This window comes from Tiliqua scincoides, chromosome 2 (assembly GCF_035046505.1).
Source record: "Tiliqua scincoides isolate rTilSci1 chromosome 2, rTilSci1.hap2, whole genome shotgun sequence".
In the NCBI taxonomy this organism is placed as follows: domain Eukaryota; kingdom Metazoa; phylum Chordata; class Lepidosauria; order Squamata; family Scincidae; genus Tiliqua; species Tiliqua scincoides.
Genome location: NC_089822.1, coordinates 180,738,594 through 181,026,951, shown reverse-complemented (window position 1 = coordinate 181,026,951; position 288,358 = coordinate 180,738,594). Strand labels below are relative to the sequence as shown.

At 42.8% G+C, this 288,358-nt stretch overlaps 2 protein-coding genes and 2 pseudogenes across 3 annotated transcripts; 1 reads left to right on the top strand and 3 right to left on the bottom strand.

The window, feature by feature from the left end:
- The first annotated feature begins 78,090 nt into the window (after positions 1-78,090).
- Positions 78,091-176,919, top strand: STK32A (serine/threonine kinase 32A). The gene is made up of 13 exons (XM_066617345.1): positions 78,091-78,181; positions 87,576-87,749; positions 105,456-105,511; positions 106,788-106,939; positions 115,938-116,111; positions 135,716-135,753; positions 149,017-149,106; positions 156,125-156,222; positions 158,618-158,734; positions 165,605-165,730; positions 167,105-167,233; positions 169,820-169,884; positions 172,331-176,919. Exons 2-13 carry the CDS (start codon positions 87,698-87,700, stop codon positions 172,431-172,433), a joined length of 1,200 nt encoding a protein of 399 aa, XP_066473442.1. The 5' UTR covers positions 78,091-78,181; positions 87,576-87,697; the 3' UTR covers positions 172,434-176,919.
- On the bottom strand, positions 145,136-145,255 carry LOC136642631 (5S ribosomal RNA; annotated as a pseudogene).
- A 7,096-nt stretch (positions 176,920-184,015) lies between the features above and the next one.
- Positions 184,016-255,170, bottom strand: DPYSL3 (dihydropyrimidinase like 3). Of its 2 annotated transcripts, none has more exons than XM_066618360.1 (14): positions 254,593-255,170; positions 209,337-209,425; positions 205,996-206,180; positions 202,585-202,749; positions 200,651-200,712; positions 198,643-198,723; positions 198,046-198,114; positions 194,394-194,514; positions 193,100-193,256; positions 190,817-190,958; positions 187,211-187,381; positions 186,286-186,465; positions 185,193-185,355; positions 184,016-184,750 (listed from the first exon to the last, which is right to left on the bottom strand). In XM_066618360.1, the coding sequence occupies exons 1-14, from the start codon at positions 255,145-255,147 to the stop codon at positions 184,662-184,664; spliced, it is 2,229 nt and encodes a 742-aa protein (XP_066474457.1). In that variant the 5' UTR covers positions 255,148-255,170; the 3' UTR covers positions 184,016-184,661. The 2 variants fall into 2 exon arrangements, with proteins under 2 accessions (XP_066474457.1, XP_066474458.1); XM_066618361.1 differs by lacking the exon at positions 254,593-255,170 and adding an exon at positions 223,694-223,873.
- Positions 255,171-279,902: 24,732 nt separating this feature from the next.
- Positions 279,903-280,022, bottom strand: LOC136643229 (5S ribosomal RNA; annotated as a pseudogene).
- Between the last annotated feature and the right edge of the window lie 8,336 nt (positions 280,023-288,358).

Genomic DNA, 288,358 nt, shown 5'->3' with positions numbered 1-288,358 from the left:
TAGGCTGCAATCCTACCCACACTTACCTAGGACTAAGTCCCATTTACGATCATTGTTAAAAGAATATACATAGTAGCTTGTTAAAAGTACAGGTCTGTAACATTTCCCCAAATGCAGTCACATACCATGATAGCATCAAGTCTAATATATTAAAAATAAAATCTTGAAATGAATGGGGACCCACCTGAAATTGGCTCACAACCCACCTAGTGGGTCCTGACCCACAATTTGAGAAACACTGTCTAACATCATTAGTAAGGCCCAGGAGCAAAGCAGTGGCTGAACACAGGGGTTTATATAGACTTTACTGCTAAAGTGGCACAACACTGAATGTTCCCAACACTTGGGAGAGGTGAGACCTTGAGCTAAACTCCAAAGGAAGGAAAAGTCACTGTTGTTTCCTTGACTTCTAGTGCCTTTCATTCTGGGACATACATAGAACCACCAACTGCCCTGTGTGGAGGAAGAGATGAAAAATATGCCAGAGGCATAAACCCCAATCTTACTTTCTGTTTTAATAGTTTTCCAGTGATTGATTTCATGTTAGCTGCTGTGAAAGTTTTGTTGGCTGAAGAGTGGGGTACAAAATGAGCAAATTCCTCCTTAGCCGTAGGTGTTTGTGTTTTGTATTGTCTGTTTACATTTTCTGCAATTGTTTTTTTCCTTAAAGTTATCTGAATTGTTTCTAATTATGCATTATGTGTATGTTGTATTTTCCTAAATTCTTACAGTTTCAATGATAACAGAATTAACAGCTGAATGCTGTAAAATTTTTCTATTAAAAATATCAAACTGACTTCAAAAATAAACACAACTAAAATGTCAACCTTGGGTTTTCAACACTGATCAATTAACAACATTGGTTTTTTTTTAAATTCATTACCAATAAGCTTAAAAATCCAAAAACTAGGGAAGATCTTTTGAAAACTGCAGCCAGAACAAAGTCAGGGAACATGCTTGATGTCTCTAGTCTCTAACATGCTTGAATCTCTAGGTAGATTTTATGTAGTGTAGGTGCCACAAGTGAGAAGCCGTTCCTTATGCTTATTAATTTTATTTTCTGAGACAGTGTAGAGGAGGATCAGAGCTGAGAATCTTGCAGCCCTCTGAGAGAGCTGCATGTATGTGAAATATATAGGAGGAGGTGCTCCTGTAATTATGCAGGAGTCAGGACCCAGGCCATACAGTGCTACTACAGGTAATGATCAGCATTTTGAATTGAGTCTGCAAGTGAATAGGAAACCAGTTCTAGTTAGCCAAAATCAGAGTAAAATGTTTCCTATGTTTGCTTTAATCAGCATGCTGCTGAATTCTGCAGCACCTGTAACCTCTAATTGACTTCAAGGACAATATATGTACTGTATACCACATTGCAATAATCCCAAAATGAGTGGTTACCAATGCACAGAAGATAGTGATAAATTCTTTGTAGGATATATTTGACATTTTAGGGAAATGATCAAACGTCTTGAGTGTGTGTCATCTTAATAATGCTGTACTCTGACTGATGGTAAAAATTACAGGCTATGATTATTTTCTGGGTACAGATATGAACATATTCCAGGATTTCAAGGGCTACATAATACCACAAAGACAGAAGGTGTTACCAAAAATATTCTATACTCTTGAATCTGCTCAGGAGGATTGTGTGTTTGAGAAAACTACTTGTACTGGTGTAGTCTCATCACAGGGCCAGTACTATATGGTTAGTGGAAGGACAGTGTTCCAAAGCACCAATGCAGGTGACACACTGTATTTGAAAACAGGTAAGTTACTTAATAAACGGATCTGAACACATTGTTATACCCATTGCTAGCCCATTACTGAGCTTGTGAAATGTCTTACAAACAGATAACCAGCAAAAGCTTATAGTGTTGATTATTCTGCACATTATATAATGCCACTTTTTATGAAATGAATTTAATTGTATCAAAAATACACAGATTCTAAAAAGGGAGAGTTAAACATTTCAGTTTCTTAAATTCTGGGACTAGATTTGGTTCCAAAAATAAATATGGCCATTTGGTACATGAAGTGCATTCACTCTGTAGTAAGTAAAGTGTTACTTATTCTGAACAAATTACTGGCTTTTGTTTTTTGTTTCCTTTTTAAGTTTAGCTTGCATTCACCACATCCTCTGCTGAAGGTAGAACAGTTTCTGATAACTAAGAAGATAACTCATCTAGGTGCCTTGATTTGCACAGGGCAGTCACACCAATGTCTGCTTGTATAAAATCCTCTACCACAAATTTGTCTTGAGGTGCCTCCCATCAAAGGGCCCGATCCTATCCTGTTTTCTAGTGCTGGTGCAGCTGTGCCAGTGGGATGTGCAGTGCATCCTTTGGTGGGGAGGCAGTCACAGAGGCCTTCTCAAGATAAGGGAACATTTGTTTCCTTACCTTGGGGCTGCATTGCAGCTGCAGGATTGGGCCCTGAACTGGGTACACCAGAGCTACATTTGGGTTACTATGTAGTAAAGCTGAATAGGAATTTTTAACAATTGCATGGCAGCAAGCTGTTCAGTAAGTGTGCTTCTCATTCATAGTGTTTCTGTGGAAAAGAACATTTAGCCAGGTGTCTGGAGTTCTTCAACAAAAACCTGATGAGTAACTTTTCCTGCTATGTATCACTTAGTGGTATATGAGCCTTCTTTTGAATCAGGTATTGGCAGCTCTGAACAAGTTCAGACTGCCTGTGGATCTGAGGAAATGGTAGTATCAACATCAAAACATGCAGTTAGCTATTATACTCTTGTGGCCCTTGTATCTGAAAGGGTGTTATCATATAAGCCAGTGGCTCTCAAACTTTTTAGCATTGCGATCCACTTTTTAGAATGACAATCTGTTGGGACCCACCATAAGCAGTGTCATCAACCTGGAAGCGATGTCATGCCTGGAAAGGACATCATCAAGCAGGAAAAATTTTAACATCCCCCATATGACCAGATCAAATCAATTAATTAAGAAAGTAAATTAAAAATTTACAATATGTGTAGGTTTAAAAAATTATTTAAAATAAAAAAGAACCCCTTTAACCCTTCCAAGCAATAGTGAATGTGTTTAAAAAAAATTCACCAAACATCCCAAAGGCTACAATCCTATCCACATTTACCTGGGAGTAAGTCCCATGGACTCTCATTGTTAGAAGCATAGACAAAGTAGCCTGTTAAAAGTGCAGATTTTCTCTATTTATCTATACTGGATTCCAACCCTTGTTCCCAGGGAGTTTGGAGTAGCTTCAAGCTGCTCCGCTCTCCTTGGACTTGTGCCACCTCAAGAGGTGGTGCAAGTCCAAGGAGACCCATAGGGGCAAGGGCGCCTTACCTGGAGATAAGGGGAAATGTTTCCCCTTGCCTCTGGGGGAAGTTTGTGTCTCCTGAGCCGCTTTGGACCCCTATCCTGCGCTGGATACAGCACAAGCCTCTTGGCTTGTCTGTTTCACAAGGTAGCACAAGGTAGGATTGCGCTCTGTATAATATTATTGATCTACTATTGGTATTTTTGTAAGGGTTACTCCAAGCCCTTTGAGCCTTAAGGGAAGCAGTATATAATTACAATATAAAACTGCAAATATTATGCATGCTTACCAGGGAGTGAATCCCACTGAATGTACTGAGATTGACTTTGGTGTCAACATGAACATGATTGAACTAATACTGTCCAATCATATAAGCAAGAAGCCAACTAGTCATGGTAGCATGCTTTCAAAGTGTTGAGCAAGTTGAATTCTATTTACAAATACAAAACAGATCACAGTAGAAAGAAAACACTGAAAATTCTCATTGAATATTAGGTTTTTACTTATTCCACTGCTTCTTTTAATTCTGAAATCTTCTTCTAGTCTGTAATCCTGGATTCTATGGCACAAACTGTCAGTTTCAATGCAAGGGGTGTGAGAATGGTCTTCCTTGTCATGGTGTCACTGGAGAATGTGTGGGTAGTGACTCCACCAAGTGTGACTTAGACTCTCAAGATCCAAAGTGTAATGCTGAAGGTACAAAATAGTTTTTAGACAAACTCTTTCCTTTATAGTTTTCCAATATTTTTTTCTCAGCTTTTCTTTTCATACAATAATTTCTTCTGAAATCACCATTACTACCCTACTGACCCTTGATCATTTACTACCCCTCTCCCAATATTTTCATCTCTTTTGGAGTATATTTTTTATCTTAGCATGAGATGCCTATGTAAATAAATAACATGAGAAACTGCTGAATATTAGCAATTAACTATAGACTCAGAAGTCCTAAACTTATTCTTTAGCTTGTTCCAGCCTATTTCTAATATGCAGGTTATAATACTAATTTATTTGCAGAGTGGTTGTAAGGATTATTGAAAATAAAATACATGGCTGCTTTGAATTACCGCTGATACTCATCTATAAGTCAATCTCACAGATAAGTTGAGGGCAGTTTTGAGTCAAAAATCATGGAATGTTCTGTGACCTTTTGATAAGTCAGGGGTTAAACTTAGGAGGGTGTCTGACTATAGTCTTGTCTTATTTTACCTGAGGCCATATCCTGAAAAATAATCTACCAGTAACTGTTACCTAAGAACTGTAAAGTCTCTAACTTATTAAAAATATAATAAAAGATCATAAGATCCATTTTTATTTTTTAACTTTTTAAATTCTGGTCTTCACAACCTTTTTGTAAACATTATCAGAGAAAGTGCACTGTAAACAACATACCAGTAGAACAGTGGTTTCCAACCTAGGTACATGTGCCCCCAGGGGCACTCCACAGGACCTTCAGGGGTACTTGAAAAAGAATAGAATAATGGCAGACAAAAAGCAGGTACTGCTCCAGAATGCCTTTGCAGGGCCAGCAAGACAGGAAGGAAGGGCTGTGAAAGCCTCACCAATAGCTAATTTTTGGTGATTAATTCATGAATGAATCAGTGATTGAAAACCAGCACAGTAAAAAAGCTGAAACATAATATGGAAAGTGATCAGTCACCAAGAATTTCTCAGGACACTTCTGGTGCAAAACAGTGAAAAGGCAAAGTCTTCAGTTCTTCAAACAGATAAAAAGAGAAAAGACTGTGATGAATACATGAAGTATGGGTTTTCATATAGAGGAGATGAGGGCTTTTATTCATATTAATTACAAACATTTAGCTAATATGAGGGGTACAATTTATGGAAATGGGCTGCCAAGAGGTATGCAAATAAAGAAGGGTTGGGAACCACTGCAGGAAACCATTAATCAAATCCTTCGTTAAGGTGCCTGGTGTGTTAAGCCAGAGGCTCAACATATAACATCCAACTTATAACACATAACTGGGAGTGTGGAATTCAGTTTACAGCAGAGAGACCAGTAACAAGGAATGACTGTGAGCAAGTGTGGCTACACATAGATGCAACCCTATTTACTGAGATTGCTTTCCATGGATGTTCTTAAATAATGGTGCACTGAATTGTAACTTGGGACTTTGTTTCAAATGGAAATGAGGATGACATCCTGGTGTTTTAAAAAACAGACCTCTGCAAAATGCAAGCATTTGCAAAATGGAATGAGGCTTTAATGGAAGCCTTTAGCCCTTTTCTTAGGAGGAGAATAAAAGGTTAACTTTTACTGGAGTTTTCCCAGGGAGGTTACCATGGAGATTAACAACCCTGTAATTATCTCTCCTTCCCTGGTGCAACTTACTTGAAAAGCCCTGAAATAAGGTGAGGTGATCTGAACTTGATTTATTGGCAGAAATTTCTCAACCTATAGGCAAGTATCTGAAACGTAGTATAAATGGTATCTTTATGTTCTTTGGGATGATGTGTTCACAGCCAGGCAAGATTATGTGTCATGTATTCTGGTGGGTTTTTTTTGAGCTATATTACAACTTATTATTTTGGTTTTTAAGTTGTCGTAAACCCATGCCCAAATAAGCCCAACTGGTACTATTATTTAAAATCATGTTACTATTTGGAAGAGACAAAAAGAGATACATGGGCCAACGCCAGGAGTTTCTGCCAAGGATATAAGGGAACAGACCTAGTTAAGATTACAAGCAGTCTTGAAAAGGTACTGTGTGTGTAAGGGTTTAATTTTATTTTACTGGTTTTGTATGGGGTAGGGGTAGGTTTTTGAGTCAGTTTTATTATATTGGTTCTATGACTGTTCTTTGTAGAAGATATAAAAAATGCTGCTGTTTGCATCTGTGTCACTTTTCTCCATTCAAATTTGAGCAATGCTAGATATTCCAAACAGTGTTTACCTTTCTAACAGCATAATTCTATCCCTGTCTACTCAGAAGTAAGTCTCATTGAGTTTAATGCAACCTTGGGATGCAATCCTATATGCCAGCAGTTCCCAAACTCAGGGAACCTGTAAGTGTTTGCAGGGGAAGGGTGGTGAGGGGGCAGCAATGCAATCGCCACAATAGCACTGCTGCTGGGGGAAAGGGTTTTCTTAAAATTTATCTGGGAGTCTCTATGGTCTCTGGAAGGTCTGTGGAGCCTGCGACCCCAACTGCAGTCCTCCCTGTACTTCTAAACTGTTGTAAAATGCAATACAAAACAAAACAAAAAATACCACTTACTGTTGCACGATGAAAACCAGAAACGGGTTTTTTTGTTTTTTGCATTTTACTGCAGTTTAGAGGTGTAGGTTTTTGGGGTTTTTAAAAAAAAATAAATCCCCCCCCCACAGCAGCAGCTCAAACATGGCAATTGCATTGCCGCTGTCACTGTTGCCCTGCTCCTTAAGGGGGCAGTGACAGAATTTCCTTGGCTGGAGCATCACAATGCCCCGATTTGGGAACCTCTGCTATACACAGTTATCTAGAAGTAATTTCCACTGAACACAGATGGGCTTACTGCTGTGTAAACATGCAATCCAAAGAGTAGGCTCCTTATATTACTTTCCTGTTTCTAGATCTGATATATTCTGTCTTTGAATGTGAATGTAAGGTTGGGCTCTAGTACAACTAGAGAAGGGCTATTCTATAAGCCATTCTTGTATGGTCAAAGGCAAGGACGGGGGAGGCAAAAGGTTCTCCCTATATTTCTAGAGCAATGGTTCTCACACAACTAGCACCGGGACCCACTTTTTAGAATGAGAATCTGTCAAGATCCACTGGAAGTGATGTCATGACTGGAAGTGACATCATCAACCCGGAAAATTTTTAACAATCCTAGGCTCCAATCCTACCCACACTTATCCAGGAGTAAGTTCCATTTACTATCATTGGTAATATACATAGCAACCTGATCAAAGTACACATCTGTAACATTTCCCCAAATGCAGTCACATACCATGATAGCATCAAGTCTAATATATTAAAAATAAAATATTGACATGAATGGGGACCCATCTGAAATTTTGCTCATGACCCACCTACTGGGTCCCAACCCACAATTTGAGAAACACTGTTCTAGAGGTATAGATTTCAATGGAAAATATCAATGGATATTTTTTCCTGTTCTAAAGGTCATGGTTTCAGTTGATATTCCACAGGGAGGAGAGTTCTATCTCATTCCTAGTTTGTAAACATCTGTTTTAACATAACTGTTTACTTGCAAATCACTTGTTAAGAACAATTTCTCTTGTGGGTCAAGCCAAAGTTCTTTCCAGTTCAGCAGCCTGCTTCTGACCTTGGCTTGCCAGATGTCTCTGGGATCCTCCCAAACAGGACATGAAGGCAGAATTTTTCCTCTTGTTTGTAATCAACAACTTATACCCAGAGAAACAGTGATTCTAAACATGGTAGTTCTACTTAGCTACCAGGGCTAGTCACTGATATTCTATGGACCTGACAACCTGAAGCAGTATAATCTGTATAAAGCAGATATTCAATCAAAATAACTGGCTTGTTGAACTAGTGGTGTCACTCATGTAGTCTTATTCCAGGAAATCCTTCCATATGCTCATAGTAGCCTCCCTCATTACTTTAAGGCAGTGGTTCTCAAATTTTTTCAACTGACTGCTCTTTTGACCTTCTGGGCCATTGTCTGCTGTTCCCCACATGCCACTTCACATGCCACTTCAGTTGGCCTGAAGAGAACTGGGGTTTTTCCTTCCTCACAGTGACTGATTTTATTAGCTATGATACAATACATTGTATAGGGTATGGGCTTTTCATGAGGATTCTGTGGCTCCCCTGGCTATTTACAGCGGCTCCCTGGGGAGCCATGGCTCTCAGTTTGGGAACCACTGCTTTAAGGGGAAAAAGACTAAACATACTGGGCCATGTTAGGCATTTAGGGTTACTTGTGCCTTGGCCCTTAATATCACATGTTGTTTGCAGCCATCAAGATACTTGAATCTTATGTTTGTACATTGGCTATTTAGCATTCTTGCTATCAAATAGGTCTTATGACTATTTGGATATAGGACTTCCTCTGTGGTGTTTGGTGGAGTAATTATACGATGAACTTCTTTAGGCTGTCTTTCATTTTTATCTCAACATCCTATTCTTGCACTATGCTAAAGAATGGTTCAAATTATATTTTTATTTTTCCAGATGTGGGTACAATATAGTGGATATGATTGCTGGATTGGTTTGACTTTCCAGAAGCTGTTGAACCAATATCTTTGGGTTGATTATTCATCTTCAGTTTTTCAGAATGCATGGTGAGATTGTTTTGTTTCTACAGTAGCTCAGCATTAGCAGAAAATACTACCTACTCATTTTCAGAACATAAGCAAAGTGTGTACCATAAGTAGAAAGCTCTTCTAGGCTAATCTAATCATAATCGCTAATCTGAGCCCCTCTGGACTTGCTTGGAGGGATTCCTTTGTGCCATGTTAGATGAGCAACAGAGGGGACTGTTTTTGTCCATTTCAGGCCTAGCTGCCTACATGTGGCCCACCTGGTCACATAATTGCAACATTTCCAGCCCAGGAACAAGACTGGTGGCTGGGAACTAGGAAGAGTAAACTAGAGAGTATACCCATTCTCTAGTCTGACAGTCTCCAGTTGAAGGGCTTGGGAAGGAATTTTACCCATGCCGATTCAGTTGGCCTGAAGAGAAACTGGGGTTTTTCCTTCCTCACATCAACTGATTTTATTAGCTATGATTGTTGATATACTGATGTACTACAACTTGTTTTTCTGCCATTTTCTACTTGCTGTGCTTCATAACTCACCTCGGAAATGGAAATCACTGTGAAGACTGAAGTGTTGGGCAGGAACCAGAGTAAAAGGGAGGGAATAGGGGTTGCTTGCTGACTCCCCGATCTGTTAATCAGGATGGCCCCTACAAGGGACCTCAGGTGTCTGGGGTAGGGTCCAGCTTACCACTGACCGAGCTTCTGCCTGGGGGGTGGGGGAATGACAGATCTGTCATCTTTCTCTATTGTTGGCAACTCTGAGAGATACTGTCAACAGATAGGTTAGGGGATTAGCACTGCCAATAGTCAAGGTTGTAGGTTGGTGGGATCCCCACTCTCAGTATGGCTTATGCAAAATTCTCCCTTAAGCTGTTACAAGTGATAAAGTTGTGACCTGGTTTTGCCCATACCCACACTGTCACTTATGCTGTTTTGCTTGCTGCGCCATGGCTGTCACTGCAAGCACAATTATTATAGTATTCAAAGCACATGAGCTTTATTTTCAGAATCAGTTTAGTTCTCTAAACACATGTGTCAGGGGTCGAGCCCTTTTCCGACCCGTGCCTAACCTGGCTGCAGGCCAGGGGCAGAACTGCCTGGCCATAGAGCCACCACCTCTCCAGCTGACCAGGTAAGACATAGGGCAGCTGGGTGGGAGAGACGGTCCTGCCAGGACTCACCTGACCTGAGCAGTGAGCAGGGCCGGGTCACCATTAACCACCAAAGAGGAGGGAAGCAGGCTAGGGTCAGGGCCCCTTTAAGCCCAGAGAGGGAGGAAGGGGAGGAGCCGAGGGTGTGGCTGGGGAGGATAAAAGCAGGGAGGCCTGTGATGACAGGCAGTTCTGGAGAGGGAAGGCAGGAGGCTGGAGCCTTGCCTGAAGACCAAGAGTCTCAGGTCCTGCCTCCAGGGAGGAGGATAAGGGTGTCATAAACCCCTCCCCCTGGCTTGGTCTGAGGTTTCCCCTGCAAGGAACCCCAGGGAGGTAGACACCCCACCCAGGGGTCCCATGAGACCATCCAGCCGACCCTCGGCACCCAGCCATATGACGCCCTGAGAACCCCCCTTTTCGGGGCGCCCCTCACACATGTATACTAAGAATATACTAAGAATCTGTAACACCTCTAAGTACTTATTATTGTGTTATTGATTTATTAATGACAAAACTGCAGTGATTTTCAAAAGTTGAACTGGGAATCTCAAGGTAGCTTGGTTAAGTTTCTGCTAAACACTAGATTCTTTGAGTTGTGCATGAAATTTTGTAATAGATTATGTCCTAAATGCAGAGAGATGTCACTTCTAATCAAACTAAGGGCCCAATCTTAACTGGCACATTGCTGGCTCTCCAGCTCCACTGCCAGCAGTTGGCATCTTAAAAGTGCCATAAGGCACTTTCCTGTGGGTGGGAGACACCCAGAGCTGGTGGAGAGGCTAGCACCAGTCAGTGCTGGGCCTTGGGGCTGGAAGGATGCACCACAGGAGCACCAGTAGTGAGTATCCTTGCTAGGTGGTGGAAAGGTTTTCAGGGCAGGGAGAAGGCAAGGAAGAGGTAGAACTGGGCAGAGGGAGGGACGGCCAGAGGGCAGATCAAGCCCAGGAGGGGGTGGGGTGGCAGCAGAGGCTGCTGCCAAATCCTGTGCCCCCTCCCAAGCTGCCTGACATGGGCCTTCTCAGTTCTTCATCCGCAAATAGCGGGCACTGATCCAAGGAGACCCATTGGCACCAATGGAACTCAACAAATATTTCCTTATCCCAAGGGGACTCCAGAAGCTGGCCCTGTGGGATACAGCAGCAGCCATTTCAGCACCTCTGTAACTCATGGTGCTACCAGAACATAGGATTGGGCTGTATGTCAGACTTCAATTTTTAAATGCATTTTTAGATTAATGTTCTTATATTGTAGTTTGAGCAACATTAACCAAAATTGTAGTTTAATGGTTTTGAAAAATTCATGTAGTATTTTTGTAATATAGCAAGTCTTCAAAATTTTGTTAGGTTTTTCAAATCTTGTACATTTTTCTTCCTCTTGACTGTTGTCAGGGTGATTAGGCGAAACAGAAGACACACAAAATCTGCTTTTGACTGTGGAGTGGCTTTCAAGAACTATCTATCTGTAACAGATTGTTCCCACAAAAGAAAGTGGATTTGCAAGAGAAAAGAAGGTAAATTAAGTACATTAAACACAACTTGTCTCTCAGAAGCTAATTGATAGCTTTGTTCTATTTGAGCGTTAATATCTATATATTTACTGCAGATGCTCGCCTGCAAGTCGAGCTCACAGATAAGACGAGGGCAGGCTTTGAGCCCAAAACCATGGAATTTGCTATGACCCTCAGATAAGTCGGGGGTTTAACTTAGGGAGGTATCTGACTATACTTTTGTCTGATTTTACCAGAGGCCAGATCCTGAAAAATAACCTCCCAGTAATTGTTACCTAAGAACTGTACAGTCACTAATTTATTAAAAACACAGTATATTTACATAGTATGTATACATCTATACATAGATGTATACATGCATAGTATGTATACACACACACATTATTTTTAATACTATGTGTACATAGTATAGCAAAAACAGTATTAAAAATAGTCTCTAATTTATTAAAAACTATGATCTCATATATCATAAGATACATTTTTATTCACTAATTCTTTAAATTGTTCTCTCAACAACCATTTGTAAACACTATCAGGGTAAGGCCACAATCCCATCCACACTTTCCTGGGAGTAAGCCTCGTTGACTTTAATGGGACTTACTTCTGAGCAGACAAGCCTAGGATTGGGCTCTAAGTACACTGGAAACAGCATACCAGTAGAACCATTAATGAAATTCTCCTTTAAAGTGCCTGGTGCCTTAAGCCAAAGGCTCTAGTAGAACACACAACTGGGAGTGTGCAATTCAGTTCACAGTAGAGAGACAAGCAACAAGGAGTGACTGAGCAAGTGCAGCTGCACATAGTTGCACCTGATTTACTTGGAAGTAGACCCTCTGTGGAGGAAGGGCAGCGGCGCTCGTGTGGCTGTCCTGGCAGGGGGATACTGCAGAAGCAAGCATGCTCTCCTAAAAGCTTACTACATAAGCAGCTGTTGCAAGTGCTTCCTAGCTCCTGCCAGCATGCAGCTAAGATCTCTGGCTAAAATACCTGTTGCTGCAGAATTATTCTACTTTAAATTCTACTCTCTGCTTTTCCTGTGTTTTGCATCTTTGCAAGGTCTCCAAGACACTTCCAGAGAAAAGGACACACACACAGGGAGATTGCTTCTCTCTCTCTCTCTCTCTGATGCTGTCCCCCACATACACAAATGCAGGGACTTTTCCCTTCCAGTCCAACTTCATTGGTGAGGATAGGCAGAAATGAGGTTAGCAAGGATGTTTGCAAAAAGTTTTCCAAAGGTGAGACTGAAGTGTGACTGTAAACAGTAAGGGGAGAGGTGGAGAGGAAAGCAAGAGGAGGGAATAGACTGGGAGCCAAATCCTAGGCATGCCTACTCAGAAGCAAGTCCCTTAATAGTCAGTGGGGCTTACTCCCAGGAAAGTGAGGCTAGGATTGTAGCCTTAACTGTTTTAAGTGCTCTCTCTCTCACACACACTCTCACACACAAATGTTTCCTTTTATAAAAGTTAACTCTTCCTCTCCCCCCCCAGTACAACTTCATCAGTGATGAATGATTATGGGGAGAGGGGCTAGCAAGCCGAAGCTTTGCAACAGAGAGTTTAAAGTTTAAGGGGGAGGGGGCAAAAACAAGAAGGAAAGATGAGATGGACTTAACCCTTTCAGTGGCTTGAGAAACAAAGGTACAGCCTTCTGCAGGCTGCCTCTCTCTCTCTCTCTCTTTAAAAAGATCACTCTCCCCCTTCCCTACCCTGTCCAACTTCATCTGTGGGGAGATGGGAAGGGGGTTAGCAAGTTGGGCTTTCCAATGGAGTGCTTGAAGTTTAAATACAGTAGGAAGGGGGAACAAGAAGGAAAGAGGAGATGGACTCAGCTGTTTCAAATGACTACTTCTCCCTCCCTCAGATGCCCCCTTCCACACACATCTCATTGTCTCCTGCTCTGTCTTGGGTACCGCTCCAGAGATGCCTCCGTGGGCGCTAGTGCTGAGCAAGGGGGGCTACTGATGGCTTCAGTGGCAATTGCCCTGCCCTCCCCTGCCCTTGAAGCTTCTGCAGCTGGGCAACAGCCTGAAGGAGCACACCCGCACCACACCCAAAGGCAGCTGAGAACGCTCAACAGCAGCCCCAGCCTGCACAGCCTCCTCTCAGCAGATGATCAGTTGCTCCCTCCCCCCCTCCCACAATAGTGATTGGCTGGCTCACTCGCCCCCCCCCTCGCTGCTTGCCTGCCCCCAGAGATAAGGCAGGGCAATGATTCAGGCTGCTTTTCTGGGAAGAAATTTTTCGCCTTATAGGCGAGTATCTATGGTATATATTTTTGCGAAGAGTTGAAAGTAATATATAGAATTCCTGCCTTTCAGCATTGAATATCTGTGTGTGGACACTGAAGCTTGCAAATTTTACTTAAAGGGGGAAATAGGGTTTTGGGAGGAATGAGATTCAAGTTGCACAAATGTAACCCACTTGTAACTGGCCCACCTCACCCCAGCAGTGTCTGTTCTAGTGGCTGTCTGCTGGTATTCATTTGCATCTTTTTAGATTGTGAGCCCTTTTGGAACAGGGAGCCATTAGATATTTGATTTTTCTCTGTAAACCGCTTTGTGAACTTTTAGTTGAAAAGCGGTATATAAATACTGTTAATAATAATAATAATAATAACAGCAATAACAACAACAACAACCCCCTATGTGCCTATCACTGTGACCCCAATTTAGATCCCTCCTTACTGGTTCAAAATTTGCAGTGATTTGAAGCACATCAGAACCTCAATTATGTATTAAATGCTATATCACCTCTAGAAAAGAGGGGGAGTACAGTACAGGGGACTGAGCCTTGTTGCAAGGTGTTTTCAATCTAGCCGGACACAAGGAAATAACAAAGGAAGGAGAGACAGATGGTGGCAAGGATAAGGAGGGAAATATGTGATTTGCCATACAGCCCCATCCTATCCTCCCACACCCAGTGCTGCTTCCTCTGTAGGGGGGCAGTCCCAGAGGTTTGGGTAATTTCTTCCCTTACTCACATGTATGTCTCCATGGCATGGAGCCATGCTAGTGAAATTGCTAGTGTGTATTCTCATGGACCTGGGTCATGGATTGGATCTGGGAAGGGTGTTTGGATTTGATAGCCACCGCTACCACTGAAACCCCCCCAGGCCCATTCCACTCTCTCCTGTCTCCATTGCCCCTCCATTCCACTCTCCTCTGCCCCATTCTGTCCTTGTCCACCCTCCCCATCCAATCTCCCCTGCCGACTTATCTTTGTTGGCAGCCCATTGCTGTGTGTGGGGCTGCTCTAGCCTCACCTCTGGTGGGCTGGCAGTGTGCAGTTCTGCTTGCTACCAGGAGCTATAAAGTGATGCTATACCAGATGGCTATAAAGTACTCCCTGCCATCGGAATGCTAGTTGCAGTGGCAGGGCAGGGGGATAGGATTAGTTGCATGTGCATAAGTTAAAATTCAGTAGGGAGGAAGGATTAATGTATTGTGCCAGTCATCATGGAAAAAATGAAGGAAATCAGAGAGGAAATCAGACCCAGATATTCAGCAGGTAATATAAGAGGCAGCAAGGGAGAAAGGATGTAGTCATTTCTAGATTATTTTTTACATGCTTTGTTACAAATTATGTGTTGTAATTTTTTTCTGTCCAGGGTCTTTATTTGGGAAGATGTGCAGTTCCTACTAATGATGTAAAAATGTACTACTTCTGAAAGTTCTGATCCTAAAAGACTTGCTTGACAAAAAGAAAGATCTCAGGAGGGATATAAATTGGGGTCATAGTGATGGGAACATAAGGGGTTACGCTTGTGCAATTTGAATCTCTTCCCTCTCAAACCTGATATATTCAAGTGATGGGTGAAATATTTTAAAAGCAAGTTTTAGCTTACTAAAAGCCCAATCCTAAACAGTGCCGCACTGTTGCAAATGTGTTGTAAAGCATGTTTGCAAGCCCTCAGCACTGGCCCAGCACCAGAGCTAGCCCAGCGCCGGTTGGTAAAAAGCTGGTACTCTGCCACTCAACGCTTGCCCGAACTGCTGGGCAGCAGTCAGTAGGTAGACGAATGTCCCCTTCTCCCAAAGAGGCAGAGGCGGTGGCTGCCTGGGATGCACTGGATGCTGTGGCAGCAGTTTTCACTGCCACAGCAGCCCCATGCTCTGGACAGCTCAGGATTGGGCTGCCCATTTGCTCACTACAGAAGTGCGAAAAATAAGTTGCTGAAAAAATGTAACAAGGCAATAAAAATTGTATTTCATATTATGTACTTTTTCTATATTCCTTTTAAAAAAATCAAAAGGCTTGTCCATCTTGTTCTGGGCTCTCAACTCAGATAGCAACCTTCCGCAAGCTAGATCTGCCTTCCCTTGGATTTGCATATGATGCATTAGTTGTCTCTACAATAATTAGATTCATTCATTTTGTAAATGTAAACTTTATTGACTTACTTTTAAATTTTATTTTCAAAAGCTGTTGACCTCTTTACTGAGCACACTGGAAGAGCCATTTACTTGCCTGGTGGAAATGCTCCTAGGTACTCTTCCTTAGAAGGTGCTAAAAAAGCTTGTTTAGTCTCACAGACGTGTACTGGAGTGGTCGAAGCAGGGAGAGATATTATGCTACATAATGGTATGGACTTGTATAACACTAGGAACAAGACAGTGAAAACCTGGATCAAATCAGGTATGTGTATAGAGTTCATTACGTGTTCCCATTGAGTCTTCTTTGGAAAATAAATTTCATATGTTCAGTGAATGCCCACTAATGGGCAACCCTGCTCACTGGATAAGAGGCACTTTTTCAAATGGGTGCTCCTCTTTTATTTCGCAGAGGAAGAGTAACTGGCCCTCCTCACCCCAGCAGTGTCTTTTCTAGTGGCTGCCTGCTGGTGTTCTTTTGCATCTTTTTAGATTGTGAGCCCTTTGGGGACAGGGAGCCATTAGTTATTTGATTTTTCTCTGTAAACCGCTTTGTGAACTTTTCATTGAAAAGCGGTGTATAAGTATTATTATTATTATTATTTATTATTTATTATTTATTAGTAAATCCAATGCATCCAATGGCTATGTCTTCCTTCTTTCCCCTCCCCTCCCCAACAATGCATTTATCTATTAAAGACAATACTGAACATGATGAAGTTTCCTGTTTCCTCCACCTAGTCAGCACTGCTCTTTTTCAGATAATGTCAGATGCACTTTGACAGAGGGCACGGTCAGCAAGGATATCATATTTGGGTCATGGCTAGCCAACATTTAGTATTAAACAACATGTAATTTGTCTTTTGCACCAAAGACGCAAGGTGGCCTACAAAATTTACAACCCAATAACAAGGGAGGCAAAAACAGATTTGTTCAATTGTGTCACATTAGGTGAATCGTGTAGCAAATCTGCCAAAGTTCTAGCTAAACAGACAAATCAACTAACATTAAAATGCTGATAAAGACACCAGACAGACTACAGGGGGCAAAACACTCCACTAGGTTGGGTTACCACTGAGATGGCTGTCTTATGAGTTCCCACCAACTGCAGAAGGTAGTGAGTGAGACCCACAAGAGGGTGGCCCTAAAATACATTTTGGACAGGTAGATTCGTGTTGAGCGACGGGTTCCCAAACTCTCCAGGCGTTTGGGAACCAGGGTAAGTGCTGGCAGAGGAGGGGCAAAGATAGCAATATGATTGTGTCACTGCCAGAATAAAGGTGTTAATCCCACTTTATCTCCTCTTGTGTGTGTGGCGAGCATGTGGAGTTTGTTTTCTGAACAAAGATATTGTGTTCTGAGATTTATGTCATTTAACCCAAATAAGTATTTTCTGTTTTTTTTTAATTGCATATTGTACATGAGGACAGGAGATGAAATATGGTCTTATTCAGTAATTTACACAAGTATTCCAAATACATGTCTCTGTTTTTAGTGATGTCATATTTCTGGACAAGCTGGTATCCCAACTTCTTTTAAAGACACTGGATCAAATAGGCTTAAGCTGGAAAAAAAACTATTTCCATGAGGAAATTTGTTCCGTCGCATAAGGGTTGTATCAGCCTAACTTTAAAACTCCAAAGCTGAAAGTGAAAATGAAAGGTAGAGCTCAATGTCATCTGCATATATTGCTGACACACAACCCCACACTTCCAGATGACCTTTCCCTGTGGCTTTATGTAGCTGTTAAAAAATGAAGGGACTGAATGCAACCCTGAGGAACAATGTAGGCCAGTGGCTAAGGAATTTAGCAGGAATCCTCCATAACCATCTTCATGAATATATCCTTCAAAAAGACTGGTGCAACCACAAGGGAGTGGACCCCCAGTCCTGTTACAGCAAGGTTATCCAGAAGGAGAGTGGTAATCAGTGGTATTGAAGACTGCTGATAGTCCAGCAGTATCAACAGGAATGCATTTCCCTGTCCAGCTCCCAGTGTTAATGCCAGTGGATTGCCATTCACCAAGGCAATCAAGGCCATTTTAAATAAGATATTGAGAAGCATCAGAGTTCTTCTTTCCCTTTATTCTGGGATACTTTCGTATCATAAGAACATAAGAACAGCCCCACTGGATCAGGCCATAGGCCCATCTAGTCCAGCTTCCTGTATCTCACAGCGGCCCACCAAATGCCCCAGGGAGCACACCAAATAACAAGAGACCTCATCCTGGTGCCCTCCTTTGCATCTGGCATTCTGACATAACCCATTTCTAAAATCAGGAGGTTGCGCATACACATCATGGCTTGTACCCCATAATGGATTTTTCCTCCAGAAACTTGTCCAATCCCCTTTTAAAGGTGTCTAGGCTAGACGCCAGCGCCACATCCTGTGGCAAGGAGTTCCACAGACCGACCACACGCTGAGTAAAGAAATATTTTCTTTTGTCTGTCCTAACCCGCCCAATACTCAATTTTAGTGGATGTCCCCTGGTTCTGGTATTATGTGAGAGTGTAGAGAGCATCTCCCTATCCACTCTGTCCATCCCCTGCATAATTTTGTATGTCTCAATTATGTCCCCCCTCAGGCGTCTCTTTTCTAGGCTGAAGAGGCCCAAATGCCATAGCCTTTCCTCATAAGGAAGGTGCCCCAGCCCCGTAATCATCTTAGTTGCTCTCTTTTGCACCTTTTCCATTTCCACTATGTCTTTTTTGAGATGCGGCGACCAGAACTGGACACAATACTCCAGGTGTGGCCTTACCATCGATTTGTACAACGGCATTATAATACTAGCCGTTTTGTTCTCAATACCCTTCCTAATGATCCCAAGCATAGAATTGGCCTTCTTCACATTGGGTCAACACTTTCATCGACCTGTCCACCACCACCCCAAGATCTCTCTCCTGATCTGTCACAGACAGCTCAGAACCCATCAGCCTATATCTAAAGTTTTGATTTTTTGCCCCAATGTGCATGACTTTACACTTACTGACATTGAAGCGCATCTGCCATTTTGCTGCCCATTCTGCCAGTCTGGAAAGATCCTTCTGGAGCTCCTCACAATCACTTCTGGTCTTCACCACTCAGAAAAGTTTGGTGTCATCCGCAAACTTTGCAACCTCACTGCTCAACCCTGTCTCCAGGTCATTTATGAAGAGGTTGAAAAGCACCGGTCCCAGGACAGATCCTTGGGGCACACCGCTTTTCACCTCTCTCCATTGTGAAAATTGCCCATTGACACCCACTCTGTTTCCTGCTCTTCAACCAGTTCTCAATCCATAAGAGGACCTGTCCTCTAATTCCCTGACTATGAGTTTTTTTCAGTAGCCTTTGGTGAGGGACCGTGTTGAACGCCTTCTGAAAGTTCAGATATATAATGTCCACGGGTTCTCCCGCATCCACATGCCTGTTGACCTTTTCAAAGAATTCTATAAGGTTCGTGAGGCAAGACTTACCCTTACCCTTATCATGTGTAACAGCACTTTCAAAATAAATTATTTAAAGGTGACCCTAATTAACCTGTGGAATAGCTATCTTTCCAGTGACATGATTCTCTACTGTCTAAATCTTATTAATTTAGTTTTTTTTTAATGATGTAACTTGTCTGGACAGACTGCATACATAATGGTACACTTCTAATGCAGTATATGCGTAATCCCGTATCTGCAAGGGATTTATTTCAGGGATGAACCGCAGATACAGGGAGCCCTGTCTCTGTGCTCTTGCCCCCTTGCATGTCCATTAACATTATTTAAATGCTTACCGGACTGAAAGTGTTCTGGCTTTACCGATCGCTATAAGCACACAAGCTTATAGCAAAGCACAGGCTGTCTCCCTTAGATTGTGCCACTCCCCCTCCCAGTGGCGATGGTAACACCAACTGCCTGTGAAGAGGGGAAAGACAAAAAGATGAAAGATCTTTTGAAAATGTTGTAAACATTTTCCATTGTTGTTTGATTTTATGTAAGCCGCTGGGAGCTTTGTCAGCTGAAGAGTGGGCTTCAAATTCTTTGAATAAAAAAAATAACCTTCCCATATATCACAGCCAACTGTTTGTTTGTTTGTGTAACCATTCTTCTTGGAAACTGCCTAAGGTCCAAATCCTAACCAACTTTCCAGCACTGGCATAGCAGTGCCAATGGGACATGTGATGCATCCTGCAGTTGGGTGGGAATCATGGAGACCTCCTCAAAGTAAGGGAATGTTTGTTCCCTTACCTTGGAGCTGCATTGCCCTTATGTCGGTGCTGGAAATTGGGTTAGGATTGCACCCTAAGGTGATGAAATACCGAATTCTATGCCAGGTTCATGAAGATTAAAGGCAACTTTGCAAGTCTCTTGTATTGAGCATTTTAATACAATTATGTTTTAGGATTTATTTACTTCAAGATTTATTCACTGTAGATAGATTTCCCTACAATTGTGGTTTATTGCTAGCATTCTAAATAGTTGTAAGTTTATGAAACTACAGAAACTATGCATGTATTTTATTCAAATGTCATAGATTTTTAATATTTGTTATAGATTGTGCTGCTGGAAGATTTGGTGAGATGTGTGAGCAGATATGTCACAAGTGCGATGATGGTGCACCATGCAACCCACATACAGGATTGTGTGGAGACAGTGTGTTCTGCAGCAATGATGATCCCACTTTCACTTGTGAAAAAGGTGATCTGGAGGCCTACCTGCATTTCTACTTGTCTCATGGTTTCCTGTTCCTGTGAACACAAGAGTCCTGTTTATGGCAAAACCTGAAGTTATAGCATATGGATTTCCTAAATAATAGCCACAATGTTTTCCTGTTTCAGCTGGGCAGTAATAAAGCATGTAGAACCACATCATCCAAAGGCATGAGTGTGAAATCAAAGCATAGATCAAAATGCAAGTAGAATATAGATGATGGCCAATCCTGATTAAATGGTGTGCTGGTTGAATACATGTTCCACCAGCACACCAGGGTTTTGCACGGTCCCAAAAGTGCCATAAAATGCTTTGTGACAACACCTACCCCAGAAGCATCAGCAGAATACCAGAGCCTTCTGCAGCATCGGCAGAAAACCAGGGCCACCCTTTAAGTGGTGGCTGTCATATATTTAGCAGGGGGAGAGCAACCATCCCTCTTCACCCCAGCACAGCATCTTTTCCAGTGGCTGTTGCTGGTGCCTTTGCAAAATGCAAGTGCCCAAACAAGAAAGGAACAACCACGTGCAATCCCCCCACTTACCTCTTGAGGCTGCTCTGCCTCTTTTCTTGCCTTGAGAAGGCATGCTCATAGTCTAGCTGCCTGGGTGTCTGTGGAAGGAAAAAAAATGAGTGCCAGCTTACACAAGAGAGATATATTTCTGAGCCTAACACAAAGCGCAACAGGAAAGGGTAACACAAGACTGCAGGCCTACTGTAGCTCTGCAGAAAAAGAAAAAAGCACAAAACTCAGCTTCCTGAATTTTTAAGTTCCATTTTAAAAGATAATCACATTTCTAGTTGTGGCTGAAAAAGTGTGCTTGAATGTGCAATGCTTGTACATTCACTCACCCCCCAGAGGGTGGCTGAATAAGATTTATTAGTGGGGGGCACTAAACTAAATGATGAATGAGGCAGAATATTAAAACAAAAACTTTGTTTTTGTTTCTGGCTGGTGCCAGCGGCCTTCTGGGTGCCTGCTGAAGCAGGTGAGTCTGACATAGGGGTGGGGGAGAGGGCAGGGAAGGGGTGGAACAGGGCAGAGTGACAATGGGGTGGGGTGGGTTGATCAGGCCTGGGAAGGGGGTAGGGTTCGTAGCACTGATGTATGCTGTATCCTATCCCCCTTCCTGGGCCTGATCCACCTACAGGTCCAGCCTTGTTATACATGGATTTTTTATGCACGGATTTGACTCAACATGAATGGCCACTGCAAATGAGAAGGAATGTGCTGATCCCTGGAGAAGGGGAAAAATGCACCCCTTTAAAATCACAGTTGGAAAAACTGCTTTTTACTATTGCAGAGAGACAGTCATGCAAGTTATTACAGGTATAACCTAATTATCCACAGATTTTTTATATCTCAAAGCTGATGAGAAGGGCCATTTAAATTAAAGGAAAATAGTCTTTTAATAATGCCAGAGAGGGCAGGCGGCTGACAATCCATCAATCATTCTCTCTGCAGGCTTAACTCCTCCCTTCCTCCTGAGCACCTGAAAGAAGGCTAAATGGCTTCAATTTTCATCTTCTCCATTCTTTCCCCCTTGCTTGGGCTCCTGGTGAAGTGAGGGATTGCTGCTTTGTAGTGAAGCCTAAGCTCCTGTAGTGAAGCCTAAGCTCTGTGTGAGCTTAATGCACACAGAGGCTGATTATCTCTGTGTGCATTACAAAGGTCAACAAGGCTGTTATTAAACCACCAGAGCAGAGACTTTGTTTTTTAAATTGATTTGCTGTGGTGCATGAAACCACATGAACCCTCCCGAATAATGAGTCTCAACCTGTATATGTATCAACACGGACTTGCACGAGTTATGGAGCTGGCACAGTTTCGAGTTACCTGTTGCAGCTGCTGGAGCTCTCTCCAGGGCAAGGGGACAAATGTTCCCTCACCCTGAGGTAATCCCAGCAACTGAAATTTCCCTACTGGATGCAGCAGAGTCCACACCTATGATTCTCCATTGTTCCATGGGAGTTTAGTTAGGATTGGACTGTAAGGATATGATTATTGTTACTGCCATAGGCACGGCATCCAAACAGGATTGTGACCTTAGATCGCTGAGTGTTAGTTGTCTCTCCATGACTCCCTATATATAATTCTCATCACAGCACTGGTCATACTATCTATATATAGAACACTACTGATTTTATTAATATATTATGCTAATTGTCTTTATAAAAGTTTCTGAATCAGTTCATTTGTACTTAGAAGGAAAAATTAGGGCTGTCTTTAAGGGTGTTTTTTGTAATTCCTCACAAAGATAGAGAACAACATGTTTGGCTGCCTTAAAAATATTTTCTAAAGTGGTGTTCCCATTGAAAACCACCAAGATAACAACTTTCCATGTCAGCCATGCAGTATTTCTTAGTGCCACTAATGCAATAAGAAGGAAGAAACATTTTGACTTGGTATTGTTACAACAGGAATTACCAACATCTGAATACATGAATCAAGCCCACCATCCAATAGAAGGCAAGAGCTTAACTGATTGAGAGCATCTCTTCCTGGAAGGGGCATTATGAGGATACTGCAGAGACCTTTGGGAAGGCTCTGGCCAGCCTTCTGAAGCATGGGGAGATTGCTTGTGCCCTTCCTGCACTTCAGAAGGCCAGCCGAAGCCTCCTGAAGTGAACTTCTGGTTTCTCGCTAAACCAGAAGTGCCTTTTAGAAGGCTCCAACTGGCCTTCTGAGGTGTGGTAAGGCTGTGCATGGCCTCCCCATGCTTCAGAAGACTGTCCGGAGCCTTCTCAAAGGCCTTTACAGTATCCTGCCAGTCTATGAACCCAGAAGTGACTGGTGAGGATGTAATCGCCAATGACTTCTGGGACCTACATGCTGCGTTTGCAGTGCATAGATGCATTGCAGGAAGCCAAAGTTTTGGAACTGCTGCCTTTTAACCATGGTTCCCAAACTGTGCATCACGACACCCTGGGGTGACATGAGGCACCCCCCAGGGGACTGGCTGGCAGTGAGGATGCTGCAAAGGTCTTTGAGAAGGCTCCACCTAGTGATCTCCTTGCACCTAGAAGGCCTTCGCAAATTTTTTGCAGCATCCCACCGGTCTCCGAACTCAGAAGTAACTGGTGAAAACGTAATTACCAGACACTTCTAGGAGCTGAGTGCTGCGTTTGCAGCATGTAGAGGCATCCTGGGATGCCATAGTTTGGGAACCGCTGATCTATAGTCTACTGTCCTTTGCCACTACCAAGGAAGATTCCACTTTAGCACAATGATGGTAGAGAAAGAAAGGATCCAGCTCCATGAAAAGAGCAGTGCATTCATTTGTACATAATTGTCAGCTTCTGGTAGGGAGGGAAGCTGGGTTGACCTTGTTGGGTGGATGACTGAGCGAAGCTTAGGCAGGCTGCTAATACAGTTTGGTTCATAGAGCTGTTTTATTCTGTCTGTGGACTTTGATAATAAGTTTATTATGTACTTGACATATGTAGCAAAACATATATGGTAATAATTAAGTTTAAAATTCTCAGTCTTTTGGTCTGATTGGCCTGTGTCTGTTTCAGCATACATGTATATTTATGTTTTAGGGATCTTGGTTGGTGGGAGATGTTCTGCTGAAGATGGTTGGGTGTATTGGCATGGCAGCTGTTATTATGTCTACAAAATAGAGAGAAATTGGCTATACGCAAGAGACGTGTGCAGACAGTTTAGTGACACAGATCTTTTATGGATAACTAGTACAGATGAGAAGGTATAATACTGTGTTTTTGTGTGGTTTACATTTTCATATTCACCTTTGAATAATGTAACACTGTAGATGTGAAGTGCCCATCTTTAGTATGTTGTTTTCGTAGGTTTTTTTTTAAGCTGTTGTAGTTGGTTTACTAAAAGAAACATTACCCATTTCTACCTTTCCCTGTCATATATTTTATTTCTTCTTTAATTTTTAAGGACTGGCTTCTTTCTGAATTACCCAAGGGATCATTCTGGATTGGTCTTCTTGGGGATAGATTTTGTACCCGTTTGCAATGGGCGTACACTAAAGTCTTTTATTCTGTCCCAGAATGGTAAGTTGAATGATTAAGTTTAAAAGAATGGCAGGAAGAGTGATTTTATTAGTTAGTTATTAGTTATTATTAGTTTTTGGATTAGTTATTTGATTATTTGATTAGTTATTTGATTTTTTTCTGTAAACTGCTTTGATAACTTTTTGTTGAAAAGCGATATATAAATACTATTATTATTATTATTATTATTATTATTATTATTTTCAGTAAGATTTGTTTGAATCTTTTTTTTAAATTTTATGTTGCTCTGTTCCCTTGAGAGAGACTGACTTTGAAACACAGTGGGAATAAAGCACTTCCTGTTCAAGTATGTTAGCTGGATTTTCTAGCTGCTTGGTTAAGTTCAGGCCCATAGCCAGGATTCTAGAGGTGGGGGGGGGGCGACTGTTTTTTCAAGGGGGGCAATGATGTCAGGTATCTATACTGGTGGGCAAAATGGGAAGGGAGAGCAGTGAGCAACTGGTGGGAAGCAGTGAGGATCTGGATGGGGACTAATAAACTGAAATTAAATCTGGATAAGACAGAGGCTCTCCTGGTTCAGAAATCCTCGATGCAGGTACTGGACTATCGGCTTGCTCTGAATGGGGTTGCACTCCCTCTGAAGGAGCAGGTCCGCAGCTTGGGGGTCCACCTGGATTCGCAGCTGCTCCTGGATTCCCAGGTGGCGGCTGTGTTACCAAAAAAGGCTACTTTGTTTAGGGGAATTAGTATATTAGCCTTTTGGAAACTTTTGGGACCATAGGCTGGATACCAAGATAGTGTAGAGCAAAGAAATCCCTTGTTTAGCTTAAGGAGAGACTGGGAGGAAGGTAACTTTCAATCAAAGGTTTATATTTTTATTGGAAAAACACACAAAGGTAAAATAATACACATGGATAATTGATAAGTATAGATTTCTAGTACTTGGGTATAGTGTACCTAGCTAGTGGTGGCTGCATGTGCTATGTATTTGGGTGCATCTGAAAAGGAATCAGAAACGGATAGGGTGTAGGAAAATATTTAGGGGTTCCTTAATCTGCTAAACCCAGTTGCTGACTAAAGATGGGGAGAAGGGAGGAATAGATAGGGAAGAAGGGAGGGAGTGTAGACGCCAGATATATTTACCTGTCCGTGGGGGGCAGTTGGAGGAAGAGTCCCGCAGGACCACTCTCGCAGGGGAGCAATCAGAGAAAGAGAGCATGTGCTCTGAGTTCTCTCTTATAAGAGTTGTCTTTGACCTGGAAGTTGACCTAAACTGACCGGAAGTATCCCAGAGCGGTGCACATGCTCAGTAACTTGGAGTATGTAAAGAAAAGGTGGAAGGGTCCAGAACTCAGCTATAAGCAAAGCCTGACTCTGGGGGAGGGGGAGTAGCTTACTTCCTGTTGCTACTGGATTTTGGAGTCTAGAGGTGGTTTAATGGCTGTGATTTAATTAACAATAGGTTAATTGCTGCCAGGTTAATTGCTGCTAATTGCAATAGGTTGCTGCCAAAGTCCTCCTCCTTTAAGGTGTTTGCATATTCAGTGATTGATTTAAACAATAAAGACATTTCCAGTGTCTCTAGAGAAAATGAGTCTTCCCAGACTGACAACCAACATGAGAAATGAGTGAGCTTAAGATTTGACTCCTTTTGTGGCCTGAAAGAGAAGTTTTAGGCCTGCATTTTAGTCCAAAATACATAACTAGATATAAAAACACAACTTGGAAGGGAAAAGGGGATTTTCACGTAACAGGATTCCCTGCCTTGGGGCCGAGATCACGTGAGTGGTCTCATGGCCCCACACCAAATCAAACTAATTAAAACACATTGAGACAAAATTATAGCAAAAAAACAAAACAAAAACAACAACATCAATAATAAAAATATCTTGTGAACATCAATAATAAAATCTCTTGTACTGAGAAATCATGTATGCTGACAACACAGCTCATTAGTATGGTGTCTTGTGTCTGGGGCGGTGCAGAGCTGCTTGTTACCAGCATCGGGTGGCGAAGTTGTGGTCTTCCTCGAAGGGGTGTCGTCTGGCACAGTTGGAACTCAAGAAGGTTGTGGATCCCGTTGCATACCTTGGACCTATTGATCTGGAGCGATCGCCATGGCCTGCTGTCACCTTGTGGCCTTGTTGCTTGCTGAGAGAGAGTCCACAGGCCAAGTGAAAAGTCAGATTGTTCTGACAGCCATGCTGCTTCCAAGAGAGGTACAGTCCAACAGAAAACGGGTCCTGCTTGTCTTGCTGTCCACGCCAGAGTTTCCAGGGATGCGAGGTTGCTCAACTTGTGTTCACAGATGGATGCTTGAGGTGTCTTTTTCACTGGCATTCCTTTCCCCGCCTAGCTACTAAGACATCAAGCACACCAGATAATGCTGAGCATTCATGATTTCTGAGGGTACCAAGAGCTAAACACATTAAAAAAAACCTTTAAGAAAAACCATAACTCTGTCTTGCTTGGAGGTCTGTTGGTTTTAGCTATAGAGTTCATAGAGAAATGTTTCTTGATGCAAAAACTTCTTCTGCTCACTGCATCTCAGATTGCCTTCCTTGAAACAGAATACATGAGGTAGACTTGTTGGGATTACATTTACATGAATACAGGTTACATGCATAAGGTGTATAGAGATTGTGAAGAGAGAGAGAGAGAAGAGAAAAAAAAACTGATTGTGAAATTTATTATCACCCAATTTGTGCTTCGTACCAGATTAGCATTGGATAGCCAATTTCTCTATAAACTGGACTGAGAATCAGAAGGGCTGATAAACATTCTGAGTCTTGCACTGTCCATCAGGTAAAGTTTCTGTTGTGGGTGACATACAACAGGCAAAGTGAGGTGTTATTTGTAAATAAACGAAATAAATTGTCATGAAAAGCCTTCTACTATAGAAGGAAATACTTCATTAGTATTAAAAAAAAAAAAGATATAGGCTCATTGCTCAGCTCCTGTAAAGGAATTTGAGATTTTAAGTAAATTTTGTCCTTTGGAGGACATTCGTCCTTTGGAGGACATGTCCTCGTTCCTTTTCTTTGTTCTTACTTGCTGTTGAAACAAAAAGGGTTAAAACAAAAGATAGCCTTTGCTAAGGTAGGCATTAGAGGTTTTGCTTTGTTTGCTTCTTGCGTTAAGTTGCTGGAACAACAAAAAAAATTAAAACAAAATATTGCTACTAGTTTGCACTCTGTGCATGCTCTGAGGCACCACAATTAGGAGGGTTTCTCCTGCTTTTCTTTTTCTTAGGAACAATGCATTGGCTTCTTGCATTGCTTACATAAGACCTAGAAAGTTTCAAGGAAACAAAGTAATTTGTCAGACTTTTGTTGCTGGCACAGTGGCAGGGAGTTCCAACGGCCACTATAATCTAAACCTTTAGCATCAAAGAAGAAAAAAAAATGTTAATAGGTTTTTAAATGCATTTTACACACACATGGTTCAGTCCTTTCTCCAACGATAATGTCTTCTTTGGGGTGGAAATCTTCCACTCCCTACTGTTCCTTTTCCCCTAATTCTAGGCTTGAAAGTCATTTCTGCTTTAGCTTCTTGGCTGATGGAAGAGATGACTGAAGACTGTTCTCTTCCTGCTTTAGCAGCCATGTGTCCATATGGATTTCTGCCTACTGGAGCTTTCCTATTATATTTCCGCCTGTTCAAAACATCAGAAAAATCCTGTCCTAAAAGAAATGATGTAGGCGTGTCTGAATGTACAGCCACAACACGTGTACCTTTCCAACCTTTAAATTCTAAATGCACCTTTGCTTTAGGTACAGAAATCTCTGGACTTTCATAAGGTTTTACCCTAAATGTTTCTCCAGGTAAAATCTGACATTCTTTCATTAAATTTCTATGAATTGAGGTCAGTCTGGCTCCAGAATCTATGTGTCCACGTATCTTTTTTCCATTAATAGTCAAAAAAACTTGATTTTTGCTAGGAGGGGGCTTGGAAGTGCAAGCACTGAAGAACATCATGGGGAAAACTGGTTCTGAGGCAGATGGCTCTACCTGTTGAACTGCTGCTACAGGCTCATTGCTATAGCTCATTGCTACAGACTCAGGAGTTTTGGGCCTGTATTCTGTTGCTAATTCCATTAACTCTTGCAGGGTAGCTCTGACCCAAAGCTCTGTAGGGACTCTTCTCTCTGCTAGGTCTTTCCTGAGGTAAGCTTTATATTCCTCTATTTCCTTTTCTTCAGGGGAGTTGTCTATTTCTATGCCCTGATTCTGACTGTAAAATGGATTGAAATCCTGGTTCCCATTTCTCTCCCAATTTTGACTATCTTTTTCATATAGGGAGTGAGGGTCATAATTAGAGAAGGTTACTGCCTGGATTGGTTCTGGATTGAAATCCTGGTTCCCATTTCTCTCCCAATTTTGACTATCGTTTTCATATAGGGAGTGAGGGCTATAATTAGAGATTGCCTGGATTGCCTGCCTGGATTGGTTCTGCCTGGATTGGTTCCTCTTGGATCTCCTCTTGTTCATGTGTTGCAAACCCCGTTCCAGTAACTCTCATCAATTCAGATACTTGAGCAAGCTTACGCTGCAGATGAGCATAGGTCAGATGGGCAGTGTTGATCAGGCCCAGATGAATTTTAGTTTGCTTATTTAAAGCATCATAAACTCCAGATATGAAATCTGGTCTATCAAAATCATGCTGCCCATTTACCCGAGGAATTGCACCAGCTAACAGGGCCATTAATTTCCTTCTTTCCAAGAAAGCAGCTGGGCTCTCATTTTCATATTGTTCAGTGTTATGGTACATTTTTGGCATTGGAGTGCCTGGTTTCAAGGTGTGTAAAACCGCCCTCATTCAAGGAAAGGTTTCTAAACTACCCAGATCCTGAGCAGCCACAAGACTATCCAAAGCTGCACTGTCTTGACCCTTTGCACATTTTTGTGCTAGGGGAGTGAGGTCTACACCTGTTAACTGGGGATAGCACCTGTGAACTTTGAACATCCAATCAAGGCAGCTGACTCTTGATAGAGTACCCAGTTCTCTGGCAACCGCCTCTAGTTCTGAAGGTTTCCATGGAGCATATACTAGTTCTGTGGTAACGTTGTTATTAGCCACTATCTCCTTTGTGGTAACGGGATCAACTGGGCACTGTGTCTCTCCTTCCTATTGAGGGTTAAATGGAGACGCAGGCACTGCATCAGAGGGCAAAGTTTGCTCTGATTCAAATATTTCTTCGGCTCCATTCCCGTATACTGCTGCTATTGCAGCTTTGTGTGAGTTTAGAGCCTCTTTTAATTACTGTATTTCCTTCTGGCAACTCACGTGGCTTACAGACTGTTTGTTTTGTTGGGCCTGGGTCATGAGTTTTAACACTAAGTTTCTGGTTTGTTCAAGATCCTCCTCTAGCTTTCTATTGTCTCGTTCATATTTAAGAACCTGATCATACTCTTCTATTGACTTTTTCCTTTCTAGGGTGTAAATGGCAAGTTCATTTGTGTAATGTTGTAACTGCCTGTTCAGATCAGTTATCCTAGCCTCTTTGTCTGCTTCCTGCCTGGCTTTATCCCGTGCAAGCTCAGTAAGCTGTAAATGTAAACTCTCCTCTTTCAGCTTCTGATCTCTTCTGAATTCTGCCAATTGAATCTCCTGATCTCTTTTAATTTCTGCTAATTCTGCTAACCGTGTTTCTAGCTCTCTTTTAAGATCCTCTGTCCTACATCTATCTTTCTATTTTATCCTCTTTCTTCTCCTTTTCTTTATTCCACTGATCCTGTTTTTCATCAAACTCCTTCTTCAATATTTGTATGCTTTTCTGGAAGGTCAAAATACCATTCCATAAAGCATGAGCAAAAACTGCATCTTTAGTAGCTCCTCTTGGTCTGTATTTCTTTTTATATTCTTCACAAAGATCAACCATTTTTCCACAAATATCATCGCTTTCAAAGCAGCCAAATTTCCATGGACTCTGTCCTTTTTTTCCTAACCATTTCTCCAGACAATTAACTCCTGAACTTGTGTACAAGTTCTGGGTTTCTTTAGCTTCTGCTTCATTCATTTTCATTGTTTTGTTTTTCCCTCTCATATATTGTGCTTGCTAATTGCTTCAGTTAAAAGCACACTGGGAAGGAATTTTTATTGAGGCTTGCTGACTCATAAGGGGCAAAAAGCTGACTCCTTTTAGCAGGATCAAGAGCAAAAAGATGAATAAGAACATAAGAACATAAGAACAGCTCCACTGGATCAGGCCATAGGCCCATCTAGTCCAGCTTCCTGTATCTCACAGCGGCCCACCAAATGCCCCAGGGAGCACACCAGATAACAAGAGACCTCATCCTGGTGCTCTCCCCTACATCTGGCATTCTGACTTAACCCATTCCTAAAATCAGGAGGTTGCGCATACACATCATGGCTTGTACCCCATAATGGATTTTTCCTCCAGAAACTCATCCAATCCCCTTTTAAAGGCGTCTAGGCTAGACGCCAGCACCACATCCTGTGGCAAGGAGTTCCACAGACCGACCACGCGCTGAGTAAATAAATATTTTCTTTTGTCGGTCCTAACCCGCCCAACACTCAATTTTAGTGGATGTCCCCTGGTTCTGGTATTATGTGAGAGTGTAAAGAGCATCTCCCTATCCACTCTGTCCATCCCCTGCATAATTTTGTATGTCTCAATCATGTCCCCCCTCAGGCGTCTCTTTTCTCGGCTGAAGAGGCCCAAACGCCGTAGCCTTTCCTCATAAGGAAGGTGCCCCAGCCCCATAATCATCTTAGTTGCTCTCTTTTGCACCTTTTCCATTTCCACTATGTCTTTTTTTGAGATGCGGCGACCAGAACTGGACACAATACTCCAGGTGTGGCCTTACCATCGATTTGTACAACGGCATTATAATAGTAACCGTTTTGTCCTCAATACCCTTCCTAATGATCACAAGCATAGAATTGGCCTTCTTCACTGCCACCGCACATTGGGTCGACACTTTCATCGACCTGTTCACCACCACCCCAAGATCTCTCTCCTGATCTGTCACAGACAGCTCAGAACCCATCAGCCTATATCTAAAGTTTTGATTTTTTGCCCCAATGTGCATGACTTTACACTTACTGACATTGAAGCGCATCTGCCATTTTGTTGCCCATTCTGCCAGTCTGGAGAGATCCTTCTGGAGCTCCTCACAATCACTTCTGGTCTTTACCACTCGGAAAAGTTTGGTGTCGTCTGCAAACTTAGCCACTTCACTGCTCAACCCTGTCTCCAGGTCATTTATGAAGAGGTTGAAAAGCACCGGTCCCAGGACAGATCCTTGGGGCACACCGCTTTTCACCTCTCTCCATTGTGAAAATTGCCCATTGACACCCACTCTCTGCTTCCTGGCCTCCAACCAGTTCTCAATCCACGAGAGGACCTGTCCTCTAATTCCCTGACTGTGGAGTTTTTTCAGTAGCCTTTGGTGAGGGACCGTGTCAAATGCCTTCTGAAAGTCCAGATATATAATGTCTACGGGTTCTCCCGCATCCACATGCCTGTTGACCTTTTCAAAGAATTCTATAAGGTTCGTGAGGCAAGACTTACCCTTACAGAAGCCATGCTGACTCTCCCTCAGCAAGGCCTGTTCGTCTATGTGTTTTGTGATCCTATCTTTGATGAGGCATTCCACCATCTTACCCGGTATGGATGTTAGGCTGACCGGCCTATAGTTTCCCGGGTCCCCCCTCTTTCCCTTTTTAAAAATAGGCATGACATTTGCTATCCTCCAATCTTCTGGCACTGTGGCCGTTTTGAGGGACAAGTTGCATACCTTAGTCAAGAGATCTGCAACTTCATTCTTCAATTCCTTAATAACCCTTGGGTGTATGCCATCAGGGCCCGGTGACTTATTGATCTTTAATTTATCAATGAGGTCTGAAACATCTTCTCTTTTAACCTCTATCTGACTTAACTCCTCGGTTAGGAGGGGCCATTCGGGTAGCGGTATCTGCCCGAGGTCTTCTGCCGTGAAGACAGATGCAAAGAACTCATTTAATTTCTCTGCCATCTCTAAGTCTCCTTTTATCTCCCCTTTCCCTCCCTCACCATCCAGAGGGCCAACCGCTTCTCTGGCGGGTTTCCTGCTTCTAACATATTTGAAGAAGCTTTTATTATTCCCCTTAATGTTGCTGGCCATGCGTTCCTCATAGTCTCGCTTGGCCTCCCCTATCACCTTCTTACATTTCTTTTGCCACAGTTTATGTTCCTTTTTATTCTCTTCATTAGGGCAAGACTTCCATTTACGGAAGGAAGCTTCCTTGCCCTTCACAGCCTCTCTAACTTGGCTGGTTAGCCATGCGGGCACTCTCCTGGATTTAGTGGAACCCTTCTTTCTTTGTGGTATACACCTCTGCTGGGCCTCTATTACTGTTGTTTTAAGCAGCCTCCATGCACTCTGGAGAGACTGGACTCTTTTTACCCTCCCTTTCAACCTCCTTCTAACCAGCCTCCTCATTTGAGGGAAGTCTGCCCGTCGGAAGTCAAGGGTTTTTGTTAGAGATTTGCCTGGTATTCTTCCCCCAACATGCACGTCAAAACGGATCGCAGCATGATCACTGTTCCCCAATGGCTCAGTAACGTTTACATCTCTAACCAGGTCCTGCGTACCGCACAAAATTAAATCCAGAGTCACCTGTCCTCTGGTGGGCTCCGTGACTAGCTGATCTAAGCCACAGTCATTTAGCACGTCAAGAAATCCGGTTTCCTTATCGTGACCAGAACACAAATTGACCCAGTCAATATGAGGATAATTGAAGTCCCCCATGATTACAACCCTGTCCCTCCTTGTCACCTCCCTGATCTGTTTCCTCATTTCAAGGTCCCCATCAGATTTCTGGTCTGGAGGACGATAGCACGCCCCCAGTATTACATCGCTGCACAAGCCTGGTAATTTAACCCACAGAGATTCTACGGTGGAGTCGGACCCACCTTCAATCTCTACTTTGCTGGATTCTATCCCTTCCTTAACATAAAGGGCCACCTCCAACACGCCCCTGCCTGTCCCTCCTGTAGAGTTTATAGCCCGGGATTGCGGTATCCCACTGATTCTCCGCATTCCACCAGGTTTCCGTTATGCCCACTATGTCAATATTTTCCCTTGTCACCAGACATTCCAGTTCTCCCACCTTTGCTCGTAGACTTCGGGCATTCGCATAAAAGCATTTATACACGGAATGTTCCAGGATGGGCTGCTTATTCGCTCCTTTGTCCCCGCATCCTCTCATTGTGCCAAACCGTCTATCACATCCCATCACCCTACCTTTCCCAATTTCTTCTCCTACCCTGCCTTTGTCTTGTTGTTCTCTAACCTCCCCATCCTCATCCCATAGGGATGAGGAGTCCCGAACCGAATGCCCCTCGGCTCCTGTCGGCCTTCCCCCAGGGATCAGTTTAAAAGCTGCTCTGCCACCTTTTTAATGTTATGCGCCAGCAGTCTGGTTTCATTCTAGTTCAAATGGAGCCCGTCCCTCTTGTACAGGCCCCGCTTGTCCCAAAACGTTCCCCAGTGCCTAACGAATCTAAACCCCTCCTCCCTACACCACCGTCTCATCCACGCATTGAGACCCCTGATCTCCGTCTGCCTAGCTGGCCCTGCGCGTGGAACAGGTAGCACTTCAGAGAACGCTACCTTTGAGGTCCTGGCTTTCAGCTTCCTGCCTAAAAGCCTAAATTTGGCCTCCAGGACCTCCCAGCTACACTTGCCCACGTCGTTGGTGCCCACATGCACCACAGCTGCTACCTCTCCCCCAGCACTGTCTACTAGCCTGTCTAGACGAGAAGTGATGTCCGCAACCTTCGCACCAGGCAGGCAAGTCACCATGCGGTCCTCACATCCGTCGCAAACCCCCCTCTCTATGTTTCTAATAATCGAATCCCCCACTATAAGAAGCCCCCGACCCCCCTCCCGCCGAGGAGTATCCCGAGTGCCCTCGGATACGGGCCCATCCCCTGGAGAAGGGGTCCCCACTAGGGGATTGGAGGGTCCCTCCAATACTGGAGGGTCTGTTTCTTGCAGACTGTTAACCAGAGCCACGGGTGTAAAATTTTTCCTGGTCTGCATGCAGGTATTCCACCCAACTCCAAAAATCACAAATCTGTGAGTCTAGCGTTTCTCAAGTCTATGTTCCTACTCCCTATGCTTTTCCTTCCTTTAACATTCAGCAAGGTTTTTCCTAGCATCTCCAAGAGGATCTTTGCAGAACTACTGTCTGATCCTGTGTTAGCTCTGCCACCAACACATGCCTGCCCGCATTCTCCACCAATAATAATGTTACCAAAAAGGCTGCTTTGTTTAGGGGAATTAGTATATTAGCCTTTTGGAAACTTTTGGGACCATAGGCTGGATACCAAGACAGCGTAGAGCAAAGAAATCCCTTGTTTAGCTTAAGGAGGAGACTGGGAGGAAGGTAACTTTCAATCCTTATATTTTTATTGCAAAAACACACAAAGGTAAAATAATACACATGGATAATTGATAAGTATAGATTTCTAGTACTTGGGTATAGTGTACCTAGCTAGTGGTGGCTGCATGTGCTATGTATTTGGGTGCATCTGAAAAGGAATCAGAAACGGTTAGGGTGTAGGGAAATATTTAGGGGTTCCTTAATCTGCTAAACCCAGTTGCTGACTAAAGATGGGGGAGAAGGGAGGAATAGATAGGGAAGAAGGGAGGGAGTGTAGACGCCAGATATATTTACCTGTCCGTGGGGGGCAGTTGGAGGAAGAGTCCCGCAGGATCACTCTCGCAGGGGAGCAATCAGAGAAAATGTGCTCTGAGTTCTCTCTTATAAGAGTTGTCTTTGACCTGGAAGTTGACCTAAACTGACCGGAAGTATCCCAGAGCGGTGCACATGCTCAGTAACTTGGAGTATGTAAAGAAAAGGTGGAAGGGTCCAGAACTCAGCTATCAGCAAAGCCTGACTCTGGGGGAGGGGGAGTAGCTTACTTCCTGTTGCTACTGGATTTTGGAGTCTAGAGGTGGTTTAATGGCTGTGATTTAATTAACAATAGGTTAATTGCTGCCAGGTTAATTGCTGCTAATTGCAATAGGTTGCTGCCAAAGTCCTCCTCCTTTAAGGTGTTTGCATATTCAGTGATTGACTTAAACAATAAAGACATTTCCAGTGTCTCTAGAGAAAATGAGTCTTCCCAGACTGACAACCAACATGAGAAATGAGTGAGCTTAAGATTTGACTCCTTTTGTGGCCTGAAAGAGAAGTTTTAGGCCTGCATTTTAGTCCAAAATACATAACTAGATATAAAAACACAACTTGGAAGGGAAAAGGGGATTTTCACGTAACAGCTGTGGCTAGGGGGGCCTTCGCTCAGTTTCAACTGGTGCGCCAGCTGCGGCCATACTTGGATCGGGCAGACCTGGCCACGGTGATCCATGCCACAGTGACAGCGAGGTTAGATTATTGTAACCCGCTTTATGTGGGGCTGCCCCTGAAGACGGTTCGGAAACTGCAATTAGTGCAGAATGCGGCGGCCCGTGTGGTCACTGGAGCTAGGCGGTTTGACTCTGTCAGCCCGCTTCTCCGGGGGCTGCATTGGCTGCCTATTCGTTTCCGGGCCCAATTCAAGGTGCTGGTTTTGACCTTTAAAGCCCTATACTGCTCTGGGCCAGGGTATCTCAGAGATCGCCTACTTCCATACAATCTGGCTCGTCCTCTTAGGTCATCAGAGAAGGCCTTTTTACAAGTGCCGCCGCCTAAGGAGGTACGTGGGGCGGCAGCAAGAAATAGGGCCTTCTCAGTAGTGGCACCAACATTATGGAATTCCCTTCACCTTGACTTGAGAATGGCTCCCTCTCTTGAGACTTTTCAGCGAGGCCTGAAGACATTTTTGTTTAAAGAAGCCTTCTGAGTGCATGGCCTTTTTAAACATCTTTTCTGTATCTTTTTAGTATTTTTACAGGCCTGATTCCTCTGATTTGCTACGTTTTGCTCTTTTTATCTGACTTTTTATCTGACTATGGTTTTTATGGGTATATGTTAATGTGTTTTTAATATGTTTTTATTTGTGGTTAAATTATGTTTTTAATCTGTTTTTAATGTGAGCCGCCCTGGGTCCCTTTGGGGAGAAGGGCGGCATATAAATAAAGTTTAATAATAATAATAAGTATGGAGAAGCATCAAATACCCGTAACTCCCCAAATTTCATGAAGAGAAAAAAATGTGGTTTTTTTTTTTGAAAGATGCATTCATTAGCTGTAAAGCAATGTAACAATAATTTGCATAGAATAAATACATCTCTGCATGCAATGTAAAATGTATTGCCTACATGGAAATAACATGCAACATAGCCTTTCATTTATACACCAGTGCAATACACAGGCCTGCAACCCTGCAAACGTAAAACGTATCACTGTGATGCAGGTAGTATTTACTTGTATTGAAAGTGCCTATTTAACACCTATCTAGTGCCTATCTAGCGCCTATATAGCACCTATCTACCACCTATATAATGCCTATCTAGTGCCTATGCAACACCTATCTAGCACCTATATAGTGCCTACCTAGCACCTATATAGCGCCTACCTACATAACACCTATTTAATGTCTATATAGCATCTATTTAACACCTATTTAGCGCCTATCTGACACCTATACAGCACCTATATAGTGCCTATCTAGCACCTATCTATTGCCTATCTAGCACCTATCTAACAGCTAACGCCTATATAATGCCTATCTAGCGCCTATATAATGCCTAACTATATTTTTTACAATATAAAAAGCAGGGTACAGAAGATTTGAATTTACTGAATCTACCTAGTTGAGCTGAATCCTCCCAGCTTTCTGAGTTGAATCTCCTTAGAACGAGGGGTGGATCCAGTGTCTGTATTTGGGAAGGGGCTATGAGCACTACCTTCAGAGCCCAGGTCAACCAGGCAGGTAGTTGGTAACCAACCTGGGCTTATCGCTTCTGTGGACATTTGCTGGGCAGGCAGACCTAGGTCTGGGCTCCCACCTGGACTTGGAGCCCAGGTCTACCTGTTTGGGTAAACCTAGGCTCCTACTTGAGCATATAGCCTACATAAGAACATAAGAAGAGCCCTGCTGAATCAGGCGAAAGACCCATCTAGTTCAGCTTCCTGTATATCATAGTGGCCAAACAAATGTTTCAGGGAGCACAAAAGACAGCAAGACAACCTGCATCCTGGTGTCCTCTCCTGCATCTGGCACTGAGGTAGCCTACTTCTGAAATCAGGAGCTTGCACATACCTATCATGACTTGTAACCTGTGATGGACTTTCCTCCAAAAATTTGTCCAATCCCCAGTTAAAGGCATCTAAGCAAGTTGCCATCACCACTTCTTGTGGCAAGGAGTTCCACAGACTAATTACATGCTGGGTAAAGAAATATTTTCTTTTATCCCAACACTTTCTATCCCAACAATATTTTCTAACTCTCCCAACACTTAATTTTAATGGATGTCCCCTGGTTCTGGTGTTATTTTAGAGAGAAAAGAACATCTCTCCAGCCATCTCTTGCATAATTTTATATGTCTCAATCATGTCCCCCTCAAGCCTCTGTGGCTATTTGCTGAGTGGGTAGACCTGGGGTCCTTGCCTGGGCTTGGAGCCCAGGTCTGCCCAAGGTAGACCTGGGCTCCTGATTGAGCTGAAAGCCTCTGTGGCTGTTTGCTGTGTGGGTAGACCTGGGCTCCCAGTCCAGCCATTCTCCTTGACACCCGCCCAGTGGGTGTTCCCCTGACACCTGATTTTGCTCTCCATCCTGGCGGGCAACCTTCCCTGCTGGCATGACAGTTGGGGGGTTATGCAGCCATGGTCTCCCCCGGATCCGCCACTGCTTAGAACCTTTCCCACACTCAAGTTCTTGGTTCTCTTTAGCTCAAATGCTTTCCATGTTTCTCCCACCAGAAAAAGGGTCTCCCCAGCCCCCAAGCAGCAGCCATTAATTTGAAAGGCAAGAACCTGCCCCCATGATTTCTCCAAACAGAAACATTTCTCCCTGCCCCCTCCACAGCAGTACCATTATAGTAATTAGCATGTTCCACAGTAGAAGAAATAGCACCCTCCCTTCCCGCAGCCAGTACAAGTCAAAATCTCTCCCAACCTTCTTGTAGCTGCTCTTGACCAGCTCCACTCTCCATGTACTCTGGATGGGGGCAGGGTGACCAGAGGTCATAACTTCCAAGGAGTCCCCCCAGGACCCTGTTCTACTCACTCCACACACATGCACTCTTTCTCTCCTCCCCAATCCCTGCCAGAAGCACCTTCCTGTGCACAAAAAATGTGACAAAAAGGGCTTCAAATCACCCCCAACCGACGCCAGATTAGATAGAGGACAGGTTTGGAAAAAATGCTAGGGGGCGGCGAGCTGCTGGCTCAGGGGGGCAAAGCCCCCCTGGCCCCCCCAGCTGCAGCCCTGGTTAAGTTATATAGCTGTTGACATTCTGTTTTTTTCTTTTTTCTCTCTCTCTCTCTCTCCATGTGAGGGAGTTCACTTAACAATATTTTGATAGTCTGTATAGGCTCAGTGTTATATTGGAAGGAAGAATCCATGTGGAAAAGTGTGTGAATTCATGTTTGTATCTATGTGTAGCTGTACTAGATTATTGTCTGGTAGACAATCCTTGCAGATAATTTTAATTTTCCTTCCCTGTAAAAATTCACATGGATTTTTCATGGCATTCCATTCTTTTCCATCTGCAATCAATCTGCAGAGCTTAATTTCTTACCATTTGCCCTTGCACTAGTATCTGCCTTCAGTCACCTTATGAGTGGCGTCACTAGGGTTCGCGTCACCTGGTGCGGGATGCCATCGTGTCACCCCCCCCATGCAGTGTGCGGGACAACACCCCAGGTGGTAGGCATGGTGATGTACTATCACTCCACCCCCTCTGGTTTTTTGGCTGTACCTTTTGATAGCACAAAGAGAGAACACGTTCTGCATGAAATTATGCATTGATTGATATATAACATTATGGTATTATTCCTCCAAACTGTGATTTTAGTGATTTTGGTCACTAGTAGTGTCACCCCCCCCCCCCAGGGTGTCAATTTTCTAACACCTTATTGCAGAAGTTCTCAAACATTTAGCACTGGGACCCACGTTTTAGAATGACAATCTGTCTAAGACCCATCAGAAATGGTCCTGGTGGAAGTGACATCATCAGACAAATTAAAATAAATAAGTATAAATAATTAAAGTAAAACAAATAATCAAATAAGCAAAAGCCAGCCCTGGTCCGCCACATGAATTTCCTCTGTAGCTTGCCTGCAATAACATCCCCCTCCAAAATCAGTAAGGTTTTCAGCCCTACCCAGTGCCCAGTTCAATTTAAGAACATAAATTTTAGAACTGTTTAAACCAGATCAGTCAGGTTCCACCTGGTTTTGCAAGTCTCAAAAAAGTTCACCTTATCAGCTGAAGCCTCTGTTTTGATCCTTTTTAGAGGGGGGGAAGCCTGCCTTCTGGAGCATTTGTTGAGCTCCAGTTCCATCAGATCAGGACCATTCTGGTGGCTTCACATTCCCCTTTGCCTGGCCTGACCACCACCAAGGTACATTTGCTTACTCGTGAGTAAATGTGACCATGAGGCTTAGATTTGCTTTCCATAGGGCCCAATACATTTGTCTGCTTGGAGGGAGGGACTTCCTTCTCAGTTGTTTTTGGGGGCTGCATTCATTGGATCAGGACCCTTCTGGTGTCATTGGATTCCTCTCAGCCTGCCCTTTCCACAGACTAATGCAAGTTTGCCTACTCGCGAGTAAACACGTGATACGGCTCACTTTCACTTTCCATAGGGCTCCATGCATTTTTGTTCTCCAGGTTTTTTGCCATAACTTTTGAGAGAAAGGAGATATTTCACTCTGGTTTTTTGCATTGCATTCTGCTGGAAATTCCGCATCCAACAGTATATAACATGATGGTATTACTCCTAACTACCACAATTTTAGCATGTCACCCCGCAGTGCGTGTTACCCGGTGCGGCCTGCACCATCCACACCCCTCTAGCGACGCCACTGCTCCTTATGTTTCTAATACAGGTTGAGACTAATTATTCCTGTGGGTTCCGTTCTGAGCACTCACGTGGATCGCAAAAAACACTATAGCAAATCAATTTAAAAAACAAAGTTTCTTTGCTCCCATGATTTTAAAACAGCCTTGCTGACCTTTGTGATGTAAGATGAAGAAGACATGAAGATGAAGAGTCATGAAAAAGACAATCCATCAATCAGTCGTCCTCCAAGCTCTTACAAAGGTGCTTCACTCAGCCACTCCCTTCACCAATGCAAAATGATCACCTTTCTTTTGCATGCTCAGGGGGAAGGGAGGGGTCGCCTGGAGAGAGAGAAGAATTGATGGATTGTCAGCCAGCTGCCCCTCCCCTCTCTTTAAGGAGGGAGGCCAGGAAGCAGAGAGTGGGTGTCAATGGGCAATTTTCACACTGGAGAGAGGTGAAAAGCGGTGTGCCCCAAGGATCTGTCCTGGGACTGGTGCTTTTCAACCTCTTCATAAATGACCTGGAGACAGGGGTGAGCAGTGAGGTTGCAAAGTTTGCGGATGACACCAAACTTTTCCGAGTGGTGAAGACCAGAAGTGATTGTGAGGAGCTCCAGAAGGATCTCTCCAGACTGGCAGAATGGGCAACAAAATGGCAGATGCGCTTCAGTGTCAGTAAGTGTAAAGTCATGCACATTGGGGCAAAAAATCAAAACTTTAGATATAGGCTGATGGGTTCTGAGCTGTCTGGGACAGATCAGGAGAGAGATCTTGGGTTGGTGGTGGACAGGTCGATGAAAGTGTCGACCCAATGTGCGGCAGCAGTGAAGAAGGCCAATTCTATGCTTGGAATCATTAGGAAAGGTATTGAGAACAAAACGGCTAATATTATAATGCTGTTGTACAAATCTATGGTAAGGCCACACCTGGAGTATTGTGTCCAGTTCTGGTCACCGCATCTCAAAAAAGACATAGTGGAAATGGAAAAGGTGCAAAAGAGAGCAACTAAGATGATTACGGGGCTGGGGCACCTTCCTTATGAGGAAGGGCTACGGCGTTTGGGCCTCTTCAGCCTAGAAAAGAGACGCCTGAGGGGGGACATGATTGAGACATACAAAATTATGCAGGGGATGGACAGAGTGGATAGGGAGATGCTCTCTACACTCTCACATAACACCAGAACCAGGGGACATCCACTAAAATTGAGTGTTGGGAGAGTTAGAACAGACAAGAGAAAATATTTATTTACTCAGCGTGTGGTTGGTCTGTGGAACTCCTTGCCACAGGATGTGGTGACGGCATCTGGCCTGGACGCCTTTAAAAGGGGATTGGACAAGTTTCTGGAGGAAAAATCCATTACGGGGTACAAACCATGATGTGTATGCGCAACCTCCTGATTTTAGAAATGGGTTATGTCAGAATGCCAGATGCAAGGGAGGGCACCAGGATGAGGTCTCTTGTTATCTGGTGTGCTCCCTGGGGCATTTGGTGGGCCGCTGTGAGATACAGGAAGCTGGACTAGATGGGCCTATGGCCTGATCCAGTGGGGCTGTTCTTATGTTCTTATGACTGTTCAGTTTTTCAAACTGATTTTGAAGGGATGCATTTTCCCCTTCTCCAGGGATCAGCACATTCCTTCTCATTTGCAGGGGCCATTCATGTTGAGTCATATCTATGTATAAAGAATCCGTGTATAAATAGGCTGAACCTGTATACAAATGGAAACCACTGTACCATATCCTATAGTGGTTCTCAAACGTTAGCACCCGGACCCACTTTTTAGAATGAGAATCTATCAGGACCCACCAGAAGTGATGTCATGACCAGAAGTGACATCTTCAAGCAGGAAAATGTTTAACAATCCTGGGCTGCAATCCTACCCACACTTACCCAGGAGTAAGTCCCATTTACTATCATTGGTAAAAGCATATACATAGTAGGCTGTGCAAAGTAGAGATTTTTAACATTTCCCCAAATGCAGTCACATATCATGATAGCATCAAGTCTAATAGATTAAAAATAAAATATTGAAATGAATGGGGAGCTAACTGAAATTGGCTTGTGACCCACCTAGTGGGTCTCGACCCACAGTTTGAGAAACACTGCTATAGGAAAATATATGTTTTGCAGATTACATTGTGGATGGTATGGTTAGACCCAGCTCCTTAGCATCTCACTTTGTGTAGTACATGGGATTCCAATTTTGCGTGTGTGTGTGTGTGTGTGTGTGTGTGTGTGTGAGAAAGAGATACTTTGTAATACAAATATAAAACAGTTTTTGTATAATCTTAAAATGTTACTTGTAAAGTGGTCTTTAATAGAATGGGATTTGGTCAATACTCTTAAAGAATAGATCTTTGCTACAAAAGCCTTTTCTTTTTGGAGTGACAAACCTTTTTTTTTTAATTAAAAAAAATTGAGGTTACATAAGAGATGGTGGCAATCATGGACATTTACCTGGAGGTGCTGTGTGCAGTTGAGTGTTTCCAGCGGTGACGTACAAAGGACTCGCTGCTCTCAGAATAAACCATGGATTTGCAAGAAAAGAGAAGAAGGTACTGTGAATGAATTGTTGACTTATACTACACAGTATAAGTAATAACATTTTCATTGAATTTAAACTGAATTGAATTCGAATTTCATTGAGTTAGATATTATGACTGTTCCGGTCTGGCCACTCTGGTATGTATGTACGTAAGCTGTACGTAAATACATTCTTGCATCAAATTTGTAACTTTTCCCACATACCCATTTTCCTTGATCCACAAATTGAGAACAGACTTTTGAGGAGCTGGAGTCTAACAAAAATGCTGTGAGTTATGGGACCCAAGCGGCTCACTTGTTCAACATGCAAGATCAGAAACAGTTGGAAAAAAAATTTAAATGGAATCGTTTTCAATTCTCAGATTTACCTTACTCATGTTTTAGGATGCCAATAATAATGTGAGAATTCTGATCAAATTGTAAGAGAGCCGATCATGGTAGCAGTCTTTACATTGAAGGCAAAACCAGTGGACTCTGAGTTTTGCAACTTTGCAGAAGTGATTGCTCTTTCACTACTCACCTGTTAAAAATGTTATAGATTATTCTTAAAACAATGTAATTAATGCTTTATAATGAATGTTATTTAGTGACTCAAAAGTGACTGCATGTTACCAAGATCACCTGGGGTCTCCTGTGTTTGATCTCTATCACTGTATTGTTCACACATAATGCCAAACTATTGTTTGAGGCTATTGGGGCTAACAAAGTACCCTGTGTTTGCATACTCCCTTCTCCCTTCCTTGTCATATGTGCAGCCCAATCCTAACTTGCACTGGAACAGGCAGGCTGAGTGGCCCACGCTGTATCGGTAGGTGCCAACTGGAAGGCAACTCGGGGTAAGGGAATTTTCCTCCCTTATCCTATGTCATGCCTGGCACCTCTATGGGGCTACTCATATATGTGCCAGTGAAATGTAGGCCATGTAACGCTGAAGGGCCCATGAATGGGGGTTAGGATTTGGCCTGCGATCCCACTTCTTCCTTGGCCTGATTCACCTCCCGGATCTCCCTTCCCCCTCAAAATACCCCCTCGCTGCTTCCATTCCACCTTCCTGCTACTCTCTGTAACCCCCCCCCCCCCCGCTAGCTCTCCTCAGCCATTGCAAACTCACCATGTCCAGGGCTGGATCCGGCATGGGGAGGGGGCTTATACTGGCCTAGTTCCAGTTCTAGATTGTGCTCTAAATTCATTATTTCCCAGTTTACTATGACATCTGAATTGGCTAAATGGTTTGCATTAGCTCTGCGAACCAGGGCACAATAATAGTTTGCAGATTTAGATGTAATAGAAAGATGTGATTTGCTATACACATATGTATAGGAAGTAAGTGAAGTGTGCAGGGGAAGAAGGGAGCATGTGAGCACAGGGTTCATTCCTGTAGCACCAAACCATGGTTTGGCATTGCAGGTGGATGGTACCTGCAGCCCTGGGTATTCCACTCTTTTAAGCAGATTTTTGATTATGTAGATGGCCCAAACTCACTCACAGTCATTTATTAGGCAAATGGTTATTGCTGCAAAGAAACATAGAAACATCTTCTCACCTAGGATGAATAGTGAGATTGTATTTTCAATCAAATTCAAGACCATTCTTAGAGTTATTTCAGCGAAAGCTTGCAGAATGAGTCAGGAGAAGGACAGTATCATAAGGAGGTTAGATCCTCTTCTGAATATTTTATGGTGATTGTTTGGGTCAGCCCTACTGATGAGTCATCTGATGTCTGATGTCCCTAAAGATGAATGTGCATTGCCAAAAGACCTGAAGATAGGCTGACATCTCACAGCACATAGCACACTAATCTTTTAACCTTAAGCATTAGAACAGTGGGGCCACTACCTCATTGTTTGCCATTAATTAGTGCTCTGGGCAGAAGGGTTACTCATTGAAATGTCCCCAGGATGAGGTAAAGGCAGTTCACATAGTGGGCATGTCTTCCATATTTCATCAGCTTCAAGGAAGCATACCTGCAAGCCTTTGTAGAGCATAGCAATACCCCTGCCAGAACATACAGTTTTTGTAAAGTTACAACTGGCAGCAGTGTAGGAGTTAGCTATGCTAACAACAAAATCCAGCCCACAGATCACCAACTGGCTTAAGAGGGTGCTGGAGTTGCTAGTTGTGCTGCTGGTCATATTTACACCACTACAAGCAAATATAAATGCCAGTTAGGACTATAGTGACTTGACTGTGACAAAAAGGAGTACAGGTCTAGTCTTGAAATTTCATCTATAACTTTCAGTCATAGAATTAGCGTGGATTCTGGAATTCCCTCTGGAAGACATAGGTGAATGTGCTTTCTTGTAATTTTATAGGTAACTGTTCCTATCAAAAGATGAATTTCTTGCAGTCAGCAGATATATACCAACCCTCCCTTCCCAGACAATCTTTCATCTTGCCTAAATTGCAGGATTTTCTGGAGCTCCTAGAATTCTAAGTCCTTATTGGGGAGCATCTCACTCTAGGGTTTTGATGCCTGAGGTACACTCAGACAGGGAGGCAGGAGAGCTCTAGGAGGAAGATATGGAGCACTCTCACAAGATCATGAATGGCTCTTCCTGGCAGAGATGTTTCTCATTCTCCTGGCCAAGGTGATACAAACACTTCTGCTCACATAATGCAGTAAAATTAGTGCTGGATATATGGACTCTAACTGCCAGGGGGCAAAGTTGGTGTTCCCTCAGGATTACCCTTTATGGTGTCTTTTCTCCTGTCGAAGATGGACAAGGTTACCATCCAGCTCATAAGTTCTTTGAACTGTTGCCTTCGGGTAGACAATACAGAACTATTAGAGCACGCACCACACGATTCCTGAACAGTTTTTATCCCACAGCCATAATTACGTTGAATAAGGTGATATAGTTGTTACCATGCTCCTGGGCATTATGGTCTGTTATACTGTTTTTATATTATGATGCATGTTGTATAGAATGTGTGGGTGAGTGTGTAGAGTGTGATTGTTGGAATTGTAGTATATATTTATGCTTGTATCTCTAAGGTGCGTAAATTTCATTAAAGTTGCAATAAAGTTGTTACTACTACTACTACTACTACTTCTTTTGACAAGGTTGCCAGGGCAAATGGACAAGCCAGCAAAGGAAAAAACATCTTGTGTATATCTAATGAACTGTAATCTATCCACACAGTGTCAGGTAACTCCTGAAGATACCATTGGTTGATGTTCCCCTTGCAGCCCTTTCATCCACAGCAGTCACTCCCTCCAAAGGAGAAGACAGGCCCAAGAGACTGTGTAACAAATGAATGGAAGTGGCTTTGCACAGAGGTTGCGAAGTGTCCGCTACAACCTTTAGGGCCTTAGGCTGCAATCCTGTTCACACATACGTGGGAGTAAGCCCCATTGAACTTAATGGGATTTACTTCTTAGTAGACATGCATAGGATTGGGCTCTCAGTCATCAGTGGTACTTTCACCAGGTGGGCAAAGGAATTGTGATTCCTTGATTCCATGACTAAGGTGGTAAAAAGATGGTCTGAAGAAGATAACCCTTTCAGTTGCCTTCATGGGAGACACTTCTTTTGATGCAATCCACTTGGCTGTGGGCATGAGTGATTAGGAGAAATGCTTGGCTATGGGAAGGGAACCCAGAATTCCAGGCCAGGCTGGTTAGTTCTCAGTTGTCTGGAATCAAGCTGACTTAGGAGCCACTGAACATATTCTCAGGACAAAAACAGACAAAAAGAAAGCATTGCCCATTGTCTGTAAAGAAGAGAAGAAGCAACAGGAGGCCTTTCATCCCCTCACAACCTGTCACAAACAGGTTTTACCTTGAAACCAAAGAACAAACCAAAGAACATGGTTGAAGACAGACTGAGGGATTCTGATGTGACAGAAAGGAATTTGAGGAATTCCTACTGGAATCAAAAGTAAGATCCTGATAATTTTAATTGGCCAGTGGCTCAAGAAGAGGGAGATTTTCAAGTATCCTGGAACCATCAGTTGTACCAATTTTTAGGCAAGAAACAACCAAAGACTTGAGAGGGTGAAGGCAGTAAGAGATGACAGGTCATGTTGAAGGTCATTGAGGTGTGCCAGGGAAGGAGAGAATAACACTGCACTGGCAGATTGACAATATCCAGGTGAAGCGAGTAATGCAAGTGGCAGAAAGACAACAGAGCTGGGAAAAAGTTTTTAAAATTAGCCCAATTTCAGTTCTTTGAAGTCTGCTGACTACAATGAGGTTATGTGTGCATGCCAAGAATTCTAACCTTGAAAGACTGAACTATCTTAGAGCTGGCCCTTCTAGGTATAAACTTGTGTGACTATGATTGGATTTTGATGAAATAAACAGATAACAAGGATTAACTGACAGACTAAATATATCCTGTAATCAAGTAAAACTTTTATGTGATCAATATGGTTGTCTGCAGGCTGTCATTGTTAAGCAGTGGCTCTGACTCTCTTAATCGGATCCCAGGACTGGGCTGGACTAGAGTCCAATCACCTCTCAACCAGCAAGGCCAACTTTGCATTACAAATTTGGACCCAGGGTCATTACATGTTCCATTTTTAGGTACCAGTGTACCAAGGCAATACGTTGAGAGCAGCATTTCAGACGTTATGGAGCACTATGATAATCATCCTTCTCCAAATTTCACAATGCAGTGTTGGATCTCAAATAGCTGAATAGATTCCTAGAAAACAAAAAGATCCAGATGGAAACACTCATGTGGAGAAGAATTTCTTGACAACCGCTTTGTCCCTGGAATGCCTAGGAGTGGTCTTGGGCACACTTTAATTCTGCACATATCTTTTGGAAGAAAGACAGCAGAAACTTGTGTAGATGCTTATTAGAAACTGGGCAAGGCCTTGAAGATACATGTTACATAGCAATGCATATGGCTTTTGGAATCCCCATTAAGACTTTCCTCCCCCTCTACTAAATTAGAAAGGAAAATTTGACTCATGAATTTTCATCCTGTTAGTGAGAGGAGGGCAGTCTAATTCACATTAGGTTGTGGGCATGTGATGACTATAATGGGTTCCTGCCCCTCTTCCCTGGGGGTGGAACTTCCACCGAGCTGACGAGGGCACCCACTGACATACCCTGATGAAGAAGGAGATGTAGAGGCCTTGAAAGGAGGTCTGCACAGTTGGTTTAATCTTTTTAAGGCTTTTACATGAGTGGTGTGGTCGGCCATTGTTGATCCCACTGGAGGCTGGGTGGCCTTCCTTCTGGTGGATCTGACTAGCAGGCTTGTTGGTCTCATGAGATCTCTGGCCATTCTGTGGCCCCACCAAGTACTGCAGCGGCCAGGTGTTCCAGTGGCTCAGCTGAGCAGCTACTTCTTCTGTCAGTGCCCCACCCCATGAACCTACGCTTGGTACTGAATCCCAGTGATGAGGCCCCAGGGCTACAGGAGCTGTCCATCTGCTGGCCCTGCAGCCAGCCCAGGGTCCACCCAGCTGGTGTGCTCCCACCCCAAGGCTTGCTGGACTCCCCAGTACCCTGGGGAGAATCCCGTGGTAGGACCGGGGCATGGGTTGTCAGGGGGACTTGCTATCGTGGCAGGGATTGTGTGTGTAGTTATTAAGAGCCTTTTGAAATTTTCCTATCAATACTAGTGTTCCACTATTGCAGTAGAGCAGGACTTCTGCTTCACCTACTGAAGGGCAAAATTATCTGATTCCCATCACTGCAGAATATAATGGAAATTTCTGGTAAGTCTAATTTCCTTTTTGCCTCATTTTGGTCATTTGTCTTGGTTTATAATTTGATTTTCTTAAAAGAAATCTTTGCCATAAATCCAAAGAGAGAGATGTAATCCACACGGCTGACTCTCTGAACCAATTATGTTCATATTTTAGAAAGTCTGGATTTCCGTAAGTTTGATGGCTATTACCTAGTTGGTGCTAATGAAGATCCTAAGAGACTTGTCCACAGCTCATTTCATGAAGCATTTCAGCATTGTAGAGTTCAAAGAAATCTTTGCAGTGGCATTCAAAGGGTAAAAGCCAATTTTGTAACATTTCTTGCGGAGCGACTGGTGCGTATCAATGGATCATCTTCACATCTATATACAGCATATTTGAAAACTGGTATGTATGCCCTGCAGCCCACACACCTGGGAACACGTAACATTGATTATTGGGTCGTAAACTTTGAAGCACACTTTTTTGTATTCATACATTGTATGCCCTACATGCACTCTTGTTCGGGCCAGCCATGGTTATAGATGTTAAAAAGAACCCTGCTGAATCAGATCAAGAATCCTTCTAGTCCAGAATCTTATTTCCAGCAGCAGCTAGCCAGGTGCTTGTGGAAACATTACAAAGTGGACATGGAAGCAACAACTTTTCTGTGGTGTTTGTCCTCCACCAATTGGTTTTCAAAGACATACATCTTTTGAATTTGGAAGTACTATTTAGCTGCCACGATTAATAGTGATAAACCTATTCTGTCAAAAGCATTACTGAATCTGAGAGTGTCTTAATGCTTCAAAAGATGCTTCTGTTTTCACTACAGTTAGGCTATAATCATAAATTGTTTTATGCATAGTTACAGGTATAACCTTATTATCTGTGGATTTTTCACCTGCTGTTTTATCTCAATGTGATGTGAAAGGCCCTTTAAATTAAAGGGAAAAAGTCCCTTTTTAAAAAAAGTCTTGCTTAGCATTGTAAAGGGGAAGAGCAGCAGCAGGCAGATAATTTATCTCCAGGGGCTTAGAACAGCTTAGTTTCAGTTCACTTCGAGGCAAGCGCCCCCTCCCTTCTCCCTGGAGCATGGGGAAGAATGCAAAGAGAAAGTTATAATCACTTCCTCTTTACATTCTCTCATGCATGGAGTGGTCACTTGCCTCAGAGTGAACTGAAACTAAGCTGTTCTAGCCGTTGGAGAGAAATTGATTGATTGCCTGCTCACACTCTCCTGCATTACAGTGGTAAGCGAGGCTATTTTTAAACCGCTGAGTAAAGGGATTTTTTTTTTTTTAAATGGACTTCATTTAACGCAATTTTGGCATCTGTGGGGGTTCTGGGAATGAAATCTGCGAGGATGCTGTGACACAACCTATGTTTAGATGTATGTGATTGATAAACAGCCACCAAGCTGCTTTGTTTATACATTGCTCAAGAAATTGCTTAAGTAATAAATAGCATGATAGTGTCTTTTCTGTAGTTGGACAGCAAAACTGCTGGACCCTCACAAAGGTCATTTACATGTTGCTGTGAGAGACGAGGAGTTGGTTTTTCCTACCGGACTATGAAAAAAGGGATAATCTTATTCTGCTGTAGTGGAAATTAAACACTTAAAATGATGGTGTATGCAGAAATTAGAGCCTAATGCAGTGGTTCCTAAATGGTGAGCCATGGCTTTCCTGACAGCTGCGGAAACCAGCCAGGGGAACCACGGAATCCTTGTGAAAAACCCACCACTCTATACTGCAGGATTTATAGGACTGCAGCTCTAGCGGGGAGCCATGACCAGTGGCCTAGTAGGTCAAGCCAGTCAAAAAGCTTGGGAACCCCTGTCCTAAGATAATAGTTTTAAGAAAAGCCAAAACAACTTAGTTTCAGTTTGTTTCTGAAAAATGTTCCAGTTTTTTAATGTGCTTTCAACATTTCCCTTGTCATAATGAAAATTGAAAGCTATAATGAGTCATCTCAGTCCTAGAAGCTGTGAGCTGGTTGAAGTCTTGCAGTGTCCTTTTTGGGGTTTGCCCTTTTGTCACCTGGAAGACCTTTCCGGTATTTTGTGTGTGATGCTATTACAATTTTTGTTTTTATGCACACTATTGTATACCATTGTTACATCATGCAGCATTTTAATTAGCTGTCTCAAATGATCTTTGATATCTCTCTGGGCAGCATGTTCACCAGGGTATTATGGTCCTTTGTGTGACCATTCGTGTACCTGCAATGGAACTGAAAATTGCAACCCATTAAATGGAGAGTGTGCAGAAAATGAACAGTGTAATGAAGAATACATAGCAAGTGACTGCCAACAAGGTATGTTTGCAGTTCTTTTGATCAGTGGTCTCTCCTCAGAGCCGAGGCTTGAGCAACTATCTTGCTGACAGAGCTTCAGAGCCTGAATACCAGTGGGGGAGATTTCTCTAACATTCCTCTTGACTCTGGAGGAGAGTGAAGGAGTGTTTTCATCACGGAAGTGGAATGGATAGTATTTTATCACTAGTTAGTGGTGCCTGGTTAAGAGGCACTTTTTCAAGTGGGTGCTTCTCTTTTATTTAGCAGGAGGAGAGTAACTGGACCTCCTCACCCCAGCGCTGTCTTTTCTAGTGGCTGTCTACTGGTGTTCTTTTGCATCTTTTAAGATTGTGAGCCCTTTTGGGACAGGGAGCCATTAGTTGTTTGATTTTTCTCTGTAAACCGCTTTGTGAACTTTTTGTTGAAAAGCGGTATATAAATACTGTTTTAAAAAAAGTGTCAGTCATGACATCACTTCAGCAGATATTGTTTGCTGCTTTTGTTTTGTTGTCTGTTTTTAAATACCACTGTTTGTTTCTCAGGTGTGATTAATCTAAAGTGTCCATCAGATCCTGGATGGTGGTATTGGAAAGGCAACTGTTACTACATAGAGACAGTGATGCTGTTGACTTGGGATAAAGCAAAAGATTTCTGCTTAGCTTACCATGGTGCAAAACTGTTGCCACCACCAAGTTCTTTGGAGGAACAGGTAGCATGCATCAGTATTGGAAAGGTGTTTTTTTGAACTGGGTGAAAGGTGTTATTTTAACAGAGAAGATAAGCTTTATCTAGATATAAAATTAGTCATACTTCTTAGGAGCAAGTAGTCTCTGCAGGATTCTCTTCTACCATTTGAGCCTCACTTAAGAATCTTAGGATGATGCTGTGGGTCTAGACCTTCCAATCAAATGTTGCAGTTAATTCCCGTGCATCAAACCTATGATTAGGTTAAAATGTGCAGATAAGAAAATGCAACAGGTGAATGTATTCCTGTGGCAGAGCTAGAGATGTTTTCTTTTAGAGAAAATAGTCTATGAAGTGGACTTCTCTTTGAATGTCAAGGAGGAACAACCTGGTTCAAAAGATGGGGAATATGTACATAGGCAAACCTTTCACAGATGTTCCAGAGTAGGATAGATTACCCCGCATCTGCCTCCACCTTTAGTTCTAGCCAGCCAATGGGGCACCAAATAAGATCAAGAGGAGACAGATTTGAGAAAAGTTTGAAAAAACAGTTTGTGATATGGAATGAGGATTTGCAACTCAAAAAGGACAAAATCAAATATACACGCTAAGCCTACTTATCCACAGATTTTTGATCTGCAGATTTGGCTCAATGCGGATCCTCTGGACCCTTGTTGAGCCACATTTAGCCCAACCTGAAGCCCTGGAGGCTCTTCTGAGGCCCATGGAGGCTGCACACAGACTCCTCAGGTCTCGGAATGGTCTCTGGAGGTCCTAAAAGGGCACTTCTGGTTTTTGACCAAAACCAGAAGTGCCCTTCCAAGACCTCTGGAGGACTTTTTGAGGCCTGTGGAGGCACACAGCCTCCAATGGCCTCAGAAAGGCCTACAGAAAGCATCGGAAGGTGAAACTGGAAGTCATTTTCCAACGCTTTTAGGGGCCTTTCTGAGGCCCTAGGAGGCTGTGCACAGCCTCCATGGGCCTCAGAAATGCCTCTGGAGGTCCTAGAAGGGCACTTCTGGTTTTTGGCAGTGCACAGCCTCCATGGATCTCAGAACAGCAAGGCTCCAGTTGCGTTCGGAGCTCAGTGGACCCTGAAATCTGCGTGATTTGATGTCACATGGAATTTGTTATCCACAAAGGGTCCAGGAACAAAACCCTTGCTGATAACTAGGGTCCACCTGTACTGAGCATTCTGAAGCACTCTTTAGGTCCAAACCATTATTGCCACAAAGAGGTCCTTCATGTGAAGAGTGATCTATGGATATGTGCTGACCAAGTATAATGGTAGCAAATATGGCTGTGTGAAATGCCTCTTCAGAGACTAATGTCCCTTTTTGAAGACTGTTCTGTATCTGGCTTTTAATTCTGAGTTGCCCTCAGAAGGCGTAGATCAGCAGTTTTCAGCCACTGTGCTGTGGCACACTGGTGTGCCACAAGGCTGCCTCAGGTGTGCCACGGGGCTAGAGGAGACAGGTAGCAGGCAGCAGCTGCGTGCCTTTGACCCTCATGTGGCAGCCATCAAAAAAGGAGCAGCCACAGCTGCTTTGCATCTCCTGCTGGTGAGCCAGAGGAAGGCTGCAACCTGATCCTCGTTTACCTGGGAGAAAGCCCTGTAGACTATTATGGGGCTTACTTCTGAGTAGACACGCTGCTACTACTTCTGAGTAGTCTGGGTATCAAGACCCTTGTTGTCTGCCCTGCATGCTGATTGGGCAGCCAGAGGAGCCTGGAGGAGGTCCAGGAGGAGTAAGTGAGAACGAAGGAGGCAGGAGCAGGCAAGGAGGTAGGAAACGAGCGAGTCTGCTGAGGCCACCAGCCTAAGAATGGGCTGGCTAAGGGTCCATGAAAGTCCCTTTTCCTTGCCACAGTTGCTTGCAACTCCCCAAAGTGACCCTCCCTGCATTGCCTTTGCCTTTCAGAGGAAGGGCGTTGGGCCACAATCCTATCCACACTTACCTGGGAGTAAGCCCCATTGACTATAAAGGGGCTTACTTCTGAGTAGACACACCTGGGATTGGGCTTTTGGTTGCACACTTTTTCTTAAATACAGGAGCAGGCAATTGGCAGTGGTGGGGAGAGAATGTGAGGCAAGTGATTCTGGACCTTGGGAAGGTGGGGATGAGTGAGGGGAAGGACAGTAATAGAGGTGCTAATTGCAATTATGAGATGGGGGAAATGTGCCTGTGGGAGGGGGTGGGCTGAGGAGAAGAGAAGTGCCAATTGCCTGCTCCTGTATTTAAAAAAAAAGAGTGCAACCAAAAATCCAATCCTAGACATGTCTACTCAGAAGTAAGTTCCACAGGCACATTCCCCCCCTAAAAATCTCACAATTGCAGTTAGCACCTCTCTTACTGTCCCTCTCCTCATCCCCACCTTCCCAAGGTCCAGAATTACTTGCCTCACATTCTCCCCCCCCACTCCAGCTGAATCCTGCAGTTGTTTCACGCATGTCTCTTCATTGCCCCTCACCCCACATCTCTCCACTATGTGCTCAGTCTGTCCTCTCTTTGCCAGCACTTTCTGGCATAACACTTCAATAGCATCTGATCACCCTACTCCAGTGATTGTCAACCTCTTCCATCTCACGGCACACTGAGAAGGCACTAAAATGGTCAAGGCACACCACCAGGTTTTTGACAATTGACAAGGCACACCATGCTGCCAGTGGGGGCTCACATCTCCAATTGGCCCTATTAATAAATGACTTTTCCACAAATTCCTGTGGCACACATGTGGATCACTCACGGCACACGAGCTGAAAATGGCTGCCCTACTCAAAACATTTTCCTCCTTTCCAGAATCACATATACTTCTTGTGAGTCTTTGGCTGCAATCCTAACCACACTTTGCTGAGAGTAAGCCCCATTGAACAAAATAGGACTTACTTCTGAGTAGACCTGGTTAGATTGTGCCCTTTGTCATGTAATGTTTAAATTGTATTAATTATATTAATTAAACATTAATTGTAATGTAGTAATTTAATGTAAGTTAAAAAGCTGGTATTGTGCCTTGACAATTTTAGTGCCTTGTCAGTGAGCTAAAAAAGGTTGAAAATGGCTGGCGTAGATATTCAGATTCAGTATGTGGAAAAAAGCTTCCGTAAGGTGTTTTGATGCCAAGCATGATACACACAGGCAGTGTGTATCTGAATAGGAGTTCACATTATTGACAATTATATGATATATGTCATCCTTCAAGCAGCATAGAAAATATTCTCTAAAATAAATATCTTCTTAATCCACAGATCTGGCTGACTTCTATTCTAAAGGATTTTGTATGGATTGGCACAGGAAAGGCACAAACTAAGAGTGTGCATGACTTGTAAGAGAAACTGTACTGCTTGCTTTCATTTAAGGAATGTTAGGCTGGTCTAAATGTATAATGGAGCTAAGGCAGGAATTATCAAACTTTATGTTATTGAGACATCTGAAAAATAATATATACATTTATGCAATTCTAATCACAAGCCACACTTTGAAAACTGCTGGAGTAAAACCCCTGTTCCACCTAGCTCAGTATTACCTACAGGCCCTACATTTTACTGGCATTGTGTTTCTGGATATTTCATTAGTATTCCCCAGCATTAGGTGGAGATTCAGGGGTTTAGCCTGGTTCTTGAGAGCTTGCCAACCCCCATTCAAGCCTGGAGGCTTCCTGGAGGTCACCACCCACACTTTGAGAACCCCTGGGTAAAGGCTGGCCAAAATGGAACTTGAGGGTGTGGCTCTGCAATAGTTCTTGTTGTCTGACAGGTTCCAGATGGTAATACTGGGAAACACCTGTTTGATGCCCTGGCCCTTGCAGTATGGGCTGCCACAGGGCTCTATCCTATCTCCCATGCTTTTTAACATTTATGTGAAACTGCTGGGGGAGATCATCAAGGAGTTTCATCAAGGGATCATCACCAAAATGCTGATGACACTCAACTCTATGTCTCCTTGCCTTCCCCCTCCGAGGAAGCTATGGAAGTCTGGGATGCTGTCTTAATGTATTTGGGTACTGGATGAAAGCCAATAAATTGAAATTGAATTCTGAAAAGACAGAGGTCCTCCTGATTAGGAATTCCTCAATGCAAGTACTGAATCATCTACCAGATTTGAATAGGGCTGCACTCCCCCTGCAATAACAGCTGTGCAGCTTGGGAGTTCTGAACTCTCAGCTCTCTATGGAGAATCAGGTGGCAGCAGTAACTAGAAATGCATTCACCCAGCTTAGGCTGATGCACCAACTGAGACCATACTTGAGCCTTTTGGACCTAGCTACAGTGATCAGGCTTTAGTAACTTCAAGACTGGACTACTGTAACATGCTCTCCATAGGGCTACCCTCTAAAATGGTTTGGAAACTGTAATTAGTGCAGAATATGGTGGCTCAAGTGGTTATGGGGCTAGAGAATATGATACTGCAGGACCACTGTTTCAGCAGCTTCACTGGCTGCCCATTCATTTACAGTCCCAGTGCAAGGCACTAGTTCTAACCTTTAAGGCCCTCCATGATTTGGGTCCAGGCTATCTGAAAGACCACCTCCTTCCATACATTCCAGTCATTTGAGGGGACTGTTCTACAAGTTCCCCTCTGTCCCAAGTGAGAGGGGTCCCAAGGGCAAGCCTTCTTTGTAGTGGTGCCACAACTATGGAATATCCTTCTAGGGGAATTGAGAACTACTCCCTCATGACTTTTCAGTGAGGGCTCAAAACATACTTGTTTCACCTGGCATTTGGCTGTCAAGTGATTATTTGCCCTCTGTGCCTCTGAAACAGTGCTGTGGCTTGATTGACTGCATAGACTAATTTGCTCCCCCAGTGGCTCAATAATATGTATTACGGTAGGTTTCCTAATAGTCTTTCCCAAAGACTTTTTTGTTTTTATATTTCACTTGTTTTTTATATTTTACTGTTTAATTGTTAAAAGTAAAGTCTTTATGCCATTTCTGCCCAATGTTGCATATACACAACAGAGACCAAATGTGTACATCTGTGGGCTGGACAAAAATGGTTAAGGCTTTATAATTTTTCTTTTTACCTGCTGTGTTACTTGTACTTTTGTAATGGAGCTTTGTAAGCCACTTTGGCATTTGCTTTGGCATGGGAAAGACGGGTAAGTAAGTCAGGCAGGCAGGCAGGCAGGCAGGAAAATGTTATACTTGTATTGACTTCAGTATTCCATCATTTATGTAGACCAAATTAAGTGGAACAGATGCAGAACATTTCTAAGTCAAGTCTCAATTCACTGACAAAATGGCCAGCATCATCAACTGATTTATGGAGAGGTCCACATATTGCTGTTTTTTTAATTTTTGAATGCATATTCTGTTTAACAAGCTCTGTTAAGTTTGCAAAGAAGCTATAATTCTCTTTTTCAACCCTTTGCCACAAAAGCAGATCCATGCATTCAAATCAGCCTCCACAGAGCCCCCAGCATAATAAAGTGTAGAGCACCACAGAAGTCTGCTTTTGGCACAAAGTGTTCTGAATTACTCATGCAAGTGAAGTGGTCCAGAAGATGTAGAATTCTGCTGTCTACTTCTTAATGGGGACTGGAGATAGGGAGCATGTGAATCTGAGTCTTGCTTCTCTGCACTCACTTCCTGTTCATTTGCAAGCTTAAGACGTTGGCAGATAACTTTCAGAAATGTCAGGTTTTTGATCCTGTCCTACATCCACTTGCAAATAGCATTGTGTTAATGTTCTATTAATCATTCACACAGTCAAGAGACATCCCAACAGTGACAAAATGGTTGGATTTCATTTTTGTGTCAAATTTCTACTCCTAAACTTTGAATTCAACATTTAGATTCCAATTTTGGTATTAAAAATTGAGCTAGCAATGTTTCAAATTTCCAAAACTTTGCCTCAGTCCTGTTCTGAATGATTTGTTTAATAATTCCTTCTATATTTTGGTTTAATTATACTCCAACTATCATTTGGAAGCTTGGTTATTACTTTCTGTGACTTTCCAGCTTGCTTACTTTGCACTTTTGAACTTTAGGCAACACACATGTGGAAAATCTGCTGCTGCCTGCACACAGATGGACGAGAATGGAACATTTAGCCAAGCAACTTGTTCCTCCTTGGCTGCCTGGGGTTGTAAAAGGAATGCAGGTAAGAGAAAATTCATTGGAATCCTTGACTTAAAGGCACTGACTGCTATTCTGAATGTATGCAGAGGGTTGTTTCCGTTACTACTTCCGTTTATTTGACTACCCCTTACCAAGTATACCCCCCATAAAAACCTTATACATAAAAGGAAGTAAACTGTAAACCTCATTCTGGTGCAAAAGCCTCATTGCTGTCATTCGCTTCAGACTGCTGACACAAACATCTGGTGGTTCTGTGTGCCAGTGGGGTCCTAGACAGCCCACCAGAACAGGTAAGGTGGCAAGGAGCAACTTGGGAGGATTGGAGCAGGGACCAAGCTGAATAAGGGGTGGGAGAGAAAAGATCTTGGCTGTGGCAGTGCACACCAAGATCCCCATTTCCCAGCCTGAACACGATCTTTGGATTCTTAACAGCTAAATAGCTGGTGTTGGTCTGAGGATGTCTATTGCTGACCAGGTAGCTTACAGGAAAGTAAGTAAAAATGATTTTTACTTGCCTTTCCTGGGCTGTGTGGTTGCCTCCCCCTACCATTGCGTATAGCATTTATGCAACGTGCAGGATGGTAGAGGTCAGGATTCGGCTGTGAGTCATACATCAGTGCAAGCAGCATATTGTATAACTTTGAGACTACCTCTTTAAGTATGGAAGTGCAACTATTAAGCATTCAAAGGGAGGAAGTGGATGCTGTGCTCACTCTCTGACAGCTGATAAAGATGTAAAATAGGAATTTGTGTTAACTGAAACCAGTGTACATTTAATAGACCAAATTTAGCCTTCATTTGAAGCCTTGTTAGCAAGCAGGTCAGTTAACCTAAGCAAACTGTACTTAACTCAGTCTTTAAAATGTATTATTTTTGTCAATATGAAAAATAATGAATTGTCAAGAAATTGAACAAGTGGCCATGTGAGAGGGAGTAAGTTATAGCGCCATTCCTTCAAAGTAGCTAGAAGCTAAAATGCAGGGATTTTTAGAATGGATTGTCATGAGCACCGAGACAGATGTCTTCTGATGTAAAAGACAGCCTGGTAGTCCTTTAGTGCTGATCAAACGTTTACCTGGGACATGAAAGGCTTTGGATTGGGTCTTGCTTAACAAAGTCAAATCAACAGAAGAGCTTTGGACTTTTGCAGCCAAGAATGGATAACGCAAGCACTCTGTTCCTCCACTTTGATAGGGGATTTACCAATTCAGAGCTTCTTGTCTGGATAAATTTTGACTTGTTTGCCCTAATCTAACAAAGAACAACCTCCAGTGTCCATCTTAGGGATTTCACTGTCTCCCTGAGATCACGCAGTGGAAGTGAGATGTAGATATGGGTTTCAACAGAAAACCAATGACATCTCAGTCTGAACCTCTGAATTACCTTCGCCAGCAGTTTCATGTAGATGTTCAATAAGAATACAATTTAATTATTCAGTATTGCAGAATTGTTGGATTGGGTAATCCAGACAACAACTTGTCTAGCTTTGTAATACTGTCTTAATTGCTGGCTTACATTTGGAAGCACCAGTACTACTGGTTCATGCTGCCAAGGGGTAGTATCAAATCTAAATGTTAGCAAGAGCAAGTACAGTATGTCCAAGATCAAGAGGAAAGTATGAATGTTTCCAGAATTCTAAGTTAATGCATCCTCTTGAACAGCAATAAGTAGCTGAGAGTATCCTATAAAGATACAGCATTCATACTTCTTTTTTTTTTTTCAATGATCAGAAGGTCACAACCTTCTGCTAATAAAGAAGAAAAACAGAGGGTTATGTGTGCTTAATATTGGATTTATAATGGAAATATGATCAAGGTTAGATTGTTCTTAGATAGTACAAGGTAAACGTTGAAGTGCTTTTAAAATATTTTCCAGATGCCAATATGTTTTGGGAACACCCTCAAAAGATGCTCATCCTTCCTCTGGGGAATACAGCATATGCAGATAAGGAACATGCAAAGTCAGCCTGTCTTTTAGAAGAAAAATGCACAGGAATCAGCTACTGGAAGAATGAATACGTACCAGTCAGAGGAAAAGAACTTATCTTAGCTGGGTCGAAGTATGATACTACATACATGAAAACTGGTAAATGACCACTCATTAGTATTACACTTTGGGGAATGGTTATATCAAAGGATAGCAAATGTACATGCATAAGAACAGCTCTGCTGGATCAGGCCAAGGGACCATCTAGTCCAGCTTCCTGTATCTCACAGTGGCCCACCAAATGCCCCAGGGAGCACACCAGATAATAAGAGACCTGCATCCTGGTGCCCTCCCTTGTATCTGACATATCCATTACCGGTTACAAGACATGATATGTATGTGCAACCTCCTGATTTTAGAAATGGGCTTTTTCCTCCAGAAATTTGTCCAATCCTTTTAAAGGCATCTAGGCCAGATGCCATCACCACATCTTGTGGCAAGGAGTTCCACAGACCAATCTCACGCTGAGTAAAGAAATATTTTCTTTTGACTGTCCTAACTCTCCCAACACTCAATTTTAGTGGATGTCCCCTGGTTCTGGTGTTATGTGAGATTGTAAAGAGCATCTCTCTATCCACTCTATCCTTCCCATGCATAATTTTGTAAGTCTCAATCATGTCTCCCCTCAGGCACCTCTTTTCTAGGCTGAAGAGGCCCAAATGCCGTAGCCTTTTCTCATAAGGAAAGTGCCCCAGCCCAGTAATCATCTTAGTCATTCTCTTTTTGCACCTTTTCCATTTCCACAATGTCCTTTTTGAGATGTGGCGACCAGAACTAGACACAATACTCCAGGTGTGACCTTACCATAGATTTGTACAACAGCATTATAATATTAGCTGTTTTGTTCTCAATACCTTTTCTAATGATCCCAAGCATAGAATTGGCCTTCTTCACTGCCACCGCACATTGGGTTGACACTTTCATCGAGCTGTCCACCACCACCCCAGCTCGATGAAAGTGTCGACCCAATATGCGGGAAAATAAAACTAAAAGGATGTAAATCACTCTTTCTGATAAATTCTAATTACTAATTCAGTCTTCTTTAAGCTTCACAAGTATAGCATACAAATCAGCTCTCTGCTGCCTGCCTATGTAGAAATTTTTTGTTCTGTAGCTTATAGGGTAGCAAATTCTATACAGGCGTGCCCCTTGATCTGTTCTGGAAACTCCCATGGATAGCCAACATCATGGATACAGGCAAATGCCCATACCCATGACCTGAACCTTCTGGAGGGGAGCCTGGATCCCCTTACCTCTGGAATGGTTTCTGAGCTCAGCAGAGGCCGTGGACATCTGTCCACGGCCTCTGCTGGGCTCAGACTGAGCTATAGAGCTCAAAACATGTGACTTCTGGTTTCACAGAGAAACTGGGAAGGGTTTTTTTAATGTGTTATAAGGCATTGGGAGACCTGGAGGAGCCCTGGAGAGCTTCCCTGGACCTTTCAATGCCTTATAAGGCATTAAAATAATCACTTCTGGGTTCTCATTGAAACCGGAAGTCATGTGTTTTGAGCTCTGTAGCTCAGTCTACAAATGTCCACAGCCTCTGTTGAGCTCAGAAACCCCTCCGGAGGGGGCGTGCGAGGGGGCCCTGTGGACCCGATCCGAAGATAACCGAATCCACGGATACGGGATCTGCAGATATGGGGATCTCCTGCCTGTATTTTAAAAATTCAGTTTTCAACATTCCATCACATTCAAGTGTGATCAAGAAAGGAAATACAGGGCAAGGCTGTACAGATAGGGGCTGGGTTGGTTTTTAATGGCCTTTATGGAATTAAGGACGCAATCCTAACTTTGTGCTGAAGCAGGTTGGCCGGAGGATCCAGCACAAGTTTGGGAGCACAAGTGGCACAACCTGAGGCAAGGGGGAAAGTCTTTCCTTACCCCGTGTCATGCAGTACTGGCCCCTATGGGTATACTTGGATCCGAGCCACCTTAGGAAATGATGCAAATTCAAGTAGACCAGAGCAGTTAGAGGTGCCACTTGGGAATGGGATCAGGATCTAACATAACCACTGGATCCTGGCCCCACCTCCTGCTCCCTACCCGCTCGCTCTGGGACCATTGTGACTTCTTTCCATGCATCACCTTCCCATGTGATCTATTGATGCTATCACTACTCTATTTGACTTTAAGAAGTCAAATGTATGTGTGCTTTGGGACTGTATGGCACGTTATATGCAGAATGCAATAGGGCTGCTATTTTTTTGTTGTGGGGGAGGAGAAAAAAGTCCTTTGTCGTCGTAATGTGAGTCTGTACTGAAATTTGTTTTCAGCATGCAGAGAAGGATATTTTGGAATCTACTGCCAGGAATGCCAGGAGTGTCCTAAAGATCATCCTTGTAATAGATTAACAGGAAAATGTGCTGGTGAGGTGACTTGTCAAGAAAAATTTTCATTGAGCGACTGTGAAACTAGTGAGTACTGCTATAGTAAGACAGAGGGGTCAATGTCTGCTTGAAGCCATTTTTGTATTGCAATATGCATAATGTTGATGTTCCTATTCAAGCGGAAAAGATGATTTGCTGGAATTTATTCTGTAACATTTCATAATCCCTTAGTATCAGCACCCTGGCCATTCTGCCTCTTTGACCCAAAAAGAGAAAGGGCTAACATAGCCCAGTAACCTTCCGTGCTCTTCACCCTGATATAAAACCCTGGTGTGTGTTTAACATGATGCTGGCTGGAATGAGTTCGCTTGGGTAGCATCTTTATTTTAATCTCAGTAACCTGCATGTCCACCAGAAAGACTTTAAGGCAGATAAAGATTGAGCATGCTAGATTGTCTGGTCCCAACCTAGGTGAAACAATGGCCATGCAAGTCTAGGAGAGATTCAAGGGTGTGACCTCAGGGACTCACTTTCTCCTTTTGATTAGCCAATAAGAGAGGCTAAAAACTCAATCCACCAAATCCCATATAAGGAGCTGGCTAGTTTGAAGCACCATGCATTCTATTCCAGCACTGAAAATGGTTACTCATACATTGCTGATCACCCTTTGATCCCTTGGAGGTGAATTGAAAGTAAGTAATTAGTTGTGTTTAGACTTTTATTGTTTTCTGGCTGTCTCTAAGTTCAAGTGCCTGTTTTGTTCATTGGTCCATTCCCCTTTTTAAACAAATGGTATTTTTATATTTTGTCTGTTTCTTTCTTTATAAGCTTATCCTATACATTTTTTTACATGAAAACATAAGAAGAGCCCTGCTAGATCACACTAAGGATCTGTCTAGTCCAGCTTCCTGCATCTCATAGTGGCTCACCAGATACCTCTTGGAGCACACAAGACAAAATGTCTGTATCCTGTTGCCACTCTCTTGCATCTGGCATTCAGAGATAGGGTACTTCTAAAACCCAGCAGGCTTAGCATCTAAGAGGCTTAGTCAAGCATCTTGACTTATAACCTGTGATAGACCTTTCCTCCATAAAATTGTCCAGTCCCCTTTCAAAAGCAACTAGGCCAGGTGACATCCCAACACCACGTGGTAAGGATTATTGCTGGGTAAAGACAGATTGTTGCTGGGTAAAGAAATATTTCCTTTTGTCTGTTCGGATTCCCCTGCCAGTCAATTTTAGTGGATATCCCCTGGTTTTGGTGTTGTGTGAGAGGGAAAAGAACTTCACTCTATCCACTCTATTCATCCAATGCATACTTTTATATGTCTCAATCATGTCACCCTCAGGTACTGTCTTTCTATCTGAAGAGCCTCAAATATTTGTAGCCTTCCCTTGGCCATGTTATTCTCCATTTCTGTTTTAATAATCTCAAGCATGGAATTGATAACTTCAGTTCTTCATAACTTTTCATAACTGCTGCATGCTGGATTGACTTCATCAAGCTGTCCACCCCCACCCCAAGGTCTCTCCCCTGATCCATCACAGATAGCTCAGAACCATTAGTGCAGCAGTTTTCAAACTCTCAGTGAGTTTGAAAACCACTGTTAGTCCTTGTGGGGGTGGGGGAGAGGCGGCGGGGGAAGGCAGCAGCGTGATCCCCAGGATCACGCTGCTCAGGGGGCTGCAGGGGTTTGGCTACACTTACCAGAGCCTTCTGCAGCCTCCCGGGGGTGCGGGGAGCCCTGCACGACTGTCTGCACAGCTTCCGAAGCTGCAAAAGTGAAAGTGGAGCGATCATGCTCCACTTCCAGTTCAGTGGAAGTGGAGTGCGATCACTCCACTTTCACTTCTAAAGTATCAGGGAGCTCTGCAGATGGTCACACAGGGCTCCCTGCACCCCCGTGAGGCTGCAGGGGGCTCTATTTGTGTATTTTCTCTTCTGTCGTTTGCAGCTAATGAGTTCCTACTGGAGAACAGAGTGCTTCTTTCTGGTTTTCACCTGTTTAATGACATCACTTCCTGTGTAATTACATCACCTCTGGCCCTCAGCAGGCTCCATGAATGCTATTTGGCCCTCTGTATGAAATGAGTTTGACATCCCTGTTCTAATCCATAATAGGATTATGCACTCTTATTCTCTGACTGTTGAGTTTTCTCAGGAGCTTTTGGTGAGGAACCATGTCAAATGCTTTCTGAAAGTCCAGATTTATAATATCAACGGGTTCACCCTCATCCACATGCCTGTTGTTTTTTCAAAGAACTCAAAAGATTCTAAAGGAGGCAAGACTTATCCTTACAGATTATCCCTTAGCAAAGCTTGTTCTTCTATATGCTCCAAGATTTTATCCTTCAGCAAAATCTTGTATATTTTGAAATAATTCATAAAATTCTTTCTGATGAAGAGTCTAAGCATAAAAGAATAATTCATAAAATTCTTTCTGATGAAGAGTAAGCATAAAGCTAAAGGGGAAATAGGCAATCCCACCCCACATGCACATAAAGCATTGCCGTTGTCCTGATTGCTGGGGTGACAGAGATGCTACAGCTGGGCACCACAGGAGAGGAGTGGAATGGTAGGGAAAGCTGTGCATGCCAAGTGGCAAGGTATAACAGTCTTAGCGCCAGCTAACAGGAAGAGGCCGGAGAGCAGATAGTGAGCATCTATTTTGTATCTAGGGTCTGGACCATGAGCTCAGAGATGCCCATCATCATAGCGGAGGTGATAATATAACATTTTCTCCATGCTCCCTCTGAAGTCCACATGACGGAGTGGGATGCGCTGACCTACAGCCTGGTATGGCTGCGATAGCAAGGGAGCCACAGGAGGAAGATCAGGGGAGTGCAGTGCTTGTCTCTCCCTTTTTTCCCCTTCTCACCACCCAGGGGCTCACAATACTAAAAGTGGTATATACATTCTTTCGCTCGTTGTTGGATGCATAGTGGTGATTATGTAAGCACATTATGTTTTATTTGTATCCTTGTTTTTTCAAAAGAACTGAAAAGCAAATACTGCTACCACTCTTGGACATACCACAAGGAACATTGTTATTATATTCCTCAATTTGGACTGATTAATAAAAGTGATGCAGAATACATGTGCAGTCATTTTGAAAATGCCAAACTCCTGCATTTATCTACCATCAAGGAAAAGGTTAGTGACTTGGGCAAAAGCCATGTCAATAGAAAAAGTGGCACTGCCGTTCTATCTTTTCTTCAATTTGGGGGAGTATGCAAAGTTTTTTTTAAATTAATGGTTCAACAATTGTTTTAAACAATGAATGGAATAGAAAAGAAGGAAAAAATAGCTTGTTTCGCTCCCTTCTGGACTCTTCTTTGTTATCAGCAAGAGGAAGTTCTTTTTTAGGCTACTTTCACCAAAGCAGCTATCTGCCTTAGGGAATCCTTGCCTTAAGATCCAGCCACTTTACCTGTACTGGATAGAGTAGGATTGGTATCAGATATGCAGCGAGAAAACAAAGAACACTAAGAAACCGAGGTAGTTAAACAAAAACCATAAAAGCATATGGGGACAGAAAATAAACAGATTAATGTGTCTACGTAAGCCTGTCTAGACATGTTCCCAATTGTAGCCAGGTTTAAATTCAACCAACATCAATATGCAATTCAGCTTTTCAGTTCAGTTTCTTGTCCAGTACTCATTCAAAGAAGCCCTCAGGCTCTGAGTCACTTGCACTGATTTATAAAACAGCATAGATTTTCATTCAAAGTGGATGAACTCTCCCAAATTCTTTCTGGTTTATCTCAGAATTGATCCATGCTCTTTTGAAAAAAATCTGAAGAATAGGGATTATTTTTCTAAGTCCAAACTGGAAGTATGCCTGCCATTTTAATTTTTCATCAGTTGTACTGATTAAAAGATGTTTACCCTGCCTGTCCAAAAACAGCTCAAGGCTGTGAACAAATTTGAATACATACTACAAATATTTCCCCCTACCTGTTCCCTCCCATTTCATCACTTCCAGTTTTGGGGTATGGTGAGGACTAGTGAGGTTGGAGAAAGCCAGGAATTCTCCATCTCTGATTTGGGAGTATGATGTGCACCTGGTTTGCTGAAAAAACTGTGTCATTCAGGAGGAACTTTCTGAGGGAATTCTATCCACAATGGCTTTTACACTGCCTCTGTTAATCCTTTGCAGGACTGGTTAGGTAAAGCAACCCAAAAGAGAATCTGGCTTCGTGGGGTGGGTTCTGTTTTCCAGCCAAAAGTGTGGCTTCAATCACTGAAAGATCTGGAAGAGAGGTAAATTCAAGTGGCTTTCTTTTCATGACTTTTTACATTTCCTTTCTATAAGTGATGTCATAAGAAACTTTAACATAAGGCATATATAAAATACTTATTGGGAACCATGGTGTCCCATTATTAACCTCCCCCACCACCTTATTTTAGTTCTGATGTCACTTGGTCACTTAGAATGATCCAATACCTGGAACCAAGTATTCAGTTCCAATTGCCAGCATTCAGTCACAAGACAGTTTGAAATATCTATACTTGGATAAGAAATATTTATCAGCATGCTGTGTTTTCCTTTCTTATCCCGCCACCCCCTGCAATGGCACCACATTGCTATGATGCTGGTATAAGTAGCAAGTGTCATCTATCCCATTCCATAGAAGATTCAAAAACTGCTCAAGCAATTCTGCACCTGTAAAATGTAATTTGAAAGCTCATACCTCAAATGACCTCAACTTCACACACCAAGGCAGGCAAACTCCTCTCTGACACCAGAGCAACTAATCGAATGGCAGATACAAAGATCATGAGTACTGCTGGGCTTGACTTAATTCAGACTTGGTTTAAATAAAATGAACTTCCCATTCTTAAACAAAAGAGATTTTTTAAAATCCTAGTTACAAAATTCAGAACCCAACAGCATCCATCATTTACATTATTATCAATTGCATTATTGGGAATAATCTGAGGCATGAAAGGGCACCCCAAATGGCAGCCCTGGAGTCCTGTCCTGCTCTGCCCTGCCTCTACCTTCCTTTCACTCCATATTTACTTGGCAGAAGCAGCACTTGAGAAGTGTTTCTTCAAAGGCCTCCATGGCTCCTTGGTGCCTGCAGTATTCAAATGGCAGTATCCCAGAGGCTGGGAATCCTGGACCACTTTTCAGGGAACCCAAGTACTCCATAAAGACGTTGGATACCCTGGAAATTAAGTGTCCCAGGATTCCCTGTTCTGCATGCTCTTCATGACAGTGCTCCAGCCTAGAAGCCATATGGACTAGAGCAGCGTTTCTCAATGCTCTTCCTTTGATGTACCACTTTGCATGGTCCATCTGTTGGATGTACCACCAGAAGTAACTGGTAATGAGAAAGGTAGTTTAGAAATACTGTTTAATAATGATGTCATCACCTGTAACTTCCAGATTGGGAGGCCAGATGCAATGCAACAAACACCAGTAAGTAGCTCAGGGTGGATGGGAGGGCTTTTTCAAGTGCAAGAAAAGCACACACTGGAGCTCTTCCCTCTTAGTCGAGTCTCCTATCACTGCTAATCATGTTGTGTTGCTGGTCTCGCTGCCAGGTGATGGGGTCTGGGATACCTCCAGGGTACCACCTGTGGTACAAGTACCACTGGTTGCGAAACGCTGGGCTAGAGAAAATTTATACATTCTACACATAACCACATAAACATGACCTCCTGATCTTGAATCTTCTGTCGACTATGAGATCAAAACAGATTAGCCTATGAGTTCCAGAGAGCTAAGGCAAAGAAGGAGAAAGCAGAAGAGGAAGAAAGGGAATGGTCTGTAGTGTCAGAACTTTAGAAACCATTCTACAAATCCCATGTGGGTTGAAAATCATGTATGTACTTTCAGATGAAATTTTCCAGAGAATAACTGCATGTCTGGTGTGGGCCTTAGTCTGCCAGGTGCTAAATACATAGATCAATGTTTCTCTAACTTTTTAGCACCAGGATCCACTTCTAAAAATAACCATCTATTGCAACTCACTATACAAAAAAAAAAAGGGAAAAAAAAGATCTAGGTTCCAAATGCTGCCTGCAGGTCAGATCTATTGCCAGTTACCATTTTGTCACAAAGTTATGCCAGTTACCCATTTTGTTTAACAAAGTGGGTGTTCAGGTTTGTGTAAATTCAACTTTCCATTTTGTGTTTCAGAACTATCAAAAAGGATGATGAATTATGTCTTCAGTTGGACCCTGTGATTGGATTGTTGATGTCAGCTCCCTGTTCAAATAATGCTTCATGGGTCTGTAAAGCCCCATTAGGTGAATTAATTCTTTGTATACAGTTACACGTTTTTATGTTTAGCAACATTCTAGAGTTTAGAAAAAGGATTCTGAGGTTCTCTGCAGTGATTCTTTTTTTCACATCTGACACTACCTGCACTAGGCCTACTTCTTGGGCTAATAGGAGTGTAAGGCCTACAAATTGTGAATAATGTATATAGTGAATAATTTTCATTAATGAAACTAGCACTGTTTTTATTAAATTTAAGATTTTTCTTGCAGTGTTGTTATTATTAGAGCAGTTCTGCTGGTTTTACAAACCATTGGCAATTCAGTATGAAGCACAATTTAGTATGAAACCTTATAATATAGATTAGGGGCCCAATCATATCCCACTTTCCAGCACTGGTGCAGCAGCAATGCAGTCCCAAGGTAAGAGAACAAACGTACCCTTACCTTGAGGAGGTTTCTGTGACTGCCCCCCCACAGGCTGCAATGTACGCCCCATTGGCATGGCTGCACTAATACTGGAAAATTGGATAGCACTGGGCCCTAGGTCTCAAAGTGCTGAGCTTCCTGTGCAAGTACTAGTGACATAGTCACTCAGTTCATTTTACAAGCCATTAAGAATTCAAAGTATGTCCAGTTTCATTAAAAATTAAGTTTCTTTTATGGTTGTGGAATTAGGTTTGATGGAACTGTGGGGAAAAGAGAGGCTCAAACTCCAGTTTCAAATTTAGTATACAAATATTCATGTGGTTTTGACAAGCTGTTCTATAGACTTGTAGCCTTACTCTAACATGAGCTACATGCTGACTCTGAGGTGAAAGATGATGCTCTACACCAGTGTTTCTCAAACTGTGGTTTGGGACCCACTAGGTGGGTTGTGAGCCAATTTCAGATGGGTTCCTGTTCATTTAAACATTTTATTTTTAATAGACTTGATGCTCCCATGGTATGTGATTGTAGTTGGCAAAATGTTACAGATCTGTCCTTTTAACAGGCTGCTATGAATATGCTTTGAACAATGATAGTAAATGGGACTTACTCCTGGGTAAGTGTGGGTAGGATTGCAGCCTAGAATGGCAAAAAAAAAAATTCCTGCTTGATGATGTCACTTCCGGTCATGACATCACTTCTGATGGGCATGACAGATTTCTCATTCTAAAAAGTGGGTCCTGGTGCTAAATGTTTGAGAACCACTGCTCTAGACCGCTGTGGTCCAACATGTGGCCCATGAGGCCAGTTTTGGTGGCCCTTGGGTAGCATGCAGCCCCCATTCCCCCCCCTCCCAGTTTGTGCTGCAGACAAGTGAAGGCACTTCACGGTGTCTTTGCACTTATCAGCTAGAGTGGCCAGCCGGCCTTGCAAGAGCTCTGCCAGCATTCCCCATTCAGCTCTAGCTGATGAGCGTGAAGGCACTTCACTGTGCCTTCACTCATCTGCAGCACCAGAATGGCAGGGGCTGCATGCCACCCAAGGGCTGCCAGAACTGGCCTCATAGGCTGTGTGTTGGACCACAGATGTCTAGAGCAGGGGTGTCAAATGCAAGGCCCGTGGGCCAAACGCCGCCCACAGAAGCAATTTATCCAGCCCCTGTTATAATTGGCCTCTCACAGTGTGATAATTAGGCTCTCTCATATCTTGAAAATATGAAGATTTGCACTTTTTTGTCATTTGCAGCTAATGAGTTTCTACATGAGAACAAAGTGCTTATTTCTAGCCATCATTTGATTAATTATGTCACTTCTGGCCCTCAGCAGGCACCCTGAATGCTAGCTTTGGCCCTCTGTATGAAACGATTTTGACAGCCCTGGTCTAGAGTATCACCTTTCACATCTTTCACCTTGCAAGTGCTCCCTCAGCATGCTTCACTCCACTCTAGCTGACGAGTGCGAAGGCACGCCACAATGCCTTCACCCATATGCAGTACCAGAATGAGGGGCTGCATACCACCTGAGGGCCACCAGAAGTGCCCTCACAGGCTGCGTGTTGGATCACCAACACTGTGGACCCACTGAGCAGTGGGTCTAGAGTAGTGATCTCCAAAGTGATCTGCTGTGCACCACTGTGCACACTGCAGCTCTCATTGTCCCTCGATCTGGACATGATGCTCTGGGCAGTCACATCTATGGTGCCCCAGCATGCATTGTGCCTGGATTTCAAGGCAGATGCAACTGCCCAGAGTATCGCATTGTCCCAGTCAGAGACATGGAGAGCTGTGGTGTGCGGGAATGGTAAGCTGCACTTACAGAGCAGATGGCTTCTCCCGAACCCTGGATCTGGCCTGTGAGCTGGGGTTTAGAGAGAGCTGATAGAGAGTATCATTTTTTGCATCTTTCAACTTGCAAGTACTCCCCCAACATGATCACTCTAGCTGACGAGTGTGAAGGCAGTGGCGTAGCTAAGGGGGTGCAGGGGGTAGCAGTTGCACCGGGCATCATGTTTTAGGGGGGCAACAAGCTGAGCTTGACACTAGTGACCAAAATTGTGAAAATCTGAGTATGTATGAATAATACCATCATGTTATATATCATTGGAAAGGTAATTTTATGCTGAATGCAATGGAAGAAACAGCATTGGAATATCTGTATTCTACAAAACGTTACAACCAATTAAGCATAAAATGAAAACACAACTGTCTTATAGAACAAAAAGTGGATTTCTTTTACTCAGAACTGCCCTATGAAACTGATTGCTCTGAGAGGCAATGATATGTTATTATGTTATTGACATGTTGCAAGGACATGTTATCATGATACAGCATGAAACCAATACCGTGTTAACATGAGTCAGCTCTCATTTCCATGTATCATAATACAGTTACCCCTGCTAACTGGGTAAAAAGGCACTTTTTCAAGTGGTGCCCTTCTTATATTTAGCAAGGGGAGAATAACCATCCCTCTTCACCCTAGCACAGTGTCTTTGTCCAATAAGGGGCATACTTTTTATTTACTTAATTAAACTTGATTTTGTCGGGGGGGGCTACAAATCTTCTTTGACCCCAGGTAGCTATGCCACTGACTGAGGGGAGGCAGCAGAGCAAGTGGGTGGCAAGATTCTGGGGGAAGGAGGTGGGTTCCTCCCAATTTTCACTTTTTTAAAAGCACAGGTGTGATGTCACTTCCTATTGTTGCATCATTTCTGGGACAACATTTTGAGCTTGGCACCTGGCTACACGATCATTAGCTATGCCTCTGTGTGAAGGTACTCCACAGTGTCTTCACAATCATCAGCTGGAGTGGGTTCCTCATTTACTGTGTTGCAGATCAGTGAGGGCGTCCCACCTTTGTTCTGAGACTATATTCTGCAAAGTGTTGCAAGCTTAGCCCCTTTTCTTCTGGTTTGTTTTAACAGCTTCCAAGCAAGTGGATGCTCCAGATAAGTGGTGGGTGAGCATGCTCGCATCCCTCATTGTATCCAGTGTTGTTACGATAGCTACTGTGCTTGTTACATTTAAACTTGGATTCTGGGTTCCAGAAAAAGCAAACGAAGTGAAACCGCAGCCACTTTAATCCCATGCCAACAATATGGGATCTAGGGACACAAAATTCTGCAAATGAAGAAAAAGCTGGTGTTTATTGACAACTGATGTATATTGATGATGGCTCAGAGGCAAACTTCTGAGCTCTTACTACTTTATTCTTAGAGAGTTATGAGGTGGAGTGGTGGGTGATGGGCATGTAGGTGGCTGAGTAGGTTCAAAACAGAAGGAAGTATATGTGTTAGTAGAGATGGGCAAAAAAAGAAAACTGAAAATCCGTGTAGTGTCTTCAACGGATACAGGAAGCAGGTAGTTACATGAAGAAAGTGCCATAGGTACGGCTGCAGCAGCTCAGAACAATGGCTGCTTCTGTAGCACTGAGATTTGCAAACCAGAAGCACAAAGACATAGACCCTTAAATTGTTTTGGCAGTTATCAAGAAATCTCCCTGTAGTTTGTTTTTTTCCTGTTTGTTAAATGATTAAATAAACTTGAAAAGTAAATATGCTTGCATTCTGTGATACACCATTTAGGGAAGGTGAAAGCTAACCAAGGTAGTACCTAATGGACAGTGGTACTGTCCATAAGGTAGTACCTAATGGACAGTGGTACTGTCCAAATAACCAAAACCAAAAGAAACCAATAACCAATAACCAAAGAAAAAGGAATTAACTAAAATGAGAAAGAAGGAGAGAAGTACTACAAGCAGGCTGGCAAGAAATGCCTGGGCTGGATGCCATAAAGAGAGAGCTGGACAAAACTGAAGCCAGTGATTAGTAACATCCAACAGGAAAGCCAGTGAATAGTTAAGAAAAACAAAAGACCCCAATCTGTCCTACAGGAGTTCGCAGACTGGCTTGGAGAAGAAAGAGAAAACAGAATTCCTGAACACATCTAGCTAGAAATGTAGTCCCTATTGTTAGTTGCTTACATTGTTCCACAAATATTTGCCTTCACACTTACAGGGGAGTAAAGACCTAATCCTGTCCAATTTTCCAGTACCAATGCAGCTGCAATGCACCCCATTAACTTTCCCTTACCCCCACTGCAGGAGGCAGTGAACACCCCGTTGACATACCTGCATTGGTGCTGGAAAGTGGGTAGGACTGGGCTCCAAGTAAGTGTGTTCTCTGCAGACCAGCAGTTGGTCCAACAGCAGACCTGGCAAAAACACCGAAGTATCATTGTGCTTGATCAAGAACATACGTTTCTTGATGATGTCATGAGATTACCTGATTGGATGTGGAAAAACTATATGGCCATTCAGTCCACCCGTTTATCTCGACAGATGGCCTTGGTTTCCCAATTGGCAGACTCAGGATAATTTCAGTATGAGGGCTGACTAGATGCCTTTTGGAATGGGGTTTCAAATGGAAACTGAGAAGCATTCTGAGGCAATGCCTGCCGCATCTAGGATGCCAGACTATTTTCTGTCTGGTGGCTAGAAGTATCTAAATGTAAGGAAAAAATACCCTCCCCCCCCCCCCAAAAAAAAAAAAACCCAAAGAGGAAAAACAGATTCACAAACATACTAAGGCTTTCATGGCCGGATGAGTTAAACATAATTTAACATGTTGCTTGAGTTTGTAGGCCACACAGACAAAGTTCTTATTATAGCGAGATCATGTCTAATGTCTCCTTTTGGGAGTTTCTTGGGTGGAGTCATTTTTGGTAAAATGTTATACTGTACAGACAGTATATGAAAAAGCACACCTGCAGTTCCAAAAATTGCTCAAACAGAAGCATAAGAATTTCATAATAGCCGATGCTCCTCTGGTGTGCCATATTGTTTTATGTCCATTAGAGGGCACCAAAGATTTCTAGAAAAGTTTTCCAAATTACTAGCTTTAAAACTGAGACAGAGATTCTTAAACTTTGTTCTGTATTACTGTATTTTTAATGTGCAAAATAATATATCGGGTTTACTTTCCTCACAACAATGTGTAAGACAAATTATGATTATTCTCATTTTATGTATGGCATAGGAACTTTGATTTCTACTCAGACAGAAGTCCATGCTAATCAGTAGATAATGCAGACTCTCACTGAAGTATGCTTTTGTCCTGCAATTGTATATGCACTTACCTGGAAACAAGACCCACTGAAAACAGGCAAACATACATAAGATTGAGCTGCAAGGCCAACAGTCTGTCACCTATGTACCGTAGCTCTGATCCAGGCAAGTCCTTCATCAAGTCTGTGTCATACTTTACCTTGTCCATCTTCTTCATCTGTGGTAACAGCTGGGTATTTGCAAAACTGCCACTTTCATGGTGAGAGAAAGGAGCAACACTTTTCCATTGCATTTCTTTTCCTTAGAAGACCTCTCTACCTCCAACAGAAGGGGGAGAATTTTACCAAGTGTGGCTTTTCCTAAAATAAATGCAGCAACAATGGAAAAGGCTGCACATAAAGAATGTTTCCCTCTATGCAAGTCCCAATAGAAGAGCACCATCTCACACTGTGCAACTGATCAAACTACAACCCTTCGACTTTCTGATCCACAGAATATCAGCTTGCCTTGCCTGTCAACTTCCTACTGGAGATCTTTCTCCAAGTCTGATTCAGATCTGTCCCATGGGTACTTTTGCTTGTTCTGGGCTAGAGTGCTGTCCTCTTCTAAGAGGCAAATTAGATACCCACAACCACCCAAGGTTACTACTAGATGTGACGCTTTCCTCCCTGCTGCCAACCAAATAAAACCTGAGCATATGAAGAGCAACCTCCCCCCTTGCAGCTGTCCCTTTTCATACCAGCATAGTGACTTTTCTAGCAACTGTTTCCTGGTGTTTCTTTTGCACCTATTTTTTTTTGGGGGGGGGGGGGGATGACCCTTATGGGTCAGAGAACTATTTATTCATGCTATGTCAACTGCTTTGTGCACTTTTTTGATGAAAAGTACAAATATCTGGAATAACAATAACCCACTTCATGTGAAGTTTTGACTCTATGTTAGAATACTGGCCCTTGTTGTCTGATAAATTTTTCAACTTTGGGCTGCTAGATGCAAGAACACCCCATTTTCAGACTTTTCTAGTGTGTCAGGCTACATGTGTATGACATTTCATCTTTTAAGTGGCTTGGAAGTGCCTTAAACATATTATGTGACATTCCTTGGTGCCCCGTTTCTTAGCCCTTGCAGATTTCCCAGATACAGAATTTCTTGGATTCTATATGTGCCAAGAGATATAAATGCCCAATTTTTAGATTTTTCTATTAATTAGAAATCTGTAAGTTGGGGTCTCCTAGATTACATTTAGACCAAATTTCAGGGCTCACATGTCTAACTATCTGTCTATCTCTATCATAATAACTTGTCCTAAGGTGGGTTAGAGAAATGCAAAATACTGTATATACAAATAAATAGAACTGCATACCAGTAGTTCTCACATAGTTAGCAGCAGGACCCATTTTTTAGAATGAGAATCTGTCAGGACCCACTGGAAGTGATGTCATGACCAGTAGTGTCATCAAGCAGCAAAATTTTTAACAATTCTAGGCTGCAATCCTATCCACACTTACCTAGGAGTAAGTCCCATTGACTATCATTGCTAAAAGCATATACATAGTACCCCTGCTAACTGGGTAAGACACACTTTTTCAAGTGGGTGCTCTTCTTTTTAGCAGGGGGAGGGGGAGTAACTGGCCCACCTCACCCCAGCAGTGTCTTTTCTAGTGGCTATCTGTTGGTGTTCTTTTGCATCTCTTTGTGAGCCCTTTTGGGACAGGGAGTCATTAGTTATTTGATTTTTCTCGGTAAACCGCTTTGTGAACCTTTTTGTTGAAAAGCAGGATATAAATACTGTTAATAATAATACTAAAATTGTTGAAAGAATATCCATAGTAGCTTGTTAAAAGTACAGGTCTGTAACATTTCCCCAAATGCAGTCACATACTGTGGGAACATCAAGTCTAATATATTAAAAATAAAATATTGAAATGAATGGGGACCCACCTGAAGTTAGCTCGCGACCCACATAGTGAGACCCCACACACAGTTTGAGAAACTGCTCCATACCAAAATAAGCCTTCTGATATGCCTTATTTTGACTCTAAACACCTTGGGGGGGGGGAACACGACTGTTTTGTGCTAGCTAAAATCCCTCTGCTGCTTCTGGTCCACTTTTTGGGATACAAATTAGCTCAAGGAAAGGTACAGGATTCTATGAAATCAATGTGATGACTGAAATTTTGACTCAAAAGGTGGCCTGCTGCATCTGTGAGAAGTTGCTTTCTGACTTTTTCATCATCATATTTCACAAGGAAAAGGGGGCTGGGAGCCCTTCTGGTGAGGTTCAAGGCCAGAGAAAGCAAGCTGATCTTTCCATCCAATTTTCCTTTTATTTAAATAAGCCCTTCCACATTCAGCTTAGGTTTATCCCAGGTCATATTTGAGCCTTCTCTACCTTAATCCAAGTACATAACATAGCTTCACTCTCTGGTTGGCCACTGTTCCTCTTAATCCCAGAGCGCTTCCTGCCATTTTGTCTACCTGGGTGGCTAGAGCGACTGAGTCTTAAGAAGATGGCAAAGGAAGATCAAGGTGCTCTTTTGTCTTCTGCCAGTCTTTAACACTGTCAAATGAAAATATTGGTTTTCTTATCCTTTTTTTCCACTTTAAGGACAGCTACAAATATTAAGGTAAGAAAAGAATTATTTCTTTCCCTGTTCTATTTTTCCTTCCCCTCCAACTTTGGGGGGGAGAGGTTCAACATTTTGGGGGGCATATCTATAAGGTAACTATTGAAATGTAAAACCTGCATGGTCAGATTATTTTATAAAAGAGCTAATTTCACACACCGCAATTTTGTGGCTTAGCGGGATGCCATCAATTTGCATGATTTACAAAATGTAAATCTTAATACCTGTAGGGAGATAATGCCAGCTGAACTATGCCAGTCAAGCTTTCGAAGTCTTTATCACCCCTCTAAATCCAAAGATTGACTGGCTTTGATGATGACTTTATAAGTCAATTAACTGGATGAATGTAAATAAATTTAGGTTTAGCAAAACCTCAGTAAAAGTGCCTTTGAGGATCAAGAAGGAAACAACAGATTTTCTTAAGTGTTGGATAATTTTCAGTTCAATAAACATATGTACTCAGGCGTAAGTTCCATTGCAATTACTTCCAAAGAAATGTGCAACCCAAAGCCGATGATATGGAGTACTCATGAATTCATTTACAAGCAGTTCTTAAACCATGACCTTCTTCCTATGTTGTTTTTCCAAGAGAAACTATCTGCTAGTTATGGATAAAACCTGGAAGAAAATGTCCTTTTATAGATTGTTTTTCTTTCAGATTTGGTCTAATGGAGAGAACTTTAGGGCCCAATCCTATCCAATTTTCCAGTGTCAGTTCAGCCATGTCAATGGGGTGTGCGCTGCATCCTTTGGTGGTGGGGCAGTCACAGAGACCTCTGTGAGGTATGGAAACATTTGTTCCCTTACCTCAAGGTTGCATTTCAGCTGCACTGGTGCCGAAAAGTTGGATAGGATTGGGCCCTAAAGCTTTGTTTGATTGATTGCCTCTGCAAACTTTTTTTTGGGAGGGGGGGCAAAGGCTCCAATTCATCCCACTACAGCATCCCTTCTAGTTGTGGGTCTTCCTTGTGCATCAGGGACTGGTTTTCTTTGGACACATAAACTTCTTCTGTTGAAAAGTGGGCTATGAATATGCTTAATGATGATCATTGCTGAAAGTCAACAGAAACTTCGCAGCCTCCGGAGGCATAAAAGAAAACAGGTAAATCGGAGGGGAAAAGACAAGCTCAACTTTTGCAGACAGAGCAGCCCATGACAAGGGCCCCCCAAAGGGCATCTCTGCCCTTCACCCAGGACGCATCGACCCCCAACTCTCCTCAGCTTCGTCAGTGCAGGAGCGGGTGCCATCCCAGTGGCATTTCGGCAAGGAAGCTGCAGGTCTACTTTTCTGCCCGCCTAGTGGCACCGACTGCGGGCAGCGCTCCCTGGACGCCGGTTGGTCCCTTCTGCTGCTTTCGGGGGTGGGAGCCGCAATCTCCCTCTGCCACGGCCCTCCGAGAGAGTGCTGCTCCTTGGCGAGCCCCCTACCTGTGGGCTGGAAGGGCACTGCTGGCCGCAGGCCAAAGAGCCCTGCAGGAGAGAGGAGCCACCGTGCACGGGACACCGGCGCTGCTGCTGCTGCATGCGATGCATGGGCTTAATGCAGATACTTGGGGGCGGGGACTCCCTGAAATGCAGCCCCGTCTTGCAGCGTTCCTCCCGGGGGTGTCCGTCCAGGGTCGAGCAGCACCGGCCTGGGCCGGGCCCCATGAGCCACTCGCAAGGGCAAAGCGCCGGTCTGCCCCGGCACGGGGCGGGCGGGCGTGCCTCGCTTTCGTCTGCAGTTGGAGAACCGCTGCCAAGTCCAGCAGCAGTCACAGCCGCCGCCACGCTTGCGATCGCGCCCACCGCGGGACTCTTCTCGCCGCTCCTGTGCGCCTTTGCGATCGCCGCTGCTGGGTGGCGCCCCCCTCGGCCTCTGCTGCGCTGCAGGCTCCTCCCGCAGTCTGCCGGAGGGAAACTTCCCCGCAATCGAGGCTCGCTGCGAGCTGGGGCTCTTCTCCCAGGTGCCCTTGCCGTGCAACGCCAAGTGGGGATGCTCCATCGACGCAGCTTCAGGTTGTTGCTGCTGCTGGAGCCCGGCTGCTGCCTTCACTGCTCGCTCCCAAGGAGAAGGTAAGAAACTCCCAGCCACACTTTCCTGGGAGTAAGCCCATTGAACACAGTGGCACTTACTTCTGGGTAGGCATGCAGAGGATTGTGCCCTTAGGCGGCAATCCTAGCCACACTTACCTAGGAGTAAGCCCCATTGCCTACAACGGGACTTAGTTCAGAGTAGACACGCCCAGGCTCTTGGGCTGTTTCCACCCAGGAAGTGCGGCTGGCCCAGTCGGTGGATCTGCTCCTTGGCGAGGCTTTGGGAGGCGCCTGACTCGGGGAGAAGTTAACTTTCATTCAGAACTAGCGGCTCGGAGTGGGGACGTGTCGCAGGCGAGGACTGGTCCCGTTACAGGCTTGCAGAGTGAAAAGTACCAGTGTGGACGTGCGAGGGATGATGATGATGATGATGCTTATAAAAAGCCTTGATGACTGTATTTGCAGCTTTATTAGGAAAACCACTTGGGGGGGGGAGCTCAGGCTGCAGTGAAACAACCAGGGCTGGGGGCATCGAAGGGGTTCTGGAGAGGATCAGGGAACCCCCAATTCTGTGGGATGGGCAGCCTTAGATAGAAGACATCGTAATCAGTGGCAAAGTTTCACCCCCAACCTCAGTATTCAGCAGTTCTAGATGCATCACCCTTGGAAAAAAAGAGGTTTTTTCCCCTTTCCTCCAGGATAGCTGCAGTTCTTGCATAGTCAGCTAAAGCCGAGATCCTGAACCCACTTGCTGAAGAAGTGACTTCCGGTAAACATAGTGGATATTGTCAGGGTTACACAGGAATGTAAATAGGGTGACCCGATCCAAAGGGGGGGGAGGCTGCCTATACCTTTAACCACTGTGTAGCAGCAGGAATGTTGGCAGGTGCACCTTCCATGTTGAGCTGCACCTGCTTGCATTCTCTCTTCTATACAGTGGTTTAAAGGTATAGGTGCCCTTTCCCCCTTTGGATCTGGTCACCCTTCTGTAAAGGTCTTCAAAATAACCCTTCTGTTCTCATGCAGCATGTTTAGCATGACTTCTGAGCCTACTATTTAGTAATCCATTTTTGTGTCTGGGTTTTTCTCTGTAAACTCTTGAATGATGCCTGTGATTTATTTGTTTAAGGAAATAGGAGGCTTCTTTTCACTTCCTGCCATGCATGGGGTCTCAGCAAGGGCACCATTTCTAAAAGATTTGTTGCCTAGAATCAATAATTTTGATTGACCCTGGCGCTAAGGCCCCCTCTTGCTCCCCTCTGGTTATTAGTCTGTTTACAGTTCTGTTAATGGAGCCATGAACGCAGTGATCAATAAAGGGATAGCGTGACAGCATTAAAAAGATGGAACCCTGGGGAGAGATGTACAGTGACCGATTCATAAAGTTCAGCAATGTTTTGCAATCTCATCAAGCGCCTTTGCAAAGAATGCAAGGAAATGCACAGTGTCCTAAACTATGAAAATGCATGTTTACGTGGGAGAAAATGTAGGGTCAGATTTAGTAGAAGGTTTGCAACATGCTGCTGCTTTGCTCATGTAATCCTGAAATGTCCACCCATAAGAATGTGCTCATATGAATGGATAAGGAAATATCTTTCAGCACTATTTGCCCTTATCTAAGCCCCTCTGACTGTTATAGAGTGTTATTTAATTTGTAGCGTTTTGCACAAAAGAACAAACTAGTGGACATCAGTAACTTTACAGGCTTAAGCAGCATGAGTAGGAACATAGTTCTTTATGCATTCTTACTGGGGTGAAAAACCCCTCCATTTCAATAGTTGCATCTACATCAGAGTCACATGGTGTTCACAGAGTGGCCAATTCACTACACTTGAAACAATTCAATTTTTGAAAAAGCCAAGACCTGCATTTCTTCAGAGACTTGTTTGCCAGTGCTCTGCCTGCAGGAACATCAGTTAGAACATGTCTACGTTCATGTGTAAAGAATGCACATAAATGATGTGGCACCTGACTTTTATGTCAGCTTACAATAAGGCATAATTTTGGCATCCTGGTCTATGTGTGTTGTTGCCATGTAACGTCACGCAAGTGTGTTTTATTCTCAGTTCTCTGGACAGGAGAAGTACTGATCTTCCCGCTAGTCGTTCTTTGCAGGAAGAGGGCATTGTGCTTTCAGTTCTTCCATCACAATGAGAAAGATTTTGAACATGCCCATGTGGCTTGGTTCAAGGCGTTTGCCTCATTCTCCAGCTCAATGTAGTTTTTTGGTTGTTTAAGGGGGGAAAAGCTGACATAAAAGCACAACCAGAAAAGTGCAAGCTGCTCCCTCTCAGCCTCAGCTTCCCAGTTGCAAAATGGGAAGAATAATCCTTGGAGATTTTGAAAGGACAACCTCAAGATATGACACCTGAAGCACTTGGCGCAACCAAAATGCTTAAATGTTTATTAGTAGTGGTATTGTGCTGTGAGGTGTACTCAGAAGTAAACCCCACTGAGTTTGGTGCTGCTTGAATAAGTGTGCATGGGCTGCGGCCTCAGCTGGATGAATGGATTAGATTTTTTTAGCCACTTTACAGCAGATTCTTGTCCTTTTCTACTTGCAAAGGCAGGCAGATTTCTAACACAGAGCTCTGTGGCTCTCTGAACTTAATAAATACAGTACTTGTCTGGTGTTTGTAATGTGCTGGACTGTAAGAGTGAGGGATGATTCTTTGTTCTCCTGAGCACCTTTAGTTGAAACTCAGCTCTGCATTTTGCAGGTTCAGACCCAGTGGAAGTGTTATGATGGTGGCAGCAGTTTTGTTTTATTATCCGATCAATAGTGAGTGCATGTTTTACGCTGCAATAATCTTTACTCCAGCAAAATGATGTTTAAAAGGACGCCTTAGGAAATTACTTTTGCAGCCTGGTTTTCATTCGTTCACACAATATGCTTCTTCTGCCCCAAGCTCTCTTGACTGTTGCATTTGTATGAAAAAACACAAAATAATGTGTGAATCGAGAGATTGGATTATAGCTATGACTGGGAACAAGAAAAAAACGAGAAAGTGTTACTGCAGTCATGACAGTTGTTGTGGGTACTGATGATTGAGTTCATGTGTCTCAGAGAATGGTCAAACAGAGAATCCTTTTGTACAGATGACCCAGTGATTTGCCTGGGAACACCAAAGGTCTAGGAGCCTGACATCTCTGTGGCTTTGTAGGAGTGATGTGGGTGTGTGGGATCAGGTCTTGGGTTGAAGACTATGGTATAGTAGCCCCATAGAAGCCTTCTGAAGGAAGAATGGGATATAGAAGTAATAAATGGCATCATGTGGGGGGGGGGGAAATGAGGGGGAAATGGCCTCATTGTGAAATGAATCCTAGTTCAGAGTGAGCACTGTTCGTGCAAAATGCATCAAAACTCATGTTATTGTTGAACTTCAAGGCAAATTCTGGACATAATCAGGAGAAACTTCCTGATTACAAATATTTAATAAACAAATAACTCTGTCCCTTGGAAAGTTTTACCTTCAGCCCTTCTTCATGGTCTTAGTCTTTCCCATCTCCTCGCTCTACCCAGAATCTTCCTCATGCCCAGTGACATTCTATAATGTGAGCATTCCTTAGCATTTGCCCTGTCTGCTAGTTTCCTAGAAAGAACCCTTAGAAAGAGGGTTTCCTAGTACCCTTAGAAAGAGTCAAAAACCAGATGGAGGGTATCTCCCCAAAGTTTCATTCTCTAGGAAAGAGCAACAACTTCTTATTGAATGGAAATGTGTTTAACTGATATCTTTTTTCCTAAGATTGTAAAAACTTGATGTTATAATTTGGTGCACGCACTTGAGCGTGTACACGAAATCCTAGTTAAATCAATGGGGTTAGGAGCACATAAGTCTCTGCTGGATTAAGTAGACTGTATGTTATAAATTTAGGTATACCTTATGCGCAAGGACTTGTCTCCACTGGACTTTAAGGATACTCAGTTGTCATTGGACTTTAAGGAAACAGGAATTTTTTTTTAACTAACATGCAATCCTATGCCTGTCTAATCAGAAGTAAGTTCCACTGTATTCAATGGGGCTTACTCCCAGGAAAGTGTGTTTAGGATTTCAGAGTAAAACTGGAACACTTTGATGGTGGAAAAGAAACAGAAATTTATGTGTGAGAGAGTGACGAGACCATGCCTTGACTAAAAGGGGGAGGGGAGATGACTGAAGTTGTACTGGAATGGATTATTTATTTTATATATGTATCATTATATAAAACTTCAAGTGCTATTAATCTGAAAAGGTGATAGAAGGATTAAAAGAACATTGTAAAATAAAAACAGTGTTTAAGAACAAATCAGCAGCTAAAACCCAAACATGAACATCAGCCAATGCAAAACATCTCAGAATCAGTCTATCCAAGGGTGCAGCCAGCAGCAATAAAACAATGTCTGTCCGTCTGCTTTTATCACATTAATACATAGCACACAGGAGCTTAGGGATATAAAGTTAAAAGACTGATGGCTTTCTGAGCGGGGGCTGCTTTGGCAAAAAAGCATATGCAAGCTTTTTACACCTAAGTGTTTCTCAGAAAAATTAATCAGTGACACAGAGACAGCGCACAATACTTTAAAACAATCAAACATGGAAATTATTGCCTTCTTAAAGTCAGTGTGTACCAAATAGGATTGAAATAGAAGTTTGAGCCTGTGTGGCTTTGAATATTCCATGCTGGTTTTTAAACCTCAGTCCTCCAGGGGACAGAACTCTGGGGAAGCTCCTCAGACATTCTCTGAATAGGAGAATATTCATGTTACATTTGGCCTTTATATTTTTTTTTAACACAATAGACTAATAAGTCTTTAGCAGTGTTTGCAGCCAACTTGGTTGATGACTCTATCTCCCCATCCTCCTGCACTTAGAACTCAGTTCATTACCCCTCTCTAACTCAGCAATGATTTTCAGCCAGCCAAAAGAGAACATTATCTGCAAAGCCTTAACCACCTCAGGGAGTGATTTTCCTTTTTCATCTTATAAGTATTTTGATTATATTCCTATTTGTTTTGTTTCAAAAAAAAAATTAATTAAACGTTCTGATTTTTTTTTAATGTTGAAACCTTTACCACTCAATTATAACAGCAGCATTGTGCCATGATTATTTTCTGAATCAACCCCGCATGACCGCTGTTACAACACTTCTTCACTCAGCAGCCTTACATGGTTTAAAAAGTATAGCTGTAGTTTTAAAAAAATCACACCCCTTCCCTAAAACCTCTGTGGTACAACGACAACAACTTGGATTGCTTCTTTAAATAGAAGTTAAAGCAGTATCATTGTATGTGATTACACTCAAATGTATACACAAATGTTCTTATATACAGCTAGAAATGTCAGATTTTTTAAAGGTGTGTCTGTGTAGGTACATGGAATCATGCAGTTGAATGAATGGTGTTCATTCAAAAGCCATTCAATGAATTCATTCTAACCAGTGCTAGAGGCAGGAAATTCTACATTTGTACAATCCCTGGCAATCCCTGGCCTATGTGACTTCTTAACACCTTTTGCAATGGAGAACCTCTGCTTTCTCAAAGCAAATTACAGTACCTTCTTATTATTTTTCTTGTTAGGGAAGTTCCCTTAATATTCATTCACAAATGAATATTCATTTGTGAGTCTTCAGTTTGTTTGTGTTATAAGAGGATTTACCCCATAATGCAGTGATGAACAGGACCTCATCACCCAATAGGAAGCCCCTGTTTGTATGTATCATGGAATCGGTTTTCGCTAGTCAGCTTTGGACAGCTCCAGAACTCTTACTAGAAAGACTTAACCTGTGGTGTGTATGGACAGCACTATTATGTCTGACATCTGCCTCTATTTAAACAATAGACCCAGCAGGAGCCCACAATACCCTGCCGCTGGGTCTTGCTGTCACCTGGCCAATAGTCAGGTCCATCCATCTGACTGTGACTGAGGGGAGGTACTGGGGCTGAGCTAGGATTTCCCACCATTAGAGTAGCCAATGGGAAAGGATCTTGATCCTGCCAAATGCCTATGAAAGAGGGAGGCTGGCTTGCGATGGCAAGTGTTTTCTTGTAGGACTTGCCGAGTTACCTGCAAATTGTTGTCCTTCCCCTCAGGATCCTGGAGATGCATAAGGGAACTGCAACTGAGTAAGTGCATTCTAGTCAGAGAAAAGTCTAGATAGCTTACATTAGGATGTTATTTCATTTGGCCTCTAGTTTCAGGTGCCTGCTTTGCATGTTCAAACTTTGCCCAGTTCCTCTCCTTTAAAAAAAAAAAATTTTTTTAAACTTCACTGACTTGTTTCATTCAGAGCAGAGAGCCAGTGCCCTTCACTCTCTTCCAAATCACTTGTAGCTTATGCTACAAGACTTTTCACATATTGGTGCAATGAAGTTCTGGTTGGCTAGGTCAGTTGGCTCTTCAGATGCTTCTTTAGCAACCAGTTTTCATGCAGAGAGAATCCTGGTAATACCCACCCTGATAAGAGAAAGTGTGTGGGAGGGTGCTCATCTCTGGGGGCTTTTCAGTTCCTGGTATCAACAACATACTTCTTTCAGGACGGTCTATGTCAGGTAGCAGTGTGTATTGTCTGTCAGTCACCCCATGAAGTACCAGAGGGTACATGGGAAGGTCAGGTGAGTGGACAGTGTGCCCTTGCTTCTCCTCAGCCATGGTGATCTCACCAGATCACCACAGTACCTCACGCAAACACAATACTGTTAATTTCATAACCACAGTTAAGAGAGTGAAACTGGGTTCATGTGTGCTACACTTGCTATGGCACTATTTGTAATTATCATGAACTAGACTTGCTCTTAAATAGGGTTGCCAGTCCATTTCAAACCAGTGTTAATGGGAACCCTGAATAGGGTGTGCCATCTTTAGCATTGGTGCTTGTGTAACATCAGACAATGGTGAAATTCGACAAGTGAAATGGGGAAGGGAGTGCTTTTAGCCAGCTCCAGTTCTCTCAAGCCCAGTTAAGAGATCTGTAGTGTTCCATTTGCATCTTGTTCTTGTGGGTGTTAGGGTCCCTTTAGAATTCAAAGCTAAGATTAAAAGAGTATTTTAAGGGTGTGGAGATACCCCTTATCTTGTGCATTATGTGATTAATTACACGCTTAGGACCAGCATATCTCGGGGTTTCCCCAAGTGTGAGTCTGCTTATCCTGTAAACTCAGTATCTACTCAGGCAGTGGTTCCCAACCTAGGGTGCATGTACCTCCAAGGTACTTGCCTGGACCTTTGGAGGGACTCAAAAAGGATTGAATAATGGTGGGAAAAGGCAGGTGTGTATTAGAATTACTGGAGGGGCTGGCAAGGCAGGGAGGAAGACAGCTAGCTGGCTGCAAAAGCCACACCAACTGCTAGTTTTTGGTCATCAATTCATGTATGGATCAGTAGTTGAAAAGCATATACATTTGAAATAGCAGCAATGGTTTTAATTACTAACATTTTGCTAAAATGAGGGGTACAATTTATGGAAATGGGCTGCCAAGGGCTACCGGAGTGAAAAAACATTGGGAACCACTGCACTAAGGCATTGGGGGTGGTATCCTGAGAGAGGGCTTTCTTTGTAGTGGCCCCTACCCTGTGGAAGTCCCTGTCCCAGAAGTTAATTGTTAGTTATTCAGAGGTGGGTGAAGACCCAACTTTTTCAGCAGAGTTTTGGTGATCAGCTTGCTGTCTTCATGCTATTATTTTTTGATTTTGGTTTAGTTTTTGCATTTTAACGATTTTTTTGTTGGAATGGTATGAGTATTTTTAAAAATAAGATACTGCACACTGCTGTTTTAAATCAGATTGCTAAAACAAGGGGCTGTGAATGAAGCAGCTTTGTTAAGAGCTTTCCAGCATGGTGTCCTCCCCATGAATTTAGAGTGAAATATGAATTGCATGTTCATTGTTGGTTTACAAATCTCATCCAAACATCGCAGAGCCATTGCCTTTCAAGATGCCTGTATGTGCAAATGTTAATTCGAGATTACTGCTAGGGATTATTACAATGAGACCTTCTCTGTTCCACGCATCCCTCCTGGTCACTGTGACTTTTCTCAAGTTCTAACTGAGGAGGTCTTGCCTGTGAGAAAAAGATCCAAGCTGAACAGTGGGATTCTCTAACTGGAAGAGTCTTGAAGATAATTGAATCTAAATTCCTTCCATGCTTCAGTACCTTTCACATATAAACATAAGCACCGCTCAAAGTATAGCATTCCAGAAGCCAAGGGCAGAAACAGGTGGAGGACACAGTACATGGCTTCTTAAGCTTCACTGCTTCAGGTCCTCATTGGGGAAAAATGAAATAGTTCTTGGCATGTGCCACTGGGTGACTATTTGGGGGGGGGGCTCAGATGTGCATCCAACACCGGCTGCCTGCAGTGTGTCTCATTTTAGTGCTTATGTGCATTGCAGGTGTTACCAAGCCAAAATATTTTCTTCCCATTCTGATTAGTACAATATAGGAGGCACCAGGAATCGTATGAAGTGTCCCCCTCCCTTAATAGTAATGTCAACAAGATAGGCATGAGTACATAAAGATTTCCTTTTATCCTGCCAAGACATATACTGCCTGAAGGATCCTCTTATGCCCCTCTTGCATGAGCACATGATCACTTGTGCTCATGTTTTCACATTTGAGACAGTATTAATTACATTTACATATAAGTGCATAAAGTTTCCATTAGAGCTTCCAAGTGCAGTCATCAAACTTCAGAAAAGATAATGAATCAAATCGTCATAGTGAGGATATTTAGCCTGATCATGTATTCGTAGCCATCTCTTTATGAAGTTACTGGATATTTGGGTGGTAAGAAAGTGGAAAGAAGGAGGCAAATACCGTATGTTTGTATGAATTATGGATTGACATGTGCCGTCTCTGTGCCCTTCTTGTGGTGTTTTTGGGGAGAGGTTATTATCACTGGGAAGGTTTAATAGACTCAGGGTGCAATCCCAGGCATGTCTACTTAGAAATAAGCCTCATTGAGTTCAATGGGTTTTACTCCCAGGTAAGTGTAGGATTGCAGCCTCATTTTCACATGGAATGTTTGTCTTCCTGCTTGCTCCATTTTAGTTGCAAACAGTAGAGCTAAGTTTTTTTGTTTTTTTTAAGTGGCACAGCCATGATCCAGTATGTTTGGTATTGAAAGAATTTTTGTTTTTATAAAGAGGTGAGAGTTGTGCCTGCTGGAATTCACCAGCTGAGTTGCTCTGAAATAATAGCAAACAGATCCGCTGTCTGCTGGAAGCCTATGGAGAGGTGGGGCAGTTATTGAGGTAGCCCAATGGAAGTTGGTTGGTCTACTCATAAAAGTAATCGTTGCCAATCATGCCCTTGTGAGTCCTTTAAGGGCCTCTCATTCTTCCATTTATATAATATTAATACTGCTGTTAAAGCGTGACAGATTTGACATCATCTAATTTCTCAGTTCTGACGATAGCCACGGTGTCTCTTTCTTTTTCTTTTTTTTCCCCTTCAGAGTATACAGGCGGGAAGGTCTACAGATCTGCCAAGATTAAGTCAGACAATAACTCTCTCTGCAGTACTTTGTACTACAAGATGATGTAAGTGGTAGAAGAAAAGCTTCCAGCCGACTCCAACATGGGAGCCAACACCTCTAGCAAGTCGCCGGCCTTTGATGAGAATGAGGATGGTAAGAACACCTTGAATGCTGTTTGGTTTGAAATTGTGCTTTTACACACTAACACACACACACACCAGTATTCCAGAACAGTGATGTGCCACTTTTCGTGCCATTTCGCCCCACAGTTTCTACTGAAGGGCTGTCACTCAGTCATGCTAGTTTCACAGGCCAAAGAAGGAGCCTGGCTCCTTGTTATTTGCTCACAATATTTCTTTGATTTATATCTTTGTTCTTAATTCTTCATGTGAGAGCTGGACCTACTTCCTTTCAGTTTAGCTCATTCATTCATTCATTCATTCATTCATTCATTCATTCATTCATTTGAACCATTTCCCCCTGCCTTTCCGCATTAATGGGAGCTCAGAATAGCTCCCTTCACTTTATTATTATTATTATTATTATTATTATTATTATTATTATTATTATTATTATTATAAACAAATCAATAAACCACTGCAACGAATCAAAAGAAAATACATTAGTTGAAAGAAAGATGAATTAGAAATGTCTGAAAAGTTCTTTTGAAAGGCCAGCAAGAAGGGGACAGCTCTAAGCATCCAGGGCAGTGGGTTCCAAAGGCCAGGCAGCATGACAGAGTGCCGAAGTTAGCATTCAGGGTGCCTGCTGAGGGCCGGAATGACATCACTAAGCAGATGATGGCCAGAAATAAGCACTTTGTTCTCACCTAGAAAGTCATTAGCAGCAACTGACAAAAGAGAAAATACGCAAATCCTGATCATATTTCAAGATATGGGAGAGCCCAATTTTGATGTGGGCAGCTGTTTCAGCAGTAACACCTCAGCAGTGCTCAGCAGCTGAGAGCCTGAGGGCCAGATAAAAAGCTTCCGGTGCTGCATCCGGCCCCCGGGCCTTATGTTTGACACCCCTGTCCTAGAGCATTTAGGGCTTTGTAGCTCATCACCAACCGTTTCAGTTGTGCTCAGAAATGCACAGGGAACCAATTTACCATTTGTTTACTATTTATTTAGTCACATTTCTGTAGCACTCATAATGTCTTTAACTATTACGTATGCATTACGAAAAGCCATCCAAAAATGATGGCGGGCAGTGCAACACTGAAGCTGGATTTTTGCATCAGTCGGGTGCATGTTAAAGGCAATTATTGCTGTGCTGGTTCCACATCAATGAAGTGATCTCTTTTAAAACCAACTTCTTTTGATGTACAAGCTTTTGAGATACACAGAATTCTTTAGTAAACTGTTTCTCAGCCTGTGGGTCATGACCCACTAGGTGGGTTGTGATCCAATTTCAGATGGGTTCCCATTCATTTCAGTATTTTATATTTAGCATATTAGACTTGGTGCCAACGTGGTATGTATGTGACTGCATTTGGGGAGATCTGTACTTTTAATAGGCTATAATGTATATACTTTTAACAGTGATGGTCAATGAGACATACTCCTGGGTGTGGATAGGATTACAGCCTAGGACTGTTAATTTTTTTCCCTGCTTGAGGATGTCACTTCCAGGTTAATGGCATCACTTCCAGTGAGTCCTGGGCTAAAAAGTTTGAGAACCACTGCTTAGTACTCAGTGAAGGTTGGATACTTCTGCCAAATTTTTTTTAGTAACTTCACAAGACTTTGAAAGCTTTTGGCCCTTCCTGAGAAAACCTGATCTTGCTGCAGTTATCCATGTTTTGACAACACACAGACTAGATTACTGTGAAGCATTCTGTGTGGGGCTGCCTTTAAAGAGATTTTGAAAATTTCAGCTGTTTCAGGATATAGAACTCAGATTGCAATCCTATACACACTTACCTGGGAGTAAGTACCACTGAATCAATGTTCCAGATCAATGTTAAGAGAGACCCTCAGATCTTATCATGCAGAATTGTAGCATTGCCTAACTATCAACTGTGTATACCTATCCGTTACTGGGTATAATTTTAAATGTAATCGGTGAAGGGGCCTTTTCTGTGATGGCACCAACATTTTGGAATACCTTCCCATTCATATTTATCATTTAGGCTCGAGGTTCTCAGACTGGTTGGTCATGACCCACCAGCTTGGGAAGTACCATCCCTGGCTCTTTACAATAAAAACAATAAAAAAATACTCAAAACAACCAAAAAATGAGATCGCGACCCATTTCCAGGTTGCGATTGTGAAACGGGAAGTGGGTTGTGATCTCGTATTTTGTTTTGAGGCACAGGGAGCCCTGTAGAGGGCTCTGTGGGGCTCCCCACACCCCCCAGAAGCTCACACAGGAAGGGATAAGTTTAAAAAAAGTCCCTTGGTCCCCAGCAGCAGTCCAATCCTTCTCCCTAACCCCACAAAGATTTATCAGGGTTCTCAAACTCCCTGCTGCTCCCTGGGAATTTGAGAACCACTGATTTAGACACTGATTTAAAACTCTTTTGTTTGCCCAGACTTGGGGTTCCATTTGATATTGTTATTTCTGTGTTTCATTGTTGGCTGTTTATCAGTCGCTAGATCTGTTTCTGATTGTTTTTGATTCTTTTTTTTTTTTTGCCTGATAGTTAGTGGATTTTTAAAAACTGTGTTGTGAGACACCTTGGAAGTTTGTATTTGATTGAAAGACACAATATAAGAAATATCAATCAATAGCCATGTATACATTTACCAGGATTTGAATCTATCTTGGTAGCATTATAGACCAACTTGTTGACCATATTAATATATAAGAAATATGTCTGCTGTTGTGTTCCAAGAACAGGAGGTCCTTCTGCAGCCCACTGCCTTGTTTCAGTTCCTCCTTGTCTTCTAGAAAACGTCTTCAGGTTTTTCCTTTTAGGGCTGAGTCAAGAAAATATGGAGGTTATATATTTGCTACTGCCACAGGTAGATTAACTATGGACTAACATAACTAATAGAGTAGCATTTCTCAACTAGTTGTACCACCAGTGGTACTTGAGATGATGTCCTGTGGTACTTGCAGGACACCTGGGCTCCTGCCGCAACAGGCAGCAGGAGGAGGCTCTGCTTAGTGGGCAGAGCTCCAGTGTGCACTTTTCTCACTCTCAAAAAAGCCCTCTTGTCCACCCTGAGCCTCTTACCGTGTTTGTTGCATTGCATCTGGCCTCCCTATCTGGAAGTAACTGGTGATGACATCATCACCAGTTACGTCCTGTGGTACTTCCAGTAGATGGACCATGTAAATTGGTACAGTGGAGACAAACATTGAGAAACGCTGTAATAGAGCCTCATACTGAGCTACAGTTTCTGAATATGTGCCAGATGTATCCATGGGCCAACTTTTTATATGGCTCTCCCTCTCCAGTACTGCCCTGCTGTGGGGCTTCCATGGCTATTCTCCACTCTCCTGCAGCTCACAACAATTTCCTACATTATCGCCTGCCAACGTTTTCACATTGGAACGACACTTCTGCAGAACTTCAGTTATTACCTAGCTCTGCGTTTAGATGGCATGTCATCAGCTACCTGCTTGTGGGACCTCATTTTTCTCATTCCAGATGTAGGGGACCCAAGCAGTTCCTGCACCTTTGAAAAAGAGACTTTTAAAATCTCTCCATTGAGTGATGCTGTTTTTCTTTTCTTTTTTCAGCATTGGTTCTGGCTCTGTAGGACCTCTCCTTCTGCCAAGAGTGAGGCAGATTTGGAGCTCACCACTCTTCTGAACAAAGTCACAGCTGATGCTGCTGTTTTTTGTTCTCAGTCTAAATTAAAGGGAGTAAAGACTGCTTTGGGGAGAGCCGGCGTGTCACGGGCTAGCTGTGCTTACTTAGAGGTCTGAGCACCACTTCCTTAGCAGCTCACACAGTGAAGGGAGACCAAAATGTCAGAGAAATGATCTGGATCCAGTTTGGGCCCCACATTCTGTGAAGCTGTGAACATGTCATGTGGCCATATGCTTTAGTGGCTTCATTTTGCAGCAGGGTATCCACAGGGAGGTTTCCTATTCCATTTTAGACTCCCTGTTCTGTCTGTAAAACTTGCTCTTTCACTGGATTAGATAATTGGGCTGTGCTTAGACAAAAAGATTCCTTCTGTCTTTATGGCTGCCCATGAAGATACGTTCTCATGGAATACAAGGCTTAATTGGTGCTCGGCCATGGTTTAGTCTGATAAATAATTTTTACTTGAGGAGTTGGCCCTGGAACAAAGCAAGTCATAATTTTGTATCTTTGATTATGTTCAGAATGTTTTTTCTTTTGCACTTCCTGCAGCCAACACACATCTACCTGCGATTAAAGGGAAGGCAGGCTTGAGGCTGTTGTCTTTTTAGCTGTTGTCTTTTTAGCTGGCTAGAGGCTGTTGTCTTTTACCCACTGATAAGTTGTTTTCTAAAATCATTTTGTGCTCTGGGTCAGAGTGCTGGTTGGAATTGCCTTGTTGTCTTCAAGGCATTTGTCCTCACAAGCCATTTTTCCAGCAAAGAATGGAGGGTTTCTTTATTTGCGACCGGTTTTTGACTTTGAGATCATTTCAGTGCAGGAAATTGCATTTACCTTCTTGTAAGTGCAGCGTCACATGTGATGAATGCCACATGTGTATCTTGTTACTCACATTCATGGCAAAAAGCCCTGATGGAAGGTCACCTCTGTGTGTATACAAGGCAAAACATACACATGGGCGTTTGTGGAGTACACACAAGTTTGGAAGTTTAGTCAATCAGTATATGACATTTGTTATAGGTCAAGTAACATTAGTTTCCAAAGGGATCACTGTCTCAGTTGGTTGCAGTGAAAACAACAGAGTTTTGTGGCACCATAAAGATTAAACAGATGTATTGTAGCAGATGTTCCAATGGACTAGATTAGAACTTCCTTAGAGATGAAGTGTTATTCTTAGCCCACAGGTGTGCATGCATACGTATGTACATGTGTATGTGCATGTTTGTGTATATACATGGGACGGACTATAAGCAGTGGGGCCAAATGGCCATGAACTACAAGAGGTGCAGCCTGTGAGAATTCTGTGTCAAATTTAAAAGTACTGTATAATCATTGGTGATAATGCAATCATCCTAGGTAATTATGCTTACCTGCAGTGGGACAGAAAGCCAGTCTGATTAGACAGAATTAAACTTCCTGATTAGTTGTAATTCAGTGGTTTTACACTGGAGTCTCCCTTTGAGGCTCCTTTGTTGAAGAATGGTGTCTTTCATCAGAGTGTCTTGAAAAACTATAAGATTCCCCCCACCCCTGGTTTCTGAACGCTGCAGTTTTATAAGTGAGATTAGTATCAGTATTTGTATGGAGACAGATTTGTTTAACCTATGTACAGATGAGAATGGCATTGTTGGGAAGTGAGATGGCCTGTATCCCATTGGGGGATGAGCAGCTGAATGACCCCCCTGATGGTACGGCTGACCTTATTAAAACCTGTAATGATGCACGAGTGGCTGTTGAGACAGTGCTGGCATTTTGGTTTGTTGCAGGATATCTGTCTCTGGGTTATAGGGCTTGTTTGGTGCAGGAACTGCTAGGTCAGATCAAGAGACTTTGTAACTAAGTAGAGCCTGCCACCTGTGAGGGGGAACTGTCTATCAATGAAGGGCTGTAAATTATGTGATATGTTGAAGTGGTTTAGTGGGAAGTCATTGGTGGCAAGTAATGTTTTGTCATGTTCTCTTTTGGGTCTGTCTTGTGGTAGGATGCTAGTCCTGGGTACTAGTCTGGCCTTGTCAATCTATTTTTTACTTCGTTGGGTAAATATCTTGTAGAGGTTTCATGAACAAGCTGGACTTCATGCTGGAGGCTGAGAGACAGCTCTCCATCATCACTAGAGGTGTTTCAAAAAGGTGCCATTTAGGCCCACTGAGTTCAGTAAAACTTAGCATGTAATCCTGTTTTACTCGCCGGAAACAAGCTAACTATCACATTCTACAGGCCACTATCCCTCTGAGGAATACAGGAAACAAAAAAAAAGGTATAGCCTTATGAAATATTTTACCTTAGATGTGCATGAGCCAGGCTGCACTGACATACCTAGGAGCCTTGGGTAGGAGATTCCTACCCACTACCCCAAACACCCAACCCTGGGGTGCGCCATTGTTTCAGGCACAGGTGCTGTTACATAGCAGTTTCTGATTTGGCTATGCATTCTCTGTCCTCAGTCCCTGAACCACCATTACCTATTGCTGTTGGTGGGATACCGCTGACTTCCTGAGGAAACTACAGGCTAGGGCCTGCTGTGTGTTAATGCTTTTCCTTCTGAAAGCCTAGCAATTTGTCCCAGTAGTGCATTCTTTTCTATTCTCCCAAATCATTCCGTTTCGATTCTATAATAACAATTGCTTTCAATTGCCACTCCATTTTCCGTGTGCCCTAAACTGAATTTCATTCTGAAATGCTCAGATCTTCAGTGCAGGCTACAAACATGGACCCTTTTCTTTACAGGAAAACAGCTATTGAATTCCTTGATGATTAGGGTGATGCTGTCGTTAGAAAATTTATGGCAATGTCCTCTGAATGGCATAATTTTCATTATCGAATGCCATGCTGCTGGTCCCTGTACTAAATGCTGAGTAAGTGCACAGACAGGAACTGCCTCCACATTTGACTAGAGTAATGGTTGGCTTCATTCCAAAATTAATAGTGCTATTGTTTGGACTTTTTTATGGTGTGTGTATGCATTAAAGTAATTGGAAAATATGATGAGGAAATGCTACCCTGAAACTTTCCTGGGGTCTACAAAAAATTGAGTGCAAGCATTTTGTATTGGCATCTGTCATAAATAATCCCTGGTGCTGTCTCAGCCATATCAGTGGCTCTTTTGTAATGTTTATTGTTCTCAGAGTAGGAAATGTGAGGTGGGAGAGAAATTCCCTAGTCTTTTGTGACAGTGTTTTTGTCTCGTATATGTTACCATGGACTTTGATAAGCTTTTATGTTCATAAATGGAGACCAGTGATTTTGAGGAGCACAATCATGTTCAAATAAGTATAGACTGTGAACAAGCGTTCTTTGAAAAAGTAGCCTCACTTTTATGTTGTCTTTTGTCATATTTTCTGTCTCTTTTGCTTTTAGTTGGGTTTGGCAGGTTTTTTTTTTTTTTGCAGGTTTTTGGGACAGTACAAAAGTCAGAGGCAAAAATAGGATAAACGTTTATACCATAAGCGCATAAGAAAAGCCCTGCTAGATCAGACCAGAGACCCTTCTAGTCCAGTGTTCTGTTTCCCACAGGGACTCACCAGAACAGCATATCCTTCTTTTAAACTGTCTTTGAATCCCTGGAAAGGAAAACTCAGCTGTCTACTTCCAGAGTGTTTGGGGTTCAGCAGGCAGCCTGGGGGCTAGGCGGTCTATATGAAAAGAACAGGTCAGAGACAGTAACAGCACAATAGAGCCAAAAGGGATTTCCATGTAACCTGTTGGAGAAAAGATTGGTAAATGAGCATTCTAGCTGCAAGACTTCTGGGAGCTCTCTTCCTCAGGTGTGTGGTTTGGACGTGGCCTCTTTTTCCGGAGTCAGAGTTTTTTGGAAGCCTGAAAAGCTCTCAATATTTCTAAGATGGAAATATTAAAAATTGAGACTAGTATTTTAAGAAGAATCCATTATGTGGTATGGAAGTGAAGGGAATCCATAATATGTGTTGAAGTCATGAATTTTTGGAAGAGCATTTTTTTCATTCATATATCAGTAACTAGTTTGTGGTTCTCACAATCTGTGTCCTCTTCCGCAATAACACTCAAGATTAATCTCCTACCTCAGTGTAATTAATCTTACTGGGCAGGACATTTGGCTGGCTTTAGTGTACTTCAAGAAATTATAAAATAGACCCCAGTTAGCAGCCCTCCTTATGAGCGGGGTTTTTGTGATGCCTGCAGTTAGTTGCTTCTTGATCATAGAGGAGGTTGCTTGATCTTGAATATTTAAATGTGTGTGTAGAACAACTGTGCATTCATTCTGTGGGTTTCAGAACTGTTACTGTGGGTTTCCTTTCCAGAATGTTGGATCTGGGGATTGCTCAGGAGCAAATGGAGCTCTCGCTGCACTTTGCCTCTGCACATCCTTACGCATCTTTGTATCCTGTCTGTCCTTCCCGATTCTGCTGTTTTTTTCATTTACTGTTCACTAGTGTAGTTAAGGACAGGCCTCCATGCCACATGGGGGGATACCACTTCCCTGGCAGTTCTTGGTGCTCCAGGAGGCCTTTTGAGACCCAGGGAGCCCCAGAAGGCCTGGAGGTCTTAGAAAGTTGTTTTTGGCTCACACTTTCAAATTATCCCACATCCTTCCATTCTGTTTAAGGGACTATCAGGGCTTTTTGTCGTATGTTAAAACTTTTTGTGCCCCTGGATGCCAGATGCCTTAGGTACGCCTCTGTTCCTTCCAGCCTTTCTGCTCTTTTTCCTGCATTTGGCTCCAGTTTCAGTTTGTTAAGGTTTTCTTGTACTGTATATTCTCACTACTCATTTGAATGCTGGCCTGGACATTGGATTATGAGTGATGTCTCTTCCCTTTGCTATTTTTTGTAACTTTAAAAAATGCTGGCTCCTAACACGTAGTTCCTGTGCTTCCTCATACGATGAGCAGGCAACTAAGGCAGACTTTAATGTGTGAAGATGGTCCCTAATGAATGAGACCTAGTTATACCTTGGCTCTGTGTCCCTTTCTCTCACATGAAATGTTTGGTGTGATTCTGTACATGTACTTGAATATTCTAGGTCCTATTCTAGGTTCTAGATTCCAGTATAAGTTGAAGGTTTCCAAAGAAGCCCACTGTCATCTTCATCCTTCCAGAGAACTCTTCCTATGTAGCTGTCTTCTGACTAATGTGCAACTGTGGCTTCAGGATTCCATTGTGCCTGTCAAATTTCTGGATGATACTAGAATGCAATAGTAATAATAATAATAATAAACTTTATTTTTATCCCGCCCTTCTCCCCAAAGGGACCCAGGGCGACTTACAACACATAAAAAAAATAGTATGGACTGGTGCACCCTAGCTTGGGTATGTAGCCCTCGTATCTTGGGATGGTTTCTCTTCAGCCTAAAGAAGGCAGAATCAAAGCATTGCAGAAATAGGCCTCACTCTATACCAGGGGTGTCCAAAGTTTTTGGCAGGAGGGCCACATCATCTCTCTGACACTGTATCAGGGGCCAGGGAAAAAAAGAATTAATTTACATTTCAAATTTGAATAAATTTACATAAATGAATATATTAAAGATGAACTTATATGAATTAATGAAGGTCGTGAAATAGCTCAAGGCCTATAAAAGGCCTTGCACAAAGCAAGGTTGGCCTTTCCTTTGCTGCCACTGCCGCATCACAGACGTGAAACAGCAAGCAGTGGAGGAAGCCCTCATCCCACAGCTCACATGAGAGGTCAAACAGTCGCCCTCATGCTGAGAGCAGTTGCGTCAGGCCAGTGTGGGCTCCAACAAATCTCTGGAGGGCCATTGGAGGGCCATCTCAGAGGGCCATCTCATTGGAGACTGGGGGCTCCCTGAGGGCCACATTGAGAGGCCTCGAGGGCCGCAAGTGGCCCCAGGGCCGGGGTTTGGGCACCCCTGCTCTATACAGTGGTCAGGGCCACCAGCCCTCTACTTTCTGTCCCAAAGTGCCACAAACTCCACCTGTCTACTTTATGGCATGTATGCTATATGTTGGCCATCATACCTTAGAGCAGTGATTTTCAACCTTTTTCATCTCATGGCACTGACAAGGCACTAAAATTGTCAAGGCACACCTTCAGGTTTTTGATAATTGCCAAGGCACACCATGCTGCCAGTAGTGGCCTCACATCCCTATTGGTCCTACTAATAAATGACCTTCCCCCCAAATTCCTGTGGCGCAATGTGCCACGGTGCAGTGGTTGAAAGTGGCTGCCTCAGAGAATATATAGTATGAATATAGTTAGTTCAAGTAATAATGACAGTGCTCTGTGATTCTGTTATGCTTTTCACACAGAGGCCACAAGGTCTTTTCCACACATAATTTGATTTCGTGTAAATACTTTATACCTAGTAGGAAAACAGGATGACAGTGGGGGGGGGGCGTAGATTGGCATATTCTTGATCTGTATTTTTTGATGCAACGCTGATTTTCAAACTCTTGTTTCTTCTTTCACTCTTAGCATAATTTACGCAGAACATGTCCGACTCCAGTAGCCAAAAAATTAATGTTCTGCTAAAAGATGCTCTCACTCACATTTTACTATTGGATTCACCAGCACCCCTTCTTTCAAGTCATTCTCAGTTAGCATTTATCACTTCTGTCAGTGCTGTTGATGTTCAAGCTACAGTATCAAGGGATTCATTATTCATGTTGTCTAGACCAGTGCATTGAAGGTACACCGCTTCAGGAGACAGAAACTAACAAAGGAACACATTTCTGAAGGAGTTTAGAATGAAATGAACTGTTTCTGCTTTCTGAACCTGACCATTTTAAGAAAAACGTGACTTTTAAAAACAAAAGCTTAAAAAAGCAGGTTTTCAGGAAGGCTCCCTGTGCGAGGTGCTGATTAACCCTTAGATGTGGGGAAACTTGCAGTGTGGGGTAAAGGAGAAAACACTGAGCTTGTACTGTGGAGGCCTGGGTGCAAATCCTGGCTCCACAATGGCAGTCACTAGGCACCCATGTCTCACCCATGTCTTTTGTAGTGTTGTTGAATAGGTGAAAAGAGAAACTGCCCGTGGTCATAGTTCTAAATGACTTGGATGGATGGTTCCACATTGAATAAAGCCATATGTTGATCTCACCCCTCCTCCGCAGGCTACACAGGATTGCTCTACTTTATCCTCATAACAACAGAGAGCAAGTGACTGGCAGTGGGTGAACCAAAGAGTTTCATGGCGAAGTGGGGGTTTGAATTCAGATTTTTAGTGGGGAGATATGATTTCAAATCTGCACTGGACAGCCTTGGGCAAGTTGCTTTAGGTTGTGTTGAGGGTAAAATGAGATGGCCATGAGAGAGAAAGTTAAAAACTTTTCTCAGGGTTTTTATTTTTCAGCTGAGTGAATACTCATCAGGCTAGGCTGCATTTGTTTCAGGAACTTCTTATTTTATTAAAACAGCTGTTTTGTTGCCAGTTACTCAGCATCTCTGACCCACCTACACAGGAGCAAGCTCTATTGACCATGTTAGAACTTACCTCTGAGTAGACGTGGACAGAACTGTGCTTTGAGCCAGGGATGGAGAGAACAGGAGCCCAGACCGAATTGAATTCAAACTTTTTATACTTCATTCACATCCTATTTTTTATGTATGCATTACTACAGAGAAATCTGGCTTCATGCCAGATAAAGGTAAGGTTTTACATTTGGACCAATCAGATCCTAAAATAAGACACTGCTTCTCTGAATATATATATTCAACCAATAATCCATGCATATTCAAGAAAATTGCATCCTCTTACAGATCATAGCATCCCCCTTCTTTCCCGAGAATTCACTGCTGCATTCCTGAGGAAGGGGCCTCTATTCTTGAGCCTACACAGATTTCTTATCTCTCTTGCTCAGCATTTCCTTTGGAATGTAGGAAGACAAGGTTTTCTAGTTTTTCAAGGGCATGTTTTTCAGTTCCACCAATTTAAACTAATAGTCCATGAAAGTACAATTTATAACACAATACAACTCAATAACTAACTAAATAAAATAATTAAAAATGAGTTATGACAGGTTCACATCAGAAATGGACTCTGAATTTCTTCAACAGCCACATGTATCCTACCTTGAGGTTCTTGGGGGAATTAAAAGTGCAATATTGCATATTACATTTACAGCCAACCTTTCCTTGAAGGGGCAGCACTGACAATGTTGATCCCATTTTATTGTCACAACAACCCTATGAGGTAAGTTAGTTTGAAAGATTTTCTAGGGAGCATCTCAAATGTTCTCAAATGTTCAAAATGTGACTGAGGTGTTTAAAAGGAGTGGTAGAAAGGGCAAGCATTTTTTTTTCCCCCCTTATGAAATGATTTTTTTTTTTTTAAAGGAACCATTTCAGTTCATCATTAAAAACTGTTGAAATACTTACAGAAAGACAATTTGTATGTCCAAATGCTTATCTCTGGAAATTTCTGTATGATAATCCAGCAGATCTCCTGGATGAATTTGCCAGAACATCTGTACAATCTTATACGATTGTCCCTGTGTTAAAATTGTTCTTTCTGGTTGCAGTCCTGCAGATGTCATCTTAGTTATCAGAAGGGTAAACATGTCCACTTAATCAAGAACCATCACGAAATACATCAGATGTTTCCGCCCCAGAAAATATTGATGCTACACTCCACACACGCTACTATTTCCCCAGGGCTGAAAATGGCAAAGGGTTAGTGTGGAACTGGCCCTCATTGTGAATACTACCATGACACACAGCCTCTCTGTTTCTGACTTACATAATTAAGGAAAGGCAATTTATAGGGAAATCTCTGATTCTAATTACTTGCCAAGAGTAATTTATCACACTATTGAGAAGTTGACCTCTTTTTCCTGGTTTTAATATTTTGTTTTCCTGTCCAGTAATTAGTGTGCAAATATATTTGAAGAGGCAATTACTTGATTCCCAAAGGCAATTAAAGTCCAGTCGTGTAAAATATTGAACACCTCCAGGAAGTTGGCGAGTTCCCTACCTTTTAGATGCCTGATGGGCTTTTGGAATCATGCAGGTGTGAACAGGTCTGAGGCTGGACTTAGGTGAGTCTCTAGAAGGTTTTTTTCTGTGGTGTTCAGCTTGGTGAGTAAGCAAGTACAGGTGGTAAGGAAGCTGGAAGAGCTCTGTGTGTAGGAAGCAGCCCATAGAAGAGGGAGTGAGGCCAGGCAGGCATTGGCAGATCAGGGCAGGAATTGGCAATGGAAGTAAAGCAATTTGTGGAGGGGAGGGGAGGGGGTAACTCAGTTGTAGAGTACCTGCTTTGTATGCAGAAGGTTCTGGCTTCAATTCTTGACACCTCCAGGTAGGGCTGGAAAAACCTGCCTGAAGCCTTTGGAGAGTTGCAGCCCATCATCAGTATAGACAATACTGAGCTGGATGGATCAGTGGTAAAAATCAGCTTTATCTACTTGAATCTTGATTTGAACCATACAGAATGGAGCGAGATACAGCAAAATCTTAAGACTGTATAGAATTTGTGTCTTGATCCAACCAGCTCTTACAGGATGGAGGATGAACACTAGGATGTTAAAAGAAAAAATCTTGAATCCAGGTTCGTCACTCTCTGTGCCCCCACAGAAGCATACCAGAGGAGTGGTATGCTTATTTTGGCTTATGTTTTGCTTTTGTACCATCATTGTGAGGATGGATTGAGGTGATATTGTGACTGTTAGCTCAGCATGGGATCAAGCATCGCAAGGGACCGTGGTGTGCCCAGCACCCTGTGTCTGCCTGCCATCCATTAATTTGCTTCAGTCGGCACTCTGATTGTTTTGTCACTTGCTGAGAGCAAGCAGGAATAGGATCAGGGCAGCAGCAGTCCATTTCTTCCACAGTTAGCGCTAGAATTGTAAGAAATAGCTCCACCTTTGTGTCTTCCTTGCCCCCCCTTTTCTTCATTCTGTTTCCACTGCCTTCCTCTTGTTCCATCTTGTCTTGGGAACACTTCCAGCATGCTTTCCTTTTCCTGTTTGTTTCAAACAAGGGCAGCAGCATGATAGAGGCTGTGATGGTGGCAATTATGACAAAAAAGGAGGATGTGAATGACTGAAGGTAAGGGGAGCTTGGATGGTCACACTTCACCTCCCTTTAGCCCATGCTCCTTGCTCATCCAGCTGCTGTACTTAACAAGTGGACAGGAGACACTGTACTGCAGAGGTCAGGAAGAGACTGCCTCTGCTTCCTTACATCATGTGTTACCTCCCGGAAGTGGTGAATCTTTGAGATGCTTCTGGAGCAATATATCGTTTATTTGAAAGACCAATCCTACCCTCATCATAACTAACTTGGTATACCAAGAGGTTACCATGAAAAGTCAAAATCTCAAAAAACCAAATCCTATTACTTCACCTTATTACACGATCTATTACTAGAAGCCCCCTTGGCTTCCAACTCTTTATGAGTGATGACATTTATGTAGTAGTAACATTGGAGAATTCACTGTTTTGCAAAGAGAATTGTATAAATTTAAGACAGTTAAATAACTAGACTTCTAGTTCAAGAACAATCAAATCTCTGTTGCAATTAAACACATTTTAAAATTTGAAGTGTAGCTTAGGTCACAAACAGGCATCTAGAACACCTTCCAGAATTGTGCAATGCTGTTGAAAAGGTTAATTGCTTTCTTTTAAACAGACATCTCAAGAGGCTCCACTTATCTACAAGTGGAAAAACAATGATGCCATTATATTTTTTTCATAGTATTTACTCAACGAAGGCACAGCTGTTGATTACAGAAAGGTTAAAAAATAAGCCCATTCGGTCCCCTGTCATCAGAGAACTGTTGGCCCCTTGGTTGTTGGGATCAGGCATTGAACATATGAAGCTTCCTTATACTGAGTCAGTTCCTTGATTCACCTAGCTTAGAACTGCCTGGCTGTGCTGACGGGCAACTGTTCTCTAGGCTTTCAGGTACTGTCCCAACTTTACCTGGAGATGCCAGGGATTGACCTATTCAGTCAGGCATTAAACTGTAGTCCATGGTCTGAATTCACAGTATGTGTTCCGTTGCTTTCCTTCAGCTACAGAAGGCTAAAAAGACTCATCTTGATTTAGGAGGCCAGAACTAATGGGTCAAAAGTAGATAAGATGTTCTCATTACTGATTTCAGCTGGTGCAAATGGCCTGCAGGTGTTCATTCTGCTCAAATACCAGCAACTGCTCAAAGTGCCACCAACTCCTACTGCCAAATGCCATTGGGACAGAGGTCTCATTCTCAGTGAAATGGTAACGCTGTGTATGGACTGTACCACCTCAGATTGCAGGTGGCAACTGTTGTGATGGAATGCCCCACCATGAGAGCAGGATTCTTACATAGGAAACTAGTATGTTGGGAAGTAGCCTTGACTAGAACAAGGGTTTGGCTAATGGGGAGGAGACTTGAGAGAACTGTGGCTCAGCTTGTCTGGTCATAAGAACATCTAGTTTCTTACAAACTCAGGGCCAAGTCCTATCCAACTTTCCAGCCCTGGTTTAGCCATACAAATGGGGTGTATGCTGTATCCTGTGGTGAGAGGGTAGTTATGGAGGCCTCCTTAATGTAAGGGAATGTTTGTTCGCTTGCCTTGGGGCTGCATTGCAGCTGCACCGGTGCTGGAAATTTGGATAGGACTGGGCCCTCAGTCTTCTTACCAGGTCTGGCAAAACTCATCCCAATTGTATCTTCTTGCCTGTTTGTGGAATTTTGGGGTGGCATTTGTTGTTTGACTCACTATAATGTTCTCACACTGCAATTTATATGGATGTTGAATGTGTGGATTGCCAGCGAGTTTAAACAGATGTAAGGAGTTTTTGATGGTGGATGTTAGTCTAGTGGGGACTATTTTGATGGTGGTTATGGGAAGAGAGTTTGTTAGTAAGCAGGGAGGCCTAGCTGTGGTGTTCTGCAAGTAAAATGTTTTGTTGCTTGTTCCAGCATCAGATGAAAGTATTGCACATCAATGCCACGTCCTATAACCTCTCTACTGAAGTGCCACTTCAGTTGTCTTTCTGGATAATTGACAAATCGTCTACTACAGGGGTGTCCAAAGTTTCTGGCAGGAGGGACACATCTTCTCTCTGACACTGTGTCAGGGGCCGGGGAAAAAAAGATTGAATTAACATTTAAAATTTGAATAAATTTACATAAGTTTACATAAATGAATATATTAAAGATGAACTTATATGAATTAATGAAGGTCGTGAAATAGCTCAAGGCCTATAAAAGGCCTTGCACAAAGCAAGGTTGGCCTTTCCTTTGCTGCCACTGCCGCATCACAGACGTGAAACAGCAAGCAGTGGAGGAAGCCCTCATCCTACAGCTCACATGAGAGGTCAAACAGTCACCCTCACGCTGAGAGCAGTTGCATTGGGCCAGTGCGGGCTCCAACAAGTCTCCGGAGGGCCAGAGGCTCATTGGAGACTGGGGGCTCCCTGAGGGCCGCATTGAGAAGCCTCGAGGGCCGCAAGTGGCCCCAGGGCCGGGGTTTGGGCACCCTTGGTCTACTACAATGATTATATTGATAGTGAGGTGAATGAAGCATACGAAGATAATTTAAATGAGTTTATTTCCACAGTCCACTAGATAACTGAAGTGATCTCATGATGAAATACATGTGTTCAGTAGGCAGTGGCTGACCTTATGGACGATCATTAAAGAAAGTATTCACGTGGTGGCACTTGGAAGCTGCATTCTCTCTTTAGTCCCTAGATCTACTCTACAATTCGCAGAAAATCATATTGGAGGACATGGATTGGCATTTCAGTCCTGTTGACTTTAGGATGAAAAGTGGTCATAAACCTCCAGGGACATCTTCAGCCCAACCTTCTTACTAATGTGATTCAGAGATCTCACACGATTCAGAGTTTGCTCATCAAAGGTTATGGGAAAGTAAGATTTTACACTGTGATTTCAACACAGAAATTATCTGTTTGCCAATCTTAAGTGGTTTAGAATCTGTGATATTATCTGGCTAGAAGTGCCACAGCTCAGGACTCCTTAGAACATGTAGTAAGTTGTCTTGCTCACTGGCACTTTGAGTTCATCACAGACATCTTCACTGGGCTGTGTTGTTCCTTGCAGTATAGGTTGTTGTTCTTTGGAAAATAGGTCAAACCCATGGTCCATTCTCCTCTGCTTCTTAATTAGCTGGAAATGAACGGGTGGACAAGGCAAATTAACTGTGATTTCAGGCCCTGTCACTTTGGGAGTACCTGAAAGTTCTGAGGTCACAGTAATTATGGCTGATGTGGTGTTAGTAATCTGCCACCTTGATTTGGTGCCTCCAATCAGCCCCCTAATGAGGTTTAAGTGCCATTAAAATTGTGACTGGTATGAAGACTGGACTCATTATGATATTTCCTTAACTAATGGCCCTGTGACTCCAGTGCTGCCTGATCTCTGACATTCAGAGATCTCAAGCTAGTATGAGCAGAATTCAGGAAGGGAGATTTAGGAACTGGGGCTGTACTGCCTGGCTTCTAGGCAGTACATTTCTAGGATTTTGGAAGTTTTGCGTTATCCGTTGGTATCTGATGTCCCAATCCTAAATCTTCCTGTGTTTTGGAAATGTGGGGAAAGATATGGAAGCAGGACAGTCTGATGGTGGTATAAGTAGGCTACCTCAGGATGCCAGATGCAGGGGAGGGCACCAGGACAGGTTGTGTCTTGTTGTCTTATGTGCTCCCTGAAGCATTTGGTGGGCTACTGTGAGATGGAGGAAGCTGGACTAGATGGGCCTTTAGCCTGATCCAGCAGGGCTCTTATAATTTTTACTGGCATTGTGGGAACATGAAACAGTATTGCACACGAACCTATTATGTTGCAGGTTTCAAAATTATTGCCTTACTCTTATGTTACTTGTGTGTGATTTTCTGTGCCTACATTTGAAGGCATGGAGTGGGGAAGACAAGAACAAAGTTTACAAAAAGGTAGTTGCTTATATTCACTATAACCTTCCTGTACATTAAATACAAGTAAAACTAGACTCGATTAAAAAAAAAGTTAATGTTTATAACACAGTGGGGAATCTGTATCTGTGAAAAAATATGGTAAAACATTATTAATTAAACTAATACATATTAAGCACATTTTAGTTATACCGACTAGGGAAGAGGTGATCCTTCCTAAAATGTAACCATTCCAGAAGAGTTGTGGTTTTTATTTTTAAAACCTTTGTTCTTTCTTACAGTTACCTTTGACCATTTTGAAATTTTGAGAGCCATTGGAAAAGGCAGCTTTGGAAAGGTAGGTTTTCCAGACTGCATTAATTATCTATATCCTGAGGATCATACTCATCCAGAAAAAAATTGTTTCTTAAAATTAAGAAAGTGAACATTATACAAGCTGGTTTCAGACAATATTTCATTGTCATGGAACACAAGCTGAGCCTTCTCTCCTGTAGAGCTGGGAGTAATTTGAGCCTTGTTCCTTGTACGTTCAGAATCTTCAAATTATATTACAGGATATTAACTGTTTTTATTGATAAGCCAGAGCTGCTAACTTTATATGTAAACATCCGGTAAAGGGAGACTTTCCACTGGAGCAAATCAGGATATGCTGGCTTTCTGCCTTATTTCTCCCTTCTCCTTCGCTCTTTAACTCCTTTGCAGGGGAAGTATGCTTAGTTTTTAGCAATAGAGCCGAACAGTCTCTAAATTTTAACCATTGCAGAACAGTACCTGTGTGTAAGCTGCCATATTTTGTTATTATTTTAACGCCACCGTAGCCTCTTAACATTCTCATTTTTATATCATTTATAATCTGGAAATTGTCAGTGCAACTTTGACCAAAATATCAAGGAAGTGCTACCTCCTGCTTTAGGAACAGGTCAAGGCTAAGAAAGAGGGAATGTTGGGTAAGATGTACATATGAGGTTAAATCATTTTGGGATCATTAATGGGGTCATTATTCAGACAGACCAAACAACATCTTCTCAACAATGGGCATAAGTTCACCTTATTCCCACTAATATACACTGACAAAGCATCAGATTAGTTCATGACTTTTCCAAGTAGGGCATTTGATCTTTACGAACAAATTTGGCAATGATTTCGTTGGGTTCTCTACTATAAACAACACATCATCTGCAAAGGCTCTATATTTATATGAAAAGCCTCTGCACTTTAAACCTAATATTTCAGAGTCCTCTTTGACCTGTGCAAATAAAATTTCTAGAACCATTATAAAAAGCAGTGGAGATAAAGGGCACCCTTGTCTCGTACCTTTTTCAACTTTAAATTCCTCTGTGTTGTCAAAGTTTACAGTAAAAGAGGCTCTCTGGTCACTATATATTGCCTTAATTGCTTTTGCAAAGTTCTCACCCAGACCCATCTTATTTATTAATTTCAATAGAAAGTCCCAAACCAAGTAGGGCATTTGATTATTGCATTAGTGTTAGAGAAGAACAGAGTTAGTGCAATGAGGATAATTTTGCAGCACAGCAATGCAAAATGTTTACTGAAGGTCGGATATGCAGGGACCCCGTTTCTTTAGTCTAAATTCATTTGGTTTGTTCCTGCAGGTGTGCATTGTCCAGAAGAATGACACCAAGAAAATGTATGCAATGAAGTACATGAACAAGCAGAAATGTGTGGAACGGAATGAAGTAAGAAATGTCTTCAAAGAGCTTCAGATCATGCAGGGTTTGGAACATCCGTTTCTTGTTAATTTGTGGTAAGTTGTACATGTTCCTTGTAAGCATTCTTGCCAGAGTCCCATATTTCCCGTTACCTTCCCAAGATGATGTGGCCTTGGCTTTGATCTGGTTAATTGTAACCTTGCTTCCCATTATTGGTTTCCGTAACGCTTGTTGGCTTATACTTTTTCTGAGAACCTCTTCTCACTGCATATGTGTTTTCTTTGAGCTGCTTTTCAGAGAAACCACAGATTTGTAGGGCTACCTGTGTTTTCATCTGGTGTTGGAAGCAGGATTTTTTAAATAATGGAACCCTTTTATAGCTGGCTGGGTTCTTGCTAGCTTTAGGCAGTGAATGCCTTGCTGCTTTACTGAATTTCTTTCACAGCAGAGATTGTAATGTTGTGGTCAGATGACTGATGTGCTATATCTAGTATGGGACTGTTGTGGCTGAGAAATAAACTTTAATAGCAAAACAGACAAGATTACAAGAAAAATAGTTCCCTATATGTAGAAAATTAGCAGTTTGGAGAGAGAGCTCAGATACAACTTTCTCCCTGGCACTCATTTTCTAGGAGGATGTGCCTAACATTCAAACATGTAGTCTCACCACCCTCCTCTGGCTGTCTGAAATGGTACAGTCCAGGAGATCCATGAGATTTAGGTGGTTTCTTGAACAGGATTGTCTCTTTGACTCTGCTCTTCTGAACCTCCCTACTTATTTTGTCTTGTGACATCATCTTCATAATTTCTGTATGACTTGCTAACTTTGAAGGACCTAATTCACTATTATTCAGCAGCAGATTCCTAAAACAGCAATTTTTTGAGAGCTGATTCTTAAAAATGTAGTATTAAAGAGAGGAACAAATATATATTACTATACCAAATACCTCAAGAAATCAGTCATAATTTTAATCCTTATTTCTCTCCGCCATTCCCCATAAACAAGGTTCCCCATAAACCTTGTTTTGCCTCCTGCTATATATTGTTCCTATTGTACTGTCTAGGATGTGTCAACCTTATTGGTATTGCTTTAGGAAAATTAAAGTGATTGATTTGTGGCCCATTCTGGTCATCACTGCACTACAAGTTGGACAACAGCCAGTTCCACTTTTATTGCTGAAAACCAGAGAAGTTTCAAAGCTTGTGTGTCTCACATAGTCTCTTTTCTTTGAGCATATGTGATGAGTATAGACTTGCATGCTGTTCATTTTCAGTAGCTTGCTAGCCATCAACACTGGCATTGATCAGCACGCTGATAAAATATGTGAATCCCTCCATCTTTTAGTGTGTTTGCTCTCCAGAGACCTTGAAACAGGAAGGATGAAATAAGGTTCTGTTACCAATAAAGGCAAGGCATAATTCTATTAGACCCACAGTAATGTTTCAAGTAACGGGGGCTCGTTTATTATAAGATATATCTTCTGTCCACAGCTGGTTTTAGTGACAGGACATTGGTGAATAATCTGTAGGAAAAATCTCTCTGTTAAGGGGTAATGATAATGATACCGATCGCAATGTCTTTCACTAGAGGCACCAAAGTCAAGACAAAAGCCAGAAGACAAGTATCTGTGTGTGTGTGTGTGTGTGTGTGTGTGTGTGTGTGTGTGTGTGTGTGTGTATTTATTTATTTATTTATTTATTTATTTATTTATTTATTTAGAACAGTCTAAATATTTAGGGGAGAGGGAGAGAGAGAAAGAGAGCACGCACTGTGTATTATCCAGTGATGTCACTAGGGTTTGTGTCACCCTGTATAGGAGACCAGCATGTCACCCCTATGATGCACCTCTTCCCATGCAGTGGCAATGCCCCAGGTGGTGGGTGTCGTTACGTACCATTGCCCTGCCGGTTTTTTGGCTGTAACATTTGAGAGAATAGAAATATTTTAACACATATTCATTACATTCTATATGAAATCATGCATCGATTGATGTATAACATGATGGGATTATTCAAAAATACAAAGATTTAAAAATTTTTGACCAGTAGTGGTAGTCACACCCCCCCTGTGCTTCATGTGGTTTGACCCCCCCCCCCCCAGTGTCACCACTGGCATTATCAGCATATTGATGGCACTGAATTTTAATAGTCAGTTGTGCTGGAGGGTGCGGGAAAGCAGGGGAAAATGTACACACCCTGCATACCACTGATGGATTTGTAAGGTTTGCAAGCCATCTTGGGGTGACATAAGTCAAGAAAAACTGGCTATAAAACAATTAAACAAATAAATCTCCCTTATCCCCCACTTTATAGGAATTATAGTGGTGCCCTCTAATGCATATATTCCTAAATTGTCTTCTTTATAAGCAGAAGGTTTTAACTGAATTTTGCTGGGGTAACTGTGTGCTTTGGGTTGTGTTCATTTCCTTGGCTGTTTTTCACTGACTCGCTCATCAAGACAAGGAGTCACAGCAAGAATGGCCTTTCGCAGGAGGGATGCTGCTTACAAGTATTCACTGAGTGTTGATGAAGGATGCTTGGAAACAGACTGCATGATAAATGAAGGCAGCTGATGATGCTTCTTAGGCTGGAGAAATTTTTTAAAAAACACATCTGCAGCCTCTGCCTCTCTGAGCTGTTGGGTCTGAACTATTAATAATATGCTTTTGGCAGTCATACCAAGGTGAATTAATTTTCCCTGAGCAAATGGCCTCAAATACAAGGAGGTTAATGGTGATTTTGAGTGCAGCTGCACGTATCACTGTGGCAAAAGAAATGTAAGAAGGTGATAGGGGAGGCCAAGCGAGACTATGAGGAACGCATGGCCAGCAACATTAAGGGGAATAATAAAAGCTTCTTCAAATATGTTAGAAGCAGGAAACCCGCCAGAGAAGCAGTTGGCCCTCTGGATGGTGAGGGAGGGAAAGGGGAGATAAAAGGAGACTTAGAGATGGCAGAGAAATTAAATGAGTTCTTTGCATCTGTCTTCACGGCAGAAGACCTCGGGCAGATACCGCTGCCCGAACGGCCCCTCCTGACCGAGGAGTTAAGTCAGATAGAGGTTAAAAGAGAAGATGTTTCAGACCTCATTGATAAATTAAAGATCAATAAGTCACCGGGCCCTGATGGCATACACCCAAGGGTTATTAAGGAATTGAAGAATGAAGTTGCAGATCTCTTGACTAAGGTATGCAACTTGTCCCTCAAAACGGCCACAGTGCCAGAAGATTGGAGGATAGCAAATGTCACGCCTATTTTTAAAAAGGGAAAGAGGGGGGACCCGGGAAACTATAGGCCGGTCAGCCTAACATCCATACCGGGTAAGATGGTGGAATGCCTCATCAAAGATAGGATCTCAAAACACATAGACAAACAGGCCTTGCTGAGGGAGAGTCAGCATGGCTTCTGTAAGGGTAAGTCTTGCCTCACGAACCTTATAGAATTCTTTGAAAAGGTCAACAGGCATGTGGATGCGGGAGAACCCGTGGACATTATATATCTGGACTTTCAGAAGGCGTTTGACACGGTCCCTCACCAAAGGCTACTGAAAAAACTCCACAGTCAGGGAATTAGAGGACAGGTCCTCTCGTGGATTGAGAACTGGTTGGAGGCCAGGAAGCAGAGAGTGGGTGTCAATGGGCAATTTTCACAATGGAGAGAGGTGAAAAGCGGTGTGCCCCAAGGATCTGTCCTGGGACCGGTGCTTTTCAACCTCTTCATAAATGACCTGGAGACAGGGTTGAGCAGTGAAGTGGCTAAGTTTGCAGACGACACCAAACTTTTCCGAGTGGTAAAGACCAGAAGTGATTGTGAGGAGCTCCAGAAGGATCTCTCCAGACTGGCAGAATGGGCAGCAAAATGGCAGATGCGCTTCAATGTCAGTAAGTGTAAAGTCATGCACATTGGGGCAAAAAATCAAAACTTTAGATATAGGCTGATGGGTTCTGAGCTGTCTGTGACAGATCAGGAGAGAGATCTTGGGGTGGTGGTGGACAGGTCGATGAAAGTGTCGACACAATGTGCGGCGGCAGTGAAGAAGGCCAATTCTATGCTTGGGATCATTAGGAAGGGTATTGAGAACAAAACGGTTAGTATTATAATGCCGTTGTACAAATCGATGGTAAGGCCACACCTGGAGTATTGTGTCCAGTTCTGGTCGCCGCATCTCAAAAAAGACATAGTGGAAATGGAAAAGGTGCAAAAGAGAGCGACTAAGATGATTACGGGGCTGGGGCACCTTCCTTATGAGGAAAGGCTACAGCGTTTGGGCCTCTTCAGCCTAGAAAAGAGACGCTTGAGGGGGGACATGATTGAGACATACAAAATTATGCAGGGGATGGACAGAGTGGATAGGGAGATGCTCTTTACACTCTCACATAATACCAGAACCAGGGGACATCCACTAAAATTGAGTGTTGGGCGGGTTAGGACAGACAAAAGAAAATATTTCTTTACTCAGCGTGTGGTCGGTCTGTGGAACTCCTTGCCACAGGATGTGGTGCTGGCGTCTAGCCTAGACGGCTTTAAAAGGGGATTGGACGAGTTTCTGGAGGAAAAATCCATTATGGGGTACAAGCCATGATGTGTATGCGCAACCTCCTGATTTTAGGAATGGGTTAAGTCAGAATGCCAGATGTAGGGGAGAGCACCAGGATGAGGTCTCTTGTTATCTGGTGTGCTCCCTGGGGCATTTGGTGGGCCGCTGTGAGATACAGGAAGCTGGACTAGATGGGCCTATGGCCTGATCCAGTGGGGCTGTTCTTATGTTCTTATGTTCTTATGTTCTTACCTTAAATTTTAATTCCTTCTCAAAGATAAGTCTTGGAGGAAAGCCCAGCTTGCGGTCTTTTCAAACTTGCTGCTGTTGTAGACCAAGTGCTTTAGATTTATGTAGGTAAGACAGTTCCAATAGTGCAGGGCCAGAATACTAAGCCTTTCCTCAAACTGGTCCTTCTGTTACAGCTGTGAATGTGATCATCCGACAGTAGGTCCTCCGACTGGATCTATGTTATGCTCCCCTGAGTGAGAATCAATTTGTGTGAGGACCAGTTTGTAGCAGATATGTGGGAAGATGTTGGGAGAAGATTGGGAGATGGGTTGTCTTTGCAGGAAACATGGACGCAAATGAGCAACATTCCATTTTGTCTCTTCAGGAAATGGGGCCTGGTTCTGCCCAAGGTTCTAAGATGGACAGCCCAATCTTAACCTGTGCTGGCACAACCACGCCACATGGCCTGTATCCAGCGCAGGTTGGGAGGTGGCTGGAGGTCTCCTCGAGGTAAGGGATATTTTTCCTCTTTCCCTGAGTAACACCTCAGCCTGCTCTATGGGGCTACTTGAACCTAGCTGTACAGCTGTCAGAATTCTGAGCATCCCGGTGTAATGTCAGCTTGGCTGGAAGGGAGGTTAGGATATGGTGGCAGAGAAGAAGCTCCTGCTTTCTGTTAATGTTCTGACAGTGCCCCTCTAGCATGCAGGCTTCCTGCCTGCTTGTCATGTACTGGTTCTAGCATCTATAAAAGCAAGAAGCATGTCTGCTTGGTAATGAAGAAAACAGAAGGTAATGGGCATGTGGTTGGGGGGATACTTGTCTATACATGCAGGGTTCCCTCGTATATGTGGTTTCTGGTATCTGCAGGGAGGCAGGAACATATCCTCTGTGAATACTGAGGGATGCCTGTAATAATAATACAGTTTTAAAGGTGGAAAAAGTTGAAGTGGTGCACCCAATCTCCAAAACCCAGACTCATATTAAGAAGTCCTAAGGTTTTCAAAAAAGAAATGTTGATGGCTGGCTCCTTTTCTGGGTGATATTGATGGAGTCAGTTTGTTCCCTAATGTGATTTTCTGATCTTAACCAGTTGTTGTGCAGTAGCTTTAAGTCCTGCATAATGGGAACAATATAATTGAAGGCTGAAAAGGTGCACCTCAGGAGTTCTTTTCTTTTCTTTTCTTTTCTTTTCTTTTCTTTTCTTTTCTTTTCTTTTCTTTTCTTTCTTTCTTTCTTTCTTTCTTTCTTTCTTTCTTTCTTTCTTTCTTTCTTTCTTTCTTTCTTTCTTTCTTTCTTTCTTTCTTTCTTTCGACACAGATCCCCTGCTCTTCTAGGATGATGGAGATTCCTGTAGAGAACGTTCTTACCCAGTAACAGCTCAATTGATCACCAGATTGATTTCTTGCATCCTTCTCTGCTGAGCAGGATTTTTAAGTCACTCTATGCATCTCATCTACTTCACACTCCAAGAGCTGCAGTAATGCTGCTCTTCTTCTGTACAGGATTTTCCTGTTTCAGATCTTGCTTTCTCCATGAACTCAGTAGGTGCAATTTGGGAATAATGGAAGCCTTTTGCACCCTCAAACAGCACTGTATTAATGTAACATAGCATAGTTTTATAGATGCTGTTGGTGATTGATCAACTGGAACATTTTAGCAGGTTTATTATCTGCAGTTTTGCCACCTCTTTAGCCATCGGAGGAGTCATCGGAGGAGACAGTTTATGGAGGGGAGAATCCCAATGGTAGTTGGTTCTAACTGAGCCAGTGCAATAAAAATTTATTTCACATGTATTACAAATTAAGTATTCATAAATATGAATGTGAAGCATGTAATATTTCATATGTATGTACTATATGCACTGTATTGTGCATGCTTGTGGTTTGTGAAGAGATCATTTCTAGTGATCTTGTGTCTTCACAAAGGTTCATATGGTTCTACCTGGTGCTTTGGTTGCGTATGTTCATGCTTATTGTTTTGCCCATTGACTTAGCGATGATGCGATTTTACCTTATATTTAATTATGTTGACTCCTCAGGGAATCTCTTGGCACAAAAGCAGCTAATTTCCTCCTCTCTATTCAGCAGCATTGACTGCTCTCTGTCTGAAACATATCGATTTTTTGAGCTCACATTTAACTTTCTGTTATTTAACAGAAGTAAAGAGAAAGGGCTTGTGAGGGAAATTTATGGCTGTTAAAAGAGAGCTGGAGATGATCAGTTTGGCCCAACACAAACTAAGGTTCAGCCCTGGGATCCTCTTTTTTCTTTTTTTTTAATGCCAAGGCTTAACCTTGCAAAATGTGAAGAAAGAATAGATGCAACTTCTTTCGACTTAGAGTACATTTCTTTTACCTATTGAGTAACCAAAGAGAGTTTCCATATTGCAGGAATTAGGGGGAAGGATTTCAAAAATTGGTGATGTTTCCAGACAAATATTCGCCTCGGGTCAAACCCCTGATGAGGAGATACTTGGGAATTCCTTCTCATCATATTTGGGTGGACTGTCATCCTTTATACGTCTTTGCCCCTAATTTTTTGCCCTCTGGGCTCCTGTTTTCATTTTGATCTTTTAGGTCCTGTTTCATGCCATTTTGCATGTGCCCTAGATAAGCCTTGATTTTTGTAATTAAAAATATATGCACAGTGTGATATTTTCACTGTATTTGTGGTTTTTATTTTCACCCAAAAAGGAATGGAGTGCTGTACCTCAGATTGCTACAGAAATTGAACCTTGTTCCCATATCCTTAGGGACAGTCCTGCTCAACCAGAATAACTCAGTTCTGGATTTTAAATGTAGAAACATTGGAGCAGCAGGTGAAATGAAAAATGAATGGCAGGCAGTGGGAACATGGAGGCAAGGTTATTTGTTGCCCTACCACAAATGGCCTGGGAAATGGTCACTTGTGCACTTGTCACAGCCAGATTTACTGCAGTGCTCTCAGTGTGGGACTACCCTTGAAGCCAGGTTGGAATTTGCAATTGACTCAGAATTCAACCTCCAAAATCCTGGCTGATGTGAACCGGACTGAATGTATTACACTAATCTGATGCCAATTATACTGGGTAACATTTTTTTTTTCTGGGCTCGGTTGACATTTCTGGCATTGGTTTTCAAAGCTTTAAACATCTTGGGACCAAATTATGGGCTATTTCTGCCTATCTAATCTTTAAGTACTATAACATAGGCTTTGCCCTCTGACACATTGCTAAATTATATTTGGTTAGCAGGAACCAGAGACAGAGCTTTCTTGGTGTTGGCCCGGAAGTGTAGAAGTCTTTTCTTAGGGATGTTAATCTGACCCCTTCTTTGTCTGTTGAATCCAAATATATTTTTTATCATACTAAGCATTTGTCAGATGATTTTATCCTGTGATTTTATTATAAAACATAATTTTATTTTTGCTGTGCTCTGTTTTTATTATATTGTTGTAGGCTTGAATTGTGTGTTGCTTTTCCAGTATTTGTCCTTTTAATTTGTTAGCCACTTTGTTAAATTTTTAGTCTAAAAGGAGGGCTAAAAATAAATCTGTGACTCTCAATATATAAAAATAAATCCTGGGTCTAAATAATTGAGTTGTTATGGTTCATGGAGCTTAGGGTTTCCATGTTAGGTTCACACTTTGCCCTATGAAGCTTAGAGTAGATGCCAGAATCATCAGTTCCTCTTGTATGCTGAACTACTGTGCAAGATAACTTTGGCCTGGTATTGACATAGTCTAACTCCAAGCAGAGCTGTAGCTCTTCTCCACATGTATTCTGAGTACTACAATCATCAGCTTTTGCCCTTCATGTTTGGGAAGGCGGGGAGGGGACGGAACTGGATGGAGGGAGAGAGGGCCAATGGTTGGATCAGGCCTGGGAGGGGCCAGAAACAGTTGCAGAGGCTGCCACTGGATCCCATCCCCGCTTTGGAGCCAAGGTGCTTGACATGGGTCTCCTTTGTTCTGCACCAGCCTAAGGACTGGCACAGCTTCAAGAAGATCCATCAGGGCCAGCTGTGCTTGAAGCTTCATCAACATCAGTTCCCTTACCCCAAGGAAACATTTGGCACCTTCCCTGACCCCTTAGGATATGGTGGCATCCATTTTGACGCCACTGTATCACTGGGCACCAGGAGGGATAGGACTAGGCCCTAAGACTCTCCTATTTGTCTCTCTTTTCATCTTTGTTGCTAAATTTGAGTTGATGCTGTTTGTTTTGTTTGTTTTTTAATGCGCTGTTGTTTTTTTACTATTTTAACTGCTGCATTGAACTCCTTTTTTACAGGGGAAATGTGGGATATTAATATTTCAATTCAATAAATAAAACAACTATTTCAGGTATTCATTTCAGGATGAGGAAGACATGTTTATGGTGGTGGATCTTCTTCTTGGAGGAGACTTACGTTACCATCTGCAGCAAAATGTTCGCTTCCAAGAGAACACCGTGAAACTGTTCATTTGTGAGATAGCATTGGCACTGGACTATCTGAAGAGCAAGAACATTATCCACCGGTGAGTCCTATGGATATATTTTACTTAGATACCAATCTTACCATGATGAGTCACCATTAATCCTGCAAAGGGTCAATAATGACACAGCACAACGGCACTTTCTAACATGGTTACCATTGTGGATGAATAAATAGCCAGCCCTAACTTTCTCTTTTCAAATTAAAGCATCATGTCTGGCTATCTGAGTTACCATTTCATAGATACAGGTCTAATGGCATTCAGAGTACTTTAAACAGAAAAGTCCCAAATACATTAACTTTATCTTATAGGAAGATACTCCAGCTGCCTGCATATTTTTGTTTTCCATTTCTTCACCTTTCCCAGCTCTACTATGTCTTTTAGTAGTTGGAGTGATCAGCAACTACATGCAGTATTCTAAGTATGGCCACAACATCCATTTGTATCAGGGCATTGCAATAATGATAATTTTATTTTTAATTCCTTTCATAATATAATCCATAGTCTGCAATTCATGTTTATTGCAGCTGCTGCAAATTGGGTTGTGTTTTCATTGTTCTGCCAGCCGCAACCCAAAAATCTGTTTCGTGGCCCCTGCCAGTTCAGACCCCTTTAGTGATTATGTGAAGCTGAGAGAGAGGTAGTGTCTTCAATGGTCGGAAGCAACGCCACCTATTTCTTGCCTACTTAGAAATGGCACTGGAAGTGAGAATCTCTGGGGAGAGGATCTTTGTGGTGCTTGCCAAAAGGTCATTTGTCCATAATGTGTGGATTTGCAGTCCAGAAATATAAAATGATCTTTTTTATCATAATGTTTGGCATATTAACAAGCTGTCTTCTGGAGTGATTTCAGTGAATGCTCAGAAGTAAAAATGTTTAATCCAGATGAGTCATTCATGCTCATAGGTCATTTGCTGATAGATCATTCTTTATAATGAAATCTTTGGCTTCAGGTTTCTTATTCCTTCACAGACAAGTACTGCAGAAGACTAGCAGCCCAATCCTAACTGGGCTGCCTTCCATTGGATGTGAGTTTTGCTGGCCTAAGTGCTGGCCTACCGTTGGAAGTGATGGTCTGATTACAGGCTGGCACTTCTGGTGAATACAGAGAGGCGAGCAGCACAATCACTGTGCTGCCATGTGTGCAAGCTGGCGGCAAGGACCCCATCTGCCACAGCTGGTAGGCAGCGGGGGGGGGATCAGGCAAGGGGCCTCAGAGGAGACGGGTATTGGCAGCGATGGCTCTGCCAATATCCTCTGCTCTGTTTTTGCCTCAACGCCTCTACTTGGTGTTACACCAGCTAAAAAGTGTAACTTGGTGTAACTTGGTGTTACACCAGCTAAAAAGCTGGCACAGCTCTGAGTAGGCTCATAAGGGCCCATGGGGGAGTGGAATCAGGTAAATAAAACTATTACCTCTTTGCCCCCACATGGTCCCTGGCCACCTGCAGGATGCAGCAGAGCCTGTGCCTGTGCTGGTGCTCTGGTGCCCTGTGGGCAGCTTTTATTTAGGATTAGGCACTAATTTTGATAACTTCTAGCCCTTTCATTTTTAAATTAGTATTGCCTGTTAATTCTCTGGTCACAATACAAAGAACTACTTTGTATGCTCCAAAAGATATTGGCTTTTTTCCCTTGGAACTGGAAGCCTGTTGCTCCTGTTGTTTTAGGCATTGCCTTTGTCACTCTCCTGACTTACACTATTGCTTAATTATGTGGGAGGGTGTTGTGGTAGGGTGTGGGAGTTTCTAGCAGAGCGAAAAAACAAATGGCAGCGCAACAGAAACTCGAGGCTAATGTCCAAGGCAATCCCTCAGGAGGCAAAGAAGTACTCGACACGAGAGTTAGGTTCCATCACCAAGGTATATTATTTACAAGGATATTTACCATAACATGGTCAAACATACAGGAACACACATATACGGCATCCTGATTCCTATGCCCCCCAACACCCAATGGAGCGTTTGTCAGCAGCCTTGTTTTATGCACACGGCACGCCCACAATCAGGTGCACAGAGTTAGCATTCAGTAACAGCTGCTACTTGCTACAGACAGACTATTCAAACATAGTGCTTGTCACATTTCCTCCTGTGCACAGGACCTGAGTGATTTCCTGGGTTCAGACCTCAACAGAGGTCAAGGATGCAGCTTTTTGAGAAACAACCCCAAAACCTTGCTGATAGAGCATACTGTCATTCTTTGCGTGCTTCTCCAGTGTATGAACAATATTGATAGTACGTTCCTTGGAGAGCCATTTCTACATACAAGGTTGCAATGAGTAATCCGAAGGACAAGTTCAGTAGAAACTCTTTGGAGGTTTGAAGTTCAGTCAAAAACTGCAGCTAATGGAATTCTGGCTTGAGTCAATACTGTAGGATTTAGCTCTAAATTGATAATTGTATCCCATCAAAACGTTATTACTTTCCACTTCATTTTTATGCAGTGTGAATGCCATAATACCCGACAGCTCTGGGAATAGAACATCCTGGCAGGGGAAATGCAAATTACAAATTTATGACAGTGATGAAGATTGAAATATTGGTATACTAAGTAATAGTATATTACTATTGAAATATAGTATACTAAGTAATAGTATATTACTTAGTATACTAATATTGGTATAATATTGGTATACTAAATATTGGTATACTAAGTATAGTATCGTTGACTGTATCTATAAAATTACTCAAGCAAAGTATTCTGAACTTGGGGCTCTAGAAATGCATGTAAAACACAGTATGATGAATTTAAGTGGGTTGTAGATCTATAAAAAGCTTGGTAGATACAGATTAATCTAGAATAAACTAATTTTTTCAAAATCTAAATTAGATTTTTAAATTGGATTGTTAATAGAAATTTAAATTACATAGATTTCTCTTTAAAAATCATCAGAAGTAAAATGAAATATGAATTAATACCAGCATGTTAAACTCTACACATAGCCTCTAAAAATTTGGACTCAACCCAAATGCTCCTTATTCCCTTTTTTACACTTACTGAATTTGCAGACAATATATAAGTGAAGAAATTGTAGAAGTGTTATTTATTTTACTCAGAAGTAATCCCATTGTGTTCAGTAAGACTTAGGGCAAAAGTGCCATAAAGCTCCAACCCGAGCCCTGGTAAGTTTGTGCCAGCCGAGCTCGGCCAATGCAGGAGTCTGGGAGGGTGGGGGGTGGGCAGGAAGAAGGTGTTCCAGGTTGGGTAGAGGGCGGGTGGCGCCCTCCCCCATCCTTCCCTCACCCCTACCTGCTGCAGTGGGCTTATGTCCTTGGCTAAGGGAAGTTGACTAATGTTTTGCCTCATTCACATTCCAGGAACAGCATTGCAATAATACTTCAAACAAAAATGGAAACTCAAAAAGAAACCATAAAATATATTCAAAGAAATGAGTGTGATGCTTAATCAGGAGAGAAGTAGTGATGTTTAAAATCATTGTCTGAAGTTTCTAAATATAGGATAGCTGGCAACTTGGCCTGGAATATGCCTTTCTGCCGTTTTAATTTTGAAACTTCTGTGCACACCCTAAACAAGATCACAGTTGTCTTATTACAGCTCCTGTGTTTCTTTCTTTTTTTTTAAATGATCTTTGTCATATATGACCTTTTTAAAAATGTACAGCATGCCTTTTTTTGTAATGTGTTTAACTGTCGGCCTCTGGACAAATTCAACTGCCTATTTCATGCTTCTGTAACCAGAGGAGCCTTCAAAACAAAACAGTGTGGTAATGAAGGTATAAGCTTAGCTTTTTCTGCTCTGCACCTGTTCACACAGCCACCAAATAATGAATGAGGATGAATTACACTGGGCGAGACACAGAATAAGGTCATTTTGTGTTAGGTAGCAAAGGTCTGGTGAGTGTGTTGAGTACATACAGTACGCAAAGACTGATGGTGCTATAGGAATCATAATAATACATATTATTATTAACATGTCATTTGGATTCAGATTGTATCTGTTGTGTTTACATTACGGTCAGCAGGAGGAATACAGTACTTGTAACATAGTCATATAAGTACCATGATCTTAAAACACATAATAATGCATGTTATTGAGAGGGAGTGGAGGAGTACTTTCTTGCCCACATCTCTAACTGTTTTGGATTGTGAAGCTTTAAAGGCCAAATAGCTTGTTCTGCTAGGGCAGACAGCCGTTATCATGGACACCTTGCATTATTCTCTTGATAAGCTTGCTGTTGATGGATAGAGTGACCAAGCGATTCAAAAGCCATCATGATAAATGTAAGGAGATATAAGTTGGTGCCTGTAGTATGTTGCCTTCCCTTTATAATGAGTTACTGGACCATTTGAGAGCAGCATTAAGACATCATTTTAATGTCTATCAAGATAATTTTATTGGAGCAAGATACAAAGCTATTGATTACTTGGCCAAATTATTACTTTCCTTACATGACTATCTCTTGCTAAGGCACATGGGATGTCCTCTAAGGAAAACAGCAACAAGAAGACTATGATCAGACTTTCTCTACCTGCTCTTTTTCAAAGGAAGAAAAAGGGAGGGGTGGTGATCAAAGAGTACATAACAACATTGGTGTGATGTAGACGGAGGAATGGTTCTGTAGGGAAAGAACTTACAGCTAAACCAGTGGTTCTCAAACTGTGGAAAGGGTTTATCCACTTTTTAGAATGAGAATCTGTCAGGACCCACCGGAAGTGATGTAATGACTAGAAATGACATCATCAAGCAGGAAAATGTTTAACAATCCTATCCACACTTACTCAGCAGTAAGTCCCATTTACTATCATTGTTAGATGATATACATAGTAGCCAGTTAAAAGTACAGAGCTGTAACACTTCCCCAGATGCAGTCACATACCATAGTAGCATCAAGTCTAATTTATTAAAAATAACATATTGAAATGACTGGGGACCCACCTGAAATTGGCTTGTGACCCATCTATTGGGTCCCTACCCACAGTTTGAGAAACCCTGAGCTAAACTGTTCATTCAAGAGTGATGACCTTCAGTGCCTGAGCAATTGTTGACTCCCTACTTCCTGTATGCACGAAAAGCTGTACAGTAGATAAGGAAAAAAATTACACTTTATTGTTACACAAAATTAGTTCTCATTTGAGCACAAGGAGGACTCTTTTGTGGGGGACAGAGGTGGGGAGAGAAAGTAGTGCCTGAATTCAGACTTCTGCCTACTTCTTGCCATCTTTCCACAGAACATAGTATTGTTTTGAATTTACCGTAATTTTGTTTTGAAGGCACAATCCCCCCCCCCCCCCACAACACAAATGTGCAAATGAATTGCCTCTCGGAATATTGACAAAAATAAAGAATCCTCAACACATGCATACACTGTATGTACACCAGAATCATTTGCAACCTTTTTTGTTCTGAAATAATCCACTTCCTGAGGATATCAATCATAATTGTCATTAGGTGGCAGCTGTCAAAATAAAACTGCTCCTATGATATAGTCTGAAACTTAGTTACTGAGTTCTTAAAAAAAAAAAAAAAGTATTCCACTGACTTTACTATATAACAAAATTGTCTTAAATCCCTATTTTCTCCCGTCTTTCTGAGTTACTGACCTTGTATCCAGAACGTGGATTGATTCTTGTTATAGAGAATGTAACCTGGCAACACTGAACACCACAGTTATAAACTAACACTTTTGCATTTCTGCCCATACTAAAAGATTACTTTCCAACACACTGCAAAGTGGTGTATGTCTTCTCAGTACATGCTGGGGAGGAATAAATCAGTCTAACAACTAAAATACAGGTAGAATGGAAGGAACTCTTACACTAAAATAGGACTCTGTTCTGGCTGAATTAAGGCCTACAACTGTCTTTTTGAATTGTTTGTGCCACTATTTTGCTGTAAATTGCAGTGATCAGGTCTCATAGCTCTGGTTTTGGAATATATTATTTACAGCCCTGTATTTCATACAGTAAACATATAACTGTGCTGCTCACAGGTCCTCTAAGACCAAGCTCTTAATTTTCCTAATGTAGTGTTTAAGACCAGCTGAAATGTCAAAGTTTTCAAGTTTCCCAGAACTCTCTTTCAAGTTGGATGTTTAAAAAACATCCTAGGTCTGCACTTTGTAAAATGCAGTGGAAGAGATGTTTTGCCGACTTAATTAGATTTGATTATGCTAGAGGCAAAACAGGTGTAAGTTTGCACTAAATGCAACTGGAAGAAAATATAAAAAGTAGCAGTTATTGGGATCTATCTCTAGTCCTTTAGTGTGTTCTGATTACCACCTTCTTTGCTAAGCTTCAAAATCCTTTGCAGCACTGCAAGAGACTCTTGAATTCTGTTTTTATTTCTTCTAGTTGGAAAAGTAGCTGGTAGAGAAGCAATTGATAGGGTAGCCAGGCTGCCCAGGGTATGACAAAATGCCCCTTCCAGCACACAGGGAAAGAACAGCTGACCACCCTATTCCTGGGCCTCTTACATTCCTGACCCTTCCAGATGTACCTGATGCTCTTTCAGAGGTTCACATGTGGAGAGAAGTACAACTTGTATTTTTGTCCACATGAACCTGTGCAGATCCTTTGAACTGTTTTCCAGCAGAAGAATTTGGCCAATGGGCTATAAAGCCTCGGTGATATAATAATAATAATAATAATTACAGTATTTATATACCGCCTTTCTTGGTCTTTATTCAAGACTTTATTCAAGGCGGTTTACACAGGCAGGCTTATTAAATCCACGCAGGGATTTTTACAAATTGAAAGAAGGTTCTTTCTTTCAAGAACCACTACATTCAAGGTGTTACACTCCGATCTGGTTTAACATTCTGGCCTCCATCCTCCCACGCTCCGAGCAGATGGAACAGCTCAGCTGCAGCTTGCCAGCTGCTTCAAGGTCACACGGTGCCGGTGGCCTCGAACTGGCGACCTTGTGGATGTTAATCTTCAGGCAAATGAAGGCTCTACCCTCTAGACCAGACCTCCTGCCCGGATGGTTTAAGGTTCATCCTTTTTTCTTTTTACAAAGAAAGGATGTTTTTAAGGATGGTTTAAGGTTCATCCTTTTTTCTTTGTACAAAGCATGTTTCTCTGGGACTTGCTGCAGGCGTTGCATATGAGATGTGCTGTATGGGTAGAGGAATTATTGGGATATGGATGGACTTTGGAACTGGCTTACACAGTTTGGGGTATGGATGGACTGTGGACCTGGCCCACTAAAATTTGGTTGTTCCCTAGGATGTAATAATGAAAATAATCAGGTCCTGGTTACTCTCAACTGTGTCTGGAGTTGCATCATCTTCAGTGGAATTAAGAAAAAGAGGAATATTACTTTTCTTATTTAAAGGAAATACTTATTTAACAATCAGGAACTGCAGCTTAACTCCTTTATCTCAGTCTTGAACCAGAACAGACCCTCCCTCCCCCGCAGCTACAGTTTGCCCCAAGAGAAAAGCTTTCATTGGTACCTGTGACAAATGTCCCATATCTGCCTATTTTTTTTTGGTCTATTTTCCCCTGTTTTTGGACACTTTTAATTCCCCAGAAGCTTCTGTAGCAGTCCAGCTGCTTAAAAGCTGCTGGGACATGCTCCTGAAATAGCTTTTGTCCTTTGAAATGCCATTCCCAGACAGTCATGTTGCTGGATGTGTACTGAATTCTACTCTGTACCCGGCTTTCTACTAAGATTGGCATGTACCAAGTGGGCACTTATCAATCTAATAACAGGATTGGGATGGAGCAGCCAGGTGGGTTCATCCAGTCTGTTAACCTGATGGTATCATCAACCCTAGGTTTTTAAAATTAAAGTACAGGGATGCTTGGAGTGTCTTTTTCCATATCTTCTGTTGGAACCAGCTGCTGGTTAACAGACATATACCTACCAAGTGTGTGGTGAACAGAGTTCCTGGAGCAACCTAAGTAGCTAGCAATAGAGACTGTATTTCTAGCTAGACATGTTTAGGGGATTGATTTTGTTTTGTTTGCTCTTTTCACTCCAAGCCAAGCTGCAAACTTTAGCAGTTTAGCGATGGGACTTTGTTATGCGCTTTGCTCTTGACTAGCTTACTAACTCCTCTTTCTGGGCATTACTAGTTATTGCATCCAGTACAGTTGTGCTATCTTTTGAGTTTATCCAGCCAAGTGCAGTCTTTACATCATAAGTTGTACTTTTCTATCACCTTGTCCCCTTTTCGTTTAGTTCCTTTTTCTAGTGTGTTTTCAATAAACTGGTTATATTTTGACACCTTGCCTGCGTCATCTACGTTCACAGGTAATTCAGAGGGTGTGGCATCTGATCGATGTTGAGCAGACTGGTTTCCTGTGCTTGCAATCCCTCTCTGTGCCCCTTTTAACGTGTCCTTTGATTACTATTTGTGTCACAGTAGATATGCTAATGAAAGGACAAGTTCTGCTTCATCTTAAATTTGCATACTATTGCACAGTGCCTTTAGGCCTTTTTCTCTGCATCTGCAGATGATAGCTCTTTGAATTTGTAGGCAGATATGTGTCTTCCTGTATAGCTCTCAAAAGGGAACAGCAGGATGCAACTTCAAAGAGATAGAAAAGCATCATTGGCTAGCCTACTATGGTTGTTCACCATTTTCAGATTAATCACTGAAAGCAGTTTGTACATTCAGCAGACAATCCCTAGGCAGGCTGTCTTCACCTTATGCTGTGAGTTAGTTTTGTGCATACCTGTTAGTTTTATGATATTATACCCTGTAGTATCGTGTGTGAATTTTGGCAGAATATGGTGAGTTACTATTTTCCTTTTCTTTCTTTCTGCATTGTGGTCTTGTCTGAAATTGGTGGAGACAGGGCTGGTATGAAATTCCCCAGATTCTTCATTCCAATGTAACATTATGTTTTATTTCCCCTTAATTTACCCGGGCAATGGGTGAATACTGATTAATTGTAAATACAGAAATTCATGTTAATCACTCTCGAGCACATGTGTATTAATCCATGGCGAATCTTCCCTCCTCATTCCAAATCATGTAAATAGGGTTTTAGCATGTTAGGGGAACATTCAACTGATTATGCCATTATTATTTTTTGCTAGCAACATGATTTTTTTCCACTGGGGGGGGGCACAATCAACATAGTATTAAATATGCTTAAGTCCCTATATTTTAGTTAACGTTTTGCTGGACTCTGTGTGATCTTGGACACTAGGCTAAAATGCTGCACTATAAAAGTCACTGGTGGAGGTGGGGAAGTGCAAGCCTTTTGGAAGCCTTGTCACAATGTGGAAAACAGGTTATATAAATGAGATAAATGTAACATGATGAAATAGCTTTGGCCACCTGGAAGGTTTTGCTAGTCTTATAATTAACAGTGTTCCCAAAGGGGGTGGCATTAAATTGATAAAAGAGCACCTTCACTGTAGAGTACAACATCTGTCCTTGGCATCCTCGGGGGATACGCAGACAACTGTTTACTTTGTAGGAACAAAGCCCTGTGGGCATAACCATGACTCAGTCTTGTGTTTTTTGAAATATCAGCAGACTTGCAATCAGCTGAAGTGGCGGGAAATTTGCTAAGCAGGCTAGACCCTAGACAATAGATTCTGACTTGTGTGCCCACAGTGCAATCACTGATACAATGATGCTGTCGAAAGCACTGTGCCCCTTCCCCTTTTGGCAGTGAAGGGGTGTCAGTATGCTTGCATGGTGTTTTCCATGTTGTCTGTCCTCTGTATTGAATTACAAGGCACTTGGCTAAGACTCACCTAGCAGGTGCTAGGAAGCAATGTAAGTAGCCCATTAAGCTCAGGTAATGTCTTGTAAAGTCAATCATGTGTATAGAGCAGGCGTATCAGTTGTCTCTTTGTTCCAGCAAAAAAGGAAGGAATATTCACTTCTGTTTGCTCTTTTGGAAAATTAGTCTCCCCTCCTCTTTACTGGGATGTGAAATCTTCTGCTATAGAGACCAAAATCTGTCAAAAATCTCAAGTGTTCTTGGATAGGATATCTGCGGTTTTTAACTGTTTAACCCAGACAACTGTTATGCCAGTTGGCATGTTATGTAAACTAGAGTATATTTTCATGCAAGATCTTCCCTGGAAAAATCTAATCACATTGTCACTAACTGTGACTAGAACAGAGGTTCCAAAGCATTTGGAAAGCTAGTTCTTTAAACATCATTAAAATATGGTACAAAAAAGTCTTCCTTTTTTGATGTAAAGTATGATGGGTGACACTGTGCAACATAAAAAAGGTTGAGTTGAATGTATTTAGGGTCTTACAGTTCTATTTACACTATACACTCTCAAATGCAAAAGACAGTGGTTCAAAAGGGACTATGGGCACAATCCCAGTCTTCCATTGGGCCAGCTTGCGCTGGCCCGGGAATATCACGAACATAAGGCAAATTTGCACCTTCTTTAGAGTTGGGACGGCTGGTGCAAGGATGTGTGCCAGCCTCCTTGTGCTGGAGCAAGCCCTGGGACCAGTGACTGCACACCAGCTGAGTTAGGCTAGTGCAGGGGTCTGAGAAGGGTGGTGGGAGGGCAGAACTGGTGCGTTTCAGGATGGGGGAAAGGCTGAACTGGTGTTTCGGGGCAGGGGGAGGGCAAGTGGTGGGTGGGCAGTGCCAGGATCCGGCACTTAGACTGTATTCTGACCCCACTCCTGGGTGAACCAGTGCAGAGCTGGGCTGCTCAGATTTGTGTCACCTCTTTACGTGGCACAGTTCCAAGTAGTTCCATTGGGACTGCTGCCACGTTACCCGGAGTAAGGGAAATTAATTCCCCTTGCCCCCGGCTGAGCCACAGCCAGCCCCAACCCTGTGCTGGATACAACGCAGGGCTACCAGCTTGTCTGTTCCAGCACAGGTTAGGATTGGCTGCCCGTGTACTAAGGGTTCACTTTATTGATGGTAATGTTGTTTATAAGTGATATATAAACACCCATTGGCATGTATTAAAAAGTAAATTATAAAATGTAAAAATAGCACTTCTGCCATGTAGCTTATCGAAGGCTAATTTGATTGACTAATTAATGCTTCTCCATCTCCGACTACCTCTTCCCATCTAAGAATTCTTTCCTGGAACATTGCAGGGTGGAAGAACAAGAAAAATGACAACGGCTTCTTAAGCTATCTTAGAACCATTGACATTATTCTGTTGCAGGAGATGTGGGTTTTGGACCATCTGTATATTCCTGGCTACAGGGCTTTTGTAGTACCTGCAACTAAACCCACTTCTAATGGTCGTCCTTTAGTGTATTTAGCCAGCCTTGTACTGAAGCAGTTTAAGTCATGCCCTTTAGACACCATTCCAGGGTGTTGTAAGATACAAGCACTGAAGGTGTCTTTCTCAGGCATTGACTTAATCTGCGTCAACACTTATATTCCTTCTTCGCTTTACAGCTTACAAAGGACCCAGCTCTGGAGTGATCAATTGACATATCTGAATGAGCTTAAGAGGCCCCACCTCCATGCTGAAATTCTTTTGCTGGGCGACTTAAATGCCAGGGTGGATAGCCATTGCCCAAAACTTGGCGCAAGCCAAGTGCTGCTACTTCTGTCTGCGGATGATGCAGTACTGATATTTCGTACTAGGATTGGCCTAAAACGTATGCTGCAGAGTATTTTTTGTCCAACAAATTGCAGATCAATTACACTAAATCTAAAATAATGATATTCACCAACAGATGGAAAGCTTTTAAATGGTCTTGTAATGGCAACAAACTGGAACAGGTCAAGCATTTCAAGTACCTGGGAATCAACTTCCATTACAGGCTCACTTGGGCTTTTCATCAAAGGCAGTGCAGAACGCATCGAAGCTAGCATCCTCAGCTATTTCCTGTTTCTTTTTCACCTGCGGCAATGGCTATGTTCCAGCTACTCTGGAGGCGTTTAAGGGGAAGGTTCTTTCCCAGGTTCTCTATGGCTCTCCTGTCTGGTTTAAGGCTATTAACCAATCATCAGAACACATTCAAGCCTCTTTTTTGTGGAAGATTTTGGGTTTACCCAGGTGTGTTCCCTACCCAGTTCTGTGTCTCGAGGTGGGGTTAATTCAGTTAAAGATCACTGCATGGCTAAGATTATTGAAATTTTGGTTTAGGATTTTATTTAACCTTACCTCTACTGGTCTAGTGCACCAACCATTGTCAGATTCAGTCCTCCCTTTGGAGATCGCTGATCTTTTAACTAAACTTAAGTCAGTAGGGCTGGACACCGCAGAGCTAGGCATGATGGGCTGTGATGTAGCTTACAGACTTGTCAAAGAAAGAATTCTTGACATTGAGCAACAAGAGCTGTTCGGTGCTGCCAGAACCACATGCTCTCCACTCTATCTCCATGTTCCGGTTAGTTTTAGGAAACCAGCCTCCTTCTTTTATCACCTGGAGTGCCCACAGGCTTGGACAGCTTTCACACTTGCAAGATGTAACGCTCTTCCATCGGCCTTGTTAACGGGCAAGTTTAGTGGTATCCCCTACTCGGAAAGGAAATGCAAGTGTGGTAGGGATTGTATCGAGACACTAACACATACCTTTTTCTACTGCCCTACATGATGCTTCACGTGTGAAATATCTAAGCCCATTGTCAGCTAGGATGCAGGGCTGGGAGGATTCAATCATGCTCCAGTTTCTCCTTTCCACATCTGAACCTGAGTCCCTGGATAAGGTCGCTTCCTTTTTATCCGGGGTAATAGCCAGGCAGAATTCTGGGTCTCTGGGCAGTGTGCGAGAACAGGACTGATGATTATGTTGTAATATCATTGTATATTTGTGTCTTGTTTTGTCCCCCCCCCCTGTATTTTATACCAATAAAGGTCTTACTGAACTGAACTGAAATGCCCATTGGCATGTATTAAAAAGTAAATTATAAAATGTCAAAATAGCACTTCTGCCATGTAGCTTATCAAAGGCTTCTCTAAGATTAGAAGTCTCTTCTTTGATCCACTATGAAATTTAATATCTAAATTTTGACGATTCAGCACTGTAGTTTTGCTGAGTAACACTGAGCAGATTGTGTTAGGTCCCAAAATGCTTCATTTCAAAATTACTTCTGTGATCAGTTTGTTTATGTGTGATGGTTCTAGTTCATACAATTGTGATTCTATTGTATTGTAATAATGTCAGTCCTTTGGTTTTAATTGGAAAATTCAAAATTAGTAAAGCCACCATTCAAGCTGCAAACGGATGATTATTTCCATGAAACAATTCAAGTACCTTCTTTCTCATTACTAAGATCGCACTAAGTCCAGCCTTGCTTCAGTGAGCAGAAAATTTATAAGCAAGGAGTATAATCAAGGAGAGAGGAAGGCTTTAAGCAGGAATGGCTTTTTCAGAGGTAAAATATGTGCTCATTCTTGTAAAATGTTCCCTTTAGAAGCCATGTGAGAGGCTGTCACTGTTGTAAATCTTGACTTGGGCAATACTGCTGATGTCACAGCTAGAACAGCCAGGGTGGTTGTCGGGAGTATTGACCTCTTGGATTGTTTCAGACTTGCCCATATGAACCTATGAGTGTAGCAGCTTCTAGAACTAAGTAAACCCCTGCTAATTGGGTAAGAGGCACTTTTTCAAGTGGGTGCTCCTTTTTCTAGCAGGGGGAGAGTAACTGGCCCATCTCACCCCAGCAGTGTCTGTTCTGGTGGCTGCCTGCTGGTATTCTTTTGCATCTTTTTAGATTGTGAGCCCTTTTGGGACAGGGAGCCATTAGATATTTGATTTTTCTCTGTAAACCGCTTTGTGCACTTTTAGTTGAAAAGCGGTATATAAATACTGTTAATAATAATAATTAATAATAAACAGATTCGTTTTCTGAAAGTATCTTTCTGGTCATTATGAGGTATACCAAAATGGTCACAAGTTGCCTCAAAATACCTTTTTTTGCCTCATAATCTTGAGACCATCCGTGTCCATGATTACGCTGTGGCTCCCAGATGCTAGCAGAGAGGACATGTAAACAACAAGAGGCAAAGGGTGTTAGGATTATTAAGGAGGAAGCAGATGGCCCTTAATGAAATCTTCAGACCCCAACCCCTGATTCTGTGCAGTCTGGATTTCGTTCTGTCCTTTTGTTCCCTTATCAAAAAAGTTGCTAAGGGACCACCAGTGAGGCCAACGGAAGCAGTCATCTTAGGCAGTAGGCTGCTTGCATCTGTTGATACTTCTCCTCCCCTTCCTGGATGGGAAAGGAAGAAGGGACAAAATGGAAATGTGGGGGAAAGAAGAACCGCAGACTAGAGTGTTGGAGGAGCAAAAACTGAACATCGTCTGCTAAAGGGACACACACACACACACACACACACACACACACACACGGAATTTACATGAAACCAGCTCACCACTAAGATGAAAAAATTGACCTTCTTTGTCACCAGAGGTCAAAGCAGAGAGAGGGCATACCCATTGTATAAAATGGAAGGTAGATCTTGCCTCCACACGGAACTTGATCCTTTCTTTCCCTTCATTGTTCCTGGACCTAATATTGAAAATCCTGTTATGGTTAAAGAGGAATGCTCTTAATATGCTCAAAATGGATAAGTGAAAATCCTTAAGAGTCAATATACAGATAACGAGGGAAGAGTGAGAGAGTGTGTATAATTTTTTTCTTTTTTCATATTTCTTTTTAGTTGATTATACTGCTTCTCTTTCACTAATAAGGGGTGAGGGGGAAACTTTTACTGGCAGAATTTTCTATTGCTTTTTATATTTCTTATTGTTGTTCGGTGTCATGTAAGCTGCTTTGCAGTTACTGTTGAAAGGAAAGGTATAAATGAAAGAAATAGTAAGAAAAGAACACAACGTTCTGTGGGAGCCTCTCTGAAAAGGGTAAATGTGACCTTTGAGACTAGAGACAGACATTAGTTTTCAGAGCACTAAACTTGGTGTGACAGAGCAATCTTTGCTTATTGGGTACTTACTGAAAAACAACAACCCCCAAACAAAACCATTTGTTGCTGTTAAGTGAATGTGACACATTTCTGTAAGATCTCTGTTGGCAACCTTCAGTCTCGAGAGACTATGGTATCGCGCTCTGAATGGTGGTTCTGGAACAGCGTCTAGTGTGGCTGAAAAGGCCGATTCGGGAGTGACAATCCCTTCCACACCGGGAGCAAGTGCAGTCTGTCCCTGGCCTGTCTCCCTGGCTATGGGCCTTCCTTCTTTGCCTCTTTGCCTCAGACTGTTGGCCAAGTGTCTCTTCAAACTGGGAAAGGCCATGCTGCACAGCCTGCCTCCAAGCAGAACGCTCAGAGGCCAGAGTTTCCCACCTGTTGAGGTCCACTCCTAAGGCCTTCAGATCCCTATTGCAGATGTATCGCAGCTGTGGTCTACCTGTAGGGCGCTTTCCTTGCACGAGTTCTCCATAGAGGAGATCCTTTGGGATCCGGCCATCATCCATTCTCACAACATGACTGAGCCAACGCAGGCGTCTCTGTTTCAGCAGTGCATACATGCTAGGGATTCCAGCTCGTTCCAGGACTGTGTTGTTTGGAACTTTGTCCTGCCAGGTGATGCCGAGGATGCATCGGAGGCAGCGCATGTGGAAAGCATTCAGTTTCCTCTCCTGTTGTGAGCGAAGAGTCCATGACTCGCTGCAGTACAGAAGTGTACTCAGGACGCAAGCTCTGTAGACCTGGATCTTGGTATGTTCCGTCAGCTTCTTGTTGGACCAGACTCTCTTTGTGAGTCTGGAAAACGTGGTAGCTGCTTTACCGATACCCTTGTTTAGCTCGGTATCGAGAGAAAGAGTGTCGGAGATAGTTGAGCCAAGGTACACAAAGTCATGGACAACCTCCAGTTCAATGAATGATAATGCAGGGAGGTGAGTACACATCCTGAACCATGACCTGTGTTTTCTTCAGGCTGATTGTCAGTCCAAAATCTTGGCAGGCCTTGCTAAAACGATCCATGAGCTGCTGGAGATCTTTGGCAGAGTGGCAGATCTTTTGGCAGAGATCTTTGGCAGTGAAAGCTGTTTGCCCAAGTTGCACTAAAGAGGCTCCAGGTACTTGTGGAGAACGTCTATCCAGAATCGCAGTGTGGATTCCGAGCCAACAGGTCCACCACTGATATGGTATTCTCCCTTAGACAACTGCAGGAGAAATGCAGGGAACAACGACAGCCACTCTTTATAGCCTTCATAGATCTCACGAAGGCTTTCGACCTGGTCAGCAGGGACGGCCTCTTCAAGATTCTCCCCAAGATCGGATGTCCACCCAGGCTCCTCAGCATCATCAGATCCTTCCACAAGGACATGAAGGGCACTGTTGTCTTCAATGGCTCCACATCAGACCCCTTTGACATCCGAAGCGGCGTGAAGCAGGGCTGTGTTCTTGCGCCAACCTTGTTTGGGATTTTCTTCGCTGTCCTGCTGAAGCAGGCCTTTAGAACTGCAACAGAAGGCATCTAGTCTGTGTGACTTCCTCTTTGCCGACAATGCAGCTATCACTACCCACTCTGCCAAAGATTTCTGTAAGAATTTTGGTGTGAAGCAGCAGATAATCATGTATTTGTCCAGGGTTTATAATGATAAAGAAAAAAGCTAATATATCCAAGACACATAGTGGTGGCTCTATCATACCACTTCCAAATATCTGGGAATTAAAACATCTTCCATCACCAGCCTAAAGGTTGCATAGTTAATGAGACATTTACTTTTGGCCATCATAATTTTTTCCCCATTCTGAATTGATGATAAAATGGATTGAAAATGCTTGTTTCTCTTTGTTGAACCTTTCTGCTTTTGTGCTGTAGCATCTAGAGCGGATCTTTGGGGTCAGGCTGTTAGTTTTCCAAGATCTACTTGGTGGCATATGTCACAAAAACTTCTAAGTTAAAAGAAACATAAAAGACATTTTTGTGAGAACGCAGATTAGCTTCCTCTACTCTTGATTTTGTTACCATGAAGGAGGCCTGGTGTAGGCCAATCAATACGTTCAAAAATAGAGCTTTCTTGCCGTTACATTCTTCCTGCAATTGCACCTTACACAAGAGAAGCTTTTTATCCATTATTGTCAAAGTATCTTCAGTGGACTAAGCATGTCCTGAATGCTTCCCCAAGGGTCCTTTGCTTTGGGTTAAAGAAGTTGGACGTGTGAAGGCAAGTAGCTTGAACAGTGAAAGCCAATGGAAGTTATATTTCCTTCTGCATTTGTTCAAGAAAAGAAATTGGTGCAATTGTCTTTCATTTCCTGAAAATGCTTTGAAATTAAGATATCCTATTGAGAATGAAGAACTTTCTGTAGGAAAGGACTTTCTATTGAAAACTACAGTATAGTTATGAAACCACGGAAAACCGAAAAGAGAAGGAAAGCGTGCTCTTAGTATTTTATTGCAATCTATAATGTACAAAATGTCTTGGAGTTTATTATCAGTATTCTTTTATTTAGGGCCTTAAGGCCCTTTAACTGCCCTGTTAGAATGATTAAACAGTTTTTATGGTATTGTGCTTTCCATCCTTTTGATTCATGCTTATCTGAGAGAAGGAAAACTCTGATCCCAAACCTCCACTGCCTTGTGGCTACATCCAGTTATGGAAAAGGCTTCAGGAGTCAACCTCGAGGCAAAATCCGGAGCCGGAGTCCCTGAAGCAGTTCATGGCTGAACACAGTCACGTTCTGGCAACTCCTGCGACACCGCTGGAACCAACCGTATTGGCCTTTGCCTTTCCATTGGACCATTTCAGCGACGTGGAGAGGGGGGATTTGCTGCATGGGTAACAGCCTGTCCTCCATACCTACTTTACCCAGGCTTCGCGCACTGGAGAGGACACTCTGTTCCAGAACCACCATTCAGAGCGTGACACCATAGTCTTCCAAGACTGAAGGATGCCAACAATCTTCAAGCCAGTTCCACTGAATATAGTACAACTTTGGTGGTATTTTGCATAGCTTACGTTTAACTGGACATAGTAATTTCTCAAACCCATTCCCATTTTCCCAGATAGGCATTGTGGTTAGTATCCACAATAATCACACCATTCTTCAGGGTTTATTCAAGACTAGAGTTCTAAATCCTGCCTTTTCCCCTCTTACTGAACCATATTTTCTTTAGAAATGTGTACATATGAAAAAGTATGAAAATCAAGGTGGTTGCATAGACCCAAAGTAAAAATTCTAATCCCTGTGATTTACTAGTGCAATATAAGAACATCTTATCTTTCAGAGCGCGATACCATAGTCTTTCGAGACTGAAGGTTGCCAATACAATACAATAAGAACATCTACGGTTGCATTTGGGAGCTTGTTTCTCATATGGTTTTACAGTACCCTTTGGAATTACATTTTATCTCTGTGATATGGTCTTTCCAAAGCTGAATATTGCCCAGTACATTTTAGCTTAATATTTCTCAATATATTTTTTTCTTCGTGATTTTTAAAAAATTGCTTGTATTAAGAATGAACTTGACCTGAACTTGTCCCCTACTGAAACAAAAATGCTGCAGTGCACGAATGAGTTTTAATTATCCTGCACCTTTTTGTCCCAGTACCAGAGTTTGTATTTTAATAGAACAGAAAGATTTCTCCATTCTGATGTTAGTGTTTATTGTGGGATATGCCATTAAGGGCACAATCCTAACCCCTTATGTCAGTGCTTTCCAGCACTGGCATAGTGGTGCCAATGGGACATGTGCTGCATCCTGCAGTTGGTTGTCACTTATGGAGGCCTCCTCAAAGTAAGGGAATGTTTGTTCCCGTACCTCAGAGCTGCATTGCCCTTATGTCAGTGCTGGAAAACATTGACATAAGGGGTTAGGATTGCGCCCTTAATATACTATTATACTAATATTATACTATTATACTAATATACCCTGCAAGCCCTGAAGCCTGGTCATAGTAACCTTTAATGAGAGGGTGTATGGGTAGGTAATATTTGCATTAAGCTTTTCATGAGTCAACTCAATTGGTTAGAACATCTCTGTGCCATTGCTGTTCTTATCTGGTGACAGGCAGCTGGTATAGAAACATTCCACACAATTGGCTGAATTGTGCCACACTCACTGCGTGGCTTGTTACCATGTGGGAGCATTTTTCAGCAGCTTCCTCATGAGGTTAGTAGCTTTTGCATTGACCCAAAGTAAAAATTCTAATCCCTGTAATTTACTAGTGCAATATAAGGACACCTCCGGTCACATTTGGGAGCTCAGGTCTGGTCTCCGTCGCAAGTTTGGAATCTGTGGTTAGTTAAAACTGCAGGTCCCGAATCTGCATATACGAAGGCTGGACTTGTATATGACTTTACTAATGCTACTGTATCTGAAAACAGGAAAGCAGTTCGCAAGGTTTTGAGTTTCATAGAATTCTTCAACAAGCTCAGTGATGGGGGGAGGAAAAGGAAGGGGGGAGGAGGAGATGTTGCTGACAGAGAATATAGCAGTAAGCTTTGTCTTCAGTAAAGTGTATACTGTGGAAGTTCTTTGCAGGTATGGTAGGTTAGGTTATGCCAAGTTATAGTAGATCAAAGAAGCAATGTCCGCTTTCCATTAAAAAAATGTAAAGGACAGGTATTAATTGAATCTGTCTCTAGCACGGATTGGGCCTTGCTGTTGTTTTTATTCATTTTACTGATTCTTAAATATTGGTAACTGGGTAGCATGTCGCAGAAATGCTGTCAGCTTATCAAGAACAGTTTGGGTGTAATTTAAACGATATATGATTATGCTGTAGGTTTTGCAGTTGTATCATTGACGTTCTTCTCTGCTAATATATTTTCCTATTCTTTCTCACTTTTATTTTAGGGACATAAAGCCTGATAACCTCTTGATGGATGAGCATGGTAAGTGCCTGTCTTTTCAGACTACACAACATGCAATCATCACAGGTCATACAATGTCATATTGTTGTTAGATGGAAAACACGTTGAGGCAAAAACCTACGCTCAACTGTTGTTTCTACTGAATGGATGGACATGTCAAAAATTTCCAGTTATCCAGTATTTCCAGTACTTTGTGGGAATTCTTCATTTACAAATTGTAATGCATTTCTATATAAGCCAGGGGTTTCAACTTTAGGGCTCCTGGATCTTTAACAATTGTGTAGAAGAGGGAATTTCTGATGGTTCAGCTTGCCATCTCACAGATAAAGGTCTATAAGCTAACACAGTAAGGCCAGAATCCTAACTTGCGCTGAACAGGCAGGCCAAGTTGCCTGCGCTGTATGCAGTGCAAGGTAGGTGTGGGCTGCAGCACAACTTGGAGTAAAGGGATTTATGTACCCTTATACTATGTCATGTGCCAGCCACCCCTATGGGCCTGTGTGGATCTGTACCAGTGAAATAGCTGGTGCAGATCCAAGCAGCCCGGTGTAACACCAGCCTGGTTGGGAGGGGCAAAAGGATCTGACCCAAGTTGCCCAGGCTGGTCCCACCCCCTTCCTGGGCTTGGTTTGCCCACTGTTCCACCCTCCCCCATCTTTCTTCCACCCAGAAATGCCCCTGTTCCACCCTCTTGTCACCCTGTCCCACCCCCTGCACTGTCCTGCTCAGGCTGGCACAAACACCATCTCCAGGCTGGATTCATCTCCGGCAAGCCAGCACATGTCTGTGCGCTGGCTTAACTTGCTGCCAAGTCTCTGTGAACATGTTTTACAGCACATTTGCAATACTCAGGAACCAGAACTTGAGACTTGTGCTGGCTCAGCTGAATGTTGGGAATGCTCTGTAAGTTTATAAAAGTGTGCACAATCAGGCTTTCCTCTTCAGGAGAACTTTCCATATTTTGTGCTTTTATGGAAGGCTCTATATCAGGCAAATTCCAAGATAACATGGTTCTGCTATAGGAGATCAGAGGGAAATATACTTAGAGGAGACAAAACACATATTTAGAATATTGAGAGTCCAATTCTGTGTGTGTCTACTGTGAAACAAGTCCCATTAGAGTCAATGAGGCTTACTCCCAGGTAGTGTGAATAGGGTTGCAGCTTAAATTGCACAGTACGTTGTTTTTCTAGATATGTACGTACTCTTCATAAGAAGAGCCCTGCTGGATCGGGCCACAGGTTTATCTGGTTCAGCTTCCTGTATATCACAGTGGCCCACCAGATGTCTCAGGGAGCACACAAGATACTTGTATACTGGATGTCCTTTGGATTATACCAGGGGTGCCCAAGCTTTTTGGCAAGAGGGCCACATCATCTCTCTGACACTGTGTCGGGGGCTGGGAAAAAATTTACATTTCAAATTTGAATACATTTGCATAAATGAATATATTAGAAATGGAATTTATATGAATGAATGACGGTCTTGCAATAGCTCAAGGTCTATCAAAGGCCTTGCAAAAGCAAGGCCAGCCTTTCCTTTGCTGCTGCATCACAGACATAAAACAGCAAGCAGTGGAGGGAGCCCTTGTCCCACAGCTTACATGAGAGGGTGAACAGTTGGCTATCATACTGAGAGCAGTTGCATCAGGCCAGCGCGGGCTCCAGCAAGTCTCCGGTGGGCCAAAAGCTCATTGGAGACGGGGGACTCCCTGAGGGCTGGCTTGGGAGTCCCCAAGGGCCACAAATGGCCCCAGGGCCAGGGTTTGGGCACCCCTGGATTATACTATTGGTTTGTATAATGGCATAATGATATTGGCAGTTTTATTTTCAATCCCTTGTTTAATTATCTGAAGGTTTGTGCAAACGCTTAATGCAAACGTTTAATTATCTGAAGATTTGTGCAAACAGCCCAATCTTATGCATGTAAATCAATTCAACTAAGCTTACTCCCAGGTAAATGTGCATAGGATCATAGCCTAAGGTTCCAATCCTATGAACACTTTCTTGGGAGTAGGCCTCATTGAATACAGTGAGATTTATTTCTGAGTAGACCTGAATAGGAGTGGGCTGTATCTGTGCAATCTTATGCATGTCTACACATAAGTAAGTTCCATTAAATTCAGTGGAACTTACTCCCAAGTAAGTGTGCATACAATTGCATCCTTAGCCAGTCATGGAGTCAGAGGTTGCATACCATTTTTCATGTGAAAGCAGTTTAGGTACTTCTGTAAAAGTTCAACAGAAGTGCCTTAATTTCCACATTGCTGTCACGTTATGTGTATACCATGGTAAATTTCTCACTTTTTCTCCACAAGGTGAAGCTATCAAATGTGAAGCTATCAAATGTTGTGTTTTGCTCTGCTTTCTAGTGTACGAAGACCTCTATAGTATTCTAGATTTTTCTGTATTCTAGAGCAGGGGTGTTCAAAGTTTTTGGCAGGAGGGCCCCTTCATCTCTCTGACACTGTGTCAGGGGGAAAAATAGAATTAATTTACATTTAAAATTTGAATAAATTTACATAAGTTTACATAAATGAGTATATTAAAGATGAACTTATATGAATGAATGAAGGTCTTGCAATAGCACAATACCTATAAAAGGCCTTGCACAAAGCAAGGCTGGCCTTTCCTTTGCTGCCACTACTGCATCACAGATGTGAAACATCAAGCAGTGGAGAAAGCCCTCATCCCACAGCTCATGCAAGACTTCAAACAGTCACCCTCACACTGAGAGTAGCTGTGTCAGGCCAGTGCGGGCTCCAACAAATCTCTGGAGGACCAGAGACTCATTGGAGACTGGGGGCTCCCTGAGGGCCGCATTGAGAGTCCTGGAGGGCTGCAAGTGGCCCAAGGGCTGTGGTTTGGGCACCCCTGTTCTACAACCTTCAGTAGTGGACTCAGGGCCAAATCCTATCCAACTTTCTAGCACTGATGCATCCACAACACAGCACCTGGAAGGTCTCCATGACCCCCTCCCCACCGCAGGATGCAGTGCACATTCTATTGGCATGGGTGCAACAGCACTGGAATGTTGGATAGGATTGGGCTCCCAGTGAAGAACTTTTAAGAAGAGTAGAACAGTGGTGTAGCTAAGGGGGTGCAGGGGGTAGCAGCTGCACCGGGCATCAAGCTTTAGGGGGGCAACAAGCTGAGCTTGACACTAGTGACCAAAATTGTGAAAATCTTGGTATGTATGAATAATATCATCATGTTATATATCATTTGAAAGGTAATTTAATTCAGAATGCATTGGAATATCTGTATTCTATCAAAAGTTACGGCCAGTTAACCAGAAAATGAAAACACAACTGTGCAATTCTTCAAGTGGTGCTCTTCTTATGTATAGCAGGGAGAGAATAACCATCCCTCTTCACCCCAGCACAGTGTCTCTAATCGATCAGGGGCACACTTTATATTTATTCACTTAATTTAATTTAATTTTGTTGGGGGGGGGGGCTACAAGTCTTCTTTGACCACGGTAGCAGATAGATGCCATAGCTATGCCATTGACTGGAGGAAGGCAGCAGAGGAAGTGGGTGGCAAGCTGCTGGGGGGAGGAGGTGGGTTCCTCCCAATTTTCTCATTTTAAAAGCCCAGACGTGACATCACTTCTGGTTGTGACATCACTTCTGGGGCAACATTTTGAGCTTGGCACCGGGCTACATGATCATTAGCTACGCCACTGGAGTAGAATGGAATTTATTCTGATAACATTCATGCAAAGAATCCATTCAGAAGTAGAGGTCCATGCTTTCATTTGATGTTAAGTTTCCAGTATTTACAGTTGCTAGATGATAGTGGATGAACCACTATCATGGTTCTGTTATGGTCATCAGCTGCAGCTCATGGGATCAAGGGAATCTTCGTTTACAAAAGAATAGATGCAGAGCCTTTTCAGTTTGACAGCAATCCTCGTCACTGTGCCACCCCAGATCGAGCCTGGAAGTGCCATCTCCCCCAGTTGCATGACTTCTGGAAGTCTTTTTTTTGTTATTATTTTTTAATTTTTCCAAAAACAAAATAACAAACACACATAACACCTAATACAATACATACAAGACATAAACACAATATTAGAGGGTGCAAGATATCATACATCACTATAACTAATAAATCATTACATATTTCCTAATCCAGTTCCTCTTCTACGTTATCATTTATCTATCATATAATATATCATATATGTAATACATTCATCTAAATGCCCTATCTTATACTTCTACAACTTTATTTTCAACTAAACATAAAATAATTTTCATTATTCAATCTATATCTGTTTCACTGTTGATCCAAGCTCTCTAAAAATCTGTCCATTTCCACCACATTCATTATTTTCTCTATTAATTCATCTTTCATTGGAATCTTCGTGTCTTTCCAATATCTAGCATATAAAATCCTCACAAAATTAATATCATAATCCAATATCTAACATACTAAATTCCAACAACTTTTAATATCCTAATAATTACATATATCATTTCTCTATCTATAACATCCAAAGTTAATATATCCTCATGACTAAATATATAAACATATATGTAAACACACTAAGATCATTTTGTTGTGTAATTAATGCATCCAAACTAGCTTGAACCTGCAGATATTGATTTGTATGTTGCTGTCCCATCGCCACTAATTTCTCTGTATTGTCTTGTATTATCTGCTTCCATTCTTTCCCTTTCAGTTCCTCTTGTGTTAGTTTTCCCAAGAGCTCCTAACTTTCTCTCCTTTTCCTGTCATCCTTTTTCTTCCTTCTAATATCTTCTTTCTTCTTCACTTGTCAAGTCCTGTTCTTGTCCATGTAGTGTCTTTTTTAGTCCCCAGATGTCCCTGATGTTCTTATTTCTGTTGTTTATATCTTATTTCTGTTATTTATATTTGTTTCTATGTCAACCGCATTCTTTCCCAAGCGATAATCAAAGGAATGTAAACAACCACTTTTGCAAAACAAAAAAAATGCAGGTCTCCAGCCTCTCTCCACAGGCATTCCACAAGCTCTCCACAGGAAAACGAAACTGAACATGCCACAACAATAATTGTATTCCAAGATGGTTAATTTGTAATCCAACAAATTTTAGATTTATAAAGTTAGAGTTATGCACTCATATTTCCATAAGAAGCTCGGCAGATCTTAAAGCTTCTTCTCACATCAACAAACAAATAAGCAGAGAAAGCCTCCCCCTCCTTCCTCTTCTCCCAGGTGGGGCCCCTCCTTCTCCTTCTCTCAGGCAAAAGCTTAATCAGGCAGTCAATTAGTCAATTAATGCCAGACACACAGAACGGAACAACACTCACCTGCTTCTTTCAACTTCCTTCCCTGCTTGGAGCCTTCAGCTTAATTTCAACATTGAATCCTCACCATCACCGACATCGATGGCTGGATTCCCTTGGAGAAAAAACAGTCCCTGGCTGGATCCTTCTTCTCTGAAACCGTACACCATCTGTAGAATCAAGGCCTCTCCTGATCACTGATCCTCGAATCTCATCAGACCCGTGATTCTGGGAAGAAATAGTGTACTTTCCAAAAGCTTTCCAGGAGCTCAGAAAAACACGGTTACTCAGCCACCTCAGGCTCCGCCCCCCCCACTTCTGGAGGTCTTCTGAGGACTGGAGAGGCAGCACATGGCCTCTCTGAAGCTTGAACAATCTTAAAACATCACTTCTGGTTTTCGCCCCAAATCCAGTTGTGATATTTTAAGGTCCCAAGAAGGCCTTAGAAGGTGTTCTGAGGGTCAGGGTGACTGTGTGAGGCCTGTCCAGCCCTCGGAATGCCTCCAGGTGGAGAAGCAGCAAGTGTGGGCATTGCCTGGGATGGTATGGCTGTGCTACCTGGGTGCATTTGCACCTGCTGATCCCCCCTCCCTGGTACTCCACTGCAATTTGTGATGCTGTTTATGCAGTGGCCTTAAAATGTAACAGGAATTTGTCTTTTCTTTGTATGTCCTTGAAATCAGTGTCCTTCAAACTATTTCCCCTTTCCTCTCTGTGCTTCTCCAGCCATGGCAGAAGAGGTGTGCGATTTCATTCATGCGTGCAAAGAGCCTTTTACCTATAGTTCAATTTTTGTTTTTAGTTTTTCTCTGAGCCATTGTTTTTGCAACATCGGTATCTATATTTAGACAGTTAACATTGTTCGTGTTTTCCAGTGGCTTCCCCTCCTTGGGGATGATGTTTCAACTCTGCCTAAATCTGTTGCTCTAGATTTATGCCCAACAGTGTGAGAATCAGAAGTTAGACATCAGTGGGATTTTCAGCTAACCTAACAGGAGAGGACTGCAGCCTTAAGTTCTACTGGTTCAAAGCCATCTTTACAGTTGCTTCATAATAAACATTTTTTTTTAATTTTTGTTATGTACCAGTTATGGTGAATGATCAAAGCATTATGATTTCTCAACAATGACATACAAATGCAGGTGATCTTTGATCAATGTTGAGAATGTCTAAAGATAGATATAAATTTCTCCAGCTTTGGATATATGCTAGTGATTGCTGTCAATCTCATTTAGGATAAAATTAGTCACATATATAATTATATTAACAGTATTTATATACCGCTTTTCAACTAAAAGTTCACAAAGCGGTGAACATTGATTTCCCCCAAATTTCAAAATGTTAACTGTTGCATACACAAAAATATATACCAACAGATTAAAGTGCCTAGAAACAAAATTTCAGATATCAGTTCCTACTTAGATGCAATGGAAACATAAGCCTTGAGAAAGTGATAACTTGCACTAGTCAAATGACTGGCAGTTGTTTCATAAAAAACTGAAAAGTTTGAGAGCTACCCTACTTGTTACATATTAAAGAAAGCAGGGTGTAAGGGAAGACTTCCTGCTGGGAAGGGGGGCGGCATCCCAGAGCTCCCCTCCGGTTAAGGGAACTTTTTCCCTTTGCCTGAAAGTAAACCTCTGCTGCGTTGAATGGGTCTGCTCAGATTTGTGCCAGTGATTTTGCTTGCGCAAGTCTGGGTGGACCTGGGAAGGAGGATAGAAACTGGGAAGGGGGGTAGGATATTTGCAGCGCGGCTGCCACATATCCAGCCCTCTTTCCTGCCTTTACACCTTATCTCTACCCAACCCCCATGCTGTCTTACTAGCGTTTTTCCTGGGGCTGCTGTTACAGTCACACGAGGCAGTTGCCTGGCTGTGTGGAATGGCATGTCGACTTTTGTGACTGCATTAAAACATGCTGTGCCACCAGAATACAAGTTCCAGCAACTCAGCATAATGGAACCTGGTTCTCACATAATACCAGAACCAGGGGACATCCACTAAAATTGAGTGTTGGGCGGGTTAGGACAGACAAAAGAAAATATTTCTTTACTCAGCGTGTGGTCGGTCTGTGGAACTCCTTGCCACAGGATGTGGTGCTGGCGTCTAGCCTAGATGCCTTTAAAAGGGGATTGGACAAGTTTCTGGAGGAAAAATCCATTACGGGGTACAAGCCATGATGTGTATGCGCAACCTCCTGATTTTGGAAATGGGTTAAGTCAGAATGCCAGATGTAGGGGAGGGCACCAGGATGAGGTCTCTTGTTATCTGGTGTGCTCCCTGGGGCATTTGGTGGGCCGCTGTGAGATACAGGAAGCTGGACTAGATGGGCCTATGGCCTGATCCAGTGGGGCTGTTCTTATGTTCTTATGTTAACCCTAGTGCTGAAACTCTGAAACATCACCCATAGCCATCAAAGCCTGTTGTATGCATGCTTCCTTCCCAAAATCCACAGCTATCCCATGCATATTGTCTCCAAACTACTTCATATTATTGGACAGGAACCATAGCACACGAAACTACAGATGTAGCTTTGTACCATCTCTTGTCTCACTGTTTGAAAGAGCTCCATGTGAACTGTGTTTGAAGCTGTTGGGGCTTTTCTCAAAGGATCCTGCTAAAATGTTGTTTTGTGGAAGTGTGCAGGACTTACGTCATGGAGCAGATAGGGTGGACCATGGAGCTCTGTGTTCAAATTTCCTTAAGCAGGATAACCTTAAGCAAATCACGCTCTAATCTGCAGAGATAAAAATGGAATAATTTCATGTACAGTGCCCTGAGCTCCTTGGGAAAAGGGCAGGATAAGAATGTGACTAATATTAATAAACAATATCTGTAGCCACTTCACAGAACTTTGATTTGGTTGGAAGTGGAGCCAGTTAAACATTTTGAAATTTCCTTAACCCTTTAGGGACACCTTCAGTGTCATGCTTTCTGATTGAATGTTTACATTCATAGAATTTGACAAGTGTCTCTACTGTAAGAACATAAGAACAGCCCCACTGGATCAGGCCATAGGCCCATCTAGTCCAGCTTCCTGTATCTCACAGCTGCCCACCAAATGCCCCAGGGAGCACACCTGATAACAAGAGACCTGCATCCTGGTGCCCTCCCTTGCATCTGGCATTCTGACATAGCCCATTTCTAAAATCAGGAGGTTGTACATGCACATCATGACTTGTAACCCGTAATGGATTTTTCCTCCAGAAACTTATCCAATCCCCTTTTAAAGGCGTCCAGGCCAGACGCCATCACCACATCCTGTGGCAGGGAGTTCCACAGACCGACCACACGCTGAGTAAAGAAATATTTTCTTTTGTCTGTTCTTCCTTATAATTTTCCTGGATGCTAATAGATCTTTTTCAGTTGAATGTGCCAATTAAATTTTATTTTATTGCATTTAAGTATTTACTTGTGGTAAATGATACATCTGGTTTACTTCTGTTAATGATACATCCAGAGCTCCCTCTCTCCTACCCCTTTTTTCTGCTGAGAATATCCAAGGTTGAATAAAAATAATGGTGTCTATAATGCATTATTTTATGAATGTGATTTCCTGCAAAGAGTTGAGAGCAATGTAAAGGAAATGAAAAGTGATGGAAGGAAGGCATATTGCATTGGCCTTTCACTGCTTCCTCTTTTATGAATTTTCGGAGTAGTCATTCTGTGCTTCTGCTTTTTTAAAAGTGCTTTGGAGTAGGGGGGAAGGAGCGGCAGGGTGCCTGATTGTCTACGACTGTTGAGGGCACATGTGTGCAGTCTCCCAATTCAGTCATTAGGTGCAGAGTCACTCTGGCATCATTCATGTTTTGTGTTTTTTTCCTTCCCAGTAGTGCAGTCAGTAGGCTGGGAGGATAATAGTCCTTGGGGCCCAATCCTATCCAACTTCTTAGTGCCAGTGCCGCTGCAGTGCAACCCCAAAATAAGGGAACTAGCATTACCTTGGAGAGGCCTCCATGACTCCCCCTCCCCCCATCACAGGATGCAGCGCATTCCCTGTTATCAGTGCTGTATAAGTGCTGGAAAGTTGGATAGTATCAGGCCTAAGTTCTTTTTTATGACTGGAACTAGACAGACTGAAGACGCAGTCCACTGGTTGGCAACCTTCAGTCTCGAAAGACTGGTATAAGCCTACAGCACCCGGTATTCCCAGGCGGTCTCCCATCCAAGTACTAACCAGGCCTGACCCTGCTTAGCTTCTGAGATCAGATGAGATTGGGCATGTGCAGGGTAACAGTTGCTATTGCAAAGTTATTAGCTGTATCACATGAGGGCAGAGATGGGTAAATGCCCATACAGAAACCGTCATGGCCCACCTCAGCTGATGAGGACTGTGGCAGAGTACAGTTCCTAACCATGTTGCGCATCTTGCTCGCTAGCTGGAATTCAGCAGCAATGTTAAACAGTATATGAGCAGGTGGCTCACTCTTTTTGCTGCTCGGTTGTTCGGTCCATTTTGCTGGCCTGCCAAACTGACATCTTCCGGGCACTGCCAGGATTCAGGCCAAAGATACTGAGAGCCAGAAGAACCTTTTCAATGACTATGTGAGAATTTAGTCACTTGGAACTTTTCCCTGTGGTGGTTTTTCCACTTGAAAAGGCACTCAAATGTTCAGAGAATGGAGTTGTTCTCCTGTGGGAAATCTCAGTCAGGTCACACCCTTGTCTGCCAGTCAACTCTCGGAAGTCTTCAGGTTGGCTTTTGAACATGCTGTCAATGTATAATGCATTATCCTATCAGTTGAATCGAGTGGGAAAGACTGAGATCACGGTTTGGGTGGGAGAGGAAGGAACCTTGTCAGCTGCATAGAAAAACAAGTCATGAATGAAGATATCCACAAGAACTTGCATTCAGACAACCATAAATGCTCAGTGAAAACAGCAAAACATATGGTTGGTTGGCAACCTTCAGTCTTGAAAGACTATGGTGTACGCCTACAGCACCCAGTATTCCCAGGTGGTCTCTCATCCAAGTACTAACCAGGCCTGAAGCTGCTTAGCTTCCAAGATCAGGCATGTGTAGGGTAACAGTTGCAAAACATATGATAACTCAGTGAAAACAGCAAAAGATATGATAAGCAAAACATATGATGCTAAGACTTGTTTTAGTTCACAGGGGTATAATCAGCAAAGGGACCCAACCACTTACAGCTCTTGTATTCTGCTTGAGGAAGGTGGGAGAAAAAATAAAAGCATAAATGAGCTGAAGCAACAGGGAAGAACGGTGGAGGGAAAAGTCTTAGACTGAACTTCTAGGAACTGTCTCCCCTATTGCAGAAGCCGTTCACAACTCTCTTCACTTAGGGCCGGCCAGTCAGTGAGGCAAGCTGAAGCATATGTGTAGAGTGACAGATTTATGGAGTGGAGAAACCTGCTGCTGCTTCAGTACTGCTCAGCCTCATTGCTGCTCCTGCCCTAGACATGCCAGTGAGACAAAGAAACCGCCCTGTCCTCACTGCAGCCAGGGTATCCTGTGCATGTCAGCTGAGAGCTCTGCATAAGCTCTGAGGACTCCTTCGTGGCAGCGGCAGCAGTGTGGGAGAGTAGCAGCCACTAGGTGCTTGCTGCTGGGTGGGCCTTGTGTGCTGCTTGTGGGGCTTTATCAGTGTTCTTCTTTGTTTTAGCAGCTCTGTAACTGGTGGTGCAAGTCTGAGAACAGGCGGGAAACTGTGAAAAGAGTGAATAGGATCCAGCACTCACCATTGCTGCTGATTCACCTCTTCCCACAGCCTCCCTGTTCCCCATTCCTGCCCCCTCCCCACTCAGTTTTGTCTTCTCCCTGCTCGCCCCCTGCCCCCACTACTGCCTTACCTACTATGGTAGGCTCAGCGGTGTCCATCTGTTGGAGCCAAGCACTGCTACCTCTTGTGGCATTGCTCCCAAAACAGCTGCCCACAGACTGCTCTGCACACTGTCGCTGGCCATTTTACTTCCGCACTGTTAATCTATGGAACAGAGACTCATCAGACTCATCAGAATCTACTTGGTTCCTTCTTCTGTGTCTAATATTTTTTTTCTGGCACTGCCACTGACAGAAGGCCCCTTGAAATGCATGGAACATGTTCAAGTATGCCGTTTTACTCTCGTGCATCTTCTCTTCATTTCTGTGGTTTGCACAGGAAGTGACTTCAGTGGGTTGTGTCATTCATGAAACTTCAGAACATTCATTGTTCTGATAGTGAAATGGTGAAATCTATTAGTGAAATCTATTTAATAGGCTTCTAAGGAATGACACAGAATTGTCTGTTTTCAGCTTTGTGGGTAGACTGGCTGATGAGGAGGGCTAAAACTGTTGGTAAAGGGTAAAATAACTTCTTTCTGCAGCATATTTTCACATGACTGAGTTGGAGCCTACTTTTAGTGTGTAGCAGATAGGCACAGGAAGTCAGTGGGGGACAAAGGACATTGTGCAGTGGTATTCTTTGCCAAATTTATATTGGTTTGCTGCCAGTTTGGTTTGATGCCATGGTTTTCCCCAAAGAATCTTGGAATATGTAGTTCAGCAACTAGGCTGAGGCTTTTATAAGAGGTTGTTTCCCATTCTCGCAGAATTATATCTCTCAGGTTTCCTAAAGAAGGAAACAGCTTCCAAAGGGATAGTCTACTGCAATAAAAACAACCCAGAGTCTTGTGGCACCTTAAAAATAAGCACATTTGTTAAATTATAAGCTTCTGTGGACTGGAGCCTATGCCTGATTATTCTCAGTTGTTCTCAATGCATTCACTCTCACATGCAATTGGGGAATTTATTTATTTTTCTTATTTGTAACTTTTGGGTTGGCTCTGTAGATCAACTCTGTAGATGTTTTTGAACCTAGTACTTTTTCAAGTTTAGAATGAAATGATTCAGATTTTGATTACTTCACAGCCAGGAGCACCAACAGGAACCTTGACCCTGCCCAGTCTTTCCCAAAGACTCCCAAATTGAAAGCACATAAATCTTGGTGAACTCCAGCCAGAAATTTCCAATTAACTTTAACACTTGCTGGAGAGGAAGAGGTGGGAACAACAGAACTGTATTTATTTGCTAGGAGCTACCCTTTGGTTGCCCCCCCCCCCCGTCTTCTTGAAATCTATAATATTTGGCAGAGCAGTTATTGTTGAGCACTGTTGCTAGAGTTGCTTTTGTATTTTGTCATGTATTAGTACCACAGTACAAAATTGCTTTGTCCTTCTGTGTGTGTGACATAACCTGCTGCGAAGGAATTTCTCTATCAATGCTGTGATTATCAGCCAGAATTCATTTCTCACCGTGCAATCCTATGCATGTTTACTGAGAAGAATTCTCATGGTGTTCAATGGGGCTTACTCCCAGGTAAGCATGTATAGGATTGTAGACTCAATCTATTTCTGTTTCTTCTGTGTCGGAAAATAGCAGAATACTTATTTGTGTCACACCATAATCCTATTCGTGTCTACTCAGAAATAAGTCCTATTGTGTTCAGTGAGTCTTACTCCCAGGAAAGTATGGATAGGATTGCAGCCTCAGTTGGGTAATGATTTCAGCCTTGATTTTTGGATCAGCAGAAACCAGTATCCAGCAGCGCTTGTGAGCATGGGCAGTTTACTATGTAGCTTCAGGTCTAGCATCGCTCCAGCTAAACAGCCAGGGCACTTTTAACATATTATCCTTGGCAGTTTGGTAGGATCACTAACAATTCCTTGTGGACATTATGCAGACCTTTACTGTCAGATGTGCCTTGACTTTCTGTATTGTATTCTATATATTTCTTTCTGTATTCTACATCCAAAGCTTCTTAATTGGACTGAGGCCATGATGTTTAACAGGAGAAATGAAGAAAGTGATCGCTTTAAACGACATTGTAAAAATGATAAATCTTGCTTTTAAATCTCCTTGTTTCCTTGCTCTTTTGTAATTATTGACGACGCTTTAAAATTCAGAATAGCACGGGTGACCATAATGTCTAGTCGCCATTCCAGAATAGAACATTAGCTCAAAAGTATGAACTGTCCTGCATTTTTAGAGTGTTTCTTTTCATCTCTCTTAGGGCACGTGCATATCACAGACTTTAATATTGCTACAGTGCTAACGAAGGACATGCAAGTTACCAGCATCGCTGGCACAAAGCCATATATGGGTGAGTAGCTCTGATCCAGGTTGCTGGTGAGGCTGTTATTCATAGTACCTGCTCTTGGTACTATGGGCTATGTTGTGAACTGCTTAATGCTCATTCCTGTCAGGTATGGCAATAGTTCTGTTTTTGTTGTGTTTTTTTGCATGAGAAAAATGACCCCCAGTCCAGAGCGGTGTTTAGCTGGCACAGGTTCTTGCACAAGATTTTGCCCAAACTCTTTTCAAAATCTGTCCATGGTCCACAAGAATTGGCATGCAACAGCCTGTCTTCCCTAATCACCACATTTCTCTTTACTATCATGCAGCACCCAGTACATTGTGGCTCTGTGCTGTTATGTCTCTTCTACTAGGGCTTGTACAAGAGCTCAAGGAATAGCACCGAAATTCTGTTCTCCTTTTCCTCACTGTTCGTTGGATCTAAATTTAAAGCTATAAATGGGTCTGGAGAACACTGAGAATAATTCGTCCTCCAGTCACTGCCAGCATTTTCTCCACTTTAAAATAGGTGTGATAAATGCCGGATGTGGTGGGGGAAGTGATGATGCCCCCCACTGATCAAAAGAATCAGTCTCTAAGTGGGCCGAATGAGAGTGAGCAAGTTGAAATGAAACCTGGGTGAGACAGAAGTGCTTTTAGTCAGGGAATCAGCGAGTCAAGTGATGGATTGTCAGCCTGTTCTGGATGGGGTTTCATTCTCCTGAAAGGCCCAGGTTCACAATTTGGGGGTGTTCTTGTACTCAGCTTTGCTTCTGGATGCCCAGGAAACAGGTATGAACCAGAGCACTTTTGCTCACCAACTCTGTGTGTGTCTGTGTTTTCTTCTGAATCAGTCAGACTTGGCTATGATTATCTACTCATTGGTTACATCAAGACTGGATTACTATAACTCATTTTATATGAGGTGAGTTTCTACCCTTGAAGATGATCTGGAAACTTCTGTTAGTGCAGAATGTGGCTCTGGTTCAGCCATGTGCCACCTGAGCCAGCCAGAAAATGCTGCTTTTCTACCCCTTCCCCCCCAAATCTTACACTATGGTGTGCATGAGGCTTCCTTCTTCCTGGGTGACTGAGAAAGCTGACCCACCTACTCCTTCCTCTAGTCTTCAGCTGCCCTGGGAGCAGCTTTCTCTCTGTTTGGGTCCTGGGTTGAAATGATCTGGAAGAATGAAGCACGTTTGGGCTTTCAGGGTGGGTCATTTCAAACAGAACCGGGGCAGAGAGAAGAGTGAGCCCAGGTAGCCAAAAATGATGGGACTGAGTGGGACTCAGCCTTTCCATCTTCCAGCCCATGTGGCTGCTTTCTTAAGCAGCTTGCAGGTGGAGGCGATCGCAGAGAGTTTCCCTTTCTTTCTTTAGCAACTCTGACCAAGCAGGAAAGGGATTGTAGTGCAGACTAGAACACCTCTGTTGGCAGTGGGCTGGAAGCAGGGTGACTAGATGCAGTGGAGGACAGAGTGCCTATACCTTTAACCATTGCATAGAAGAGGGAATGTGGGCGGGTGCAGCTCAACATGGAAAGGTCTAAAAAGCCGCACCTGCCAAAATTCCCTCTTCGATATAATGGTTAAAGGTATAGGCACTCCGTCCTCCATTGTATCTGGTCATCCTGACTGGAAGGAGCAGCAGGAACATATGGGGTTTGGGGCCCCTATCCTCATTTCATTGTCACCCCCAGACTCACCATTTCACCTTCATTCTGACTCATCAGTCCTGTTAAGGCTGCACAGATTTTGACCAGCAGCAAGCAGTTTGACCCAATCTGCTGTTGTGTCAGATTGTTTTCAAGTGCAATTCAGCCAGATTGTTTTAGAGTACTATTCAAGATACTAGTCATGGCTGTTACCTTTAAAAGCCCTCAAAGCGTTAGGACCAACTGCCCCCTTATGAAATTGTTTGCCTCCTGAGTTCACCTGGGAGGGCCTTCTGTGGGCCCTGCCACTAATAGCATTTCAGTTGGTTGTACATCAAAAGAGGACCTTCTTCATGGTGGCACCTTATATGTGTGATTGCTGATAGAGATCGCTTTGGGTCCTTCTGTAGGTTGTTTGCTGCCTATCTGGTTTCTTAGGTTTTCCACTGTCCAATTATTTTGCTTTGATGATTCATCTTTCTGATGTTCACTTTGCTGTAGTTGCTGTAATTTTTAATTTTGTGTTAATATGTTATTGTTACTGTTGTTTTAAAATGTTGAGAGCTGCCTTGGGCACCTCTCTATTGGGAGGGGAGAAATGTGGAATTTAAATATTTTAAAATAAAATAAACACCCAATTAGTTTACACATGTCACTGGTCCTTGCATATGTGGTAGCAGAAGGACATGGTAGTCCTTGTCAGAAGGCAGCCTTTCTATGGACTAGGGTTAGGCAGTGGAATTTGCATCATTTCCCAGCATTTAGCCAGAAGTTAAGGCCACTCTTAATAAACAATATTTTGGGTGGCATGAATTATGAGAGGACTTCCTTGCATTATTGTACATGTACCTGTTCCATAGACTCAGGGTCAAATCCTATCCAATTTTCCAGTATTGGTGCAGCTGTGCCAATGGGGTGTACATTGCACCCTGTGGTGGGAAGGCAGTTACAGAGGCTTCCTCAAGGTATGGGAACGTTTGTTTGGCAAGGTGCATTGTGGCTGCACCAGTGCTGGAAAACTGGATAGGATTGGGCCCTCGGGCATTGCATCTGTGGTTGAGGAAAAACATGGAGGGCTACTTCCATGTTTGTTTCTTTATATTAATGCATTTGTGATTCACCTGCATCAAAGCAGTCAGCCAACACATGACCTAGAAACTGTGATACATAACTGCAAAATCTGATAAAGAACTGGAGAAGAAGGTGAGTATGATGAGTCAGTTCCCCTGAGCTCAGTGCATTTATGCACTGACCTTCTGAACTGTTGTGTAGTCCTAAGAAAACATGGCAGAAAGTCTCCTAGCTCCATTTTCTAGATTTGGTTTAGGTTGCTATGGTGACAAAAAGTAGGAGGACACGTTGTCACTGTCCTTGTCTCTCATAGTTAGGGAACAATGCATTGTTAGTCTAGTTTTGATCAGATCTGTCAAACGCGTGTAATTCTCGTGCAGTCAAGCTAGCACTGTAGCATGGTCTCTGTCAAGGCATTGGTAGCCCCGTGTAGTCCAGCTAAGAGAATATTGGTCAGACTAGCAAGATTTTTCCTTGCATTAGTTTTCCCTTTCCACCCATGAATGAAATTCTGTTTTCCTATCTGTGAAAGGAAAATAAGAGACATACCTCAAAGTGGGGATTAATAAATACACTATTGTAAAATCTTTCACAGAATTTAAAAATGTATGCCGCCATCAATGAAGTGCAGTGTAGAAAATTTATGAGCTTGCTTTCCCTCACCATTGAGTAACTATACACACATCCCTTACCCGTCCCTCCCCCTACTCAATCTTCCATATGGATTAGGACAGGGGTCTCCAAACCCCGGCCTGGGGGCCAGATGTGGCCCACGACGAGCCTCCAACTGGCCCGTGGCCAGCCTCTGATCCCCTGAGAGCCTCTGGCCCAGCTGACCAAACACAACCAGAGTTGTGCTTGTGGGGTGAGGGAATGGGGGTCCATTTCAGTGTGTGCTTTATTTCTTGGGCTGTGTTGGTGCTTGGAGAAATCCTGCACATTTGAGCTCGCTCATTCATTCATTCATTCATTCATTCATTCATTCATCAACATTGTGCCAAATATTTGATCTGGCCCTTTGGCCAAAAAGTTTAGAGACTGCTGGATTAGGAAAAAGGGGTTTCATAGCAGTATTTTTTGCTTACCAGTTTGGCTCAACGTGTGTGTCTTGGGGTCTAACCAATTTTCCAGGACTGACATAAGGGCAATGTAGCTCTGAGGTAAGGGAACAAACATTCCCTTACCCTGAGAAGGCCTCCCTGACTGCTCCCCAAACTGCAGGTTGCAGCACTTGCCCAGTTGGGACAGCTATGTCAGAGCTGGAAAGTTGATAGGGCCTTGGTCTTGCAATGAATCCTTGGGTGGAATACTTCTTCTGAAGCAGAATGCAGGGCAGAAGCATTTTCTGCCTTTAAAAGTTGTGTGCTGGCAAGGAAGACAAGCCCCATCTCTGTGCTATCCCCGTTCCAATTCTCATGATTGGTCTACTCATTAAGATCCCAAGTGCATACAACGAATGGAAATAGTAGTGTTGCCTCTGTCCACTTTCTGCCTACCCAGTGCCTTGTTAGTAGTTGGCAACCTTCAGTCTTGAAAGACTATGGTATCGCGCTCTGAAAGGTCGTTCTGGAACAGCGTCTAGTGTGGCTGAAAAGGCCGATTCGGGAGTGACAATCCCTTCCACACCGGGAGCAAGTGCAGTCTGTCCCTGGTCTGTCTCCCTGGCTATGGGCCTTCCTTCTTTGCCTCTTAGCCTCAGACTGTTGGCAAAGTGCCTTGTTACACAATGCATATTTTAGGTGAATTTTGAAATGCATTGAGGGATGGATTCCTCCACTACCTGAAAATTGGTTTGTGGACAGGGTGGGCCAAGGAAAAGTGCTAAATTCATTTTAGTGAAGATTGTGTGTGTGTGTGGTGGTGGGGGGGGATAGACAAATCTGCTTTTACATTTAGAATGTGATCACCATCTTTGCAAGTGAAGGAATGCTTGTTCAGGTCGGATTAACTGGGATTCCAAAGCACTCAAGTCCGGTTAATCGCAACTCCAGAGGTTTATCTTTGTTCTCTACAGCAGCTGGCACAGTGGCCTTACTTGGGCTGTTCTACTAAATACAGATAGTATGAAAATGAACTGAGTTCCAATTGACAGCTTTCAGTCTTGTAGTTTGGTTTAGTGATCATATCTCAGCTGCCTTTTTTGGGCTAAGCGGAAGCTTCCTATTTTCCCAGAACTTTTAAAACTTTGATTGAATCTGGTTTAAGAACTACTCTAAATTTATGATTTTACCATCTCATTGCTTTACAACCACTATTCATTGTTCATTTTACTGTTTTCCATTCACTTGTATATTTTGTTTGCTGTTCCCAGGGCACCTATGTTACTAGACAGTGGAAATCTCCCCCTAAATAAATAACATTCAGCTGCTTTCACAGGATAAAATCAATTAGAAGAGGCAGAAAATGGTGACAAATAACTTACACATCCCTTCCAGCATTGTGCAGATAAAAAGAGAAACTCCTGTATGTATTTGCAACATGCCCAATCTCATTAAAAGGGTAATTGCCTGAGCTCCGTCATAACCCCATCCTGCAAACTACATCCTGCAAACTACATTACTGAAAGCTATTATCTGCCTGTCTATGTTACATTCATGTCTTATGTAAGAGCCTGGCTTTTGAAGTAGGATATATTAGTAAACTGACCATAACAGAGTAAGCATGTTTAACAGAATCATTGTCCCACGATGGATGTAGCTGTATTTTACTATAGTACTGTTAGATTTAAAAGCATGTAGTACATATACCACTGATTACCAAAGTTTAACCAATGCTCCTGGTGATGTGAGGGGAGGCCCTGGAGGCCTCTTCTGGGTAGTGCCAGGCCAGTGACCTGCTGTATTGGCCTCTGCACGACTCAGAATGGCCCGCAGAAGCATCCAGAAGCTGTTTACGGTTTTTGGAGGCAACTTCCAGATGCTTCTGTGGGCCATTCTGAGGCCCACACAGGCCAACAGAGTAGGTTGCTGACTTGATGCGACCCAGAACAGGCCTCTGGTGTCTCCTTGGAGTAAGGCTTTGAGTGCAGCAGCGTCACCAGGCTTGCACCATGCCTTCTGGAATGGCTCCGTTTTGGAGCCAGACAGTCCTGGGGTGAGCAGGAGGGCCCAGCTCAACCCACACACATGGGTAGGTCATGAACCACACTTCGGGAAACACTGACATGTACTATCTGGATAGGTGATTTTGGAGGTATGGAGGGAAGTACTTTGGCATTCTGTGCCTAGGTGTTCAGATGTAAGGTGTGCCTTCTGCCCCAATCATCGATTTTAATTTTAGAGATCAGTGGAAGGGGTTGAAACCTGAAGTACTCTAGTACATATATACATGTACATGAACAAAAATTTTAAAGGCATCTCCAGTATCTCTCCAAAAGCAAGATAGAGACAGTTACCCTGTTCAGAAGCAACTATCCTGGTCCATGTCCCCCGTCCCCACCCCCAAAAAATTGGTTTGCTGGAACAGAAACAGTTAATATACCCGCGTGCTCCTCCTCTTCTCTTCATGAGCCCAGCGACACTGAAAGCTTCCTGATTCTATAAGGTCCAAACCAGGAAACTAGGGTGAGTGCTTCTAGCAAATCGGGATAAAACCCAGCAAATCAGGTTTGATAACTTGATTTGCTGGGAACACTGAAGTCACAGTTTCCGCCTTGAGATATCCCTGGAAAAGGACATTTTTGAACTAGCTGGACATGGAAGTGAAGAAAAAGAGAAAGAGGGAAAGAATGGGGGATTGTTACTTGTTCAGGATCATGATGTCTGAAAAATGTCAAGGATTTTAACAGAACAGGTTATAGAAAATAGGGACTGTAACTGGTAAATAAAGACGGAGTATTTGCATGTAATAAAAATCTATTTTATACCATAGGAAACAAAACCAATCTTGCTGTAAGTTTCTAACCAGTGGTTCCCAAACTGTGGGTTGCAACATGATTTTTGGTGGGTTGTCAAAGGGTGATGGAAAGATCAGATAATTAATTCACTCAAGTGCTGAAGCTATTGAAAAATCAGATACTGTAGCTGCCAATTACCCTGCAAAGAGCTCAGCTCTGCAGTTTGCAGGATAGCTGCTAACCGCCCTGTAAGAAGCTGAGCTCCTGCAGTTTTGAAGCAAGTGTAAATATAGAGCGATAAAGTTTGAAGGTTTTTTTCTGGTTATTATTATTTATAAATAAAATTATTTCTTTGTAGATCTCCTTTTTTTAAAGTCTGGTAAACCTAAGTGGGTCCCAATAGTGTCATTTTGAATAAATGGTGCTAAAAAGTTTGGGAAACCCTATTCTAACCAATAGGAAATCACAAATTTCTCTGTTTTTCAGCACCTGAGATGTTCAGTCCCACAAAACCTGTTGGCTATTCCTATGCTGTCGACTGGTGGTCATTAGGCATTACAGCCTATGAACTTCTGAGAGGCCGGGTAATATACAGTTAATTCACATATGTCTGAACATCATTAAAATTCTAGAGAGAATGACACAAGTCTAAAAAGAAAATTATCTAACTGATTAAATGTGAATGCCTAAGGTGGAGTTGTCATAAGGTTTGTCAGGAGTCCAGCTATTGCTAGAAACAAAATCTATTTAAAAAGACATTTTGCAATTGCAGAATGATTCTATAGCTTGCAGAAGGAATGCACTGCTATGTGTGAATTAGAAATCCAACACATTTTCATGCTCCAGCATGCCCTGCTGATAGATGGCAATGTTATTTGCAAAGTTTGCTTTACATTGTATGTAGGTGGCAGCAAGGGATGCGAAAAAAGAAATGAGAAGCATGTGGGTATAAATGTCAAGAAAACAGTCAAAACTTATTTAGCTACATCAGAAGCAAAAAACGTGCCAGATTGGCCCATTAGATAATGATGGAATAAACAAGAAGGTTAAAGATCGTAGAGAGATTGCAGAGAAGCTGATGAGTTCTTTGCAGGGACGTACCGGAGTGACTGCACCGAGTCGCGAAGCGAGTCTCGGGTCTCTGCCTCCCTTGACTCAAATTGCCGCAAGTCATAAAGGGCAGCCGTCACAATTAATCCTGAGCCTTTTAAAGAGTCATTTTGACTCGAGCCCAAGTATGTAGAAGCATCTTACTCTAGAATATTTACATTGCTTTTTTGGGTGATCTGTGCCCTCTGGCTATAGTCCTACAAAGCCGCATGTGTGGATATGGGAGCTGTACAGTTGGAGATATTGGAGTAGACTTCCTGCAGCTATCATCTGGCACTGCCTGCAAGCTGGTTCTAAATTGCCTGCCTGATCAACTGCAGCAAAAGCCATCAGGACAGCTCTGGCTGTACATAAATTGAATTCCTGCCTATCCATATTGCTGTCCAGTGTTATTACCTTTTCTTTTCTTTCAGTCCTTTTTTCTTTTTTACATTTGGGTGGCTTATATTTTTTGTTATTAGTATAAATAATTTATACTCTAAATAAGGATGCTTTAGATTTTTGTTAGGACTACTTATATACCGCTTTTTAACCGAGAGGTTCACAAAATGGTTGGGGGTCCGTGCCAGTATGCAGACCCCTTCCGTGGCTGCTCAGTGCAGGCACTGCAACACCACTTCCAGGTGTTCAGCAATAACGTTAACACCAAAGGTCCGCATTGCTTAGCCACACTGAGCCCGCTCAGCCCTCAGCCGCACACCTGAGAGTGTATAGTGGCTTCCCTGTTCTCAATGAACTCGCAATATTTAAAAAAAATATATGCATGAGAAACACCAGCAAGCATCTATGAATTAAGTTACTTCTGCCCAATGTTGCATATAGGCAACAGGGATCAAATGTGTACAGCTGTGGTCTGGACAGAAATGCTTTAATTAGGCTCTTGATGAGGTCATTAGCTGAAGTGGGAGAGTTGCAAAATGAATGATCCTGAAACCAGCAACACACATGCATGGGATACTGGTAGGCCTTACAGAGTCCCAAAGCTTTGGCATAGTGTGTAAAGTTAAGCCCTGTGGTACATTTATAACCCCTCATGTCTTTGTTCTTTATCTTTCTGACTCCATACGGTACTCAGAACCACAATCGCAGTTCTTTCTGACCAGGAGTATCCTCCCAGGCTGTGAGGTGGCTACTCCTGGGCTGTGAGTTGGCCACTTATGATCTTGAGGCTGCCTTAAAATATCCTCTGTCTTCAATGTATTGTGATGGCTGCCGGGTCAGTCACGTACAGCAGGCGATGTTTCTATAATGTATGTAACGTGACTGGACAATTATTCATACCGAGAGACCCTTTGCAACATTTTAAGATTTGATTAAATGACACTTCCGTGATCTAATGGATCTGTTATGCTATTTTTATCTCCTGGGATAAAAGGCATCTGTCTGTCAGTTTGTAGACTTAACTTGTGTCACTCCAACTCCAGAAATAAACAGGAAATACAATGCTTAAATATTTCAGGGAATATGAAAAGGATTAAAAAACAACAACAAGCAAGCTGCAAATTGTTTTCCCGTGAACTCAGATGTACAAGTGAAATTCCAATTGGATTACAGTGCAAAGCCTTGATCTCTCCCCTTTGCTTACATTTTTACTTTTTAATGTAGTTTTCTTGATGTTGCTATTGACTTCAGCTGAGATAGGCCCCCCAGTGATAGTTGTTCAGTGTTTCAGCTGAAAACAGTGGAACCTTGGGCAAGGGAGTCAGAGCATGGACTCTGTAGCATAGATAGCACAGTGTCTGTTTAAAAGACGCTTCCTTTAAAAGCAAAAAAAAAAAAAAAAAAAGTCTGAAAGAGATTATTTGATTTTTGGAATTGCTTGATGAAGGATTTGTTTCAGAATTGTTTCTTTGCATTTTCTCCCCACAGAGGCCGTATCACATTCGCTCCAGCACAGCTGCAAATGAAATTGCCCATGTATTCAAGACAGCCACAGTAATGTACCCTGCTGCTTGGTCAAAGGATATGGTGTCATTAATTGAAAAGGTGAGTGCACTTTAAGAATGGTTTCACTCCAAAGAAGGGAAAGCTGAACGGGGGGCCAGTAAGGCTAGAGTGAGACCTTACATACGATGCAAGGCTACCATTGAAAGCAGCAGCTCCACATCTCTTTCTCTCTTTCCCAGTAATCTCTCTTTATAAAGTGTGTGTGTGTGTGTGTGTGTGTGTGTGTGTGTGTGTTTAAAGAGGGTCAACAGAGCTGGGAGACACAGTTCCTATACTCTTGGATGACAGTGTGATTGCCCAGTACCAGTCAGGGGCTCTCTGCCTTCTGTGACCGTAACAGATCAGGCTGCCCTGTCCTCCCTCTCTGACTGTTTTAGATAACACCACAGATGTTGGAGGGGAAGGGGAGGCGTGCATCATACGGGGTACCAAAACAGCAGCAGGCATTGCAGCTTCTACAACCTGGGCTACACAGGCCATATTGGTATGATCTTTGCACAAATATTTAGTCTCCTCTCCCCACCCAACAACAAAACAAAATCCATAGCATGTCTTCTGAGTGTTTTGTGAGTCAAAACCTCAAATCTACAAGCATATTAGGTGTTTTCCAGAATTTGGCATCATGTACAGTTCATGGGATCAAGCACAGGGGAAAAATTCTGTAGATCCTGGGGTCATAAATGCATTGGATGTGTTTAGAACCTTGTCCAGTGGACCTTGGTGTGAGACCTAGTAATGCAGATTGCTGAAAGCATCAAGGAGATGGCATTGCCCCAAAAAGCAACTGGGAAAGCCTGTGACTACAGTGTAAGCAGGAGAAGCACCTATTTTTGTCCTGATTTTGAATATAACATACTCCAAGAATTTGAAATTGACCTGAATAAACAGTAATATTGCAACATTTATGTCAACTTTCTTTTTATTTTTATATTGCCATTTAACATTTTTTTACTCTGTACCATGACATTCTTTAACCTCATAGCCCCTTTTGTTCCTTGCTGAATTAATGATGTAGTGTCACCATTATTTAAATTTTCACTTTGCCCATTTGCACCTGTTTTAGCAGCTGTATGTATTATAGATGAGACCAACTGGGGATGTCAAGTTTTGTCCTGACTCTTATGTCTCCAGTGAATTTCATAAGTAAAGGTTCATTGCATTTGATCAGACACAGTAGTTTCCACATATGAAGAAAAAAGCCCCTTGGAGCTTCTCTGCTGAGGGTTGTTTGATGTGTGCTTGTTCTTAATGCATTTAGTGTCCAAAGTGCAAGACAGAATAGAAATCAGATGTATACATCAAATGCAACCAGTGTAGGGTTTTAAAATATATATATATATCTTGATGTATATTATATAACACCATATAACATCACAGATTCCGAACTCCTCCAAGGGAATTGGTAACACTGTAAGTTCTTGCAGGGATAGGGTGGGAGTGGGAGGTGACCCCAACAGTGCCGCAGTGATTGCAGCACCGTGGGGACCCAGGGGCAGTTTACTGTACCTGGCAGTGTCCGGAAGCCTCTTAGATAGTCCTGGAGGCTCGCAGCCCCTTCTGTGACCCTTCACGTGGTTGCACTGAGCTCCAATCTGTGATTGGTGCTCAGTGCAGCAGCGTGGAGGGTCGCAGAGGGGTCTACGAGACTCCAGGAGGCTTCTGGATGCCCCCAGGTAAAATGCCCCTGTGTCCCCACGGTGCTGCGACTGCTGAAATGCCTTTGGGGCACCTGTTCCTGGGCCACTCCCCTGAAGGGGGAATGGCCCATTTCCAATTCCCCTGGTGGGTTGTGACCCACCAGTTTGGGAACCGCTGATATAGCAGATATGAAGAAAAATCGATTAACAGCCTGATCCTAACAAGCACTGGTGCAGGGGGACCACATGACCCATACTGTATCCAGTGCTGGGAAACAGCAAGCTGGAGGTCTCTTTGGGGTAAAGGAACATTTGTTCCCAACCTGTGTAATGGGGCTACTTGGGACTTCACCAGCTAAATAGCTGGCTAATAATGGTTGGCAACCTTCAATCTCGAAAGACTGTGGTACAAGCCTACAGCACCCGGTATTCCCAGACAGTCTCCCATCCAAGTGCTAACCAGGCCTGACCGTGCTTAGCTTATGAGATCGGGCATGTGCAGGGTAACAGAAACAGTGCAAATAGCTGGCGCCAGTCCAGGAAGCCCTGTGTTGGCTTTCAAGCCTGGGAGGGGTATAGGATACAGCACCACTGATCCTGAACCATCCCCTCCCTGCCCTGTTACAACCCCTCCCCATCCTTCCCTCCCCCACCTCAGTGCTGCCTGGCAGGAGCTTACCTGCCCCTTCCAGTGTAGCATCTGAATTCATCACCAATGGGACAGTGCTGGACTTCTTGCTAGTGCAGCCTACTCAGCAGGTGCTGCAAACGTACTTTATAGCATGTTTCTAACATCCTAGGGTGCTGCAGTGGCTGCTGCCCCTGTGTAAGGTAAAATTTGGATTGTGGTGTAAGTGTCACGCATGAAAAAAGCACATAGAGGTTCACAAATGTAAGGGAATTTCAGGAGTCTTTATAAAATGTATCAGTGTGGTTCATTGCAGGCACACTAATCCAATAAGCAGTATTCATGCATAGAAAGAGACCTTTATAGGCAGCTGCTGGGGGCAAGGATGCATATTTAGGTGTGCATCTGTAACCACATCATGATGCTAGTCCAGGCTTCATTGAACTGGCTGGATGTGTTTTCATGCAGATGGCTCTCAGCCATCCTCACTGGCAGCCACTGTTGCACGTGACTGGCTGTGTACGACTGCAGCTGAATTGGAAACCAGAACTCAGTGCAAACTAAAAATGAATTGTGTTTTATGTCAGCACTGCAGCCCACGTAGCAGTTATGTCTTAACTAGATGCCTTTGGCATCTTGAATGAATGTTAGTCACTCTTATTGTCACCCTAACCTAAGATGGGTGGTCTTCAAGTCATTATAGTCAACGAGGAAGCAATCTTATGTTGCTTGTGGTGCTGGGTACCAAAAAAGTGAGCAATTTTGCAACACCAACTATTGAAGAGAATCCCTTTGCAATCATGTGGGCACCCTTTGCATGAAGGATCAGCAGTGATAGTATTCAAACCAAGCACGCATTCTGTTGCCCAGGTATCCTCCCACAAACGCATGCGACACGAAGGCTTGGTTGAAAACAGGGCCATAATTTGTTGAATTACAAAACTGAGCAGCGATTGGTATAAATGCAGCAGGCCCTGATTAAACTCCATCCCCTTCAGTGCGAGCCCTTAACTAGAAGGAGGCAGTTGCCTGTCTGAACCCTCCCTTGGGCCCCGCATGCACAACTGGAGACTTTTTTTGGGTCGTATCAGATATGCAGATGCTAAGCAGGGCTTCCTGATTAGATCACTAAAGAAGACAACAGACAGCCCATTCAAATCAATTGCACTGCAGTGCATTGCAATCTCTATTCAAAGTTTTGGCTCAGATCTCTCCAGCTGTAAAAAACATTAAACCACAGATCTTCAGAGAACAGCTCCCCCACTAAGGCATTATTATTATTAAGAATGTGTTATTTTTATTTGTTATAGGAATTTTTATTATTAAGAATTTGTATACCGCTTTTCAACAAAAAACTGGTTGAAACAAAATTAATTAAATGGCTCCTTGTCCCAAAAGGGCTCACAATCTAAATTGATGCAGATGAACACCAGCAACACCTACTAGAAAAGAAACACTGTGCTGGGAAGAACATTTACTTTCCCCTGCTAGACCTAAGAGGAGCACCACTTGGAAATGTGCCTCTTTGTCCAGTTAGCAGGGTACATGATGTAGCCCTTACAATACTATGCTCTATGTTTGGGAATGAAATGGGTTCCACCCACACTTTTTGTAATGAATAAAGGAATTTATCATAACAGTTAGATAGCAATCTCATCCTGCGCTGGAAAGAGCAATTCAAGAGGCTTGCGCTGTATCCAGCACAGGATAGGGGCCCAAAGCAACTCAGCCAGAGGCAAGAAGAAACTTTTCCCCTTATCTCCAGGTAAGGCAGCCTCGCCTCATAGGTCTCCTTGGACTTGCGCCACCTCCAGAGGTGGCATAAGTCCAAGGAGAGTGGAGCGGCTTGAAACCATTCCAAACTCCCTGGGAACGGGGATTGGGATCCAGCATAACTACCAGATCCCAGCCCCGCCTCCCACTCCCCGCCCGCCTGCCCCCAGGGCCGCCCACCATCTGCCCTCCCCCTGCCCAGGAACGCCTCCCTCCCGTCTCCTCCCCACCCACCCCAGAGCCTTGCATCAGCCTAGCCAGGGCGACGAAAGGCTTGCCTCAGAAGCTGCCACGGAGGCTGGATTCGGCCTCCATGTGCCAGCGCACCTCTGTGCACCGGCGCAGCTTACTCCCAACTTGCACCAGCTCATGTCGTTCTCTGGATTGTGCCCTTTGTGTGTAAACTGCTTTGTGAACTTTTTCTTGAAAAGCGGTATATAAATACTGTTAACCAGTTGCTCTCAATCTTTTAGCACCAGGACCCACTTTTTAGAATAAGAATCAGTCAGGACCCACCATAAGTGATGCTATGACCGGAAGTGACATCATCAAGCAGGAAAATTTTAAAGAATCCTAGGCTGCAATCCTACCCACACTTACTCAGGAGTAAGCCCCATTGTTAAAAGCATGTACCTTTGCATGTGTTCAAAGTACAGATCTGCATCATTTCCCCAAATGCAATCACATACTATGGTAGCATGAAGTCTAAATATTAAAAATAAAATATTGAAATGAATGGGGACCCACCTGAAATTGGCTCACAACCCACCTAATGGGTCCTGACCCACAGTTTGAGAAACACTGCTGTTAACGATGATAATAATACTAATAGGACACGTTGGACAGTTCAAACACAGCAGATACCTGAAGGATGTTTGGTGTAACTTACCAGGAAGAAAAAGTCGAGTAAAGTACTGCTAAAACATTTTTCAGTCGAATAAACCTGTCGTGGAAAAGTCATTTGCAATGAGGGAAATTTGGTTTCTGTAGCCAGTCATGGATGGTGTGATGTATGGGAACAAGAGGAAAGATTGATGGTTCTGTGGTGGCAGTGATTTCTGGCTAGCACAAATTAAATTGCTTGGCTTCTGGAACAATTGTAGCGGTCTGCTGCTGTACCTGCATTGGTCTGTAACGCCAAGTGTTATGAGGAAGTAGAAAGCAGATGTATATTTCATTGTCAAAAGCTGGTTCCTAAACTGTGTTGAAACCAGGCTACTTCTAAAGTTGTTTTCCTGTTGGAAAGTTCTCCAAACAACTATCTTCACCGCCTTTTCCTGCTCGTATTTGCATTTTTCCTCTCATCAAAAATAACACAGCTGAAATCATCAAAAAGCACGATTAAACTATAGAACAAAAACATGAGCCAAATGACATGTGGCATAGAATACGACATTATGTAGGCGGCCTGATTTGTATAATTAAGAGGGAGCAGTGGCCTTGGCTCAGAGGGAGAGTTCATGTTCCATGCATACAGAAGGTCCCAGGTTTAATCTCTGAGTACTGCTGGGAGAGACCCCTCTCTGAGTTTTGCTGTCATCCATTATTAACAGTTCTGAGCTAGGTGACCATGTCAACTTCCTATGTACCTGTGAGTTTTCTCCCAAGTAGTTCAGATGAAGACCATAGCATGGAGGTAGAGGGTATTTAAGTCCTGTTCCAGTTTCCTGCCATCTTCTCTCTTCAAGCTAAGTAACATATACGACTTTGTAATCCCCCAATGTGCTATTGAATACAATTGCTGTACCCCGTCTGATAACTTAATTGGGCTTGATACATCCCAATTGATGTCTGCAAAATTAAGTTGTAATTAAGAAAAATCTGACTGTACAAATTCCCCATTTGTCTTTTTAACGTTTTCCTTATTTTTCAAAACCATCATTAAGTCCTCATTAGATTAAGTCCTCATTAAATGGTAATTAGTGTTCTTAGATAGCACTTTGACTGGGTAACTATGTACTCCTGGAAAATCTATTAACTTTTCAAAAAACAATAAAAGATGAGGGTTCCTTGTACGTCATGCTGGAGTACTTCGCTTTCAGCAATACACTGGAGCTGGTGGATTTTGTATCACATTCTCTGGGTAGAATCTGTAATCTGTTGCTGCTTCCTAAACTCATTGGAGATACTCACATGTGGGCCCTTATCCAGCTCAAGGTAGTCATGCTCAAAACGAATAGAACAAGTTAGTCCTGAGTAAATAAAGATTCACTACTTTCAATCTGGAATTAAGGCAGTGGTTCTCAAACTGGGGCGTTGCGATGCCCCAGCCAGAGAGCCCTGTCCTCTGCCCCTTTAAGAGGTGGGGAGGGGGGAAGGCAGCGACATGATCCACAGGATCGTGCCACTTTGGAATGGCACATGGGCTTGATGCCACTTACCAGAGCCTGCAGCAGTCTCCTGGGGTGCTGGGAGCCCCCGTGCCAACCTCTGCAGGACTCTCCATGCTGCAGTCAGTAAAAATTGTGATTGCAACCACTAACGGTTTTGTGAATGCAAAACCGGAAGTGGTCATGATCACAATTTTGAGGGTCTCCGTGGTGTGAGACTGCTGAGGGAGCTCCCTGCACCTATGGAAGTCTGCTGTAGGCTCTGGTAAGTGGCAGCAAGCCCCTGTGCCCTTCCAAAGTAGCACAATCCAATAGATCATGTCACTGCCTTCCCCCCTGCCCCCCCCCGCACACACTTACTGCAGCTCAAGCTTTCCCAGAGAGTTTGAGAACCACTGAATTAAGGGATTCATGGTCACCACAAACTTCGGCTGTACAGATTATTCAAGGCTCTATTTAGGTAAACATTTTGCAGTAAACATCTTTGCTTGCTCTCTTGTTCTGTTCTAATATGTATCACATTTACAATTCTCATTTCTAGTTAATGGAGATCAATGCAGAGGAACGGTTTTCTCAGTTGACTGATATCCAAGAGTTTCCTTATCTGGCAGATATCAACTGGGATGCAGTTCTGCAAAAGAGAATATCCCCTGGATTCCTTCCTACCGTAAGACAATTGATTACAATTTTTTAAAAACATTCAGAAGTCATAGCTGATGACGACAACCTTGTGTAGTCGTCCTTTAGTAATATACCTTTCAGGATATATTGGTGAGAATGCTATATACCAGGTAGGAGAGCTTATGGGGAACACAAAACATCTGAAGAGAATTAGCAATAGAGAAGTTGAGTAATTTCTGATGAAAATGATTCAGCAAGTACTTTTGCTGTGGTAGGTGTCATGTTAAGGGGAAAGCTCTCTGCTGGTCTGGAACACTGTAAGCCAGGGCTTTTCAAACTGGGACGTCACAACACCCCAGCCTGTGGGCCCTGGCCCATTTCCCCTTAAGGGGCGGGGGCAGCCTGGAGGCAGGAAGGAGACAGCAGCATGATCCCCAGGATCACACCGCTCAGGCAGGCTGCAGGGGCTTGGCTTCACTTACCCAAGCCTCCTGCAGCCTCCTGGGGGTGCAGGGAGCCCTGCACGACCTTCTGCAGGGCTCCCTGCAGCTTTGAAAGCGGAGCGATTGCGCTTCGCCTCCACTAAAGTGGAAGTGGAGCATGATCTCTCTGCTTTCACTTCTGAAGCTGTGGGGAGCCCTGCAGAAGATCATGCAGGGCTCCCCATACTTCCTGGAGGCTGCAGGAGGCTTGTGTAAGTGGACTCAATCCCCTGCAGCCCCCCTGAGCTGAGCGATCCCCAGGGTCGCACCGCTGCCTTCCCCCCACCCCCGCAAGAACTTAGAGCGGCTCAAACTCTCCCTGAGGGTTTGAAAACTGCTGCTGTAAACCATTTCTGCCCAACATTGCATATACGTAAGTGTGGGCCATGCAAAAATGTGTTAAGGCAGTGGTTTTCAAACTGGGGCGTCACAACGCTCCAGCCCGAGGGCCCTGGTCTCTGCCCCCTTAAGCGGCGGGGCAGCGAGGAGGCAGGGAGAAGGCAGCAGGGACTGCAGGGACTGGGATGCACTTACCAGTCCCTGCAGCAGCCATTCTGGGGTACGGGGAGCCCTGTGCAAGCATCTGCAGGGCTCCCCAGCCTTCCAAAAGTGAAAGTGAAGCGATTGCGCTCCACTTCTGGTTTTGTGAAGGTGGGGTGCGATTGCTCCACTTTCACTTCTGACGAGCTGGGGAGCCCTGCAGATGCTCGCACAGGGCTCCCCGCACCCCAGGAAGGCTGCTGCAGGGACTGGTGAGTGCATCCCAGTCCCTGCAGCCCCCTGAGTGACACGATCCTGGGGATCACTTCGCTGTCTCCCCCCCACTCCTGCAAGAACTTACAGCGGTGCAAACTCTCCCTGAGAGTTTAAAAACTGCTGGGTTAAGACCATCTTCCATGCAGGTCTGTTTGGAATGACCTCTCTCTCCCCCTTCATAGCAAGGCAAATTGAACTGTGACCCAACCTTTGAACTGGAAGAAATGATCCTGGAGTCCAAGCCGCTTCATAAGAAAAAGAAACGTCTGGCTAAGAAGGAGAAGGAAAGCAGCAAAAATGATTCCATGGAGGTGAGAAACAGACCACTGCATTGCGATTGTTGTCTAATATTGCACTCAAGGAAATTCCCCTTTTGCAAATACTAATGGTTCTGTGGCTGATTAGAGTTCCAACACCTTGACATTTTCTGGAGCTATCAGTTGCCCCATGGGTTCCCAAAGGTAGAAGCTGTAAACCCTTGTTTCTTTCCTAAACATCACCCAGTTATGCTGTTCTGGTGGTAAGGCAAGCAAACATCAGCACTTTCTCTACACCAATTCAGGGTGAAAGAGGAGGAACTTTTGTGTGCTTGGCAGCCAGGCATATGAATGCCATTTTAGTGGGAGAGTTGCTCATAAGGAAACCCAGAAGTGGAGGTGTGGTCCGCACCAGCTACTCCAGGGGCATACCCTGGAAACAAGTAGCTGATTGGGAAGAAGTCGGAGTTCAGTTCAGTGGAAGATCATGTGCTTTGTATGCAGAAGGGTCCAGGTTCATAAGAATGTAAGAACAGCCCCACTGGATCAGGCCATAGGCTCATCTAGTCCAGCTTCCTGTATCTCACAGCAGCCCACCAAATGCCCCAGGGAGCACACCTGATAACAAGAGACCTGCATCCTGCTGCCCTCCCTTGCATTGGCATTCTGACAAAGCCCATTTCTAAAATCAGGAGGTTGCACATGCACATCATGGCTTCTAACCCATTATGGATTTTTCCTCCAGAAATTTGTCCAATCGCCTTTTAAAGGTATCTAGGCCAGATGCCATCATCACATCCTGAGGCAAGGAGTTCCACAGACCAACCACACGCTGAGTAAAGAAATATTTTTTTTGTCTGTCCTAACTCTCCCAACACTCAATTTTAGTGGATGTCCCCTGGTTCTGGTGTTATGTGAGAGTATAAAGAGCATCTCTCTATCCACTCTGTCCTTCCCATGCATAATTTTGTATGTCTCAATCATATCCCCCTTCAGGCGCTTCCTTTCTAGGCTGAAGAGGCCCAAAGGCTGTAGCCTTTCCTCATAAGGAAGGTGCCCCAGCCCAGTAATCTTCTTAGTCACTCTCTTTTGCACCTTATCCATTTCCACTATGTTCTTTTTGAGATGTGGAGACTAGAACTGGACAAAATTCAATTCCCAACATTTCCAGGTAACATTTCCAGAGAAAAAATTCCTGCCTGAAACCCTGAAGAGCTGGCTGCCCGTATGTTGATAGTCCTGATCTAGAGGGTGTCACACAGTATAAGGCAGCTTTCTGTGTACTGTCTACAAATTCAGAACCTTCCATAGCAACAAAGTGCAGTTTGGGTTACTGGCTCTAAGCTGGTATGATGCAGTGATACTTAAACAGTTCTGGAGCCTCACGTTCTTGCTCATTCTTTTCAGAGAAAATCTGTTGCTTTCTACCTTGCTGAGAAAAGGTGAATGGAAACTGAACGACTGCTGGTGGCACTGTGGAGTTAGCCTGCCAAAAAGTAGCCTGGCTCTTGAATTACCAGTTCTTAAATCATTAATTTGTCCTTGAGCTAGGTTGATTTTAAAGGTTAGGTTGTATTTTGCTCCTGACTAGAAGTGCCACTCACCTTTGCTTGCAGCTGGTTTACCTCAGGCTTTTGGTGAACTACAATAAATTAATTCAGCAGAGTCATTTTGTCTTTCCAGAGATGAGGGGGGAGTGCACACATATACACACAACACTCCTGGTTTTTGTTTGATTTTTATTAGGAATCTTCTCCTAAGAACTAAAGATAGGATACAGGAGTGATTCACAGTAGACGTGGATTTGTACAAAAATGGAAGCACAAGCGATGTGTAGTCTGGCGCTTAGAGACACTGGCTAAATAAAAACAACCATCTACCTGTTTTCTCTATTGCCTTGATAAGGATTTCACTACTCTCCTCCTTCCCCAGTTTTTATTCAGGTAGACAACTGTGGTAAAACAATCCTTACCACTTGACAAAACAGAAGAGTTGTGTTTATCAACTGGTTATATGAACCTTGTTGTAATTAGCCAATGGGTAAATGGTTATCCGTGTTCACACTTCACACATTGCATTGGGATAAAAAAAAAATAGTCAAATTTTATGAAGATATTCTTGAGGCTTTCCACTTTCCAAGCATTTTCCTTTAAGAGAATTCACTTGTAAAACGTTGTCTTTACCTTGACCCTATTTCTTGAAGATGTCCAATCTTTAACTCTGTTAGGGTGCAATCCTAACCCCTTATGTCAGGGTTTTCTAGCACTGGCATAGCGGTGCCAAGGGGGCATGTGCTGCATCCTGAAGTTGGGTATCACTCATGGAGGCCTCCTCAAAGTAAGGGAATGTTACCCTTACCTCAGAGCTGCATTGCCCTTAAGTCAGTGGTAGGAAGCACTGACATAAGGGGTTAGGATTGCGCCCATAATGTTCTATGCTAGGATGTAAAACACATCAAGTATATTTTAGAAACTTTGGATTATCAACTATTGGGGGAAATAGTTTAGAAAAATAGTGTATTGTTTACATTGCTTTTGCATAACCTAGTAAAATCTGTGCTGTGTTGGCTTTAATGCATTCTTAAGTAATAAGTTACAGTGAAACTGTCTCCTCACTTGTCTGTTAATTCTACAATGACAGGCCTGTCAACTTCAGAAACACCTGGATACACTCCAAAAGGACTTCATCATTTTCAACAGAGAAAAGTAAGTATTGGCCCGAAGAAGTAGCCTTTATCTTGGCAAATGTGCAACTGCATGTCAGTAAGCATCTTTAGATATAACAAAGTCTGATTAGTGCTTCTCAAATAATAAAGTGAATTTGGCACGAAATCCATAGGAAAGTACTGAAGGTTAGGCAAGGTTCATAGATTGTGTCATTAGGCTGCTGCTCAAACTCATGCATTTTAAAGCCCACACTTGCCAATTCCCCTGAGGTAAGTAATCCCACTGAATTCAAATTGTGAGAACCTTTCAAGTACTTCGGGAGAGCATGAATGCATTTGGTTTGTAACTCTCTTCTACTTTATTTCCATTAACAAAAAAAACAGTGCACTGACATAGGGCGCAATCCTAACCCCTTATGTCAGTGCTTTCCAGCACTGGCATAGTGGTGCCAATGGGGCATGTGCTGCATCCTGCAGTTGGGTGTCACTCATGGAGGCCTCATCAAAGTAAGGGAATGTTTGTTCCCTCACCTCAGAGCTGCATTGCCCTTATGTCAGTGCTGAAAAGGGGTTAGGATTGCACCCACAATTAAATAAAGAATGGGTTTTCAGCCTAGGCCAATAATGGAGTAGATGTTATATTAGTAGAACTAATTTGTTCATTAGATAGCTCACCAGTGTTGAGCAGCCCACCCCCTGCATCATCTTGAACCCCATCACTGCACAGTCAGCCCTTCAAAGTGACGGGTTAGATCTTCCTTTAGATTAATCCAGTGGTACTCAAACTTTTCTGGCCAGTGGCTCCCTTGACCCCCATGGCTGTTGGCCATGACTCGCCATCATGTTCCTGACGGCTGGAAGTGACATCATTAAACAGGAAGTGGCCAGAAATATTAACTATATTAATATTAATCATATTAATCATATCATTAATTAAATGCAGATCTTAAAAATATATTATTAATACACAGCAATATACATGCTTTATAAATGATCAGCTGCTGATCACTGTTGGAGACCGGATGCTGGAGTAGATAGATTTTGTCTGGTCCAGGAAGACTCATTTTTTTAACTTTGTAAGCATACCAGTAGAATTGTTTTATCAAATGAACTTTGTGAACAACCAGTCTGACCAACATTACACACACACACCCCTGTGGACCCCAGTCCAACTAGTCATTTCTCCCATTCTCCTTGGATAGGATTGAACCCTTTATTAATTTAATTAAATCAAGTTTTTCCAACAGCTGGTGGGGAAAACAAAAATAGACCATGAAAATATATCAGAGCTGATAAGGGTTTGGTTAGGAAGCTGATTTGTCTCCTATACTAGGAGATGCACAGCTCAAGCCTATGAATGTCTACTCAGAAGTAAGTCCCATTAGAGTCAATGGGGCTTACTCCCAGGAAAGTGTGGATAGGATTGGGCTGGCAATCACTTAATCAATGGCTGATAAGTATTCCCTTCAAATAGCAAGATTCATCACTTTAAAAATATAGCCTTTCCTCTTCAATCAAACAAGAAGATTAATAAATCACTTTAAAAACAGTACCCTTTTTCTGCTCCGGGCCAAGTAAAGTGTGTGCTTGTCTCTCCCCTCCCCCCTTTGCCAACTGCATGGAAACAACTTTAAGACCCCTGGGAAGTGTTTTATTTGGGGAGGGGGAGGAAATCTGGAAGGTTTGGAGATTGAAAGGGGGGAGTGGAAGAGGGAGGGGGTTGAAAAGATAGATTTCACTTTGATGAGAAGCAATCCCAGGCTAGGAACTAGGAACCAACCAGACAAGGATCAGTGAGGGTTAAGGACTGCAAGCTGAGCATGCTCAGTACTTGCCAGATGGGGGTTGGAGTCGAAGAGCTTTAGAAACAACATGCAGTGAACACAGAAGGCAGCAGCCTCGGAGTGGAGGGAGAAGAGGGCGGGGCAGCAGCAGCCACTCTCACAGCTGAGCAACTCCCATTTCTTCTACTTAAAAAAAAAAGTGCAAAAGACGGGCTCGTATTCTGCCCAGCGGTGTGACTGTATTGCTGGGAGGAGACATCTCGCACCTCCCTTTTGAGTTCCTGGCGCCTCCCTAAGAGCTGCGCCTCACAGTTTGAATAACACTGGTTTAATCCTATATGCATGGTATCTGCCAGGCCTTGTCTCCAACTAGTAGCATTCTAGTTTCACATCATACTGTTTACCTGAACACAGTGGGTGTTATCAACTTGCACCTCTGCATATCAGTAGGAGGGCCTGAGAAATTAAATGAGCAAGAGTCCTCATGGGGTAGTTTGCAAGCAAGGAGTGCTTGAAGTGGATGGGATGAGATGGGACTTTCCTAACTGCCAGTTTCCATGCCAGCAAAGAGGCTGTATTCACAAAAGGCTGATTTTTCCCATGTGATGCTTACAGAAATTACAGATATAATTCAGATGACAAGCAAGCAATTTTGCTGCTAGATCTGACTGTGGGATTGAATGTGATTTTCTTCGTTTTTAGGATGAGGAGGCAGCATAATGAAATGCAAGAGAACCTGACACTGGCACAAACCAAAGACAACCAGGAAGAAGTTGAAGTGGATGACCAGAATAATAATCTTTGAAATCTGCTTAGCTTCTGCTCTGGTGCTGCTATTGAAGGTTCAGGCTTTACTTTAGCTAGTCAATGGAGCATGACACATTGCACACTGCTCTTGAGACAAGGCAGGCATCTTGCTCTGGGGAGACGAGTCTGGAAGCCGGTGTGCCCTTCCTAGTCTCTTCCCACCAGAAAGATTTGAGGTCTAGTCTTTAGCTACAGTAAATAAGGCACAGATTCCCATGCTATGCCTTTTCTGGTTTTTAAAACAAAAAGAACTTTGCCATAAACGGGAAAGAGTATGGTATACTTTCCCCAAAAAGGGAACAAGAATGGAAAGTTCCTGTTTTCTTTATGTAGCATTTATGTTGGCAGGATGTTGGGAGTACCAATTGTCAGGGTTCAGTCAGATGCCTATGGAAAAGCCTATAGGGCCTTCATTAGGTGCTTGCTAATTGGGTGGCCACATAATTTAATAGTTTCAAAAAGGTGGGCTTGAACTATAAGTGCGCAAATCCCAGGCAACAGATTTCAATATCGACATTCTCAGCACCAGCTACTGCTCTGACTTTTAGCTTATACCCTGTATACCAGCTCAAAACATCCAGTGAGGAGAAATAGTCTCCTATTGGGTGTTTCCACTGTTGGCAATATATATGTAACTAGCAATCTAAGATTAATCCAGTGTAGCTGCAAAACGGAAGATCTGAGAGTGGTCATACACTGAGCCACTAAGCAATTCAGAAACTTAACTGGTGGCAAGTCAGAGCAGCAAGGAGACCTTAAATACAAAGATATTTAGTGTGGCATAAACTACCAGTAGTAACTCGCTAAGCTCTTCCACTTGGAGCTGCTTTTAGATAGAATTCACCAGCAAGTGTCATAGACAACTCCAACCACTGGTGTTAGTAGGGGATACTAATGGAGTTTAAATGTGCTTCAGAGTTGGCATCTAATAGGAACAACCAGAATGCTGTTTACTCTAGTCATTTGGCCAAAGGGCCAAAGGTCATGGCCCCCTAAGGTCATTGATATGCTCCATACTCTTAGGTAAATGTGCTACACTTGTAGCTTAGGCTACTATTTGATAGTCTTTTTCAGATCTGTTAAGAGCTGTCTGGGGCATGGGGAAATGGGGTTGGTGAAGTTTACCAAGCTTTAAATGGCCTAAGCCTCTACTTTTTGGCATGGCTGAGATTAGTTCCTTCAAGGAAAAACAGACATTTACTTACTTTTTAGATCTAGTTTTTTTGCATCTCTAGTCCATTCTCCTCCTCCCCCACTTCCTTTCTTTTCCTCCTCTCCCCTTCCTTCCTTTCTTCACTGGCTAGTCTGGTTGAGTGACTCATGGCATGGATGTGGAAAGCAAGTCTTACCCAAGTTTAAGCTGAAGTCTTTCCCAAGGTTGTTTGCAATTCATGTTAAAATGGGCTTAATGATTCCACTATTCTAGAGTCAACTGCCCTCTGGTGGCCTTTCATTTCCAGGTGTGTCCTGTATCTAAAATGCAAATTTTAGACAGAAGCCGCAGACAGAAGCCAACCAAAGTTGCGTGATTTTTAATCCCATTCACTTCAGGGAAGAAGTCAAATATTGACTGGTTTGTCAAATTCAGACACAAAATTCTAAATTTTACATTTTAATTGCCATCCTCAAACAGCTGCTGGACTTGTCATCCATTTGGGTAATCCAGCAAGCAACTTGACTTACGAGCCCACTGGATGACTTCTGTGTGCAGAAAAAGACATTCTATTCATATATGTTTCATCCAGGATATGCTTTTGAAATGTGTGTGTTATCCATGCACTGGGAAACAACTGCACTTGAGGGGGTGTTCAGTCCATCTGTTTTCCACCCTGCTTGAAATTGAGGTAAAATAGCTTTTGGATGCTGAAATAAAGAGAAAGATGTTCTCTTAAGTCCCACTGGCTACATTACACACAATTCTTTTATGTGCACCCCTTGCAGAAAATAATCCTCAATTTAATTTTCAATAAAACGTTTTGACTTCCTTCTGCCAAACAGAGCAGACCCAGGTAGCTGGCTATAGCTCAGGCTCCCAGCTACTCTATTCTGAAATTAACCAAAAGACTAGAGAAGGAGGCATAGCAGTTCCCAAGCAGACAACATTGCCATAGAATTCTACCAGGCAAGAAGGCTGAAATGGTTGAGGAAAGTAGCAGAGATCTTCACAGCAGGCTTCAGTGTGTGATGTAATAATTACACTTGAGAAGTCTGATATGGATAAGGCCTAGTATTGTAGCCAAGCATTGTTTTCATAGTACAGCAAGACCTCACTTGAAGTTATTGATAGGTTCTTGGAAACAGCAATCTTAAAGAAAAAGACTTAGAATTAAACGAATTTTACCATTGGTGAATTGATATATGTAAACAAGATTTGCGTTCCTACAGCATATTTCTGGTCACAAAAACATCACCAACCTTCTAAATAAAGACCCCAAACACTTCTAATAGTAAACATTGAAAGAAATGTGAGCATGCCAACCCAGAGAAAACCCACATAGACACAGGGAGAATGTGCAGACAGTGGCCTGGCCAGGAATCAATTTTTTTTGCTCATCATGTTTATAGCAAAATGACTTAAAACAAAACGACTTTACATGAGGACTTGCTGGACACTGTTCTCCAGCTGGCTTTCATATATCGCTCCTCTGTAACCTTCGAAAAAGAAATGTCTTTAGAGCTTATTGCTCAGTCGTAGAGATGATCACAAAATGACCCTTCCATCCTGGTACAGAAAAGTCTCATAGATGTTGCCTGAATAAGCTCTAAGGCAGTGCTGTATTCTGTTTATCCTGTAAAGTGGGATGGTCAATAGACCCTCGGCTACGCCTTGCCTATGTCATCATTCTGCCTGGCCTGCTGCACCAGGTGGACTGGTGAAGGCGTTGCTTTTCATCTGGCAGTAAAAAGAATTAGATGTCCCCTCCCCATTTTGGTCAGAGGTAAATTTGTCAGGCTGTACAGCAGTGGTTCCCAAACTGTGAGCCATGGCTCATGGGGGAGCTACAGAAACCAGGCAGGGCAGCAGCAGAATCTTTGCAAAAAACCCACTGCCCTATACAATGTATAGGATTGTAGCCCTATTGGGGAACTGTGGCCAATGGCCCAGTAGATCAAGGGAGCCGCCGCTGTACAGTATCAAAAGAAATATAGGGAGCCCTTTAACAGTTTTATTCAACCTTGCAGGTAACACTATCAGCACTAGACTGTATTTATACTAACTGCACTCTAGATCCATTTGTGTTACATTTCATCCTCATGTAGACTTCCTGGAGCTGTGCCTTTGTGATTTTCACAAATTAAAAAATGACATTTGGCAGCATAGGAAAACCAAAACACTCACAAAATGGGACACACTGTAGGGGGCAAGGTAAAGCTTTGCCAGTGACCTGGTTCATACATAACAAGAAAGCATGTTTTCCCATTACCTGAAGGAGCTTCTGCAAGTCACAGATTCTGCTTCCTCCAGGGAAACAGCTTTTACTTTCATGTTAAACTGTTGTTCCGTGTTATGTCCAAAAACAGGACCTGTGGTTTACTTCAAGGACCAAAAACCACAGTGATAATGGTTTGTTTTTCCCCTAATTATGATTTGAAGTAAACCACAGATTTTGAGAGTTTGGATTCAGAACTGTGGTTACTTCAGGGCAGAAGTAAATGCTTTCCCCTTCTTCCTATAGTTGGAATTGAAGAAGGTAAGTTCTTAGTGATGGACCTGGAAATCAGTTTCCTGCTGCATTTGAACCCAGCCAGGATTCCCTCGCCCCCTTTTAAGGCTTAAGTGAGAGGTACTGTTGCCTGACCTGTGTAGTGGTCGTGCACCATATGAAAAGGCCATCACTTGTACAGTGGCTCCTTGTAGAGTAGCCTGGTACTGTCACAGGTACTGTCCAATACAGTAAATGAAGCACTCACTTTCAAAACATGTACACTAGCCAGAGGAAAAAAAAACTTCATTTTCCCTGTAACTGGTCTGAGTGTTGGGAAGTGGGTTTTCCAGTAGAAGTGCTAGAGGACAGCTGAATTTATTGTGAAATAAAATGATTGCATAGAAAGTCCTTAAGTATGATTTGCACCCCTAACTGAGTTTTGGCTCTGTATCCTTGCAAAGGTGGGAGGGAACTAACAGAGACAGCTCTTCACATTTGAGCAGACTGGTTGCTGTCGTGGTAATTTAAGGACTCAGAAAGAAACAATTGTTTTTTGCAAAAGGGAATAGGTTTTCCAGTTACATGTTTGACATGTTGCGATACCGTTCAAACAATGAGCTCCTAAGAGTGCTTTCTTGGGCAAATTAAATCTGCATCTTTACACACATTCAACGTGAACGTGGTTAGACTGTGTCCTTTCCTCTGACACAGAAAGGGAATAAGGAAGAAGACAGTTGTCATAAATTAATGGGTGAGTAGTTGTAACAGATTTAGTAAAAATACATGAATGTCACTGGAAATTTCTTCCATTTTATAAACAGATCTATTAAACCTTCTGTGAGACACTTATACTGTATTGTCTTTCCCTTTTCTAAGCGATACAAATTAGGTTCACCCCCCCCCCCCACTTGTGGTTATGTCTTGTTAAAAACTGCCTGCTAAATGGGCATGAACAGAAAGCTATTTTCCAAATGAATGACACTTCAGCAAAACTCCAATACCCATGTCTGACTAATGAATAGCAGACAAACTTACAATTTCCATGTCATTTAGTCATTGCCTATTTCATTTAGTCATAGCAGTAGATAAGAAGGTAGCAAGACTACTATGCAGGACTCTAGAAGGTCACTGTTATGTGGCCAAGGAGCACCCCAACACAAGGGAAACCAGAATATGGGCAGGAGGTCTGGTCTAGAGCAGGGGTGTCCAAAGTTTTTGGCAGGAGGGCCACATCTCTCTGACACTGTGTTGGGGGCCGGGGGGAAAAAAGAATTAATTTACATTTAAAATTTGAATACATTTACATAAATGAATATATTAAAGATGAACTTATATGAATGAATGAAGGTCTTGCAATAGCTCAAAGCCTATAAAAGACCTTGCAGAAAGCAAGGCCGGCCTTTCCTTTGCTGCCGCTACTGCATCACGGATGTGAAACAAGCAGTGGAGAAAGCCCTCATCCCACACGATAGGTCAAACAGTCGCCATCATGCTGAGAGCGGTTGCATCGGGTCAGTGCAGGCTCCAACAAATCTCCAGAGAGCCAGAGACTCGTTGGAGACTGGGGGCTCCCTGAGAGCCGCATTGAGAGGCCTCGAGGGCGGCATGTGGCCCCAGGGCCGGGGTTTGGTAGACCTCTACCCTGCTCTAGAGGGTAGAGCCTCTGTTAGCCAGAAGATAACATCAGAAGGGCGCCAGTTCAAGGACACCGGCAGCTGCCTAAATGGCTGAGAATGGCGAGACCTTGAAGCAGCTGAGAACTGGAAGCCAGAAGTGAGACCAAACCAGGAAGATCCATTCTGAAATGTTGTTGGTTCTTGAAAGAGAGAACCGCTATGATTGTAAAAATCCCCTTGAGGGATTTAGAAACACCTGCCTATGTAAAACACCTTGCATAAAGTCAGAGGAGTAATCTGATGACCAGAAAGGCAGTATATAAATACCTAGTTATTATTATTATATAAAAAGCCTATGAGCCCATCAGCCCATTGTAGATTAGCCCTGCATTGCTATACTAAGGCTGCTATGTGTTACCCACTATTTTAGTATTATTTTTTAGCCTTACTCTCTCTCCCTTTCAACGTTTTTGCTACTCTAAGGTCAGTTCCTGATCCCCATACTCTATCCTTCTCTTCTCTGTCTAAAGTGAGTTGTAATCTCATTGGATAGCATTCTGCGTTCTCTGCAGTACCTAGAATTGTGTTGGATCTCTAAACACTATGCGATAGTAACAGGTAAATCAGATCTTTGGAAAAGAGAACTCTTTCATGAGCAATTCATTTCTGTGGCAATTAGTTGGAGATAACAGATTTTTCTAAATGATTCGTAGCACACCAAGGACATGATCTATGCTCTGCCACTGCACCTATTCACTAAGGATAGCACAGGAGATCTCCCCTAGAGTGTGCCCCAATGTTTGTACAGTAGTTTGCTATAGACGGCTGGCCGCACACAAATAGCATTGTACTTCCTCTGTGGCTTGTTTTATTAGAAAAATGCAGATAAAACAAGAAGTTCACATACTTCTTTCATTCACTTTTCTGATAGCTGCTTTAGTAGAATCAAAAAGGAACAGAATGTTCCCAGCTCTTCATTTCACACTTAAAGTGACACTTGACAAAAAAAAAGTCAGTTTTGTGAATGTCTCAAACCTGGCCACATCTCTTTTAATCCCTGATAAGTGGAAGATTACCTCGTTTGAGGATCAAATCCGGGCAACATACACAACCTGGTAGTACTGCATACTTGCCAATCTAATAACTGTCAGAAAGATCTGGTAAAGATTTGGTAACTTTGAGAGCAAAGCATGGAAGTGTTTATGTGTGGGGTGATAGCAGGCATCAAGACTTTCACCATACAATCTGCCAAGACCATTTCAAACAGGCAGATTTTTACTTCATCTTCGACGTTGGTGAGAGATGGACAGACATGGGAAAAAACTGTTCAGTTATTTAATCACTGTAATGTCTACAAAATTCCTGCAGGTGTTTGAAAAGGAATTCAGTGGTAACTTGCTTTGACTGCTTTGCGCTTTACCTAAAGGTAGTTGGATAACTGTTCAGTTGGAAAATTAAGACCATCTTTAGCCCCGTGATAACAAACATTTTGGGCTCACCCTGTCAAAAATTCAGAAAATGCCCAGCTTGACTCTGCTGGCGTGTTATACCACCATCACCACCACCAAAGGAGACAATTCTTAACATATTCATTTATTTAAAAAACAAAAAACAATCCCATCACATGTGACGCTGTATATTATATAAAGAATAATCAGAATTACAAAAATGAAATACAAGTAAAAAACTCAGTTGTTGGGTGTTGGTGAATGATAGCATGTCACCCAAAACAAAATGGCATGTCACCTTTGACATGCATGTCATAGGTTCACCATCATTGGTCTAGCCAGTGCATTGACTTGTTTTGCAGGCAGCTGCAGTAGTCCCTGAAGACAGCCAAGATTTGCCAGTTCAGTGTAGGGGGTTCTGTCCTGCTCTTTTCAACTACTTTCTATTCCCAAAAGAATATAGTTGTCCTTTGTGCTAAGAAAAGATCCCCTCTGTGAAACTTTAAGCCAAAGTTCTTATCTGAGCTTTGAACATTAGCTACTTTAGAGCTATTTATCACTGCCCATCAACCTCACATTTAAAAATATTTGCCTTTCTAATAAGGCAAGAACTGTTCGCCATGTGCAAGAGCCAACAACCCTGTACCATCTCTTCCCCAATATTAACAGTGCAAAACATGAAAAGTGACATCACTGCTTTGAGAGTTCCTGTCCCATTTAGTTGGCTGCTTGGGGAAGGGGCTGGGACAACACAATGGAATTTCTGGCACCTTGCATTACTAAGTGTTACTACTGCTTTTAACGGCAGCCAAACCTCAGCAACATCTTGTCCCTTAAGTGATCAGCACAATCAGGAATTCCAAGGGCTCAGGTAACTAGCAATGCATTATGTATTGCTATCTAGTGTTTTGCTTACAAGGACAGCACCTCTTAACTTCATCCTGCTATGGCTACAATTCATGGAAGTGAAGGCAGGAAACCCACATACAGTTAACCTCAGATAATTGGGTTCAAGCTTCCTCCATGGCTATCACGGTCATGACCACCAACCCTATTAGCTCAAACCATCTGATACGTTCTCTAAGACTTGAGCTACATGTGTAGCAGAACAAGGAGAGAGAATGGATCGAACCACTTCAAACCAGGTGGGGAATTTGAATGTCCTGTTAGAATAAAACTCCCTGTAAATTCCAAATCAACCCACCATTATGCCAACAGCCTAGTTTTAGGGAACTCCATGAATGAAGATACCATTTGGCCAAAAGATTTCACCAGTCTTCCATGAATATGTCTAATCATGTTTAGCTAGATTAATATGCCCAATTTTAATTTCCATTTCTTTCAATCTGAGAGCATATGATTCACTATCTTCATCAGAAACCAACATGAGCCTTGGAAATGCTCATTTTTTTGCCATTTGTGAAGGAAGACATTTGTAATCAGAATAATAGGAAGCCACCTGAAAAAACAGCCTGTTGTATCAAAATGTGAGGAATTTCTTTTTTGTATAATAAGTGTTACAGAAGTACTATGCAATAGGCATGCTAATGTTCAAGGTTTTTAAATTCACAAAGTGCATCGCCCCCATGTTAGATATAGAATGGGAAATACCCCCTCACCCAACATGTTGCAGAAACATGAGATTCGGCTTTCTCACCAGATTTATCACTCTTGAAATGTGTGATCAATCTCTGGTGAAACCTGCTGTATTTGGTTCCTGAAATTCTGCTAAGAGCACGAGCCAGTATACTTTTTAGCATTTTGCCTTCAGGACTGTGCACGTATGTACTACCCTGTACTATCCTTCCTTACAGACAATAGGGACCACTCACTGACCTTTATTTTGGGTATTTGGCACCATCTTGTGGCAACAAGGAATAGTACAAAAATTTCAGTCATCTCTAAACTGATGCAAAATTTATAGCTGTAACCTATAAGTAAGGGTGGGAACTGCAGTTAAAATTAACAAGAGTGTGTTACTTGTTCATTAGTTGAGCTTTTTAGTTAAAGTTCATCTTAACTATGTGTTATGGTTTTCATGATTGTCAATCCAGAGAGACATTTCTTTGTTTCATTTCATATCATGACAGGCACTCTTAAATTCAGACAGTTTCAATAATTCAGCAAAGAAATAATATTTCAAATCATTTCTTGACACCTCACTCACCTCCTTACGTGATCTACAGGACAATTCCAAGTATTGCAAGGCCTCTGGTTTTACCCACAGTATATGGTGAAAGCTTTATTTGCTTGTGTAACATTGTTCCTCCAAAGGGCCAATGGCTTCCAGGGTTTCTGGGACAACAGGGATTGCAGTTTACAGAATTCCCAAGTGTATGTGTCCTAACCCCACTTCGGGCACCAAGCCACCAAGTGCACCCACCCTAAGACTCTGGCCACAGACAGGAATCACCAGGTTATCAGATATTTTACCCAACCTCCCAACGGTTCCTTGGGGTAGCCCCATTCCCTCTGGCCAACCAATAAGCATGCACTCCAGCTTTTCCTTAAAAAGTTTATTAAAGCTTTTCCATGTTAGTAAGAAAGGGGAAATCCCTCCACAATACATGCTGGAGCTCTAAGGGGAGGTTCCAAACAGTGAGTGATAAACATACATTTTAAAGGCAGCAAAAAACAGCTAATTAATTACTACATGACTAAATTGTCAGATTCCCATGTGCAGGGTTGGTCTTCAAACTGGCAGAGCATCCCACTGCACTCCAGTCAAGAACCACCTACTCTAGGCTCACTTCTCCCACTTACAGAGCTAATGCCCTTTTTTGGTCCAGTTCACTTAAATAGCCTTAATTCTGTAGTCATGATTTGCCCCTCTGTTGCTATCCCACCTGGCTTCTTCTTCTGACATAGCTGTCTGGCGTAGCTCCAAATTGACAACACCTGGTCTTTGTTCTTTCAGCCCCCCCCCCCCCAGCTCATCAGATAACAGGCCACCTGGCAGGTTCTCTCCCCTTTGGTTCTCAGAGCAGTAACTCTTCACACCAACATCTAAATTATCAGTTCCTCTTACTGAGCAATCCTCTGACTTCTCCATCTATTTCAGTTTCACTCTACCTTCCAATCTGGATCTTACAGGAAGGACATTTCCACTTTACTTCAACCCAGGTCTTGCAGAAAGGGCATCTCACTTCAAAGCACAGCATCACCAGCATTCTTCTTCCCACACTTTCCCACTCACTGAGAGGATATAACAAAAGGGGGGGGGAGCCCAACACTGTGACAGCTTCCTATGAAAGTAGTAGAACACAGAGATCATGCCTGAAACCACCTTACTGAAAATGTTGTGGCAAGGGCCAAGCAGGGAAAGATGGGAAGACATCATGTCTCGAGGTGTTTGAAAACGGTGTTATTTTACTCAGAAGTAAGCCCACTGTGTTCAATAACTTAGGCTGTAATCCTATGTTACTCAGTGGAAACAAACACCTCTAATCATGGTGGTTTTTTATGCCACCAAACAGATCCTGGTTGCTCTCTACTATGGCAGGTAGATAACTGCAGCGTAATCCTATGGGTCCGATATGTGTTGGATCTCCCATAATTCATACACAACAAATTTAGCCGCAGAAACAGAATGCTCCTTTATTGCGATTCCTTGCAGGAGATAATTTTCTACCATGTCTTGAACAAGGCAGGGTTTCAGATAAGGTGGATTAATTGGTTTGACCAATACAGTTAAATGTGCACGATGACAGCCTCACAGTTGCAGCAATTTGAATCTGATTCTCTGAAGTAGCTATGTTCTTTATGTTACATACCCAAAGAATTGCTATAATGTTTGTCAAGACTCTTAAAAAATAAAACAGATACTGTTCATAGAAAGCAAGCAGGTACTTGACAAATAATGAATTTTCTGTGGGCTCACAGCACAAGTGCCACTGTGCAGCCTGCATAGCTCATGCTGGTACTACAACTGTCAATCAAGTATGGCAAATGGCAGTGGACCAGAACAGAAACATTACAAATGTGTGGTCTGTGGGGGTTGTGGTACACCAGGCATTTCTCACCTAACTTCGAAGCCATCATGGAAACATATTGCAGGGATCAACAGGGCTACACAGGCTCAAAAAGCCTTCACTGGCTCCAGCTCTGTCCTCCATCTTCCACTGATCAAAGTAGAAAGGAATCTTAAGAATCACTGAGGAGATTCTCCAACAGCTGCTAAAACAAACGCTGTCTCATGAAGGTAATGTCATGACTTCCTTGCGCAGGTCAATAACTGATGTGTGTGTTTTGTAATGTGGAAGCAATCAGGTGACAGAAACTTCAAAAGCTTGTGAGCAGCTTGCTTGTTCACTAATTCAGCATATTGCTTCTCTGGTTTCTAGAGTTGCATCTTTTGTCCCATTCACCCTTCCCAAAAGGAATGAACACCAATAGAAGGATGAATTTGAAGATAATAGAACACATCTTACCTTGTTACCTGCATGTATGCTAAGATCTTTTTTGGAGGTCCTCCACAAAGTGCTTCAGCCATCCGAGGTTTAGTGGGTGGCAGTGAGAAAGACTAATTCAGTTGTGGTACCTCAGTTATGGAATGGTCACCCTACAAAGGCTCACATGGTTCCTGCCTTGCCATCTTTTTGACACTAGGTGAAAGCCTATTTTCCAATTCTCATTTTAAAAAAAAAATTGTATTTATTTATAATTTGTTATTTCAGTCCTTGCTTTATATGCTGTCATTTTTATTTAAATGGTTTTAAGTTTAAACTGTTAATTAACTGTTTTAATGTAAATTCTGGTTTTGTTTTTAGATTATTGTGTTATTGATATCAGTAAACCAATGGGTGGGTTTCTGAGGGTATAAGGCAGGGTATAAAACTCTTAATAAATAAATAAATTAAAAAGCACTGCTCCTTTCAATTTTTTATTCAATAAAATGTACGAAGTAATAAAACCTCTAACCGGAAGAGGCGATACAACAAAGCCATTACAAAGATGGCTGAGCTTTCCAAAGCCTCACATACTGCTCTGAGGCAACTATATCTTGACAGCATTGAGTGGAAACAGAAGAACATGGACACAATACACAGATCTACTTGGCCCCCCATCCACCTCCCTCTACCCTGCTCCCACCACCTTTTGCCCCCACCCTTCCCCAGCACTAAACTTCTTGGTTGATTCCACCCAAGTACATTGACTAGTCAGCTTGCTCATGTCATTAGTTCCCCATCTTTCTCCAATTCCCTTCTTACAATGTGTCATCACACAAGCACTCACCATGTACAATTACATACTCTTAACTTAGTCACCTGTCAGATTCGCATGCATGTAAAAAAAAAAAGGGAAAATATTAAGGCTATGAATAAACAAAAAAGAAAACCCGCAATATTTTTTAAAGCTAGGTAGTGAGTAGCATTTATGAAACATAAGGCTTGAGGCTTACTGATTCTTCAAAAATGTAACGCTTCTCCATTGTTCTCTTTCTTAAATATCAAGGTACCATTGCTTAGTTTTCTCAAATAATAGTTTCCCCTTCCCCTCCCTAATTATTGGATGCTTAACTCAAAGATGTTATATTGGAGCGGCCTCCTGGGGGTGCTACTATGCGCTTGCTTGCTGAGCGGACCCCTTCATCAATCTGGGTTCCTGCAGTACATACAAGATGGAAAGGAAGAGAATGGAAAAGGCAACTTAAAAGCTTTTCTTCACAGGACTGTGATACAGTCATATGGTGAAAGGGCAAGTACATAGATCTTTTCCATGTCTCCTTAGAAACCAAGTGCTCTGAAGACAGTTTCCCTGGCCTTGCCACCTCTCAAACTTTCAAATTTTAGCACAAAATTTATTTTGGCAGATTACCAATAACTAGTTCCCGAGAGGTGTTACAGTCACCCTCAGGGGAAAGTCCACAGTAAATGAAATAATGGCCAAGAGGAAGTCATGCATTCCACAGCAAGTTCTGACTTGTAAGAAGCATTATCTTCTAAGATTTTCACACTTGGTGCTGAAGATAAGTGGCACTTTTTAGGCTGTCTTCTACCTACAGCTGATTCAGAATTCAATCAGTGCACCATGTTTCAGTGCTTACCTGATAAGCTAAATCCAGATTGGTGGAGATTCCTGACTGGAGGTGTCTGCCGGGTAGGGGATCCCCGAGTGGAACCGGCAGGGGTGCCCCCTTTAGGTGTAGTTGTCAGGTCAAAGACAGGCCCATCATACAGGCCCCTGGGCACAGCATGCATTTCAGCCATCTGTCAGAGAAAATAAAGCATTAATAGTAGCACGGCCCTTTCCACAATTAGCAGAATCCACAAGTAGCAGAATCCTTTCCACAATTGTCTTTCAGTGCAGAGGTCATTAGGTATCTCTAGCACACAGATATCTAGCACTTTCAGTCACTGAATAGAATGGTGGGGGTGACTTGGCTTCGCTTGTCTTTTCTTCAGCATATGGCATTATAGAAGCAACAGAAGAACTCACAAATGCTGCCTCATCCATGATGAAAGAATGCTGTCTAGTAAGGCAACATGAAAAAGAAAGCTACTTAGGGGAACAAAAGCAGAGCTAGGTATGCATTTCTGATTAGTGATAAACAGAATCCCTTTTCACATTACTTTCTTGGTGTCAAAGCAACTACAGGATGAGTCTTCCTGTGCCTTAAATGTCAGAAGATCAAGGCCAGGTAGAAGAGCATACAGCAGTAGCTCCCACAATAAAGATGCTGCCCCTCTCAGAAAGTGGGACAATGCTGGTGAAGTGGCAATATAAGTTCCTCCCACATGACCTAGAACTTCTGGTGTTACCTTCACACTATGGAATGGAGCTGTGCCACTGATAGCATGGAGCTTAAATAAGCTCCTGAAGTAAGTGATATAACTCTTCTGTTAGAACCTTTTATCCCAAACAGAACTTCCTCATCTTTAATTGCAGACCTGGCCTCTGTGTCGTCTGAGGACAAAGGACAGCAAAATGCTCTCCTCCCCCGGAGAGAAGACTTACTAGCATTATGGGGCCTCATGCGGCATCCCCTGGCCCTGACAGCCTTCTGAGGCCTATGGAGGGCTGTTAAACAGTACTTCTGGTTTTTGTCAGGGTGAGCGACAGCAATCCCTCCCCCACAGGTGTGGCACCCCAAGGCTTCCCCCCCCCCGACCTCCCAGGACTGTCCATGCTCATCTTACCTTCCTCCGTGCTTTGATGCGTTTGTAGACATAGTCTGAGAAAGGAGTGCCAGGAATGAAACGCCCTGTCCCCTGTGTGACATGAAGGTTGCCATCCTCCATCATTATTTTCCCCTGGCATATGACAACCAGTGGGGCTCCACGCAGCTCCATACCTTCAAAGATGTTATATTCAGCAGCCTACAACACATAAGGGTTAAGACTCATTGTGGCTCAAAGCCGCTGTCCCAAGGCTATTCAATTTCAAAAGCTTCATGGTTCTGTGAAGAACTAGCTTGGTTGGAGAGGAAGGAGAGGGCATAACTTTGATGGCAGGGCTCAAACGGAGACTGATGGCACAATCCTTTGCTTGTCTACTCAGAAGTAACTTCCATTGTGTACAAAAGGGCTTATTCCCAGGAAAATGTATACAGGATGGCAGCCTGAGCCAAGAGCAGATGCGGGAGCAAGGCACCGTTAAAAATAAGTGCCCAGACTCTGAAAAGCCTTAAAACTGAGACAGGATTTGGGGTGAGAGTCAAAGATTCAGGACCAACACCTTTTGCTACTTGGAGATGAGCACTCTGACCCCATAATCCATGCATCAGTGATTGGCATGGAAGTTGCTTTTCATCTGCTTTTCAGCAGAACTAATTTGCCATTGTTGTACAGATGAGAGACAAAAAGAGAAACAAGCTAAATCAGGGTTGTAGATTAATATTCAGCCCTGTTAAACCCTGTGTCTCCACTGCTTGATTTGTTCTTTCTAAAATTCTACCACATGCCAATTATCTTACCACATCCCATAAAATAGAGGTATCACCATGCTGAAATAGTGTTTGATGAGTGACCCGCAAATTCAAATTCACACCGACAACATGTTAACCACCTATCCTCAACATCTTAAATGATTAACTGATTTCTCCCTGTCTAGCAAAAGACTTACTGACTGATGGCTTTTAGCAGACACAATTTTCACTGCATCAGGATCCCATATGACCAGATCGCTGTCTGATCCCACAGCAATTCTCCCCTTTCTTGGGTACATGTTGAAGATCTTGGCAGCGTTGGTGCTTGTGACAGCCACAAACTGATTTTCATCCATTTTCCCTGTAGCCTGTTTAAGAATCATCCAAGAAAAGGAACTTAAGGCAAGAAGACTAGATATTGTATAGTGCAAAGGCATTTGATCTATAATGAGTTATTACTAGAAATTTTAAGCACCTCACTAAATTTATGTTCAATTCATACACAAAGCTTTCTTCAACAAAGGAAACAGCTCCTGAGATCATAAGAAGTTGGACAGCCAACTGTTATTAAGAACACAAAGAAAGTACTAAAATTTACTGTCCGTATTCAGAAATAAAGACAACAAGATATATCAGGTAGCTTGGCAAAGGACATTAAACTGAGACTCTGATCCAGAGATACTCCCATTCATTGGTAGAATTTGCTCGATTGCTTCCATTTCCTGCTCCCAACCCCACTGAACAGACCTGACAACACTAATCATCTGTTTGGGCAAGGGCAGTGCCTTGGTCCTCACCAATGTAGGCAAAGAGAGTGCATAGCAGTCTGTTGACAATGGCTCTGTTACTGCACCAATTGCTCACCTACAAACACCTTTCAACCTACTTTTGTATATGCACCAATATCAGCACGTGGATCATCCAGAGTAATACTTATATTCTTTAATTTCCCCATATTATATCTCTCACCTGAAGAAGTTATATCTGGATACTGCACAAAATTGTGTATAGACATTAAATGCAACAATTACTTCTAATTAAAGGAACTCGAAAACACAAGCACTCATAATACCTTAATTCAGTAGGACTTTACAGAGTGGCTAGTAGAAAAACTAGCAAAGTTTGCAGAGTGAAACTGCAAACAAAGCGACTGTATCACACGAAAAAGGAAGGAAGACCTCGCATTGATACCAGCAAGACCCGGGATCAGAGAAAAGTGGAGGAATTTGCACAAGCGCTTGAGGAATCTCTTCCAGGCCCGGCCGACGCAAACGCATCCAACAGATGGGAACATTTCAAGAATACCGTTTACAACACCGCCTTGTCCATATTCGGCAAGAAGACCAACAAGGCGGCAGACTGGTTTGAAGCCCACTCTGAGGAGTTGACACCAGTCATTGAGGAAAAGAGGAGAGCTCAAGCAGCATACAAGGTCTGTCCCAGTGAGCGCAACCTGCAGGTCCTCCGAACTGCTCGCAGCAAAGTCCAACAGACTGCCAGGAGATGTGCTAACGACTACTGGCTCCAGCTCTGTTCCGAGATACAGATAGCAGCTGACACGGGCAACATCAAGGGGATGTATGATGGTATCAAGCAGGCCCTAGGTCCAACACAGAAGAAAATTGCCCCTCTGAAGTCTGCCACAGGCGAGGTCATCCAGGATCGGGCGCAGCAGATGGAACGCTGGGTGCAGCACTACTCTGAGCTATATTCCAGAGAAAATGTAGTCACCGAAGAAGCGCTGAACAACATTGAGTGCCTGCCTGTGCTGGAAGAGCTTGACAGTGAACCAACCCTAGAAGAACTTCACGTGGCCCTGGACTCCCTTGCCTTTGGCAAGGCACCTGGAAAAGACAGCATCCCTGCTGAAGTCCTAAAATGCTGCAAAGAGATCATCGTCACTGAGCTGCATGAAATCCTCTGTCTCTGCTGGAGAGAAGGTGGAGTACCTCAAGACATGAGGGATGCAAACATCATCACGCTGTACAAGAACAAAGGTGACAGGGGTGACTGCAACAACTACCGCGGCATCTCTCTCCTTAGCGTTGTAGGAAAGCTGTTTGCCCGAGTTGTACTAAAGAGGCTCCAGGTACTTGCAGAGAGCGTCTATCCAGAATCGCAGTGTGGATTCCGAGCCAACAGGTCCACCACTGATATGGTATTCTCCCTTAGACAACTGCAGGAGAAATGCAGGGAACAACGACAGCCACTCTTTATAGCCTTCATAGATCTCACAAAGGCTTTCGACCTGGTCAGCAGAGACGGCCTCTTCAAGATTCTCCCCAAGATTGGATGTCCACCCAGGCTCCTCAGCATCATCAGATCCTTCCACAAGGACATGAAGGGCACTGTTGTCTTCGATGGCTCCACATCAGACCCTTTTGACATCCGAAGCGGAGTGAAGCAGGGCTGTGTTCTTGCACCAACCTTGTTTGGGATTTTCTTCGCTGTCCTGCTGAAGCATGCCTTTGGAACTGCAACAGAAGGCATCTATCTCCGGACCAGATCAGACGGAAAGCTCTTCAACCTCTCCAGACTGAGAGCAAAATCCAAGGTCCAGCTGAAATGTCTGCGTGACTTCCTCTTTGCCGACGATGCAGCTGTCACTACCCACTCTGCCAAAGATCTCCAGCAGCTCATGCATCGTTTTAGCAAGGCCTGCCAAGATTTTGGACTGACAATCAGCCTGAAGAAAACACAGGTCATGGTTCAGGATGTGGACTCACCTCCCTGCATTACAATCTCTGAGCATGAACTGGAGGTTGTCCATGACTTTGTGTACCTTGGCTCAACGATCTCCGACACTCATTCTCTCGATGCCGAGCTAAACAGGCGCATCGGTAAAGCAGCTACCACGTTTTCCAGACTCACAAAGAGAGTCTGGTCCAACAAGAAGCTGACGGAACATACCAAGATCCAGGTCTACAGAGCTTGCGTCCTGAGTACACTTCTGTACTGCAGCGAGTCATGGACTCTTCGCCCACAACAGGAGAGGAAACTGAGCGCTTTCCACATGCGCTGCCTCCGACGCATCCTCGGCATCACCTGGCAGGACAAAGTTCCAAACAACACAGTCCTGGAACGTGCTGGAATCCCTAGCATGTATTCACTGCTGAAACAGAGACGCCTGCGTTGGCTCGGTCATGTCGTGAGAATGGATGATGGCCGGATCCCAAAGGATCTCCTCTATGGAGAACTCGTGCAAGGAAAGCGCCCTACAGGTAGACCACAGCTGCGATACAAGGACATCTGCAAGAGGGATCTGAAGGCCTTAGGGATGGACCTCAACAAGTGGGAAACCCTGGCCTCTGAGCGGCCCGCTTGGAGGCAGGCTGTGCAGCATGGCCTTTCCCAGTTTGAAGAGACACTTTGCCAACAGTCTGAGGCTAAGAGGCAAAGAAGGAAGGCCCATAGCCAGGGAGACAGACCAGGGACAGACTGCACTTGCTCCCGGTGTGGAAGGGATTGTCACTCCCGGATTGGCCTTTTCAGCCACACTAGACGCTGTGCCAGAACCACCTTTCAGAGCGCGATACCATAGTCTTTCGAGACTGAAGGTTGCCAATAAAAATAATAGTAGAAAAAGAAGAAACAACTGTAATCCAGGAGGAAACATTGGCCTGCAACTGCTTTAGAAGTACTTGTCATCACATTCTCATTCCAAGTAACTGAACAAACATTGGTTCTTTCACTCAAAAATTCACTCATTTTTATTTTGGACAAACCCAGCACTTAAAAAAAAAAGTTTAGTACAGATCTTCACCAAAAGCTCAGATGGATCACTTTCCCCTCCTTTTTCTTACCACTGCTTTGTCCCAGATGACAGACATCCGTTCCTCAATACCATTGGTCCCTTCTGGGATCGCTGTGAAGTTGTCTTTTCCAATCGCTTTCTGTGCTGTACTGAATGTACAATGTGCACTTCCCGAGATTTGGAGGTCCCCACTGGCCCAGAGAAACAACCCCCCCAAAAGGCAAGTATCCGTTAGTCAGGTCCGTTGTACAGTCATAAATGTTTTTCCCCCTATAAGTAGTTTATTAAGATTTTTCATTTAGACAGAGAATAAGTGACAATTTACTTATTGACCCCCTATTATATTTATGTGTAGCAGCACCAGAGGGCAGCAGTAAACCTTGGTAATGTCATACCAAGAACAGTGTACAGAGTTCCATGGAAACTTCCTGCAGCCTGCTAGCTGCTAAGGAGACATGGTAATTAAGCCAGACAGAGGCGACATCCTTGCCTAACCACCAAGAAGGGAAACTGCACAGATCTTTTGGCTTCCAGATGGACCCTGTGACCAATTCAAAAGAGTCTCTGAGCTTTGCGGCCTCAGTCTGGGCTTCTGAACCAAGTCCTAATCCAATGATAATCTCTATCTCCTCTTAACAATTTAGTGCCATATGTCTGCTTTACTGCACAGAGAGATTTGTGTCAGTCAGCTTTGTTCTTGTAAAAACAAAAACAACAAGCCAACAACAGAAGCAGGCTCCCCCACCATGTGAGTCTCCCAAGGGTTATACCCAAGACAGTATGGAGCACAAAATGAATGAGAAGCAGATGGGGTTCTTTTTCTCCATGACCAAGCTACTTTTGAAGAAGTAGCTGCTCAAGTGGTATAGGAAGCTATTCACATGGATCAGGTACAATGTTCCACAATGTCCCGTAATAATGATCACCAAAGTTTTCACATGCAACTCCTGCTGCCATTCCATTTCTAGTCACCCATGTGGGTAAGTTCTAATTCAACTGCCATTTAACCAATGCAGCCTTCTCTTCAAGTAACCAATCAACACACAATTCTGAAATCTTTGATGTGCAGCACCCCACTGTTCCCAGACACAGAAAACACGCGTAGTTTGCAGCTGCCCACTAATTCAATTCTGTGCTGGCAGACAGTTCAGCCAAATATTCCTTAGTTCTAACTGGTCCCCTCCTCTTGTTCTTCCATTAATATTACATTCAAATAAAGACTACTTCTTTTCCTTCACTACCTCTGTTCTCAATATAAAGCCATCACATACTACCATGACAGTCACAAAAACAATGCCCTTGCATCCTCCAAATAAACAAGACATAGTGTACAGCAGTGTTTCTCAAACTGTGGGTTGGGGCCCACTAGGTGACTTGCGAGGTAATTTTAGGTGGGTTCCCATTCATTTCAATATTTTATTTTTAATATATTACACTTGATGCCACCATGGTATGTAAGGGCATTTGGGGAAATGTTTCAGATCTGTACTTTTAACAGGCTACTATATATGTCCTTTTAACAATGACAGTAAATGGGACTTACTCCTGGGTGTGGATAGGATTCTAGCATGTTAAAAATTTTCCTGTTTGATGATGTTACTTCCGGTAATGACATCACTTCTGGTGGGTCTGACAGATTCTCATTCTAAAAAGTGGGTCCCAGTGCAAAATGTTTGAGAACCACTGGTGTACAGAATCTAAATATAGGGGAAGCAGTTCTGGCTACACAGCTGTACTGGGAACTTCTGTGCTTAAGCTTGACATATGTTAACAGTCTATGCCAGTGGTTCTCAAAGTCCTCCTTAGGAGGAGGGAACCACATAAGTATTTCCTGGGGCGACGTTGGGGGGATTGCAGTAATGCAATCCCCAGAATCTCGCTGTTGCTGGGGAGGATTTTTTTTAAACTTACTTCCACCCAGCACTAGAATTCTGGGAGGTCCAGGGAGCCCACCCCAAGCCTCTGTAAGTGTGGAAAAATGGGCACTTCCAATTTTGCAATGAAAACCGGAAGTGCCCATTTCCCCCATTTTCACACTTAGGCTTGGGAAGCCCTGCGAAGGGATCCCCAGACCCCTTGGACCACCCAGGACTCCAGCACTGGCTGGAGGTAAGTAAAAAAACAACCCTCCTGTCCCCAGCAGCAGTGTGATCCTGGGGATAGCACTGCTGCAATCCTCCCTTAAAGGGGCAGGGATAAGTGCTTCCCTGGCTGGTGGGTCACAACCTACCAGTTTGGGAACCACTGCTCTATGCCTATGGTCTATAGAGCTTTTATAGATCAGAAGCTTGTGATAGTGGGGAGAAGCACGTTTCCCTCTTCCATCACTAACCTGGCCAGCAAGGAGTTGATATAGTCAGGAGTTGTTGGATCTGGACTCAGAGGTGGGGAGGTCACAAAGGCAGCTGCCTTTGCCCAGTTCTTGCTCCAATAGTGTGTTCCATCTGTTCCAAGACTGGCTGTGATTGGCTCACCAAACACTACATTACCTGGTGGGGAATGGGGAAAACACAATTTAAGGACACAAGTTATGCTAGACATTACAGATGGAAAAGCAGGGAACAAAATATGTAGCTGCTGGTATGGGCAGAAGCTCACAGATTTATAACAACCAGGTTGGTCCCCAGTTTCTCCAGAATACATGCAGGGTTTCCAATTAAAGCTTGACTTCAGGTAGCTTATATTAACCTCTGTTTAAATAACAGCCAGTTTAAATAACAGCCTCAAGCCAGTTTCTGGGTACCTCAAAGGATCATTAAGGTCATAGCCAGGCTATCATAAAGAAATGCCTCCTCCTCTGTGCTCCAAACCATCTTCTGAGGTTAGACAGGTAGCTACAGCTTCACCCTCTTTGGCTACCTCTGAAAGCCAATTCCACAACCAGGATGCCTGCTTGCTCGGTTAAAGCATGAGCCATTTCACACACCTTATTAGGAACATAAACAAAGGTAACAGTTGCATGGGGAACCGTGGATAAGCGGATCTGCGGATACTGGGGCCCTTCTATATATTCACCCTTATAGTCCCAAAGTATGCCCTCAAAGCAGCATGTAAAAGGTAAAACTGCACTAATTAAAAAAATCTACTAGACAAACAAAAGCAAACAACAAATTAAGAATGCTGACATTGATGAAATGACAAAAGGCAGCATATGTTGACTGTTGTTGTTAAAAGATTTATATCCTGTCTTTTTTCCCTTCCAAGAAATTGGCAGGTAGGATTTCTTGAAATCCACTAAAGACTGAACCTGGTTGTGGAATTGTGGAGCTATGGAAACCAGTCAGGAGAGCCAGAGACTTTAACCTGCTTCCTGTTAATGTTCATTGTCAAAAACAAAGGTTATGGGCTGCAGGGGGGACATTGATAAGGGTCCCTCTTTCCACAGTTTCCAGTATCCACGGGGGGGGGGAGGAACGCACCCCCGTGGATACCAGGGCCCACCTGTATTTTTAAAATAGAGAGATATTTGTACAGTCAAGTATTACTTGGAGAAAAAGAGGTAATTGAACAATGTCAGGTGGAAGGACCAAATTCCCTGCAAGAATCAGCAAATAAAAAGAACAGAACAAATCTTTTCACCTAGATAAAATAGACAGATCTGAAGAGACATGGATGAAGTTGCTTACCTTTTTTCCTGGCTTGTGAAATGAGGTCAGCAGCACTCTTGCTCATCACTTTGGTCACATACAAAGGGCAGTTTGTCTGACCAGCAATTGTGATAGCACGAAATACAGCTTCAGCCTCCAGCTGGAATACAAGAATATCTGTGAGCTCGCAAAAACATTAAAAAGAGGATCAATAACCATGCATGCTATAATTAATTGACTTCATTGCATGACTTGCCTGAAATAACATGAAAAAGATCAACGCACCTAACCCTTTTTAAATTATTTGATATTTTGGATTCTGAAAAGTTGAGATTAAAGCTACATTTTACGGTCAATAATTCATTATTAAAAAAATTAAGTATGGCAGCTTCGAATGCACTGTGTCTAGTTTGACTGATCCTGTAGGAGGAATATACAACTTATTTTAGATCAGTTGCCAAGACTGCTATCAATCTTAATTACAAAAATAAAAATTTGCCACTTGTGCATGCTTGTGTTCTCCTCCCCCATCTTCCTCCCTCTCTGCTGCCTCCCATTGCCTTTTCAATTCTAGGCAGTTTCTATTATCATCATCATCAACAACAACAACATGTACCACTTTTGTATTTATGTACCATTTTTCAACGAAAAGTTCACAAAGCTGTTTACAGAGAAAATCAAATAATGGCTCCCTGTCCCACAAGGGCTCACAATCTAAAAGATGCAAAACACCAGCAGACACCACCATCTTCTGTATTCAGCAAATTTATGAAATGACTTTCTAGCGCGTACAGGGTTAATACATCAGCTCAGCCCCACATAACAGTGGGTGTGTGCTTTCTGTTTTAAAGCCAAAAAAGATCTGTATTTTTTTGCTTATGAACTATACTGCTTCTACTGGAAACTCAATCTGTATCTTAGAGCTGTCAAAAATTAAATAATGCTAAATTAATTAAATAACATTTAATTGACTAAAAACAGATTAATATATTGATATTTGCTTATTAATAAAAGTTAAATACATTTATTTAAATACATTTCATACATTAAATACACTTTATATACATAAAATACAAAGTTAAATATATTTCATAAGTATGAGATGACAATTTAACAAAGAAAAGCTACCACTGATTGCCTTTTATTCTAACAGTCTCATTTATTACAGCCACACTCCAAAACCATAAAAGACTCCATGCTCATACCAACGTGTGCATGTGTTTAACTCTGAGCCAATTAAAACAGACTCTAAAGCTTTAGTTCCTTAGTTTACCAATTAAAGCCTGCAACCCTAATATATTTTGTAACTGAACTATGGTTGTGCTAGGGGAACAATTTGCACTAGTTATTTGTTTGAGACACGTCTCTCCCAATTATGAGGGGTTTTTCCCCCTTGCCTATGATCCTGTTGGCTACTTTTGCCTCCCATGACATCATGGACCTGAAACTTTCATATCTTGCTTGCTGTTAGAACTTTCAACACTTCATCAAGTGAGATATCTTTGGAACATTACATCATCCACTACTGAGCCTGACTTCATCCTAAAATGCCTTCTCCCTGTCCAAATGTTGACTAGCAAAGACTGAATACTGAACTTTTGAGAATGAAGAGGGAGAATACCTTGAAAGGCATTATCCTAAGTCATACAGGTAAACTCTGTGAGAACCCAAAACATGTCTGTTACTACCAGACTCAAGGAAGGTATTTTATCATATAACAGCTGATTCTTGAACAGATTCTCTTCAAAGTTAAGGAAACTGTCACAAGTAACTTCTATCAGACAGCTGGGATAAAAGAGTCCTGCAGCTATTGTGTCATGTGTGCTCCCTTACTCTCTTGGCAAAAGAGAGAGAGTACACACAAATTCAGACTGAGCCGTGAGTGGGAAAGGATTCTGAAGCAATATCTCCCTAGTGTTATAAAGAAATTCCAAAGAATAAATACACATGGTTTTCTGCAACATTCTGGACAACCAAAGTGGCATGTTTTCTGCATGGCTGCAAATGCTCAGCAATGACTGAGACTTGTGGTCCAAAACCACACTACATATATCATCAGAATGTGTCCTGAGGCATGTGTGTGGTTAACATATAATTTCCCCTACAGACCAAGTCCAAGCCAAGAATTGTCCATGAGGCTGAGCAGCACTAAAATATATACCACACAAACCTGGGATGGCTGCCTGGTCAAACAATTTATGTAAGTTTCAGTCATTCACATTTCTCTCCAAAATCTTCAAAATCAAACATAAAAATATTGCAAGCAGAGAAAGTTTATAACACCCTACCAAGATTATTGGAACAGAACATCTTCCAAAATCAACAGTGGAAGCATGTTAGCATTTGACACACACTGACCTTCATATTTAAAGATGATTACATTAATGGAAGAATTATATGCAAATGATAACTCTTACATTTCTGTTCCTTGTGGTTACAGAGTTATATCTGCTAGCATTAGCTAGCAATCTGCATTCTTCTTAACTCTGCAGAACCATTATGGAAAGCACTGACTGCACTGATTACATGGATGGGTGTGTGAGTGTGGGAAGAGGGTTTATTCAGTCAAAAAAAATCTTATTGCAAAATTTATGGTTTAAAATTAATCTTAAATTAAAATGAATTTGGGATTAATAGGCCAAATAACAAAGAGACTCAATGCCATCCAATTAGCACCTCAACAGCAACTCATGATCAGGAAATCTCATATGCTCAGTGCAAATTGCCTTAGGTGTCCTCACTTTAACAAACTATAGAATGTACATGCAAATTTAGAAACTGCTAGAATTTTTGAGACCTATTTTGCAATGCTGATGCAGCAGTAGAGAGCACTTTCAAGCCATAGAGAAAAGTTTTCATTTTGAGTACTCACTATCTCAACACAGGCTTCATACAGCTCCAGAGTCAACAACAGTGAAGACTTCAGGAATATGAACATCAGACAAGCTGACCTAGATTGGGTGCTAGCAAACTCCAGATATTAATTACGTGCTGTGTGATGAAATACAGTGCTGTGTGATGGGCAGGAGGTCTGGTCTAGAGGGTAGAGCCTCCATTTGCCTGAAGATAACATCCACAGGTCGCCAGTTCGAGGCCACCGGCACCGTGCGACCTTGAAGCAGCTGACAAGCTAAGCCGAGTTATTCCATCTGCTCTGAGCGTGGGAGGATGGAGGCCAGAATGTGAAACCAGATCAGAGTGAAACATCTGGACTGTTGTGGTTCTTGAAAGATAGAACCTTCTTTCAATTGTAAAAATCCCTACGGGGATTTAATCAGCCTGCCTATGTAAACCGCCTTGAATAAATTCTGAGGAGAAATCTGATGACCAAGAAAGGCGGTATATAAATACCTGTATTATTATTATTATTATTAATACTTCCTTTTGTTTGTACTAAATCTTTCACAATTATTATTATTAACAGTATTTGTCTCCTAGTTCTAACGTTGTGAGAGAGGGAGAAAAGCCAAACTCTATGCACTTTCCTACACCATGCATAATTATGAGAATGCATAGTGCACCCAGGATATGTGGATTTCTACTGAAATGGCACTAGTTCATGTTCATATTAGGAACTTGCATCATCTACTACCGAGGGTGGCTTGGGATTTGTGCTGAAAAGCTACTTGTGTTGTGTGCAACTACAACAAACTACCCTCTTTTCAGTATTTGATTGCCAATATTACCATACCTCTTCTGGCCTACTCAGCACATGGCCCTCTGGGCCAGTTATCCCCATCTCCAGCATTCTGGCTTGCTCCTAAAGAATACAAATACAATAAGGTTCAAAGTTATGAATTAAATCAGTTTGATTAACAAAATCCCCAATGAACCAATCTGTCTACTGTCTCTCCCACCTATTCCACTGTTCGATTCAGCAGTTTGCTTCAATAAAACTAAAGGGGTACTGAACAATTGCTCCCCTCCCACAGACACAGCACATTCTCCACTGGCACAGCTATAGTGGCGAGGGGGTATTTCAGTAGGATTGGGTTGCATGTTATATAATTAGCACTATCAACTGATTAAAGAGCACCACATTTTTTAACAAGTCATCATCTGTTAATAAGTGGAGTTCTGCAACTAATTAAGTGTTATTTGCAGAATCCAGGGTCAGGATTCAGATCAAAGGATCAAAAACCTTAACTCTAGATATTTGCTACCTTTGCTAGATGGGATCTAAGCACTCATAAGAAAAAATGCTTAACAATAAACCAGTACAATGCTCCATTACAGTGTGTTTGCTTAAGTCCTTGCCTTGTTCACAGAAAAAGTAGAATAAAATCACCTGTGCAATGATATCTCCATTTTCAGCATGAACTTGAGCTACTGCACCAAGATCTCCCAAGAAACTAAATATCTCATACAGCTGAAAAAGAGAATGCAACAAGTCAGATGTTTCATCTTTGTACATTTCTGACCAGCACCAATATTGTTATTAAGCACAGGGCTTCAAAATGACTACCTATGGAAAATCAGCTAACTTATCAAAAAAATGTATAAAAAGCTCAGAAGGGTGTTCTGATGAAGACACCAACTTACCATGGAAGAACAACTACTAGTGGTTGAAGCAAATAGCTCTAACTTACACTTGTGCATGTTACCTAATAACCAGAAGTCTTAAAAGACGTCAAAAAGGTTCCAACAAATAGATGATTAACAAAACAAAATTAGTATTTGCATGGGGCTATGCTAATATAAGGAATAGGGCTATATTAACAAACTCAGGTTTTGAGATGGGACGCTAAATTTTCTTCTGGAACACCCCATTAGCTGAAGCTAGGTTGAAAGCTTTCTCTATAGTGGTGCCACAGTTGTGGAACTCTCTCCCACTTGAGTTAACAACGGCACCTTCCTTGTTAGCCCCTGCTCCTTTTTTATTTTATCTTACTTTGTCTCTTTAACGTTGTCACTCAGCTGCTCCTTATTTCATCCCTTTGCACTGCTAATGTTTTAATTGTATTTTATGCTATTTGTATTGACTGTATTCTTTTTCATTTTCATATTGTTAGTTGCCTTGGGCATCTTAAATGCAAAGGGAAAGATAGGATACAAATGTTTTTAAAACGTAATAAGTAAAATGAAGAAGCCTGATCATTTGACTCCAAAGGTGATGCTTACAGTTCAGTTTCTTCCTTTCCCCTTTACCTATGAATTTGAATTTTGAGGAGATAGTATTTTAGTTAACTGCTACGTTATCATGTGCCTGTCCTTCAAAACAATAGATTATGGAAATATGAAATACAGTAGTCTTGAAAGCTCCATGCGGTCTGGAAACATACTTCTTTGTGTTTATTTTTAAATTAGGGGATTTGACAGCAGGAATCCTACTGTGTACTTGACTCGGTTCAGCTATATGCTCATTTCCCCATATTACTAACAGTCTTCTTGGCAATACTAAACTAATAGTCCCAAGTTCTTCCCTCTCCTTTAGTTTATTCAGGTCAGCAACTTTCAGTACTATTAGGGTCAATTATGTCAAATTTCTGCTTTCTGCTCTGATTGACACACAGAACTCTCACTTTCTCTCCCCCCTCCATTCAAGGGTCTGTCCAAATGATAACTACTGTATCAGCTACTTACTAACATGACTCCATGTAGTGGATCTGCACAAGATACATTAGTAGGTCATTTTCTCCCTCCCCCCACCTCCAATTTAAAATAGAATGGGATCTTCAAAGCTTGAATGCCCCAACAATACACTCAAGATTCAGGCAATTTTGGGGTTATGCAACTTCTAGGTGATATAAAGCTAAGCATCAATATAAGAAATCTGTTAGCATTCAGCCAACTGAGGTGGCGTCAGGCAAAAGCCAAGGAACCAGCCTCACCTTGTCAGGCTGATCCTTGAACCCTCATTACAGATGTTACCACAGCCACCAAATCTGTCATTGGAGGTGCCAGAGTGCAGGACTCTGCCCAACATTTCCCAGAAAGCTGGTGCCAGTATTTCAGCCAATCTCTAGAAGGTAACAAGCAAGGTACAAAAGCAAAAGTCCTCTTGTGCTTGTCTCCAGCATCTCACATTCAGAGGTACACTGCCTATGAACGTGGAAGTTTCATGCCTAAATGACAGATTCCACTGATAAATTCATCCTCCATGTAGTGTGACTAAATGTTACATTGTAAAATCTCCAGGGGCTACACCAAGGCTATATCTAAATCTGCTTATAGGGTTTACTTGGAATATCTGTACATTGCTTTTAAATAAAAAGTTCTCAGTTGGAGTCAACTGTACAAAAGGGGAAATTAGCTGACAAAGAGCACACAACACAAGAGAACAGCATCACTCTTACCTCTGTATTTGACATCTGGTACAAATCCTTATAGGCCATGTAAACCATGAAAGAATTAACTCCTAAAGGAATGAGATATTATACACAAGCAGACAGTTAGCAAAGAAGATTTTATTCTCTAATCTTTCCTGTTCTAATGCAGGGTTGTCCAAAATTTTTGGCAGGAGGGCCACATCATCTCTCTGACTCTGTGTCTGAGGCCAGGAAAAAAAAGAATTTACATTTCAAATTTGAATAAATTTACATAAATTTATGTAAATGAATATATTAGAGATGGAAGTTATATGAATGAATGATGGTCTTGCAATAGGTCAAGGCCTATAAAAGGCCTTGCGCAAAGCAAGGCCACCTTTTCCTTCATTGCCACTGCTGCATTACAGACATGAAACAGCAAGCAGTGGAGGAAGCCTTCATCCCACAGCTCACGCAAGAGGTTGAACAGTCACTCTTACAATGAGAGCAGTTGTGTTGGGCCAGCATGGGCTACAGCAAGTCTCTGAAGGGCCAGAAGCTCTTGGAGACTGGGGGCTCCCCGTGGGCCAGATTGGGAGTCCCTGAGGGCCACAAGTGGCCCCCGGGTCGGGGTTTAAGCACCCCTGTTCTAATGGGTAGGTCCACAAGGCATGTGAGAAAATGCTTGCATACAATGGAATTGAGAACTTTGGCAAGAACTAGCTGCAGAGGAGTAATTTCTGTATTGTCCTATTCGGACAAAGGAGATCCTTTGGAACTTTATAGTTGTCTAGCTAAAGCCTACAGAATGCTAAGCTTTTTATGCAACACAGAACTAGCCATAGCATGGAAATGGGTAGGTAGGTGTTGTTTGGGTACGTAGGAAATGGGTAGGTAGGTGTTGTTTTTTATGCAACAACACTGAACTAGCCATAGCATGGAAATACTAAAAGGGTAGGTAGGGTTATGCTACCTTAGTTTATTAATTTTCACTAGATTTAAAAGATTACCCATCATGATTGAAACTATAATTAAGCAATGCAGCAGTTAAAGAAAATTGAATAAGAGAATATCAGAAACACTGTCAAACAACTAGGCACATATTCAAGACTGTTCATGTAACCAGCAGGATATTTACTGGGCTTGTGGCCACCATGAAGATTCCCTAAGGTCAATAAGACACTTTCAGGATCAGAGATGGAAATGATTTACAAGGCAACTGGGACAGTTAGCTAGGAAATAAATGTTCAGTGCCACCAACAAAAATACTGTATTCAGAGTCAGGTTGACAAACCCTGCTTTTCCAACTAGAAACAAGCAGCAACAAAAGATGATATTCTTTTACCCTCTTGGTCTTGGACAAATATACTGTAATAACTGCCAATATCACCACAACATTCCCGCAAGACCAGTATCATAGTATCATTTGTGACCTTAAAACAAGTATGCAGTATTCTTCTTACTAGACTGCAGCTGTGTCTTGGGAATTGAATACAAGTGTCCTGTTAAAAAACTTTGTCTTCAAGCCAACAACTGAACAGAACTATGTATTTCCATTCTCATTATCATGAACTGAACACAACCAAACAAGCCAGCCAGTTTACTCCATGAAGAGTTAGGAAAAAGTGAGTTGAGAAATGTTCCACCTAGCACAAAATCAGAATTATTGATCATACAGCTAGAGATCATGCAAATAGAATTAAAGTCATAGGTTAAGTTTGTTACAGATATGCAAGGCTTAACTGCTCTCGGAGGCACCCACAGTTGAGATGCAGAGAGCCAATGGTCTTCCTCCCCTCATTTTCATCTCCTGCACAAGAGCAGGAGGGAAAAGGATGATGAAGATCACTCACCACATTTGCCAGAAGGTGGAGGTTCATTTGCCATGGCAAGCATAGCAATCTTAACTGTGGAAGCCTGGCAATCAGAATGACCCACAAGATACAAAACATAACAAAACCTTGCTTCTGGTATTGACAAACCTTTTTCTTTGATGAGTGTCTGTACTTCTTGTTTGACACTGTCATTCCAAAGGGTGATGTCCACATGCAGGGAGTAGTCACAGCATGCCTTTCCATCACCCCACTCTCGCCACTTCTCATATGCTTCTACCAGGCTGGACTCTGGCTCAGGAACAACATGGTCAACTACAGGGAAAACAGCAGCAAGCTGTAGTGGAAAATGAAGGTCATGTGTGTGTTCTTTCCCTTTGTCTGAAGAGGACCCCCAACAACCACCTGAGTGCTCAATATCCAAAGAACCACTATTCTCCTTCTCTACACCTACAAATCCTTCATTTTCTAACAAATATGTAACCTGTCCTTTAAGACAGCCTCTGGGTCAGGGGACTGGAAGGTAGCAAACATAACACCAATATTTAAAAAGGAATGAGGAGAATCCAGGAAATTATAGACCAGTCAGCATAACATCTGGTCCAGGTAACTGATGGAAAGCATACTTACTTATTATCTAGAAAAACAAGGCTTACTGAAGGGGAATCAGTTTGGATTCTGAAAAGCTAAATCCTGCCTCACTAACCTTCTAGAGCACTGGTTCCCAACCCACAGGTGTTCCATGAGACCGCGAGAAGTGGTCCGTGAGGTCTCAGGAAAAAGAAAATCACTTTTGATCACTTCCAGTATCTTGCCAAGCAAGCAATTTCCTACGGACCACCAAAGAGGGAAGAGAACAGACTGCCCAGCCACTGAAGTGTCAGCTGTGGATGGTCCATTCTCCAACCTTTTTAATAGACAGTGGGGAGTGCTTGGGAGATAGACCACCAGAAAGGGTGATCAGACCACTCACCCTGCGGTTCACAACAATTCCAATTTTTGCCTAGTGGTACGTGAGCTCCTAAACATTGGGAACCACTGTTCTGGAGGTTTTTTGAAAGTATCATAGGGGAATGAATGGAGGTAATTCAGATACTGTATATCTGGACATTCAAAAAAAATTTAAACCAGTGTGCGGAGGATGTAAAAAAGGCACATTCCATGCAAGAGGTCATGAGGAAAGGATTAAGAATAGGACTGCTAATATTGTAATACTCCTATACAAACATATGGTGCAGGTACATTTGCAATACTGTGCACAGTTCTGGTCGCACACCTCAAGAAAGATATAGCAGAGACAGAAAAAGTAGAAAAAAAGGCAACCAAAATATCAGAAAACAGGAGCACCTGCCTTATGACTAAAGGTTATAACATTTGGGGTTTTTTATCTTGATGAAAGTGTAACACAGGCCTACAAAATTGAGGGTCAGAAAAGTTTTTCCCTAACTTAATGGTGGTTTGATATGAATTTGGGGTGCTGATTCCAAAAATGGCATCCGTTTTGCCCCATCACGTCTAGTATTGGAGATTTAATAAAGCCTCATTAATGAATGGTTCAAGCAGCTTCCTCATGAGGAAGCCATGGTGTAGGCTTCCTCATGAGGAAGCTGCTTGAACCATTCACTAAAGAGGTTATGCTGCGTCTCCAAAACTAGACGTGATAGGACAAAAACGGATGCCATTTTTGGAATCAGCACCCCAAATATACCCAGGAATTGGTATAACGTTTAAGGAAGCAAAATGTGTGTTGGCCTATGTAATTAAAAGGGTATATAACTGAGTCTTTTAAAATCATGCATAGTGTAGAGAGAGTGTATCTAGATGTTCCGGCTCTCACAATGAAACTAATTGGAAGCAGGCAGAAGATGGACGAAAGGAAGTACTTCTTCATACAGTGCATTAGTCTTTGAAATTCATGGCCACGAGATATAGTGATAACCACTAGTTTGGATGACAATAAAAGGGGAGTGAAGAAATTCATGGAGAACAAATTTGTCAATGGCTACTAATCCCAAAGGCCATGAACTCCCTTTGGGCTCAGCAGCAGTATGGCTCAAAATACCAGTTGCAAAGGAGCAATTGCAGGACAGAAGAATGCTTTCTCTCCTGCTTACGGGCTTCCCAGATCCAGCTGGGCCACAGTGGAAAACAGGATGTTGGACTAGATGAACCTTTGGCCAGATCCAGCAGGGTTGGTTTTACTGATGTAATGAAATTCTTCTTCATAGCCTCATTCACCTTTCTCTGCTGCCACTGCCTGAGGAACAATGGGGGAACATGTGGAGGAACAGATGCAGTAGTCTTCCAATGTTAATCTTTGAGCTTCTTTGATCATTGTGCAAAAAAAGTTAGAAAGAATGTTTAAGTGGGTATAGTTAATGGAAAAAAATTTGGAATGAGGTATGGAGACTTCAAAGTAACCTAGGAATATTTTAGAACTCTGAAGATCTGTCAATGTTCTTGTGCTGTCAACTGATGAATATCGACCACACTTGATAGTTTCATACAGCAAGACAGAACCATATCTCTTAATATCTGTACTTTCTTAGACACTGCCAGAGTGCATTTACCAGAAAAGATGGGGGAACCTAAAACACTGAGCTTTGGATTAACAGCTCTTGGCATTGCACCAGGTGCTCTTAGAAGACTTCTGCTGAGAAGTGAGTTGGAAGTAGTAGCTTCCCGCCTATCACTTAGCCTCATCCATTTAAAAAGTGTGTCTTCCTAAGTTGCAGCCTAATGTACCTTTTTATTGCTCCTGATGTAATTCTCAATTTCTACTGCAGTTCTTTCATGTAGAAGACACTGCGGCAGACACTGCAGCTCTTTCAACTGATTAGAAAACTGAATGGAAGTGAAGGAACAGGAAGAAAGAAAATGGACTGCACTCACATTTGCAACTTGTCCTAGAGCCTTAATACTGCAAATGCCATAAGAACTGTAGAAGTAGCAAAGCTAAATTGTGAGCCAGAGCCTGCCTGCAGCAGTCTCTCAAAATAAGGATTAACAATTCCACCTCCATTTTAATTTATTTCTCAAGCATGCTGAGAGATCATTTTGTTCATCTTCTGATACATATTTGAACAGAGCCCCCTATTTTCCAAGCACACTCTTCCCCAAAAAGGTGTTGAAATCATGATATGGGGCAAACATTTTTTCTTATTTTGAGCCATGTAAGATCTTCAGACATTTAATTCCAAGTACATATGGCCCTCACCTGCCAGCCTATAAAAATGTCAGAGTTTGCAAAGGTACAGTTCCATAATAATAAACCTAATCGGGATTCTTGCAAAAATCCTTACACTAACATGATCCCCACCACCACCAAAAAGCCTCCGCTTTTCACTGCATTTGTTACACAAATTTCATTTGGCTTATAGTTCTACCTATGCTTGCTTGCCATTATCTTCAAGTCCCTTCCATGTAGGAATAACATGTATAGCACATGCTATCATCACAAATGCACTTTTCATGTCTCTTTAAAATGCTGCCTCCCTCCTCCTCCCCAGAAACCATCAAACTACTAATGGGGTCACCTAGACAGGTCCCCCTTGCACTCACTGATCATGGTGGTCCCACCCGCCAGGGCTGCTTTAGTCCCTTGGAAAAAATCATCGACCGCTGTCATCCCCCTGTATGGCATCTGCAAGTGAGTGTGGACATCGATTCCTCCAGGGATAACCATCCTTCCATTGGCTTCTATGGTCTTCACCCCTCCAGGGACTATCAAGTTGTCTCCAATTTGTCTGAATAAATGGAAACAAAACAGCAGCCACACACATTTACAATCACAACCTCATGCAGAACTTACCCCATAAAACAAAAATAATTATTTTATCCATCATAATTGATCAGCACACTAACAGAGTTAGCACTGCAATCTCAAGTATCTGTTTGTTGCTTACCAAGATATGTGTATATTTCTTATGAAATGGAGGTACAGGAGTATGTTATAGAGAGTTACAAATGCATTTCATCAGATACATGAATTAGGGGACATCGAACAATAAGTATTTGGAATCCAAAAATCTGTATTTCAACACATTTTATAGCAATGAACCATGCATTTAGCAAAGACTCAAGTATGGAAACCTGAGAGGTGCAAAGCGATTGGGGGAGGGGGGAATAGCAGAAAGAATAGCAGTGGTAGGTAAGGGTGTTTAAGCTGATCCTGTTGCCGTGTGATGAAGAAAAGCAGCAGGCATAGGGGTTAAACAGCATTGCCCCCAGCTTTGACTTATGTTCTTCCCCTGCCACTTTGCAGTTGTTCAGCAGATACCCAGGGATCCCTCTAACTTGGGACAGAAGTGGCATTTGCAGGATAGCCCCCTCAGATGACCTAAGAGAGTGTACTTTAATGTATGGGAGAAGGTGGTCCCTCAAAAGGTGGTCTAGCTCCAGTAACCATCTGGGTCCCAGCATTCTGCACTAATTGCAGCTTCCAAACTGTCTTCAACTACAGCCCCATGTAGAGCATATTACAATAATCCAGTTTTGAAGTCACTGAGACATGGACCATCACGATCACGTCTGACCGACTCAAGTACAGCCTCAGTGAGTGCACCAGCCAAAGCTGGGCAAACAAACTCCGTGGCCACAGCTGCCACCTCCAGGGAGAACTGTGAGTTTAGGAGCACTCCCAAACTGTGAACCCTGCAAGGGGCATGAAGCCCCATTAAGAGTGGGTAGATGACTCACAGCCTAATCGTATGCATGTCCACTCAGAAGTAAGTCCCATTAGAGTCAATGGGGCTTACTCCCAGGAAAGTGTGGCTAGAACTGGGCTGTCAATCTTTGCATCAAAGATTTCCTGATCAGGAGGACCTCTGTCTTTTCTGGATTCAACCTATTGGTCCTCATTCAACCATCAGTATTGCTCAAGGACTGACATAGCTTCTCCAAAATGAGATGGCAAGAATAAAGCTGGGCGTCATCAGCATATTGGTGACACCCTACTCCAGCTCCCCAGATGATCTCCCCCAGCAGTTTCAGGTAAAAGTTGAAAAAAATTATGTTTAACCATAAGTCCTTTAACTTTTTTTCTAGTCTAAAAATGAGCAGGAAAAGATCAAGGCCCTGCTTCCATGTTTATGGCAGCAAATGAAACATAATTTATATTTTTGCCTTCAAACCTTGAGGTTTTTCTTATAACAGAATTTTAAAAGTTTAAGAAAACACGCACAAAAAACATGAACTGGGTTTTACTGAGAAGAGATGGGAGGTAAAGTGAGAGCTTGCAAAAATCCTTAAAAGCAGCTCTACCTTGACAGACAGGCACATCCCTTCAGTACTTAAGTTCCAATAATTAGGATTACTTGTTACAAAGATATAATGTCTCTCTCTCAAATATAATGTCACAGCTGCTGACCCAGCCCCAAGAGTTAAACAAACCTACAAGCATCAAAAAAAATCTTAAAGCAAACAAAAAGCCTTTCGTTGGAGTTTGCTATGCATTGGAACTTTCACAGGTATATTCTTATCTGCTCAGTGATGTTTTAAAACAATGCACCCATTGTGCTACAGCAGTGTTAGAAAGATCATTTCCCTCCTTGAATCTTCTCTTTCCCTGAATGGAAATACATTATTTTTTGGTTGCCAAAATCAAGATCATCATCAAAATGGAATAATACTACATGAGTTGCAGTGAATTCAGCTCCTTCACAGGCACGTTAAACAAATTTTGAAAACACTCCTGCAATTATAAGCCCCATTTAATACTAACATGAGCCATAGGAGAACATTTCTAACCAAGTCATCCACGCCTTATTTAAAACAAATAAGTAAGCCCCAAAGCTTTATCTATAAGTTCTCCTATATCTGTCCACTATTCCCTGCCGATACACTAACACTGATTCCACAACAAGGGTATATTGATTCCACCGCTGTCTACTTCAATAAACCACATTGTCTGAATGGGTTAAAAAAAACCCTTTAAAAAAGCAAAAACAAACCCTCATGTATGTCGGGGACACCTGCTATGCTACAGGCAGTCCTAATAGAAGCAATTTCCAAGCCAATTGCTGCCAACACAAAACATTTCTTCACATCAAAACTGGTATTTTATTATAGGTTTTTAAAATATCTTTCCTGATATAGTAAGCTATAGTAGCCCAACACCCATACCTTGTCATCAATGAGCTCATGACATTTAAAAAACTATTCATAAGGTCTGCATATTCTGCAGATGGTACTACTTTCTAAATGTCTTTCAGAGCAATAAACCAGCACTTAATAAACCGTCTTTTCCCTCAGGCTTCAAGCAACTTGGAAAGTTTCCTCCTCTTAAATATTACTTTATTTCCCTACTGCTGCTTTTAAAAATATTTCCTGAAAGAAACGTTTAGATATTTGCTTTTACACTTTAAAAGGGAAAAGAGCATTAAAGATCTCTGACTATAAAATATCCCACAACTGAAACACCACTGCACTGGGATTTAGCTCTAATTGCATGTATTTCCACACTAGAACAATTTTAGCCTTTAACCACTAGAGTCATTACTGTGACTCCATAAACACAGCCAGAAGCCAGATAAAACACAAGGCATCACAGTTTTGTTCCTCAAACCTCCCAGAACCTTGAAAGACACAGCTGCTTTAAAGCAGTGAAAAAATGTAGTCATTTTCACAATGCAGTAAGGCCACATAGAAACCAAACATAAATTACACTTGTCCTCTCTTCTGTTTGGTGGAGGATAATTCAATATTATGACAGTTTAAATGCACTGACATGGATTAATGTACTGTGAATGACTTTTTGAGATGAGCAAGAGGATAGTTCATACCAACATAAGCAGGCACAGAAGTATTCTTGGAAACCTACTCTTTTCTCAAGAGATGAATAAATTCTAACTACCAACACACACACACACACCAGATAACAGCCATAAGAACTATATACGTACTTAATAAGACCATCTTCCATGTAAATGTCAGCATAGAATGACTGATCATCGTTGACTATCCTCCCTCCTTTAATAAGAAGACGATCACTCTGTAAGGGAAAAACAAAAAGCTCTGAGTGTCAGAAGTAACAAACATTTGCATACTCTTTTCTATGCACCATGTCCACAACAGAAATATAGTAATATGGGGCCAACACAAAAACCAAAACTTTATTCATAATCAAACTTTCAAACAATTTTTGCATGAAGAAAGCAGGGATTTAGTACTGCAATGACCAGTCTACCTGCTAGGTGTATCTTAGAGGAAGAATGGTGCATAGTAGAATATCTGTTTCTGTGGCCCTTAGCCACTTCCCTAGGCCCAGTTGCTAATGCATCCTAGTCATCAAACTAACTTGGGTGCCTGAATAGCCTAAGGCCTCTTAAAGAAACCTGACTCATTAAGTTTGCAGGTTATTCAATCTTGCTCAACCTCACATCGTGCATTTGCCCCCCAAATTTGTAAACAACATTAATTCACACTTGCAACAAGGTACATAAACAGAAGCCCTTCAAAGTAGAACACTAGCGTACCTGAGGGGGCAGGGGGAACAAGTATCCCCAGCCAGCACACCTGGGAGGCACCACTGTCATCCACTGCCCCTCTGCAGCCACTTGGAGTGGTTGTGCATTGCTCAGAGTGGCCACCTACTTCTTTCAAAGTAAAAAAAGCGTGCAGCCGCTCCAAGTGGTATGCAACTGCTCACAGCATGCCAGAAGAGATGTCATCACATAATTGCAGTGATGACATCATGTCATCGCCATTACTTCTGGGTCAGGCAGGGGCAGTATTTAAAGGAACAGCCCCAGGGCAGCAGAACACCCAGCAATGCCACTGAAGTGGAATTGCAGTGAAGACAAAAAAGTCTAAGTCACCAGAAGCAACACAGTTTAAGAATAAATAAAATTTGCTTGACCTGTGGTCAAGTAGCAAAGAACCATGGCCTACAGAGAGGTTTGTAAGCTTAAAATGGCAAGGGTGGTTAGGCAGGCAAATAGGTACTGAGGTCTGCTTCCTTTTTATATCCCAGGCCAGACCACAGAAGAACAGTCTCCTTTCCAGTTCATTTCTACCTTGTAACACACCCAGGGTGAAATCCTAACTGTGCCCTGGACCAGTGCATGCCGTAAAGCAGGTTTGTGCCCACTTGGGAGTCAGCTGGGCCAGCACAAGAATGTGCGCCAGCCCATGGAGACTGCATCCAGCCTCTGTTGTGCCGAAACCCAGTAAGTCTGCACAGGTCGAACTCAGACAGCGCAGGAATCTGGGGGGGGGGGGCATCTGAAGTGCAGAGAGGAGGTGGGGAAGAGGCATTTCAGGGTGGGAGGAGGGCGGGTGGGCGGGCCTGTAGGCAGGCAGGGAGTGCGAGGTGGGGCCAGGACCCGGAACTTATGCCGGATCCTAGTCTCTTGCAAGAGAAGGTGTTGAAATGTGGACTGACAAAAAAGGAAACTGAAAATCATGAATTAATGTTTTATTAGAAAATGTACCATTGCATGAAGAGAGAAAATGATGCCAAAGTCTGGGAAAAAAATTTCTAAAACAGTTTAAAGACAAAGCATGGAAACTCACTTCTCAGAAACAGAAAACTTTTCAAGACCCGCAGCTATTACTAACAAGGGCTATTGATGAGTAAGTTAACACTTTCTCTAAGCATATGATGCAGTGATAAATATGCATATACAGTACTTTGGTACATGTTCATCTGATGTGCTCAGATGTTTTGGTCTGTTCCCATTTCCACCATCAGCACACATTCAAATCCTGAAGTGTATGGAATAGCTTCTTGCAGGAAGCATGATGTACACTTTGGAACCATAGGAATTTTGGATAAAGGCCAGCGTGTTTATATTCTATAATGGTCAGTTTAGGTTAACTGGAGGGGAAAAAAAGCTTCCTAAAACTGCCAAAAAAGTTCCTAGCAAAGTTGAGCGTTTGTCTCTAAGTTTATCTTCAAAAGTCATTCTGAACCCATACTTTACAGAGAAATTAAATGTTTCTCCTGTTCTCATTTTCACCTAAGTGATATCACTATTATTATCACAACCATAATACATGCGAGACATAATTACATGCAGGTTAAGGAAAAAATCTCACAGTGTCTACATTCCCTAAAATTTTTAAGACTACACAGGTTTTAGACTGAAATGTCATGAGAGACAAAGAAAAACATCTTAACAAGTTCTGTTTCTGCACAAGATTTGTGTTATTTAATTTCGGGGAGGAAGAGAGAAGGCAACATTCTTAAAGTAGGACTCCTCCCTCAGATCTTATTCTGTTATTATTAAGCTATTGGGGATACTTGTTGGTAAGGAATCCTAATGGTGTAGAATAGGGGTGGCTGTGGAAAGGGTAATTTGGAGGTTCATTCAAGCCCTACTGTAATAATCTAAATACGTACATATGTGCCCCCACATCAGTATTGTCCCCCCGCAGATACAAAAACTACGGATACAGGGGACACCTACATTAATTTTGCCCCCCACACTTCCATTGTTCTTTTAAGGCTTACTGGTAAGTGTTTTTTGCTTTAAACAGTGCTATAAGCAGTGAAGCAAATAGTGTGAAGAGAGCAAGCTGCCTGCAGCCTGAATGCCTGACTAAACTACACCCAACACTAAACAGGAAGTGAAAGTTAACTGCTTCCTGTTTAGTGTCAGCACCAACCTGGGAGCCGGGGAGGCTGGCACAAGAAGTTGTGTTGGCCTCCCTGAGCCAGATCCAGCGGGGGGGGGTAACTTTGTGTTGGCCAATCTCTGCCGATGCAGGGGTCTGGGGTGTGTGGGGAGGGTGGAAAGAAGGTGGGAGGAAAGCGTTTCGGGGTGAGGGAGGGTGGGCGGGGCCAAGATCTGGAAGTTATGTCGGATTCTAGCCCTGTTCCCAGGAGACACAGAGTAGCCCCTGGCTGCTCCATTCTGCTTGGATCTGCGCCAGCTTGTCAGGTGGCACAGATCCAGGTAGACCCATTGGGGCTGCTGCAGTGTGACATTAGGTAAGGGGAAAGGTTTTCCCTTGCCTCAGGGTGCACTGCTTTTGATTCTAAACTTGCATTGGATGCAGCGCACACCCACCGGCCGGCCTGCTCCGGAATAAGTTAGTATTGGGCTATAAGGGTCTAACTACATGTTACGTTATCCCTGCCATTAATACCTATAGGATTAATGTTTCTTTTTTAAAAAGCAGCATTGCCTGAGAAAGTATCCCTTGCTTCATGGCCCCTACTGCCAATTAAGATCTCCATGCAAAGCCTTGCTTTGTATTCCATTCAAAGCAAGCTTGATCTAGCAACGTTTCACTGCAATTAACACTAAAATTAGTCATTTATCCCCCAGACACCAAGTTGAACAAGGCTGTCTTCATCCTCTTCTGAAAGATCTGCTGTTAGGCTTAAGTTAAGTTAGGCTTAACTTTGTTCCCAGATACAGATAGCAGCTGACACGGGCAACATCAAGGGGCTGTATGACGGTATCAAGCTGGCCCTACGTCCAACACAGAAGAAAACTGCCCCTCTGAAGTCTGCCACAGGTGAGGTCATCCAGGACCGGGCGCAGCAGATGGGACGCAGGGTGCAGCACTACTCTGAGCTATATTCCCGAGAAAATGCAGTAACCGAGGAAGCACTGAACAACATCGAGTGCCTGCCTGTATTGGAGGAGCTTGACAGTGAACCAACCCTAGCAGAACTTCACGTGGCCCTGGACTCCCTTGCCTCTGGCAAGGCACCTGGGAAAGACAGCATCCCTGCTGAAGTCCTAAAGTGCTGCAAAGCGATCATCGCCACTGAGCTGCATGAAATCCTCTGCCTCTGCTGGAGAGAAGGTGGAATACCACAGGACATGAGGGATGTAAACATCGTCACGCTGTACAAGAACAAAGGCGACAGGGGTGACTGCAATAACTATCTCTCTCCTTAGCGTTATAGGAAAGCTGTTTGCCTGAGTTGCACTGAAGAGGTTCCAGGTACTTGCAGCAAGAGTCTACCCTGAATCGCAGTGCAGATTCCGAGCCAACAGGTCTGCCACCGATATGTTATTCTCCCTTAGACAACTGCAGGATAAATGCAGAGAACAACAGTCACTCTTTATAGCCTTCATAGATCTCACGAAGGCTTTCGACCTGGTCAGCAGGGATGGCCTCTTCAAGATTCTCCCCAAGATTGGATGTCCACCCAGCGTCCTCAGCATCATCAGGTCTTTCCACGAGGTCATGAAGGGCACTGTAGTCTTTGATGGCTCCACATCAGACCCCTTTGACATCCAAAGCGGAGTGAAGCAGGGTTGTGTTCTCGCGCCAACCCTGTTTGGGATTTTCTTTGCTATCCTTCTGAAGCAGACCTTTGGAACTGCAACAGAAGGCATCTATCGCCGGACCCAATCAGACGGAAAGCTCTTCAACCTCTCCAGACTGAGAGCAAAGTCCAAAGTCCAGCTGCAATGTCTGTGTGACTTCCTCTTTGCCGACGATGCAGCTGTCACCGCCCACTCTACCAAAGATCTCCAGCAGCTCATGAACTGTTTTAGCAAGGCCTGCCAAGACTTTGGACTGACAATCAGCCTGAAGAAAACACAGGTCATGGTTCAGGATGTGGACTCACTTCCCTGCATTGCAATCTCTGCGCATGAGCTGGAGGTTGTCCATGACTTTGTGTACCTTGGCTCAACGATCTCCGACACTCTTTCTCTGGATACTGAGCTAAACAAACGCATCGGTAAAGCAGCTACCACATTTTCCAGACTCACAAACAGAGTCTGGTCCAACAAGAAGCTGATGGAACATACCAAGATCCAGGTCTACAGAGCTTGCGTCTTGAGTACACTTCTGTACTGCAGTGAGTCATGGACTCTTTCCTCATAACAGGAGAGGAAACTGAACGCTTTCCACATGCGCTGCCTCCGATGCAACCTCGGTATCACCTGGCAGGACAAAGTTCCAAACATCACAGTCCTGGAACGAACTGGAATCCCCAGCATGCATACACTGCTGAAACAGAGACACCTGCGTTGGCTTAGCCATGTCGTGAAAATGGGCAATGGTTGGATCACAAAGGTTCTTCTCTATGGAGAACTTGTGCAGGGAAAGCGCCCTATGGGTAGACCACAGCTGCGATACAAGGATATCTGCAAGAGGGATCTGAAAGCCTTAGGATTGAACCTCAACAGATGGGAAACCTTGGTCTCTTGAGTGTTCTGCTTGGAGGCAGGCTGTGCAGCATGGCCTTTCCCAGTTTGAAGAGACACTTTGCCAACAGACTGAGGCAAAGAGGCAAGGAGGAAGGCCCATAGCCAGGGGGACAGACCAGGGACACACTATACTTGCTCCCAGTGTGGAAGGGATTGTCACTCCTGAATCGGCCTTTTCAGCCACACTAGATACTGTGCCAGAACCACCATTCAGAGCACGATACCATAGTCTTTTGAGACTGAAGGTTGCCAACAAAAAATAATAGGCTTAAGTAGTTCATCCTATAGGTGGAGGGGGAAATGAGGGAGGTATCTGTACCACAATAAATAAGGTCCTGCCTCCATACCTGCTAGGTAAGACTTACTTTGAACAGAATACAAAGCAAGCCCATACATGAACATAATTGAAGCCAATACATGAACATAATTGACAGCAGGGGATATCACCAAGAGGCACTTTCTTAGGCACACTGTTTCAGAGTGTAGATCAGTCACTATGCTATCATAACCTATTAAACCAACCAAACGCTACACATCTTTTATAACACCCAGGTTTTATCTATTTCAGGAAGGAGAGTCAACTTAATATTCCACTCAAGAACAAGTATACAAGTCTAAACCAGATTTAGCAACATCAGTACACAGGGCTTGGAAAACCTTGTTACTAAGTCCATTTTGCTAATTTTTTTAAACTGTATTTCCAAATCAAATTTGTTATTTCGTGACAAGATGAAGCAGACCTGCTTTTCATTACTATATAACAAACTCACATAAACATCTGGTTAATTTCTTAGTGCCAGCATCTGTTGCTGTGCATTTCATGGTTGCTTTTCAGTGCAATCCAAACACACCAGTCAAGTAGGCACAAGAGACACTTCTGTTGCATTTTAAATACAGAAGAAATGTACAAGTCCTAGTCTAAGTAGTCCAAGACTAGGAGTTAACACAAGGCAATTCACTGCAACAGTTCCACCCTATGTCCCCTTCCATTCTCTTGACATTTTACTTCTAAAATGAGGATGTCTTTCCTCTTTCAAGTCACTGCTGTGCAAGCAGTCACAAACATGTCAAGTATTGACTACAGTTCATAATTCCTAAGCATCAACCATGTTTTTAAAGCCCATTTTCTACAAACAAGCATCTTCTTCCCTTTCTCAAATAAACATTCCCTTCCCTACTAATATACACAATGGCCTTTAACTGATTTTTACTGTTTGCTGCTTTGCCTTGTTCTACATCTCAAAGCTTAGATTCCCTTGAACCTATTAAAAAATTAATTTGAAGCACATTTGAAGATGATATATGAATGGAATGTTAAGCAGCTTCCCTTTAAAGAAACATATGTTTTGTTCCTATAATGCAAATACAATTTTACTACTGTACTTCTGGATGTGCTACCATTGAGAGAGGCTAGGGCAGCGATTTTCAACCTTTTTCATCTCATGGTACACTGACAAGGCACGAAAATTATCAAGGCACACCATCAGGTTTTTGGCAATTGACAAGGCACACCGTGCTGCCAGTGGGGGACTCACATCCCCCATTGGCCCTACTAATAAATGACCTTCTCCCAAATTCCTGTGGCGCACCTGTGGACTACTCATGGCACACCAGTGTGCCACGGCACAGTGGTTGAAAATGGCTGGGCTAGGGGGGTGGCAGCCAGAAATAGGGACTTCTCAGGGCACCTATGGAATTCCCTCCCATTTGGGTTGAGAACTGCTCCTTCTTTAGAAGCCTTCCAGTGAGGCCTGAAGACTTTCTTATTTCAAAAAGCCTTTGAACCCAGCAGGGCTTTTAAGGGAACATTTGCTGGTTGCAGGATGGTGCTTGGTGGTTTTTATTAATTATCTAATGTTTCAAGTCCAATGGTTTTAATACCTGATAAGATTGGCTTTTAAAATATTATGCTACATACGTATTATATATTTTTATGTATTTTATAATTTACATACATATTTTAATGTGCTGAAATCTGCCTTGGGTGCCTTTCAGGTAAAAAGGTGTGATATAAATCAAACAAATAAATACTTCAGAGATCCCAAGTGAGCTCATAAGAGTCCAATTTTCACCTCCCCTTGCCTGGATGTGGACAGCCCTACAGGAGGAAGAGAAAGTTTGCTTACTCCTCTCAACACCATCCTGCCTCCCTCTGTAATAGATTCAAGTTACTTGTCCATGAAGTACATTTTTCTCTCTTTAACAATCAAAAGACTGAAGTGACAGACAAAACATTTGAAAAAAGAACAATACCCAGTGCATGCATTTAGTGGCAAGTTTATTTCAATCTATTATGTGCTGTTGTCACAATACCACATAGAATACCACAAAAAAATGTTAATGGTATGGATATGAAAAGTGGCTGCATGTTATTGTTGCTAATTATCTAAGTAGTCCCATCTGTATAGTATACACCAGGTCATGAATAAAAAATTCCAGTTTAGAAGACGTGCATATATAATCATTTGCAACTGGCCCTGGTGCCAGACACACTTGCCATCTGAATAAGAAAATCAGAAGTTTGGCACCAGCTCAGGCATTAACTGGAAGGCAGAAGGGGGGGTACGTTCAGTGACATCATGTCTATTTTGGCACAGAAGGTTCCAGATGCATTCAGATGCAAGAGGAACTAAAGAGGAAACCAAAGCACTTATCAGGAAATGGGCCTGACTAAAGCAAAGGCTTTTACATGCTTAGGAAGACCTCTCAGACTATTACAATAAACACTCTGTTCATCCTGCCAAAGCTCATTTGTGCTTCCCCACACCCAACCATGTCTTCCTGCCAGCCCATGTCAGGCTGCATCATTAGCCACTGAGCCTGAGGGAAATTTTATCTGCAAGGTACAGATCAAGAGGGTTGGGTGGGAGGGAATACAGCTACTGAGTTTGCAGCAAGAGCACCAAGTCCTTCTAGGGTTCTCTTTTGGGATTCTGGAATGGATCTGGACTTTTCTGTTACCTCCTCTAAGCATGGAGATGCCTTTTTGTTACTAAAGGAAATAACTACTTCTGACTTTTATACCAAAGTTATCCTACAAGACATGTGTTTCTACAGGAAGAGATATTAATACTGCCTGACTGAAGAAGCAAAATCAAGAAGATAGTTGGACAGATGCAGGCCAGTCTCGGTTCCCTTCCTTTTTTCTCCACACCACACAACTTGTTTTTTTAAGAAAAGGATACTCAAGGAATGCCAGTGCACAGGTTTATTTCTGCTCAAATCAATTATGTACAGGTAAAACAACAGTAGAAGTCAGCCCTGGGCGATTTGCCACAAGCATAAACCACTGTCATGCATGTGATGAACAGCATGGACTCTTTTGCATAGTTCACTGTAGCTATTTGTTCTTGTTGTCATGTGAATGGACTTTGAAAGGAAGCCCTATTTGTAGTTATGTAAATTGGCCCCAATGCAGATACAGAAATTTCTTGCACTTCTGCCAGATTCCTTAAGGAGACAGCTGGTGTCTATAAAAGTCTGTTGGGGGTTCAATACCACCACTGCAAACCAGACAAGGGTGGAACACACTTTCTTCTAAACCATATATGAAAGACCAGGAAATATCTAAATTAAACACATTTCAGTTTATCCTGTTCTAGATTAATGTTCTCAGTAATTCATTATTAAAAAAAACAGTAATCTGGAGTAAGGCAGGTTTATTTCCAAATCAATATAGTTTAAATTGTTGATTCAAATTTCTAAGAAAAAGGGGCCAAATTTTAAATAAAGTTTTTAATTAATACATGTTTCCTGAAAAAGGAGGCAATATGTACCACAGGTAGTCACATATATCCTTTAAGTTTAGGTGCTTTGCCTCTAGGCCAAACCATTATTAATCCCCCTGTACATATCCAACACTCTCTTTTCCTCTGCAATGAAGCCATTCAGCACAAAAGCCAAAAAGGTCTGATAAAGCTATTAAAATCTAGAATTCAATATTGGCTGGGTAAATTTGATCAATTTTTTATTATCTGATCTTCCAAATGTGTTTCAAAATAGGGTAGAATGTCTTCCCTACCATGACCCTATGCTTGGAAGGCATAAAACTTACACAATTATGAATACTGGAGTTTCACAGAATGCATATGCAGAAGAGTCCAAGTTACAAGAAAAGTTTTTTCCCTGGTTTTTTTCCTCAGTCCAATCTCAAACCCATTGCTCATATTATTTGGGTGGATTCTCCACTTTCACTCAATTTGAAAGGTTTATGACAAGAACGTGAACTACATTTTGCACAGCTGGCAAAGAAAATGGTCTCAAGACACATGCTGGAGTTCTAACATAAGAACAGCCCCACTGGATCAGGCCATAGGCCCATCTAGTCCAGCTTCCTGTATCTCACAGCGGCCCACCAAATGCCCAAGGGAGCACACCAGATAACAAGTGACCTGCATCCTGGTGCCCTCCCTTGCATCTGGCCTTCTGACATAGCCCATTTCTAAAATCAGGAGCTTGCACATACGCATCATGGCTTGTAACCCATTATGGATTTTTCCTCCAGAAACTTGTCCAATCCCCTTTTAAAGGCATCCAGGCCAGATGCTGTCACCACATCCTGTGGCAAGGAGTTCCACAGACCAACCACACGCTGAGTAAAGAAATATTTTCTTTTGTCTGTTCTAACCCTCCCAACACTCAATTTTAGTGGATGTCCCCTGGTTCTGGTGTTATGTGAGAGTGTAAAGAGCAGCTCTCTATCCACTTTATCCTTCCCATGCATAATTTTGTATGTCTCAATCATGTCCCCCCTCAGGCATCTCTTTACTAGGCTGAACAGGCCCAAACGCCATAGTCTCACATGCAGACTGCTGTGAGGTTCTCACAGAAAGAGGAGATATATTAAATAAATGCTTACTTCTTCAGATACCATCACTTCTCCATTATTATTATTCTTCCAATTTGGATTTATTCAAAAACACACAAACCTTACTATCTGTATGCAATTCCTGCTCCTCTACTGGCACTTAGCAGGTCACCTGATGTTCAGAGATAACTAAGTACATGCTTCAGGACAGAAGGAACATCCTGACTTCAGTTAGAGGGCTAGCACTTTACAATCTACAAGTCATAGTTGAACATTACATGGAGGCAAACCAGCATTTTAAATGTCCTCTTCCTCTATCCTCTTACCCAAATCCTCTTACTCTACAAAGACAATGCATATTGTTGTTGCAGAAGAAAGGTCCTGTTGTATCACTTTCTTATGGTGATATATGTTGCATCACCTTCTACTTGAATACCACCCAACCTTGGAAAATTGGGACAATAAAGTATAAAGGAGGCACATTTCACACATTATCTGGGTGGTGTGGCAGGGGCAGGAAACACTAGTGCTTTTCCACTGGCTTTGAGCAATCCAAGATGGCAGCGTCCAGGAGAGCCAGGAAGTAGAGGCCACTAGGGACATCTCACAGTGCCCTAAGTTCACCTCAGTAGCCTCAGGTACCACAGTGCACAATTTGGGAGACACTGGTCTAGAGCAGGGGTGTCCAAAGTTTTTGGAAGGAGGGCCACATCATCTCTCTGACACCGTGTTGGGGGCCGAATTAATTTACATTTCAAATTTGAATAAATTTACATAAATGAATATATTAAAGATGAACTTATACGAATGAATGAAGGTCTTGCAATAGCTCAAGGCCTATCAAAGGCCTTGCACAAAGCAAGGGTTGGCCTTTCCTTTGCTGCTGCATCACAGACGTGAAACAGCAAGCAGTGGAGGGAGCCCTCATCCCACAGCTCACACGAGAGGTCAAACAGTTGCCCTCACGCTGAAAGCAGTTGCGTCGGGCCAGTGTGGGCTCCAACAAATCTCTGGAGGGCCAGAGGCTCATTGGAGACTAGGGGCTCCCTGAGGAACGCATAGAGAGGCCTTGAGGGCCACAAGTGGCGCCAGGGTTTGGGCACCCCTGGTCTAGAGTATAGCCATTTTATTGCATAAGACTTTTGCTTTCTAAAAATGAAGAAGCAGAGATTACTCTCATACTTAATTTTTAAAGTGACTCTTCTAAGCAAGTCATGAATTTTTTCATGTCTTCTGTATTTTACTTGTCCCCCAGCTTTACTTTTAAATACAACTAGCCCAGGGGCTTCCCAAATCCAGTCTGCAACTTCATGTACTAATATACATCACACATGGGCTCAGCTGCAATGTCAATGACTAGCACCAGAACATTTTCTGCAACTTATTCTATTTAGCCCCACCTCAATATCTTCTAGATAGGTGCACAGAGTAGCCACACTAGAAACATGCGGCCATATTCAAGATAGCAGCATCTATAAAACAATGAAAGGAACCTGTACAACTGCAGCTTACCGGCACTAGTATTAAAGACTAAAGGAAACCTATCATCTGTTTCTTTAGACTGATTTTCAAAAATACATAAGTAAAGATGAACATTTCCAAAAACAGGGGAGGGGGGGTTGTGTATTTGTGTGACTGAGACATAAACCACAGTGTTTGTCTTGCAAGATTTTGGCCCATATGCACAGATGACACATAACCCTTTAGACTTGCCCACAGATACAACTAGGTAATTCTTCTTGTGAAAGCGTACAAGTGCTATCAACAAAGGGATGCATTAGAAGCTGTGGCAACAAGGAGACTTTGGCTACTGACACAGCTAATTGTTGCTTCTACATTTTAGAGCTTTATTTTTTAAGTCTTGGTTCTTGCAGCACTAAAATTGCCCTCCAGTCTGTCCTTTCCCTCATGAAGTTATATCTGGTACTTCTTGTTGCATGATAAACACACATAAGGAGCATTTCTTGAAGGAGACACACCCTCTTAAGTTGCAAGATCCTTTCAGAAAGAGGGTCTTCAAACAAAGTAAATCATTCCTGCAGTATGCCACCAAGGTCTGCAGAGGAACAACCACATTGTCGAATATACTGAACAAAGATGTTTCCACAACACTGCAGTTCCTAAAGGAGATGTAGTCACCATGCAGTATATGACTGTCTGTTTGACACTAGCAGTGCAGTTATGTCTGTCAATATTAAAGTGTACACTCTGGTTTTACAAGCCATTTCCTAGCTATACCATCTCCAAATTGCTTTTTAAAATACAAGTGTAAAAAGAGGGAACTACTGAAAAGGTTAAAAGGAAAAGGGGACTCCACCACAGTGGAAGACAAGGCTAGAAGAAAAAATTCAGACACCAGGGTGGGTTACCAAGTGCCTTGGTGCTGTGGGACTTGCTGTCTCAAAGAAAGCAAGGCATATGCTGAATACCAAGGTAGGTGTGGCCAGCCTGCACAGAGACTCAGAGAGGCAAACTGCTGCAATCAGGTGCAGTAGCACAAAAGAAAACAATATCATGGGATTCAGTGAATGTAGGTCACACCTTGTAAACCCCTAAGAGAAGAAAGGAGACCATCTTCGCTCAATTGCTTCACTGTACTGTACTGGATATGCACTTCACTCACACACACTCACAATTCTTACCTGCTTTCAATGAAAGCAGGTAAGAATTGGTTTAAATATCAAAAGGTTACTTTGATACCAATTAACTCTGATATTAAAAACAGTCTCATTCACAGATGGTTCTTCAAAAAACCAAGCATGCAATAAGATGTTGCCAGTGTGTTTGCTTGTCCTATAATTAGTCCCCAAAATCTGGACTGTGATTTTCAGTGTTTTTGCACCAGAAAGAGATTCAATCAAATCAAGGTATCAGAAAGAGTGACATTTGCTTGGGGGGGGGGGGGGGAGAGAGCTAGCATCATCAGTGGTTAAGGTTAACATCCTTAATTAAGTAGGTTTTTTTAAATCCATGAGCTTAAAACACAACACAAAATAAATCCATGAGCATCAATTTGATTAAAAATGGTTTATGTCCAAGAAATATCCAAGCTGAACAAAAGAAGCCATCAAAAACTCTGAAAACCCCCAATACAAAAAAAGTCTTTTTAGAAGATTCACTATCCTCTAAATAGGTACATTAGGGGGGAAAGGAGGAAAAAAAGCTTGGTAGTTATCCTGTGTGTGTGCTTGGTTGTGCTTCCTTTGTTTGCCTCAAAGATGGAGTAATCACTCCTTCTCCCAATGCATACCCTATCCCACAAAAGGTTTCATTAAAATGCATTGGAGACAAAGCACAGCTGCACTCCTTTGCATCTGAAGCCAGCAACAATAAACCCCAGGCCCATTAAAGACCAAGGGGGTACCCTACTGCAAGGCATTTCATTGCATCAACAATAAATCAGGGTGGAGTAGGAAGCCACTAGAAACGCATCTGCAGGGCACACACCAAGGGAGATGCAAACACTGTGTTTCCACCTATGGTCTTTTTTCCTTCACCTTAAAATACAAACCAACCACTATCCAGAAGCAGAGAAAAAAATCCTTTGGACTGGTTTGTAAATCAGAGCTTTCACTTTTATAAAAGAAACCAATTCCTCTTTTTCCTGCGCCAGTCAAAGCACATGACGCACCCAAATATGCAGCAAACAAAACTATGCAGCAGGCAACTTGGACGTCCCTGGGCTTTCTTGTTTTTAATGTGACAGAACAAAAAAATAAACTAGAATGAGAGACTTAAAACAATGTAATTGTAAAGTCAGCCTGATCTACCCCTCCCAAAAGTCAGGATCTGTCCAAAGCAGGGCAAAAAGTGCTGAAACACCCCTGAATCAGACAAGGAAAAAGGAAACCCATTCCCCACCACACAGATTTGCAAGACAGAGGGTCATTAAATCCTCACTATGCCAAACATACACAAACGACCTCCATGGGGGCTGGGGGGGCAGAGAAAAATCTATTGCAACAGTTTGAGCAACAAAAATATTACAGACAAGTATTATTGCCTTGTGAAAACAGAGGCTCTCTGTAAACAATATATGAACATGAGACAATGAAGATTCTTAAACCTGCCAACTGCAAAGATCACCAAAGTCCAAGATGTGTCCACACAGGGCCACCCCTACACGTCCCCCTTCCCCTTCTGCAAGCCTACCTGGCTATTGAATATCCCTTTTAAAACACACACAGATGTCCCCTCAGGCAAGTCTGCACTGGCTATTTACAAAACACAGTGGTATGCCGGGTGGAGTAAATCATTACAAAACAAATAAAGCTTAATAAGGCAAGCACTAAAGAAGGGGGATAGGGAGAGGGGGGAACAGGTTACTCACCGTTATCCTGGGGATGTTCTTCTTGCCCTGGTAACCAGACATGATGTGTGGCTGTTGCTACTGGAGCAGAGCCGGCTCCTATCCTTCAACCTGGGTGCAGCACCAGCTTGCAAAGAAGCTGAAGATCAGGTGGAACAATTCGTGCTTCCTTCCTTTCCCCCTCTTCACTCCTCCTTTCTCCCCCTCTCTCCCCTTCTGTCTCCCCCCTCCTTGTTTCACACAATAGTAAATCCTCGCCCTCCTTCTGCTTTTTACCAATGACAGCTGGGACTCTGTAAGACAAGAATGGCTGATGAAGCGACTCCTCCCTGCTCCTTCTTCCCAGTCTCGCTTTCTCGTCTATTGATTTCTCCCTCTGCCTCACCCATTCTGGACTGTTGTCACTGTAACAAAGCATGTCGGCCACTAGAGGGTAGCAGTGGAAAACTCCAGCCATCAACTTTGCAAAGGGGGCAAGGCAGGATTTGTAAACCCTTTCCCAGGCTACTGCAGAAGCCAGGCGAAAAGAAAGCACAGACAATACAAGGGAGCAGTTAAAATGGAGCAAACTTCCAAGAATCTACAACAGCAAGCAGGAGCTAGGCTTTTAAGAATTAATCTCCAAAGGCACATAGTGGGAAGTGGCCTGGTTAAATTCCACTCCTTGTGTGAGAATGGCCTTTCTGATCATTTCCTGTGCAAAACAGATTTTTGCAAGAAACCCGCATTAACCAGAAGAATAGCAGCCAAACTGACATGTGGCAAGGCATAATAAAAACCCTGCAAAGAAAGCCTCTGAATTAAGTCAGTCTTCAGGCTTTCAACAAAGCTTCTCTTTTGTATGAAGGTCTTCCTTAAAACTCTGGCAAAACCTGTACATCATTCAACATTAATATTTCCCCCCCCCAAATGGTCTTCTCGTCCTCATGGTTGCAGAAGCCAGCCTGAAAATCTAACCCCCATTTGAACCCTATATCATTGGAAAGAGAATTTTGAATTTGTACATTTTGAAGAAGTGGTAGTTTGGAAAGTGAGTTTGTTTGCAAACCCAATTTTTCAAGGCTTCTTGACAACACTGGATTTTGTTACGAAAACAGAAATATTAGATTCCAGCCCATGTACAGACCTGAACTTTATGAAATGAAGTTTTCCACATGACAAGCTGAGAATCACAAAATAAACAAAAATGAAAAAGCTCCCATCTTTGTTCTAAGGAGTTTTATAGTGTGGTTAATGGGACTAACATCCCTGATGTGGTTTGTAGAGTATATTGTACTCCATACATGATATGAAATAATACCCTCCATTTGAAAAACACATGTTTTTCACATGCACAAAAAGTATCTGTTCTATATGCCTCAAGTAAAAGCAGTGTATTCAGCTACTAGTGCATGTGCAAAGCCAAACCACTAACAGCATCAAGGACCTGAGCTATAGGATTCAAGGTCTGAGGCTTGGATGTAGACTAGTGAGCTACCCAAGACTGTGGTGCTCAGAGCACTCTTTTAGTCTCTTTCACCTACTGCCAAGTCAGCCTATTCAGGCAGGCATGGTCTGAATTTATGTTGATTCTTCATACCACCAGAGATGGAAGAATCACTCTCATTTTTATAATGCAAGAAAATGGTTGCAACTTCAATTGCTGTTGCAGTAAACTCAAGGCAACTTACATAAATCAGATTTATCCAACGGGTAAGACCATTCTTTTCCTTAGTGTTTGTTCATTTTGAGAGCATACAATGGAGTACAAAGTACAAGCCTCTTTATCCATGGGGGTTTGGTTCCTGGACCCCCTGCAGATACAGAAAACAATGGATAATTAAAACCATAATTTTCTGAGCCCACTTTTGCCCCGAACTTGACCAGAGCCTTGCTCTGATTGTGTCCAGAGCTATTCTGAGCCTCGGAGAGACCGCGTGCCACCTCAACGTGGGATCTCCGTGGCTCAGAATGGTCCCCTGAGCGGTTTTTGGTAAAAACTTCCGGTTTTACTAGAATTGGTCCAAAAACCATCCCAGGGGCCATTCTGAGCCTTGCCAAGACTCAGAAAACCTTCCAGACATGACTAGAACAAGGTTCCAGTCTCATCTGGGAGCTCTGCGGGGGGGGGGGGAATCTGGGGGTTTGGCATTACAGGTGAGGCAAAGCCGCTGGTGCCAAATTCATGGATAGAGGCCCCACCTGTACAATATTTTTATTTCTGATTACTTGAAAATCATTTTATCAATTTGCCCTGCCCTTAGAACACGAAGGGCCTGACTAGATACTATGTGGAAATTCCGTGATTAGAACTTGAAACCTTTTTCTTTTTTCAAAAACCGACTATTGGACAGGGAAATTTGGACTTTGAGTCACAATGTGGAAAAGATGTCTAAATCCTTATCACCTCTCTGAAAAAAACCCCAAAAAATTACCCTATTTATCACTAAAATAAAACAGCTAATTGTAACAAGGAGCAATTTGAGATGGGAAATCAACACAGGGTTATACCCCCTTTCTTCCCAGCCCTGATCCATATCAGGAGGGGCTCCAGCTGCTTTTTGAAAGACAGAAAACACCAGAAGTTCCTAGGCCTCATTTGACCCTAAAATAGCAAACTGGATCTAAACAAGAACTTTATTCATGTGTATTAATAATGCTCTGTCCTCCCCAATCAGAATCTTTTCTTAGATTTTCACCCTTTCTACTCTCACTTCATCCTCATATCCTTTCTAGCATGCATCTCACCTGGCATGCCATGGAAAAACCAATACTGCTTGATGATTAAAAGTGAGCCAAGAACATCCATCAAAATTCTCAGGAGAGCAGCTTATACTTAGAGACTGGGAATCAGAAGAAATATCCCTCATCTCTCAGAGCAGGTGGTTGGTTTGTCAAACACGGCAAGTATTCCGATTGCAGACAGAGCTGCCATTAAATATATAGTCAGAGAGACTGCCGACGAATCCAAGCTGCCTTTAGACAGGGCTTCATTTCAAAAAGGCTACAAGGTAAAAATATGTCACTCATGCACTCCATGAATAATTTTAAACTAAATATTCTGTACTGCACTGGTACTAGTGTTTCTACTAAATCTCATTTATAAATATTTCTAGGCTTACAGATTTGCAAGATGAATACCACCTGAGAAAATAACTCCTGGTATTTCTCTAGGACTCCATACTAATAGGTTTGTAGCAATAATGGAACCATGCACCAAGAAGATTGGGGTTTCTGGATACTTATTGCATCTGAAACAGTCAAACAAATATTTGAAAGAGAAAGACCGATGTAAAGATAAGTTTGCCTATTCAATACTGAAAACTCTGAAAACTCCAATCTAACCCCTGCAATCTAGATCTTAATCATATGAAGGAATTTAGGGAGGGGAATTCAGGGAGGCCAGAGGTATTAAAACATCTTAAGTCTGAAAGCTTATTCAGACTGCCCACTCTTATTCTTGTTCTCAGCAGAAATCCCTCAATTCATCTCTTTTCCCTGTGGGTCACAATGACAATTCCATCTTCATTATTTCACAGCCCAAAGTTATCTACAGCAGGCAAAAAATCCAGTAGTAGAGTAACAAAGCTAGGTAGTCAGGATACCCAAAGCTGCTTGAATTCTAGAAATAGTTGGACCATTATCACTACTGTATGCAGCAAAAAAAAATAGAAAAAATCCTATGTATTCCTAAACAGTGGTTCAAGTTCAAATCAAGGACAGTGTTTTCTAAATTAAGTTGCATGAGTATTATTTGCTAATAATTGGCTCTAAGAATATACCTAGGGGTCATTCATGAGGTCCACCACTCTTAACTTTTTCCACTCAGGACTCTGCTCTTGTCCAGCAGTAGTCATTGGTGCTTCTTCTGGCCTCTACACAATACAGTCCTATGCTCAGGATTCAAGGTCCATTAAGATGTAGCACTTTAGATGCTGGCAATGTTTTAAGAGTACCTTACTAGCACCTCCTTCATGAATATGGATGGTTGATAAGGGTGTAACTTTCTAATGTACGAAACTCTCTCCTCCCCACAGAGAGAGAGAGAGAGAGAGAGAGAGAGAGAGAGAGAGATCTGAGTGCTGCCAGATGGGAGTATGGTATTCTCCCTTAGACAACTGCAGGAGAAATGCAGGGAACAGCGACAGCCACTCTTTATAGACTTCATAGATCTCACGAAGGCCTTCAACCTGGTCAGCAGGGATGGCCTCTTCAAGATTCTCCCCAAGACTGGATGTCCACCCAGGCTCCTCAGCATCATCAGATCCTTCCACAAGGACATGAAGGGCACTGTTGTCTTCGATGGCTCCACATCAGACCCCTTTGACATCCGAAGTGGCGTGAAGCAGGGCTGTGTTCTTGCACCAACCTTGTTTGGGATTTTCTTCGCTGTCCTGTTGAAGCATGCCTTTGGAACCGCAACAGAAGGCATCTATCTCTGGACCAGTTCAGACGGAAAGCTCTTCAACCTCTCCAGACTGAGAGCAAAGTCCAAAGTCCAGCTGAAATGTCTGCGTGACTTCCTCTTTGCCGACGATGCAGCTGTCACTACCCATTCTGCCAAAGATCTCCAGCAGCTCATGAATCGTTTTAGCAAGGCCTGCCAAGATTTTGGACTGACAATCAGCCTGAAGAAAACACAGGTCATGGTTCAGGATGTGGACTCACCTCCCTGCATTACAATCTCTGCGCATGAACTGGAGGTTGTCCATGACTTTGTGTACCTTGGCTCAATGATCTCTGACACTCTTTCTCTCGATACCGAACTAAACAAACGCATCGGTAAAGCAGCTACCACGTTTTCCAGACTCACAAAGAGAGTCTGGTCCAACAAGAAGCTGACGGAACATACCAAGATCCAGGTCTACAGAGCTTGCGTCCTGAGTACACTTCTGTACTGCAGCGAGTCATGGACTCTTTGCTCACAACAGGAGAGGAAACTGAACGCTTTCCACATGCGCTGCCTCCGGCGCATTCTCGGCATCACCTGGCAGGACAAAGTTCCAAACAACACAGTCCTGGAACGTGCTGGAATCCCTAGCATGTATGCACTGCTGAAACAGAGACGCCTGCGTTGGCTCGGTCATGTCGTGAGAATGGATGATGGCCGGATCCCAAAGGATCTCCTCTATGGAGAACTCGTGCAAGGAAAGCGCCCTACAGGTAGACCACAGCTGCGATACGAGGACATCTGCAAGAGGGATCTGAAGGCCTTAGGAGTGGACCTCAACAAGTGGGAAACCCTGGCCTCTGAGCGGCCCGCTTGGAGGCAGGCTGTGCAGCATGGCCTTTCCCAGTTTGAAGAGACACTTGGCCAACAGTCTGAGGCTAAGAGGCAAAGAAGGAAGGCCCATAGCCAGGGAGACAGACCAGGGACAGACTGCACTTGCTCTCGGTGTGGAAGGGATTGTCATTCCCGAATCGGCCTTTTCAGCCACACTAGACGATGTTCCAAAACCACCTTTCAGAGCACGATACCATAGTCTTTCGAGACTGAAGGTTGCCAACAAGTAACTATAGCTAAGGTAACAAGGTTTGAAAAAAGGCATAATTTACACTAAGGATAAGAAACCACACATATTTTGCTCTGCACCATTTACAGAACAACCCACAATATTCATGTAAAAAAATTGTATTTTTTTCCTCTGAAACCATGGCACTAAACTCTTCCTTTAAAAAAAAAAAAATGAAATGTGGAATTTTAGAAATCCAATAAGGGGAAGAAGGCAACTTCTTATGCTGTCAACTTTTATGCTGCATCTGTACTACTACTTCTTCTTCGAACACTCCTTTGTGAAATCCTTGACCATAGTCATCATAAGGCAAGATATCAACAGCCACATCAAGTCAAGGCTAGAACTTGACACACTTTAAGATTAGCCGTCATTCCCCATTTATATGGCAAATGCTGCTAGATTCATGTCTCTTCTACCAACTCCCTAGCAAAAAGTCAATCCCCCCTCCCCCAAAGTGTCACCGTTATTTGACTTAGCTTTTCTTGCTTTTCCCAAAAGTCTCACAGGAAACAAACTGCATTCTCTGCACCAGCCTCACACCATCTCAATTAGTAATATATATGTTATGTGAAAATCCCCTTTTGCCTTTTAGTTGTGATTTTCTCTATATATCTGGTTATGTTATTATGAACTAAAATATCATGCAGGCTAAACTTCTCACACAGGCCACATTTCCAAAACTCTGGTCAAGTCGCAGGCTCATGGTTACACAACCACCACCTCCCTATGGTCACACATTATGGGAGGAAGTCTGGCATCGTAAATCATTGTTTAAGTGTCTCCTACATTACTGTATTCATTGTATTGTCTTAACCCAATCACTGTTTAAGAACTGTATGCAAAAGTGTCTCCTAACCCAATCACTTTTTAGTACTGTATGCAAACGAACTGCCTTCTTGTGTTGCTGAATCATTGTATTGTTTAAGTTCTCCCATCTAGGAAGCCAGCCATTGACCCCATTGAATTTTGCTGATAACTGACATCCTGATCCTTTCAATGTTTTACACACTCCAAGCACCCTGCTGTGTGGTAGTAACGAAGCTACCAGCACTGTCTGCAAACCCCTTTTTAAGAGAGGGATCCTCTCACATGCTCTCTCTGGCTCTCTCGCTCTCTCTCCAAGGACCAACACATCTGTGTTGTGTCAGAGGGTCCTCTTCACAGGACTCTCCCCCACCCCTCCAACTGCTCTACAGGACAGGTAACTATCTTGCGCCTGGAACTCTTTCCCTTCTCCCCCCCTTTTTTCTCCCCCTTCTCTCCCCATTTTTAGTTAGCAGCTGGGGTTAGCAGTAGGGACCCCTAAAATCCTTCCCTACAACCTTTCCTTTTTCTAATTTCCTCGGATGCACCAAATACTCTTTACACGCAACCACCACGAAAGCTAGGTACACTAGATTCAAGTATTAGGACCAAGAAACATACACTTGGTATGTTTCTCCATGTGCATTATGTTTACCTTTGTGCTTTTGTAATAAAACTATAACCTTTTATTAAAATTATCTTTCTCTCAGTCTCCTCTTTAAGCAAAAGGGAATTTCTCTGCATTACACCATCTTGTTATCCAGCCTATGATCCTAAGGTTTCCAATAAGGGCAGTGTAATAATTCCCCTAAACAAAACAGCCCTTTTGGTAACATATATGCTCACCCAATTCCTGCAACAAAGGACCAAACTAGATATGATGTTTGGAGGGTGGATTAAGGATTTCATTTTCTTTATTTTTGTTTAACCCTTCTATCTTTTTCTAGTGCAAAAACTCTCAGCTGCTATCTGTCCAACTGGCAGAAGAGCTTAGGTGGGAGGCACTTATACAAGGAAAATGGCAGGTAGAGAACAAATTAAACCTCCTCCATCTGTGCTCTGTTCTAATCAAATCAATGGGAAGACATCTTTGTTGTGTTTTGAAACGTAACAACAGTGAGTCCTCTTCAGGGCAAAAATATAATTTTGATTTCCATTACAAATTACAGCTACTCAAAATTCCAAACTGCTCAAACTTTGAGGATATGTGGAAGGAACAATTTCCTCCATTTCTTTCTTCAAAGACGTTGCTCAGAATGTACCTTTCGTTCAATGTTGCATGTGCCATCTACAGAACTAAACATGAGTCCAGGAAAGCTGCTAGAGGCTACACAAGGAAATCAGTGGCGTCTTCAGGAAGAAAGAAGTTACCTGCCTTTTGCTTTCTACACACTGGCCTCGAGCAATACAAGAAAAACATGGAGGTCCTCAAACTGACTCTAAAGAACTGACCTCATGGAGGGAGCAAAGCCTAAGTTACAAGGAATAAAAGGGTATATGAGTTTAGAAGGATAGGTAGCAAGTATAAGCTGGGAAAATTCCTGATTCAACTATCTCTTTAGCCATTAACTTATGAAGTAGCTTCGACAGATCATTATCATCTCAGCCTCAGGCTCCCCATCTACAATAAGGGGAAGAGGTAATGATATTGGAGTTCCCTAAAGGGATTTTATAAAGATTACTGTGATAATGGAAGTAAAAGCTGTGAAAACTTGAAATGCACTCTAAAAATGACATTAAGAGGAAGAATAGTACAGCTTTGAAAGAGCAAGTATCATTACCACTAAAAAGACAGTACATTGGCTCTCTAAGTTCAATCAATAATACCTTTATTGGCATATAAACAGGTAAACAAAATTACAACAGTCTCTAAAAGAATGAACATGATGGGGAGGGGATGTGGAAAATGGTTCAAGAGAAGAAGAAAAAAGAGAAAAGAGTTCAGGAAGGGGGGATATGTTAATAATTTGGGATAGAAAACTGGCAACTGCTATGGTAATGTTTGCCTGATTGTCACTAAGCAAAACAAAAATGGGATCAATAAATGGACCAGCAGGGTGCCATAAAAAGGGATCCAAATACAGCTTTCTGAGTGAACAATGCGCTGGACAATGGATTAGGATATGCTCAAGTGTGTCCGGTTCGAGATGACAGAAGGGGCATAATCTACAGTTCCGAGTAATGCGGGAGAATCTGCCAAGACGATACGAGGAGGGGAAAATATTAAAACGGGCGAGCATGAAAGCCCTTCTAAGGGAGATTTATTAGGGTATCGAAATATTTAGAGGGCTGACCTGGTAAAGGGCAGAAACCAAAAGAGAGAGGGGAACATACTGGGTTAAGATCAGCAGAAAGAGAGGTAAATTCAGCTTCCCAGAGCCTGGTTTGGATTAGCTTATAGGCGCCACTAATATCGAGGCCTGCTAAAGATTCCAAAGGCAAATCAAGGGAATTCAATTTGGAATCGATTTTATGAAACCAGATAGACAAAAAGGGGTCTCTTAACAGGTCATTAAGAAGGGAGTCAGATGGAAGGGACAGATGGAGTCGGAGCCAGAATTTAAACGTTATAGCCCATGCTATAGTTGAGGGGAGGTGGACTCCCAACTCGAGAGTCAGCGTAGCTAACTGGATGGAGTTTGGGACTCCGAGAATCCTCCTAAAAAAAACGGCCGCAACTCAGTCCAGAGTGCTGTTGGCTACCGCAACCCATATGGCGACGCCATATAATAGTTGGGCCACAATCTTGGCTCTAAAGATCTGAAGGGCGGCAGGCACAAACTGGTTACCGGTGCTATAATGGAACCGAGTAATCGCCTTAAGTTAATAATAACAACAACAACAACAGGTATTTATATACTGCCTTTCTTGGTCTTTATTCAAGACTTTATTCAAGGCGGTTTACATAGGCAGGCTTTATTTAAATCCCTTATTAAATAGGGATTTTTACAATTTGAAAGAAGGTTCTTTCTTTCAAGAACCACTACATTCAAGGTGTTTCATTCCGATCTGGCTTCACATTCTGGCCTCCATCCTCCCACGCTCAGAGCAGATGGAAATAGCTCGGCTTCAGCTTGTCAGCTGCTTCAAGGTCGCACGGTGCCGGTGGCCTCGAACTGGAGACCTTGTGGATGTTATCTTCAGGCAGACAGAGGCTCTACCCTCTAGACCAGACCTCCTGCCCAATGAGGTGAGGAGGAGGCCCAAGATAATGATGCGAGGTGGCAATAGCTAACTTCCTATGGGCCGCCCAAGTTAATCGGTAATGGAAAAGTAGGCCAAGGTATTTGAAAGTGGGGACTTGCTCGTAAATGGAGTGACCAACCCTCCAGGTTGACGGGGACCAAGATTTTGAGAATACTAGGATTTTGGTTTTGCTAGTGTTGATGGTCAGGTCATTAGATGTACAGTAATCCTGAAAAATAGTAAGGGATTGATGAAGTCCAGATTTAGTGAAAGGAGAACTGCATCATCCGCATACAGTAACAGGGGTATAGGAACACCATTAAGGGCAGGGGGAGAAACCCTTTGGTTGGAGAAGTAGGAGGGAAGGTCAGATAGGAAAAGGTTAAAAAGTGAAGGGGCTTGAATGCATCCCTGTCGGACACCCTTATTGATGGAAATGCTATCTGATAAAGAACCTGTGGGACCGGATTGAACTTTACATGAATTGAAAAGGTGAAGGCAATGAATCAGAAAAAGTAAACAAGGGTCGAGGCTCTCTAAGTTACAGCTGGCTGTATCAGCACTTGTCATTGTCTCTACATACACATATATCACCTGCATCAGCGCTTTTGTGCAGCGGTGCCACCCCTGCCACCCCTGCCACCAGCTTTTGTGCAGGTGCAGGACATCCTTTGTGGTACTTTCACACAGGTGTGATAACACTGGACTGGCAAGAGCCAGCTGTTTCAAGCTACATATGTGTCGACTTACACAGAGACCTTGACTAATACCTTGATTCCCAAGGTATCAAACCAGTACATACCTTATTAATTATTATTATTAACAGTATTTATATACCGTTTTTCAACAAAAGTTCACAAAGTGGTTTACAGAGAAAAATCAAATAACTAATGGCTCCCTAGTGTACACAGAACTTAGTTCACACCAACTTATTTCTTTAGACAGGTATCTTGCAGACAGTAAGTGCCACTGGAACTCAACTTGTGGGAAAGCAAGTGAGCCTGCTTGATGGGTCTAAGTGTGCATGGAGTGCTAAGGCGAGTGCTGCAAGGAGAAACTATTAGAGACCAGAAAGAGGAAACAGTTCATTGCAGATTCTGTCAAAAGACAGCATTGCCCTATTCCTTGTGGAAACCAGAGAAAAGCATTTTAACCTAAATCTGCCAGAGATGCCCTGGATGTGACAGAGAATTTTATAATCTAGCCAAGAAGGAGAGAGAGTTCATTGTCCTATTGCCCCCTGTGCAGTTATTGCCTGAGCAAAACAGTGAAAAGTGGCTTATCCACTGTAATAATTCAGATCCCTGACAGGGATGAAAGATAAGCCAAGCTTGTAAAAGAGGCACCTGCCCCATTTCCCCTTTGTTACATGCACTATTGACAATGTAAAGAGGGCTGCATCTGTACAACTGCTTCTTTCAGATGAACAGAAAGATATGTTGGGTCCAAATTTAGCATAAAAGGATCGTAGTGATTTCCCAGCTGAGGAATGGAGGAACAAAACCTTGCCTCAGCTAGAATCAAGTTGGATAAGGATTATACTCGGATGACATTTTTCAGCTCTCCCAAACTATCTCCAGAAAATAAAACTGTATGTTTTTGTTTCAGCCATTCTTTTTCTTCATCTGTCCACAGCAACTGTTATCTCTCTCTCTTCTTCTTTCATACCAATGCACACCATTCCTACAAGCACCGATTCACCCAAATGATTTTTCCCATGATAATTATGGGGTGCTAGTCATTCTCTGTGTGCCCAGAAATTCCTACAATCATAGTTGTCATCTGCTATTTTGACAAAGTGATGACAAAACATAAATGCAATAAAACAGGAACTATAACCACAAATTCATTATAACTAATAATCACTCAAAAGCCAGACAAAATAAAAATATACATAAAGCTCACTTAATAATAATAATAATAATAATAATAATAATAATAATAATAATAATATACAGTATTTATATACCGCCTTTTTTGGTCTTTATTCAAGACTTTATTCAAGGCGGTTTACATAGGCAGGCTTATTAAATCCACGCAGGGATTTTTACAAATTGAAAGAAGGTTCTTTCTTTCAAGAACCACTACATTCAAGGTGTTACACTCCGATCTGGTTTAACATTCTGGCCTCCATCCTCCCACGCTCCGAGCAGATGGAACAGCTCAGCTGCAGCTTGCCAGCTGCTCCAAGGTCGCACGGTGCCGGTGGCCTCGAACTGGCGACCTTGTGGATGTTTATCTTCAGGCAAATGGAGGCTCTACCCTCTAGACCAGACCTCCTACCCAACTTTATCCCAACATGTGGTTGCAACGCATTTTCCCCAGGGAGGGAATTCCACAACTGCTGTACCACCACCACCACCACCACCAAGTGGCTCTGTGTCTGGTCCCTGCCAAGTTAAGCAGTAGGTCAGAAAGCATTGCCCATGATGCTTGGTAAGTTCACATAGCTGCCAATGCATTTCAATGGGACCACAAAATGGGCATGTTTGACAGCATGAAAACAAACCCAGGGCAAGACCTGAATAAGTACAGCTCTCAGTTCAGCCATCACAAGTTGAGAACAAGAATATACTATGAGCAGTTATTCTCAGAGCAGTCAGTTACAACATATATACACATTGGTTTCTAACAGATTGTTTCATAGCGACATTTTGAGAGCCATCTCATTCTTTACAACTTTATCCATAGCGACTGCTTCACATACACAGATGTTGTTTCAATTAGGTCCACAATCCATGAATTGACTTCATACCACGATTATGTTAACCATATGCTTGACTACAGTCACATGAAATGCTTTGCTAACTGACCCTAAGGCTCAGGCAATTGGCTTTGGCAGAATTAACTACCACAAGATACTAGTGATGATCATTAATTATTAATTATTAATTATTATTATTATTATTATTATTAACAGTATTTATATGTTACAAAGTATTTATATATTACTTTGCATATAAGTACAAAGTATTTATATATTTTACAAAGATGGAAGAAAAAAAGATTAAAAGGATGAAATCTGTTCGTGGAGGACTGCATGCAGGGGTTGTCAGATTCTTCCCTGTCAGTGAATACGAAGCAGGGATGTTTTAAGCATTTGGGAAAAGGCTATTGGCCATGATAGCCAAATGGAACCACTGCAAAGGAGGAAGCATAGCTACATATATCAAATGCTAGGGAGAAAAAAAAACAGAAAATGGCCATTATCTTCATGACTTGCAGAAGGGTCACAGATCAGCAGTAGATTCCTCGCTTTGCATGCAGAAGATCCTGATTGCCTGATGTCTCCATGCAGGGCAGAGATAGATTCCTATCTGTATCTTTGAGAGTTGCTGCCATTCAATTCTGAGCTGAACCAAGGGTTGGGCAGCCCAAACCTAAAAGTGGCACCACCACCAGATACAGTGGTGCCAAAGCATCCTGCAGCACCATGGCAGTTACCAGAGATCTCCTTGGGTAAAGCCCCATGCCCCACAATGGGGCTTCTCAAGACTGCGCCAGTTGTTTTGCAGGTGCAGACTTGAGAGACTTCATGTTGGGGTAGAAAGAAGTTCAGGATTCCACACCCCTCCCGCCCTGGTTCCTCCCTTTGCCCCACCCTCCCCTGCCCCAGAACACCCCCCACACCTGTAAGCTCTTACCACTGCCCGGAGCCCTTACCTAGCTCCAGGCGGCATCCAGCCTGGGCTGGGTTCAGAGCTGACTGGTGTTGGGCTGGCGCTGACTTGGTGCAGGGTGTCGTGGGCATGCCTTATGGCACGTTTGCAACACCCAGCACTGGCACTGGCCCAGGTCAGGAAAGGTCCTGAATCAGCATAAGGTAACTTCCCCATTTTCCATCCTGATGTTTATAAGCTTCCAGATAAATCTTGAAGAAAAAAAGGACCCTCTTCCAGTCCAGCAAGGTACTTTCTAGAACACACTCCCATGTGCTGTGTGCTGAGAACTTCTAAAGCTGCCTCTGTACTAAAATAAATTTTCCTTAGCTGTTTTTCATTTTTTTCTTTTACATAAAGGTTGGGAGAATCCACACACCAAGCTCTTTACACCGTAGACTGAACTGCACATCTGTGAGGGTGTAGCACAAAAATCACTCTCCAAGCTGCTTTTCATCATGTAATGGAGCAAAATGTATGGTGTATGCTGGCAGCAAGGGTCATATGCAGCAAACATGTTATTCAGATTATGCTATTTTATGCAACAGACTACCTAGTTTGCTTTCATTTAAAAAACTGACATAAGAACACTGTCATATGACCAGTCTAGTGTTTCATGATTCTCTGGGACTTTGCCACATCTCTCTTCAGGCTGATGTTTTGCCTTTGGCATTCTGAGAGTGCAAATGGTAAAGTGGCCTGCTAAAAGTTGCATGTTCTCCAACTCAGCATACTACTTGTTAGACTTAATTTAGAAACACCCTGCAGCAGTGGGTTCTCACATTTTAAGCACTGGGACCCGCTTTTTAGAATGAGAATCTATCAGGACCCACTGGAAACAGTGTCATGACCAGAAGTGACATCATCAAGCAGGAAAACTTTTAACAATTCGAGGCTGCAATCCTACCCACATTTATCCAGGAGTAAGTCCCAAAGCCTGTTAAAAGAACAGATCTGTAATATTTCTCCAAATGCAGTCACAAACAACATGGTAGCAACAAGTCTAATATATTAAAAATAAAATATTGAAATGAATGGGGACCCACCTGAAATTGGCTCGCGACCCACCTAGTGGGTCCCGAACCACACTTTGAGAAATACTGCCTTGCAGTTTAAGATAGAGCCTCTGGGCCAGCCATTTTCAACCACTGTACTGTGGCACACTGGTGTGCTGTGAGTGGTCCACAGGTGTGCCACAGGAATTTGGTGGAAGGTCATTTATTAATAGGGCCAGTGGGAGATGTAAGCCCTCACTGGCAGCATGGTGTGCCTTGTCAATTGTCAAAAACCTGGTGGTGTGCCTTGACCATTTTAGTGCCTTGTCAGCGTGCCGTGAGATGAAAAATCACTGCTCTGGACAATAATATATGTTGATATTTTCAGCATTCATGGAATTGTGCTCTTTCATGAGCCAAAATACTCTTTCATGACCCAAAATAGTTACTACTGCTTTGCTGCATGTTGGAAGTATTACCAAATTCACTGTCATCAGGAATGTAAAGAAGCATGCCATTTACTTCACCAGTAAGTAAATTTCAGTCAGTGATTTTCAACCTTTTTCATCCCATGGCACACTGACAAGACACTAAAATTGTCAAGATACACCATGCTGTTGGTGGGGGCTCACATTCCCCATTGGCCCTACTAATAAATGACTCTCCCCCAAACTCTCGTAGCACACTTGCAGACCATTCGTGGCACACCAGTGTGCCACAGCACAGTGGTGGAAAATGACTGATCTAGGTTATTAATAAAGCTTGAATAAAAACTTGTCCAAACCCCAAGAGGATAATTGTTGAATACTGCCAGTTTCCAAGCAGTTGCCTATCTGTGTCACAAGACTTTTAAACAAAGTCAGATAATTTTTCTTCTCTTTTATTTTCTTAAAAAAAAAAAAAGGAAAGAGAAAAAAGGGCATTGCAGGTTACCAGCTGTACCCAGAAATTCATTCAGCATAAAAACCTACACAAGACAATGAAAGTTATTTGATGTAAAGTACACTAAGTTAGAAACTCAGTGGGTCAGCAGGTTCTTCTGGGTGGACAGAGAACCCAGGGATCAATGGTGTCCAATCTCTAGCTTTTACCCTCCTGGCAGCCCAGGTGGTGGCACTGTGGCCCTTCCTTGCATTTATCTCTGGTCTCATGAGCCAAGGATCTAAGCTGTTACCGTCGAGAGACTGGGCAGGCCAGTGACTAAGAAAGAGAGGACCTTCCTGGTAATAAGTTGTTGCAACTAAGTGGTGAAGCTATCCGTGACTGATTGGCTGAGACCCTATTGAGCAATTGCTAGATCTAGGTTTGTGCAGGTGTGGTGCCTGGGGTAAGTAGGGACTTCTGGAGGCCGAGGGAGAGAGGATAACATACTGCTCCTCCTAGTAACTCATGTTGGAAGACAATGGCTACTACTTCCCCAATTTCCCTGTAGGCTTAGGAATACTCCAGGGGTAACTGACCAACAGGGGGGAACGGATTCAAACTCCCCCAGGGTTCACCTCTCCAGTAGTGCAGCAGCCAGCAGAGCTCTAAAAGAATAATGGAAGCTCTCATTTGGCAAGAAGGGGCAATGCCACTGTAGCATGGGACAGCACATTCCTCCTGGCTCTTCCCCTTCCTTGTCACTAGTGCTCCACAGCAAAGCAGATTATTTCCCATCTTACCTGGGGGTGGGGGGAAGCAAGTCTGTGTGAGGTTGCCAGTGCTGAGGTTGCTCCTGAGGCACAACGGCCTTCCCTGTCACAGGTGAAGGGCAAGAGTGGGCTAGTCTGACAGAAGACTTCTAGATTGCTTGGCTGGAGCTGAGCAGAGAATAAAATCTTGCTGCCTGAAGTGACGCAAGATCAGCCTGGGGAACCTAGGCGAGCCCCTCCCCCTTCAAGACCTGGATCATCTGATTCTGACTGCTTTGGAGGTGAAGCTTTCCAGATGCTCAAGGCTGAGCCACCCTGGAATCACTGAAGAATTTCCACCTTTAGATAGCTTTTTTATCCTGACATTGTCAAAAACACATTTTATCTACTATTATTTTTATGCCGCCATAATGGGATTTTTATCTGGTATTTCTATTGCTGATGTTTTACTTTTTGCTTCATTGTTTGGCATGTATTATTTACTTAAGTGTATATCACCTTATTTTGCCAGTAAACTTGAGCCTTTTAATAAAAAAATAGTGGGGAGTAAATAGTCATAATACATAAAAATAATCTTTTGAGGACAGAGTGCGCCAAAAATCTCTTAAGACCCTGTAACCAAAGATGGATGGATTTACTTATTTGTTACCTAACCTCTGTTGGAAAAACAAACAGGAACAGTTGCCAGAATTATCAATGCCAGCTCTGTGAATGAGCAGTCCATTTTTAATACATCTGTTTTCCAAATTAGAGTTTCATAAGCACCTCTCACAGAATGTAAGAAACTGGACACTGACCAGAATTCTTGAAAGAGAATTGCCGATTTCAGTCCAGGTGTTTTTCACTCAAAGCTGCACCATCAGTTCCTGTTTGCATGATTTCCTGTACAGTTTTAACCAAACATACACAATGGGAATAGACAGATGTTAGAAATGCCTGTCTGTACTCCACAGGCCCTCTCTTTCGCACATACTACAACCCAAGAGCAAAAATCAGCTTCCACAGCTTGGGAATTTTTGTCATACTTTGGGTTACATAGAAATTTTTTTCCCCATTTCTACAAAAGAGTATTCTTCCCCAGCTTCTTAATTTAAACCAACATGTTTCCAGGGAAAGTAATTAAAAGAATATGGATTCTGAACTGTTTCTGTCTTTGGTGGTATTATTATTCTGGCCTAAACGTCTATTTGGAGGCTCCTAGGGCAGCGATTAGAATAAGATACAGGACCCCTAAAAACCAAGGGTTACGCAGACATACAGGCCCTAGATTCAGACCAAACTTGTTCCAGTGTGGTTTAGCAGACCTAGTCTCTAATTTACCAAGGAAAATTGCCTGTAAGAGCTGCTGAGTCACAATTATGTGTCATTTAGGAAGCGGGTGTGGCCCCATTTCCTCCCTGGAAGAAGCAGCTGTGAGGAAGGGCCTAAACCCTATAAAAAGGATTACTAGAGAGTATAATATACAAGCAATAGTCCACTTGTAGGAAATGGGGGAGCAGCTATTCCTAGAACTACCCATAATTGTAATTTCTAGATAATGTGGGTGCTGTTAAATCCAGTACAATGACTATAATCAGACTGCCTGTGACAAACAGCTGAAAGACAGCACACATCTTTATACAATCTCTAAGAACAAAGACTGTACTATATACTTTACTACAACTGCAAAACATTTATGTGGCTAATCAACTGTAAGTCAGTACAACTAGCTTCCAATCATCTACTAATTAAGATGGACAGGTAAACTCCTTCTATTCAGGCTTAGAAATATGCTCATCATACATAAACGTGCCCACCCCAAATCTGGAAAATAGTTTTTATTTACCTAACTCAATAATGAGTAAACTCTCTCACGCCCTCTCCAAAACTCTCACAACCTCAGATAACCAAACCTCCTCCACCACCCACCTGCCTCTCTTCAGGCCCCTTTCTTGCTGCTTTGGAACCAGCTACAGAAGAATGTCTCTATCTCCCTTACGCTTCTCTGATTTCTACCATGTTGCTAGTCACACACAAGGAGCATGATGAACTGGAATTTTTCCAGTGCTACTGATCTATGCTAAGAGCATTTCCACTTTATTTGCCTGTGTCTGTTTTCTGGAAACTTCACTTGCATTTTTCATGCGGGAGAGGGGGGACTAGATTAATGGGTGGAACATCAGCAGGCCAATCCTAGCCACACTCACCTGGGAGTAACCCCATTGACTATAATGTGACTTAGGAGACATGCATAGGATTGGGCTGTAAGTTCCTCTACAGCTTTAGACTAAAACCCAAGCTGCAGAAAACCAATTGAGTCATAATAATTCTCTCAAGTTTGATATGAACATTTCAAACTTTTTGATCTCCCAGAACTGCTTACATGATGTTTGGTGGCATCACCAATTAAGATTGGATTCCAAGTCTCCTAAATAGACTATAATAATTGGATAAAGTTTAGTGTACAGTTCATGCGTGATTAGGATAGGGTTGGCCCAAGACTCCTTCCTCATAGTTGAGGCTACTCCTCATTACCGCCCACATGCTACTACTCAGAGAGTCCCAGAAGACATTCAAGACAATGCATCTACTCCTCCTCTTCCATTCTCCTGCCTCTGGGTTATTTAAAATCAGATAGTGGAATGAGGAAGAGCAGTAGCACTGATTAGTGCAGGATCAGCTTGGGTCAGGCAAGGCATGGGTACTCATAGGGCCCTAGGGGGCTGCTTCACCAAGACACATTGGTACACCAGCTCCAGATTGGAATATACACACACCAATTGGGCACAAGTATCAGAATCAAAATATATATGTGCACCAGTGCTGAAACTCTTCAGCTGTGTGACACAGGCAGGCCACCAATATCATCATCCCTCTTGGACTGAAATGGTAAATACCAGTAACCTTGTGCAGCTACTGTTAAAGAAAAAGGTCAACCTAAATAATTTAAACCAAATGTCCCACTGAAACTAGTTAATCTCACACCACTCTACCTTTTACTCATATGCTGTTTTTATACTAAGGTCTTTTATATTAGCTGCATGCCTGTCTGAGCAACAACCAGTAGCCTTGCCTCAATCCAGCCCCAGAAACAGAAAGCAGTTAACCATTCAAGACTTGTGCTCACTGCAGCCTATGACTCCTGACTCTTTTCATATATGTGTATGTAGAAACAACGAAGGGCTCAAAACTTTCCGCAAGCAAGGGCTTGCAGTTCTAGGGCAGAGTAGTTTTAGTTTTCAGAAAATGGAAAGTGAACTTGTTTATGACGGAGAATAAAGTTCCATAATTTGAGAACTGAGCAATCTGAAAAGTTTGACATTGAAAACAGGACTACACAATATCATGCACACAGAGGGTAGAGTGAATGACTCTCCTGGCGATATGCAGGATAGCATCTCCTAGCGTCAGGGCTAGATCAGCGGTTTTCAAACTCTCAGGGAGAGTTTGAACCACAGTAAATTCTTGCAGGGGCAGGGGGGAGACAGCAATGCAATCCCCAAGATCGCATCACTCAGGGGGTTGCAGGGACTTTGATGCACTCACCAGTCCCTGCAGCAGCCTGTCAGAAGTGCAGGGAGCCCTGCGTGAGTGTCTGCAGCGTTCCCCAGGTCTTGAAAAGTGAAAGCGCAGCGATCATGCTCCACTTTCAGTTTTGTGGAAGTGACGTGATACCAATCCCTGCAGCCCCCTTAGTGACTGCAGCCCCTTCGCTGCGTTCCCCCACCCCTGCCCCTTAAGGGGAAAATGGCCAGAGCTCACAGGCTGGGGCGTCATGATGCCCGGTTTGAAAAGCCATGGGTTAGATCAATGCATGGGGTGACTTGCCCATCCTTGGCAATATTAATGATACAATATAATACACAATATATGTGACCTATAAGGTCACATTTATAATAATAACAACAACAACAACAATCTAATAATAACAACAATAATAACAATAACGTGCAACAATCTATATTTTCTCAAGGTTCTTGATTTGTTTAGGCTTGGACTCCAAGGTAGTCTGGTGGAAGCAGAAAACATTTCCCCTCCCCACCCATCCTTCCATCTGCAGCCACTGAGCCACATGTCTTCCTGTTTTGGGAGGACCTCTGACCTACATGTCATCACGTTTTGGAAGGTTGTCCAACCCTCAGGAACAAATTTTGAGGAAGCAAAGGTGGCTGCAGAGAGTAAGCAGAGCCAACAAAGCTCAATTTTATAAACAAATAAAATTAGGATCCAAGACACAGAAAAGCAGCCTTAATAATTTGATAGGGGGATACCATTTTAGTTAAAAGAGAATATTGTTTGAATTTCTTTTTGTTATTATTTTTGTTTAATTCACACTACTATGAAGCATGAATAGACTATAATCCTTCAAGGCTTCCGAATTATCAAAGTACCACAATATATAGGGGCTGTCACGATATCAAGTATTCAGCACTCTTAGCTACTGAACTTTATAGTACAGGTCCAGCCTATTTATACATGGATTTTTTATACACGGATTTGACTCAACATGAATGGCCCCTGCAAATCAGAAGGAATGTGCTGATCCCTGGAGAAGGGGAAAATGCACCCCTTTAAAATCAGTTTAAAAAACTGAACAGTCCTTTAACAATAGCCTCCTTAATGAGGGGGGGGGGTAGCTGGCTGACAATCCATCAATCCTTCTCTCTCCATGTGACCCCTCCCTTCCCCCTGAGCACATGAAAGAAAGGTGATCACTTTGCACTGGAGAAGGGAAGGGCTAAGTGAAGCTCCTTTCTAAGCTCTTGGAGGACGACTGATTGATGGATTGTCTTCTTAAGGACTCTTATCTTACATCACAAAGGTCAACAAGGCTGTTTTTAAACCACTGGAGCAAACATGAATAATGAGGCTCAACCTGTACTTGCTTCACAGATTTAGAAAATATAAGTTGGAGAAGTATTATTCACTGGAATCTGTTTTGGTTTCTGCACAGAAGCAATACCCAACCTAATACAAATACAGTACACAAATTGAAATGTACTAGATGAGTGGTTCTCAAACGTTTTAGAGACCCTACAGGCTGTAGCCCAATTTATAAATTCCATGGGGTGTGGCTATAATGGTGACTGGGCAGCAATGCTCCTCCTGCCAAATAGCAGCTTGTTTAACCCTTGATGCACGTAGCCTGATCTGCCCTGCCAGTTTCGTGAACCATCAAAAATTAGGTCATGACTCACTGGTGAGTCCCAGACCAACAGTCTGAGAACCACTGTACTAGGTTTTAGGTAAAACAAACAATTATCAGAATAAAACTGAAATCCAACCACAGTGGTTAAGTCATTTTTGCCCAACGTTGCATATACACAACAGGGATAAAATGTGTACACCTGTGAGCTGGGCAGAAATGGGTTAATACAGCACCACATTTCTGTGGAAGGACACACAGGATAGCATATGCTCTTAGAGCACTGTAACTGTTCTGATGTCTGGAATTACACAGAACATTTTACTGTTTCTATGAAGTTATTCTTCCCCGTACCCTCCTTAATATCATGTTTTCAGGGAATTTAACTCAGATAATAGGATTTCTTATCTCTTTCCACTGCAGAATGCATCATTCTTTCTAAAGAGTCAATATTGAGGTTACACTTATTGTCCTGGGTAACAATGCATGCATTTTTGTGGACCAACAAGGTGATGCAGAGACTCCAAGTGGAAAAAATTAGGCAAATTGTTTCCAGAGAAGTATCCATCAGTAAACTCATGGGAGAAAAAAAAACTCAACTTCCCCTGCCACCCCTCCCATCAGCAAAGGAATTCACCCTGTCACAAAGGCATGGATTGGAAATAGGGATGTGCCTGGGAGGGTGGGAATTTATAACACAGGAAACCAGAAAATAGAGAAATGGAAAATGCAGTTGTTTCCCTCTTGTAACAGGGCAGGAGGTCTGGTCTAGCGGGTTGAGTCTCCACTTGCCTGAAGATAACATCCACAGGTCGCCAGTTTGAGGCTACCGTGCGACCTTGAAGCAGCTGACAAGCTGAGCCGAGTTATTCCATCTGCTCTGAGCATGGGAGGATGGAGGCCAGATTGTGAAACCAGATCAGAAAGAAACATCTGAATGTTGTGGTTCTTGAAAGATAGAACCTTCTTTCAACTGTAAAAATCCTGCCTATGTAAACCGCCTTGAAATAAGTCTGAGGAGAAATCTGACGACCAAGAAAGGTGGTATATAAATACTTGTATTATTATTTTTACTGTTATGCCTCAGAAGCTACAGTTCCCTGCTTGTGCAAAGCCTTCCCCAGTAAAGCACACTATTCCTCTTCCTGCCCATTCACCCATTTTAATAAAATAGTTGCAAGGGGTCATGGAAGTGATGCAGCAGAACAACAAGTGACTAAATGAGGAGGAGGACAGAAGAAAAATATCTGAAACGCCATAGTTTGCTCCCAAGATTGCTTCCAAGTGCAGTTCCTCCAATGCAATTTCCCATTCCCACCACCAGAGGGCTTAACAGAACTCCAGCTCATTAGTTGTCCACTAATTGTGTCTTTACTTCAGTGTAAAGGGGAGTGGATAGCATCATTGTGTGAACAACTTCTTGTATCAAGCATTAAGAATGTTATCCTGCTTGGGTTGCATTTAGTCTGTTTTGAATTTGATGTAAGAGAGAAAGTACCCAAGTGATACACTCATGAAAGTTCAAGTGAAAAGTGGCTTTAAAAAGAGGTTTGTAAATAACAACTGGGCTAGTTGCCTGTGGCAAGTAAAATATCTGCCAATTAGGCAGAAAATCATTTTAAATGGGAAGAGTCTAGTTTTTGCTTATTTTCGATTCCTTGCAAGTGACTACATGCGCACTAGTAACTTGTATAGTTATTTGTAAGCCTGTTTTATAGACATTTAGTGTCTAGTTAGTGCAGGAAGATAATGCTCACTTTGGTCTTCCATGGCTGGAATACACATGGGACTACTTTGCAAGATTAAGGCCCAAATCCTGACCAACTTTCCAGCACTGGCATAGCTGTGCCAATGGTATGTGTGCTGCATCCTGCAGTTGGGTGGTACTCACGGAGCCTTCTCAAAGTAAGGGAATGTTTGTTTCCCTACTTCGGAGCTGCATAGCCCTTATGTTGCTGCTGGAAAATGGATTAGACTTGCACCCTAAGAAAGTAATACTAAGTATGAGAAGAGTCCAGCAAAGTGCCACAGACGATTATTCTTGGAGGATTTCCACAGACGTTTTCGATGTAATGTTAGAATACACAGTTTTGGAAAGAATAATAAAAGAGTGACCTGACAACATGAGAGTAAAAGAGAAATTACATGTTACATGGCAGTGTCAACAAAACACCAGGAAAGAAGACTTTCAAAAGCATTCTAAACACTGACACACACGAGCATGGAATAAAGGTTATAGTCATAAGCCAGTAAGGTCTGTTTTTTTAAAAGAAAGCCAGCACAAGAATTAAGCATTTTACATGGAAAAGGCACTTTTCCCACTTCTGGAAAACTTCCCCACTTCCCCATTGTAATTTCTGTCAGGTTGAATAAAGTGGTAACAGCAGCTGGAATAATTTCTTTCCTGCTCTGTCACACACTCCAAGTTCAGGAAGTGGTCAAGAAAGAGAAGGGAAGAAAGCAGTGCAGTTCTGTGAAGAGCTGCATCAGCTTCTGTGCTGCTCCCTTCTATGCTCTATGGAGGAATCAAAACGCAAGTAAGTCAATGGCAATGCCCGCTGGTGTTCCATGAAATACAGGGAACAGAAGGGAGAAGCTGTGCCCCACCACTGCATACAGAGGCCTGCCAATGAAACAACCAGCCTCTCTTCCTGGACTTGCTCCACGTTAAGCTCAGAAGGAAAGGGACAGAACGAAAATAAAATCCCACAAAAGCTGGATCTCCCTGTTCAGTGACATTTGGCTTGGAGTATGCCAAAGTGACCGCAGTAATAAGAAACAAGACAATTTCCTCCCACAGGCTGTAACCACCGCCTTCATCGCTCCCCGTCAATAGACCCAGAGTAGTATTCTCAACCCTGTATGGTCAGGAGGAACAAGACATAACTGGCAAGATTGTCTGCTAACCACAGCTGATGCTGCAGAGCATGCAGAGAATACATAAGAGCATGAGCTGGGCTAAACAACCAGCCTCAAGAGATAAACTTGTGAGGAGTTGACTTGTGCTTCCCCTTCTTCTGACCCCCAAATTGGACAGTAACTTAGGTAGACATTTATTAGTAATAATTATCATTGTAACATACTATTCACTGAATAGATGTTTCTTCATTCGCAGGGCAGCAGACTAATACCTTTGCAATTCGCTTAGTGTGGACAAAAATATACTCTATACAAATTGACATAAAACTGTATATTGTACATTACAACTAAATTTACAAATAGAAGACCTAAATGAATGAAAGCAGTAATTCAAAACTTTAAATTGTGTACAAATCAGGCTTTATGATCAGTTTTGTATCCAGACTAAACTTTATCTTAATGTAATCAGAGTAAGAGCCAAAGTCTCTTCATTTCACCAATGCAAGCATGAAAAAGAGTGATTTATTTAATCATTAATTAATCATAATTATTTAAAGTATATTAAATTAGCAAAAAACAAGCTGCACCTGTAGGCACAAGAGCCATAGCAATTTCTGTTGACCATTACTGTGGTACTGTAAATTACCCAGAACTCTGCAGATAAACTAAAATCTGACATCTGAGCAAGTTTCTTGTGCCAGCTCCCAGTTGTGAATGTGCCATAAAGCATATTTGTGAAGACTCAAGAGTAGGATAGGCCAGTGCACAGACACAGCCTTGTGGAGCTGGTCCCATACCTGGTGGCAGTAGATTTCTGCCAGCCCGGAGAAAACTGGCACAGGGAATGGGAGAGGATGGCAGTAGGGATGAATGGAGGTGGGGAGGAGGTATTCCTGGGAGGGGAGGTGGATCAGTCCCAGAAGGAGGTGAGACCGGCCGCAGTAGCGCAGGCCAGAACCCAACTCCCAGCCCCAGTGGTATAACTCGGACTGCTTGGATTTGCGCCTGCTAAATCGTGGGTGCAGATCCAAGTAGCCCCATAGGGCTTCCTAGGGTGTTTCTCGGGGTAGGGGGAAGTCTGCACCAAACCCGCACTGAATACAGCGCAGACCAGTTGGCCTGCCTCTTCCACCGAAGGCTAGGATTGCGCCCTTAGACATACAACTAGCCTCTCTTTTACATCAAGCTGGGGCTCATTCAAGCATAAGGAACAAAGTATGTCAATTTTGCGCATTTTATTTGTTTTTATAAACTAACTGGTAATTGTGGCAAAGATAGAGTCTCACACTGCAGTTGATACTAACAGACTATTTCACAGAAGAATTGTATGCTAAAGGAGTAAACTGAAAGGATATACTGTATACTTCTTCAATTCTCAAGAACGCGAAACAAAAATAAAGGCATAAAGAAATTTATAAGAACTCCAATACCACTTTATGCTTCCCAAGAATGACTGAGGCTGAAATCCTATCCACACTTATCTGGGAGTAAGCCTCATTGACTATAATGGGACTTCGGAGTAGACATGCATAGGATTGGGCTCTAACAGTCTGGAATTTGAGTGCAATACCATAATATATGTCTAATGGAGAATTTTTTTCTGCTTCCTGAAAACATCTGCATGAGCACAACCTGACATTAAAAAAAATTTACTGATGAACAAGAATGTATCAAAAAATGGATATATACAAGTTTATCTTAGTGAACTTCTTTACACAAGAACTTATTTCAAGGATCACAGCAAAAGAATGTGACACACACTGAACACTCCAAAGTGCTATATAAATTTATGTTATAATTACTTATTCAGTGCCTTGTGCAGAGGTCAACAGTAACAAACAGGATCCTCCATTATAGACTCGTGCTGTCTATACTTCTTTTGAAGCTCATCTGAACTCTGTCTCAGGCAGGATACTGGGATCACTGGCATGACCAAACTACAACCTTTACATATGCAGATATGTTATTATGTTATAGTTATAATTGTGATGCCCCCAATCATTCCTTAGTTAAAAATCACTGAGTTCACACTAGGTTCAAGCTTCAACATCCTGCTATTGCATCTAAACCATAATTTGCCCAGTTGGGGTACAACAAAAAACTATGATTTGTTACACAAGAACAAGTTCAATGTCTATGAAGCAATAAAACAAGAGATTTATACTACCCTTTTAAATTCTAAAGTAGATTTTATTTAATTTCTTACATCTCACAGCAGAAAAACGTCAAAGAAACAGCTGTGGTATTTCAGTAGCGTTGTGGTAAAGAAATGAGTGCACATTTATATACCACCATGTGAGTATTTAGAGTGAGGTGCCACCAATTTGCAATGACTCAATTGCTCCTTTTCATCTAATAAGAACATAAAAACAGCCCCACTGGATCAGGCCACAGGCCCACCTAGTCCAGCTTCCTGTACCTCACAGCAGCCCACCAAATGCCCCAGGGAGCACACCAGATAACAAGAGAACTAATCCTGGTGCTCTCCCTTGTATCTGGCATTCTGACATAGCCCATTTCTAAAATCAGGAGCTTGCACATACACATCATGGCTTGTAACCCATAATGGATTTTCCCTCCAGAAACTTGTCCAATCCCCTTTTAAAGGCATCCAGGCCAGACGCTGTCACCACATCCTGTGGCAAGGAGTTCCACAGACCGACCACATGCTGAGTAAAGAAATATTTTCTTTTGTCTGTTCTAACCCTGCCAACACTCAATTTTAGTGGATGCCCCCTGGTTCTGGTGCTATATGAGAGTGTAAAGAGTATCTCTCTATCCACTCTGTCCATCCTCTGCATAATTTTGTATGTCTCAATCATGTCCCCCCTCAGGCGTCTCTTTTCTAGGCTGAAGAGGCCCAAACACCGTAGTCTTTCCTCATAAGGAAGGTGCCCCAGCCCAGTAATCATCTTAGTCACTCTCTTTTGCACCTTTTCCATTTCCACTATGTCTTTTTTGAGATGCGGCGACCAGAACTGGACACAATACTCCAGGTGTGGCCTTACCATCGATTTGTACAATGGCATTATAATATTAGCCATTTTGTTCTCAATACCTTTTCTAATGATCCCAAGCATAGAATTGGTGAAGTAAAAGTTCTAAATACTGTAGGTGCTCAGAGATAGTAATGAGGCTAATGGGGGCTAATGAACTGAAGCTTAATGCAAATAATATGGGCTTGTGGTGGACAGGGGGTCTATCAGACCATTTTAATGATATTCAACATTTTGGATAAGGTTACAGACCCCCTGTTTTGGCCACTGTCAGTTTCATAGCTTGAAGTTTCTTCTACATCAAGATTTTCTGCTGGATCTGCAAGTGGTATTCATAGCATGAAACATTTCACCAAGTTGGCTCACTAGCTGCATCCAATTTCAAAGAAAAGATCAGGGCACAATTAGCCATGCTATGGCAATATCCAGGCTATGTAAATGCAATGTCCTGTACACACATAGCTGCCTCTAAAAAGTGCTCTGGACCAGTTGACTTTTGGTTCACAGTAACTATGTAGGTATTGACAGAAATCTGCCACAGTGATAATTTCTCATCATGTTTAAAACATGTACACTACCAGCCAGCTTATCTGAAAGCACAGTTTAGAGTGCTTGTGTTAACTTTTGAATCTTTGAACAGTTTGGGTAACACAGGACCACTTCCTTCCACATGAATTAGTTCATCAACTAAGACCTTCAAATGAGGCCCCTCTCTATCTTTCTAAAGATGAGGCCCCTTCATCTTTAAAGATTAGGCAGCGACCAGAGGCCCTTCTCTATGATAGTGCCCCAACCGTAATGTTTCCCCTTCAGGCAAAGCTTGTATGATGCTATCATAATTATCCTTTAGATGCCAGGCAAATTCTCTGCCACTCATGCTTTTAACACTGTACAGTTTTATTCATGTTAGAAGTATTTAATTTGAATGGTTAATCTTAATTTTGTAAGTCACTTTGAAAAGCAGAGAAGAAATTTTCCAAAATAAATAGGTGTCCCAGCACTAGGAGTTCTCAGGAAAGTGCTAGCAGCCAGCCTGTCCTCCCTTGGTTTAGTAGTACTGTGACAGGGTGCTGTGAAAGAAAGGCACCATGAACATGGTGAATTTAGGAACCACTGGCACAGTGTGTTCCAAAGCAGAAAATTAAAGGACCAATACGAGATCAATAATAATAATAATAATAACTTTATTTTTATCCCGCCTTTCTCCCCAAAGGGACTCAAGGCAGCTTACAACATATAAAAACATAATTTAAAAACAAATAAAAACATATTAACACACCATAAAAAACAGCAGTCAGAGTAAAAAATAGGTAAAAAGAGCATAGAGCAGCAGCAAGTCATAAAAGAATCAGGCCTGTAAAAAATATTAAAAGATGTTAAAAAGATGTTAAAAGGCCGAGAACTCAGAAGGCCTGTTTAAACAGAAGGGTCTTCAGGCCTCGCCGAAAGGTCTCAAGAGAGGGAGCCATTCTTAAGTCAGGGGGAAGGGAGTTCCATAGCGTTGGTGCCACTACTGAGAAGGCCCTATTTCTTGCAGCCGCCCCACGTACCTCCCTAGGCGGCAGCACTTGTAAAAAGGCCTTCTCTGATGACCTAAGAGGACGAGCCGGATTGTACGGGAGCAGGCGATCTCTAAGATACCCTGGTCCAGAGATCAACATGTTGGCTCCACCTTAGAATAGAGTAAGTTGCCTTCAATATTATAAATATTCACCAACAATTCATTCCTAAATTCAATTTATCACTTATGGAGTTCCCCCTTTGTTAGGACAACAGTTGATTAACTGTTAGTTAAGGTATGGTAGCTGCTACACAGAAAAATGTATCTATGCATCCTCAAAACCATTCACTGAGCTCTGATGTCTGGAGTATAATGGACAAGGCATTCATACCTAGATGAACAGAAGATTGCTGGTTTAGTGCAAGATTACCCCTTTACAAATACACATAAGCAGAGTAGCAATCATATTGAAATGAAATAAAATGAAACATTAAACATGAGTTCAGTCTATTAATAAGAAGCTTACACTGTTCTAGAACTGGTAAAGAACAAGGCTAATTTATGTGTGAGCATTGCTCCCATATCCAAAACAGCTCCACCCCTTTTAGCCTGGGAAGTGACATTCACTCAGGAATAAGTCTCCCTACACATCTGAACTCTTAACGAAGTCTAAAAACAAACATGGACTTGAGGAATTACAGTATATTGACCAAACAGAATAGTGTAGATTTACAAAATCATGGGTATCAGCTTTTGTTTCAAAGGTGTACTGGAATACAATAATGATGGAAGATGGATTTTGCCCCTCTATTTTGCAGTTGATAACAGTAGACCAATATTGACAGCAATGCAATTATTAAATTACAGGAGCTGGGAGTTTCTGGATCTCAGCAGAATTCTTGGGTTGCTTTCCCAAGAACAAAGAAAGTAAATTCTACACTGGCAAAAGAGCTCCCAGTTCTGATTCTATGATTTAGTATTGCAGCAGTTTCATTGACACCAGAAGAGGATCAAGATCAAGCTTTAGCAATTTAAACCACTTGAATTCCTTCTTTGAGGGGAAAAGGGGAGGATTGTCTTCAAAGTAAAAAACGCTGGCATAAGTTAACTGCATTCTGTCCCAATGTGCTTTCTTCCTGGAACTGGAGCACAGACCTTTTAAGTTAATAACTTTAAAAATGCTGACTGGCAGTTTGTGTAGGACAAGCTTATGGCAGAAGAGAAGAGCTCCCTCCCTTCTGTTGAGAAGGAACAGGAGAAAGCTGTAGAGTCTCCTCTTGGTTAACCACAATCACTGGGAGCAAGGATGAAAATACAGCATACACAGGCTACAATGAGCAACAGATTTCCACAGACAGTTTATTTTTCAAATCAGTGAACAATAATTAAAATACAGGCACATGACCTCTACAATTAAAGTTTGGGTAGGAGCAAACTTATTCTGGTCAATGCTGCTGCTTCTCAGCTTTCCCAAATTTCAATTTCTCATCTTTATGGGGGGGGGGGGTGGTTCATCCCAACCACAATACAAAAGAATACCACTAAATCAGCAGTGTTTAAAAGTTAGCGACCAGAACCACCTTTCAGAGCGCGATACCATAGTCTTCCATAGTCTTTCGAGACTGAAGGTTGCCAACAACAAGGGTGTGAGGTGAGTGTATTCTTTAGGAAGGCAAAAGCCAGGGCTCTGCCTGTCTCTTTTAGGAACCACAGCAACTTTGCAACAGGCCGTAAAAATTGGAAGCTAAGGCTGCAATTCTATCCTCACTGACCTGGGAGTAAGCCCCACTGATTATAATGGGACTTACTTCTGAGTAGACATACATAGGATTGGACTTTAAGCGCTTGTATAGTTTTCATTTTATTTTAACTTCTCTGGTGAATTTAACACTTTGCAGCTTTAGGAGGACAAGATGTGGATAAGATGCCTATGAAAGACCCAGGCGTTTCTCAGGCAGCGAATCACGCCAGACCCTAATAGGCGCCCCAAAGGAAGGAAGGAAGGAAGGGCAAGAGACTAGCCGAGCCCTTGCAGGCGCGGATCCCACAGGAGGAGTACTTGCAAGTGAAGCTACAATCCTATTCATCCTTTCGTGGGAGGTAGCCCCACTGACTATACCAGGACTTACTTCTGAGTAGACAGGCATAGGATTGGGCTCTCAGGCTGCAATCCTATCCACACTTTCCTGGAAGTAAGCCCCATTGACTCTAATGGGACTTACTTCTGAGTAGACAGGCATAGGATTGGGCTCTCAGGCTGCAGTCCTATCCACACTTTCCTGGAAGTAAGCCCCATTGACTCTAATGGGACTTACTTCTGAGTAGACAGGCATAGGATTGGGCTCTCAGGCTGCAGTCCTATCCACACTTTCCTGGGAGTAAGCCCCATTGACTCTAATGGGACTTACTTCTGAGTAGACGGGCGTAGGCTTGGGCTGTACGTGGGGGGGCGCGGGGCTTACTCCGAGAAGACCTCCCCCTGAGGAAGGCGCGTCCACGGCAGGCGGCCAGCCTCCGTCGCCCTCCTGCTCCCCCCGCGGCGGCCAGAGAGCGAGCCCCGAGGCCGGGAGGGGAGGGAGAGCGGGGGCCGCGGGCCCTCCATCCAGCCCAGACGGCGGGCACCTCCGAGGGCTTCCCCTCCCTCGCCCCCCCTCCGCGCCCCTCACCTTGTGGTCCTCGCGGCCGAGGTTCTGCAGCAGCTCCTTGCCCGAGGGCGCCCGGATTTCGACGGCGCCGGCCGGCGGCTCCTCCGACGCGGGCGCTGCCTGGGGCTGGGGCCGGGGCTGCGACGGGGCGCGCCGAGCTCCGCGCTGCCCGACGCTGAGCGCCCCGAAGTCCAGCGTCTTGCTCTCGAAGGCGCCCTCCACGCTGCAGAACATCCCGCCATACTTCTGGCGGGGCACTTGGTCGGCGGTGCCCGGGCGCGCCAGGTACACGGGCAGCTCCTCCGCCTCCGCCTCAGGCTCCGGCTCCCCCCGCTCGCGGCCTCTGCGCCCGGCGCCCGAGGCCATGGCGGCCGCCGCGGCTCCCCGCGAGCAGGGAGGCTCCGCGCGCGCCGCCCGCAGCCGGTCCTCCGCTCGGCTCAGCGCGGACTGGCTGGCTGAGGGAGAGGAGCGCAGCGGCGCCCGCCGGGAGGGAGGGAGGGAGAGAGGGAGGCGGCGGGGCTGCCCGGCCGGCCACGAGGGCGGCTGTTCACACGAGCACCAGCCGTTGGGCGGCATCCCCGTCACGACGCGGGACGGGCCGCCGTTCGCCTCCATCTTAGGAACGACGGCCAGCTTTCCTCGCTCCTGTGCCTTCGGGGGGGGGGCACGCAGCTGACGGGGGCACTGCTGAGGTGGGCCACAGGGTTGCCACCTTCTTCCACCAGGGCTGCTCCTGTGCTCTGATAGCAGGGACGTGTGGTGAGTGGGGAGGCAGGTGAGGCAGAGCCTCCCCACTGGGGTCCTTCGCGCCGCCACCGCAGTGTGAGGCACCCACAACCCGCATGCTCCACCCTTGACAGTCTCCACCCTGTGCGTGGGTTGTGGGTGCTTTGGGTGCCTCACACCGCGGCGGCGCGAAGGACTCCAGTGGGGAGGCTCTGCCTCCCCTGCCTTCCCACCCACTGCACGTCCTTGTTCAATAGGAACCTGACACACACATTTACACCTACAAACTCCCCTTCTGCCTTTCAGTCAGGCTGCGTCTTCGAGCAGGGGTGTAGCACAGCGCATGCCTTGGGCGCCATTGAGGGGTGCACCACAGCATGCGCTTCAACCGCTTCCCCATCGGGAAGCACATGCACTCTCTCAGCAGTACAAAATGGCCCTTCCAGCCGCCAAGCGCAGACTCATGCTCCAACCACTTCCCTGCTGCATGGTGTCATGACGGCAGGCGTTGCCCAGGGAGCCAGAAGCCCTGGGTATGCCACTGTCTTCAAGCTACCTATCAGCTCAATTTAAAATGATGTAAAATACTGTAACAACTAAAAGCAGACTTTTAAAAAACATGTTTAAGCTCCCAAAACCATCAAGACAAGCAGCAGTTCAAGAACAGATCTACAGGCCAATCCTATCCACACTTCCCTGGGAGTAAGCCCCATTGACTATAATGGGACTTTCTTCTGGGTACACATGCATAGGATTGGGCTGCTAATGTGGTTCCTTAAAAGACAGCAGTGTTGGCATCATGCAGATGTGTGTGGGTCAAGGTGTTTGTTTCCAGTGAGTAAGATAGGATACCAGCTTAAGGGCCAAATCCTATCCAATTTTCCAACGCTGGTGCAGCCATGCCAATGAGGCATGCATTGCATCATGCAGTAGAGGAGCAGTCATGGAGGCCTCCTCCAGGTAAGGGAACATTTGTTCCCTTTCCTCAGGCCTGCATTGCAGTTGCACCAGCACTGGAAAGTTGGATAAGATTGGGCCCTTAGTCTTACTGAACACAATGGGCTTACTTCTTATGAGTAAGGTAAATAACACCATTTTCAAACACCTCTATGTGTGGCGAAGGAATTCAACAGTTGGTGTGCCACCACAGGGAAGGCCTCACGGCCAACTGCTACCTGAAGCTACCTCCAAAGGCAGGGATGTACACAACAAGGTCTCAAAGAATTATCTCAGCAAACAGGCATGTTCATACTGGAGAAGGTATTCCTTTAAATCAGAAGTTGTCCACTGGTGGATTGGTACCTGGCCTTAGGGTTATGGTACTGCTACGGGTACTGCTGTTACCGCCACCATGTTGAAAAAACTTGGATTGCCAAGTCTCTATGTCCCACTGCCTGGAACAAATGGTACCACAGCAAAGGAAAAAAGTGAAGCGGCATGATGCTTCTGAACATTTCCTTTGCTGGCACTGCTTTCCTTCACCTCTTTTCAGTTGGTTTGGAAGGAAAATAAAGATTGCAGCAATACTGTGGCAATTAATAGGCAGCATTGTGGCAGCAATGATGCAAATGCCCATTCACCCATTCTACAGGTGTAGGGCCAGCACAAGACCACTTGGTGCCTGGGCAGTATTTCAGCTGCTACCCCCCCTTACCCAATGATGCACCAGCTTCTGTTCCTCCCACTGTCTAGTGCTCTAGCCCATCACTCTCTTCCCTTCCACATTTCTTCCTCTCTGTCCCCTTCCTTTTCCAATCCAGGGAGCAGAAGGAGAAGCACTGGAAGCAAGTGGGTGGAGAGAGATGGCACCCCCCATCTGCTGTCTGAAGCAACTACCTCAGTTTGCCACATGGATGGGCTAGCGCTGCAACTGTCACTCATTCCCTCCACTTCACTACCAAAGCTTCTAGTGAGACCAGCTTTATTTTTTAAAAACAGATGTAACATGTACACAGGACAAACAATTTTGTGTGTAGGGATCCTGTGTAGTGGCCAGTGGCACAGCTGTGCAGTTTGGTGGGGAAAGAAAGAGGGAGTCATGGTCAAATGGTGCAATAAAAGGACATTAGGGGTTAAAAAAATGAATAAAAAATTGATCCTAGCTGAACTTGCTCATTCACTTTATGGCTAGACAGAGGAAAAACTATTTCTAATCATTTATGCATAACAGGTCCCTGAGTGAGCTGTTAGAAGAAGAGGGAGGAGAAAGGAAATCTTTAGAGAGAAGATGTAACAGTGAAATAGGGCAGTGGTTCTCACACATTTAGCATTGGGACCCACTTTTTAGAAAAAGAATCTTGTCAGGACCCACCAGAAGTGATGTCAAGACTGGAAGTGACATCATCGAGCAGGGAAATTTTTAACAATCTGAGGCTGCAATCCTACCTACACTTACCCAGGAGTAAGTCCTCTTTACTATCATTGTTAAAAGCATATACATAGTAGTCTGTTAAAAGTACAGGTCTGTAACATTTCCCCAAATGCAGTCACATACTATGGTAGCATCAAGTCACATATATTAAAAATAAAATATTGAAATGAATGGGTACCCACCTGAAATTGGCTCGTGACCCACCTAGTGGGTCCCACCCACAGTCTGAGAAACAATGAAATAGGGGAAAAGAAGGAGATGGGACACTGAGAGATTAAATGGGTTTCCCAAAGGAACCTGGAGTCAGGAAATTGGTGTTTAGGGTATAAAGAGGGAAGGAAGAGGGAGGAAAGTGGGGTGATTCATGGGAAAGGGGAAGGAGAAATATTCCTGAGGTTCAGACCACACCAAAAGACTGGCTGAAGAGGGGCTTTCTGCAGCCTGTGTAAACAGCTGCAGGCAAGGGGTGAGCCTGTAGGCAGGGTGTGAACACTTCACCCACTTGCCATGTGAGTATACATTAACTGATGTTCCAAGCATCCCAAAAAGAATCTCCATCAGAAACGCCATATTTCAGATGACTTGAGGGAGAGTCAAAAGAGTTTGCCTGGTACAGAGCACGGTTTGAAAGCAACCCCCAGAAAGAGGGCTTTGAAGCAAGCCTTAAGCATGCAATTTAAGCTGTGGGCTTATTCACTGAGGGAAGCCGGGCAAGAAAGCCACACTTCTTTTGTGAAGGGAAGGGACATCAAGAGGGGCAACCCACAGACCAGCCTGTGCTGCCTCAGTGGCTTGGTTGCCATTCAGGAGATGGAAGAAGAGAGGTTGAAAAGGAAAGGGGTAGCAGACACGTGGCTGTCATGGTCCTTATATGGCACCTAGAATGAAAGTGACTTGATGCAGCACAATCAGGTTAATGCTGATTAACAACAGGCCAACAGCAAGGCAGGATAGCTGGTGAAGAACACAAAATTTGAGTGCTCTATAAATGTTTTATGCTTGTTTCCTCCATAGTATCCTAAGGAATTCTTGATGTGCTGAACTAATCAAGGGATTCTCCTTTGCAATTTGGGGAGCTTCCTGCTTGCTGGCTTCCTGCTTATTATTTCACACCTAGGTGAGTGTGACAGTAGCTAGCTTGGAGATCCATTGGCTATTCAACAAGCCTCCTTGACTTTGGTAGCCTACTGGCCTACAAAACAACAGTATTGAGGGTCAGAAAAGTTTTTCCCAAACTTTATGGTGGTTTGATATGAATTTGGGATGCTGATTCAAAAAATGACATCCGTTTTGCCCTATCACATCTAGTTTTGGAGATGCAATGTAGCCTCATTAGCGAATGGTTCAAGCAGCTTCCTCATGAGGAAGCTGCTTGAACCATTCACTAATGAGGCTATATCGTGTCTCCAAAACTAGACGTGATAGGGCAAAACGGATGCCATTTTTGGAATCAGCACCCTAAATATACCCAGGAATTGGTATAACGTTTAAGGAAGCAAAATGTGTGTTGGCCTGTGATATCAGTCATGGTATTGGTGTGAACTGTTGAAGATGGATCTTTTTGATTTGTTACACACAAGTAACAGAAGATCCCAAAATCAGAAGATCAGCTTGACTCATGCAGGTGCACCTAGCCTGCTGAGTAAGAGTTGGGAAGGAGGGATGGGGAGAGACAGTTTGAACAGGTGTGTTAATGCAAGTGCATAGTTATGTAGACAGAAGTTGTGTAGTTGATTGGAAGGAAGATATTTATGTGTGTATGCATGTGAGTGTGCTTGCATGGGAAGTGTAATAGTGTGTGCTGTAATGCGACAGCCATGCCAATGGATTTTCATCTTTAAAATGGTGGTGGGTATTAACCAAATACTACAGGTTTTACAGTAATAGTATATGCAATAATAAATTTATAGTTAAGTAATAATAGTAAATGCCATTTTATAGTAATATTAAAGTGACACTATGTTTTGCTTAAGATAATGTGAGGGCTTACTTGATATATAGTTTTAAAATTAACCTAACTAGTATTATTTGGACTACTAAGAATAATTGAATGGTACAAGTATAAGTGGAGCCCATGTTACAGAACTGGTTTGCTTTGTATGAGTTCTGAATGTTCTCTCCCATTAATTCACCTGTGTTTTGACTTGACTCACTTTCTTGATCGTTGTGTTTTGCATGCTGTGTTTGAGTTATCTGTCAAGCTTTCTCTGGTTGTCTTTTGTACTAGAAACTTACAGATAGCAACTTCAGCAGTGCATAATTTCTAAAATATTATTAAGAATACATTACAGGCGTGGCCCTGTATCCATGGGGATTCCATTCCAGAACCCTTCATGGTTAAGTAAAACCACAGATATGGGTGAACACATGCCCCCCCCCCCCGAGCTGAGGGGAGCTCTGCTCCCTTAGAGTTTAAAAAAGTCACTTCCACTTTTTCCGTGAAACCAGAAGTGATGTTTTTAATGCTTTTTAAGGCATTGGGAAGCCTAGGGAAGTCTTGTGAAGCTTTTTACATTTGCTTAGAACAGACTCTAAGTTACCAGGAACTAACTCATACTTTCCAGAGTTGCCATTTATGGATTACATAACAGGCAAAAACTAACAGATGCAGCTTTTTCCGTCACTGTATTGCTAGGCCAGAAGAGCTTTACTTATTTATTTCTGCTGCCTGGAAGAAGCTAAGGCACAGAAACTACACATTGAAAAGTAGCCATCCTAAATTAGTGAGCCCTTGGTATACATAATAGAATATAGCCATACGTATATAATCACATGCAGACATTAACTTGCCTGTTTTAGTTTTTCTTTACCTGCAAATCCCTAATTTACATGTAAATGTACAGGTAGGCTTCAGGCAGAAATATTGCCAAAGTGTATTTGAGTGTATACAATTAATCTGAAGTTTTATCAGATGGTTGTAGTGATATTCTTTTCTGAACACAATCTTTTCCTGTGCTGGAACAGGCAAGACAAGAGGCTTGCGCTGTATCCAGCGCAGGATAGTGGACATAAGCGGCTCAGCCAGAGGCAAGAAGAAACATTTCCCCTTACCTCCAGGTAAGGGCCACTGGCCCCTATGGGTCTCCTCGGACTTGCGTCACCTCTTGAGGCTTGGAGCAGCTCCATTCTCCCCAGGAACAGGGGTTGGGATCCAGCATAACGCGCCAGCCCAAGTCAAGGGCTGGATTGCGTCCTCAGTTTGTTTATTTTGACTTTTTTTGTAGTGGAGGTATAGGTTTGCATAACAGGCAAATTTGTTCATCAGAGTAACAGATTTAGGGCTCAGTCCTATTGGTGCCAGTGGTATGCTGTGACCTTTGACTCCAGCTGTTGCAAAAGTGCCATAAGAAACAACTGTCAGCAGTAGTACTGTGCCACTGCCACTGATGCATTGCCAGGAGGTCAACACTGAGGCATGGACAGTGGTGAGTGTTGTCATCGACTGGCACTATGAGTTTTAGGGGAAGGTGAGGAGGGGCTGAACTGGGCAGAGGGAGGGGAGGATCAGGCCCAGGAGTGGGGTAGAGATGGCAGCTGTGTCTGCTGCTGTATCCTATCCCTCCTCCTGAAATGGGAAACCTGACATGCATCTCCTCAGTTCTGCACTTGCTCAAAGGCAGGCACGTATCCAAGTAAACTCATTGGAGCCACTATAGGTTGACACAGGACACCCCAAGGAGACCTGTGGCTGCTTTTCTGGCCCCATTGGATTCAGCAGTAGCCATTTTGGCACCACTGGAGCCCTGGGCACTAGGGAAGCTTACGATTGGGCTGCTACTTGTCTAGATGTTCAGGTAGCACTCTGCACAGTGTCTGAATAATCTGTTTGATTATTCTAAATCCAAAGCCTGATTGTTCCAAATTTTGTAATAATCAAGGTGCTGGTTGAAAACCTTGGTTCATCTGAAACAAGAATCTGCAGGCACAGAGAATGGTGGAAAAATAATGTAATGCAAACTCTGTTCCCCAGCAAAGAATTCCCTAAATATGGGCCAAGGTAGAAGGTATAATAAATCTGCATGTCTCTTTGTATCCCTAAATGCAAGTTTAATCCCTCCCTGGACTGTTTATCAGTACTAGGTCCAAGACAATTTCATTTGAAGGTGTAGTGATTCTTCCTTGTAGTAGTTATAGTGCCAATTTTAGATTCATATTCACTATTTTAATTCTTACAAAAATTCTTGCAACTGTGTTTACAAAGCATCTATTTTCACAAGGAACAGTTGGGAATTAATTTTCAAAGCTTTAAAAAATGCCTCAGCCACTAGATAGCTCTGCAAAGACCATAGCAACATAATGTTTAGTCCAGGGGCCTCCAAGGGTACTGCCTTTCTCTTAGACTCAGGCTGACCATAAACCTCATTTTTTCAAATGGCGTTTTTACAAGTATTATTCTATGAGAGAACTTGTAGAACCCTCAATTTCTCCAGGTGTTTCCTTTCATAGTGTAATCGTTGTCCTGGCTACAGAGCATTTGCAGTTTCCAAGTTTCCACAGTCAACTACAAATAATGACCCAGGCTGGTTCTAAAGATGTTATCTATTCTTACCTTCTCCAAATTCCTCGAATCAAAACTTCACATATAGGCTAATGGGTTCTGAGCTGTCTGTGACAGATCAGGAGAGAGATCTTGGGGTGGTGGTGGACAGGTCGATGAAAGTGTCGACCCAATGTGCGGCGGCAGTAAAGAAGGCCAATTCTATGCTTGGGATCATTAGAAAAGGTAGTGAGAACAAAACGGCTAATATTATAATGCCGTTGTACAAATTGATGGTAAGGCCACACCTGGAGTATTGAGTCCAGTTCTGGTTGCCACATCTCAAAAAGAACATAGTGGAAATGGAAAACGTGTGAAAGAGAGCGACTAAGATGATTACTGGGCTGGGGCACCTTCCTGATGAGGAAAGGCTATGGCGTTTGGGCCTCTTCAGCCTAGAAAAGAGATGCCTGAGGGGGGACATGATTGAGACATACAAAATTATGCATGGGAAGGATAAAGTGGATAGAGAGCTTCTCTTTACACTCTCACATTACACCAGAACCAGGGGACATCCACTAAAATTGAGTGTTGGGAGAGTAAGGACTGACAAAAGAAAATATTTCTTTAATCAGCGTGTGGTTGGTCTGTGGAACTCCTTGCCACAGGATGTGGTGATGGCATCTGGCCTGGATGCCTTTAAAAGGGGATTGGACAAGTTTCTGGAGGAAAAATCCATTATGGGGTACAAGCCATGATGTGTATGCGCAACCTCCTGATTTTAGAAATGGGTTATGTCAGAATGCCAGATGCAAGGGAGGGCATCAGAATGAGGTCTTTTGTTATCTGGTGTGCTCCCTGGGGCATTTAGTGGGCCGCTGTGAGATTCAGGAAGCTGGACTAGATGGGCCTATGGCCTGATCCAGTGGGGCTGTTCTTATGTTTTGCCAGCGGCTCTTGATCACTCACCCAAGGTGAGACCCAAGCTCATCCTGCTTAGCATTTCAAGCAAGGCTCAACCTCCAGGCAGCTTAATCACAAGCCTATGTATGTCTTCTCAGAAGTAAGCCCCATTAAATTCAATGGGATTTGTTCTCAGGCAAGTGTGCATAGGATTACAGTCTTATAGCACAATTCTAAGCAGATTGACTCAGAAATAAGTTCCAATTTGCTCATTAAGGCTTGCTCACAGGAAGGTGTTATAGGGTTGCAGGCTTTAACTTTTAAATGTTGACATTTCATGATTTATTTTCATTTACCTTTCATTTGATCCCAAAGACTGAAGTTGTAAACGTTGAGGTGTAGACAACTGTCCTACCAGCTTAGCCCTCGTACCCAATGAGCCTGAAATTGGTCAGAAAAATTGAGGGGGTGAAAATAAAATAAATAGTACTATTGTATTTGCAGGATTTTCTCACAAAGGTTAAACTGTGGTAGAGGCAGACTGAGCTGCTCATCTTAATAAATTCTATGAAGTCATCCTACCCTCAACATACCAAACTCATCATTCATAATTGTTCTTTTGTGTCCTTAGGTATCCATTATTGCAGTGGTTCCAAATTTTTTTGACTGGTGGCACCCTTGAAATACTGGGCCATTGGCGGCTCCCCATAATGCAGCTCCCCATTAGGGCTACAGTCCCTTACATTGTATAAGGCAGCAGGTTTTTTGCAAGGATTCCATGGCTTCCCTGGCTGGTTTCTGCGGCTCCCTAGGGAACCACAGATGACTGTTTGGGAACCATTGCATCATTGTATTCTGCAGTTTAATTCCCTTGGCAATTTCCCAAGTTCCTCAACGCTGCTCCAAATCACCCATTATTTTAAATCAACTCAAACTGGATTAGGCTCTTATACTTTCACAAACCCAAAAGGGTATCAGTTCCATCACTTTATCAAATATTTACCTCCAGGTGGATAAAGGTCCTGGGAGATTATGAGTAGTTCATTCTATAGCAAGACTATTTGAAGACAAGGTGTGCTTACCAGTTTCCTGAGGTCTGTAAAGGCCAAGTGGTATGACCTGACTCATGTGATATGGTGGAATTCCTGTAAAATAGGGGTGGAGTGGAGGTGGACAGTGGACAGGAGGGGTGCATCTGGAAATGCTGAATCTTTTCCTCAGCTTTTTTTTTTAACCAACAGTTCCCCCCCCCCCAGTTTCTGAGTCCCACAAGGAGAGAAGTGGCGGGGGGGGGCAGTGGAGTCAGCCTCCATCCAACTCTAATGTGTTTTAAATTGCCCCCACAGTGCATTATAGAGATTCAGCAGTGACCCAATTCTGATAAAGGGTCTGCTGCTGGAGTCAATTTTTCCAAGTCATGGGTAAGCAGGCTGAGTCAAATCCTGTAAAGTCCTGAAACGCTTGGAGAAGAAATATGATTTCCACTGAGTGACAGGAAAAAGTTCCAGTGGGCAGCTGAGGAGACAGAAGAAGGCAGATATTCTCCTTAGATATCTGAGAACCTGGTTAGGCCACATTTTATTCATAAGAGCTGCATGACAGGAGAAAAAGCAAAATCATTCATTTGAATCTGGGATCAGTGGAGGCTCTTGATGTCACAGTGACTTCAAAAGTCAGGGAGTGATTAACATTTTAATTGATTTCTCTGTAGGAGCAGCAGGATGGGAATAGTATAGGAACTGTTAATCTAGACATTTGCCCTGCCTGGAAATGAGTTTTTCCTTTAGCAGGAAACTAAGAATTGCTGATCTCTTCCAATAGTCAGAAGAAGAAAACAAGTCAGATTTTGTTTCTGACAGACTATTGAGTAGTCTAGACACTAGTAGGCAGATGGTTTTCCCCCTAGTCTTAAAATGGAAGTTATATCTTAAAGTGGCTGGATGTTGGTTCCTTGAAAGGGCTAAATATCAATAAAAATTTCTTTCGACTATAGATCTGAATTATTTAAAGATTCTCACTGAGAAGTTACAGTGAAGGGCAGTACATTGATTTTATTACAGTTATTATCAAAGTGCTGCTGTTTTTGTTTAAGGGCCTCTTTAAAACAAGATGTTTTTCCTTAATAGCATGCGGTATTTCCTCAGTGAGTATTATTCAGACAGCAAGTGCATGCCAAGAGCTTAGTCATCTTTTTGTTGAGGCCTTCATTCTGTATGAACTTTTTATTTTATTTCTATCCCACTTTTCCCTTCCCTTTGGAAGGTGCTCAGGGCAACTTACAGTCCAATCTACTCAGAAATAAGTCCCATTAGAGTCAATGGGACTTTCTCCTATAGGTAAGTGTGCATAGGATTGCAACCTTAGGTTCCAAACCTATTCATCTTTCCAGCACCAATCTTTCCAGCACCGCAATGCAGCCCCAATGTGAAGGAACAAATATTTCCATACCTTGAGGAGGCCTCTGTGACTGCCTCCCCAACACAGAAAGCAGTGCATACCCTGCTGGTATAGCAGCACTGGCACTAGAAAATTGGATAGGATTAGGCCCTTAGTCTGTAGTCCTATACATACTTACCTGGGAGTATGTGCAATTGAACTCAGGGGCATTTTCTTACAGCATAGTATATTGCATAGTATACTTCTTAAAAGCGCCCTACAGGTAGACCACAGCTGTGATACAAGGACATCTGCAAGAGGGATCTGAAGGCCTTAGGAGTGGAACTCAACAAGTGGGAAACCCTGGCCTCTGAGCGGCCCGCTTGGAGGCAGGCTGTGCAACATGGCCTTTCCCAGTTTGAAGAGACACTTGGCCAACAGTCTGAGGCTAAGAGGCAAAGAAGGAAGGCCCATAGCCAGGGAGACAGGCCAGGGACAGACTGCACTTGCTCCCAGTGTGGAAGGGATTGTCACTCCCAAATCGGCCTTTTCAGCCACACTAGATGCTGTTCCAGAACCACCTTTCAGAGTGCGATACCATAGTCTTTCGAGACTGAAGGTTGCCAACTAAAGACTTCTTAAAGTATTACATAGGATTGTACAGTGCTCTAGCAGTATTTTTCATTACATATTAGTAGAATACAAAAGTAAAGGATGAGAATTGCCTCTCCCACTTCTCCTCTTCCCCACAAGGCAGTTGCTATTTCTCAGGGACACAGTCCCTGTTTAATGAGACACTGGCTGTTGGAGGTGGCAACGGTGACTCTTCATCTTCACCATCCCCCCTCCTCATAAGAGGGCTGTTAGTTTTTCTCTGTGAGAACAAAGGAGCACAGTTCAGTTTATAATAATAAAGACTGAAGGTGTTAAACTGGAACCCAGAGCCCAATCTTATGCCTGTCCACTCAGAAGTAAGCCCCACTATGGTCAATGAGGCTTACTCCCATGTAAGTGTTGATAGGATTGTAGCCCAAGCCAGTTTCTGACAATGGAATGTATACCATCTCTGGAAGCACACAATATATGTTTCTACAATGTCTATCAGTTCGTATTGTTCTTATACACATCCAAAGTATTTCCTTGCATGTCTGGTTGCGTATTGAAGATATGTTAGTGATCTCACAGTGCAATCCTATGCATATCTCCACAGCATAATAGTAGGCATATCGATGGGACTTGCTTCCAGGAAAGGGTGTATCCCAGGAAAGACTTATTGCAGTCTTACAGTTCACGCCAACACATATTTACTCATAAGTACACCCCACTGAGTTCAATGAGATTTACTCAGGTAAGTGTGTGTAGGATTGCAACCTTATTCACTCAGTTCACAGTTAGGTAAATTGTTCCTTCTTAATTTTTGAATTAAAGTAGTATGTTTCACATAGAGCTTCCAGTGGTCTCCTATCTATACTGCTGGCAGGTTCATACCTAGGTAACCATATTTGTTTACTCAGGCCATTTACTGATCTTTATCCATGTACACATTTGCACCTGAACATCTGCCTTCTGTGCTCGACTCTTTGGGCCTCCTGGCAAAACACAACAGCCCTTTTCAAAGCGAATGCAACTTCCTACACCAGCATATCTTCCTTCTCTCTCCATGTCCACCTGTTCCTGCTACTACAGGATTCTTGTGACTTTCAGTATCATTGCTAAAATGGATGTCAGAACCTACGTTGAGTTGTGAGTAAGAAAAAACCTGTCAGTCATTACTGAGAAAAGTTGAAGAAAGCTCCCAGAATAAAATATCCTACACACACAGCTTTCTGTAATGTCCGTAAAACTGATTACAAAACTGACAAAGAGCAGGGACAAGAAAATACTGTAATGAAATGGAAGAGAAATAAATTATGACTCAGGCTGCAAACTTATGCACACTTTCCTGAGTAGGCTCTATTGAAGACAATGGGACTTACTCCTGTGTAGACAGCATAGGATTGTGCTCTGAGGACCCAATCCTTTTCAACTTCCCAGCACTGATGCAGCCATAATGCAGCCCTGAGGTAAGGGAACAAATGCTCCCTTACCTTGTGGTGGCCTCCATGACTGTTCCCCAGCCGCAAGATGCAACATGCGCCCTGTTGACAAGGCTGCATCCAGACCAAAAAGTTGGATAGGATTGGGCCCTAGGTCTCTATCTCTAAATAGTTTCCATTCCTCATACTTTTCTGTTTAAACTTTTTTTTAAATCTTACACTGAGTTTTCAGGGAGGGAGGTGTTACCCTTTCTGCACTTAAAAGTAGTAAATGTCAGATAAAAATGAAGACTTAGACAAAATAATACATGTAGAAATTTCATTATCTCTCTCTTTCTAAAAGCTGAGTCTTTAAATTGGAATCTCTTCTGAAGGCCAAGGTTGGCCTGATTATATAGCAAACGAAAGATTATATGGCACTCTTGGAATTCAAGGAGCAGATGTGGGTACAAAAGTGTGGATGGGCAGCAATTTGATAGCCATCTCATGCAGTTTCCCTTCATGCAAGGTGCCTTGGCCCAATAAAACTGGTACGAAAGAGTGTTGTGCGATGCTGACCAGATTCTCTGCATAAAGTGACATTGTGTCCCAGAGTTCTTGGTGGCTCAATCTCACCAATTCATTGGTGGTACACCTAGACAGCAGACTAGATGCACACCACTGAAATGGGGAAGGGAAGAATTACAGTTTGGGGTTTGGATTAAGCAGCAAAATATCCATAACTGGCCCTCTGAGCATAGGCTTTGAAAGAACAGCATCATAACCATGCAAGAGGAGCTAATGGATCTGAACACGTCCCCCCATTGTTCAATTAGACTTAATTGATGTCAGATCTTCAAATGACTATAATTACAGAGCTATTGCTTGAAATATTAATATCAAAATGCTGTGAAATACCATGCACAAATCAATTAGAAGTTACATGTATTTCTCAAAATGAGCCCATTGACAAATAGCTGACAAAAAGTCTGCACATCTGTTCAATATTAGAAAAAGAACCAGGATGGCATAGAGGTCTTGGATTGGAAATTCCAGGTTTAAATCCCTGTTCAGCCATGAAGCTTCCTGAGTCACCTCTCAGCCTAACATACTGTCACAGGGTTGTTGTTAGGACCAAAAGAGCTAAAGAACCATGTCCCTGAGCTCCTTGGAGTAAGGACAATATAAAAATGTGAAAAATAAATTTAAAAGCACAAAAGAATAAGATGTAAGATATAAGATGTAAGTTAGGATGAATGAAGAGGTATCAATCCACTGGTGTTCCTGGGAGGGTTGAGGGGGGCAAATGTCCCAAAGCACCATTCCATTGGGGGGGGGGGTGTTACCATGAACCTTCCCCTGCCACCATTTTTTTCCTGGGCCTGTTTTCAAGACCTTAGAAGACCTTTAAAGGGCCCCAGAGGCTGCCCACAGCCTCCCCGGCCCCCAGAAGAACCCTGGAAATGGAGAACTAATCAGAACAAGCCACAGGAGGGGAGGTGTAGACAACACATCATCTTGTTTGTGGTCCTATTTGAGATAAAACAAACATAGAAATAAAAATATGTTTCTGATATCTAGCGAATTGATCCAAAGATATTGTGAAAATAAATGTGGTGTTATTAATTACTTTTTAAATTACAAATTTTGTGTGGCTCCAGAGACAGTTTACTTAATGTGGCAAAAGACTTATTTGACAAAGGACGGGTGTTGATCTTATGGTGAAAAGAAATTGGATTTTCAGCCAAAAATTTTAAAAATAATAAAGAATAATTGTCTACAGATATCCAACCAAGCTTTTAATTCTGCATAATACAGTTGTAAATAAGGAAGTTGAATTGTCCAGAATTCAAAGGAATTAGGTCCAGATCAAAGGGATATCTACAGGCAGAGCTCATCCACCAAGAAAGTCCTGATGGCAGGCTAATCCAGTCAGTAGGAAGCAAAAGAAGTGAGCTACCTTCTGTACTTTGATTTTTTAACAATGTGCTGTGCTGCTTATGTGCTTATGCATATGCTTATGCATATGAAGGACAAGTATTACCTATGCATAGTCAGCAGTTCTCTGTATATGCTGTATGTGCATGTGCATAGAATGTGCATTGGTGCCATATTGCTTTTGGTAATATTGATCTGATTGAGCAGACCTGAGAAAAATGCACTCCAAACCTTGCACAAACAGGGTCTTTCATCTTACATTAGTTTTTCCATACATTTTCTGGGACAACATTTTTTCCTTTATAATCCTGGAGCTGAACTTTATATTAACACAATTTCATCCAGCAGCTCAGCTCTTTATGTCAGATTTCTGCACAGAAAATTGGATTAATTTTTAAGATGCATAATATATTTTTTCCTGAAAATCACAAGGTTAGAATGCTATTTTCACCTTGGAAACATTAACAAGCCACCATTATAAAGCAATCTGTAATTGCAACTATGAATGAGGAAGGGACATGCAGTCTTCTTAAAAATATCCTCTAGGCAAATCCCTTTCAACAGGAGGATTAGTTAATGAAATGAGACATTCCCGCTCTGCCTGATGTGGTCTTTTTGTAATGTTGTAGTCCTACAGTCTATTGTTCATTGTTTTTTTTGCCTGTTGTGGAACTGTTAGCTGGGTTTTGCTAAAACCGAGACTAACCGCTGTATGATTTGTACTGCAGTCCTTACTATACATGGGAATGTTTTTCACACTGATGTTATTCTGGTGTTACTCAAATTTAAAAAAACAACAACATCTAGTTACTAATAGTAAATTCTATTAGGTTACTAGTCTGTCCCCTGCCAAGGCAGGATGAAATGCCACAACATATTTTGTGGTGTTTTGTCTAATTTCAGTGTCTGCTACAACTCATTGGTTAGGTGAGTCATTAAAACATGTGCTATCAAACTCGTCTTTATTTTTAGTAGGCCACTTGTCATTTCTAGCCTGTAGAGTAAGCCAAACTATGTGATAAAAATTGAATGTATTTCAGGGGGAAAGTGGAAACAGAAAAATAGTCAGCTTCCTCTTCATGTGTATTCAGACTTCCCTACAATGGAAACTTTGGTGTATCTAGAGATTAGGATCCAATTTTCCATTCTGTTGTAACTTTTTTACAGGTCTCTTCTATAAAAAGATTGAAAGAAACTTTACCCTCTTGCAGTGGCGTCACTAGGGTTTGCCTCACCCAATGCAGGAGGCAAGTGCATCACTCCCGTGATGAACCTGCTCCCATGCAGTGGGCGGGGCAGTGCACCATCACCCTACCCCCCTTTGGGTTTTTGGCTATAACTTTTGATAGAATAGAGATTCAACAACAGAAACAACATGGTTTTGTTTTTTTCATTGCATTCTGCATGAAATCACACATTAAATGATTGGTATAAAATATTATTCAAAAATACCAAGATATTAGAAATTTTATCCAGTAGTCATGTCTCACCCCCCAGCGATGGCACTGCCCTCTTGTATGTGAGTGTATACACTATGCTGTATATCAGTGGCATTGTCATATATGATATGAAGCGACTGGCAAGAGGTCCATCTAAAATTCTAATCCATGATGGGTAATTTCAACTTTGCGTGCTCTACTTTTTTTCCCCTTTAATGATGGTTCATTGATATGTTTCTAAATTTTCCATGCAAGAATGCATACTCATGCCTTAACAATTAAGAAATAAGTGATCTGTTTCAAATTATCTTATAGTTTCTGGCAGTGCTATAGTCTTCTACTGCATCAATGAAGCTTCAAGCTTCATGGGCTTTCAGGCTTCTCGCTTTTTTCCTCCTTCATACATCAGGAGTAGAGTGAAAGGTTTTTCTTCCACTATATGAACCAATTGCAGTTCTTTATTATATATGAAACCTAGGAAATAGCGGAGTCAAATCCTATCTATTCCCCTCCCCCCTAGCTAATCAAAAATGGCACAAAAATAGTTACTGCTGCATCCCATGGTGGGGTAGTTGAGGAGGTCTCCACTTGGTAAGGGAACATTTATTCCTTTACCTGGGGGCAAACTTTCACAGTGCAGGGAGGTCTACTTGGACCTCTGCTAGTGAATTTGCTGGTGCGGGTCCATGTGGACATGTGCCGCAGGATACGTTTTGGGAGGGAGGCTAGGATTCAGCAGCTGCCATTGCCACTGAACCTTCCCCGACTTGATCTGTCCACCCCCATCACCGCCCTGTTTTGCCCTCCTCCCGCCCCCCCCAACACCACCTTGTTCTGCTTTCCCCACCCTTGTTCCAAAAAATTGAGTTTCTCATTGTGATGAATGAGTACTAACTTTAACTGACATCAGGCATGGGTGTAGTTTCTAGAGACGGATGGATAATTATCTCATCCATGATTTCTCATACCTCAGAAGAGGGGAGATGGCTGACGCCTATACAATATTGCATGGTGTGGCAAAAGTTGCTAGAGAGAAATTCTTCTTCCTCTTTCACAACATTAGAACCCAGATTCATCCAATGATACCGAGTGACTGGAGATTTAGAATGGACAAAATGAAATACACATACTTCTTCACACAGTGCATAATTAATCTACTGAATTTGCTACCAAAAGTTGTGGTGATAGCCACTAGCATAGGTGGCATTAAAAGGGGATTAGACAAATTCATGGAGAACAGGTCTGTTACTGGTTACTAGTCTTGACAGTCATATGCTAACTCCCCTGCCTCTCAGTATTAATTGTAGATGAGCAACATGAGAGGCGTATTGCCTTCATCTCCTTTTTATGGGCTTCCCTGAAGCATTTGGTGGGAAACAGGATTCTGAACTAGATGGCCTTTGGCCTGATTGCTAAGTGAGGACAGTCGGGGCAGGCCACCCCAGGTGCCACAGCCTGGGGTGGGGGTGTGTGACAGGCGTGCTGTTTGAGCATCTGGCAAGGGGAGCTCCAAGCCACATTCAGCAGCAGATGAGCCCACCTATGGCTCTGAATGGCCACAAATGGCCCTGGAAGCGATTCAGCAGTGCATGCGATGATGTGATGACATCATTGCCAAGCTACTTCCGGTGGACTATGCAGTCACACCAGGTAATGGTGGGCCAGGCCCAGGCCTGCCATTGCACTCCAACAGTAAGGAGGAGGCGTAACAGGGCAGGGAGATGTTGCTTGGCATGGGGCTATCACCACCTTAGGTGCGGGATGCTTCAGCAACACTGCTGAGAAGAGCTGCTCTTGTGTTCTTTTGATTCTTGATTCTCATATGGCTCAGATGGTTTAGGTGCTTGAGAGATAAAATGTTTTGGTGATAGCACACAAACTGGGCCATGGTCACGATTTACAATGAGTCTCTTACTGTTTGTCAAGCACTCGGGTGAGTACTGTTTTTCTCTTCAGTGGCCCTTTTTTCTATCACAAAGTCTAAGCCCTTGTTAGCGTTCATTTATATTCTGGCTTGCACAAGTCCAACAGCTGCTGCTCTCTATCTTTGTGTGTAAACAAGCAGAATAGAGGCAATGCCAGGTAAATAATGATGCTCAGTGTTTGTTTTTCAAATACCTTTGCTCAGCACTCACATTCTTTAATGGTGAGGTGGTTCAGAACTTACAGGCAGTTGTCTTCCTTTCACAGTGATCTAAAGTATATGGTAATGAAAAGGATATTATTTTGTTGTGCCATAATAAAGAGATGACTGCCTTTCTAATCTTTTGTATAGCTTGATTCTTATTTAACAGTCCTTGACAGCTGATGGCTACTTGCTACTAGATATACTCCACCTGCTTGAGTTGGGGTGGAAGGAGGCAGTCTGGCAGTCTGCAATGTAAACAGCAAAGTAAAAATGTCTGTGTTTTGCCATTGGCTGACAACAAGCTTGCTTGAAGGGCGCCAAGGGATATGTTGGAAGTTTTAAAGGCCAGCTTTAAAAGCTGGGTGAGTTTTGCTTCCTCTGACATGTATATTTTCAAATGAACAGATATGAGGGGAAAACCACAAATTCTCAGTCCTCTCTCTTCAGACAGCAATTAGCCTTGTAAAGAATGCTGCCCTGGAACTTCCTGCTACTTGGTAAAGTGAGGACTGAAAGTGACATTTTTAGGGAATTGAATTCAGATGTTGATAATAGTTACAATCTGATGCATATGCACATGTCCTTATTCTTCCCAAACCATTCACCTGAGATTGTCCTTTTTTTCCTATTTATCCCATCAGTGGGAAATGATATTAAAGTGGTTTTCCGGTGGACCTGGAGACAGCACCCTTTGGTAATTGTACACAGAAGATATGTAATGAGGGAATAACCTGATTGCCATTGTTGATAGCTAGCTAGCTTCATAGATCATCTATTGAAAATGCAATAAAGAGGAATTACAGGAGGAAAGATATTGCAATTATATCTTCCCTCTTCTAAAAACTAGGGCAGGCATGCTATTAAAAAAATGTTAACAATAATTCAATAGAACTGGTAAGCAGAAAGTAGACTGCGATTTCCTTTACTTTGCTATAAACAGCTACATTGAAACGATAGTGATTTACTCATTCAGTTGATAACTTCTTGTAACCAAAATAGGAAGGATTTAATCCTTGCTTCAAGAAAACTAAAAATACAAGGAAAGGGAATAAATGTTCTCTTACCCCAAAGAGGACTTAGCTGATGATAACTCCCCCTTGGGATGTAGCATGGATCCTGCTGGCATGACGGCATCATTGCGCAGGGAGTTAGGTAGGAATGGGCTGTGTGAAAATTAAATTAAAAAAAAAAATAGAGTGAGCAGAAGATTTTCAACTTTCATTCCCAAAGAAAAAGAAAAAGAGAAAACCCTGAATGAACCCACAGTGTGCACAGACCATCATGGTACAGGGAATGATGGATCTTTAGGTGCAATTTTAGTGACAATATTATGCCTACTTCCTTGTACCATCAAAAACTTTTCCCTCCTGCTTTCTTTTTTCTTCTTTCTTCAGAACTTGTCTAAATTTTTCCAGGATTTGACGCAGAGTAGAAAATTTGGACATATGCAACACAATCACTTGTGATTGATCTTCTTGTCACGGGAACCCATTCGGGAGGAGTTTCTCTAGAGCCCTACCAATCCTGTTCCTCTGTCCTGCACCAAAGAAATTTGGCTTTGGAAAGACAACTTGGAGAGGTGACACAATGCAGGCAGTTTCCATTTTGGCCTTGCAAGGAGCTTGCCAGCTGTTCATCTGATATAGTTCTCATTTCTTCAAGTAATTATGTTGTGGCCCACCCAAGTGAACATCACATTTATTTTGTGGCTTAAGGGCTTAACTTGGCAAAGAATTCAAGGGTATAACAATGTCTGGATCCCAGCTGGTCAAAGATCACCAAGTTAGAGCAGGGGCTTTAATCTCACATTAGCACATGTTCTTTTAGAAACAGAATTGCATTCCTAAGAAATGATTGTAATTTGCTTTATGCTATATAAATAAGTTATTACATGCATTTTGTGCTCAAAATGCAGTCTTACACAATAACAAAATGAATTAAAATATACCACAATGGAGTATCAACATAGGATATGAGAGGAGCTAATAACATAGATACAGCTAACCCTTTGAAAGTGTTTGTTGCAGGATGACTATCAAATTTCTGTTTTTTATACTGTTTTATTTTTCTTTGTTTTAATAATTTTTACTGCACTTTTACACCAATGGGCCTACATTACAGTTGTTCCAAAACTGGTAGGTCGTGACCCACCAGCCAGGGAAGCACACCTCTCTGGCCCCTTAAGGGGTAGGATGGAGCAATGACAGCCAAGCACTTAAGTATTAAGAAGTTTTTTGTCATTATTTTTACTCATTTGGAGGCTTAGGGAGCCCTGAGAAGGCATCTGTGGGGCTCCTTGCACCCCCCAGAAGCCAACACAGATGCCTGCAAGTAAAACAAACCCCTTCTGACCCTGTCGGTTGCACAATCCTGGGGATTGTTTGGCTACCATTGGTTCACCCCCACGAATACTTAAGTGCTTCCCAACTCTTCCGTAGGAGTTGGGGAACCACTGGCCAAGGTGATTTACAACAGCATCCAATCCAAACTATTAGAACATAAGAAGAGCCCCAGTGGATCAGGCCATAGGCCCATCTAGTCCAGTTTCCTGTATCTCACAGTGGCCCACCAAATGCATCGGGGAGCACACAAGACAACAAGAGACCTGCATCCTGGTTCCCTCTCTTGCATCTGGCATTCTGAGATAGCCTTCTTGCAAAATCAGGAGGTTGCACACACCCATCATGGCTTGTAATGTGCGATGGACTTTTCCTCCAGAAATTTGTCCAGTTCCCTTTTAAAGGCATCTAGGCCAGATGCCATCACCATATACTGTGACAAGGAGTTCCACAGACTACACACTGGGTAAAGAAATATTTTCTTTTGTCTGTCCTAACTCCCAACATTCAATTTTAGTGGATGTCCCCTGATTCTGGTGTTGTATCAGAGGGAAAAGAGCATCTCACTATCCACTCCGTCCATTCCCTGCATAATTTTGTATGTCTCAATCATGTCCCCCCTCAGTCGTCATTTTTCTGACTGAAGAGCCCCATCATTACATCAAAAAGTTCTCTAAGTTCTGTCTGAGGAGGGAAGTGCAATTGCTCTCAGATTTACACTATAAATTATCACTGCACAATATCATCAGTATACATACAAACTTACATTTTAAAAATATTTTGAGCCTATCTTTCTCTCATGGAGTTCAAGGCAGCATATGTGAGATTCCCAGACAATCTCCCATCAAGGCACTTACCTGATCCAGACTTACTGGGTTTGAGTAAGGGACAATACTTCAGTCATTTTTAATGCATAGGGAAGGAGTGTGGGCACATGCACATATGTGGGGGCTGGTTTGTCCAAATCAATTCCTCAACATGTGGTTTAAATACTACTTTAAAATAGTATTTAAGCGTTGAGGGGTGACTCAAACAAACCACAGTCACTCCTGCACAATTAGGCATTGGCACACTGGAAGAGGGGGAAACATGTGTCCTTCATTCTGTTCCCATGCATTTAAAGCAGCCAAAGTGTTATTTAATTCAGCTTAAGTTTATTGTATTATGTGCCTTTAGACCATGCTCTGGGGCTATGTTGTGACTGCCCCGTTGTGCCTGCTGAAATACCTTTACTTTCTGAATGTGACCTTGGCCCAGTCACTATCTCTATCTCTCAGGGTTGTTGTGAGGACAAAAGAAGAAGAGAAACTATGTATACCATGAGCTCCTTGGAAGAAGGGTGGTATTAAAAATATGAATAATAATAAATAAGTTTTGGTAGAGAAATTTTCTGTTTGAGACCAAAAGCCTAACTCTATTAGACATGGTTTGTTACCCATACATTTTTCCTAGTACTTGGTTGTGTACAAGTTCATGGTCAAGTTCCATCTCAAGATTTGTGTCTCTGCTCAAATTAATACCATCATTTGCCCCTTAAAGCAATGGGGTAAGAAGTGTCAAGAAGGTATGATTTGCCATGTTTAGAAAGACATGGTGTATCTCCATTAAGATTAAAAATATAAAAATTAATGCTATTTGTGTTGGCAAAATAAACTGCTGGATTATATGGCGAACAAGGAAACTTTAAAGATGTGGATGTATACAATGTATTTTGACCCAAGGCACAAAAAGCAAAGCTGATCTTACTTTCATTGTTTGACAGTTGTCTCTAAATGCACATTTTAAAGTATCTCAGCCTGGAAATGAACAGAATCGTATGTTTACCATTTGGTGGCTGTTTTTTCTTCTTCTCTGAATTCCATGGACTTGAAAGTAGAAACATGCAAAGAATAACCTATAGAGACATACTTTTGGCCATGAAATGAACCTAGACATTGGCAGAAGTTTTGCTCTGAGCAACAACTGCCACTGAACAAAGTAATAACAGATGAAAATATGTTTTAGTGCTTTATGTTCTAATCTAAACAATGCAGAGTGCATATCAAGGAAAACAGATGTATGCTACATGTTGTGCACTATTTTATTTATTTTTTTAACCATAAATTTCCTACTGTTTTAGTTTCAGGTGGTACAGAAACTTGTATAATTTGATAAAGTAAAATGCCGACTCAACCCCTCCTCCCTGTTCCAAACAGAAGAAGTCTCTGCACAACCACGGAGTTTCAACCAAAGTTTCTTTTTTCCCTAAATAATAGCCCAATCCTGAGCTGCCTGGCACATGGGGCTGCAGTGCTGCTGAAAATGGCTGTTGTTGCATCCTGAGCATAACCTGGGCAGTGCTGGCTGCTCCTCAGGAGAAGGAAGATGAAGAAGCTCCTTCATCCCCTTCCATCAGGTAAGGGGAGTAGCTCTGCAATGGGGCTACTTGGTTCTACACCAACCCAAGGGTCAGCATAGAATCAAGATCCTCTGTGTCAGGCCACTGGCCCAACACGAAGGCTCAGGATCTGATGGAGCAAAGCTCCACCAGTCCTGTCTCCCTCTCGCCCTGCTTCCTCCCCTAGCATGCCTACTCCTCGACCTCCCCCTACCCTGGAACGCCTCCTCTCCGCCTCCCCCCACACCTTCACCTACCTCTCCGAAGCCTAGCAGTCAGCATGACCATGGAACAGCGGAGCAGCGGTGATCCACCAGTGCTGAGCTAGCACCAGCATTGGACTGGCGCTGAGGGGAGCAGACGTGCCTTACAGCATGCTTACAACACTGTTTAGGATTGCGTCCTAAACTAGCATGCAGGGAGACGCATGGTCAGGATCAGAGCCACAGCAGAAGCAAAGTAAAAAATAGATTTCAGCATCATAATTGTAAAGTGGTAGCAGAAAAAATACAAATGAACATGATTATCCAGAGAGAGTGTAGAATTAGTGGACCATCATCTGAAGCTTGTGAAAATCTAACAGGGAATAGGAGACAAAGGATTAAGATTCCTTGTGGGTTTTAGTAGGTATACTTAAATACGTAGAATCTCTTCATAGAAACTCCCCTGGTCCATTTCATGTGTTTGTTTTGGTAAAAGTGAAGTCAGGATCTCACCTCTTGGATTAATTTTCATCAGTTTAAAAATGAGATGAACAAACTCTTAATGGAGGTAAAGATACACTTGGGGAGAGAATTCAGTGGCTCTTGATTATGCTGGGGGGGGGGGGAAGCTGCCTGCCTTCATCAATCAAGCAAGACAGCCAAGCTGCAGGATTTAGCAGGAGTAGCTATAGGGACAAGACAAAAGAACTCAACATCTTTGGGCATCTGAGAAAACTGTTAGGGTACAGTGCCAACGTAAGGCACAAAAGCTTCCAAGCCCAGTGAAGGAAGCAACATGGCAAAAGCAACTGCCCCCCCCCGACAAGCCATTCACAGCTGGAAGGGTTTCCCTCAGAGTAATGCTCGCATGCTAGTTGAAGGTTAGCATTTATGCCAATTCTGCATTCATTTACTGTTGGCTCCTTATTTTGAACTGACTGCCAAACACCACTTGAAAGAAAAAGAGAACCACCTCTGTCAGCAGAAACAACCAAACCAGAAGGGCAGAAACAATAATAACCCACTACATCAGTTGTGAAAGTAGTGTCTGAGGGTCCAGTCCTATCTAACTTTCCAGCACTGATGCAGCCATGGGGCAGCCATGAGGTAAGGGAACAAACCAGCACTGCAAAGTTGGATAGAACGCATCTTATCCACCATCCTTCTTAGGTATTACCAAAATAGATTCCTTTGCAGCTAAGCTTTATAGAGTGTGCCCAACACTCTAAGCCCACACCTTGCATATGCAGTATGAGGTATATACCAATGTCAAGACCCTTAAAAAAAGTTACTGTTGGTTTTAGTTTGTAATTTGTCAGCCAAAGATTAAAAAAAAACAAAAAACTACCAAGATGAACAATAAATCCTCAGCGTATACAGGGTGTATATGTATACATACTTTATAGTGTCAAATTTATTATGCTATAATTCACTCATATGCTATGATAACATAATTCACATATACACTTCATACACAGAAGCAGTTGCTTGACCCAGTTCATTAGTTAATGAATTAAGGGCGCAATCCTAACCCACTTTCCAGCACTGGCATAGCTGTGCCTATGGGGCATGTGCTGCATCCTGCAGTTGGGGGACCACGGAGGCCTCCTCAAGGTATGGCAATATTTGTTCCCTTACCTCGAAGTTGCATTACCCTTATGTCAGTGTTGGAAAGTGGGTTAGGATTGTGCCCTAAATCAAGTGCTTGAAATGTTCCCCGTTGGCATCTTACACACTGCTGACATCCACTGTTCACTGGGATGGTTCCACACATCTCTTCAATTGCTTCCCCAGATGTTTGAGTGTTGCAGGTTTTGTACACTGTTGTTAGAATCCATTGGAGCTCCTTAAAATGTGTGTACATTTTTTGAGACATCCTATAGTTTTGGGGGGTAGGTGGTTTTACATTCTTGGCAGAACATGAATGCAAAACATTCATTATCCTGTCAGGGCAAAATTGGGACTGTATATGGACATCTCAGCATGAGGGTCATGGGAGTGATGGATGGCAACCTTCAGTCTCGAAAGACTATGGTATAAGCCTACAGCACCCATTATTCCCAGGTGGTCTCCCATCCAAGTACTAACCAGGCCTGACCCTGCTTAGCTTCCAAGATCAGACGAGATTGGGCATATGCAGGGTAAGTAATACAGAAAGACAAAGAATGAACTACTCCACTGTTTCTCAACCAGTGGTACTTGAGGTGGTGCTTGGTGGTACTTGCAGAATCCCCGAACACCTGCTACTGGCGATGATGTCATTGCCAGTTACTTCTGGTGATATTTCAAATAGGTGGATCATGTGAAGTAGAATGGTGGAGAACAAACGTTGAGAAACACTGAACTATTCTATTCACCAAGACTATTCACCTCCAGTGGGGAGGGGGAGAGCATGAGGCTTATGGAGGTTTCCCCTCCATAAGCCTTCAACCCTGCAATGGGTCTCCTTGGACCTGCATCAGTTCTTTCGCTGCCGCATCTGAGGACAGAAAGGAGGCAGGGAGGCTGTGGAAAAGGAGGATAGGATCTGGCACGCACCTTCGTTGCCATATCCACCTCTTCCTGCAGCCTCCCCGCCCCATTTCTCCCCCTCCCTATCCAGTTTCACCTCTCCCTGCCCATCCCATCCCTCATACCTCCCTGCCCATCTCATACCTCATGCCTTACCTGCTGTGATGGGCAGCCAGCACTGGGACAACGTGCGTGGGAAGCCTCTGGCCTTCCTGCCGGTACTCCAGCAGTGTGTGGCTGCTGGCGTATGCTTTACGGCTGCTTTACAACAGCCAGCATGCAGTTCCACCAGCAGAGCAACCCAACAGGATTGGGCTGCCCATATTTTTACCCAGTCTGACCAATCCAGAGGCTTTAGTTCTAATCACAAACGTTGTGCACCCCTTCTGCATTTGAGGACTCTGAGGCCTTAGTTCACACCATCTGTGATAACTCACTAAACCACATCCTGGCTTAGACTCATAGTTCGGGCCCTTGAATCTCGGAGAGCACCATTCCATTGAGTGTGATGCACTGATTTGCACATGCTCCTAAAGATGCCAGAATCTCAATACCAGTGTTTAGGTCTTTAAAAAGCTTATTCATGGACGACCATAGGTCAAGACACTTAAATGAGGGCTACTTAAAAAAGGATTTGTGACATGGGTGTGTGTGTTTTTCTGACAAAAAAGAATGGTTGAATCATTTTTTTCACAGCAGCTGTTAAAATTTCAATTGTTACAGCATGGATTTAGAGAGAAATAGCAGGAGAGTTGGTTATTTGTAAGTGGTTGTTTTTCATATACAAAGGAATTCATGCTATTTTAATAGCATAGGCTGAGGGCTTTATAATATAAATATTAAATAGATACTGCCATTCCTATGTGATTAAATTAAGTATCTTGGGAGCTTCTTATCTTCTTCTCTAACTTATTTTTCAAAGTTATATCTGAATCAAAACACCATCAGTTCCAAGTTGGCCTACAGAGCTGTTCAAAAGGGCATGCAGTTCTGGCCAGAAAGAATGTGAGCTTCTGTTTCTGAATTTCTCCTAAAAACAGATAGGCTGCAATCCTGTAAGCACTTACCTGGGAATGTCTCACTGAATATAATGAACCTTTAGGATTGTTTAGGATTGTCCTAGTAGACTGATGACGAGTTTATGCATTTACTTGCACAATTCACATAAATTCATATCATATGGTGATTTCTGTTTGTGACATCTAACAATCAGAAGTGGATTTGCTCTCTTTTTTTAAGGCATAGTTTTGGTAGAATCTGTCTGTAGAATCATAAGCATGTTTACTCAGAACTAAGTTCCACTGTGTCCAATGGGCCTTACTTCTATATATGTGTGTGTAGGACAGCAAATGTACAGGGCAGGAGGTCTGGTCTAGAGGGTTGAGCCTCCGTCTGCCTGAAGATAACATCCAGAAGGTCACCAGTTCGAGGCCATCGGCACTGTGCGACCTTGAAGCAGCTGACAAGCTGAAGCCGAGCTATTCCATCTGCTCTGAGTGTGGGAGGATGGAGGCCAGAATGTGAAGCCAGATCGGAATGAAACACCCGAATGTAGTGGTTCTTGAAAGATAGAACCTTCTTTCAATTGTAAAAATCCCTATTTAATAAGAGTTTTAAATAAAGCCTGCCTATGTAAACCGCCTTGAATAAAGTCTTGAATAAAGACCAAGAAAGGCGGTATATAAATACCTATTATTATTATTATTATTATTATTATTATTATTATTATTATTATTATTATTATTATTATTATTATTACAGCCCAATCCTATAAAAATCTCCATGCAGCGGTGCTGGCATGGGCTAAGTTGCACCCCGTGGGGGACTTGTGGATGCTGAAGGTCTCCTTGGGATAAGGACACAGTTGTCTTCTTGCCCTGGGGTAAGCTCCAGCAGCCACAACAGGTCAACTCAGACCTGCACCAGCATATTGCTGGTGTAGGTCTGTGTTGATCCATGTAGGTGGATCAGGCCTGGGAAGGAGGTCGGGATTTGGTATGTGCTACCACTGAATCTGTCCCCTTCCAGGCCCAATCCTCCCACCCTGCCCCATCTCCTCCTCATTCTGCCCTCCCTTTGCTCTGTTCGGCAACCACCCCATCCTACCCTGCTCTGTTCTTCCCCCTGTGCTGGGCTTACCTGTTCTGATGGTCCTCTGTCGCTCCTCTGGTGCACATAGGAAACTCTGGCCTTCCTGCTGGCATGCTGGTTCCCTGCGCAGCCGCAAAGTGCTCTGTGATGCTTTTGCAGCAGCCAGCTCTGGTGGAACACACATTCTGCCCGGCATTGCCTTTCAGTAGGATAGGGCCTTTGGTAACTTACTTTTAACATTGGCTTTATTGATGGATAACTGTGTCTATTTGTTTCAGGACACAAAAAACATTTTTGCTTATTCATACCGAACATGCACAGGGTGGAGCATGTGTTTTGCATTCAGAAGGTCAATCAATCAATCAATCAATCAATCAATCAATCAATCAATCTCTCCAGTCCAAAAATCTCAGGTAAGAGTGCTGGCAAAGATCTCTACCTGGGGACTTGCAGAACTGCTTCCAGTCAGAGTAGGACTGGACTAGGTGGGTCAATAGTTTGATTCATGGCCCAGTCCTAACCTCCGTAGCGCCGGTGGTGTGCTACTACTGCAGGCACCGCTGTCACAAAAGTGGCACTCTTTCGCCACTGGTAGCAGTGTTCTGCCAGCGCTGATGCAGCGCCACGTGGTGCTGTGCTTCAGTGCCAGGGGGTTAACGTTGAGGCATGGGTGGCAGTGAGTATGGCCGGCGACCAGTACTATGAGTTTTGGGGGCAGGGAGGGGGTGGAACTGGGTGGAGAGAGGGTGGTTGGAGGGCAGCCCAAGATGGGGTGGAGATGGTGACAGTTTCCTATGCTCCCTCCCGAGCTGGGAGACCCAACATGGGTCTCCTCAATTTTGCACCTGCTCAAAGGGGGGCATGGATCTGAGTAGACCCATTGGGGCCACCGTTGGTAGGCATGGGGTAAGGCAGTATTTGTTCCCATACCCCAAGAAGACCTGCGGCTGCTTCCCTGGCCCCAAAAGATACAGCAGTAACCATTTCGGTGCTTCTGTAACCCTGGGCGCTAGGGAAGGATAGGATTGGTCTGTCAGTCTGGTGGCTAATGAAGCCATTTCTGACTATAATAAACAGCAAATAAGCGACTGTTTACTATTTTACACTGGAAAAAAATTCTCACAAAATACATGAAGCTTACTATTACACCTAATGCACAGGGAAAAAGGATTTTCCAACAATATTACATGAGCTTTGGTGGTAACTAGAATTTTCTTATATCAACAGAATATTCTCTGAAGTAAGCTATTTCAGTAGGATAGTTCTATTCTGTCAATGAGGCATTCTATGAAGTGTGATATCTCAATCTCTTTTACTTGGATACCACTATCTAATTGCTAATATACAGTGCTACTCATGACTACTAATTGCTAATATACAGTGCTACACTTTACTGTGCTATTTTCTGTTTTCCCCATTATAGCTTGTGCCACCTAAAGCAACCTTCATTTGAAATGTCTATGTATGTGCGTACAATGTGTATGTATGTTTTCCAGACTCACAAAGAGAGTCTGGTCTAACAAGAAGCTTACGGAACATACCAAGATCCAGGTCTACAGAGCTTATGTCCTGAGTACACTTCTGTACTGCAGCGAGTCATGGACTCTTCGCTCACAACAGGAGAGGAAACTGAACGCTTTCCACATGCGCTGCCTCCGGCGCATTCTCGGCATCACCTGGCAGGACAAAGTTCCAAACAACACAGTCCTGGAACGTGCTGGAATCCCTAGCATGTATGCACTGCTGAAACAGAGACGCCTGCGTTGGCTCGGTCATGTCGTGAGAATGGATGATGGCCAGATCCCAAAGGATCTCCTCTATGGAGAACTCATGCAAGGAAAGCGCCCTACAGGTAGACCACAGCTGCGATACAAGGACATCTGCAAGAGGGATCTGAAGGCCTTAGGAGTGGACCTCAACAAGTGGGAAACCCTGGCCTCTGAGCGGCCTGCTTGGAGGCAGGCTGTGCAGCATGGCCTTTCCCAGTTTGAAGAGACACTTGGCCAACAATCTGAGGCAAAGAGGCAAAGAAGGAAGGCCCATTGCCAGGGAGACAGACCAGGGACAGACTGCACTTGCTCCAAGTGTGGAAGGGATTGTCACTCCCGAATTGGCCTTTTCAGCCACACTAAATGCTGTTCCAGAACCACCTTTCAGAGCGCGATACCATAGTCTTTCGAGACTGAAGGTTGCCAACGAGAGTGAGTGATGTATGTGCAACATTAAAGCAAGCTTGCTCTAGAGAAATCTCATGAATGTCTGCAGTATTACTGAGGAATGAATAGATGTAATAGCTCCATTTTTCTCCACGTCTGCAAGCTTATCCTTTTTTCATAAACCTGTGTATGTGTACAAAATCATCCCTTGGCTACTCACTGTTAAAATAAGTTTAGGACAGGAACAGACTTTCTAGGGCAGAATGTACCATAGTCAGCAAGATTGCTATATTGCCCTAAGTGTCAATTTGTAATGAGCCCCTACTGTGTCCTCTGGGAAACCCCCCCCCCCCCAAAAAAAACCTACTTATTTTGAGTCAGCATCCTCCAACAGCTCAACGAGAAATTACAGTGATATGCGTGACTTCCAGTGCTGTGTGCTTCCATTGACATCAAAGGGAATATATACCACCTCCTACCTTCCCTATGTCTCATCACATCTACCAAGTTTAAGAGAGATTTAAAAGGTTGATTTAAAATATTTATACAGTATCTCACATTTCCATCATCTTTAAGATAATGGTTAATATCAACATATAATGGTTAATAATCGTTAATCATATAAGAAAAGAAAATTATATACTTAAAAAAAAAAACCAACAGCAGTAGCAGAAAAAATTTACTTTTTAGAAAGTTTAGGGTAATCTGAATAACAGCTCCAGAGCTTGTCAGGCCAACACACATTTTGCTTCCTTAAATGTTACACCAATTCGTGGGTATATTTGGGGTGCTGATTCCAAAAATGTCATCCTTTTTGCCCTATCACGTCTAGTTTTGGAGACACGGCATAGCCTCTTTAGTGAATGCTTCAAGCAGCTTCCTCATGAGGAAGCCTACACCATGGCTTCTTCATGAGGAAGCTGCTTGAGCCATTCACTAATGAGGCTATACTATATCTCCAAAACTAGACGTGATAGGGCAAAATGGATGCCATTTCTGGAATCGGAACCCCAAATTCATATCACACCACCATAAAGTTTGGGAAAAACTGTTCTGACCCTCAGTTTTGTAGGCCTGTGATATAGGTCTGCTGGGACAATAACATTTCATTTGACAATCTTTATTTTAGGGAGGGAGACAGCCAAAGCGTCTGGGGCCAGTTATGGATCTGGCCCCTGTGGTGTCCTGGGGCACAGGTCCACAGTGCTGCCCCCCGCATCACACTGCACCCCCCTGCCTGGATACTTACCTAGCCACATGGAGCCTTGCATGGTGCTCAGGATTGCTTGGAACACCTTCTGAGGCTTCTGACGCGGACTTAAACTGTATTTCCCAGTTTCCCAGAAGTACTGCAAAGACTGTGTTGGAAGCCTCAGAAGGCTTTCCGAGCAGTCCTGAGCACTGCAAAGGGCTTGGCCTGCCCGTGGGACAGTTCAGGAATGCAGGTAGATGTGGCACTGTGGATGGAGGTGCTAGCACTGGTGGTGCCTGAGGCCTTTACCCCCCTGCCCCCCAAGCCTGCCACTGTCTGGGGCAGAGAGTTTCATAGCCTGAATGAAAAATATCCTTTCGTGTTTGCCCAACCATACGTGGTTGGCAGTGGGACACAGAGCAGGGCTCCTATAACCACCTGAGTGTTTGAGGAGGACCATTCTCTTGAGTTTACATTCTAGCCAAGGAGAAAAATACAGAGACATTCTCAGTGGCCACCATACTACACGTAATAGTAGATTGTATTTTAGTGCCTATCGTGCTTGGTCTATTAAATTGATTCTGATGCTCATGGCGCATGCAGTTTTTAAGCTTGGCCTTGAAGGTGAAACATGCTGCACTTTCAATATCTAATGCTTAAGACTTTTGGTTAGGGGCAGAGCAATTATCTTTGTGGCTTGACTATTTCAGTATGCAACTTGTGATTAATGACTTTCAACAAAAGGCTACAGGAATCCCAAAATGCTTCTCTTTCCCATATCTTTAGGAAATATGGGAAATTCTGTATAGAACTGGAGGTGTTCAAAGAATCAATGCCTGTGCTGGAATTTGCCTTAGGAAAGAATGTCTGGGATCCAAGGGTGAGAGACAGGTTGTCTCTTACAACATTTTGAAGGCCCAGCATGCAATTAACTGAGAAGAATAAGTCCTGTTATTTATGCAAAGAATGAATGATGTATGAGCTGACTCACTTGACTAGCCTCTTGGACAAAAGAGAATATACTGGGACCCCGGCATTTTGTCAGTAGCTCCCAGGCTGCATTTATAATGTAAAGACATAGAAAAAAGGTTAGGTCATCACAGTGTGGTCCAGAGGCAGGAAGGCACTTTGTTCTCCCTTGTCATAACTAATCAGTTTCTTCTGCATATGGCCAAAGCTTGGGGGGGGGGGGGGAGGGATTTTGAAGACCACAGCTAGGATAGCAACAGCAAAGATTTCTTCCCAGTCTCTCACAAAGACCTGCTAATAGAGTGAAAATGGGGTTACTTGCTTCACCTTTAATTGCATTAATCCTGGCACGGGAAATCTTGTCCAACCCGGGCTAGCATACTAACCACAATAACAATAACAATAACCAATATGAACATACTAAAAGCTAATTTTTGTTATAAAAGCAACATAATCAGTGACATTGGCAATCATGCAAAACTGTCTCAGAAGGGTAGAACTGTTGGTATCTAACAAATAGTGATGAAATTGACAAAATGGCAAAAAACAAAACTGCACAGGGCATAAGTCTGAAAATGAGAAACCGCAAATCAAGGAAACAAAATTGTAGGCATGCTGCCCAGAATGACAAGAACATCCAACTTAAGAATGTCTTAACAATAGCCATGTTGTGCTTTCGAGTTAGTAGTCTGTCTGCTCTGATGTTTTTGCGCAAGCACAAGAGCGCTGGCTTTGGAGATGGAGAGAGACACTGGTTGTTTCTTAGAGGGTGCAATCCTAACCCCTTAAGGGCAATAAGGGCATAACTGACATAAGGGCAATGCAGCTCTGAGGTAAGGGAACAAACATTCCCTTACTTTGAGGAGGCCTCCGTGAGTGACACCCAACTGCAGGATGCAGCACACGTCTCAATGGCACCGCTATGCCAGTGATAGAGAGCACTGACATAAGGGGCTAGGATTGCGCCCAGAGGAAGAGAGACACTGTGTTTCTGAGACTGTGTATTTGAGAGGGAGAGAGATGCTTCATGTTGAAGTGGTGGGTAAAGGAGAGCCAGCACAGTACTTGTTAGAACTGTACTCATGTTCATCTCCAACCAATACAAATGCAGACTGTAAGTTCTTGTAAAATGCAACTACTGAAATATAAATGCAGCCCCCCCCCCCCCACCGCTTCTAAGTTGCTCTGGGGTCCATTTTGTATAATACACAACAAAAAATTCAGGGCACTGGAGGTTGTACATTCATTCATGAATGATCTACTTTATAGATAATTTATTTATAGAAATAAATATTTCTATACTGCTTTTCAACCACTACAGAAAGTTGTTTACAACACATAAATAAATAAAATAATGTCTGATTTAAGTAGAACCCTCCAGAATCTAACCAGGGGAATACCTGTGTTTGGTTGGTTCATATTTAGCCAAGAAAGCTAGCATGTGGTTGTAGGTTGTTCCTAATGGATGAAAGGACTTATAGGTCAAAGGCCATCTGGTAGTTGCTTAGAGCAGAGATGACTGTGTCTGCCTTGTTATCTGTCTCCACAATACAGCTGTAATCAGTGTGTAATTAGG

Bases quoted from the DNA above. Each gene is read 5' to 3' on its own strand.
- DPYSL3 (XM_066618360.1), bottom strand. From the start codon at position 255,147: ATGCCGCCCAACGGCTGGTGCTCGTGTGAACAGCCGCCCTCGTGGCCG. The intron at 193,257-194,393 runs GTAAGCAACTTC...ATTCCCCACCAG, and splicing joins TTCACAAGCCAGGAAAAAAG to GTAATGTAGTGTTTGGTGAG. The intron at 185,356-186,285 runs GTAAGATGAGCA...TTTCTCTGACAG, and splicing joins GCATCAAAGCACGGAGGAAG to ATGGCTGAAATGCATGCTGT.
- STK32A (XM_066617345.1), top strand. From the start codon at position 87,698: ATGGGAGCCAACACCTCTAGCAAGTCGCCGGCCTTTGATGAGAATGAG. The intron at 105,512-106,787 runs GTAGGTTTTCCA...TTGTTCCTGCAG, and splicing joins GAAAAGGCAGCTTTGGAAAG to GTGTGCATTGTCCAGAAGAA. The intron at 106,940-115,937 runs GTAAGTTGTACA...CAACTATTTCAG, and splicing joins CCGTTTCTTGTTAATTTGTG to GTATTCATTTCAGGATGAGG.